At 44.5% G+C, this 220,864-nt stretch overlaps 6 protein-coding genes across 16 annotated transcripts; 4 read left to right on the top strand and 2 right to left on the bottom strand.

Annotated features, from left to right (window-relative positions):
- Nucleotides 1-3,921: 3,921 nt before the first annotated feature.
- On the top strand, nucleotides 3,922-51,136 carry CORO2A (coronin 2A). Its single transcript, XM_037494129.2, has 12 exons — nucleotides 3,922-4,194; nucleotides 24,248-24,448; nucleotides 38,608-38,724; nucleotides 41,329-41,478; nucleotides 42,753-42,932; nucleotides 43,699-43,815; nucleotides 44,565-44,669; nucleotides 45,440-45,536; nucleotides 47,341-47,453; nucleotides 47,789-47,879; nucleotides 48,886-49,160; nucleotides 50,562-51,136. Exons 2-12 carry the CDS (start codon nucleotides 24,248-24,250, stop codon nucleotides 50,691-50,693), a joined length of 1,578 nt encoding a protein of 525 aa, XP_037350026.1. The 5' UTR covers nucleotides 3,922-4,194; the 3' UTR covers nucleotides 50,694-51,136.
- A 4,944-nt stretch (nucleotides 51,137-56,080) lies between these two features.
- On the top strand, nucleotides 56,081-82,129 carry TRIM14 (tripartite motif containing 14). Its single transcript, XM_037493173.2, has 6 exons — nucleotides 56,081-56,296; nucleotides 58,874-58,969; nucleotides 68,869-69,102; nucleotides 71,458-71,620; nucleotides 75,660-75,752; nucleotides 78,677-82,129. Exons 1-6 carry the CDS (start codon nucleotides 56,081-56,083, stop codon nucleotides 79,210-79,212), a joined length of 1,338 nt encoding a protein of 445 aa, XP_037349070.1. The 3' UTR covers nucleotides 79,213-82,129.
- Nucleotides 82,130-83,981: 1,852 nt separating this feature from the next.
- On the bottom strand, nucleotides 83,982-103,664 carry NANS (N-acetylneuraminate synthase). The gene is made up of 6 exons (XM_037493664.2): nucleotides 103,444-103,664; nucleotides 98,706-98,921; nucleotides 89,597-89,696; nucleotides 88,681-88,835; nucleotides 85,973-86,239; nucleotides 83,982-84,212 (listed from the first exon to the last, which is right to left on the bottom strand). The coding sequence occupies exons 1-6, from the start codon at nucleotides 103,573-103,575 to the stop codon at nucleotides 84,003-84,005; spliced, it is 1,080 nt and encodes a 359-aa protein (XP_037349561.1). The 5' UTR covers nucleotides 103,576-103,664; the 3' UTR covers nucleotides 83,982-84,002.
- Nucleotides 103,665-103,816: 152 nt separating this feature from the next.
- Nucleotides 103,817-186,692, top strand: HEMGN (hemogen). 7 transcript variants are annotated; one of them, XM_054689363.1, is made up of 7 exons: nucleotides 103,817-104,687; nucleotides 107,515-107,604; nucleotides 135,858-135,938; nucleotides 171,943-172,068; nucleotides 174,135-174,228; nucleotides 181,696-183,206; nucleotides 186,430-186,692. In XM_054689363.1, exons 3-7 carry the CDS (start codon nucleotides 135,881-135,883, stop codon nucleotides 186,534-186,536), a joined length of 1,896 nt encoding a protein of 631 aa, XP_054545338.1. In that variant the 5' UTR covers nucleotides 103,817-104,687; nucleotides 107,515-107,604; nucleotides 135,858-135,880; the 3' UTR covers nucleotides 186,537-186,692. The 7 variants fall into 7 exon arrangements, with proteins under 7 accessions (XP_054545338.1, XP_054545339.1, XP_054545337.1 ...); XM_054689364.1 differs by lacking the exons at nucleotides 103,817-104,687; nucleotides 107,515-107,604 and adding an exon at nucleotides 120,102-120,168; XM_054689362.1 differs by lacking the exons at nucleotides 103,817-104,687; nucleotides 107,515-107,604 and adding an exon at nucleotides 127,397-127,412.
- On the bottom strand, nucleotides 114,555-138,833 carry ANP32B (acidic nuclear phosphoprotein 32 family member B). Of its 2 annotated transcripts, none has more exons than XM_037493665.2 (7): nucleotides 138,664-138,833; nucleotides 129,690-129,839; nucleotides 125,278-125,400; nucleotides 119,913-120,102; nucleotides 117,897-118,027; nucleotides 116,398-116,467; nucleotides 114,555-115,304 (listed from the first exon to the last, which is right to left on the bottom strand). In XM_037493665.2, exons 1-7 carry the CDS (start codon nucleotides 138,715-138,717, stop codon nucleotides 115,237-115,239), a joined length of 786 nt encoding a protein of 261 aa, XP_037349562.1. In that variant the 5' UTR covers nucleotides 138,718-138,833; the 3' UTR covers nucleotides 114,555-115,236. The 2 variants fall into 2 exon arrangements, with proteins under 2 accessions (XP_037349562.1, XP_054545343.1); XM_054689368.1 differs by lacking the exon at nucleotides 138,664-138,833 and adding an exon at nucleotides 138,110-138,164 and having other exon boundaries at nucleotides 114,727-115,304.
- Nucleotides 186,693-192,438: 5,746 nt separating the features above from the next.
- On the top strand, nucleotides 192,439-203,117 carry TRMO (tRNA methyltransferase O). 4 transcript variants are annotated; one of them, XM_037493720.2, is made up of 5 exons: nucleotides 192,439-192,588; nucleotides 193,369-193,543; nucleotides 195,789-195,946; nucleotides 199,358-200,014; nucleotides 202,598-203,117. In XM_037493720.2, exons 1-5 carry the CDS (start codon nucleotides 192,513-192,515, stop codon nucleotides 202,855-202,857), a joined length of 1,326 nt encoding a protein of 441 aa, XP_037349617.1. In that variant the 5' UTR covers nucleotides 192,439-192,512; the 3' UTR covers nucleotides 202,858-203,117. The 4 variants fall into 4 exon arrangements, with proteins under 4 accessions (XP_037349617.1, XP_054545153.1, XP_054545154.1 ...); XM_054689178.1 differs by lacking the exon at nucleotides 192,439-192,588 and adding an exon at nucleotides 192,779-192,841; XM_054689179.1 differs by lacking the exon at nucleotides 192,439-192,588 and adding an exon at nucleotides 192,992-193,010.
- Nucleotides 203,118-220,864: the final 17,747 nt, after the last annotated feature.

Here is a 220,864-nt window from a genome sequence, read left to right as displayed (position 1 = left end):
CTGGTTATCAAAAAGCCATCCTATGCTAATAATTAAAAATTGCACCATGGAATGATGGAATGTCCAAACTAAAAGGGATCTTAAGAAATGTCATCCAACCCCCTCATTTTACAGATCCTCTATCTACAGAAGAGGTGGAACTCTTACAGCAAACCAGTAACCAAGCCCAAGGATCCTAATTCTAAGACCAGAGTTTAGTTTGTTTAAAAGCACATGCTATAAGTTAATGAAAGCAGTCTGTATTTATTCCAGTAAAATTAGCAAAAATAAATATCAGAGGATAAAACTCTATGCTGGCAAGTCTGTATGGATTCTCCAGTGGCATTTAATTGTGCGCAACAATCTGCAACCTGTAACAAAAGTCCCTGAAAATGATCATAACTGCTCTTTGCCCCCTAGCTTCTAGTTTCAGAACTTTACCCTAAGGAAGTAATTAGAGAAAGACAAGTATAGTACTGTTAACTATCAAAAGTTGTCTTATAGTCAGGAAGCTCCTGATATTTTATCCAAGGCTTAGTAAACATTACCTTTGAAAAGCACAACTTAAGTTTACCTCGAGGGAGTCTGACCAGCATCAGGAAGTGTGTGGTCCAGAGAAAAGGCTGCAGGACCGAAGTCAGCAAACAGATTCCAGATGGAATCTTCCTCTGCTCCATTCTGTGACCATGGGTTAATCTCTTTCTCTTTCTGGATCTTGCTTTCTGGTTAGATTCAATAATTGCTGATTTTCTTTCAGCTCTGACAACCCATTTTCTTGACTTTGCACATCTCCATAATGGAAGCCTTTACTAGATGTGGCAATCACCAAAGAAAGTTCTGCCTCCCTCCCCCACCATTAATCCCCTTGGAGGCCCAAGCTAGCCTTTGTCCCCAGCTAGGCTTTTTCAGTTCCCAAATGGCCAGGACCTGGATGATTTTATAGAGCGTAGCATGTTTTTGTTTTTGTCTTCTTTACAAATTCTCAGCGCACAGAGATTTTTCAGGAACAGGAAGAAATTCAGCGGGGTTCTCTATTTTATTACTGTAAGTCCTATAGGCTATGCCTTGCCTCCTTTACAAAAGATTGGAGGTACTTTTCAGTCACACCTAGTCTGAAGGGCCAGAAGTAGGTGACTTCACTTCTATAGACAAACATGTATTGGGCACCTACTGTGAACTAGGCCCTGAGAGCCTGCAGGCTGCCATGGGAAACGTTAGATTAAACCATGTGCAATGGCCAATACCTACCTTTTTTTTTTTTAAGATTTATTTATTTATACAAGCACTAGGTACAGTCAGAAGTGCGGGACAGTGAGAGAATTCACCAGAGTCAGAGCAGAGAGCAGAGCAGGCAGACTGTTGAAGTACACTACTGAGGGGAGCAGCGGGCGCAGCAGGAGAGGTCTGCGCGCCATGTGGGACCCTCGCCTGGCGGCTCAGGATCGAACTGGTGCTGCAGAGGCTGCGGGCATCTTCACAACCCAGCGTTCAACTGCTGCGCCACCGGGGAGGCCCAATGCCTACCATTTTTAATTTATTAAAAAAGTGGCAATTCAACCTAAATAGAAAAATATATAATTAAGAAGCAGTGTGCTCTTTATCATAATTGAGAGTTTGGCATAGTGCTGTATAGAAAAGGTCTAGAAAGTGTGATTGTAAGCTTGGAGATGTCAAGGAGAAAGGACATAGGAGACTCAATTTGAATAATCAGTAATAATAGTGGCCAAGATCTGCTGAGTTCTTACCTACTGGCCTGATTCTGTCCCAGGTGCTTTATATTCATCCTTTAGTGATTCAATCATTTATTAACCACCTGCGTTGTGCTAGGTATTTCCTAGGTGCTAGGGGTGGCAGTGGGGTCTTGACGGTAAGCAAAACAGACCAAAAAAATCTGCCCTAGCAGAGCTTACAGTCTCATGAAAAAAAGACTAAACAATGAGCAAAATATAGGTGATGATAAATGAGTTGAAGTAAGTATAATGTTGGAAACTGTTTCAGATGTGTGAGAGGGAATAAGGGTGGCGAGGTTGCAGCTTTAAATACGGTGGTTAGTGAGGGTCATTGAGAAGATGACTTTGGGGCAAAGCTTGAAGAAGGTGAGGGAGTGAGCTGCACTGACTTCTGGGGGAAGAGCCATCCAGGTACAGGAAACAGCCAGTGCAAAGTCCCTGAGATAGGACCAGGGCCAGCATTTCAAGGAAGAGCAGGCTAGAGCAGAGTGACTGGGAAGAGGGGGTGAGGTGGGAGGCCACAGGTCAGACTGCGTACCCCAACCTGGACAACATGCAATCTGACAAGTTTGTGAGGGAGGTACTCACCTTTTTGACTGAAAAAGAAAACACACAAAAGTACAGAAAGGTTAAATGACTTGCTGAAACCATCTCAACATAGCAGCAAGGGCTTTTAGTTGAAGGGCAGTGGGGAGTCCGGGAGGACTTTAAAACAAGGCAGGGGCATAGCCCCATCTGCTAGTGCCACTGCTCCAGGATACAGACACAAGGCTATAAAATAGTCCAGGCCTCGGGTGGTGAGGTTGGACAGGGCAGTGAACCAAATTGGCAGAGCTTAGTGCTGGCGGCGGGGTAGGGGTGCCAGCTCGGGTAAACAAGGAAGAGAAGGAAGCCAGGATGGCCTAGGGCTTTTTTATTTAACAAACACTTACTAGTAGTTCTTTTTTTTTTTTTTTTTGTGGGACCCTCGCCGGTGGCCGGGGATCGAACTGGCGCTGCAGTGGCTGCGGGCAGCCTCGCAACCCAGTGCTCAACCACTGCGCCACCGGGGAAGGCCCGACAAACACTTACTAGTAGTTCTTATGCTGCACATACTCTATAAGATTTAAATATGTTAATCCATTCAATCCTCAAAGCAATCTATAGGATAGATACTATTACTTATTATCTCCACTTTTTACAGTGGGTGTATTACATATAATTATATATATTATGTAATATATACTATGTCATTATATATAATACATATATGTAAATAATATCTCAATAAAGTTGATTATAAATAAAGTGTGTTTTTTCTATTATAAGTACTTGATAATGGAGAATGAGAAAACAAAATAAATTACCCATATCTTCTTTTTTCATCCCAGCTAATATAAAAATTTTGATGTATTTGTTTTCAGTCTTTTTTCTGTTATTATCCCCATTTTACAGATGAGAGTACTGAGGCCCAGAGAGGTTAGGTGGCTTGCTCACAGTCATGCATTTGAACCCATGTTACCTGGATCCCAGTGTCCAGTGTCTGTCTTAATCACTGTGCTTGCTGCTTGTGGGCAAACCCTGGAATATCAGAGTTGATGGGGTCTGTTGAGATCACCCCCTACCTCTGAACCTCAGCTCTACTTATTGCACCTGTGACATCAGGTAGGGAAGGAAAGGCCGGGTGAAAGGCAGGCCTTTGCTCAGTATCTCTCAATTAGTTGGGACAGATACATAAGATGGCATTCAAATAAGAAGAAATGAGCGAGTTGAGAACTTGTGCAGGGTTGATGTGACAGCTGCTTCCACCCTGGCCTTGAGCCCGGAGCTTGCATGGGGCTGGCAAATGGCATGACCCTGCCCACAGGGAGTGCTGGGACTGCCAGGGCAAACCTGTGTTCTCTGGCCCCAAGAGTCTCATCCCTTCATCTGGCCCTGGGTGGGAGGTGGCCAGGTGAAGGGGTGGGAGAATTTGGGGCTTTGCCAAGCCTGCTGGCCTCCTGAGAGTTATCTCTTGGACTCTAACTGTGCATTTATTTCTGTCTCTGGTGCCAGCAAACTCCTGTGGCTACCTACTGCCAGGGATGCAGCCGTGGCTTCCAGCCCAACTTAAACACTGGGTGAGCCTTGAGTCAGGGTCTTTCCTTCCCCACCTGCAAAATGGCATCATAATGGTGCCAGCTGCAGGATGAAGTGAGTGAGGCTGGAAAGTGCTGGCACAGGGCGTGGCACAGGGAGGTATTCAGTGGACAGCCACCTACTGTGTCTGTTCCCACGACTGCTCCAGGGTGCTGGCCCAGGCTGGAGGGTTGAGCCAGAGCCCCCTCCGTCACCCTCCTCTGTATACCTGGCGGACCAGGTAGGGCCCAGCCAGTGCAAGAGGAGACAGAAATGAGCCTCGGGCCGTGCCTGGAAGTCCAAGATTGCAGACAAGGGACACAGTGGACGGAAAGAAGCCACTCCTCTGAAGAGCAAGATCTGACCTGGCCACTGAGGAGCTCTGTAGGCAAGTCCTGTCCCTTGACCTCTTCTGCAAAGCGGGGAGAATATTCCCTGCCTCAGTCATCAATGCTCTTCACCCCAGCAGAGGTTTTCTATGCTTGGGGAGTAGGGATGGAGAGAAGCCAGACCCATCAGCACCATCATGGCGCATGGCCTAGTTGGGGGCTCCAATTCTGATAGGGAAGCCCAAGAGCCATGGACCCTCATAGAAGGCATCTAACCCAGCCCAGGGTGGGCCAAGGGAAGCCTCCCTGGAGGAGGTGGTGCCGGAGCCAGGTTGTTTGTGGCATTTGGAGTCAATCAGACTCCCAAGGAGAGGGAAATAAGGGAGGACATCGGGTCAGTCGCCCAACCTCTCAAGTCTCAGTCTCTTGGTCTGTAAAATAGAGATAATAAATACCTGCTTTGCCTAATGTATAGGGTTGTTGTGAGACTCAAAATCGGATAAAGAATGTGGAAGCACTTTATGAATTGTAAAATGCCAGGCACCTATTCATTGTCATTTATTGTGATGTTTGGAGCCCCTGGGGGTTAGAGAAATACCTGGCCAGCGTCTGGGTGTGGGAGAACCTCTGATCTGTTTTGGAAGGCCTAGTATCAAATCCAGTAGGGACAGACAGCCACCTTCACCTCACAGCCCTGGATTTAAAAGTGTTAGGATGTTTCTGAGCCAGGGTGGGGCTGTGCTCAGAGGGGACCCTGAAGGCAGCTAGGACCAATCATGGCCCAGGGACGGAAGAACAAGGTGTCTTCAGAAACCAGTTGGGCCGAGAGCACTATATCTGGGTCCCATCCTGGGCGCTCTGGTCAGGCCTCAGGGACCTGACTGATGCAGTCTTAGGGACCTGGCAGGGGATGGAGGACCAGGGGCCTCACCACGAGGTCATTGAGAAGAAACCAGCTTTGTAGAGAGGGATCTGCAGGGTCTGGGACAGTGAGGAAGAGAGCAGTGCGTGTCAAAGGAGCCAGTTTGGGTTTGAATATGAGAAAAGAATATATCTGCACCTATGTAAATACAGAAAAACATTCTGACACCTCAGGCTGGTCATCACTAGATGGCACAATTTTGTTTTATTTTTTCTATGTTTTCGAACTTTGTATATGCAATAGATATTTCTATTAAAAATTTGCTCTCCGTAATAAATGTCACCATATACTAATAATGTGGATAGTGTAATAATCCAGCCAGGCCGGGGCTGGGGGGTGTTCGGAAAGCACCCACACTGGGGGGCTTTTGTGAGGCCTGGGTGACATTCTGGTGATGAAGGAGTCTCACTGGAGGAGAGGTTTCTGGGATGATCCCAGGACTCTCTTCTTGGGACAGACTGAAGTGTTAGGTCAGCATTGTGACCCAACCAAGCCAGGGGCCACAGTCACATTGTGACTGGAGTCTAGAGCCCTCCCAGAGCGGGGCTGGGACATCAGGACAGAGGTACAGGACCAACGGCCTGGGGAGCCAGAGGGCCAGTACCTTCAGATTTCCACCCCAGCATATCAGACCCCGGCAGGTCCTTTCCTGTCAATGATGTCTGCTCTTGGTCTTTGGGCCAAGGAGTCACAGACTGGCTTGCCTGTTGACTGCATTTCATTGAACACAGAACACCCTCTGTTATGAGTTATGCCATTATTTTATAATCTATTAAGGAAGAAAAAATAGTGGACAATTAAACTGTAAGTTACATCTTAGTTTCAAAAACAGTAAAATGTTAAAAACTGTGTGTCTTCGAATCAATTATATGACATGTGGCAGGTCCCACACAGGACTCTTACGTACATTCACTCATTTCATTTTTTTTTTTTTGGTCAAAAATTTATTTATGCATACAAGAGCTGGGGTAAAGGCCAGAGGTGTGGGGGGTGAGAGGATTCACCAGAGACAGAGTGGGGAACAGAACAGGCAGACTGACTGAAATACACTGCTGAGGGGAGCAGCGGGCGAGACAGGAGAGGTCTGCTGCGCCATGTGGGTTGTTCCCTGGCAAGGCAGGGAATCAAACTCGCGCTGCAGTGGCTGCGGACAGCTTCATAGGTTGTGTCTTAACCCTTGCACCACCATGGAGGCCCTCACTCATTTCATTCTTATAGAGACTTGGGGCTAGATATTCTTGTCCTCTTTTAATGTGAAAATGGGAGCCCAGAGAGGTCAAGTGACGCTTATAAGGTCACACAGCCAACCAGGGTACAGTTGGGGTTTGAGCTCTGCTCTAACTAGATCCCACTTTTTCCCTCATCTGACCACAAAGAAACGGCTGCTGAGCCCTGAGTCTTGAGAGAAGAGAATGTTCATGTTGCAGAGTAAACATATGGCAGTTCGGAAATGCCCCTGTGCTATTAGCAATGGGAGAAACCTGATTTGGCGGGAGGGGGGCTTGCTGGGGTGGTAATGGGCAGGAAGGAACTCTGAGAGCTGTTGACTGCTGGTTAGCCTCATCCTTGTTATGACCATTACCAGGGATAGATTAGCAGAGCTCACCCTGGAGAGAGACTTCAGAGAACTGCCCTTCAGATCAGCCGAGAGCCTCACCCAGAATAGCTTGTTCATTTCTGCATAAGTTGCTTTTCAATTTAATTTTTTGGTGGGCCTTTTGTTAATATATTTGTTGCTTTCTGCATGTGAAGCACAGCTCAGGTTACAAAGCAGAGCAAAACAAAACAAAACAAACAAACCAAAACAAAAAAAATAAATAAATAAACAAAGCAGAGCAAAACAAACACAAGCCCTACCCTTTTGGGCTCACAGACCAAAGACAAGGTAGTCAGTAATCTTGACCCACTAGAACAGGAGCAAGTTTCTGAAGGCAAAGTGGGGGTGTGAGAGTGTGCACAATAGAGAAATGTGCCCAGTCCCAAGTTGGGGTCACTACAAAAGGCTGTTTTAAAGGAAGGACTTTTGAGCTGAGATCTGAAAGATGGATAATGAGTAACCAAGTGAGGATGGAGTGGGGAACAGGCTGGATAAGAGAAACAGCCTGTGCAAAGGCCCTGAGGTTGGAGCAAGCAGACCCTTGAAGAAATAAAAGGGCTTTTGTGGAATTGAAAACACAGAGCGTGTGCTGCTCTGACCCTGGACAAGGTGAAGTTGCAGGGATGGGCCCTAGAACGATGACCATGGAATGATGAGCTCAGATTTGCAAAATGGTTGGCGGCTGAGACTAAGTGGCCAGCTGGGAACAGATGGCAGCAATGGGAGTGGAGCTAAGTGGACACATACAGAGATGTTTAGAAGGTGGGGCAGGAGGGCGGGATTCGTGATGGATTGGCTGTGGGTACAAAGAGGAGGCTATGTGCGCTTGCCCTTCCAGAGGCCCGACTTGCCAAGGGAGAGGAGGTGTGGTGGGACAGGGCTGCATTCCATTGGTACCTCCCGCCCCGGTCTGGTTTTTGTCCTTTTCCACCCCAGAAGTGTTTTGATGTTCTGGTTCATCCTCATCAGGGTTTTTGTCAGATGATGTGGGGGAAAAAGAAGGCAGGGTGAAAATTTTAGGGTACTGATAAGGGTGAGATGGACCTTAGAACTGGTAGAAGGAGAAGGGGGCAGGTCCGATGCTCCAGGTTACGGGGAACAAGAAGCAGACCTTTCAGAAAAGCTGGCATCAATCTCAGTGGTGGCATCGCTGTCTTGGAGAAGGGGTCTCTGATCCAGGCCTTTGTCCTTGGGGCTCAACATGGGTGGGTTGGTTGGTTTGTGTTTGATGAGATATAACTGACATATAACATGTCAGTTTCATTGTGCAACATAATGATTTGACATTTGTATATTTAATGGACCCTTAAACAACAAAGATTTGAACTTTGAGGGTTCACTTCTACGTGGATTTTTTTTCAATAAAAAATAATTTGTTGATTGTTGATAGATATTTTTTGGTTGATACCTTTCAGCTTTTAGTATGTTTTCTCTTCCTTATGACTCTCTTAATAACATTTTCTCTTCTCTAGCTTACTTTTCATAAAAATACAATATTTAACATTTACACATACAAAATATGTGTTGATAAACAATATACGTTATCAGTGAGACCACCTATTTAGAGCAGGGTATTAGTAAAGCTTTGAGGAAGTGAAAACTTATACTCAGATTTTCAATTGTATAGGGGGTTGGGGCCCCAAGTTATTTCAGGGTAAACTGTTTTTGCCAAAGGACCACCAAATAAGTCTAGTTACCATCCAACCCCACACACTGTTACACATTTTTTCTTGTGATGAGATCTTTGAAGATCTACTTGAAAACTTTTAAGATCTACTCTCTTAGCAACTTTCAAATATATTATTAAAATATATTTGAAATATATATGCAGAACTAATTTATAACTGGAAGTTAGTACTCTTTAGACCCCTTTCCCAACTGCCCCTCATCTGGTGACCACCGATTTCCTGACCTTGTGTTGAGTGACTGTCTCAGAGTCTCTGCATATTTGGTCCCGGTGGCCTTGAAAGTGAGATAGGTAAGGCACTCACTGGGGTGCAAGAAAAATATCCCCTAATGAGAAATTGATTCTATTTTCCTTTCAGTTGCCAGGTGTAGACACACTGATCCCCATTCCACTCAGCTTGTCAGATATTTCATGTCTCATGTGGTCAAGAAACCTTTGGGGAGAATGGGGATCGTGCTAAGAAAGGGGTGACAAACATACTCTTATTCTTGGGTCTGTTTTGGGCATATTGTCCCAACCAACTGACTGAATAATCCAGGTTAATCCAGATAGGATTTACAGATTATAGGAACCATTTCTAACTAAACTAGCCCTCACAAAGTAGACAAATGGTTTTTAAAGATTCCCACCAGAACACTTCGGGTTGGTAGTCGTTCAAATAGTGCTTAATACATCCAGACAAGAACATGGGAGAAGTAACACGTGGTCCTTTCATCAGCCACCAAAAAAAAAAAGAAAAAATACAAGGTAGTCAAATCTCACAAGGAGTCAACCAGGGTTTACTTGTTTTAATTTCAGCAACAATTTGAAATATAGATTTACAGTCATTTTGGTTAATGACAAATCTCGAATCATGTGTTGTGCCTTGTAGCTGCTGATAATAGTTACTTATATATAGGGCCTCCCCGGTGGCGCAGCGTTTGAGCGCTGGATTGCAAAGCTGCCTGCAGCCTCTTTAGCACCAGTTCGATCCCCGGCTGCTCCCCGGCCACCGGAGGAGGGTCCCACATGGCGCGCAGACCTCTCCCGCCGCCTGCTGCTCCCCTCAGCAGTGTACTTCGGTCCTTCTGCCTGCTCTGCTCCCCGCTCTGGCTCTGGTGAATTCTCTCACCCTCCCGCGCTTCTGACTGTACCCAGTGCTTGTATAAATAAATAAAAAAATAAATAAATCTTAAAAAAAAATAGTTACTTATATATAATACAAAATTGTGGGGACGAGAGCAACTCAGTATTTTTCCCTTTGGAGGGAGTGAATAATCAAAAATTTTGGGCCCCATTGTCTAACCTTCTGGTCTTTTCCATGCTGTTGCCACTTCTGACACCCCACACATTTGTGATCTAACCTCAAGTAGGGTGTCATTTCTCCATTTTTCTACTCACTCTCAGGTAAGAGATCAGGGTTACCAGTTAGCCCACAGAACCCAGCACAGGGGTCTGTATCCAGCTGGGGAACCAGAAAATATGGGTTGAATTGGTGTACCTCAATTTACCCTTCCTATCATGGGGACTGTTGATGCCCTGCTGGTCTTTCTAGCAGCAAAGACTTGGGGTCTGCCAACTAGGAGCCCCAACTTTCCCAGTCTAAACCACACTCTGCAGTCAAATGCTCTACCCCTGAGCTATACCCCCGTAAACCACACTCTGGAGAAACATAGCTCACACCTTTCAAAGGTTTGAGCCCCAGGAGGGCCCAGCAAGGGTGACCCCCGACCTCACCATTAGAAGACCTTTCTTCCCCAGCCATCCTTGGAATTTGTACTTCCGAGAGCAGTAACACAGATAAGGAACAGAATATTAGGTACCATTCCCAGGCACAGGTTCAAAGGAAACTTTGTTCCATGTCTTAGAGGACTCCTGGGCTGGGCAGCCAGATATCTGGATCCTGTTCCCTGGTTCTGCCTTGTGTATGTGGCCTGGGGCGTGCTGACTCAGTTTCCCTGTCTACACTCCACCAATCTGGGGGTCTGGGCAGTTACTTTTCTGAGATGTGAAATCTGGGGTACTACTCTGCTGGGTGGTCTCAGCCCCCACTTGGATATAGTCTGGGCTCCGATTTGGGTGGGAAATGAGCATAGTTTGGCACATGATAGGAGGAAGCAACCAAAATGGGATAGAGATGGGAAACTGTCATGCAGGATGGAGCAGAGCCATCCTAGGACCAGGTCAGGGGCTCAGCTCTTTGAGAGGGCAGAGGCAACAGATGTAGCTTGTGGGCTCAAGAGACAGAGACACAGTGTGGGGGTCTGGGGGTGGGGGGAGGGGACAATTGTAGATTTCCTCTCAGTAGAAAGAGGAAGACTAACACTTGAGCTGTTCTGCCCCAGGAAGGGGTGCACTGCCATCTTTGGGATGACACAGTAGAGACCCTCAGACTTTCCAGATGGAGTGGTGTGGAAGCAGAGCAGACAGGTGGGTTGGGTGCCCACCGGGTCCCCAACCCTGGGCAGCCCTGGGATATTGTATCTATTTCTTTCCCCCAGATGTAATAAGATCATTTGAGAGAGGGAGCTAGCGAATCTGGCTAAGAATTAGATTAGATTCGAATTAGAGCTTTGATTCTTCTAAATGGGCATGGGGCGGGGGAGGGGCACAAGGGCTCTGTTTTCATCCAGTTAAGGGGGATTTGGTGCCTCCCAGCTCAGATGATCTCGTGGCCCCCAGATCTTTAGAATTTTAGGCATTGCCACTTTGAGGAGACAAAAAGGGACATGGACATATTGTGCTTCTAGTTTAATCGGTAAGCCCTGTTCAAAGTCCTTACTCTTGCTAAATATTCATTTCCAGCCATTAACACAGGTAAATAATTGAAAAATGCAGTAAATAACTCACAATTGAGTGATCAATAAATGTTGCCATTATTATCTTGAACTTACCTTGCATTTACCATGTGCCAGGCAGTGTCTAAGTGCATGTCAGGTATGAACGCATTTTCACCATCCCATTTTACAGATAAAAAATCCTGAGGCCTAGTGAGGCTGAACAGCCTGCCCCGCTGGTGTGTGGTAGGGCCAGTGTTTGAGCCCAGCCAGCCGCATGCTGAAGACATGGGGCTCAGTGAGAATCCTCACCCCACAGGGCTCCTCCAGCCACAGCCTAGGAAGGGAAGGCCCTGGCTTGCCCAGGGGGAGAGAGTGAGCAGTTGGGGAGACCAACCAGCCCTCCTGCCCCCCACAAGTCATGCCAGGACCCACACTTATTCTGGAGTCAGGAAGGATTAAGAGGAGCTGAACTCCATGGGGAAACCACCTTTGAGGGAACCAGAAATGGAGGCCTCCGAAGGAGAGCTGGGCACTGATCCTAGGCTTGCTAGTTTGCCACTTAACCGTTTAAGTCTGTGGCCGGTGGCATGAAGTACATTCACACTGTTGTACAGCCTGCACCCCCTTGCGATTTAAAGTTCGACTTCACGGAACCTACTCTATTCCCATGGTTTTGCTTACTTGTGCTAATGACCAGCGCTCGCTGGCACACTTGACCTAAGATGTTAAATCATGCTCGAAGACATCTAAAATCAACACATTCATTAAATCCTTACAGCGCCACTGTGAGCTAGTTTGTGTTGTTGAGCCCAGTTTACAGATGAGGAGACTGAGGCATGGAGAGGCTTGCTTTCCCACAAAGCTCTCACTGGCTCTCGCCTGGGGCACTGCTGCTCCGTGGCTTGAGGACTTCCTGCACCCCAGCTGGACACTCTGTTCAATCTTCACCCCACCTCATGGCAACCCCGAGGTGGGGAAGGTACTGAGACTTACTGAAGGTGACTGGTTTGCATCCAGGTCTCTGAGTCTTGACCACCTGGCGAGGCAAGGCTGTGGAGGGAGCACTGGGTTCTGGGTGCTGGCGTGGCCCCACGCTTACATATTGAGAAGAATTTTTCAGAGATGGCAAGTCAAGGGTCACTGCCCCCAGTTGCCTAGACGGGAAGTGGTTTTGTGCTCATGGAGTCTTTGAAGGACAGGTCCCTGCTGCTTATTCATGTACCCTCAGAAAAGTGCCTCCACCGCTGAGCTGTGCTCAGCTTGCTGTGTTGAGAAATGGGGATGATTCTCACCCCAAGGTGGTTGTGAGGGGTAGATTAGAGGGTGAACAGGAGGGATTTTGTAAATCAGAGCCAAGCTGTTGAGTGGTGGCCCTCAAAGAGTGCTCCTCCGGCCTTCTGCGTCATGGTCACTTGGGAACTTGCTTGAAATGCCGGTTCTCAGGCCCCACCCCACACTTGCTGAATATGAAACTTTTGGGTGGGGCTCAGCAATCTAGATGTGAACAGCCTTCCAGGAGACTCTCAAGTGTAAGACCTGTTGTTGCAAAGCACCAGGCAAACATATATAAATGCAATACTGTCCCCTGTCCTTGCTAGAAGTCCCTCTTCAGCCAGGGCACTGTCACTTGGGCCTCCTGCCTCCCTGGTCTGCATGCCCAGCCAACCAGACGATTTGGGCAAAACTCAGGTAGGCCTGAAATGGGGAGAAAGTGACCTTACTATCCTCTGCTGGCAGTTAATGCAGGCGCTACCTGGAGAATTGATTAGGGTTGAGCAGCGGCATTTATCTCCATGTTAACAAGCACAAGGGAAAAGCAGGAAGGAATTTCCCATCACCCTCCAGCTTGTGCAGCTGAGCTAGGAGGCCCAGCGCTGGACTGTCCAGGTGTGTGCTGGGGCAGACAGATCCTCAGTCATATCTGGAGACTCTTCCTGCAGGGAGATGGGTTGAATGATAAAAGGAAACTATTTTCTGATTTTAAAAACCCCCCACTACTGAGATATGCTCCAGGAAATGAGCCCTAAGGTCCAACTGCCTGGCTTAGTTGCTTTTTCAAAAGGCTGAGATCTGTAGAGGGAGATCAGGTGCTGACCCTGGTCAGCAGATCCACTAGCTCTATGTTCTTTTCCAGGGCCTGTGAAGCCAACCCTAATCAGCCACTCTGAGAATCCTCCTTCTCTTTCCCGTGCTCCTCAGCCCCTCCAAAAGGAGCTGGGCAGGAAACAACCCGCTGGTTATTTCTTCCCTAGACACAAGCCCAAAGTTAGGGACAGAAAATACTTTCCCCAGGGCCAAATGTTCTAACTACCTCTTTGCAGAGCTAAATCCACTTCAGTTCTGACCATGCCACACCCCTGGTTACAAACTGGGACGCTTCTGGGTAGTCTCAAGTGTCAACTCATTAGCGGCTTTCTGTACCCACCCCCAGCCTCCTTTTCAATTCTCTGCTGCCTTTGCCTAGAACCCAGGCAGACCAACCCCTCTGACTCCCTGGATATGCCTCTCCTCCCCTCCCCACCTCGTGCTCCTCCACGAGCCTCTGTGCCCCTTGGGGCTTAGCACTGTGCCTTCCACCTGGAACACATTCCCTTCACTCTGTGCCAGGCTATCCTCCGCACAGCCTTTAAAGCTTAACTCAAACACGTGCACCTGGCACCTGGCATCTACCTCCCGCCCCCACACCCCTCACTTTCAGCTCCCTGCTGCAGCCTGCTCAGCCTTGTTCATCCAGGCCTTTCCCATCAGTCTGGGCTCTTGGGGGCAGAGTACTTGGCCATGTCCCACCATGCCCCACACAGGCCAGGCTCATGGAGGGCCCTCAAGATGCTGGTGGAACTCACTATGGACCCCAGGTGCCTGCAGCAGGGCAGGGGAGGGGTCAGCTGACAAGAGAACACATATGCCTGGTTGATGCCATCCCAGGTTCCAGCCACTGGTATGGCCCTGGGTGGCCCTCTCTGTCCAAAGATTGAACTGGAAGCTCTGCCAGAATATAGTGAAGAGTGTAGTGAACAGGAAGTAGACCTCCAGAATTTCAGCCTCTAGGAGTTGTCATTAGAAAGTCCCAGTGACCCTTGTCTCTTGAAACTCCCTGATAAGAAGATTCTGGGATAATAAATGAGCCCGAAGTTTAAGTCAGGGACTGATCTGGGGGAATAAACAGGAAGCAGCTCTGTTCTGTATCTCCAGAGGGTCCAGGCAGGAAAGGACCAGCCCTCTGAGGCCCGGGGCAGCTGCCAGACAGACACAGTGCCCAGGGTCTGGCACGTGCGGGCTGCATAGCCCTCTGCAGATCGTCCTAACAGGTAGGCAGGGCAGGGCAGGGCATTACCATTTTATGGGTGAAAAAAAATGCTTGAAGGGGGACAAGATTTGCCCCAAGGTCATGGAGCAAATCGGTGTTAGATTGTGACTCTCTAACGTGACCAGCACATCATCTTTGAAAGTGACCTGCCCAGACCTTCCCCAACTCCTAGTGCCCACAGTGGGAGTTCAGGAGGGCTTGGAGGTGTGAGTGAAAGCTCAACCCGGGAGCCAGGTCGGCCTCCCTCTGGGTACCTGTGTGTGGGATCTGGCCTGTGGGTGGATAAAACATTTGGGGTTGACAGCGATGAACAGATGGGTGGGTGGAGTGCGGAAAGAAGGAAGAAACAGGGAGCAGTGCAGGAGGGAGCAAAGGGAACATCCCTCAGCTAAGCTCCTCCTTGGAACCAGACATGTGGATTATCTCATTTAATCCTCGTGAGACACTGTGAGGTGATATTAGGGTACACTTTTGGTTTTGTTTTTTTTTTTAAGATTTATCTATCTATACAAGAGCTGGGGTACAGACTAGAGGCACGGGGGGCAAGAAGATTCACCAGAGACAGAGTGGGGAACAGAACAGGCAAACTGACCGAAATGCACTGCTGAGGGGAGCAGCGGGGAAGACAGGGGAAGTCTGCTGCACCATGTGGGTATCTCCCTGGCCAGCCAGGAATCGAACCGTGCTGCAGAGGCTGTGGACAGCCTCACAGTGCTGCGCTCAACCACCTGTGCCACCAGGGTAGGCCCTAGCGTACACTTTTGCACGTGAGGACGCTGAGACTCAGAGACAAGTGGGGGTCCAAGATTTCAACCGCCTGACTCCTCTTTCCCGGCCCTGAGCTTTCCTCTCTGAGTGTCAGGGTGGGGAACCTTGTAGGATAAGACACTGCTCTGGCCTCTGTGAGCTGGGAGGCTCACTGGAGGTGGGTCTATTTGGGCTGAACCCAAAAAGGTGGAGTCAAAAGAGGGGGCTTCCTAGGAACCCAGCTAGGTGCCAACTGTGGACTCAACGAGGCTGATTTTGTTTGAGTTAGAGAGGAGTGTGAGCAAAGATGGGGTGTCAGGAAAAACACAATGCTTTGAAGGGAAAGCAAATAAAGCGGTTTGTTTCAGATGGTGGGTCTGTGGAGATGAGGAGAAGGTGGGCAGGGGGCGGCACAAAGCTTCAGGCCAGCAGCGGGCTGTAACCTGAGGATAGGGGAACTGGACAGAGTCTAAAATGAGATGGCGACCTCCCTGGTGGCGCAAGGGGTTAAGATGCAACCTATGAAGCTGACCACAGCCTCTGCAGCACGAGCTCAATCCCTGGCCAGCCAGGGAGCTACCCACATGGCACAGCAGACCTCTCCTGTCTCGCCTGCTGCTCCCCTCAGCAGTGTATTTCAGTCAATCCGACTATTCTGTTCCCCACTCTGTCTCTGGTGAATCCTCTCACCCCCCCAACTCTGGCCTGTACCCCAGTTCTTGTATGCATAAAATAAATCTTTAAAAAAAATAAAAGGAGATGGAGGGGGGCTGGAGTTAGGATAAGAGGCCTGGTCTGGGGTGGGCAAGAAACCGAGTCACTGAGAGAAAGGGCTGCTCAGGCTAAGGAAGGAGTAGATGGAGGGGAAGTTGGGCCATATCAGGAGGTGACCTGCCCCTCCTGGGGTGGGGATGGGGGCCAGGACATCCAGGAATGGCCCTGGGCAGTGTCAGATGTTCAGAAGGGGAGCTCCCTCAGACCTAATCTCATCAGAGGAAAGGCATTTTCTTGGCTCTCTCTGACTCAATCTGTATTTCCTGTGGGCCTGCCGGGAGGCATCTGTGCTGAACCAGAAGGATCAGGGAGATGGGGGCAGAGGGAACCTGGAGGCAGAGCTATTTTTACTTGCTAGCTCCACAGTGCCTCTATGTCAGTGCCAATAAGGCCGGGGCGCTGGAGCCTGGGCACTGCCCTCAGTTCCCCCCTCCCCCATTCTGGGCTATGCTGAGGGAGAAAACCAGAGGGCTTCCCCCGTCACCTCTCTACCTCCCAGTACACTCTCACAGGGCTGAGCCGGCCTCCACCTGGGCGTTCCACCTGGAGGAACGTTCCACCTGGAGGATGCACAAATGCACGCTTTGGGTTCTTCTTGACCCGCGGGGCTTGTGCTTGGCTTTCCACAGTCGTGTCTGTTCCCTCCTCCATCAGCACGGTGAGCACCAGTGGGGAGGACTGTCCAGAGCTGCTCGGCACCCTCCAGATTGCTTTGCACTTTTTAGTTTGGGTTGTTTACTCCAATCCCCAAAATGCTGGCGCCTCAGCATGTACTTTTAGGTACAAAATCAAATCTCAGCCCTGTCAACCTTGGCACCCGTGCCGTCTCTACACAAACATTTGTTGAGCATTAAGTGTGTGCTCAGCTCTCATCCTTTTTCTGTGTGGTTTCTCTCATTTACCACCAAGGCAGCCCTGCAAGACCATGTGGATCCCGGACTTAACAGCTTGGCCACCTCCTATCTGTGTGATTTGCAGCAAGTTGCTTACCCTTTCTGTGCCCCAGCTTTCTCATGTGTAAAAGATGGGGTGATAGTAGTATTTATGGGGTTGCTTGTGAGGGCTGAGTTGGTACATGGAACATACTTCACACACAGTTAGCAGTGTACATGTTAGCTGTTGTTTGTTACGTGCCTGATTTTATTGTTGTTGAATAGATGCATTAAGTAACTTGCCCAAAGTCACACAGGTCCAATGGACGTGTCCTGTAGGGACACTGTTTAATCAGGTAGACTTGGTAGCCACAGGTGGATATTGAGCACGTGAAAGGTTCCTCTGCACCAAAAGAGCTGGATTTTATATTCCACTTCATATTAATTCACTTACCTTTAATTTGGAAACCATGTGTGACCAGAGGCTGCCGGGTTGGACAGAGATGGTGCCTGCATCCCACACCCAGTGATCTGATTTAAATAGTGCTAATGAACAGTCAAAATTGCCACCCACTGCCCTGTGCTTTAGCAGTCCATCAAGATTATAGCAGTTGAACTTTCCCTGCCCTTGGCTATTTCCCTGAGGGCTATACACATGTGGAAAGCAGCATCTGACTTGTTCCCCTCCAGCCCCTCCACCCCTGCCCCCAACACAACCCTGGCACAGAATCCGTACTAAGCAAACCCTGGTTGAAGTTGGTGATTGAATTAAAATCTATTCGCCTCTCTAAACAAACCTTCTAGGACTCTGTCTGCTCTGAAGTATTCTGTTCTCTGATTCAGGTGTTGGGTTCTTTAACAAATGGGTCCTAGAGCCTCTCTTCTGCAGACTAGCTGTGAGAGTCACAGTCCCTGGTGATGGGCAACAGAGTCGTGGGTGGCAATCACACAGGTCTCTGGAGCCCTCCGCGGTTCGATGGTGAGGTGACCAAGTTGTCCTGGCTTGTCTGGGGCTCTCCCCATGTTAGCTGTGAATTCCTACATCCCTGAAATATCATCCCCACTTCCTCCATCCCAGGCAAGCAGGGGCAGTTGGCCGCCCCGCTTCTGTGGAGAGCAGCAGGCCTCTTCTTGCTTTGAAGGAGGGAAGGAAACAAAGCCCATTCTCCAGGTTGGGTCCCACCGTGTCTCTTCAGCCCCTGTGGTTAGATTGTGCGAGGGAAAAATAAAGACACCTGTGCCAGAATTGACGCTAAACCAGGGCCAGGCCTCTGGTAAAGGGAAACAAGTGGCAGGTAAGATTCTCACCGGGGAGAAGTAGCTGAGTCAGTTTCCTCTTTTTTTTTTTTTTTTAAGATTTATTCATTTATGCATACAAGAGCTGCGGTAAAGGGGGAGGGTGGGGGAGGCAGGGGGCCGGTGAGAGAACTCACCAGAGACAAAGTGGGGAACAGAACAGGCAGACTGACTGAAGTACACTGCTGAGGGAAGAAGCAGGTGAGTCAGGAGAGGTCTGCTGCGCCATGTGGGTTGCTCCCTGGCCGGGCTGGGGATCAAACTCGTGCTGTAGAGGCTGAGGATAGCTGCAAAGGTTGCGTCTTAACCCCTTGCACCACCAGGGAGGCCCACAGTTTCCTCTTTTTGCCAGAGGGAGGGAAGTTCATGGGAAATCTGGTGAAGCAGAAACCCACAATGACAACAGGGAGCTCTGACCTCAAATGGTCCTTGGCTTCCGGAGCCAGATACCCCACTCCCTCCAGGATTCAGGATGAATTAGAAAGATTTCCAGTCAAGTTAGGGACCAAAGCCAGCATCTGGCTAAACTTTAGGAGGGATAACAGTCAAGGATTGGGGTCAAGGTGAGGGACCTACCTGTAATTCTGCATTTATTGTGTTAATTCTTGGTCTTTGTAGATCACCTTCAAATCGAGTGTTCTTTACTCTCACAGTAACCTCTTTTTCAGTCTCAAAAGCTAGGAGCTTTGTGGTTCTATATATCCCTCTATTAACTGGCTGACATAGTATGCTGGTTCCCACCCTCTTGAGGGGATGTACAGGGACAGCTCGCTGACCGTAAGGTCAGATTGTAAGAAAAAAAGTAAAACACCAAATATTATGGAACCACAGACTTCCACGGGGATGGGTAGTCAGCGGCACCAGACTCTACCTCTACCCCTCCGACTGCCTACACCCAATCAGTTCTTTTCTTTCTTCCCCTGAGGCCAGGAACAAAGCAATTAATGAATAATCTAGTATGTGGGTTTGCACCACACCCAGTTTAGGTTTGGCTTCAGCCACCCTGCAGCTAACACTTGTCCTGCAATGATTCTGGGCTGGTGGGAAGACCAGCCTTTGGGGGCAGGCAGGAAAGGCTCTATGTCTGTCTGACAGAGGAGCATGTGGCAGGAAGAGAGGCCTCCATCAGAAATTGAGCTTGGCTTCTCCTTCCTACCTCCACTGGCCCTCCTCCTGTGATCTTGGTCAAGATCCCCTGCACCAAATAGGGATAACAGAGTCTGGGAGAGCTGTGAAGGATGGGGTAGAGAGTGAGCCATTCCATTGTCAGCTATTAAGAAACTCAATGGGATATTAAACTCAGGGAAGATTAAAGCCTTTTTAAAGGAGGGATCTTTCAGCCCACAGAACCTAATCCTACGTCAGGCCCACTTAGCGTGCATGGAAAAAGCAGCAGCAGAATCTGTGCCACCCCCTGCTTTGTGCTTTAGCAGCCTGGCCCGGAGTGCCACGCCCGAGAAGGCCTGCTGTGGCTTTGATGTGGGCCCCGCAAATGGGACCGGGCAGGATAGGACGGGTGGCATGGGATAAACCTGGCCCAGATCAACTGTTCTGGCCCAGCCCGTGGGCGAGGGCCTCGCAGTGCAGAGTGCCTGCAGTGGTCCCCATTTCCAGGCAAGTGCCTGCTTGTGGGGAAAATAAAACTCTTGCTCTATGAATTGCCGAGTCCTTAAACTCATACATGCCTTGATACATGTGCTCAAGGTGTATGTACGTGGGCAGATGCATTTGAACACTCAAAAAGATGCACATGTGTGTGCGCAGCCCCACACAGGCACAAATGAACGCCCTCATGAGCGAGGTGCTTATGTACACACAGCCCTAGAAGCTTCACCCGCGCTTATGCATGTACACTCCTGTACCTCAGGCAATGGGAAAGATAGCCTGCCTGGCTCGGTGCCACCCCATTTGCCACTTCTCTACGTTCCTTCCATGGCAACAGGTCTGGAAGAAACTTGGCACTGGAGATGGGTGCTGGTGCACGAACAGTGAGGGGGGATGGGGAGAAGATGGGGGTGGGGCAGAGGTCATTGAAGTTCATGCTGCTTTGGGGTGGGCTGGGCTTATCAATGGAGGCTAATCGCTCCCTTTCCAGAGGTGTCCACCTAGTTTCCTAGGCCTCATTTTCCTTTCCTGTGAAGTGGGACAAATAGTGGTCTTGATACTGCCCTTCTGGGGCACTGAGTTGAGATCCAGGATGTAATGGATATGAAAGAGCTTTTGTTCTCATAGTTATGACCTGCCCAAACCTGGAGCTTGGGGGTCCCAGCTCAACCACGATCTCTGGTCTCGGGTGTGTTACTTTGCTTCTCTGCCTCAACACCTTCCTCCATAATGGGGATCAGGGGGGTGCTTGCCTACATAATGGGGATGGAGGGGTGCCTGCTGCTATGATCACACAGGAAAAGCACTTAGAAAGGTACCTGGCATCTAACAACTACCCAAAACCCTGAGTTTTATGGGCACGAAGCTGACTGTGAGCTCCGAGAGAGTCGTAGTCCAGTCAGGTGTCCCCTTAGCCCTCTTAGGCCTAGAGCTGCCCATCAAGTGTGGGGCCAAGTCCAGGCTGCCCACACAGGCACAGAGACAGGTGTGGAAGGAGAGCCTGGGAGTGACCAGAGAGCCCAGGACTGCTGACGACCGTCAAGGCCTGTAGATTTCAGCAGCCATCTTTAACCCTTCCTTCAGCCACCCAGGGTACTCAGGTGCCAAGGCTGTTGGTCCTTGGTTTTTCCCCTCCCCTTTGTGCCCTTTGTCCTACTTCAGCTCAGGTGATCGTCACCGCTCACCTGTGTTCCTGTAATCAGCGGAATCCACCTCAAAGTGAAATCTCTTCTCTTCCACCCCTGCAGCCGCTCCTTGCTGCCTTCAGAGTCCAGGTTCTTCTGCATGGCTCCTAAGATGATCTGGGTCCTGCCTCCTTGCCCCTCTCCCCTGCAGGTTTTTTGTGCTCAGCTCACACCAAGCATAGGAGCATTTGCCAGGCGGGTCTGCACGGGACGGTGTGTTCAGCAGGATGGGTGGGCCATGCTCTGTGGCAAATGGCCCACAAGTGTATTTCTCTGTCATGTTCTGTGTCCAGCATGAGTTGTGCAGCAAGGGGCAGTTGTGCAGCAAGGGGCAGTTGTGGGGTACTGTTCTACACAGTACCTAGGGGCCTGGGACAGTGGAACACATGGCCTTTCATCCCTTCGACCAAGGGTGTCCTGAAGTGTCACAGGCAGGTCTTGTATGCTTGCAGCCTGGAAGTGGCACGTGCCACTTCTGCCCACGGTAGAACCAATGCTGTGGCTTCCTGATCCCCAGGAGGCTGGGGGGGTGAAGGGGGCGGTGGAGGGCCTAATGAGCATCACCATCAACCACAGACAGATAACCCCATCCTGCTGCTGCTCAAAATGAGGCGGGATTAGGGGGCCTGGAGCTGAGCCTGCTGACTCATCTCCCACTTTTTACCTGTACAGTCCAATCCAGAGGAAGCTCCCTCTAATTACCCAGTCCCAAGGGCATCATTGTCCTGATGTTCCTTTCTAAGAGGATCCCCCCAGGGCCTCCCTGGTGGCCTAGAGGTTAACTCTTAGCACTAGCACCAATGAGGTCTGAGTTCAATCCCTGGCCAGGGAGCCAACCCACATGGTGCAGCAGACCTTTCCTGTCTTGCCCACTGCTCCCCTTAGCAGTGTATTTCTTTTTTTTTAAATTTAAATATTTTATTTTATATAATTCTTACATCTTTTTTCATAGCAGTGTATTTCAGTAGATCTGCATGTTCTGCTCCCCACTCTGTCTCTGGTGAACCCTCTCACCCCCAAACCTCTGGTCTATACCCCAGTTCTACACATTTCTCTCAACACCTAGCACAGAGAAAAGCTGTGCTGCCTTCTAGCAAGGCATGGTTTTTGTCTTACAGACACTAACTACATGCCTATTTGATTCTGTTTCCTTTGTTGAATTGGTCACTAGGAAGCTCAGGCCCAAATCCTCTATGTGGCAACCCCAGCAGCTTAACCCTCACTGAATTTCAAGTGATCTTTTTTTTTTGTTCCTGCATTTTCCTTCTGTTCCCATTTCCTCACTGTGGCCTTTCCAGTTCCTTCTCTCTTGTGTTCTATTTTTGTAAGGCTTCTTACATCCATTCTGGGAATAGATGGGCATTAATTAGTCGGTCAGTCCTTGCTTTCTGTGAGGTTTCCTCTAGCTCTGCAAAAGCAGCCAGGGTTTTGGACAAAGCTCCCAAAAAGGAGAGTTGAAATGTCTGAGCTTCACAGAACAGATCCTCTCCAGTGAAGTGGATGAGCTACCGGGAGCTGTGTAAAGGTCAGGCTTCTGATCACCGTGACCTCCTGAGTTCAGCAGCCTCATCTTCTGCCTTTGAACTGAGCTCAGAGAAGAGCCTGGAGCACCCTGGCTGGGCAGGCACCTTCTTTGTCCTGACCACATGGGTGCCCAGCCAAACATGCCTTTCCCAATGAAATGTGTGCGGTGGGCAGAGCTCTGTGCTGGGCACTCCTGGAGCAGAGACCTCAGCCTTTCTTTGAGGAAACAGGTAGAGGAGATGACATCTGGCACCAAACTGCCCTGTCTGCAATCAGCATGGGCAGTGTCAGGGGTGAGCACGCTGGAGGAGAGACAGTATGGGGAGTGAAGATTTGCACCCCTGGAATATAAAGGAAGGCTCTGGAGGAGGGAGCCTGGGAGCTGGGGAAATGGAGAATTTGGACTTGTAAATATCGTGTAGGGTTGGGGTAGGACAAACCAAATAGAGGGAAAGGCAAGAGCAGAAGAGCAGGTAGAGGGGCAGCTGTTCTTTATCTGGAGACTACCCTTTAAAAGAAGGGCAAAAAAAATCTTGAAATGGGGTGGGGCCCAACCAGAAGGCTTGAATGCTGGCCTGAGTTTGTATTCAATCCTGTTGGGCAGCAGTAACAGGGGTACATAGAGCAATGAGTGGGGTCTAGGGTCAGGAGTACAGCCAGGCTTGGTGTACCAATGGATCCCTCTAGCCTACATAGGAAGCATAAATAGAGGGAGAGGGGGGCAGGTTGGTGAGACTGGAGGGCATTGACCCTTGCAGTGGTGGGGCTGAGAGACCATAAGATCTCATGTGTTTGGTCACTGATAAGGCCTAGATCCTCTTACAGGCCATCCATAAGCTTGCCCTGCTCCCCCCTCCAGCATGTATTCTCTCTCACTCACATTACCCAATTCATGTGTGCATGTGTATTTTTTCTTTTTAACATCTCCTTGCTAATCTTACTGGACCACATGGAATTCACCAAACATTCCATGTTTGCTTCTATTCCAGAGTTTTTGCTCAGTCTGTTCAATCAGCCTGGAACACCTCCCCTGCCAGCTCACTCTGTTCTGCCTATAAGGCCAACTCCTACTCATCCTTCAAATCACAGTTCATGTGTCACTTCCTCCAGGAAACCCTCCCTGACTGCCATGTACAAACCTCCAGTATTACCTAAAGTACACTGGGTCCCAGTGGCCCAGACTCTCATAGTGGCCTCACTCATAGTTCCCTTCATTCCTGTAAGGTTGGCTCAGACTTAGTCTCTTCTAAACCCCAATGCCTAACACAGGGTGTGGTCACACCCAAGGTGGTTCTCAGTAAATACTGAGTGATCAAATGTAAGGCTGAATGAAGATCAAGAAAAGTACAAGACACCTGGATGATAATAGTGGTAGTAAATTTTATTGCTGATCAAGGGATCTTCGTGTATCAGTTGATTTAATTCTCATGACAAGTTTATGAGAAAATTCTTTTTCATCCCCATTTTACAGACAAGAAAACTGAGGCTTTGGAAGTTAAGTATTTGCCCTCTGGCTGGCAAGAGGCCAAGCTGGAATTGGATGACGTGCAGGCTGACTCCAAAGGACTCAGTGTTACCAGAGCTGAGCAGGGCAGGGCGGGGGGGGGGGGGTGCATGAAGGATAGGGAGGGAATGTGGTGTATTCTCTCTGGTTTTTCTGCCTTTTTGTGTCCACTCTTGAAGGGATGAGAAGTAACTAGGTCAGTGGTAATTGTCCACCATCCCAGAAGTCCATAGAGATAGCCGCAATGTAGCCTGTTTGCTTGGTTGTCAATCATAAAGTGTCACTATCAGTGCAATGAGCCTCATGGCCCTTGTGTCCTGTTTGTCTCCCCTAGATGTCATGGAACCCCCAGTACCGGAGCTCCAAGTTCCGCCACGTCTTTGGCAAAGCAGCCACCAAGGAAAACTGCTACGACTCAGTGCCCATCACCAGCAGCGTCCACGACAATCACTTCTGTGCTGTGAACCCCCACTTCATTGCAATTGTGACTGAGTGCGCTGGAGGGGGGGCCTTCCTTGTCATCCCCCTGCACCAGGTAAGGACTCCTGGTAAGCCCCAAGCCCACACAGCTGTCTAGAGGCAGTGCAGGACAGAGGAAAAGCAGAAATAGCTCAGGTTCCTGGTTCCATATGTGAGCTAAGTAAGTCCCCACCCTGTCTGTTACCAGTCCTATGACCTTGAGTAGGTCATTTCACCTCTGAGCCTTGGCTTCCTCATTGAGAAAAAATACACCTCTTCTAGGACTTCAGCTTCAGCAGTTGCCTAGTTACTGCTAGGACCTTCCCTCCTCCCCACTGAAAATAATTCACTCTTGAATTTTTTTAGTGCATCGTAGGGCTTATATTGGGAAATCTGCAAAAGGCACTCCTGCCACCCTCCACCCCCCCCCCAAAGGGAAACAAGTATTGTGCCAAAATCTAACTAGGAGAGAGGTAAGCAGTAAGCAAACGGGAAAAACAGGTTCCCCTGCAGGCAATGTTGACAGTATAGGTGGACCATATGCAGTTGCTGATGTTTCAAAAGTTTTTGACCCCAAGTGGCAGTTTTATATAGATGAACCTAATAGCAGATCTTTTCAAGAAATTTAGTCGCTGCCTTAAGGCAGAATCTCCAGAGGGGCTACTGGGTCCCCTGGTTGGTAGTAGAAGTCTTTCCAGAGGAAAGAACTTCCAATGTGCAAAGGATTTCCACAGATTAAGATCAGTGAAATTCATCATTGGAGATGACCAAGCACTTAGGCTGCCAGGAGCACAAGTCAGCTGAAACTAGAGAACAGATTTAGCTCCCCCAAAGAACTTTAGATGTTAAAATCAGAAATACAAATTGGATTTTCATAGATTTCCTGTGCCAATTGAATTAGAAATCAGTAACAAAGATACATTTAAATTCCCATTTATTTGAAAGTTTAGAAGCACATTCATAGGTCAAAGAAGATATCAAGCTGAAGATTTAAAAGTACTTGGAACTCTGTGATAATGAAATATATTTCAAAATGTATGGGATGCAAGGAAAAGGGGTCCTTCAAGGAAAATATATAGAATTACTGCTTCTGTTAGAAAAAAGGCTGGAAAGTAATGACTAAGCATCCAACCTAAGAGGTTAGCAGAAGAGCAATAGAATAAACCCAAAGAAAGTTTGAGGGAGGGGGCCTCCCCAGTGGCGCAGCGGGTTGAGCACAGCACTGTCTGCAGCCTCTGCAGCGTGGGTTCGATTCCCGGCCAGCCAGGGAGAGTCCCACTTGGCGCGGCAGACCTCTCTTGCCTTGCCCGCTGCTCCCCTCAGCAGTGTCCTTGGTTCATTTGCTTGTTCTGCTCCCCACTCTGTCTCTGGTAAATTTTCTCACCCTCCCGCACCTCTGACCTGTACCCCAGTTCTTGTATAAATAAATCTTTAAAAAAGAAAAAGAAAGTTTGAGGGAGGAGATAATGAAGAGCAGAAATCAGTGGAAGAGAATACAAAATTCTAGTAAACAGGGTCAAAAAAAGTAGAAGTTGGTTCATAGAAAACACTGACATACAAACCCTGGAGTGATGCAAAAGCAGCCATGTAACAGCTATTATATGAGCAATTCTATGACTATATATACAGATATATATATGAAAATGTTGACAATCTGGACAAATTATTAAAATATATAGAACATGATTTGTCAATACTGATTCAAATAAAAATGGAAGAGTCCTATGACTTTTTAAAGTTGAACAATAAAAATCTCTCTTAAAATAAAGAGAAGGAAAGGCAAGTCACAGAATGAGAAGAAATATTTGCACAATCAGCACTATAAAGTGTTCTTTTCCTGAATGCATAAAACGGACCAAGAAAAAAGAAAACTAAACAAGCATCTCATAGCACAGAAAACCTATAAGGTTACTAAAAGTTTGCAAATGTCCTGCCTCCTGCAATGACATGGGCGTGCATATAGCTCTTTGCATTAGTGTTTTCCTATAAATATCAGAATGGGATAGCTGGGTCACATGGTAGATTAATTTTTTTAAAGATTTATTTATTTATGTATATAAGAACTGGGGCATAGGCCAGAGGTGCGGGGGTGGACAGGGAGGAGGTGTGTGTGAGAGGATTCACCAGAGACAGAATGGGGAGCAGAGCAGGCAACTCTACTGAAATACACTGCTGAGGGGCGCAGCATCGAGACAGGAGAGGTCTGCTGCGCCATGTGGGTCAGCTCCCTGGCCTGGGATTGAACTCAGGCAGTGGTGTTGACAGTGCTGACACTTAACCCCTAGGCCACCAGGGAGACCTGATTAATTTTTTGAGGGATCACTTTATGGCTTCCCATAAATCTGCACCAACTTACATTCCCACCAGCAGTATAAAAGGATGCTCTTCTCTCCACATCCTCTCCAACATTTATGATTTCTTATCCTTTTAATGATATTTATTCTCACAGGCGTGAGGTAGTATCTCATTGTTGTTTTGATTTGCCTTTCCCTAGTAGTAAGAGATGCTGAACATCTTTCCTGCTAGCCGGCTGTATATTTTTGGAGAAGTATCTATTCAGATCCTCTGCCCATTTTTAATTGGCCTGTGTTTCTTTTTTCTATTATTGAGTTTTGTGAGTTCTTTATATATTTTGGATATTGACCCTTTGCATAATATGTGATTTGCAAAGTCTTCTCCCATTCAGTAAGTTGCCTTTTCCCTTTAACGATAGTTTCTGTCCTGCACAGAAAGAAGCTTTTTAGTTTGATATAGTCCTGTTTGTTTATAACATGGATGAATCTTAAAAACAAATTTCAGGGCCTCCCTGGTGGCGCAGGCAGTTGAGTACAGAGCTGTGAAGCTGCCCGCGCCTCTGCAGCACTGGTTCAATCCCGGCCGGCGGGTGAGGGTCACGCATTGTGCGGCAGACCTCTCCTGTCTCGCCCGCTTCTCCCCTCAGCAGTGTATTTCATTCAATCTGCCTGTTCTGTTCCCCATTCTGTCTCTGGGGAATCTTCTCACCCCCCGCCCATCTGGCCTGTACCCCGGTTCTTGTATAAAAAATTAAAAAATAAAAAATAAACAATGTTGAGGAAAAGAAATGAAACAAATTATAAACTGTCTTCTTCTAGTCACTTAAAATTAAAAGCAGATTAAATTAATCTCTACTTTAAGGACTGTATTAAGTAGAACATTTTTAAAGAAAAGCAAAGAAGGGCCTATCAATAACAATTACCCATGGTGGGGAGTGGGGAGAAGGAGCTGTAGTTAGAAAGCCTCCCTTGGCTGGGGGCAGGGAGGGGTCCCTTTCTGCTGGGAACATTTCATGTCTGGACCTAGGAGTGTGGCTGTTATTTGAGGATTTATTTTCCATCAGTTCATTAAGCTGAACATTTGCATTCTATGGGCTTTTTTATATGTTATTTAGTTCCATGTGGTTTTTCATAAACCATTTCTGATTATTCCAATCTTTTACAAACATCTAGAGAGGATAGGAAAATGGAGACTACTCCCCTCCTTGTTCTGGGAAGTCAGTGTAACCTGGATTTCAAAACCAGAAAAGGACAGAACAAGAAAGGAAAGTGGGAGGCCAGTCTCACATAGGAAAAATGAAAGTAAAATTACCAGCAAACTGAAGCTCTCTGTGAATTTTATTTTATTTTTTTTTTATTTTAAAGATTTATTTTTATTCATTTATACAAGCACTGGGTACAGTCAGAAGCGCGGGAGGGTGAGAGAATTCACCAGAGCCAGAGGGGGAAGCAGAGCAGGCAGAAGGACCGAAGTACACTGCTGAGGGGAGCAGCAGGCAGCAGGAGAGGTCTGCACGCCAGGTGGGACCCTCCTCCGGTGGCCGGGGAGCAGCCGGGGATCGAACTGGTGCTGCAGAGGCTGCGGGCAGCTTCGCAACCCAGCGCTCAACCGCTGCGCCACCGGGGAGGCCCTCTCTGTGAATTTTAAAAAATAAAGCAATACATTCTGACCCCATTGCTTTGTTCCAGAAACTAAGGGTGATTTAATATTAAAATCTATAAATGTAAACATTATATTAACAAATAAAAGGGGAGGGTCTCCTTGGTGGCCTAGGGGTTAAGTCTCGGCTCTACCACCACTAGAGCCTGAGTTCTGTCCTCGGCCAGGGAGCTACCCACATGGCGCAGCAGACCTCTCCTGTCTCACCTGCTGCTCCCCTCAGCAGTGTATTTCAGTACATCTACCTGTTCTGCTCCCCACCCTGTCTCTGGTGAATCATCTCACCGCCCCCCCACCTCTGTCTACACCCCAGTTCTCCTACACTAAATAAAGGGGAAAAACCAGATGGTCATCTCTCTAAATGAAGAAAAAGCACTAAATAAAGCTCTATACCCATTCATGATCAAAATTCCTAACAAATTAGGAAAATGATTCCTACATACATGTAGGAAACAGAATTAAAAACTTTCCTTTGGAAAAATAAGAACCCTACAGAGAAGTAGCAAATATAGTTGAACTGACTTTCCTTCTCCTGGACCCACCAGTTGTTAACATTCTGCCACATTTGCTGTTGTCCCTTTTTCTACCTTTCTCTCCATGTATGTAGAAAAGTGTCATTTCTGGTCCAGAATACAACTCATGTGTTATATGTAGTTGCCATCTCAATCTATTTTATTTCATAATAACATTGCTTAAGTAGTAAGGGCCAGTTTTGTAGAATATTTCTAATTTGGATTTGTGGAATTGCCTCTTCGTGATTACATTCACCTTGTGCATTTTGGCAAGTGACACATGTGGGATGTTGCATCTGTGATTCATTACACGGATGACGTGTTGTCATTGTGTCTCATCATTGGTGATATCGGTGCTATTTGGTCTCTGTTAATATGGCACTAACATCATTCATAAAGAAGGAATGTTAGAAATGTTCCTTTAAAAGCAACAGTAAGATAAAAGGCCTAGGGCCTAGTAAGACTACAAAACAAATTCTTGTGGTGGTAATTCCTAATGAATTTGGAATAAGTGGCTTAAAAGGATCCCGTGTTTTGTCTACTGAAGCAGCACACATGGGCACACAGGAGGTGCTCATAAATGTTCATTGATTGAACAAATTATCAAATGATTGTTCATCCAGATAAATAAGGAAGGCATAATTGGCAAAGGGGATGGCACCAGCAAAGGTTTGGAGGGGGGACTGTACATAGAATGTTCGAGAGTAATGGAGAGCGCAATCTGGCCTGAACAAACAAAACTTCTGTGAAGGGAATGGAGGGAAATGCCCTGGGGAAGTGGATAAGGGCCAGACCACAAGGGATGTGGTCTGGTCAGAATGTCAAGATGAGACTGTCAGCTGTGTTCCAGAGAAAGATGCAAATATATGTTGAAGCTAGGAAGAGATGACTATAAAATGGAATGTACAGAATGACCTAAAGATCAGACTTGGAAAGACCCCTGAAGAGGGCCCATTTGACTACTTGTTCCTCCTAAGTTCTGGATTCTTTGAAAAGATCGTGTCTACTAAACCAACTGCATTCCTAATGAAATAATGTATTTGTTTTCCTGATTTTTGCTTCTTGAACTCTTTCATCCCTACCACAGTTTATTATTGGCACAAAATCAGGAAGTGACTGATCTGAGGAAGATAAATGTGTGATATGATATGAGTGGGGAGAAGGGACCTCGTTTGGTTAGGATGATCAGAAAAGGTCTTTCTGTGAGACTACATAAAGCTCTAGAGGCAGAGCAATTAGACAGGATGAAGAGCAAGTGCAAAGGTCCTGAGGTCAAAATGGCTTCAGTGTGTTGGAGAAACCCACAGGTGTAATAGTGTGCCACTATTCTGAGTCTAGTGGGAAGCCACAAGAGGATTGAAACTCAAAGGGCCTGTGCATCCTGATCCCAGATAAAAGCCTTGAGGCTTTTTGAAATATCATAATAGTTGGAGGACACATATTAATTGCTACTGTACCAGACTCCTAGAAATCCAGTCACAACAGGAGCTAAAAGCCACTAATCAGAGCTCACACCTGAGTGTCCTAAGGCAGATTCTGATTCCATGGGGCCAAAGTGATGCCGGAGAGTCTGCATTCCAACAAGCTCCAGAATCTCAAGATAAAATACAGGACACCCAGTTAAATTTGAATTTCAGATAAACCTCAGAGATCTTAATTTGCTTATTTTTTTTCTTTCAATTTAAGCCATCTTGCTTTGAGGTCTTTGGAGATGCACATGCAATTGTAATTCCCCCCAGTGGTGACATCTTATAAGACTACAGTACAATATCACAGCAGGATAGAGATCCAGGCCATGGTTTTCATCACCAAGATCACTCATGTTGCCCATTTATAACCCTGGCCACCCCACTCCACCCCACCCCCTGCTTAATCCCTGACCACGACTGATCTGCTCTCTATTTCTGTACTTTGCTGTTTTCAGAATGTCGTATAAGTGGAACCCTACAGTATGCTATCTTTTGGCCTTGATTTGTTTCACTCAGCATAATTCTCTGGGGAGCCATCCAAGTTGTTGGCTGTATCAATAGTTCATTCTCTTTTATTGCCAAGTTGTACCCATGGCCTGGATGCACAGTCTGTTTAACCATTCACCTGTTGAAGGCCATCTGGATCGTGTCCAGTTTGGGGTTGCCACCATTAAACCTGCTGTAAACATTGGTTGGTAGGATTTTGTCAGTAAGTTCCATTTCTCTAGGATAAATGCCCAGGAGCTCAAAGGCTGGTTGTAAAATAGTTACATGATTAGTTTCATAAGGAACTGCCAAGCCCTTTTCACACTTCTTTTTTTAGTATGAGGAAAATATTGCATGAAATATTCTTTTTAAAAAATGTATTTGCAGTTTACCTGAAATTCAAATTTCACTGGGCACCTTGTATTTTTAGTTGCTAAATTCTGGCCTCCCCATGCCGAGGGGATGTCTGTGCTGCTGATTTGCAAACTGTATTTTCAGTAGCTTGCCTCCAATCTAGTTCTTTTTATAATGATGAAAACATTTAAGACAGAAAAATAGATTTAAAGCACTATAATTAACTCTTCTGCACGGATTCTAGAACTTTCAAGAATTTTCTATTCTTGCTTCTTTTATCCCTTTTCTTCCTTCTGAATTATTTCAAAGCATATGCCAGCATTTTGTCATCTTTGCTCTCCCCTTTACTCCTCCCTACCCCCCACTACAGTATAGGGATATTTTCAGACATCACCACATTGCCAGGATCACAGCTTTGACAATAAATCTTGTGTCACCTGGATTCCAATTCATATGAAAATGTCCCTGATTGCCTCATAAATGCCTCTTGGTGCTTGGTTTATTTGCCTCAGTGTCCAGAAAGTACCACACATTGTATTCAGTTGATGTTTTCGAAAAAGTGGCCACCTCCCAGGTGAGGGAGCAGCGGGAAGAACCCACAGGTGGTCTCCCCACACAGCACTCCCCCTGGGCAGACAGGCCTGTGGGCCCTTTTCCATTTTGTAAGCAGCATAACACAGTGCTCAGGTTGCTTCCTTCACTAGCCCACAGCCTGTGTTTCTAGAAAGGGAATCCGAGTGCGGAGGGAACAGGTTGGGCCCTGGGACATTGTTGGAAATGAACCAGACTGAAGGGCTGAATGAACACCTGGCCTCCAGGTGCCTGAGGGGGGAGGCAGGGATTGCCCCTTTGTGCAGATGAGGAGGCTGAGGCTCAGGGAGATGCCTTCCAGGAGCCTGAGCCTGAGGATGAGGCCCCAAAGCTAGAGCTCAGGCCTGGGTGCAGACTTGTTCTCCATATCCCACCTGCAGCTCCTAAGTCTGCCTCTGCTTTACCTGGGCTCCCTGTCAGTTACCAGGGGTCATGCCCTACCCAGACACAAAGGTGTCAGCCCTGTGTGTGGCAGGGAGGAAGGGGCAAGCTAGCTAATCATTATGGAGCATGCACAGGAGCGTTGGAGTTGGCTTTACCATTGTGCACCGGAAGTGTCAGGTATCCCAGAGGGAGTGACCCTGCAGTCAGGGCTCTTGCTTCTGCACCCTGACCCTGGGCGAGCCTGTGGGAGGCAGGGAGGTACCTGCAGCCTTGGCAACCCAGGGCTGTGGTTAGGAAACAAAGGCAACAACAGGGAGGTCTGGGGACAGCCCCGCCCTGAGCTTGGGGACATGCCAAATTGGGGTCCCCACTCTGTCACCTGGCCTGCCGCTGAACCACCCTTTGGGTGTGAGGAGGGTGGACTTTGCTATGAGGTGTGGAGGGTAGAGAGGAAGGAAATCAGAGCCTTGGGGGTGGGCCTTGGGATATTGTTGGAAATGGACCAGACTGGAGGGCTGAATGAACACCTGGCCTCCAAGTGCCTGAGGGGGGAGGCACTTGGCTGCTGTGCTCAGTTAGACCCTTCTCAGGCCTGCATCTGACCTTACCACTCCCATCTAACTCCTCCAGCACTCTCCGTTGCCTGCAGATAAAGTCCTGCCTCCTAATCAAAATCCTTTCGCCTATCCCATTGAACATGGGACATTTTCAACATCAGAAATTCCATACCTGTTCCCTCTGCACTTGGATTCCTTTTCTAGAAACACAGGTAGTGGGCTAGTCTGGGGTGTGTGTGTGTGTGTGTGTGTGTGTGTGTGTGTGTGTGTGTGTGTGTGTGTGTGTGTGAAAGTCTTTTCTGTTCTTAGAACATACTTAAGAAATGGATACTGGGCCTCCCCAGTGGCGCAGCGGTTGAGCGCTGGGTTGTGAAGCTGCCCGCAGCCTCTGCTGCGCTGGTTCGATCCCCGGCTGCTCCCCGACCACCAGAGGAGGGTCCCACATGGCGCGCAGACCTCTCCTGCCGCCCGCTGCTCCCCTCAGCAGTGTACTTCGGTCCTTCTGCCTGCTCTGCTCCCCGCTCTGGCTCTGGTGAATTCTCTCACCCTCCCGCGCTTCTGACTGTACCCAGTGCTTGTATAAATAAATAAATAAATCTTAAAAAAAAAAAAAAAAAGAAATGGATACTTTGCCTTCAAAAATCCAGGGATCCGGTCTGGGATGGGGAAGGCATGTCTGGGGTCCCAAAGGACAGAGCTTGGATGAGAAGCAGAGGGTGAGGGATGGGGGAGGGACCACAGAGAGGCCATGCTCCACTCAAGGTAGAAAATACTTTCTTATTGTCAGCAAGGCCTGAAAGCAGAATAAACCACCTTAGGAGGAAGTGAGCTCCCCATCTCCAGAGGTGAGCAAGCGAGATTACCAAATAACATCTGTGGCTTGCCACTTCCAGCACTGGGCGTGCGCGTCTGTGACACACCCTCACACTCAGCTATGTAGTGGGAAGGGGCGGGCTGATGACTGACTCACAGCCCTCATCCTTGTGGGAATGTGATTTGCATTTTAGCAGCATGTGTGTTTCCAGGATTAGGGAACATTCTAGCGTCTATCCCTCTGCTCAACTCCCAGACTCCTCAGGGCAGCATTCCCACCCCTGCCCCACATCCCATCCCCTCTAGTCAGCATGTAACACATCTGTCCACATGTCAGTCTCTAGCCATGGACGCTGCACCAGTGAGTTTCCCCGCCCAAAGCCTCGCTTCTCTTGCCTGGCCTCCTCCCATCTCATCCTGCAGTCTCATTTCCCTGCTGGCTGTTTCAAGATCCTCCCCACTTAAAACCCACCCACGCCCTGGCTTTTTGTCTTGAAATGCCTCCCCTCCGCTCTGACCTCGTCAAAGTCTCTGCTGTAAGGAGTAATTCAAAGACCTCCTCCTCCCAGAAGCCTTCTCTGATTAATCCCCCAAGGCTCTGTCTCTGAGCCCTGAGTTCACTTCATCCTGCCACTCCCACGGACACAGATGACCCCTGAAGGTCAGGGACCCTGAGTAACTTGCCCTGTGCACACTACCTGGCACCTGGCACAGAGCAGATCTTCAGCAGAAGGCTGTGTGTGATGCTTATGATAACTCTGGTGAGAGGACAGCAAGAGGCTGACCAGGCAGTAAGAGAAACCCCAGTTCTGGCTCTGCCATGGACTGGCTCTGTCGCCCATACACACAGATGTCCACCCATCTCATCCCCAGCTTCTGCGTTGTTAAGGGGATACATGTAGCCTTCCTATAGTGGTTGGGGGGTGCATGAGGTTGGAGAACAGAACAGCCAGAACAAGGCTAGGCACATAAATGACTCCCTAAAGTATGATTCTAAAGAAAAACATTTTCAAACTTGTTCCTTATAGATGTAAGATGTGTCTGAGCTCATCAGCTGGAATACCATCAAGGCATTGATTTATTCACTGAGGTCACCCTGGGACCCATTGCCTGTCATTTGTGTAGGAAGAGAAGGGAGTCCCCTGCAGAGCACTTTGGCCTCAAAACAAGGACATCCCAGGGCGTGGAGCACATTAAAACTGGATAAACTGGATAATTGTGATCAGCTGCGAGGTGCTTACACCGTACTATGTACCAGCCCTTGTCTTTAACGCTTTACGTGTAGTAACTCATTTAATCCTCATATCTACCCTGTGAGGTCCTACTGCTGCTGCCATTTTGTAGATAAGGAAAGCGAGGCAGAGAGAGGTGAGATCACTGCCCCAGGGTGAACGGTAGCAAGGGCTATAGCAGGGATTTACACTCAGGAGCCGGAGACAGCCTGCCTCCCAACCTCTGTAGACTCTGTGCAAACTCCCTCTGCCTGGCCCTACCACCCCTGCTTCCATGTCCACCCTGGACCGTTGGGAGGGTCACGCGACCACAACTGTGCCACTTATGGGAATGGCACGCCCTTATGAGCACTAGAGGTCATGACAATGGCCTCATAGCCTCTCCATCCCAACAGCTGAGGTCTGCCCCAGAAGTGCCCCCACCCACCTGCCACTGCCCTCTAGGATCCTAATTCCTGTCCATTCCATGTGCCCCAAGGCAGTTCCTCAGAGACTTAGAGCCGCTGTCTCTCCAGGCCCCGCAGCCAACTCCTCCTCCCAAGCTAGTCTTCCCTGAGCTCTCGGAGGAGAGCAGTTATTTCCCTGATTTAGAGCATGCGTACCCCATAAATCAGAGGCCAGCCCTTGGCTGACTGTTGGCCTAATGGACAGAAAGGCAGAATTGCCTCCTGATTATAAATGTTCCTGCCATGACAGGGCTCTTAACAACTCGGTCAATAGCTAATCAGACTGGCTAATGTCGGTCCTCAGCACTAACGCTTTTAGGCAAAGAGCAAGCCTGTCGGCCTCTGGGGAGGACCAGCTATGCCTTATTCACAGAGAAGGAAGAGCAGCTGGCTGGGGCTGGGGCCTCTGCTCTTAGAGGCCGGGGAGGGGCACTGGCGCAAGCACAGATGCCTGTCTGAGCCTCTGAAGCACCTTCCTGAGTTGTGCATCCTCCAACCTGGGAGGCAGAAGGCATGGGTCTGATAGGGCTGTTGGGCAGTTTTCTTCCTGTCAGCCAAGGCCAACTAGCCAGTTAACATTTCCGAGAAACCCCAGGGCAGAAATTGGGGCATGGCCCTGGGCCAGAGTGTAAAGTCAAAGGTTCTGAGAGCAATAGTGTGGCCCATAGTAAAAGACACTGCACTGCTCAGGCCCTTTGACCAGGAAATGATCTAAAAGAGGGTAGAAGCTGTGTGTAGGAGGAAAGACAGGATTGTGATTCAGAGAGAACTGGTGCTTCCAGTTCTCACATTTGGGAGTCAGGGGCCTGTGTTCCAGCTCAGCTGTGCCCCTCACATTCCCAGTGACCCTGGGTAAGTCCCTCCTCCAATCTGGGGTCAGAGAGAGAGTTCTGGGATATATTAGTGATGCCTGCCACTGGTGCAGGATAAGAAAGTGCTATATGTACTTGTCCATCCCTGGTCCGGTCCTTCAGTTTCTGCAGTTTATAACAGATTTTTGGCTAATTCCAGAAGGACTCATCTTTTCAGAAAGCTGGGAATTTTGTTACTGAATATTTTATTGTAAAATTTGCACAATTTTTATAAGAAGTGTGGGAAATTAAAAACAAAAAAGAGAAAGATAATAAAAATGACCCATTTATCCCATCTAGAGGTAACCATGACTAACATTTTGGTGCATTTCCTTCTTGTTTTCTTTTTTCCCCCTCAGTTTTGATCTACACCCAAAAACGTGTGCATGCACATGCACACATATACGTAGAATTTTCATAGGCATGAGGTAATGTCTTATTGTGATTTGATTTGCCTTCTTAGTAATAAGAGATGATGAATATCTTATTTGAGCACTCACTACAGGACATCATGGTTTGACAAGATCTCATTTTCCCTTCCTTAAAATCCTGGAAGAAAGAGATTATTCACATTTTACAGATGTGGGAAAAGGCTTACAAAACATGAGTGGTGCATGCCACCATCCGATTTTAATTTTTGAAAGCTCACCCAACTGTAGGTGCTGAGTGACCCAAGGGCTGGGTGAGAGGTCTGTGGCTGGTGTGGAGACCTGAGCCAGGGTCATAGCTGGGTGCGTTCCCTCCAGGGCCTTGGCTCTAGTGCTGCCCCTGTTGCAGGGGGCAGCCAGTGACCCATCTTGCCAGGACAGGGTCCAATTTTTTTCAGCCATGAGGAGGCAGAACCATCTGAAAGTATTGGGGCTTTTGTCCATCTCCTACACATCACCAGCAAATGATACACATCCATGTTCTTCTCCCTCTTTTCTTTCTGTCTCTCAATGCATGTGAGTGTATATATATTTTTCTGAGCCATTTGAGGGTACATTACATCTTCACCCTTTACCCTGAAATACTTGGGTATTTCCTAAAAATAAGAATATCCTCTTCCATAACCGGAGCACATTATCGACTTCTGTAAGTTTGACAGTACGTCGACATTTAAAGCTACCCCCCATGTTCTAACGTGTCCTTAGAGAATTTTCAGGATGGGATGCAGTCTAGGATGAGGTGTCCAGTCTAGGATGGGGTGTCCAGTTCCCTGAATGGACTTTGGCCAATTTTCTTCCAAGCTGTCTCTTTCACTTAGATACAAAAATGGTCAGGGGAGCATTCTGCTCATGGGCCCCAGAACCTGAGGCCAGATGGTGGATATAGACAGAGTCTGTGTTGGCAGGCAAGAGCTGGAGTGTGTGTGTCCCTGGCAGCAGTTCCTGTGACTGATCTGGTGGGGTGGTTCTGGGTCCCAGGAAGTCTAAGTGTGTCAGTGCAGCCATCTCTGCTTCAGGGCTGCCTGGCATAGGCTGTGGCGCCCACAAGTCCTCCCAGCACCTCTGCAGGAATTCTCAACAGGAAAGTGGGTAGGGGAAGAAATGCCCTTTTTTTTTAATTGAAACAGAATTTACATACTATGAAATTCACTACTGAACACCATTCAAGTACGCAGTTGAATGAGTTTTAGTGTATTTACACCATTATGCAACTATCTAATGTCACCACAATCTAATTTCAAAATAATTTCATCACCCCAAGAAGAAACCCCATACCCATTAGCTTTCACTCCCCATGCTGCTTCTCTCCAGCCCTAGGCACTCACTAATCTGCTTCTAGTCTCTCTGGATTTTCTTATTCTGGGTTTTTCTTATGCATTAGTCAGGGTTCCCTGCACCAGGTACCAGGGGATGTGTTGATTTGCTCAAAGCAATGAAACCACATCTGGCACATCATCTAAGTGGAATTGTAAATTTGTATGGCTTTTTCTGTCTGACTTCTTTCATTTAGCATGTCTTCATACAGGTTCATCCATGTCATAGCCTGCGTCAGCACCTTATTCCTTTTTTTGGCTAAGTAATATTCCATTGTATGAATACACTACATTTTGTGTATCCATTCACATTGCTGATGGGCATTTAGGTTGTTTCTGCTTTTTTGGCTTCTGTGATCATATGAATAATGCTGCTGTGAACATGGGTGTACAAGTTGTTGATAGATCTCTGTTTCCCTTTATCTTGGGCATCTAGTTAGACGTGGATTTGCTGGGTCACATGGTAACTATGTTTAACCTTTTGAGGAATTGCCAGGCTGTTTTCCAAAGTGGATGCACCATTTCAACCTTCTCAACAGCAGTGTCTGAAGGGAAATGTCCTTTTATTGAACACCTGCTGTGTGCCCTGCCACACCTCATCACCTGTGATCTGAACATGAACCCTGTCACTGAACACGAACGTCTATCACTGCCTTCAAAGGGGTACTGAGACTCAGAGAAGTGACGTGACTCCCCTGGGGTTCACGCAGAATAAGTGGTGGCAGGGACCTGTCCCTTACACCCTCCTGTCTACTCAGTGATTCCTGGCTAACAGAGTGATTGTCCAGAAGCTAAAGAGGAATTAGCCCACTGCCAACCCAGCCCTCCTGGACTCTGTTTTGCAGACTGGAAAGTTGGACCCCCACTACCCAAAGGTCTGCGGGCACAGAGGAAACATCTTAGACATCAAGTGGAACCCTTTTGACGATTTTGAGATCGCTTCCTGTTCTGAAGATGGCACGGTGAGTGTCCAGGCAGCAGGCAGCTCCCTTTCCCGGGGGGATGGAATCAGGACTGGAGAAGATAAATCAGTGCTTGTCCTTGACTCTGGTGCTCCGACTCCCTCATCCTTTCTGAGCTGAGGTCACTGTGTGCCCCAAAGGGGGTCAGTTAGATTGAAGAAAAGTTCTAGGATCTGTGGGATATGGGACAACCCCTTTCTTCTCTGTGGGCCTCAATTCCCACCTAAACATTGGACATTAATTGCTCCCAAACAACTAATAAAGATCCAGTGAGATTCCTATTCCAGTGGGGAAGTCCACCTTTTGGGGAAAACTCTAAAATGCTGTGAAGGGCATTTTTATTGTGCCATTTTAGTGAGGAGATAAGCTTTAAGGTGATAGGTGTGGGTGCCTTATATGATCTGGACACTAACTGCCTCCCAAAGTTTTATTTCACCAACTTTTGATGTCTGTTCTGTACCAGGCATTTGTACCTGGTACCTGCCCCCACATTGTTCAGTGCTTTTATTATAATTTATTCTGTGCCCAATTCTAACACATGGTGCATGTGACTAAAACAAAAGACAGATATAATGGGCCTCCCCGGTGGCGCAGTGGTTGAGCGCTGGGCTGCGAAGCTGCCCGCAGCCTCTGCAGCGCCGGTTCGATCCCCGGCTGCCGGGCAAGGGTCCCACATGGCGCGCAGACCTCTCCTGCCACCCGCTGCTCCCCTCAGCAGTGTACTTCGTCAGTCTGCATGTTCTGCTCTCCCCTCTGGCTCTGGTGAATTCTCTCACTCTCCCATGCTTCTGACTGTACCCAGTGCTTGTATAAATAAATAAATAAATCTTAAAAAAGAAAAGACAGATATGATTAGTCATTAAAATAAGAATAAAAGTCATAGTTGACATTTATTTATGAGACCACTGAGCCCCTCAGTCTTCCTCACAACCCTACAAGTTGTGATATTTTTCTGATGGAGAAACCAAGTATCTCAGAGGTATAGCAGTTTATGGAGGCAGACCCAGGCTTCCAGGTGAGGCTTCAAATTCCTTCCCCTGAGCTATGCCAGTTTCCTAAAGAGCAGTAGTTACAGATGGAAGAAGTCAGGAAATAATATTAGAAATGCTGGCTATGGAGGGTCACAGCTTTTACTCAGAGCTGCCTGGCAGCCAAGGCAAAAAGGGAAATAGACTATACTACAGAACTCTTCATTGTCCCAAAGGAAACAGGCCACTTCATCAGGAGAAGCAGGTAGAAAAGTGTTTAAGAAGACGTGTGTGTATCCAAATAGGGCATGCTAAGAAGCATGAAGGACATTGTCTGCCTTGGTGGCTTCATGAAAGGTTCAGTAAGACCCTGTGAGAATTGACCTTGTCTCCATTGAGCATAGAGCTTCTGACAAGGTATCAAATATCTGACACTGTGCCCACTCCTGGAATACCTCTCCTTTCAGGCCTGCTTTGAAGACTCTCTTCAAGGTCTTTATTAAGTTCCAAACTAGCCTCAGTCACCTGCCACTGTCAGATTCCCCAGGCAAGGGAAATGGACACAACTAGTTGGGGTGGCAGTGCCTAACCCTAGGCCCTCCTGTGTGAAGTGCTCACCTGTCTCCTCCCTGGCCTCAGGACCTGAGGGGCAGGCATGACTCTGCTCTGAGGAGATTCAGTGGTGGTGTCCGTTCTGGGCAGGCACAACCCTCACCAGACTCTCCCGTCCAGAGCTGGCACTATTCTCATGATTTTAAATCCAAGATGACCAAAAATTAAGTATTTGCCGAATTGAAAGCAAGATGTACCTGAAAGCCCTATATGTCTCAGAGGGAAAGGGGATAAATACTCAGGTAAGGGCCTAGGAGCCCTGTAAGACAAGACAAGTCAGCACCCTCCAGGTTCCATCATACTCTGCATCCCCGCATCTGTAGACGCCCATGATGGGGGACTTACTTTCCGTTATGGAAGCCCCTTCTACCTTGGACAACACTGCTCTGGAAGGAAGTCCCTTAGCCTCTCACTGTGGAGTACAGGCCTATGATCCCACTCAGCCTGGCCTTTTGAACTTCAGTTTTTCTCCTTCCAGGCCATCTGAGGGGACCCTCTAAAAACAAGAGCCCATCCCTGGTTGGTCCTTCTCCAGAGATTGTGTTGGCTTTCTAGTGCCCCCCGAAGCAGTACAAACCGTTCTTGTCTCTGCCTTGGGCCTTGGGGCAGAGAGGGGGTAGACCACCATCTTTGCAGGATACTCTATACTGAAAGGCAGATTTACTCTGACATTCAACCTGGAAGTCAGATCTCTGTCTCCCCTTTAATCCCCGTATGCCTCCAGCCTCAGGTAATTAGGATGGCAAAGATGCCGGAGAGCAGATTTAGAGGCCCCGAGCTCATCTCCAGAGTCAACGCCACTGCCCCTTCCCAGATGCCACAGAGAAGAAATTGGAATAGAAAACCTTGACAAAGGCCCTGTACCTTTGAGATCCCCAGATGTTTTTCTATTGAATAACTGGTGGATATAGAAAGAGCTTCCCTGGCACTTCTGCTGGCCACTGCCGGTTCTGTGGCTTAGGGTGGGAGGGGGTGCCGAAGTGACCCTGGCTAACACTCCCCCACGCCATGTCTCCTCTAACAGATTAAGATATGGGACATCCCCAGGCAGTTTCTGGCGAAGAACCTCACAACCTACAAGAAGGAGCTGGTGTGCCACATGCGCAGAGTGGGCCTGGTGGAGTGGCACCCCACAGCCGCCAACATCCTTTTCAGCGCCGGCTACGACTACAAGGTGGGTCTGTGGATTGGCTTTCTGGGGCTGCCCGAACAGATGGCCAGACGGTGACTCAGGACAGCAGGAACTTACACTCCCACAGTCCTAAAGACCAGAAATCCACAGTGAAGGTGTCAGGGGGGCCATGCTTCCTTCAAAGATGCTAGAAAAGAATCCTTCTGTGCCCTTTCTAGCTGCTGGTGGCCCAGGCATCCTCAACTTGCAGCTGCATCACTGTGATCTACTATCTGCCTCTGCCCTCACATGTCTTTCTTCTGTGCGTCTATGTGTCCTCTCCTTTTCTTAGAAGGACCCTGTTTCTTGGGCTTAGGCCCACCCAAATCCAGATGTCCTCACTGTAGCTAATCACGCCTGTAAAGAGCGTCTGTTTCCAGATAAGGTAATTAGGATGGCAAAGATGCCAGAGAGCTGCTGATTTAGTGGTTGAGCATGAATTTTGGGTTAGACTTTCAACCCCTTAATCTGCCTGGAGGGGACAGGCTAGACCCTGCTCCAGTGACTAGCAAAGTAGGGGCCATGGGCCCTGCGAACTGGGAAAATTCACGGTCCAAAAGACCTAGATTCTATCCCAACTCAGTCTCTGACTTGCCATGTGACCTGGGAAAGTCCTTTAATCTGTACATAAATGGGGTGAGTGTGACCATTGTGAGACTTTTAAATTCTCTTCACCATTACAGGACTTTACAGAGGCACTTCAGGGCCTTTGTGATGGATAGAAGGGTAGAGGGCAGCAGTTATGAGGACCTCCCACCCTTTTCTGATTAGAAGTACTCTCATCTGTTTATGTGTCTGCCTGTTGTGCAAGTCTCCCTATTGTGTCTACAACTCCAGGGGGCGCTATTCACATCATAGGCTATGGAAACGGATTGCTCAGGATCTGTGCAGTGCACAGCCTATGCAACTAAACATGGCAGCCTGTGTCTGTGTCAGAAGGAAACTACTGCTAATATCTGTGAAACCCCCGGATTAGCAAGTCCCCTGGGTCTTTCCAGCATGGATGTTTTGTTGCTCCAAGACAGATGGTATTTTCTTTTTACTGCCAGACAGCAGGACTCCTGATTACCAACCCTCCCCGCCGCCGCCCCCACACCCCCCAGCATGGAGGCTTCAGCTGGCAGATTCACCCTCCCACCCGAGACCTCTAGGCCAGACAGCCATCTGCAAATTCTCTCCTGGGTATACACTGTTTTGCTGCAGCCTGACCAGCATGTGACTAAGGGGACTGGGGGAAACATGGCCGCTGTGCTCAGGGCTGGCTCTCTGCCTTGCAGGTGATGGTCTGGAATCTGGATACAAGGGAGTCTGTAATCACAAGCCCGGTCAAGACAATTTCCTGTCACCAAAATGTGATCCTGTCCATGTCCTTCAATACCGACGGCAGCCTGATGGCCACCGCCTGTAAAGATCGAAAGATTCGGATTCTCGATCCCCGATCAGGGACCGTCCTCCAGGTCAGTGCTAGTTCAGGGTCTAGCTTGGAGTCAGAGGAGCAAGAAGCAGAGTGAGGTTGGGAGGCTTCTGCTGTCAGCATTCTGGCCAAGGCTTTACGCATGTTATGCGTCAGTGGAAGAAAAGATGTCATCCATTCCTTTTTAATTGCGGTATAAATGACATACAGCATTATATTAGTGTTGGATGTACAACTTAATGATTGATGTTTGTGTACATTGTAAAATGATCAGCCACCCCTATTTTTCAGATAAAACAGACCAGAGATGTTAAGCGATTTGCCCACACTGCAAGCCTAAATTTGAATGTGGTCCAACTCCAGAGCTTGTCAGCTAGGTCAGGAGGCATGACTAATGTTTGGGAGGCCTCGGGGCACCACCCTTTATCCACTGTATGCCTTTAGGCAAGCACTTTCTGCTCTTGAGCGTCTGGTCCCTCATCTGCAGCCGTGGACCCATTAGTCCTTCCCCTTGGAAGATTCGATGAGATAACCCAATTGCCTTTGCCCACCAGGCCTCATGCCTTGCATACAGTGAGTGCTCAGTAATCTCTCATCAAGAACTCAAAACTGGGCAGAAGCTAGCCTCTGTCCTAGCTCAGAAAAAGCACTTGCAACAAAATTAGAGTGAGAGGCTCCATGTGTATGGGAGAAACCCAGGAAAGCTGGAGATGGCACCTCTGGATAGTCCAGGCAGAGCTGGGAGAAAAGGAGGCATGTCTGATGGAGCAGCGGCATAACAAAGGCCCTGACCACACATGTCCCTTCAGGAAACCGGCAATCAGGGGCACAAGCCCAACAAGGTGCTGTTTCTGGGGAACCTGAAGAAGCTGTTGTCCACTGGCACATCCCGATGGAACCACCGGCAGATAGCCCTGTGGGACCAGGTGAGTCTCCCACACCCTTCACCATCACACCTCAGCTGAGTGCTGGCTTCATTCACTCACTCATTCACTCAACTTCTCAGCACTTACTTAGCATAGCCTGGCTGGTGTCTAGGATCCTAACAGGGACACCAACTGCCTGGGGGCTGAGCCCAGACCTTGTACATCCTGTCATTCAAGAAGAGAGAGGGAGGGGCAGGACCCGGCAATGGCCCTGGGGAGGCAGGAAGCTGGCCAAGTCTGGGGCCAGGCCTCGGCAGAAGGGAGAAGAGGGCTTTCTGGACAGAGGGAACAGCTGCAGTGAAGGCCTGAAATGAAATACTGAGATGTGAGGGCAGGAGAGCTGCTTGTTCAGGGCAGCTGGAGGTGGGGGTCAGGGTGGAGGCAGGCCAAGCAATATTGATTTGAAGGTGCAGTTGGCAGGAGTTTCAAAGATGGACAAATCACTTCCTTTCTCTTAATCTACCTCTTTATCTATTACAATAAATAATAAAACAGGCTGGGGAGGTTCAGGGTGAGGTCAGGTATGTGAGAAGGGATTCGTTAAAAGCAATGCTGGCAAAATAAATAGTACTTTCTCTTTCAGTCTTTTTCTGTCTCTGTGTGTGCGCGTGCGCACGTGCTCACACACTCACACACATACACATACATACACACATACACATACACACACACACACACACAGAGAGCCATGGCACACTGAGGGCCTTGTGAATGACTCACAGGCCTTCCTGGTTTCCCTTCCCTTGCAGGAAAACCTCTCTGAGGCTATCAAGGAGGAGGACCTGGATGGCTCCTCAGGCGTGCTGTTTCCCTTCTATGATGTGGACACCAACGTGCTCTACGTGGTGGGGAAGGTCAGCCTAGCATGGGAAAGAGGTGGCCACCTGTTGGGGGTCAGGGTGGAGGTAGGAGGCAGAACTAACCTGAGCTTAGTTCCACTGATGTCCAGAGAGCAGCCTGAGCCCCTTGGGGTGCAGGACAAGAGCATAACAAGCAAAAGTCGCTGGACACTCTCCCCTGTGTCAATCCCATGCCCCTCTCCCACCCACCTTCCTGACTCTCCAGGAATACAGGGCTTCATTGGGACACCCTGAGCGAGGCCCTCCCCAGCTCTGGGTGCAGATAAGGAAGGGACCAGTCAGTGATTCTCAAAAGGGACACCTTCAAATTTGGAGCAGAACAGGTCTTCACTGAGGAAGACGAACCCATATTTGGCATCCTGGCCTCACCCACAGATACCAGCAGCCACACTCCCCATCCCCACCCTGCCCCACCCAGTCATTGTGACAGTGACAGCCAGAAGTGCCCCCAGGGGTAGACCCACCAGGTAGTCTGAGGCCTCATCACTTCTGGTCTTTGTGGTAGCTCTGGGAGGGAATAGAGGGGCCTGTGCTCCCAGAATTCCTACCTTAGAGGCACAAGGGTGAGTTTGGAGTCATGGTAGGGGAGATGGAGTGTTAAAATGAGGACCCCCTAGCTATGTTAATGACAGTCCTGGTGTTCTCTTGTGTGAGGTGGCTTTGCCAACTCTTCACTTATTGTGAACTCAGGTTTCTGTTGCATTCAGTGGAGGCCAGGTTGGGGTCATCTGGAACCAGCTCTGATCAAACCCTCTTCTCCTCAGGGAGATGGGAATATCCGCTACTATGAGGTGAGCACGGACAAGCCTTACCTTAGCTACCTGACTGAATACCGCTCCAACAACCCTCAGAAAGGAATTGGTGAGTGTGGGCACTTGACCATTGGGGGCTGAGGATATAGGGATGAGTCAGATGCTGGCCCTGCCCCGAAGGGGTGATGGTGACATCAACACTGACTCCACGGGCCCTCTAGCAGAGCTATGCAGAAAGTTTTCAGGGGCACACATAGGAAGAAATCAGGGAAGGCTTCCCAGAGAAGGTGACATTTGAGGAGCTGAAAGAGGAAGCAGAGCACAACCTAAGTAGAAAATGATGGTGTTCTAGGTGAGGTTAAGCATTTTTAATTATAGCAAAGTGGTGGAAAAGACTAACCAATGAGAAGCCCGAGGGAGCAGTCCGCATTGACATTTTAAGTGTGTTTTGAGATTTAAAAATAAATAAATCACCCAACTGTTAGTGCACAACCGAGGGATATCCAGAGACCCCATACTGTTTAGGGGTGCACTCTAAAATTAGTCTGGCCATATGCACACAAAAGCAAAGGAAGCACACTTAATGTAAGGAACTTTAAATAGAATTGGTGTGCATGGGGCCTCCCCGGTGGCGCAGCGGTTGAGCGCTGGGTTGTGAAGCTGCCCGCAGCCTCTGCAGCGCCGGTTCGATCCCCGGCTGCTCCCCGGCCACCAGAGGAGGGTCCCACATGGCGCGCAGACCCCTCCTGCCGCCCCCGCCCGCTGCTCCCCTCAGCAGTGTCCTTCGGTCCTTCTGCCTGCTCTGCTCCCCGCTCTGGCTCTGGTGAATTCTCTCACCCTCCCGCGCTTCTGACTGCACCCAGTGCTTGTATAAATAAATAAATAAAAATAAATCTTAAAAAAAAAAAAAAAAGAATTGGTGTGCAAAGAGAGAATTTCAAATAATAGTTTCCCAATAAAATTACTCAAATTACCCATCTCCTAATGGGTAAATGTCAAGCGAAACAAGCTTGGCCTGACCCAGGGTCAATGAGGACCAAAAACCATGCCACAAGTAGAAGGTACCTTCTGGCAAGGAACCACAAGAAAGGTACTAGGCAGGTCCCAGAGGGCTGGGACCAAAGGAAAGACACAAAATTCAAACTATACCACATAATCCAACATGAGGTCAAGAGAGTGGCTGCCGTTGTCTCTGCCAAGGACCAGCAACAGCCTCCCCTTGTCTCACCCATGTCTCCTTTCTAAGCATCTTCTCCACATGTCTCCTCCCCACTTTCTTCATTCTGCCTCCATTTATATAACCACTCTTTCCCAGCTTTCTCCCACTCAGGAAATCTAGTTCATGGCCTGCTGGGACTTGTAGTCTAAGGCAGCTACATATAAGTGGGAGTGGGGAAAATGGTGTCCACTCTCTATTCCTCCCCCTTTCACAGAGAGCTATCTGTAGCACACTATGTGGTGTCCACAAGAGTTCCACTTAAAGACATAGCTAGAAGAAAAGCAAAAGGCTAAAGAAAGCCTCACTAATGCTCATCAAAGAAATACCTTGCTAATGCTACTCAAAAGAAAACTGGAGTTACATTTTTAAGAGCTTCTGGGTCCTGAGCTTTGAGGATGGAGTTGGGGCCCTTGGACAGAGCACACTTCCTGTGAAAGTCTAGTGAAAATCATTGATATCCTTGAAGTTAAGACCAGGGCCTGATGATGCAACCCCCGTTTTCCCAGCACAGGCCCCAACCCAGCAGAGGTGTTTGCTTATGAGCTGTTTGTAGAGAGGAGAATGGTGGGACGGGGAGGAGAGGGCACACTCTGTCCTCCTGCACGGGTGCAGCCAGGTGTTGCCACTCTCTCTGGGTCCCTGCGGCCCTAGCCCAGATGGAACCTCTTGACCTTCCTTGGCCATCTGCCCGCAGGTGTTATGCCAAAGAGAGGTCTCGACGTGTCATCCTGCGAGATCTTCCGCTTCTACAAACTGATTACAACCAAAAACCTCATCGAACCTGTATCCATGATTGTGCCCCGGAGGGTAAGGGTTGGTGGGGGTTATCTGGGAAGGAGGTGGGGAACCCTCCTGGAGAAGACAGACCTTAGAGCCTGGAATCCCTGCCCCTGAAGCAGCAACTGAGCAGCTAGTAGCCATTCTCACGGTCTGCGTGGAGCCACCAGGAGCAGGAGTCCTGAGTCTCCCTACCTCTGCCCTTGAGCTGCTGCGTGACCTTGGGCCAATCCCTTTGCTCTCTGGGACCAAGTTTCCTCAACTCACAGGGCTTGGGAGAGCCTGGAGCCAGCTCTCTAAGGGGTCTTTCCCACGAGGGCAGCCCCCTGCCACCTCCACTCTCACTGTCCTGTCTACTCCTGCAGTCGGAATCCTACCAAGAGGACATCTACCCACCCACGGCAGGGGCCCAGCCCTCCATGACCGCCAAGGAGTGGCTCGGTGGCATGAATAAAGGTGAGGAAGGCAGAGAAAAGGCCTGGGGAGATGGGGGGTGGGATGGGGGCGCCCCAATGACCCCAAGTAGCTGAGTAGGCTTTGGCCTGTAGTTTCCTTCTCCCAAAACCCCAGAGAAGAGGTCTTGGACAGCAAGTCCCCAGAGACTGTGATGGCCACATGGGGCAGGAAGGAAAGCCTTGTGGCTCTATCCAAAGACACTATCCAAATCAAGGGATTTTTGCCCCATGAAAATTTTAAACTCTAGGACTGTGCAGTGACTGGAAACCCCTTGCCCATCCCCTACACCCCAACCTTTGATCAGGGAGACCATCCAAGCAGCAGCCGCCACCCAGATTCTCTACCCAGTCTGCAGCCCTCCCAGCCCTGTCAATATATGGGCCATCCCAGAGCAGGGACCCCTCCGAGTTCCTACCCCCGTTCCAATAGCTGCCTCTGTGATCAGGATCTCTCACGCTGTTCTCTGCTCCGTTTCCTGTGCACGCACACACTCATGCACACACACACACATACACATGCACACATGCGCACGCACACACACACATGCACTCACACCAGTGTCTGAGGGGGCCTCCTGGTGGGTGGGAGCCTCTGCCCAGGGGCATGGTGCCAAGTTTCACCCAGTCTTAGGCATTCTAGCTCCTCTGTGGGCCTCAGTTGCCTCACCCATCTCCATGATCCTGCCTGCCTTGCTTCTGCCCTGGGGGCCAGGAGAATTCATGACTGGTAGGTGGCCGACACATTCTGGGTGGGACTGTCCTGACTAAGTCAAGAACATGGCTTTGCTTGTGGAGCTGGCGGTATCTGAGTGTCTAAGGGTACCTTCAGGGCTTGAGGTGCTGTTCCTACAGACCAAGCATCACTGAATCTCACACACAGGCTTTTGCACCCTGACTGCTCTATCCACAGGGTTTGCTCCTGTCTCTCCCCAACTTGTGTCTGTGGCCTCCCAGGCCCATCTCTCATGAGCACTCAGCCCTCATGTGGCCCTTTGCTTCCCTCCCAGGGCCTGTCCTGGTATCCCTTAGGCCCGGCTCCGAGATGCTGAGTTCCCAGCCTCTGCCTCCAGAGAAACCCGTTTCTAACCCCCCAACCCCCACGTCGTCCTGGCTCCCGGACCAGAAGGAAAAGATGGTTCCCGAAGATGGCCGTAGGCCCTCCTTCTCCCTGCCAGAGAGGACATCAAGATGGATGCCAGAGCACAGACTGGAGGAGAAGAAAACCTGGCTCACAAACGGCTTTGATATCTTCGAATGCCCCCCACCAAAGACAGAGAATGAGGTGTGGAGGAGGCTGGGGTGGGCCTGCAGGGGGCAGCTGGGGTGGGGGCAGAGAAAATGAGGCGTGAGAATAACCAGCTGTGTGTCCTGGCCTAGCCCCATAGCTCACTTTATTGGCTCACTCAACAAACAGGTAATGAGCACCGTCTTTGTGCTGACGTGGGCTTACATATAGATGGTGGGAAGCCCCCTATTAAATGCAGCGGGCTTAACCCAGTGGGTATTAAAAACTCCATCCAGTTGTGACAACCTAGTGTTATAGAGCAGCCCCGATATTGAACGGGTTGCCTGGCTGTGGGTCCTCACCCGCGCGCTTACAAGGGACTTATGAATACTCCACTACAGGCACACACAAAAGGATAATAAAAGGTTTATTTACAAGGGAAAAGGAAATAAGGAAAATGTACAACTCAGGGAGAAAATAGGGAAATAAAGTCTTTAATGCGTCCTACCCGATCCGCCGACCTGGAAACCCAAAAAGCACTCTCCGAGCTGGCCGGACACTGCGAGCTGGCAGAGAGTCAAAATGGGGAACCCCTCCAAAGCCCACGTGTCTGGGTTTATAGCAACCTGGCTGCTTAACCCCACCCTCAGGTCCCAGCCACCTTCCCTTTGGTGGTGATGGGATTTGGAGTTCCCAGTGTCTTTGGCTTTGGCCTGGGGTGGGGGTGGAGTCCACAAAGCCTGTATGGAATTAGCTTTAGGGCATCCTTTTCGCCCTAACAATTGGAATACCTGTGCTTTCAGAGTGGGTATTTGTTAAGTGCCTACTGTGTGGGTACTTTGGTCTGTCATCTGACTGAATTGTCTCTACAGCCCTGGGAGCCAGTACATAGTGGCTGAAAACTCAAGGGCTGGCTCCTCGCAATCATTGCAGTCTGACCCTGCTGGGGACTGTCTGCAGGACCTCAGACCTGGGCTGAGTCTCTCTTAGCCTCAGCTTCCATAAAGTGGGGGTACAAACATGACTGGTACAGTAACAAAAATCCTTAGGGAGGCACCCAATATTCTACTGCCATTCTGTACAGTGACTACAATTACGATAATTCTGAATCAGCTTTTCTGACACCCAGTTTTCAGAGGAGGAAATTGAAGCTCAGAGAGGGTAAGTAACTTGCCTGAAGGTACTTAGTGGTGAAAACACCAGTCTTCAGACTTCAGGCCAAGTACTTTTCCTCCCTCCCACAGGGATCTAAAAGGGCGAAAAAGCTACTTGAAACAAATTTTTTGAGTCTCATTTTTTGGGGGGAGAAAACAAGGATTTTGTCAATGCAATAGCTGCCCCCTCAGGCTCCAGCCACATTAATCACCCCCCACTTTTCTAAGTCCAAAAAGAACGATATTTTATCCTCTGCTGCTTTCCCAGGACACCCAGGTGACCATCCCTTCTGTTCTTTGCCAGCTGCTACAGATGTTCTATCGGCAACAGGAGGAGATCCGAAGGCTGCGGGAGCTGGTGACTCAGCGTGAAGTCCAGGCCAAACAGTTGGAACTAGAGATCAAAAACTTGCGGATGAGCTCAGGGAGGTTCTGAGCATAGGTCTCTGCCCTCCCCACCCTCAGGGACACTACTTGGCTCCATGGGGAGGTCTGGGACCGAATCACAGGTCTCCCGTGAACAACCACTATTTCTATATTTTTTACCAGAAAACAAAGCTCTCAGTCGCTGAAAGATTCCAGTGGGACATGGTGCCGTTTTTCTTGTTGCCTTCTTGCAACAACAGTTCCTTTTAGATGCTATCTTGCCTTCTATTTAATTCTGTGTTTAGGGGTCCATTGTGAGCTGTAACCTCCCAAAGGGAAAGAACAATATATATAGAAAAATAGAGCTGGAAGGAGCTAGGAGGTGAATTGCCTCTGATTTCAGACTGTGGTCCAGACTAGGGTGAAGACTAAACAGAAAGGCTGTCCCCGCCCCTACCCCAACACACACCCCTTCCAATCAGACACTCCCCTTTTTAAAATTTTGTATATTGGCTTCTATGGAATACATAATTCTACTAATTAAAAAGAAAATCAGAAGCTTAAAAAGCAGTGATCTGGCCAAACTCCCTCATTTTCCAGGTGGAGAAACTAAGACCCAGAGAGGGGCAAGTAAGTAATCAAGATCCCCAAGAGTTCATGGCAGGACTGGACTGAGATCTGGTCCCAATGGTCTGTCTGTCTGCTGTTCTCAGCCCCTGGGGCAAGGAACTCATTGGTTGTGGCCTCAGCTGTGTCTCTGACTGCTCAATGACCTCTGGTCATTGACCCTCCTCAGGTCTCAATTTCTCCATCTGAATAAGGGGCCCTGGGATGTGCTGCCCTCTACAGGATCTAGCATTTAAAACAAGAAACTTAGCCTTGACCTGAGAAAACTACATGTAGGCTACTGGTGATGTGGGCTATTGATGAATGGGCTATTTGCTGCAGGAGCTCATCAGGCTTGACTTCAGCTCACTTCTAGAACACAGACAGGAAGCCCAAACCATCCTCTCTTCAACCAGAATCAGCCAAATGAAGGGAGACATAGTCCCTTATATGGGGATGTGGTCAGAGCATTGCCCCCCAAGCTCCGACTACCCCCTCCAAAGCCTTCAGGGCACAGAAGCTCTACAATTAACTTTTAATTGTAGAAGGGTGCCTCAGCTCTGGAGTGTGCCAACAGAGCCCTGTGGCCATCCAGCCGGAGGGCTCTTCTGGAGAGGATTGGTAAGGAAGTAGGGCCAGATGACCCAGATTCTCTTCCAACCTGAGTTTTTCTGTGACCCCCTCTTTGTGAATCTGTGTTCTGGACCCTTCTCCAGGGTTCTCTCTCAGTGGTCAGTACAATGGACCAGCTGCATAGAGGGAATGCTTGGAAATTTAGTGTGCTCCCACCTCTACCACTCTTGCCCCAGACCTGCAAATAATTTTTGCTCACTGCACAGGGTGGGATCCTGGAACTCAGATGGAGGGAGGGGCTATAGTACCTGACCTGGCCTGATAGGTTTTAACCCAACAGTGCATGAGAATCCCCATGGAAGTGTTTAGGAAATACAGATGCCCAGGCCCAACCCCAGACCAATTGGAGCTGTGTGTTTTTCTAAGCTCCCCAGTGATTCAGCAATGCAGTGGGGACGGAGATGTACATATCTGCAGTAGAGAGGAGGACAGTGAGAGCCTGACGAGCAGAGACTCCAACTCCATCTTTTAAGTCCTAGTCAACAGCCCCTAAAAAAGTCAAAAAGCATTGTCCCCAAACCTCTCCCAAGTCTCTGGACCTCTGCCTGCAGCACTATGGAGGTTCCGGGCCCTTGATTGCCCCAGCACCCCAAGCCATGACTGAGTTCCCTTGTCTACCTGCACACATCAGACACCCACCTTATCTTGGGCTCCATTTCCTCAGTCTCTGGGGCTTGCCGAGTTTGCCAAAGGTCAAATCCCAGACACTGTCAGGGAAGCAGAGCTCCACTGGCTGGTTACGTCTCCCACCTCATCTGTCACCTGCACTTCACAGTTTACAGAGCACTCCCACCTCCACCTCCAGATGTCCCCTTCTCCAGCAGAGATGAGGCAGGCATTGTCCTCCCCATGTTCCAAAAGGAAGACCCAGCCTCAGAGAATGAAGACACACCGCAACCAACGACAGTGGCTGTGAAGCGGAGGTCAGGGCGTGCCTCAGTGCCACCTCTTCAAAGAACCATCCAGCCCACCCTAAGGGACCCAGACTCCATGCTTAAAAACAATACGAAGGCATATTTGAACAAACTTTTTTTTTTTTTACATCTAGAATAAATTATTTAGATTATTTCACAAGGGAGAGGGAGAGATAATTTTTATCAGATATTTTTTTAAGTCATTTTTTAAAATTACATTTTTGTTAATGTTCTTGACTAATGAAGTAGAGCAAGCCCTCATCTCCTTACTCCATAGCCCGGGAGCCCCCGACTGTTGACTCAGGAACTTTCTGAGAATGAAGACAGCACTGAGAGATGAGCTTTGGAGTGTATCCACCTTAGCTCTACAATAATTGTCCTTCCTGGAACAAAACTTGAGATTGTATCATAGAGGGAAACCAGAAGTCAAAAATCAATCTATGCTTTTCATATGAAACCGTGCCTGAAACAGTTTGAATGATTGTTTTAATGTTGCTGAAATTCCTTTTACCTTTATTAAAAAACAAAGTGAAAACAAATAGATGTGGAATTGTGCAATGGAAAGAATGTAACAAAATAATAAACATCTGTCTATCTGACATTTTAATACATGGTGGTTTGCTTTTCTTGATTTCTTCTACAAATGCCAGTTTCATACCTACTGTTTGGGTCAGACACCAGAAACAGGTAAGGCAGGTTCGGGTCCCCAGAGTTCTGGGAAAGGGAAATATCAGGTAGAGGAACTGCAGGCTGGCCTGGGAAGAGAAGCAGAGAGAGCTTCCTGGAAGAGGTGATATGTAAACAAACCTGAAAGCTAAATGGGAGTGAGCAGAAAAATAGACAGTTGAGGAAAAAAGTCAAGTAGAAATCTGTTCTTGGTCTGAAAACAAGCAGAGGGGGAAGCATAGACAGGGCAGGAATCAAGGGTGTAAGAGACAAAGACTTTGTAGGTGGAAGCTAAGAGTTGCTTTCTAGCTTTGTTGCAGTCTGGTTGTCATAAATACATAGAGGTTGCATGTGATTTTTAAAGAGTAAAATACAATGATTTGAATATATGTATACTGTGAGGTCCTTACCACAATGACATCCATCATCTCACATTGCCATTGTGTGTGTGGTGTTGAGAACACTTGAGATTTACTCAACAAATTTCAAGATTTGCTCAAATTTCAACTATACTCACCATGCTGTGTGTTAGATCTCCAAAACTTATGCATCTTATAATTGAAAGTTACCCTTTCCCTCCACTGCTCACCCCCTGGCAGCCCCCTTTCACACCGTTTCTATGAATTTGACTTTCTTTTTTTTAAGTTTCCACATGTAAGTGATACCGTATAGTATTTGTCTTTTTCTGTTTGAATTTCACTAAGCAATTTATTTTATTTTTTTAATAATAAATTTTATTTTTATATTCCCCATACAATTACAACCCCCTTATTTTGACCCCAATCCCTCCCCTCCCGCCCCCTACCCCCCATAGAGTGTGTCTGGTTCATAGTTTTTTGTTGATTTTGATTTTCACTTTCTTATAGTTATTCATTTTCCGGGTCCCTTATTTAAGTTTTCTAGATTCCTGCTATGAGTGAGACCATCCGGTATTTTTCTTTTTCTTTCTGGCTTATTTCGCTGAGCATGATCCCTTCCAGCGCCATCCATGTTGCTGCAAATTGCATGTGTTTATCTTTTTTGAATGCTGAGTAATATTCCAGGGTGTATATGTACCACATCTTCTTGATCCAGTCATCTATTTTGGGGCATTTGGGTTGTTTCCAAAGCTTTCACTAAGCAATTTAATGTCTTCCGGGATCATCCATGTCACAAATGTCAAGATTTCCTTTTTTATAGCTGAATGACTGTAGAATATATATATATTCTTTATCAAAGGGCACAACTTGCTTCCATATCTTGGCTCTCATGAATAATGCAAGGAACATGAGAGTGCTGATAGGTATCTCTTCAAAAACTGATTTGCTATTCTGATGTATACTCATAAAAGGGATTGTTGGGTGGCTATGGAAATTTTTAATTTTTGGAGAAACCTCCATGCTGTTTTCCATAGTAGCTGTACCAATTTGCATTTGGTGAAAATAGGGAGCTTAGTCTGGGAGCAATTGGAGTTTCCAGAGTGTTTCTTACAATTGTAAAATGGTTAGCTCTCCTAGGGAAAGGGCAAGAGTTTTGCTTGTGGGGCAAAATTATGTTCAGAGGCTGAAGCTGTCCTTCCTGATAATGTAACACACGTTCATTGTGGGCATTCTAATGTGTAATAATAACACAAACCAAGAGCGTACAGGATAATGTCTCAACAGCCTATAAAGAAATAACAATCTAAACCAATAATGGTTAATTACACTATTGTCCCAGGCAAAGGGGAGGTGAAAGAAATTAAGTCCAAATTTAGCAGAGGTCTACCTTTCTGCAAGTTGGTTATCAGGAGAATCAATTCAGCCAACAGAGACTGAGGTCCAGCTGTCAGTGGAAAGTAAATAGCGTCAGAGTGAAGTCACAGGTGTTGAGAGATAAAACTAGATAATCTTCACTGGTTACTGCCCAGTTCTTAGCACAGAGGGCAAAGATGAATTTTGCGAGGTAATGGGTGATGTCCCAAGTTCGCTGGAGAGCTACTTCCATCAGAGGAGAGTTGCCCTAGCCAGGGAACAATCTTAGCCATTCCTCACAATCCACTACATGATGGACACCCCCGACTTACTATGGATTCCGTGATGTGAGAGTCCTCTGCCTGTTCCTGATGACAAGCACAATTTTGCTGACATCATCCGCACATGCGTATAAGGATAAGTGCTAATGCCTAACTTCAAAACAAGTTATTCAAAATAAGTTCACACCATCCGGAAAAAGCTTTGCAAACATGGATTTGAAATCCTAAGTCAGTACACAACAGCAGGAGAGAATGAAAGGAAAGTGGAAAACGGAGGTCCTGCATGACACCATCCGCAAGCCCACGGCCAGCCCTGGCCCCACCCACAGGGCTGCAGGGGAAAAGCCCACCACCTTCCAGTTAGCGCAATGGGAGTGAGACCCCACTTCTACGCCGGTCACCTCCAGGTCAGCCACAAGCCCACTAGACCTCGAATGAGCTAAAGCTGTCCAGGGCGGGAGAGCACCCTGCGAGCCCCAAGGCTGCAGAAGCTGCGCTTTCACCCCCGCCCCCAGGCCGTGCCCTGTCACCTCGCCTCTGCGAGCTGGGCCATTTGCAACGCTGGGCTCCGCCCCACCGCCCGGGTTTCGATTCCCCTCGGAGCTCCTTCCGGCGCTGCGCCAACTGGCTGCTGTGGGGGGATGCATGGCGGGCGCTCCGGGGCCAAGCGAGACACCTGCGCGGTCCGACCCCGAGGAGCTCACCGGCGCGAGCGGCTGGCGCTGCAGAGAGCACGGCGACCGCTTGGCCGAACTCTACTGTCGCCGCTGCCGCCGCTGCGTGTGCACGCTGTGCCCAGTGCTGGGCGCGCATCGCGGCCACCCTGTGGGCCTGGCGAAGGAGGAGGCCGCGCGCGTGCAGGTGGGGGCTCGGGTGGCAGGCACGCGGGTCCGGGAGCCCGGTGCAACGGGCGGGTGGGAGTGCCCGGGGGCGGCCCCAGTTCCTGGTTTGGGCCTGGAAACCCAAAGGCCGCCGAGAGAGTCTGAGGCTGTTGACTTGTTGTTCAGGATCCAGGCCCAAGGAGGGCAAAGGGGAAGCGAGGCGATTCGTTAAGCTTCTTCGGGAGAGGTGAGTTTGGGAGTGAGAACTCATGAGCCCTGGCTGGTACCCTGATAACCCTAACGTCATCTGCAAAGGGAAAGACCACCCCACTGCTCTTGGGTTGGAATATAATCTGCCTTTTAATAGGTGAAAATCCCTGCCTGTTAGATAAAAGCTACGTGGCCCTACCAAGCCACACAGACATCTCTGGTTTTCTTTCTGGAGTTCAAAGAGGGGCTCTTGGGCCTGCTGGCCATGGGAGCAACCTCAGGACCAACTCCACAGACTCTGGTGGGCCTGTTCCTCTCGCTCAGACCCTTAGACTGGGGGGCGCTAGGACGGCCATTTTATCCAGAGAAAAAGAGGAATCTGGAAGCAAGAGGGGAACCTTGAATCCAGGACTCCACCAGCTGAACTGCCCCTCACTGGCCCATTTAGAGCCCTTATTCATGCTTAATCCCAGTCTACACTTGATCCTAATGGTGGCCAGGGTGCTGAACTCTTGTTTCAGCCTTGTGACTGACTTGTTCTGCAGCTCTGGTCAAATCTCTTGGCCTATCTAGTCTACACAGGCTTTCCTGTCTCTGACAAACATCAATTCTTCCATTTCCACGTCTAACAAGTCTTCTGTGATTAACTCAGCCCTACAAGGATCATTTCCCTTCATGGCATGACGTAACACCATCACTTAGAGGCAACCGTAGAACTCAGAAGTGAAAATGAGTGCCTGGGGGCCAGTTTAGCTGGTAGAGTCTTGGGTTCAAGCCCTGGCTCTGCCTTCTAGGATTTTTCCTTAACTATAATATGGCTATAATAATAATAGCTCCTTAAAAGACTGTTTTTCAGAGTTAATAAGGCTGCTCCGCAGAGATGCAGGTGTGCCTCTCATCCAGTTGTCCATTGGTCCACCTACCTGCCCATGGATTTTTCATCCACACACCTACCCACTCAACTCTGTTTGTCTTTCATCCATCTATTCATCTAACATCCATTCAGCACATACCCTGTGCCATGAGTCAAGGAATAGCTCAGTCCTTCCCTGACCTGGAGAGGAATTCCTTGGCTGGTGGGGGGAGAACAGACAGCAACAATACAGTGTGATAAATAGTATAACCAGGGAGCCCACGGTAGTGGTTCCTGGGTACCAGAAAGAAGAAAGTGTGATGCAAAGACAGGAAATCCAGCACATGGAGGAGGTGCCACTGGAACTGGCCTTGAAGGATGAGGAGATGCACCCTGTAACTCGAGGGCACTGACACCAGGAGGCTGGGTATCCTTGGATGGTGGGCAGGACAGAAGGCTTAGAAGTCACAGGGGGATAGAATGTGCTCCTGGAAGTTGAGGCTATGACTTACACTTGCACCCTCAACCCCCACCTGTTAGCAAATGCTTGGTGGGCATTAAAATAACAGTAAGCTGCACATATCGAGCCCTTACTCCCTGTTAGACACTATACCAAGCACTTTCTATAGCTCTCATTTAGTCCCCACAGCAAGTCTGTGAGGGTATCCTCATGTTTTACTGAGGACATGAGGTTTCAAAGGTGAGGTCATTGGCCCAGGTCACATGGAAGAAGATATGGAACTCAGATGTAGGTGCTCTTCTCTGACTCTGGAGCTTATGCTCATAACAACTTGCCAATGACTCCAGCTCTCCACTTGAATTTAGCAGCCCTAGGCATTCATTTGGCTCTGTTAAATCAGGGCACTATGTGGGAGCTAGGAATGAAGCAGACCTGCCCAAAGGAAGCTCCCAGCCCACCAGGCAGCCAAACCTGGCTCAGCAAGTAAAGAAAGTTAAGATAGAGATAACGTTAAGATATCCCTAAAGAGGTTAAGGCAGAGGTAAGGTCATACCTGAGAGGAAGGAGGGTCAGAGTTAGCCTTTGGGAAATGACAGTTGCAAGAAGCAGAGAAATGAAGGAAACATTTCAGGTGGAAGGGAGAGGGGCCATGAATCCCACACAACTCTCATACATACAGGTCTTCCAGGCCAGAGGGTCCACAGACCCACTGAAGTATACATTCCATGAGGACAGCTCCCAGTATAGGGCCCAGGAAATAATAAGTGCTCAGTTAATATTTGCTGTACAGATAGCGAATGCTCTTCCCCTGACCCCACACATTTGCCTTAAGATCTTGATTGGGGGCTGGAAAAACAGGTCATCCTAGAAAAAACTGGAAGAGGGGAATACCTGATGTGAGCCTCTGAGAATCAGACAGCCTGGTTCCAGCCCATCCTCCAACTTGTTCTGTGACATTGAGCAAGGATCCTCTCCTTCTGAGTCCCAAGTACCTTGGGTAAAACAAATTACAGGATGAGATCACCCATGGGATGCCTTGTTCTCTCAAAAGTATTTGAGTATTAAGACTTTCTGCCTAACTCCTTCTTGTACAGAGTCTCACCCAAGAATCATTAAGGCAGTTGGCAACCAAGAAGGAGCAGCAAGATGGCAACATAGCCCAAATAGAAGAGGCTAGAGAAAAACTCAAGGCAAGTGACTATTTCTTCCTTATTCTATTTGAGATGCCCGCATTTCCCTTCAGACACAAGGTTCTTCCTATTATGGGACCAAGGAAAAATAAAAACCAGCCTCAAAGGGGCAAATCAGTTGGGTGGGGGGCTGGGGCTTCTAAATTCAGGGGACCCTTTTTAAGGAAAAAGAACACAAAATTGGGTGCAAACCCATGAAGGAACCATGCCATGTGAGGGTCCTGAGACCCTTGTTTCATTAGCTTGGTCCAGAATCTGCTTTGACCTAGAGCTCTACTCTTGCCATTTCTGCCAGCGTTCTCTCGGAAGGACTAGTCACTCCATGACTGGTGCCAGCAAATTGCCTTTAACAAAGCAAAACACAGCTTAAGGAACATGCCAATAGCTCTTTAGGTTTCACTGACCTGTTGTAGTACATAGGAGATATATAAACATATATATATAATATATATACTGTATATGTATATATATGTGTGTATACACACACACATGCACATACATGTACTTACTTCAGGCTCCACCTTTCAGAAGTGTTTATCTAAAGGGAGTCTCTTGTGAGTTTGAAATGGGGCTGATTTTTTTTTTTTTGGACTGTGAAAGGATTATTGCATCTTTAGTGATGCAATAAACTTGGCTAGTTCCATCTCCCACAGCCCAGGTGCCAGTGGGGTGCCCTCCCAGGGCTGTTCTGTGAACCCTGGGGTGACCCACACAATTCAGGCAGGGGACCTCTTGACTTTTACATCTGAAGATTTCTTTTTTCTTTTAATGTTGTGGTTTTTTGGGAGGAAGGGTGCTGGGTGTGGTCATGTAATTTTGAAATGTGCTGATGTTATCAGCATTTCTGTGTGAAGTAAGAAAGGGGATTTTGCATGTCAGACACTTTTCCTTTATAGACCAAACTATATGTCATTCTATACATGGGGTTTTGTTGTTTAAGATCGTGACACATAGCAGCAGCCCTTCGGCCCGCCTGTGCCTATGCAGGTGTTCCTCTTCGCCTTCCTTCTCCCCTGCAGTAGCTCTCCTGCCCACCTGTGACTGTGCAGGTACTTCACTGCACTTCACTGACCTCCCTTTGCAAAGCAGCAGAGGCAGCTCTCCCAGGGCTGCCCACCTGTGGCTACACAGGCCTCTTCTTTAGCAAACCTAGGGGCATCTCTTTGTGCCTGCTTGTGTCTATGCAAGTGTCCTTTTTTCCTTCTCTCCCTTTTTATAATAAATCTTCTTTTTTGGATATTTAAAAAAAATGAAAAAGATCATAACACACAGATGATGGTAAAACACCTTCTGAGCGTCAGCGGTAGCGCTGTGTATCCCCTGTCCGCATCCACCATGATTTGTGAAAACCCTTTTCCTAAAGAACATTCCCAGCATTTCCAGTTTTTCATTGAAGTCAAATAAGACTGCAATGAACATTTTCAGCACCTTAATGCTTTGGGGACTCAGTCCTAAAAGTGACTCACTCATCTGGCCAGACATTTGTGAGGATGTTTGTAGGGTAAGGAAAAATGTCAGGCTTTTCTGCCCTCCTGCCATCAGGATAGATGATGGATCCTTGCGGTCCTGAATGCATACCTGATGGCAGACATCTGGAATAGGGTGTGGGCATAGGTAGATGGGATTCACCTGGGCTAAGACTGTGCTTTTAAGGGCAGCATCACAGGGACACCAGTAGAAGCCAAGGAGAAGCCAAAAGAGAAGCCTTAAGAGAAGCCAAGAAAGAAGCAGCAGTAGCTGAGAGAGAAGCAGAGAACACCGGAGAGCCCAGATAGAGTGAAGACTTGCTGGGGGCTGGGAGGCCTGCCAGCCTCCCGCCCCCCCAGAACCCTTGCTTGCTGTGTACCGGGTAAATCCCAATAAACGACCTGCAGAAACCGGGCCTCCCAGGTGGCGCAGCGGTTGAGCGCTGGGTTGCGAAGCTGCCCGCAGCCTCTGCAGCGCCGGTTCGATCCCCGGCTGCTCCCCGGCCACTGGAGGAGGGTCCCGCATGGCGCGCAGACCTCTCCTGCAGCCCGCTGCTCCCCTCAGAAGTGTACTTCGGTCCTTCTGCCTGCTCTGCTCCCCGCTCTGGCTCTGGTGAATGCTCTCACCCTCCTGCACTTCTGACTGTACCCAATGCTTGTATAAAAAATAAATAAATAAATCTTAAAAAAAAAAAAAAGACCTGCAGAAACCACTGAGGAGTCTGACTCCTCCTTTACCCGGTCTGCATGGGATCCTAGAAAACCCACACTGTGTCCTGTCCTGCCCCTACAATTGGCGTAGTTGGCAGGATGATCCATGCAGACGGGTATGGAGCCCTCCAAAGACCTGGAGGGACTAAGGAGTAACAGACTGTTTGGCTACAACAATGCTGGAGGCGTCATGGTGGCACAGGAGAGGGACAAGGTGTGGGAGCTGTAGGATGAGACCTCACATGAAGGAGACACTTGAGAGGACCAGCCAATGACCCCTGAGGCAGCAAGAATCATTGGCGAAGAGAGGACCGTGATTCAGAGCTCACCAGTGCTGATGCAGGGAGAGGCCAACAGACTTGGACTGATGGACATGGACTGACAATCCCGCCAGAAGGCGGAGGACCTTGGCAGGTTATGTTTTTTTGAGAATCTGGGGGTGGCCAGTGGGCCTTGATGGCCAAAAGCAGCATGTGTATGCCCAGCAGCTAGTTGGAGGAGAAAAGCCAACTGAGAAGGCAAAAGCTGGTACTGATGCTAAGTTTGAGAAGCCCTGAACGGCTGTTAAGCAGCCTAAGTATGCTGAAGACCTGTGAGTCTCGTAAAATCACCTGTGGGTGATGCCCTGCTCATTGTCGAGTGAAGGTGAGTTGCTGAGGAACCTGTCCTTGGGGGACAGGTGGGGAACGTGGCTTGGGGTGGATCCCAAGCTGTATGTAGAGTTTGCATCTAAGGTCCCCGACCCATGTGCTTGTGCAGTGGGTTGGTCTGAGTGCAGGGGTCTGCAAGTCACATCGGTGGCTATGAAAGCCGAGTGTTGGAGCGACAGCAGACAGAAACCCTGAGGGTTGGGTGATTACCCCCAAAGAGTAGAGAACTCCCAATCCAGGAGTGAGTGCATCCTGGGGGTGGATGCGGTGTGTGGCTTGTAGCCGAAACTACAGCCAGAGAAGGTCAGGAAGCCTGACGGCTCCTGGCATGTAACAGAGATGTCTGAGTGATTCCCCTCCCTCGTATGAGCAGTGCCTTCAGCAGCAGATTTGGTGGCTCATCTGCTGGTACCAATAATTGTCTTTTGCCACTAGGTTGGGGCCCTGCCTGGACTTACTTGTGTTCTGTTTATTTTGTTATATTGTGATGTATTTGCTTTTGTGGGCCATGGCTACATTGTTTGCTAAGAAAATTGTATATATGAAGACTATATAGCAGAAAACCCTGAGGGGGTGGACTGTAGGGTAAGGAAAAATATCAGGCTTTTCTGCCCTCCAGCCATTACGATGGATGAAGGAACCCTGCGGTCCTGAGTGCATGCCTGATGGTGGGCACCTGGAGTAGGGTGTGGGCATGCGTAGGTGGGTACTCCTGAGCTAAGAGACTGATTTATAAGGGTGGTGCAGCAGAGTGCGGTGTGGTGGTAGTGCGGTGTCGAGGGTGGAGAAGTGGAGTGTATGGAGGAGTACAGCGACTACAAATAGCGGCGAAGAGCATGTGGCTGCTAGAACCCTTCATAAACCTACTCGGAATGGGTTGGTTGCTTTACACATGGTTAGAACTGAGGTTACAACAAAATGGTTGGAGAACACTTAATTGCCCTATGGAGACTTTCTTTCTGTTTTTTTAGATCTGTCTGCCTACAGAAGGCACACTAACTGCTCTCGGCCTTCTGGAGAACTTAACAGGAAAGACTGCTCTCTTATCATTTAATGTGCCATTTTAAGGGTCAATGCAATTCAGGGGATTATTGTCAGCCTATTCACCCCCAGGTCTAAGGCGTATCCTCCAATCTCAATTTTAATTAAGAACAAAGCTATGTGTTCATCTCCGTCTGACTTCTGAACCTATTCTCAATTAATGGGTTCCTAATTTAGTGGGGAAGAGAGGGACTTTGTATACAGACTCTCAAACTCCAAGATGGATTGGAAGGAGAGAGAGAGAGAAGAAGAAGGTAGGTCAGTAAGATGGTATGCAGGAAGACCAGACAGGAAAAAAGAAAAACACTGTGGAGAAAATGTGTAAAAACTGAAGAGAGCAGAATGTGAAATGAAGAGGAGGAGCCCAGAATTCAGGTTGCCTCAGTGCTCCAGTTCCAAGGGATGAGCAGTAAGACCTCAGGTAAATTACTTTCCCTTGTTTTTGCTTTATTGACAAACTCTGTGAAATGGGAGCCGTGTTAATAGAACCCAAATTATCGCATTCTTGTGAGTAATACACAATCAGCTCCAGAGAAAGCATTTAGTATAGTCCTTGATGTACTCTAAACAGTTGTGACAATGGCAGTTTTGCATAAAGAAGTTGCAGCTGTTTTGGGTTGAATATGTTTGATACTGGGACTCTTTAAAATGTAAAGGCCAAATTCTGACTTTAGCTTCCCTCCTTACCTCTTGTCTCTTGCCCCCTACAATGTTCATACCTTCTGCCAAACTGTGGCAGGAGTAGTTTGTGATGGGGAGGACAGGACAACCACCACACTCTTGTTTGCTTTCACAGAGGAGTGCCAGGGAAAAGATCACTCCCCTGAAAAGTAATCCTTACAACCACACTGTAAACACAAAGGCCGGTGAACTTCATGTGGTTCAAAGTCTGCTATTCAGAAACCAATGATCAGGCTATCTTTCCTTTCCCGAGAGCATTCAAGGGTTATGAATTCCCAACCCACGAAATGACTTCCCCTGAGTCTTGGTTAAACTCTTTGTCTCCCACCATGGCTTCTCTGGGGGTCAATCCACACAGGTGTAAGGTGGATGCAGCCTGTGAGGGACCCCATCTTTTCACTCAAATGGGGATAAGATGACCCTGCGACAGAGTGGTTATGTTCTTCTAGAATGTGCCTCTCAGGAAGAGTAAGTAATTTATCATTGGTCACAAGCAAGGTATAGGTGAACCTGGAGCCACTACTGGATTCATCCAAGTCCACCCAGGAGGACCGTAACCTCTTTGCGAGCTTCAGGCAGAGGAGCGTGAGTGGGTAACATTTGCTCTCTTGGTTTCTATAGAAAGGTCCTCTGTTTAGATATGTTGCCTCCAAAAGTGTAACTGGGGGCTGAAACCAAAGGCTGTCACAGGTGGTGCAGATGAGGATGAACAGCCCCAGGTGAAATAAAGACAAAGAATGAGTGGGGTGGAGACTCTGAGAAGAAACACAGGGAACTACAGAAGCAGCTCTGGGAATTCAGCCTCTTCGGGCATTACTCAGCATTTTCGGGATTTCAGCTTTTTCAGAATTTCAGTGATTCCATATTTTTGGCATTTCTGTATTTTTGGCAATTCCAGGGTCAGCTGTTTCTGCCCTTACCGTGTTGCTCTTCCAGAGGCTGTTGCGGGCCTCTGAAGGACATGGAGAGGCGTCCAGCAGCCAGCCTCAGAGGAGTAAAGTTCGTAGGCTTTGTAGGTAGCAGAGTGACTGGAACTGTTCCCAGCTTTGCTGCTGTTACAGTCTGGAAAGGAAGCTGAGACCCGGAGCCAGGCACCTCACTGAGCCACATGAGTGTGTCTGTTTGTCGGGTGGTTTGGCTGCTGCAGCTACTGTTTCCAATGTCGCTTGTCTGGTGCTGTGCTGGGGCATCTCAGCAGCTCTGGTGAGTGTCTTCTGTTGTGTCTTCTGGTGTGTTCATGAGTTGGGTCCCAGCCTATTACCTGGCTGCCACTGCTCCAGGGCCTCAGTGGCAGGAAGATGCCATCTTGGCAGCGTGGCCTTTTCTTCGGAATGGGGGTTCCTTGCTTCAGTGGCAGAAAGATGCCATCTTAGACGCTTTTTGTTTTAGGACTCCAAAGCATTGCTTTGGCTGAGGTAAATGGCCATTTGTGGTCTCAGTGACTCTGTTTTTCCTTGTTTGTTAAATGTATCCCACTATCTTTGCTCCCTGAGTCTGAGTGGTCTTGGCAATTGTGCACGTGTTTAAGAACTCAGATAGTGGCTGCAAAACTATTTGGGCAGTGTCCTTGGCCACTTTTGATGCACCTTATTGCCCCTTATCAAAAGGTGTTTAAAGATTTGTGGCATTGTAGCGGCAGGAAGACACAGAGCAGGATCTCTATGACCCGAGCAGACGGGATGAAGGAGGAGTCCTGGAGCCCTTGGTGGCTTTTTCAGGCTTTTATTGAGTTTACCAGGTACACAGCAGGCAGGGGTGCCAGGGGACCAGGAGGCTGGCAGGTCTCCCAGCCCCCAGCACATCTTCACTCCTGGGCTTTCCGACGTTCTCTCATAGCCTTTGTTTTTCTGTTCCTTTTGCTCTCGTCCTGCTGGCATCCCCATGATGCCACCCTTCTAAGCCGTCTTAGCCCAGGTATACCCAACTGTGCATGCCCATACCCTGCTCCAGGTATCCACCATCAGGCATGCATTTAAGCTAATGGCAAGAGGGCGGAAAAGCCTGATACTTTTTACTTACCCTACAGGCATATTTCCTTTCCTTCACTTGGTCATTCAATAAAGATATATCATGTCCAGGCTCAGGGGCCCATAGAAACCATGTTGCCAGTGCAGACTAATTTCCAGGCGAGCCCAAAGGCAGTTTAATCTATATGGCCCTCAGTGACAGAGGCTAGCCCCAAGCAGCCCCTTGATGCTGCCAAACAACATCTTCCTGTCCAGGCATCACAGGGGAGCCTAACACCCCCAGGCCTGCCGCACTGACACATATTTGGTCTGAGAAAAAGGCTGCTTTCAAAAAAAAAAAAAAGAATTTCTGCAGTATGTTTTAATTGTATAAGTAGTACATGAACACATGTTCATTAAATATATATATAAACAATAGCATATTAGAATACAGTATAGAATTTTAGACAATACAAAGTGAGCAGTACCCCTTCTCTATCCCCCAATCCCATGCCTCTTCCCAAGCATGACCACAACTTACATTTTAAATGCACTTGCAACTATGTGGGCACATATTTCCATACGTAGTTTTTGTGCTCCTTCTACCTAAATGGGATCATCTTTTGTGTAGTATTCTGCAACTTTGCTCTTTTTCACTTGGTGTCTTGGAGCACTTTCCATGCCAGGATCTATAAGTCCACTGCGTTGTTTGGGGTGGGGGTGGGGGTGTTAAAATATACATAATACAAAATTTACCATTTTAGCTATTTTTTAAGTATACAATTCAGCTGTATTATGTTCACAATGTTGTACACCCATCACCACTGTTTTTAAAAACTTTTTCATTACTCCAAACAAAATAAACTCTGTAACCACTAAGCAATTATTTCCCTGCCCCACCTCCCAGCCTCTGGTAATCCTGAATCTACTTTCTGCCTATGAATTTGCTTGTTCCAGGTATTTTCACATAAGAGAATCATGCAACATTTGTCCTTTTTTTGGTCTGGCTTATTTCACTTAGCAGCCTATCCTCAAGGCTCATGTTGCAGCCTGCAACAGAACAGCATTCTTTTTAATCCCTCTGTGTTATTTCATTGTCTGAAAGTAGCATCACTTATAAAATAAACATATGTCCACTTCCTGTATGGAAAATGTTGCCCAGCCTCTCCTATCAGCAACAATGAGAGCCTCTTGCTATGCAAATCTTCGTGCATATGTGTTCTTGCCTGTGTGAAAACATTTCCTAGGATGGATTCCTGCATCAGAGGGGGTGTGTATGTAAGTGTTTGTGGTTTCATTTTTAATGTGTTCAAATCTGCCAGGCCCCCTCTTCCCTCTCTGTGTTTTGGGGTCCGTCTACAGAGCTCTTCCCTCCCCAATTTTATTTATTTTGTAATTTATTTATGCACACAAGAACTAGGGTACAGGCCAGAGGTGCAGGGGGAGAGAGGATTCACCTGAGACAGAGTGGGGAACAGAACAGGCTGAAATACACTGCTCAGGGGAACAACAGGTGAGACAGAAGTCTGCTGTACCATGTGGGTATCTCCCTGGTCAGCAGGGAATCGAACTCGTGCTGCAGAGGCTGCGGACAGCTTCATAGTGCTGGGCTTAACCCCTTGCACCACCAGGGAGGCACCCCCTTCCCAATTTTAATAAATATAATGATTCTGTATTTCATTCTAATTGATTATTATTTTAATGTTTAGTGCTTTATTCTAGGTGGTATTTGTGGTTTACATTTTACTCTGGAAAACCTTAAACTTATGGATTTTGAAGCAAATCCCAGATATAACATTTCATCTGTAAAACTTTCAGCATATTATCTCTAAAAGATAGGACATTTTTTAAAAAAAACATGACCATAGTGTCATCATCACCTATTCAAATTAATATTTTACTTTTATCATCAAATCTCTAATCAGTGATAACATTTGCAATGATCTTACAAATGTCATATGTAATTTGTTTCGACTAGGAAGGAAAGGCCTCAAAATTCAATTGGTTGATACATATATATATATTTTTTTTGTGTGTGTGTGTGTGTGGGACCCTCGCCGGTAGCCGGGGATCGAACTGGCCTCGCAACCCAGCGCTCAACCGCTGCACCACCAGGGGAGGCCCAATTGGTTGCTATATTGATGGTTAACATATGGTCATCTGTCCTTAATATTGTGTATTCTCTAAGCTGGATCTTTAAATTAGATCAAAAGGCTTAATCAGATTCACATTTTTGGTAAGATTACTTCACAAGAGGGTTGTGTCTAAATTTATTTTTTATATATATAAGATAAGGATCTAACAAATTTTTCCAATTGTGGCTAATTGCATATTGCACCAATATCACTTATTGATTAATTTGCTCTCTCCTTCCAATAATTTGTAATGGCAACCACTATATTTGTGTGTCGGTGTGTGCATTTGTATATGATATATATTTTTCTTGGTTCTTTTTCTGTTTGGAACTCTGCATTTTTGGTCTTTTTGTCTCTGCCTAAGCCACATAGTTTTAAATCCTGTAGATTTAGAGTTAGTTTTGATAGCTTATATCAGTATATTCATTTGTCTGTCTTTCATTGATCTTTTTTTTTAAAACGTCAATTTATTTTTTTTGGGAAGATTTATTATTTATTTATACAAGCACCAGGTACAGTCAGAAGCGCGGGAGGGTGAGAGAATTCACCAGAGCAAGAGCAGGGAGCAGAACAGACAGACTGACGAAATACACTGCTGAGGAAAGCAGCGGGCATGGCAGGAGAGGTCTGTCGCGCCATGTAGGACCCTTGCCAGCGGCTGGGGATCAAACCAGCGCTGCAGAGGCTGCGGGCAGCTTCACAGCCCAGCGCTCAACTGCTGCGCCACCAGGGGAGGCTCTTTCATTGATCTTTTTAAAGCAATTTTTAGCTTTTATTGTACTTAGTTTCCCCATGATAATTTAATATTTGTTTGATCTGTATATTAAATATATATTTATTTAAATAAACTTCCCTTTGATTGAGATTGCATTGAATTTATAGACCAGTTTGGAGACAAATAACATCTTTATAGTAATGCAACTTCCCAACCAGAGAGAGTTATTTCTTCCATGCATTCAGATTATTTTTATGTCTTTCAATGTAATTTATACTGTTATTTATCTAGGTTTTTACAGTTTTCACTAGGTTTATTTTTTGACATTTTGTTATTTTTCCCCACTACTTAAAAAAGGGTCTCTATTTGTCCACATATTTTACAATTGGTTATAGCTGGTACATAGAAAAAGCTTGAGTTTTTAAATTGATCTTTTACCTGACTGATCACCTTGCTGAAACTTCCTTTTTAGATATTATAATAATTTTTTGATGTTGATTATTCTGGATTTTCTGGCTGGTAATCATATCATCTGCAACTGGTTTTCTTTTTAGGCTCATGCAGAGTCAAGTAAAGCCTGGCTGACCTCGAAATTTACCGAACTCAGACTACTACTTGATGAGGAAGAAGTGCTGGCCAAGAAATTCATTGATAAAAACACTGAGCTTGCCGTCCAGGAGTATAGGGACCGAATCTACTCTTGTGAGAAGCAAATTGACATCATTAATGACCTCTCCAACAGGGTCTGGTGTATCAGCCAGGAGCCAGATCCAGTACAGCTGCTGCAGGTAATCCTGGGTTTCTGCCCTCACAGGTGACACCTGCCATCCCCACTTCATTGTAGTTACTGTGGCATTGAACACGATTTTCACACTGAGTAAATTCACAGAGAATTACCTTGTTAGCTGGTAGACTGCCTTTCTCCCACACAAATGGCCATAAAATATACATTGTTAAGAAAATAATATACATCTTGGAGAAATTAAATAACAGTTACCATTTTTTTAAAGATTTATTTATGCATACAAGAGCTGGGGTACAGGCCAGAGACGCAGGGGGTGAGAGGATTCACCAGAGACAGTGAGGGAAACAGAACAGGCAGACTGACTGAAATACACAGCTGAGGGGAGCAGCAGGTGAGACAGGAGAGGTCTGCTGAGCCATGAGGGTTGCTCCCTGGTTGGCCGGGGATCGAACTTGTGCTGCAGAGGCTGCGGACAGCTTCATAGGTTGCGTCTTAACCCCTTGTGCCACCAGGGAGACCCTTGAGAGCGTCTGTATCCCCAGCACTTCATGTATCTTATAGCACTAATATTTACTAGAACTCTGGGTTTTGGCACTCCATTATGAGTGAGAAATTGGCATTCAGGGAGGTTGAAATGACTTATCTAAAGTCACACTGCCTGGTAGGTGGGAGAGCTGAAATCAGAACCCAGGTCTGTCTGACTCTAAAGTCACAAGGCATCATTGCCATCCCTCTGCCTGTACACTCTTGAGATACCCTTCCTGGAAGGGCAGGTGCCTTTGAGCTAGTGAGCAAACTCCAGGAGCTGAGTCACAGTTAGCTCAGGGGGAGAAAGACGGTATTCCTTGGTCACTGAGGTCTGTTAGCGGCTATTGCCTTAAGCTGAAGGAGAGTCTGAGAAATAGCCCCTGTGATAGTCACTTAGTGAAAGCATGTTGTTCCTGTCTACAAGGAACCATGGAGAAACTGTCTTGTGTCAGTACACCTGGGCAGACAGCTGTGCACTTGATTAACTTTTCCTCTTGTGTGACTCTTCCTGTTTCCTTTTTTGCTATGGCCTCTGGGAGCTCCGGGCCAAACAGTTTTCAAATAACTGACTCACTTCGTAGCATACATTTTGTGCCACATCCCGTTCTGACTTCCAGCTCACATTCTGACTCTGCTTTTTCTCTTTGATCATTTTCTCACAGTAAAGAGAACTTTTGCAGTTTTGGATAACCTTTGTAAGATGCTTTAAAGGCTTGTGGAACAAGGCAGAGTACCACTAAATAAGGGTGGCTGTGTCTGAGTCTACCACAAATTTGCATGATCTTTGCCTGAAAGTAAGACAAATACATCAGCCAGTACAAAACCAGTCAAGCCCATGTCTGGCAGGTATTTCCACTCTTGTGCCTTGTCTCATTGTTAGCTATTTCAGCCAAATTCTAGGTGAAGTGCTCTCCCAGGCATGATGAGTATTGTACTTTAGAAGTGGCGAGATGCCCAGAGGAGTACATTTGTTTATTTGCTCATAATAATAGTGTTTTTTTAATGGATTTCTAATACAGAGGGATATTTCAATGGAGAAGAATATTGTTCTTCCAGCATAAGTATAGTTTCAGAGCTTTGACATCTAATTCCTTTATTCTCTTTATTCTGCTTGTTTTCTTCATCCTTCTTTCTTTCCTTCTGTTTGCTCATTTATTTATGCACTAGACACATACTGAGCAACCAGTTCTGCACCAGTCCCTACTGAACATTAGGAGCTCATAGTAGGGAGACTTGCTTAGAAACAATTATTCACAGCACAGCTCGGGTGAGCTAGGAAAAGGTAGTCAGGGAAGACTCCTAGGAGGAAGTGACAGTAGAACTGGTTATGGGAGGATGGCTGGTGATATCCCAGACTGAAAGGACCACATGCATATGAGAGTTTGGCAGGTTGGAAAACCATCAGGGTTTAAGCTGGCTGGAAGTGTGATAGGGGTACAAGGGAGGGGATGTTGAGAGAAGTGACTGGATCAGGAAGTCAAGATTAGTTGGCAAAGATCTTATATGCCTGGCCATGGAGTTTAAACTTTGTCCTGTAAAGAGATAGGAGCCAAGGTAATGGCATGGCCAGATTAAAGCTTTAAAAAGATCACTTTGGTGACAGGGTGGAGGATGGACTGGGGGCTGGAAGGGAAGTGGGAGAAGACCACAGTGTCCAGGGAGAGGGCATGGTGGCCAGAACCAGTGAAGGGGCAGCAGGGATGGAGAGAAGAAAGCAGGTTTGAAAGATGCAACAGGATTATTAGGGGGCAGGAGGGCAGGCCCAGTGCTGCCTATCCTGGGTTTGTCCTTGTGTGCAGTGGTGGGGGCTGGGACACAGCTTGCAGCTCCCAAATCTGCCCTGCCCCCCCCCCCCCATGTGCCCTCGCAGAAGTACACAGCCACTGAGCGGGAGCTGCAGCAGCAGATGCGCCTGGGCGAGCTGTGCTACCCCAAGCCTGTCTCCTTTGAGCCTATCAAGAGCTTCTTTAAGGGCCTAGCGGAAACCATGCAAAGCGTGTTACAGACGCCCCTGGAAGTTCGCCTTAAGGAAAGTAAGTCGCCGTATGGATTGTCTTCGTGTCTTTAACTCCCCTACTGTACTTTAGCCCAGAGACAAGTGCAAGGATCGCCTCCCTAACCATGTCTCTCCCACCCAGAGGCCCTTGTGTGGGCTGTCCAGGGCGCCTGGCTTGGGCCCCAACCTTCTGCCTTCACCCCTCCTGAGACCATGACCTGCCACTCACAGCCACACAGCTCTATTTCTATCCCTGGGTAATTCCCAGATTCTGTGCCTCATCTTTGCCTGCTCTGGGCTCCCAGCGGGAATGGGCAACTCTCCCCTCCTCTTCCTCTGCCTGGCCAAGTCCTGCCTTTGTGAGTGTAGCACAGCTGTTCTCACCTAGGAAGCCCTGGTCACCCCACCTTGAAGGCTCACTCCTTTCCCTGGGACTCCTCTCTGCTTCTTTAAGGTCATGGAAGTATATTTCAGTAAATCCGCCAAAAAAAAAAAAAAAAAGTGTCCTGGAGAAAAATAAAGCAACATAGGGAAAATAGAGGCTGGCCAGGAGGAGGAGCTATTTCACATGAGGAAGTGAGGAAGGGCTTTCTGAGAAGGGGGCTGTGTGAGCTGACCTGAAGGAAGCCTTCTTTAAGCTCTGCGAGTCGGAAGGACCTGAGATGGTAGTGGGCGCACACATGGACTCGAGCCAGGTTCCTGCCCCAGGTCCACCATTACCTAACCCAACCATCCTGGGCAGGGCACCTGACTGTACTGTGCCTCTATTCCCACATCCATAAAATGGAGATGACCACATAGGTCCCTGTTATAGCACTGTTGGAAGAATTCGGTGAGTCCTTGCATGTGAAGTGCTTAGAGTGGCCCTCAGGCATGGTAAGCACGATGTAAGCACCAGCTAGTATTACTGCTGCTGCTGTTACATCTAGGGAAATATCTGCTAAGGTGGAAAAAAACAAGTGCAAAGGTCCTGAGGTATAAGTTAGGAGTCAGTTTGGCTTCTTGAAGGACCAGCAAAAAGGGGTTCATAGGAATGGATTCAGGTGGCAGAAGGAAGAGAGATAGCAAGGAAATGCCAAAGCTTTTAGCAACTAGGAGAAGGAAGCTCTTATTTTTCTGAGATGGAAAGTGCATTTGGAATTGGAAGGAATGGCCCTTCTGACTCTGAGTAGTATCAAAGTGGTTTGTAAGAGTAAATACCTGAGGAAAGGCAGCAAAAAAGGAGTCAAGAGGAAAGTGGTCGATGCGTTTTCTAAGAGTTCAGTGTGATGTGAGAGCATGGTGAGGGATATTGGAAAAACACTGCTTGAGGAAACAGAAAACTTCATCTGATGGCACTTGGGGGCCTGGGAGGGCTTTTGAAGTGAGCTCCCTGACCTGCAGAAAATGTAGCTGCATTTAGAAAATTCAAGCCAATTATTGAGGATATTCTTGGCAAAAGCGCCCAACCTCCAGGGTGTAGATTTTACCCTGGGCAACACATGCCCCATGACTGCCAGTGGCGATTTGCTTCACCAGCTCTATACTGGTTTTGCTTTAAAAGGTAACAGTAGATTTGGAAGACTTCTTATACTTGGTACCAATAAATCTGCTAGATATCACAGAAATCCTGACCTGAGCGGGGCAGAAAAATGACTCAAAAGGACTCAAAAGATCAATCAGCTTATTCCAGGCAGCACATTAAAAATAGACACACGGAAGGCTACCTGCTACATGAAGTCCAATTTTGACTTGGGAAGACTTGGAGCATCCTGGACTAGGGGGTTAGTTCTAGAAGAGCCCCTGGATGTGAGATGGGTACTAATGGACATGAGCCACCAGTCCAAGAATCTGTTTAAAATTCAGATTTTTAATGGTGACAAGAAGTGTCTTTAAAAAAAAAAAATTGGGAAGAATGAAGTATTTGGATCTGTTAGGTTTGAGAAGTTTGACCTCCTATGTGGTGATGTCAAATTAGCAGCTGGATCTATGATTCTCGAGTTCTGTGATGAGGGGAATGGTGTTCATATGGGGGGCGGGGGGGGGGGTTTCTTTCCACCAGGTGGGCAAGGAAGCCATCCCTGGGAAAGTGGTGAATTCCAGCCCAGGCAGCTGAGGAGGCAAAGGCCCAGGGGAAGGGATCCTGGTGGAGGAAACAGCAAGTGCCAAGGGCCCTACTTGTAGAAGAGCTTGGTGAGGTTTAGGCACAGAGAGGAGGACAGAGTCACAGGAGCACAGGGAGAGGGGAGATGAGATGAAAGCAGTTGGAAGTTACCTAGGCACATGGGGCCTGGCAGAGCATTGCCATCTCCTCGGATCAGGAAAAAAGGAGAGGGAGAGAGAAAATGAAGCAGAAATGATATCAGTATGCACTGGGCACCCTCTGGGATGCAGAAAGAGGGGAGTGTGGGCCCCAGCCATCTGCAGAGCAGGCAGAGGGTGAGTGTGTAACCACAATGGCCAGGGCCATGGGAGGAGAAACAGAGAGTGATTTTGATGGAAAACCAGGAAGCCTTCCTGGAAGAGCTGGCACTCTAGCTGGACCTTAATCACTATGCTTGGGAAAATGGGAGAGAACAGGGAAAGACATTTCACTCTGAGACAAGCAAAGTCTAAAGTATGTTTGGGACACTGAAGTGTGCAGCGGGGCTGAGTAGTGGAGTTACCTGAGCTGGTTTGTTAAAGCAGATATTTTCAAAATCTGTGAACAGTGTTTTCTTTGTTCATAACTTTTACTGGAAGTTTGGCTACACAGTCCAACTGAAAAAGTCTTGAGTTTTAATTATTTAAAAAAAAATCACATCAGATCATAGCTGCCTATATAATTCAATTAAAAAAAAAAGACTAGTCAAATATGAAAACAAACTAACAAACAAGAACCTTAGCCAATGATTGCTCCAGGAAGCTTTGGGCTTATCAGTATCCAGTGGGTGGGCATTCATGTGTCCCCCATCTCTCTTCCAAGATGGACCCAAAAGGCAGTTCATATTTACATTCTCAGTGGTCCATTCCCAAAGGACTGGCGGTGACTCTTGCGTCCTTGATAACAGTTGACACTTGCTCTGTGTCAGGCCTTGTTTATTATAGATTCATCCAGCAACTCCTCACCACTACCCTGTATGGTCGGCCTCTTCATCCCCCTCCATTTTATAGATGAGTAAACTGAGGCTCAGAGAGCTTCACCGACTTGCCCTAGATCAACCAGTTGGTAGTTGGCAGAAGCAAAGTTCAAACGGCATTTCCTCAGCCGGCCCCTTTTTTCCATGCCCACTGCTCCCATTCAGAACTGAGCCTCCCAGCAGGGCCTCTGCCTTCACACTCACCCTGCCCCATCATTCCCCACCAAAGAGAGCTCTGGAAATTCTGTTCATGTATACCCTCACTCAGACACCCTCCATGGCTCCCCCACTGGCCACTCTATATCTGTCTTTGTCTTTACTCCCACTGTAGCTTCTTGTCAGGAAAAATTTCATCCTTTCATTTTTCCCAGGTACCTAAGTCTTCATCATCCTCTAAGGGCCAGCTGAGGGGCTTCTTCCTCCAAGAAGCTTCTTCTGACTCCTTCAAGCCCGAGTCCCTTTTACTTCTCTGTAACTGGGAGCACTCTCTGGCTTGGGTGGTGGTTCAGGGGAACCTAGGTCTCTCCTCATTACCTGACTGAGCTGTGAAAACCAGGGACCATGGCGTGGGTTCCCCTTGAACCGCCTCTCAAGAGAATGAGACTTGAACGAGATTTTTCTGAGGATCAGCTTGAATTCTTTTCCATCTTTATGCCATAATTTCATTACTGCCTTGAGGTTGCCACCATCCTTTACAGTTGAGTACAGAATTGATTCTCAGGCTCCTCAGGGAGCTGCTGCCCCTGCTCCAGGGCTCCCTGCCCTTGCCCTGCCATGCTGGATGTGCCTCCTGTCCTGAAAAGTGCGTTTCTTCTTAGAGCTGAGCTTTGCTCAGAGTGAATTTGCATTTCCTACTTAATGTGCAAGGGATTCTTGGGTCGAGACTTTGGGAATCTCCCATTTGTAATAGTTACAGTAGTTTTATCATTTGTGCTGTTTGCATAAGCACAAAGCACTCATTTCTCACATTTGTTGCAGACCTGAACTGCCGGCTCCTGGGCTCCTCCAGCGTCAAGCCAGGTTCCTTGTTGAAAACAAGCCCTCCTCCAGAGCGCCAGCTCTTCTTAAAGTGTAAGTGGGGAGAGGGTGAAGAAGGTGGGCTGTGGGTGTGGGCTTGTAGAAATGGGCCCCACCTTCTTTTCCTAAGAGACCTAACTTGGATTTTTAAAACCTTTGTTGGTTTTTCTTAAATACAATAACAATACATGTTCATTGTAGAAACATTAAAAGACAAATGGAAACAAAGATTTGAAAAAGAAAATCACTTATACATTACTCTCCCATAATGACTGTTATTACTTGCCCTTTTAGTTTTCTTTGGTATAACTACATGACTATATCTATACATAAATGTTATATTTAGTATTTCTGTTTTGCAACCATGGTGTCATACTATACATACTGTTTGGTAATGCATTTCACTTACTGATATATCGTGATTATCTTTTCTCCCTTAAAAAATTATATAGCATGCTTTTTATAGAAAGTTAGAAATTAGAATAGAGCAAAAAGAAAAAAGATAAATGCTTCTAATATTTGGGCTTCTATTTTTAGACATTTTAAACTACATATATGTGCAGATTTTTAAAATGGGATCATACTATAGCTATCCTTTTATAAATTTTTAATAACTTAGTTGAACAATATTATATTTCAATAAATTTAAATACTGTGGTTATTTTTAAAGGATGCATAATATTACATTGAATAAAATTACCATATTTAACTACTCTCATAATGTTGGACATTTAGGCTGTTTTATATTTTCATTTCTATAAACAGTGATGTGATAAACATCCATTCCTGTACATATTTATTGAATTAGTGAATGAATGAGTACACCTACCACACTGGTGTATTGTATTTTAGGAGTAATTTCTCAAAGTAGTATTACCGGTCATGCATTTTTGAAAAAAAAAAAAAAAGACTTTAATTGAAATAGAAAGTACATAAAGAGGAGAGCACAAATCAAAGGGGGTATAGGCTAATGATTTAAAAGTAAACACATTCTTCAGACCAAGAAATGGAAATTTCCAGCTCCCTGGAAGTTCTCCTCATGCCGTGTCCTATCCACCAGCCTCCAAGGGTAACCACTCTCCTGACTTCTAAAAGTACAGATTAGTTTTACTTGTTTTGTGACTTTTATGTAACTTGATCATTCAGGCTGTCCTCTTTTGTGTCTTGCTTCTATCACTCAATATTTGTGAGATTTATCCTTATTGTTGTGGAGCAGGAGTTTCTTCATTCTCAATGCTGTAAAATATTCCATGGCATGAATATGTATAACACATTTTATCTGCAGGGCATTTTGGATGATTTCAGGTTTTGACTATTGTGAGTAACGTTGTTAGGAACACTCTTGTGCATGTCTTTTGATGCACAGGTATGTGGATGGTGGGTATTTACTGAGGAGTCAGCCACAAGGGTGCCCACTATAACCATAAATATGTTCTGTTTAGAACATTAACAATGTTCTAAATGTCCTGGACAGTGCCTTGAAGCAAGAAAAAGAAATGAAAGTTATAAGGATTGCAAAATGGGGGGAGAGATCATTAGTCATGGATGACATGATTATTTTCAGGAAATCCAAAGTAACCCAGTTACTAAGTGAAATTTGAACAGGTGCTGGTTTATAAAGTCAGTACACACAGTTCTTCTCCTAGGGGACTTTCAAACAGGCCCTCAGAGCAATCAAGGCAGTTCCTTTGCTGCTGTGGTCATTGGCCCTTCCCCTCTCCTTCCCTCCCCTCTGCGTAGGCAGAGCACTTACACTATTTTCTGTTATATTAGCAAAGAACAATTAGAAAATAAAAATTTACAAATATTTTCCATAACATTGTTAAAAACTAGGAATAAATCTTACAAAAGAAGTACAAAACTTCTACTGAAAATTTTAGCAAACTCTTTGGAAGTATTTACTAAAGCTGAACATTCACATACAAACCCTAAGATCTAGCTCTTTTTTAAAACTTCATGTCTACACCTGTATGGTAAAAGAGAATGCTTATTGGGAGTTCAAATCACTACCACCTCTCTGGAGGACAACTTAGCAATAATTACCAAAGGACAATTTGGTGACATTTGCCAAAGGCTTAAAAACAATCACCCCCATTGACCCAGCAAATCCTCTTTTAGAAGTATCTCCTGAAAAATAATCAGGTACATACAGATGTAATCATAAATATTAGGAAAAAGGGGGATGGAGCATCGATTAAATTATAACACATCCATACATCAAAATCTTAGGACTGCCATCTTATAAAAGTTATTTGGGGGTGGTAAAATGTTCATAAATACATAGATAAAATTTAAAAAGCTGGGCCTCCCTGGTGGTGCAAGGGGTTAAGTCTCAGCACTATGAAGCCATTGGCAGCCACTGCAGCATGAGTTCCATCCCTGGCCAGGGAGATACCCACATGGCAGAGCCGGCCTCTCCTGTCTTGCCTGCTGCTCCCCTCAGCAGTGTATTTCAGTCGATCTGCCTGTTCTGCTCTCCACTCTGCCTCTGGTGTATCCTCTCACCCCCGCCTCCCCCAACCTCTGGCCTACACCCCAATTCTATAAATTGTATGCATACATAAATAAAATTTTTTAAAAAATTTAATTTTAAAAGCCCATTACCCAAATGCATGTACTGTATGATACCAATGTAGGAAAAAAAACCTATAAAGCATCTGGCAACATATGGAAAGATATACACCCAGGTTTTACTGTGATACGATCCATTTTTAATAAAAACTTTACAAATTGGCAACAAATTCTATGATAGAAAATTCACACTGTGCAAAGGGTGTACAGTAAAATTTCTTTTCCTTCCCCTGCACCCCAGATCACCTCCCCAGAGGCCATCGGGGTTAAAGGGTCGACTTGGGTGTTTTCCCTCTTTCTACTATGAACATGTATAGGGCCTGGCTGTTGGCGCGAGGCGGGTGGGTATTTCGGGGGCGGGAGCCGCGCACCCCCACCCACCAGGCCTCGTGTCCCGCCCTCCACAGACGCGCGCACGCCCACGCTGGACCCGGACACGATGCACGCGCGCCTGCGCCTCTCGCCCGACCGCCTGTCCGTGTACTCCGGCCTGCTGGGCTGCCTGGGGCCCACGGCCACACTGCGCTTCGACAAGCTGTGGCAGGTGCTGGGTAGGGACAGCTTCGCCGCCGGCCGCCACTACTGGGAAGTGGACCTGCAGGAGGCGGGCATCGGCTGGTGGGTGGGTGCGGCTTACGGCTCCTTGCGACGCCGCGGGGACACGGCCGCTGCCCGCCTGGGCTGCAACCGCCAGTCCTGGTGCCTCAAGCGCTATGACCTCGAGTACTGGGCCTTTCACGACTGCCAGCGCAACCGGTTGCGGCCCCGCCAGGACCTGGATCGGCTTGGTGTCTTTCTGGATTACGAGGCTGGCATCCTCTCCTTCTACGACGTGATGGGCGGCATGAGCCACATGCACACCTTCCGTGCCTCCTTCCAGGAACCACTGTATCCAGCCCTGCGGCTGTGGGAAGGGGCCATCAGCATCACCCGGCTGCCCTAGGGGCCGGAGGGACTGGAGTGAGGTCCTGGGCCCTTCGCTGCTCTGATCTCACCAGACCCAGCCATGGCTGGCCCACTGTCTACTCTGTGTGCCCTTCTCCCATCAGCCCCTCTGCGGCACCGCCATGCTGTGTGTTTTGGATGGTACCTCTCCTAGGCTGGTTTCAAACAGCTTCTTTGCTGCTGCTTGTTCATTGGACCTCCCCCCCGGGACCACCACCAGAGCACTTAACTGCACTGCCTTTGGTAGGATTCCTGAAAACCCACAGTCCAAGCGCACCTGACCATATTAGAATTCACATCTTCAGCCTTGGACCTTCTCCCTTACACAGCACAGTAGCTCCTGGCACATGATAGGCACATGGTAAATATGTGGCTGAAGAGAAGCAACTGGTCCAGACCCTTCTTCCTAGCTCTTGGAGGAGCCTCCTGCCTTCCACTTCAGCTTGTCCTTGTCACCTTCAGAGCCTCTTAAGCCTCTTGACCTGACCCCTCACGCCTTCTCATCCTTTACCCCAGAACCAGAGGGATCTGCCTAAAACTTAATCTCTCAACTCTCAAGAGGTTCCCAAGGATAACAGGGTCAAAAAAACAAGCACCTTACCCTAGCATTCAAGTCTTTTCTAGTCTGCCCCCAACTTCTATCCTCATTTTGCTCCTATTGCTCTTTTCAGAGACAGTCTGACCAGAATTGTGTCTCACATAGGTCCATCTCTACACCTTTCCTTTACACTATCCCCTGGCCATGCCCCTCCCCCCAAACATTTATTACAGGAAAGTCCTTTCTTCTCTTTGCCTGTCTCAGTCTTCCCAAGCCTCAAGAATCTTCCTCTCTGCCAGAGTCACAAATCTGAGACCTGTCTTTCCAACTAGACTAGAAGCTTTCTAAGGCATCTATTAGATACTATAGTACCCTCCCCCACCCTGAAAATTTCCTAATATCCCTTTTATCCCAGGCAGTGAGTGAGTGACCAGCAGTGGTCTCTTCTTGACTCACAGACAGCTGAGCCTCACAAAAGGGCCTCAGATCACCCAGCCTGACCTTATTATACGTCTGGAAGACAAAGGCCCTGAAAAAGAGTTGCTTTAAGTCACCAGGTGACTGAGGGGCTGCACCATGCCCAGCCTCCTGGGAAGTCTGATTAGCCCTTCAGGTCCAGCTTTCAAGCTGCAAGATTGTCCTGTTTATTTCTCAGGGGATGTTGGGAAGAAATCAGCAGGTGGCCGTTGCTAAGCAATGACAGTTTTTCCAACTGTCTTGGAACCAAAAGGAGAGGAGCCATGGTGGGGTTTGGGCAGCCCCGACATCCTCTTGCTCCTCAAACCCCTTAGATCTAGATGTTGCCAAAAAAAACCCAGAGAGCCTTGTTTTCTAAAAAGAAGTGACAGAAATGGAGAAGTCCAAACCAGTAAGAGCTTACTGGCAGCCTGCTCCCCTAGCAAGGAGGGAGAGGCTTCTTTCCAGGATCTTTGCCTCAGTTCTGAAGATTCAAAATCCCAACTTGTCAAATTCTCTAGGCAGTTTTGAAGTCATGCTGTGTTAAAGCATCCTCATAGGTGCAACGGTAGGGTGAGAAAAATCCCCCTCGTGGCTTAAACTGACTCAAGGTGCATTCATTAACTTGAACTATATATAAAACTGCCAATTTCCAATAGTTTTTGACCTAAAAATGGTCCTTTCATATGGAGCAATGTAACACAAGTAGAATACTCAAAAGTGCCTTTGGTTCTAACCAAGTAATTTAAAACTCTAGCTGAATAAATGCCTAAGCACTGTGCTCCAAGAATCCTGAGAAAAGGAAAATTAATTCTCCTGGGGATGCCCCAGAGCTGAATTCTGACTGCAGACGACAGTCCTGACGGAGGAAGATGGGTACGCTTGACCCCACGTCTCTCTCTATTCCTGAAAACCAACAGTTGCTCCCACAGCTGCAGAGCCCAAGTAGTACGAGCACTTGCTCTTTGGGCAGATGCTATCCTAATGCTTTACAACTGTTAACTCATTGGATCCTCACATCATCCCTGAGAGGCAGAAGGTTATTCCAGCTCTACATGTGGCAAAATTGAGACTCAGAATGAGTAACTTGCCCAAGGTCACACAGCTAACAATGGAGCTGGGGTCCGCATACATGTCCGCCAGGCAGTACTGTTGAGGTGAATGCAGCCTGACTGGCCAGCGCCTGCTCACTCTGACCCTTGTCCCCTCTAGATGGGCCTGTCATGCTTTGTTTTTGCCTGGTCACTCTGGGGCTTCGGTCTACCTTTGTAGTACCTGCCCTACCTTCCTAGGGCTCTGAGATGAGGTCTTCCACCAGATAGGAATTTGTTTTCCACGTGCCAGAGACTGAGCTAATCTATAAAGGATAAAAAATTAACTTTTATCAAATGCCTACATGGTGCCAAGGCCTGAACTAGCCAGAAAACTGCAATTTTGGCCCACAATCATGAGTTCAGGCTACTCATCTTTCACTTCTTGGAGCATCATCTGTTGGGGGGTGGGGGCATAATTCCAGCACTATGAGGCTTGAACTAGCCAAAGAATGTGAACCTGCCTTTAAAAGTCTACTGTGCCTCCTTATACGTGTTTTTCTAATAAAGCATGAGTACTGTCCTTGCCAATCATGTTCTTGGAAGTTCATGGTGCCTCACTCAGGTACACAGCACCCAGGCTGGGATGGGGCTGCTGATGAGGAGGGGTGAGCATGAGCACAGCCACAGGTTTGAGTCCCCTAGGTCCTGCTCAGAAGCCTTCCATGGCTCCCCAGTGCCTACAGAATTAAGTTCTAATTCAACAGACTCTTAAGCTCTTCCTTCTTGGCTCCCATGACTCCTGTGCCTGCCTCCCACACCTCTGGGTAAACATTTCAGCGATTCACACATATGGGGTACTGTTGGTGAAGGTGCCTATACCCAGTAGGCTGTGAACTCTGACAAGGACACTCTGCTGCCTCACTGTGGGTCCCACACTGCACTTCCCATCTGGCAGAGGCACAGCGATGTCTTCTAGACCTGAGCTTCCCAACCCCAATGGGCTAGTTATGTGCCCAGATGTCCATGCTCAGCCCTCACAGCAGCCTGGCACGGCCTGAGCTTGACCCACATCCATCGTACACATGGTGTCATTTCCGCTATGTGCCCTAGTGGGAAGTGTGCTCTGACAGTCACCCTCAGCAAGTGTCCCCAACTCACAACAGTCCTCTAGATAAAAGGTGAAGTCCTGGGACTGCAGGCTCTTCCAAAGCTGAGCCTCAGTGATTGCTGCCCCCTGAGGGGAAATCCAGCTGAGGTTTATAGGGCAGCAGGGCCTTCTGCCTTCTACCACTGCAGGCTGCCAGGCCTGGGGCAAGTGCCTGGCATCCTGTGGGAAAGGACCCGCAGCATGTTCTCAGCTCGATCATCCCTCTAGATCCACATCCTGTTTCGGCCCTGAAACGCGCCCCTCCCCACCAAGTCTCTCCTGTCAGAAGTCTTCAGTATTTGCTTAAAATGTCACCTCTGCTGCTGCAGGAAAAAAGGCCATGGAATCAAGACATTTTGATTGTTTACTCAAGATCTGTTATACAGGGAGAAAAGGGAGTAAACACAGCGAGTAAGTGAAAGGATCACACTGCAGTTCCTGACACGTCAATTTTACAGGTTCTCTTTTACACATAAGCACAGTCTACCCTGCCCCACCTATACGTACAGACATGAGAAACTGTTTTGGAATCTGCAGGAGAGTGAGACTCTGTACTCACAAATAAAGAACGTTCAAAAGGCTAATTCATGTATTTGAAGAGAGACTCAAATATACGTTTTTGAAATGAGGGTTTATAGTAAACAAGGTCAAATAAGTATGAACAGAGACTAAGGATTTGAAAATACATTTGAAAAGAATGATTAATCTCCACACTGGCTCAAAAGAACAAAGGGGAGTATCACTTGGAATCTCTGTGAAAAGTTCATGCTGCTGTTCAAGGAAGTATAATAGTGAGAGTTTCGTACACTGGATTTGTAATATCATTATGGATTATACAACAGCTGACGTCAGCATTACCGCTGTATTAAAAAGCCATCACAAGCTGCAAATAGACCAAGCTCCACACTTCCCATCTCTCTTAGGTGGCTTGATTCCCCTGCCTCATTGCACACACCACCTTCTACAGACTGGTTTATTTCCTAATGCTCATGGTTTACTAAGCTCCTGTCCCCACCTAAATGGAAGTTCCACGAGGAAGGAATTTGAGTTGTGCACTGTTTGTACCTCCAGCAGGTCTGGCACCTGCTAGGCCGTCGGTATTGTTGAAAGGAGTGAGTGCCATTTCTCTCTCTCTGCTCACAGAGGATGTGTGCTTTCCGCATTTCTCTGTCTGCCAGACCCTTTCACCAGTGCCAACAGTTGTCCAGTTCTCTGGATATGCAACTCAAAGGTAGGCTGGGATGAGGGCCATGGAAGAGAACAGACAGCTGGAGGTCTCGAAGGAAGTGGGATTTTGGGTCACATGGGTTGGCCCTGCGGTCACTAAGAACAAAGGTTAAAGGAGAGGACTCACACAGCAAATGGAAAGTGATGATTAGCTTCTGGGCCCCGCTTTCCTTCTGGGTCAGCCAACCAGAGCGGAGACTGGTGGTCATTCTTTGTATCCCTCCAACAGGCTTGATACAGGGCCTGGCCCCAAACTGCCTACTCTCTAGGGAAAGGGAGTGGATGAAGGCCAGGTCTCTGGACACCACCACTCCTGCCCCACCTCACCCAGATACACCCGGCAGTACCAGCAAGGCAGTTCAGAATTCAGAAAATGACATTTTATTTTAAGATTTTATTTTTTTACCATGATTTTCTACTGATTCTTCCATGATGGTTTCATCTTGTTTGACAGTGACCAGGGCCTTTTTGCCCACCAGACTAAAGATGTCTTCAGGAGGGTAACCTTTGGGCTCACCCACCTTCACAGTGAGCATGTCCAGCGTTAGAATGGTACCTTCTGGAATTTTCACTTTGGCCACCACAGACTTGCCCAGCTGTGAATAAAATTAAGACTCAGTGTCAATCTCACAGAAGCACCTAGCACATGCTGCTTCCTACCCCAGGCTCCTGGCCAGTCTTCACAAGGTGCCTGGAGAGTGGGGGCTGTCTCTGACTCAGTACCTAGAACAGGATCTCACCCATGTCAGGGACTTGGCAGTATTGGGTGAAGTCAGAGAGTGAAATGAGGGGCCTTTACAATAAAATGTAAAGGAAAGGGGGCAGATTAGGTGGCCACAGAGCCAGGTTCAAAGCCTAGCCTCTGGACACAAGCTGTGGCTGAGCTTCTCCATAAAATGGGAAATAATAGTGCCTTTATCTCATGGGAAGACTTAAAGACAGTGATAATATATGTAATGCCCCTGGAGATGCTCTTGATAAATGAAGATTGTGACTACTTTTGTCATCATCAACCTCAATTCAATGAGATAACTCATTTTAAACATGGTTAGAGGCCTGCGGGGAGCAGTGATTTGGTCAAGGTTACAAGGAGCTAGAATGTGAACCTGGGATACCTAACTGCTAGCGCAGTGCCCTTGAGGAGCACAAACCTTCCTGCTATCACCTTCCTTGGTAAAATAGGGCTTGCTGGAGAGTGAGTGTGACCGCAGACAGGGCGCACAGGCGAGGGGAATGAGGATACCTAAAGCTCATGGCCAGCAGTTCTGTCTTCTCCATAAGGCTGTGAAGTTATCTACTATATCACTCTGTATTCTCCATAGAAGAGCCAAAAAATCCATTCTGTTTACAATTTAGAGCCAAGTCACAATGGTTATCAACAGATGATTACCAGATTGTTGCATTTGTTATTCACTGTTTGCTCAGGGAGCAAGGAGGCTCACAACCAAATTAGGTGCTTTCCTGCTCTAACTCTCATTCTGTTTTCTGGTATAATTCACTCCTCTTTTTTTCTAAAAGGCAGATGTTTCTTTTTTCTTTTTCTGTTTCTTGTTGCTATTATAGTTTCCTGTATTTGTTTCTTTCATTGGAGGGTAATGCATAGAGCCCACTACATAAAAGATGTCAGCAATCCTATGCATGCCTGGCATTTGATCTTTGCCTTGACCCAGATGGCACTCAGCAGACTAGTGGTAGGTATCTGCAACCCTGGCAGCCCCAGGATGCCTGGCTCAATGACTCAGAGGACAATCCAGGTCTAGGCCACCACTTCAAGAAGCCCAGATGGTCAGTATGCCAGGCAGTGCTCCTTGGCCTAGCCATGCCCCCTGTCTGAAGGTCAACGAGGCACAGCTCAAACTGCCCCTGAGGATATCAGCAACACCCCCACTGACAGCAGGTGACAACACACAGCCCCACTCCACCAGTACCTTCTGGGCTGAAGGATGGCTCCACCTATCACAGGCCCTGCCCCACCCCCACCTCCGACTCAGGGAACCCCTCGGTCTGAATTTTCGCATAGCTGTATCTACTCCAGGGGACCCAGAGTTGACCTATGCTAGTGTTTCGGTAGGCCCTGTATGACACCACCCACCCTACATCTCCTGGAATCTATAGCACCAAGGCCACAGGGGCAGAGACTTAGAGGGAACTATAACAGGTTCATGATGCTCAGAGAAACTGCTAACATTTCTCCTGCTGCTAATACAAACCCCCAAAAACTTAGCAGACTGCTGTGACATGCCTCCACCCTCCCCTTGGACTGGGGTCTGGCAGGGTTGGGACTGACTCTGCTTCAGGTGAGCCCATTCTGGCCCTTCCCCAGAGAGTAGAACCAGCAGGATCAGGCAGAACCCACCTTCTCATTGCAGGCCGTCTCACAAGGCAGCAGCTGCTTGGTGGGGGAGCCCATGGCCTGTTCCACAAGGCGCACAGACCGCACCAGCTCAGCCAGCTCTCCAGGCTCCAGCGAGGCTGAGTGGTCACTCCCCTTCCAGGTCTTGTCCAGAGTTATGTGGCGCTCCAACACCTTGGCCCCCAGAGCCACTGCGGCCACAGAGATCACTATGCCTGTCTCATGCCCAGAGTACCCTATGGGGATGTCAGGAAAGAGCTTTTGATATTCCTTTAAAATAGAAAAGGAAAAAAGGTTAAATACCATGGTGTTTACGCCTACATTCCAGAGTCAGAAGGATCTGGACTGGAGTCCCAATTTAACTGCGTACTACCTATGTAACTATGGACAAGGATCTGAGGCTCTCCCAGCCTCTCTCTCTTGGAGATGGTAATAGTACCTGCCAAGGGCTGCTGGAAATGTATGAAAAACACTCAGCGCACTATACATGCTCAGAAAATAATGGCTGTTGTTATCAAGAATGCACTTTAAGACGGTTTCACACTGCACAAACCAACAGGAATAAGAACCCAACTATACCCGAATGCCTAAACTCACTAAAAGGCATCTGTCACATTTAATTACCCTGAGCTGCTGAAAGCAAGTGGGTTATATGCATAAATATCATCATCAATAATATATACAGCCCAATCTCAAAACAATCCTTTGGTGGAAATGCTGCATAATTAATCACTTTTCTATAATTTACAGGATGCAACAAAAGACATTCTAAGTGGAGTGAATTTTGTTCATAAGGGTGAGCAGAAAGCTTAAATATAGTAGAAAGACCCAGAAAGGGGTGTATTGAAAGATTAGGACAGGCGAGGAGCAAAGGTTTGAAAAGCAAAAGCCAAAGGGTGTGTGATGGACAGGGAAGGCAGGCTGCAGTCTGGGAACGCAACCTGCTGTAACAGGGTGGGGCCACCTGAGAGGAGGTGGGCTGGCAACTGAATTGTCATTTCCCTGATCAGGTATCAAAGAGGGCAGACAGGACCACAACTCAGGCAGAGACGAGAGGGAAAGGGGAACTATGATCCATGGAGAGAGATATCTGGAGTCACATACATTGAACTACTACCCCTGGTAACTTCAGTGGGAAGGAATTACAGAGGATGCTCACTCTCCACGTTATATATTTTAAAATTTTTAAAGTAATATGATTAGAGATGAGCTAGAAATACAGACAAGACTGTTAGAACTGGGAAGTACATAAAAGTTTAGGTGAAAAAATAGACGTGTCAGTTAAAGTTAATTTTCTTACAGTTAAATGTGAAGACTGTGTATGAACATGTACAAGAGATTATATTATCACGGGAAGAAAAGCAATGTCAAATACAGCACTAAAAGGAAAACTGTTTAATTGCAATACCAGGATTATATGTTTATATAGTTAGAATACATATATCTATATTTAGAATTCCACTAACATTACTATGTTTTTCTATGATAATTACATATACAAGTATAATTCTAATTAAGTTGAGGTGCTACCAGGAAGAACTGACAGATGTGGCTAAGACAGTAAGACAGAAAGGATTCTAGTCTCAGCTCTCCCACCAAGAGGCTGTGAGATCCCAGGCAAGTAAGTCCTTTTCCCTTTGGGGCCAGACTTTACTACTGTAAAATGAATGAGTTGGAGTAGACAAAATCCTGGGAGAGCTAGTCTAGTTCCCTCAAGACTATCTCTGGAACTAGTTAGACCTCAGGGTTGCTCAGAAATGCAGCAGGTAGAAAATAAGAGAGCTGGTAAGTAAGGGACCGCAGGAAAAGCCAGAAGTTTCAAGGTCTCCTACGACTCAATATGAAGAAAAACAAACAGTATTCGTACTCATGTTCACACCAGCACTATTCACAACAGCCAAATGGAAAGATCCCAAATATCCATCAACAGATGAATGGATAAACAGAACGCAGCACATGCATACAATGGAATATTGCTCAGCTCTAGTAAAGGAAGAAATTCTGACATGCAACAACATGGATGGACCTTGAAGACATTATCCTAGGAGAAATAAGTCAGTTACAAGAGAACAGTTATTGTGTGAGTCCACTTATATGAGGTACCCACAGCAGTCCAATTCAGAGACAGAAGTAGAATGGTGAGTGTTGCCAGGGTTTGGGGTGGGGAGAATGAGGAGTTAATGTTTAATGGGGACAGAATTTCATTTTGCGAAGATGAAGAAATTCTGGAGATAGTGGGGATAGTGAGGATGGTTGCACAGGCAGAGATGAGAGTACTTAATGTCACTGAACTGTACACCTGAAAATAGTTAAAAATGTAAATCTTACGCATATTTCATAACAAAAGAAAAGGGGAGTGGCAACAGCACCCTAAGACACAATATGAGCCAGCAAGTCACAGAAGAGGGACCTCTAATGGACAATACACGTGAGCAAAGAAAATGTAGAAAGACAAATGTGAGCGCTCCCTCAATTTTATTATGGGAGAAATTAAGAGTGATTTTAAGACTTTTTAATTAAATCATCCTCTTCGGGATATATGTTTTCTTAACTATACAGTTGTGCTAATTTGATTCTATAACATCAACACAGTCAAAGGATGTTCACAGCACAAAGCATGCCAAGGCTGGTTTGAATTTTAGTTCCAAAAAAAGGCTACACTTCCCCCACAGCAATGGCCTGTTGAGACAGTGGCCCTCCCTCCTGCTCACCGAGATGACACGCAGGTTGACATCCTCAGGCTGGAGTGGGTAGGCACTGGTGCACTGAAGGAAGCAGAAGTTGGGGTTGAGGGGCTTCACGATCTTATAGACTTGCTTCATGGTGTCCATCGACTGCATCCCACTGGAGATCACCATTGGACGGCCTGCATGACCCAACACAACACCATCATCTCTCTCTCTTCAGGGCTTCCGACTCTCCCACAAGTACATGCCAACAGTTGGTCTTATCATTCAACTGAGCCTCCATAAGCACCTTTTAAACACTGTGGCAGCCAATGTGGGGGAAAAGATGAGAAGCTCGGCCAGTTTTTGCCCTCGACCATGGGAAATGGAGACTCCCCTCACCCTCCAATGTTATCATTTAGAGAATGAACTGAGTTGAGGAAGCAGAGGGATTTCATAGTCCCCAGAGAAAGATGGGACCTTAATCAAATGATTAAGAGGTTGCACAGTGTGGTAGCGCGCCAGATTCAAGAGTGTGAGTGAATGTGAAACCCAGCGCTGTCACTTCCTAGTAGAAAGTATAAAGCTTCAGAATCATATCACCTGCTTCCATCCCACAGCTGTTATGAGGATCAAATGTAATCGCTCATATTATAAAGCCACCCTACAAAACCATCATGTGCAGACATTAGATATTATACCTACATGATAATTCTCAGAGCACATCCTCAAGGAAGTTTAATATAATACTGTCACATGATTTTTTACAAATTAAATCACTTTTAACTAAAGAAAAACTTATAAAGTTGTCTTATCCGTACTCTAAGTCATCACATGGAAACGTGGAAGTATTTGCTGATTAAAATGGTTTCTAAAGTCCTTCTTCATGAGACTCCTTGAGTTGTTACTAAAGGAGTAAAAGACAATTTAGACTTTCTCATAACAAAAATTAAACACTCACCTTTTTTGGCTGTCTTTTCCAGGTAAGGAAAATTGTTAGTGTCCCCAGATCCAACTTTGAAAAATGGAACATTCAGTTCATGCAGAAACTCAACTGCCATCTATAAAAATCAAAGAAGGAACACTTTTTCACCACTGTTCAAAAATATTGCCCTCAACAACACTGCCTTCAAGGCAGGCAGGAAGCCACATAGGACCAGAAAAACCCCTCCTCTTATCCAGCAAAAGAGATTCTCTCAACAACTTGGAGGCAGACAAATATCTGTTATTGGTTATTTCATTCAAATCCAAACATTCTTCCATTCCTATCCACCATCTATTTGTCCAACACACAGTGAACACTGATCTGTAAGGATGATGAGAACCTGGAAAAGAACCGGATGCCCTGGCTAGACCTTCCTTCCCCAGGCCCTGGGGCTTGTGAACAAATGCAAAAGGGTCAAAACCTAATCTTGACCCAGAAAACCAGGCAGTGAGAAAGTGAACGTTCCTCCAAGGCCTTATCTTTTACTCAGAACCAAACAGCTAGGGAAAAAGGCCATTTCAAATCTTGCCAAAAGTGGAAAAAATGGAGCATTTTATGGTCCAGCCCAATGCAGTGACCCACAGCTGGCAGGACTCATCAAACCAAGCCCTTTTAGACTTCAAACTGTGCTGCCCCAGAAAAAAAAAAAAAAAAAAAAAACAACAAAAAATTGTCACTTTTGTGGACACAGTATCACTGCTGGAGGTTACCTATCCAGAGCCCCCCACTATCTTTATCTGGGGTTCAGCTCAGGAAACTGGCAAAGGGCAGCAAACACTGGCTGAAGGAATCACCGGACTACATTTTTCAGAGTAAAACCTCAGTTTACTGTCAAATTACAAGAATTCCCCAAAACTACCTTTCATTACTAATTTTTAAATGATTTTATTTATACAAGAACTGGGTACAGGCCAGAGGTATGGGGGTGAGAGGATGTACCTGAGACAGAGTGGGGAACAGAACAGGCAGACTAACTGAAATACACTGCTGAGGGGAGCAGCAGGTGAGACAGGAGAGGTCTGCTGAGCCATGTGGGTCAGCTCCCTGGCCAGGGATCGAACTCATGCTGCAGTGGCTGTGGAGAGCTCCATAGTGCTGCATCTTAACCCCCTGTGCCACCAGGGAGGCCCTCATTACTAATTTTTTAATGGGATTGGAAAATTCAGAAGTGGATAGAATCAAAGTCATGGAATGATTCCAAATATCTCAGTTCTAGCTTAAAATGGTACTTGAGTTTCAGAATTTTGTAAGATTATAAGAACAAAATTGCGCTTTGCACACTTCAACACGGGCACATGAATCTTCCAGGATCTTGCTCAAATGAACCACAGAATCTAAATCTGTTGGTCTAGGGTGAGGCCTGAGAGACTACATATTTAATAAATTCTTCCCTGACTCATACTTGGAGTAACCAAGAGCTAGGTTACTAGCTCTTGCCAGAAAACCTAGCCAGAAAATCCAGAGGACAGTCTGAGAAGGCCTTCCTGCTCCTGGCTCTTTAAATTACCCACTTCCGCCTGAGCATCCTTGTCACCCCAGTGTCCCAACAGGTGATGAGTTACTCCAGACTTTGTGGCAGTACTCAGAGAACTTTCCTTGCATAGAAACCCCCTAGTAATGGATGACTTACAGCTGCTAAGAACCACGCAGAGTGATTAGCCAGCCAGTCAGCAGTTAAAAGGCAGGTCACAATGCTCTTGGTCCAAGAGACACTGTCCACTCAAGTGTGCTGATCTGCCTTTACTTCAATTCTTGTTGCTCCTTCCTCCCACTGCTGCCTACTCTCTCTCTCTCTCTCTCTCTCTTTGTCCATATCTGTCCCATTCTTCTGTTTATATACCTCTAACACATCAAACAGCCTTAAGATGGAACTGAAAAGCACTCATGTCTAACGTTTATGGAACAGTGTTATTTTCCCACTCTTCTCATTGGCAAATGAAGAGTTTGCTATTTTTAGGGGGAAACCCTGTGCTGAACTTTCATCTATATAATATAATGTTCAACTTGTGAAGAGGTTCGTGATGAAAAAAATGCCCATAGGCATATAAAGCCTGGTCAGGAGAGGTACAGAGTGAATATGGTGAAGGAGAGGCCAAATGCCAAAGCCGACCTATGGAGGTTGTGCAAAGGGCCTGCAGTTCTACAATTTCCAAGTCTGGAGAAAAGGGTAAATCCCTGCTGGGATGGGGTGGGGGGTGGGTGGGGGGCAGGCATTTCTGGGCTCCTGGAGGACCAGCGCCACCTTGTGGCCATTTAGAGACCCACCAGTTGGATGAATCTGCAAAGGCTGTCACTTGCAGTAGAGATCCTAGCCTTCCATCCCCAGGCGGTATCACCCCACTGCCCTAGTCCACTCAGGCTGAGTCAGGCTGGCCCCTTCACTTCATGAACTTCTTAGCTTCTGCTGGTCCTGCCCACCCTGCTGCCTATCACCTTTCGTGTAGGAGTACAATGCAGCCAGGCACCTCACACGACTTACTCCCTCCCACCCCTCTTTTGGAGTCTGTCTGAAAGGAACCCAGCCAGCCAAGTATGACCCTCCCTGGACAAACAAGTAGGCCTAATAAGCAGGAAAAGGACCCACCAACCAACTGGTTTGGGTGAAATGCCACATTGCCAAAGCTCCCTCTTGTAGTGTCCTAATAAATACACTTATCTAGCTTTTTTACCCTGGTGTTTCCTAAACTTATTCAACTCAGAACCCTTGCTTTTTGGGGAGGGACATTTTATTGACTTAACTAATGAGGATCAACACATCTATCCACAGAAGCCCCTTTACATGTCATGTGAGATGTGAAGAAATTGGAAACCACTGATCTAAGGGGTAACAGAAAAGAGAGGAGCTCAGATTTTTCTGAAGCCTCTCCTACTTCCCTCCATTTCTAGATTCTTCAGAAAAGGAAAAAAGAAGCTCACAGTGATGAGCTGGGAACAAGAGAGGGTGCTGGAGAGCTGCCCAGGGTATGGGAGAAGGAAGCACAAAGCCAAAAAAAAAAAGCCTTTGTGCTATGGGGGAGGGGGAATGTATGAGGTACCTGGCTGCACTGTACCCCTAGATGAAAGGTGATGGGCAGCAGGGTGGGCAGAACTAGGGGAAGCTAAGGTGTCCTGCTAGCGCTGACTCGGCTGAGAGTGCCTATCCTCAGCCCAGCAGCCTGTCAGAGTGCACCTGTGACTTGGGGAAGGGGCACCCTGTGGGCAGGGATGGCCAAGTTATGGGAGAGGATGGAGGGCCTGCCTGGGAGGCAGGAGATGCTGGGAGGGACAGGGGACCCTGTTGGGATGGGTCATTTGTGTGTGAGGGCAGCACATCCTTCAGCAGCTCCCTGTACAGACATGTCTTTTCACCTATATAATGTCCATTTGCTCTGTCAATGGAACTCTTCATTTAGACCAAATGGTCTCTGTTCATCTCAGCCCAGTTCCACAGGCCTGTGTGTGGCTTTGACAGTGTGCTCTAGTAGTTTTCTTGGCCTTAATGCAATTCTGCCACACCTTAACCTTTGCTCAGCACACAAGCAACACCCTAGGCCAACACAGAGTAGAGACAATAGACACAATAAATGTCTACTGTCCATTAAGGAAGTTAGGGTGGGTAAATATGCAGACACTTGCCAGGTAAGCAGGAACTAGGGAGCAACCCACCTGCAACAGCTGGTTCAAAAAAAGGATCTGGACAACATAGATTAACTCTGGTAAAAGCTCAAGAATGCATTTTCCCCTCACTGCAGGAGACCGGCTGGGAACAAACGGCATTCCCAGGACAGAGGAGCCTCCCTGCCCAGAGAGCACAAAGCAGAAAAACTCCCAGGGGTTCTAAGTAACAGAAAAGCCACAGCGCGGTAGGTGCTGATCTTGCTCCCCGCAGGCTTATCTCACTGAATCCTCCCCTCTGGGGTGGGCATCTGTATTATCCTGTTTTACAAGTGGGGTCCCTGAGGCTCAAGGAGGTTACATGAGGAGCACAAGCCCACACAGTTGATGTCAACGCCAGGAGCTGAACTCAGAGCATGACCACAGAGCACACACTCCACATGCCAAACAAGTGCTTCCTGGGGCACCGAAACGGAGCAGGACTGCTAACACCCAGGCACCTCTCCATCTCCCGATGCTCCTGGTTCTCACCTCAGAGCCACCTCGGAGTGAAACCTGAAGAAGTAACTTCCCAAGGAAGCATCCTCTCTCCTTCAGCATCCACCTCTGGGAGTTCAGGTGCCCGGAAGCACAGACTGAGTGGGAAAATTCTTACGCCAGTGAGTAAGTCACTCGAGTGATGTCCTTCTAGTCCACCCTGACTCAGGATGGTAGAGCTGAAAGAACCTTGGACAGCAGCTTGTTCACACACACAGAAGGAAGTGGAGGCCCAGGACAGGAAAGCTCAGAGATGAACTTAAAGCAGTTGGGGCAAGAAGCTAAACCCGCCCAACCCTCAGCCCAGGAGGCTTTAACTGAACCGGAGCTCATGGTCACTGAGTGCTCATTGTGCACTTGTTTTACGTAAATGATCACATTTAATCCTCACATCAGCCTTACAAGATGGGTTCAGGTACCAGCCCCCTTTGAAAACAAAAGCACAAAGAGGTTAAATAACCAGGAATATTTAACCAAGGGTTAAATAGGCTTAACCATATTCAACCTCAGAGTCTGACCTTGGACTCTCACAATGAACCACTGGACCACACGCTCTAGACAGAGCCACGCCAACAGGTGTGCACCACCAGCATCGAGTTCCACGCTGTAAAGCAAGTGCTTTTCAAAATTACAGAAGATTCTACAGAGCTTTTGTTTACATAAGTTCTCTCTAGTTATATTTGCTGAGTTAAAATTAAAACGGAATTTTTTAAAATTTTAAGCCTTTTGAGATAATTACAGGTTTATATGCAGCTATAAGAAAAAGTACAGTGAGCACCTATGTACCCTTCACCCAGCCCCCTACCATCTTGCAAAACTATAGTGCAATTCACAACCAAGAGACTGACACTGACAGAGTCCACTGATCTCCTGGAGAGGGTACCTGTACTTGTGAGATGTGTGTCATACTATGCAGCTTTATCACACCCACAGACTCACAAAACCACCATTGACAATACAGAGCTGTGCCACTACTACCAGGTCCACCCATAACCCTATAGAGCCACCTCCACCCACTTACCTTCCCTCCCTAAGCTGTGATAACCACTGATCTATTCTCCACTACAATTGTGTCATTTCAAAAAGTTTCCATATACAGAAACCGTAGCACATGCAACCTTCTGAGACTGGCTTTCTCACTCAGCACATTAATTTGGCATCCATGCAAGAGGTGACCTATATCAGTAGTTCATTCCTTTTTATTGCTGAATAGTAGTTCATGGTGTGGATATACTGCAGTTCACTGAACCATTCACCCACTAAAGAACCCTTGAGCTGTTCTAGTTTGTGGGCTACCACAAATAAAGCTGTTATGGACACTCACATGCAGGTTTCTGTGTCAGTTTTGTTTCTTATGGGATAAATTACCGAATGATATGGGCCACAGATGAGCATGTGTCTAGTTTATTATTTTTATGTATGCAATAAATGTTTATTTGTATTTTTTAAACTGAGATATAATTGACATATAGCACTATTAGTTTTAGGCATGCAACATAATGATTTATTATACACTGTGAAATGATTACTACAGTAAATTTAGTTAATATCATTACCACAAAGAGCTACCATTTTTTTTTACATGCCTACTTTTATTAGAAGTTATCAGTATACTTTAAGTGGGAAAGCAGTACCACATGTGAACTGTAGCTCATTAAAGCTGTTTTTTAAAAAAGAAACAACCATAGTTTTCTAGATTGACTGTACCATTCTCGGTTCCCAGTATCAATGTATGAGTGACCCATTTTTCTCTGCATTCTTGCAACAATTTGATACTGTGATTACTTTTCATCTTAACCATACTGATAGGTGTGTAATAAAATCACAGTGTAGTTAAAAACTGAGAAATTTAGAAGAAGAAAATAATAAAACTGAGCAATTTTTAAATCACAAGAATAGAAAAGAGCAGAAGAAAAAAACAGACGAATTAGTCATCAAAATTAAAGATGTCTGTGCTTCCCTCAAAGGACACCATCAAAACAGCTAAGACATGGGAAATGGGAACATTTTTGCAAAATGTGTATCTGATTGGGGACTCATATCTAGAATATATAAAGACAAAAACTGGCAAAGGATCCGAATAGACATTCCTCCAGAGAAGAACTACAAATGGCCAATAGTAAATGAAAAGCTGCTCAAAAACATTAGCCATCGGGGAAATGCAAATCAAAGCCACAATGAAACCACGTCACACTTGCTAGGATGTCTTGCATCAGAAAGCCAGATAAAGACAAAGGTTGGAGAGGATGCTGGATCCCTCATGCACTGCTGGTGGAAATGTAAAATGTGCAGCCACTTTGAAGTCAAATGCTCTACCTCTGAGTTATACCCCCAATGCAGCTACTTGGAAAACAGTCTGGCAGTTCCTAAAAAAAGTCAATACAGAGCTGCCATACTTACCCAAGAGGAAAAGAACCTGTACATACATGCATACATATATGTACATTAATATTCACAGAAGCATTATTCATACTAACCAAAAAAGGAGAAACCATTTAAATGCCCATTAACTGATAAATGGATAAATAAAATGTAATATAACCATAAATATTATTCAGAAATAAAAAGAATGAAGTAGTGCTTATACAAACTACAACATGAATGATCCATTAAAACACTGCTTTGTGGCAGCAGCGAGACATGAAGATGCACAGACTGCCTAATTCTATCACTACAGACACCCAGGACAGGCACAGTCCCAGGGACAGACATCAGAAGAGTAGGTTGCCTGGGAGAATTGGGGAGATTGAGGAATGACAGCTAAGGGGAACAGTTTTTCTTCTGGGGGTAAGGGGATGTTCTAAAAATGAATGTGGCGATGGCTGCACAACTCTGTGAATATACCAAAAACAACTGAGTAATATACTTGAGTTGGGTGAACTGTATGGTAGTCATGAAAGCTGTTTTTTAAAAAAGCACACCATTATTTAAAACAAAAGCTCATTCACACACCCATCAACAGCCACTGGCAGAGGAATGTTGCACATCAAAAGGCCTCTGAAAATGCCAAGGAACCCCTAAAAGGTTTCATGAATCCTCCAGGGGTTCCTGGACTACACTTTGAGAACTGCTGCCACACTCTGGTTTATTAACATTTCTAGTTGTGATTGCAGTGACAGTCCCAAATGTCATGTCTCCTGTAGCTCCTTACTTTGGACTCAGTACTAGGTAAAGTGAGGTTTTCAGAAAACTGTGTTCCAGGAAAGCAACCATATGGTGGCAGGCGAGGGTACAACCAAATGCTGAGACTGACTAATTTTAACCACCAGGCCAGCACTTCGTGCTCCAGATGGGGGCACTTTGCAGTGACTGGTAATGTGGGAAAGGCTGTAACCTTCTTCCAAAGACAATACTAGGAATCCAGAATACTTTTGTATTCTTCTTTGGAAATTCTCCGCACAGTCTGTTTTCATGGGCCCTGCAAAAGCCAGTCTGTCTGGCTACCAACTCATTACTAAGACAGTTGGAATCATATTTGATTTGACACATTTGACATAGGAAAAATTAATAGTTTCCTGAACCCAAACCTGTCCTCTAAGGATGAAGATACGGCTTCCCCTGACTGGCTGAGTCCTACGGGCAGGTTGCCAAAGAACCCAGAAAAGTTCTAAACCAACAATATGTGAACAGTAAGTGCATAATGAAAACAAATGTCATTTCCTGGGTCTCAACTGCCATCAAGGTATTTGCTAAGCACACCCTATAGGCTGACCATGGGCCAGGACCTGGGTTCATGGTAGTGAACACACAGACGTGGGCCTGCCCTGTGAAGTGTGCTTTCCATATGGTCTTGCCTGCTTCAGAGAGGAGCCCTTTATGAGGGCAGGAACTTTGAGGAAACAGACCCAGAGAGATGCAAGAGTATGATCAGGAGGCCAGGTGATTCCATCTGGGCTGGAATCAGCCCCTGCTGAGCACTAACTATGGATACTCTCTCCGTGCTTTAGTTTCCTCTCTTGTGAAATGGGGATCATCCCATTCCAAAGGGTGATGAAGAGAAGTAAATGAATTGATACACACCAATACCTAGCATAGAGCTCAGTTTGTCAAAAAACATCCAAGAAATGTTAAGGATTCTTGTTGTATCCTGATTTGTTATTTTATTTTTTTAAATTTAACTTTATTTGTTTATGCATACAAGAGCTGGGGTATAGGCCAGAGGTGCAGGGGGGTGAGAGGATTCACCAGAGACAGAGTGGGGAACAGAACAGACAGACTGACTGAAATACACTGCTGAGGGGAGCAGCAGGCAAGACAGGAGAGGTCTGTTGTGCCATGTGGCCAGGGATTGAACTCATGCTGCCATAGCTGCAGATAGCTTCATAGTGCTGAGACTTAACCCCCTGCACCACCAGGGAGGCACCCTGGATACTGGGTCTACTTTCCCCTTTCCTATTTTCTAAACTGAGATATTATTTTTATAATTACTTTTTTTATATTCAAAAAAAGGGCAGGTGTAGGAATCTAAAGGAGGCAGAGCACAGAGCAGATGGAACCTGAGACCTGCCACCAGCTGGACTCTTTCAGCATGGCCATCCTGTGTGCCACTCCCTCCAGGTGACACCAATGCCACCCCACCCAAGCAGCCAGCCAGGCCATTCAACAAGGGGCGGATTCTTGTCAGAACTGAAGTTTCTGGAATCCTGGTCCAGCAGGATTTTTCCACAAGTCTGAGGGGCTCTGGAATTCCAGCGTGGCTGCCCCTATGCTCATAGTCAACTATTTTGTAAAAACTATGGTTCTCTTTCCACAAACTCTCACTGAACCTCCTTTCCCCCTGGCCTCTCCTTCAATTGGGCATTTACCTGGTTAATGCTGTGGGAGACTCTAGATCTAGAAAGCACAAGAGTACAAAGTGAGCAAGAGCTGGAGCTGGCTCTAAGTGAAAAGCCACCAGGCCCCCTGCTGCCCCTGGGTCTGCTAACAAGGCAAATGGCATTGGCAGAGGGCTCACCTCATCCATGCCAGAGGCAGTGAAGTAGATGCCAATCTCCTGGGCATATTTCTGCAGCTCCTTGTACTGGGCATGACTGAATTCCAGGTGGCGTTTGTGCTCCCCGTAGGTCTTCCCCCAAGAATGCTTCGAGGTATATGGCCTCTCCAAGGCTTTCCGATTGAACTTGTACTCCAGCTCACTCTTCTGGAACTTGGCACAATCAGCCCCACACTCCTGGAACACACATCAGGCCTGTCAGAGATTCTCAGAGAGAAATGTTGGGGCAACTGCTATGACATCATGATCTTTAAACATGACAACTGACATTTAAACATGACATTAAGAACACCCAAAGAGGGCCTCTCTGGTGGCGTAAGGAGTTAAGCACTGTACTATGAAGCAATTCGCAGCCTCTGCAGCACGAGTTCAATCCTCGGCCAGCCAGGGAGCAACCCACATGGCGAGGCAGACCTCTCCTGTCTCGCCCGCTGCTCCCTTCAGCACTGTGTTTCAGTCAGTCTGCCTGTACCCCAGCTGTTGTATGCATAAATAAATAAATCTTAAAAAAAAAAGAAGAAGAAGAACACCCAAAGAAGAGGAATAGGAGAAGCAAGAAAGTCTCAAAGAAAGACAAGATTGGGGATGGGGTTTCCCCATTCCTACTTCCCCTTTAAATGCAAAAATAAAAAGCGGCTTTTTTTTTTTATTTGTTTTAAAAATAATTCATCAGTTAACTATGATTTTAAGTTATCTAAGTCCAGAAAGGATAATAAAATGAACACTATGCCAATATTTAGGAGAGAAAATCAGATTTTGGCCTAACTTTAGCCTGAACTCTTAGTCAAGTTACTTCCTGTCTGGATTATACAAATAGCCTCTAGACTAGCTCCAGCCCCTGTAAAGGTTCTGAGGTTCCCCAGACTACGTTACTCCTTTTGAGCTTGTGTTTTTCTGTATGACATATAAACAAGAGGTCCTTGGACAAAAAGCAAACTAATAAAACTTAGAGGGCCCCAGTTTAACTGAATGGAAATAAAAGCTGAATTGTCTGACTATTGCCAGTGTCAGCCTCCAATCTCTAACAATTGTTTTTAAAAACTACTCAGTAGAGAGACTAAGGCTAACCCTCTAAAGTTTAGCTCACTGATATTTTTGTAGCCACAGAGGATCCATGCTGTTGAAAACCTTGGCTCCAGAAATGCCTGCACTAAGAGTACAGCTCCCACTCCTGGAAAAGTTATAAGAAGGCATGGGCAGGAGTTGATGCTGCAAAGAAGTTCAGAAAATACCAGAACTGAAAACAACCCTGGGCCACAGAGTTCACATTGTCTATATGAAGATCCTGAGACCCCAGTGACCTGACCAAAGTCACACAGCCAGTCTCTGGTAGAGCCAGCCAGGCCGCTTTCTCAAAAGCTGCAGATCAAAAAGCTGTGTCTCTGCCCAGAGCTGGGACCTGGACCCTGCTACACCCAGCCCTCCAGCAAGCTACGGAGGAAGTCTTCAGTCCAGCTCCCTTTGCTTCTCACCTTTCTCAAGCAGTAGACTTAACCCCCCCAAGAAGTTCAAAAACACATCTCCGTTTGGGGGTCAACCTCAAACAAGAAGCAATCAGCTGATTCACCAACAGAACGGGTTTATTTGAAAACAACAAAAAGGCAATTTGGAAAGTGCAATCTTGTGGCGAGACACACAGGCATGTCCCTAGAATAGAAAGCAATACCCTCTTATCCATCTCTTGGTAGGGCTGATGCTGGGTAAAAGGGACCCCCTTCTTCTTTCTGATGAGGGGAGAAGCAACATCACTTCCTACTGGATATACAAGGTGCGTGCGAGGGAACTCTTGTCTCCCAATCACATTTCTGTATATTAATTTTCACATAGGCAAACCTTCCCTTTAGAGGAATATGATAAAAGTGAAGTAGCAGAAATGAGCAATGACATGAGATCAGATAAAGCTCTACTACAGTTGTATGGGGAGAAGAGCAGGCTCCTCTTCTCTCAACTGTTTTCCTAAAAGAGTGGTTTCTTTATCTGTTTAATGCTATGATGAACTCTACGTTCAGGAAAATAAAAACGATCACTGTCCGTGTCGCACTATAACACTGATGGTTTCTTTGTTCAAGGTTTTATTGCTTCTCTGCTGACAAAAAAACAAGTGGCAGAACTCCAGGATGAGCCGAGGTATAATGCTTCATTTGTATCAAAATTTGAAAGTGAAAAGTATATTCTACAAGCATATTTGCAGTTATGATAAAGTAAAAAATAACAGAACAAACACAACTTTTAATATTGCAAACAGATGCGTAGTGTGAGTGAGGCAGCTTGTATATAACACTCTGGATAACTAAACTTGTAAATGTGATTCCACTGGGCAAAAAAGAAAAAAGAAATCCCAAAATAAGGATTTTAAAAACTTTCACTGCTTTAATTTTTTTTTAAAGATTTATTTATTTATACAAGCACGGGTACAGTCAGAAGCATGGGAGGGTAAGAGAATTCCCCAGAGCCAGAGCGGGGAACAGAACAGACAGACTGATGAAATACACTGCTGAGGGGAGCAGCGGGCACGGCAGGAGAGGTCTGCGCACCGTGTGGGACCCTCACCAGTGGCCAGGATCGAACGGGCGCAGCAGAGGCTACGGGCAGCTTTGCAGCCCAGCGCTCAACCCTGCTTTAAATTTCAAAGCAAAAATATATACCTATTGTAAAGAAAGCTTAGTTGAAGCTGAGAAAAAGACACCTGCCCAAGAATATTCAGTAAGTAAATGAGATCTTGACCACAGGCTACTGCTCTTTCCACTATAACACAGCCTCAAACTCTTCATTCTCCTCCCTCAGAAGAACTAGCCTATAATTTCAAAGGAAAAGGGTGGGCTGGGTGGGAAATAACTTTGTCTTCATGGCTTCAAGGTAGTTTTTACAACTTCAGCATTCAGACCTGAATTCAAGTTATTCCCTAAATGAAAAGCAGGAATTTCCTTCTACAAAACAAGGTTACAGTAACAAGAAACAGAAGCAGGGCCTTCCTGGTGGTGCAGGCGGTTGAGCTGTCCATAGCTTTTGTAGCGAGGGTCCGATCCTGGCCGGCCAGGGAGCTACCCATATGGCGCGGCAGACCTCTCTTGTCGCGCCTGCTGCTCCCCTCAGCAGTGTATTTCAGTCAGTCTGCCTGTTCTGTTCCCGGCTCTGTCTCTGGTGAATCCTCTTCCCCTCCCTCGCATCTGGCCTGTACCCAGGTTGAACCGAGACAGGAGAGGTCTGCTTCGCCTTGTGGGACTCTTGTCCGCCGGCCGGGATCAAACCCATGCTACAGAGGCTGCGGACAGCCTCACAGTGCGGCCCTCAACCGCCTGCGCCACCAGGGAGGCGCTAAATAAATAAATCTTAAAAAAAAAAAAATAGAAACAAAGTTCTGAAATCCTAGGTGTTAGTAGGTTTGCACCCTTGTGTTTGGGCAAGCCACTTACTTCTCTGAGCCTTTCAAATGAAACCAATAGCACCTACCCCATTGTGCTGCCGAAGGAATGAAATGAAAGTACACTAGCCCTCAGCCCAGGGTCTGAGAGAGTAAGCACTCAAAAATGTCAGCAATTGTTACTCTTTATTTTTATGATTCAGTGGACTTTCATAAAAGCAGAATTAGTCCTGAAAACTAAGAGAAAATCTAAACCTGAATAACGACACTGGGGAGCAGCACCGACTGAGGGAAAGGAAAAAGCGTGAGCTGTTTGCAAAACCAACGAATCAAAGAGCAGACTTTATGGGAGTCTGGGATTGCAAAGCAGAACATGAGAGTCTGCCCTTCAGAGAGCTCTAGAAAAACATAAGCTTAAGCAGACGACGATATGATTAGATGGAAACAACTAAAGGAGTTCAGGGTTAGAGAAAGCATCCAAGCATACCCGAACACGAGCAGAAATTTAGCGAAAGAGGGAGCATGAATATTCATAAACATAACTAATAGCTAACATCTCTTGAGTCCTATGCGCTAAAATACTGTGGTCAGAGCTTTTAAACGAGTTGGCTCATTTAAGCCTCACAATTTCAAAGAAGTATTAGTATCAAGCTGGCTTTTCGAAGGAGGAAACTGAGCTTCACAGAAGAGAAGTAACTAGCCCATATTCACGCAACTGATAAGTGACAGAGTTAGGATTCGAACCGAGAGTCCTGGCATTGCAGCCATTTCAAATTCAAAACGCAAGAAAGGGTGGGCAAGAGAGATAAAAGGAACTCCAGGAACTTCCAGCAATTCCTGCAAGTAATTCAGTGTTGCTGGAAGATGTCAAGATGAAAACTTACAGGCAGAAAGGGGTCAGGCCATTAAGGTCTTGAAGGCCACAATAAATTTTCCAGTCCCCTCGAGGGCAGAAAGTTAACTAAGGTCTGATCAAATCTGCTTTAGGAAGATCACTCTACCACCAGGAGAGGGCGCGAGAGGTGGGGTTAGGAGGGAACTTAAGTCAAGCCGGCAAGTCAGGAGAGCGGCAAAGGGATAAAGTGGAGAGTCCTAAAGAACGGTGGGAGCGAGCAGGACCCCAGGCAGCGAGCAGGTGGTCCCGGCTCTCCGCGGCCCGGATCGCCGGCCACGCCCACCCATGAGCCCGACAGGCCCCGCCCCCAGGATGGCCCCGCCCCGCCCAGGCCCCGCCCACCCATGAGCCCGACAGGCCCCGCCCCCAGGCGGTCCCCGTTACGCCCAGGCCCCGCCCCCACCCGCCCGGTGCCCCTCTTCTCCCGCGCTCTCTCCCCTCACCTTGGCCGTGCGGATCATGCGCTTGGCCACATCCAGATCGCCCTGGTGGTTCTGGCCGATCTCGGCAATAATGAAGCACGGGTGCCGCCCGCCGACCCAGCGCCCGGGACACAGCTCCAGCTCCAGGGGCATCGCGGTGGCTCGCGCTCCGTCCCCTCACCACCCGCCTTAGTGCGACCGCTGCCACCTCGGGTAGGTTCGGCCGCCAGCCTAGCGGGAGCCTCACGCCGGCCCCGCCACGTCAGCCCACGCAGCCAATCCCTAAGCCCCGCCTCGCTCCCGCTAGCCAATCGAGGAAGAGGGCGGAGCCTCCCGCGCGAAGGGTGAGGGGCGGGACCCGGAAGTCCCTTAGCCTTCTGGTGGGCTGGTCGCGCCTCTCGCGTCGGGAAAATGAGGGCTCTGCCGGCCTCCCCTTCTCTGCCTGCAACCTTGAACAAACATTCTCGGAAGGAGGCTAGCAGCAGGTGGTAATCTAAACCTGGCATCAAAGGGCGTGGGAAGACCAAAGTAGCTACCAAAGTAGCCATTCCTACTATGTGAGAGACAGTAGGTTCAAATAATTTCATTTATTTTTCCAAAGCCTTCCAAAATGCTGAAGCAGAGCTAGAATTAGGATCTGTACAGCCTCCAACCTAGGGCTCTTGCAATATGCTATGTTAAGTTTCAGACAAAGTTGAGAAATAAGAGACAGTTTTAAGAAAAAAATAATACCGATTCCCAGCTTGACTTACCAGAACTCATGAACAAAATAACAACAGAAAGGAGTGGAGGTGGCCCCTCTGGGTGCAAAGTGAGAAGGATAGATTTTGAACACTTAGTATAACTATGGAGGTGAAATCCCACAAGGCAAGAGGAAAGGCATGTCTGAGGTTCAAAGGAGAGATCTGGACTAGAGGGTGAGCTAGGAGTCATTCTGAGGAAATGGCTTATAGTAGGTTAGCCTATTCATCTACTATTCATCAAGTTAGGTGATTTAAGTGAGTTTGTGCAAATTTTATTGATTTACTTATTTTTGTAACCTTAGACAAGGAAATAAACTTAAAATTTAAAAAAAAAAAATTAAAAATAAGGCAGAAAAGGGGGGAGAGGAGGTAGAGAAAGGGATCTTAAGCAGGTGACAGAGACCAGAGTGTGTCCTGAGGGAAACCCACATAGTCAGAGGCCCACAGCAATTCAAGAGAATGAGAAGCAAGAGGAAACCACTGGACTCAGCATCAGCAGACTCGGAGAGGCAAGCAGCCAAGGTGGGTAAGGAAACAGAAAGGGCAAAAGTAGATCTTCAGACCTTTGCTTGGAAAAGTTCAGTTGTTAAAAGCAGATGGAAAGTGCACCCTGGACTAGAGGGTCCCAATTGAGGGGAACCTGAAGGCATGCACTTTTAGAGTCCAAGAGGAAGCAACAAAGGAAAGAAGGAGGTTGCAACAGGGTTATTCATCCATGGTATGGGGGTGTGCAGACTGGATGGCGCCTGCATCACATTTCTCCACTTTTAAATGGCCTTTCACACCTGAGTGAGACTGAGCGACAGACCCTGATCACAGAGAAAATGATATCCAACACTGTCACTGTGGGGTAAAGAAAATATGATGGCTTTGAACTACTTGTTTATGAGTAGAAATGAAAGGGGAAAAATGAGAGATCCCATTTAAAAATACAATCATCCTATAAAGTCAGGCTGATGTTATTTGTAATTAAATAAGAACTTCCAGTAAAGTAGTAGTTTACTGTAATAAGGAGAAAAGGGCTCTTTTGTTTTTATTTTTAAAACCATTTTCCAGTTCTCACTGTTGCTTTTTCTGCTGGGAGAATAAATCAAAATGGATGAAAGCAGGTAGTAAAGTTATTCAAAAGACAAATTTAAACCTGTCACTACCAGGAGAGGAAGAATTTCATTTTGAAGAAACTAGGGTACCCAGAGTGCTGGGTCATGGGCATGAAGGTAGAATGTGGGGACCCAGTTTCCAGTGATGCCCCCCAGTGTCCGGCCTGACTATGCTAAGCCCCTCCTGACTTTGACTCCTGCAAAATCTCCTCCAAGCTAGAATGCCTCCTTAATTTTTTGCCACTCTGTGCTCCAACTCCATACACAAACTGTTTTGAGCTCCCCGCAAGGACCATGTTCTTTCACCTCCAGGCCTTGGCATAGGTGTTTTCCTGAGGCTGCAGGCTCCCTACTTCTCCACCCCTGCCATACTGAGCCAGGCCTGGCCACCCTCAGCAGGTCACCCTCTTCAGTATAGAAGCCTCTTCCTCTGAGAACCATCTTGAATCTGCCCAACAATCTTCTTTGGACTCTTATAAGACCCTCTTCTTTGTTCATGTATTACCCTTTGTGGTAACCCTCTCTCCTCTTGTCTGTTTTCGCTGGAATGTGAACTCCTTTAGATCAGAAACTACCTGGATCATGTACTCAACCTTAGGGAAACAGTGGGAACAAGAAGGCTACCCTCTGTCCTTACATTGCTTAGGATCTTATAGGAGAACTGTGTCCTATAGGGCTGGGAGCTCTTTTTATTTTTTTAAATGCATACAAGAGCTGGGGTGCAGGTTAGAAGTGGGGATGGGGAGTGAGTAGATTCACCAGAGACAGAGTGGGGAGCAGAACAGGTGGATTGACTGAAATACACTGCTGAGGGGAGCAGCAAGACAGACAGGAGAGGTCTGCTGTACCATGTGGGTAGCTCCCTGGCTGGGGATCGAACTCATGCTACAGTGGCTGCTAATAGCTTCATAGTGCTGAGACAATCCCTTGTGCCACCAGGGAGGCCCAGGGCTGGGAGCTCTTGAGAATAAGTCTTAGAATGTTTCCTACTCTATTCTGAGCTCCAAGCAGAGGACCTCGTAACACCACTTGGGTGCCAGTAAACATTTTCAGAGTGAACAAGTGCAAAAAATTAAAAATGACAGAGAAATCTGAGGCACAACTACTTCATAACTTCATATGTTTACTTCTCAGGCCACATTCAATCTCTTAGGTAAGCATGACTATTCCCAGAGTTGCTAATAAAGTCAGCTTTCTGGAAAATTCCTCTAAGGAAGAAATGAAGTATTGACCCACCCAAAATCTCCAACCCCAGCTGCCAAGGACCTGCCCTAGGGTTGTGGCCAAAGTGTCTGATTCTCCTAAGGTTCTCAGTTTTTCCATTTACAGGCTTCACACACACCTACTTCCTGCTTCTTCAATCTCGGTCCTCATCTTTGTAATGTAACATCATTTTTTTATAGGTCCCTGAGTAAATAAGCCTACCACACCATCACACCCTGGGCTTGTGGGGCAGATAAAAGTCAACTTCTGTCTCCAGGGAAAGATTTTGACCTTCCGTTTCCAAAATGCTACCTTACTCGCATGTCCAACAAATTGTTCCTGAGGGTCTCCTCATGCCAGGCTCTAGGAATAGAATGGGGAACAAAGGGTGTGTTCCTTTTCCTGTAAACTAATTTATAGTAAAAGTAAAACTAAATCCATACACATATAAAACCATGAATTATAGTTAAGACAATGAAGAAAACAAATTGGAGACAAATAGGGGACCAAGTTCCTTCTCTGCCTGTGCTCAGTCCCCACAGGACACGGACAGAGTATAAAATCCTGAAGAGAGCACAAGCCTTGGAATCAGTGTGGCTGGATTCCGCTCCCAGCTGTCCCTTTCTGCTGAACTACTCACCTTCCTGCCAAATGGGAATAGTCACCACCAGAGGGCAGTAGTGAGGGCCGCCTTAGAAGAGGTGTGGCAGTCCCCTAAAAGCCCAGAAGTGTGGAGACACTGGGGAAGGGGTCTCTTACTCTAGTTCTGCTCTCTGACTGTTATCCACTGCCTGCAGCCTTCAGGACTTTCCCTGCCCTCAGGTCTCTTCCTCACAGTCTGCCATGCACCATCTCGCTCGCCCCTCTGGTGGGTTCTGCTCCCCTCTATACTCCAGTTAGGACAGTGTAACTGATGTGTTTCCACCATCTCTTCTCACCCTAAATTTCCAAGACTCCCCAAAGCATTAACAAGTTTCACTCGTCTTTCAGAGCTGAAAGAATAAATCGTTTGGGATAATTGACTTGGGAATCTCTTCTATTCACAGGCTTTAAGATTTGTGTCTTCATGAGTGACTCCCAGACATTCATCAACAGCCTGGTCCAAGTGTCCCTGGTTGCTTCTTTCCTGGGGTAAGGTAAGCTGACTGAAACTGAGATGGAATATTATTGTTGTATATGTTAGGCTTCCTTGAGAGGTGTTTCTTATGAGTGCAGGCTGACCTCGGTTCATATTTGTGATGTGGGCCAGGCCACTAGGTTGGCCTCCATTTTGTGGGTCCCACTATACAAATTAACTTTATCTGTTGGATTATCACTTCACAATAAAAAAAGAATGAAGTACTGGCACGCACTACAATATGGATGAACCTGGCATTGGAATCTTGTGCATGAGCATCTTTTTTTTTAAAGATTTATTCATTTATGCATACAAGAGCTGGGGTACAGGCCAGAGGTGTGGGGGGTGAGAGGATTCACCAGAGACAGAGTGGGGAACAGGCAGATTTACTGAAAAACACTGAGGGGAGCAGTGGGCGAAACAGGAGAGGTCTGCTGTGCCATGTGGGTAGCTCCCTGGCCGGGGATCGAACTCATGCTGCAGTGGCTGTGGACAGCTACATAGGTTGCGTCCTAACCCCTTGCGCCACCAAGGAGGCCCTGCATGAGCATCTTATAGTTGAAATATTCCAGAATATTCAACTGAAATAAACTGTGGAGAAAAGTGGTTGGGAACTAGATGAGCTATGATGGGTATTGTCAAATATTTGCAGGGCAAGACTCCCTTGGAAAAGTTGAATTAGATTTTCCTCCCCTTTACGTTCCCATAGAGCAAAATTAGACCCAAGAGTATCATAGGAAATTGGATAAACAAGCTTTTTTAAAAGTTGGTTTTCAAATTTGGTAATAAAAAGTAAAGTTAAAAGTTGCCTTACTATTCTAGAGATAAAGAACTTTCCTTAGCTCTAAGATGGAATACATTGCCTCCTAAAGAGTGAGCTCATCACTGAGGTATACAACAGAAGTCAGGTAGGCATGTTGACAAAGGGTTCCCAGAGGGATTTGACTAGATGAAATCTGGTTTCTCCGATCCTAGGGAGTCTGAATTCACTGCATTTTGGAAGTGTCCATGGGTGTATGGAGATACCATTTTGGTAGCTCCAGATTGGTGGGTTCTGATTTGGGGGACCCCATACTCCTTTGTAAAATTGATTTCTGTCACCTGCTGCCATTATAGCTGTCTGTTTCTTAAAATTATCTTTCTGTTAAAGTTTGAAGGGAGATACTTAGGCATGCATTTCCTAATGGCCAGAATACATTTTGAGAAATGCATCATTAGGTGATTTTATGGCTGTGTGGACATCCAAGAGTGGAACTACACAGACCACACATCCAGGCTATATATAGGGATTACATCACAGTGCAGTCTGTCATCGACAGAAATGTTATGCAGCATATGACTATCATGTGAATTACCATAGCTGAAAGAGTAAATAGTTTGGGATAAATGACTTATGCAGGGGTTACAAAATTGATTAGTGGCAAATCAGCTTTTGACTCTGCTCTCCACACATGAGCTCCCAGGTCTTCCTTTGAATCACATTGTTTGTATGTGCAGATAGCCAGCTGAGGGCATTTAAGCATCCAACTGCCATTCTCTGCCTATTCACTCATTTGGTATTATGAATTGAAGTTTGTCCCTCCAAAATGCAAGTCCTAACACCCAAAACCCTTGAATGTGACCTTATTTGGAAATGGGGACATTGGAGATGTAATTAGTTAAGATGTGGTTATTAGGAAGGGATCTAATCCAAGATGATTAGTGTTCTTATATAGGTACACCTTCAAGATATTGCAAGTTCACTTCCAAACCACTCCATTAAAGCAAGTATCACAGTAAAGTCACACGAAGCTTTTGGTTTCCTGGTGGACATGTTATGTTTACACTACACTGTAGTCTATTCAGTGCAATAGCATCATGTCTAAAAAAATGTACACACCTAATTTAAAAACATTTTATTGCTTAAAAAACGTTAGCCTCATCTGAGTCTTATAATGTTTTTACTGACAATGGATCTTGTACTGATGCACAGTAAAGCTAAGTACAATTAAATGAGATGTAGCTGTAAAAGGGGGACATTTGCACCCAGAGATGTGCATACATACAAGGATGACCCCTTGAGGGACACGGAGAGATGGCTGTCTAGAAGAAAAGGAGAAAGACATGTAAAACTTCCTTTCCTCTCAACCCTCAGGATGATGAACCAACCCTACCAAGACCATGATCTTGGACTTCTAGCCTCCAGAAATGAGGGATAAATTTTTTTTTTAAGCCACCAAGTCTGTGACATTTTGTTAGACCACTCCAGGAAATAAACACACTTGGTCATTGAGAAAATGTACCCTGAAAGCTGTGCCAGTGTGCAGGCCCAGCAAGGAGAATCAGATATGTGGCCAGACACAGTCTAACAGGAGACAAGACGGGAGGAGCATTCAGGACCAGTGCCATGACAAGAAGTCACCAAACCTGCTGTGCTGTGGGGGAGGCTAATGTGTTTGCCTGGCTCTTGAAGAAGGGGTAGGTTTTGCTTGGGCAGATGGAGGAAGTGATTAGACAGAGGAGGCAGTGTGAGCACAGTCAAAGTGAAACACAGAAATGTACAGATGGCCAGGCCTAGTAAGGTTGGAAAGGTAGTTGGAAAAGCATGTTTTCTTTGTTCAGGAGCATGGGGGGCTCAGCACTGGAAGTCACTGGAAGTCATTGAATGATCTAGGTTACACGATATGGCAGGCTGTGTGCAGGTCCCCGGAGTTGGGTAGGGAGGACGGGGTCCAGGGTAGGATACCTGGGCGGTCTTGAGTTGTACATGATGTGGGAACTTGAATTCCTTCCACCTCATTTCTTCTTTTTCTATCTTTCACCTGTCAAAGCACCATCCTTTCTTTCTTCTTTTTTTTTTTTTTTTGGTGGGACCCTCGCCGGCGGCCAGGGAACGAACCGGCACTGCAGAGGCTGTGGGCAGCTTAGCAGCCCAGCGCTCAACCACTGCACCACCAGGGGAGGCCCAAAGCACCATCCTTTCTTTTGCCACAAGTAGGATTTAGGCTCAGTCAGACTGGAGAGGTTCAGGCCTACCTAAGCTTGGCAGTGTGGTTGTGGGTAGGATTTGCATATGTTGTGGCAGGGGGCACTGGGTGGCTCTAGAAGCAGGGGAACAATATGTCCCAGCAGAAAGGGAACCGAGAGTAGGTCAGGGACAAGGCAGGGCACCAACCCAGTCACTGGAATAGACAGTCAAGAGCCTGATAGGAATTCCCATTCCCAGAGATTAGGTGAGGTCCTATAGAATTCTAAGGTATCCCCAGGGTCCTGTCACCCACTCCCAGAGTCCTCCAGTGTGGGGCCACCCACTCTGCTCAGATGCCCTATTCTCCCCTAGTCCCTGATGAAGCTGCAGCTGCCAAGTGCAGTCGCTTCCCAGCTCTTTTCAAGGAGTTACCCTTCACAGGTGTCCGGCAGTTTTACCCCCAGAAAATGGGCAGGAGCTTTCGGTTTATAAAGGGGAAAACTGATTTCTAAGAAACTAGGGCCTTTTGCAAGTGCACTGAGGTAGGGCTGCCTCCCACAATTAAATTATTATGATTGAGTGGAAGTTGTCAGATTTAGAGGTGTCCCCTGTCTGTCTGCATCCCACTGAGCATGAGAACTCTGTTCTCTGTGGAATCTCTGAGACCAACAGGCTGTTGTTAACCCTGAGGAGCAGCATTTAGCAGAGCAGAATTCAAGCAGAGCTGTGTTAGAAACCATCAAGTCAGCCATTTACTGGCTATGTGACTGTGGGTACAGCACTTTACCCCTAAATCCCCAAGGTCCCACATTTATAAAATGGAGATTACACTGTTATTATTTTGCAGAAAGGTTGTGGATAGAATCAACAAATGGCCTGTTCTCATTTCCTCCAACTCGAAGTGACACTGCCCCTCAGTGGCACATGAGTATACTGCTCATGCTAACGCAAGTCTTACAAGGACACTTCCCAGGACACTGACTGGTCTGACTAGTAAGACCCACTCACAGTTATTCTTATTGCAGTTCTAGCAATAGAACACATTTCACTCACTGCCAGTCCTGGGGCTCAGTCGTCATCCAGTATTGCCCAATTAACTGTAACAGCCTCCTCACTGGCCGCCTGCTTCTGGTCTGTCCCTTTCTACTCCATCAGTCTAGAATACACATCTGATATTGTCCACCCATCCAACCAACCCTCATTCATGCCTCAGGAGGTGTCCCAGGTCCCTGGTAGCAAAAGCATGAGTAACTAACTCATGGCATCCCTGTTGCTGGTCAGAACTTGAGTATGCTCCATTCAGATTTATGTAGCTAGAACAGAGCTGCAAGCTCAGTGAGCTTGGGCCCAGTATCTTTAGTTGGGGAAATGGAGGGTCCTGAGGGGAAGTGACTCAAGATCAGATACTAGCCAGTATCTAGTATCTGTGCTGTACCCACAGTCACAGTATACTGGCTAGTATCTGATCTACTACAGTGCCTAGGGCTGGGACTAATACTGGTTTCTGGGTTCTCTTTGAGGTTTTCCTCATCCCTCCACTCCTTTCCCAGGGCTTGAAGGTTGAGGGTGGGGCGCTGCTGTAATGAATACATGCATCCTAAACCCCTCCTGGCCTGGCATTAAGTTCCTTTCATCAGACCCAGCAACTAAGGGAATGTTTTCTCTATATGCCCAACACCTCTGGGACGTGTTATAAAATACCTGGTCAGGGATTATGACGCTGACCTAATTGGCTCTGGGAAGAACTTCTACACTTGCTGCTATCTTGGTGGTTTTCCTACAGAGCCAGTGTTTGGCTGGCCTGTGCTGAAGTCTAAGTCACTAGTAACTTGACTCCCTTTCCAAATTGTCAACACAGTGGTATCATCAGCCTCATTAAAATTGGTATCAGCACAACTTGACAGGGCTGGGGCAAGGAGGTCATTGCCTAAGGGCAGAACCACCTTTGTGGTTCTGTCTCACCTTTCTCTGATGGCGTAGCCCAAATAGGAATGCCAGACATGGGAACTCTGCCATAACTATCATCACCTGTACCCTGGTTAGGGGTCCTATCGGTGGTGATGGTGTGGGGGCTTGCATCTTACACAAGATGGGCAGCATTTCCATCAGAAGTGTCAGTCCCTCTTCAGGGCCTGAATTCCTATAGCATGAATGAACTAAAGGTATAAGCACAAAGCTGAAAGCAGGGCCCTGTGCCTTAATAGGCCAGCTCCTTTTCCCATCTCTACATGGAGCAGTGTTCCAACCTTTCATTTTAAAGGACTTCAAATGCCATCATGGCATATAGAAGAGCAGTGACTGGATTGAAGGTGGTGTGTGTGACCTGCTTCCACAGGGGCAAGCAGTACTACTCCATCCCACCTATCATAGCTCCTGCCCAGCTCACACATTCTAACTCAAACACCAGATGTTCGCTACAAAAACTGGAAGCGAACCCTCTCAATGAAGGTCTCCTTCAGATGGGACTATAGAAATATAGTCTTATCACCAAAAAGCTTATTTCTCAAGATTTGAGTCTTTAGACAAGGGGAGCAGAGTCTTAAGCTCTTCCCAGTAGTCAGATAGTCACAGGCTTCTGGAAAACCTAACTTTAAAAGAAAACTATGATAGAAATAAAAACCTGACATTATAGTTTCTTAGACATCCTCACCGGTCATGTAGTAGTTCAGAATGACGGCACAAGGCTGGAGCTTAGGGCCTTCTAGGACAGGGTTTCATGTTACTGCCATTTTACCTGTCTGTCTGCATCTACATGTACTAAGCAATCCCCCCCCCTTCATCAAGCTCCTCCTACTTTTCTTCATTCTGTCTAAACCCTACTATTTGCAAATTCTTTCCTTTCTAGGAAAGGTCCCCAGCCCTTCTAGTTGGATACCATCTTTCCAGCCTCTGAATTACTGTAACATTTACTGGTCCTCCTGTTCAAGGTGCTAGTAAATTATCACTTCCATATGGGTCTTCCCTTCCCTGCTACTGTTAACTGGGAGCAGCACAAGGCTGGCTTATTGCTATCCCACCCACTCTCCCCCCATGGCCCAGCAGGGAACCCGGCATATCCCAGGTGCTTGGTAGACACTAGAAAGTTCTGTAAGCTTGAAAAAGGCAGGAAAAATCATCCAAAGTTATTGCTTGAAGTTTAACAATACACAAAACCTAAGGACGGCCTAGGCTACATAAGAAATCACTTTATAATGTATCACATGTGCCAAATAGCAGGTAAGTATTTACGTAGAAAAAGTATGTTAAACCACACATCAAATTTTAATTTCCTCTGAAAAATAAACTACTTCCTTGAGAATTCATGTTTAGAGTACATGATATGGTAGCTCCACTGACATTATGACTTTTCTAGTTGTATACTCAAATTAGATGCCAATCTTTTACCTTGATCAAGCCCAACTCCCTCCTCCCCCCACTAATTCCTGTAGCTATAGCTACTAGAAAGTATCAATAGCCAAGATTTCCTGAAACAATCTTCAACTCTTCCACAACAAAAAATACTGACAAGTCAATTACTGAGCCACTGAATATAGACTGCAATATATTTTAGCCTTCCCCTCAATCTTTTCAAGATCTGTAAGAGTAAATGTCTTCTGGAAAAGCTGAACTGACCTCAGGCAAGGCCTACCCAATTCCTCAGCACAGCCTTTCACATGTCCTTCTTGTTTAGCACTCCATCTTGATAACAAACCATACTCTGTTCACCTGCCCGTCAAGCCCTGTATGTTTCAGTCTTGGTGCAGTGTCTCTTTTTTTTTCTTTAGCTTTTCCTATCGGTGAGGGTCACAGGCCATCGGTGTTGCAAGGGACTTCATTTGGTCACACCTCCTCAATTTTAGACTGAGAAATAATCCAGAGGTCAACACAAGGTCACATAGGAAACTAACAGCAGAGCCAGAATTAGAATTCAGAGGTCCTGGGATTCAGATTAAGGTCTTTTCCTTTATGTTATCCTCTTTTCCTTATTAAGTCTATTACTTGAATCTAACATTTTTATTGGCTTATAGGGAATAGACCTCAAATATTCTTCTTTTAAAAGTCTACCTCATTTATTCCCAGTCATCAAGAATGAGAATTACATTTACATGCTCAAAGGTACTACATGTCTACTTTTCCTCTCAACAACCAGTTCACCAGCATGTTTTAACATGAGCTTACAATTAAAGTCTAATTTAAAAATGTAAGCATACAACTAGGCTTTACCAAAGAGTAATGTGTTTATTTCACTTGAATTCTTAAAAATACTTTTTTTTTGTCAGTTGTCACATAAAATGTCCTAATGTAAAAAATTTCATTAAAAAAGGAAAGCATGAAAAAACAGACCCAAAATGTTAAGATTTTATTTACAAAGCTTCTTCGTTGTACAGAAAGTAAAAATGCTGTTACAACTTCGGCATAACTGGTAGTCACAGATGGTTGATTCACCAATCACAGCTATCCCCGCTACAGCAAGTCTTACACGAAAACCTAACAACGCTTACAATTTTGTTGGGTGAAGTCCCCAAGCTTGGTGGTGGATTTCCAAGAGGGACTAAATGGAAGGCGGAATGTCACAGGAACTATTCTTTGGCTCTTTGGGTGGGTGGGTGTCCTGGGGTTTGTGTCACAGCTACCTTTTTTTTTTTTTTAAACAGCTACCAAATCCTTATGCGCAGTCCAACCAATACTGAACAGTTCGCTCTTTTTTTTAAGTTTATTTGGGTTTTAATCATCTTCTCCTTCATCATCTGTTTCCCGCTTCCTTTTTTCTCCTTTTCCGCTCTCTTCCTCCTCTGCACAATAACAAAAATTTACTTTGAGAAAAGCAGAAAGACACATTTTGCCTAAATTATTGCTAATGGAGGTAACACTGACTTTTTTGATGGTTGGAAGATAAAGATGTAAGCTTTATCCAACCAACAGTCAAAAGGTATGAATTTTTTAAAAAGCATAGTGACCACAGAACCAAGAGTAAAATAACCCCATTTTCTCAATTTTAAGTTGCTGCCTTCCAAATGTTTATTTTTCTTATACTTGTTGGTCCCAACAATTTACATTAGCAATTATTTAAATGCATAGCAAGGACTTTGGAGTTAGCTAGCCTATGACCATCAGCAGGCCATTTAACCTCCTAACCTTGTTTTGTCATTAGAAAAATGAGGCCAGTAGTACTGATTTCATAGGGTTATTCTGAGGATTATATGAAATATACAAAATTCTTAGCCTAGAACATAACAAGATTCTAATTATAGAAGTATTAACTAAAAAGGGATTTCTTAGAACCCTCAGGTATGTAAAACAGACACCTATGCATTGCTATTCTTTCAACTAGTAAAACTTCACAGCTATCAATAATATTAACTAGATCTGTGGTAAATTATGTTCCAAAAAGCAGCTTAAAAGGCAGGGACAAGGTCCCAATTGTATTCAGTGCAAATTTAAAATCATGGGAAACCTGGTTTGCTGAAACTGACACGTGTGAGAATTTATATAATGAGCATTAAATAAGTGAAGGCCTCACTACTTTTGGTTGTGATGGGGAATTAACACTGACAAAATTGAAAAGGTGCTATTTATATATAGTACAAAAATTATAATTAAGATTTTTGTTAATAAGACTCCCAAACAAAGAAATCTCATGCCTGGCAGTAATCCAAATGATGGGGTTTAAAAACAAATTTGAACTATGGGGACGGAGGACCAAGACTCCTATCCCCAGGCTGCTGGTTACTAATATCTATAGAGATGGTGGGTTGCACCACAAGGATGCAATCACAGGGCTATGAAGACACCTGTGTAGGCCATCAGGGTCAAGTGCATTTTATTATCTTATACATGAAATACCCTCATTCCCCCAGTTTTTAACCAAAGTGCATGTGGACCCACCTTCATCTTCATCGTCATCCTCGTCATCTTCATCTTCATCAACTTCTCCATCCTGTCCAAAATCTTCTTCCTAAAGAATGGTAAACAAAATATATAACTTGCCAATAGATATCATAATCATCATAAAGAACACTATATTAATTTTAAGCTACTCTGATGTACTTAGATATATTAATTTTTCTAAGCTTACATTTTTCTGAAAAATTGCATTTTATCTGACAGATGTCTGAGTAATAGACAACTTACAGATATTTAAGAAATGATTTTAAAAACAAATTTCAAGTTTTTTTTTAAAAACTTGGTATTATCTACATTATTTTATTACTTTAAATGATTCACATCACTTTCGATTTTATTTTTTTATGCATTTTTTAAAAAAGATTTTTATTTATACAAGAACTAGGGTACAGACCAGATGTGCGGGAGGGTGAGAGGATTCACCAGAGACAGAGCGGGATACAGAACAGAGAGAGGACCAAAAAGACTGCTGGGGGAAGCAGCGGGCAAGGCAGAAGAGGTCTGCCACACCATGTGGGTTTCTCCCCAGCAGGCCGGGAATCTGGCGCTGCAAAGACTGGACAGCTTCACAGCGCTGCGTTCAACCCGCTGCAGAACCGGGGAGGCCCCACATCACTTTTTAAAGATTTAAATTTCTCCCCTGGTGTAGCCCCATAATTCTCCCACCACTGCGGCAACCATGAAGTGACCATCACCATAGTCCTTGTGCTCTTCTCTCCCATTTTGACCCCTCCCACTCCTTCTCCCCTGCTACATGCCTCAGATCTGGAATTTCAACACAGGTTTAGACAAAGGTTCCTATATTCTCATTCTTATAAAAACAATCAGGGGTTTTGTTTCATTAAACACCTACGAGATTATACAAATGCTAGTCTTACTTCTGTACAACAAAAGAATGTAATTCTTAGTAACATCTAATTTTCTTTTTGTAAACCTCCTTGAAGGTCAGAGTTAAGTCACTCCTTTCTCCTGACCTTCTATAGCATTCAGCTCCTCAAAAAGAGTGAATTACTGGGTGTCCCCAAAACTAGACTGCCTGCTCTTTCAGGGCAGGGTCACATTCTTTTTTATTGATCCCCAATTCTTCAAGACAGCAAGCATGTATTTACTCATTAAGCTCAATGTACAAGTTCAGAAATGGTAAACATACCCTTCCCCCATTTCAGTATAAGAAGGGGACAGACATACCATTAATTCACAACTTTCCCAGTTTTCTTACCCTACTGAACGAATGTATGGTAAATTCACTGCTTCCCCCAAAGTTAAATGGTGAAAATTTACCCTGTGAAGTCAGGTACTATGTCTAATTAGCATTCAGCAAGCATTTCACTTGGCATTTATTAAAAGGGGATAAAGCAAAATTAACCATACCGACAATGGTCTATTCACAAGCATATGGACTTCTTTAGACAGTTCTTTGTTTTCAAATGCACATATCTTACTTACAGACAGGAAGCAGGGCCACAAACATGCACACTCACCTCCCCACTGACTTCATCCTCGTCCTCGTCCTCGTCCCCTTCTACATCTTCATCCTCGTCCTCATCCTCTTCATCATCAAACTCTTCCTCCTCACCATCCTCATCTTCCTCATCCTCTTCATCTTCTCCTTCTGAATATGATGCCAAAAACAGAATCCATTCAATACCCTTGATGTCCTGTGGGCATACCTTCTAAGAAGTTGGAGAGCTCTGGGTTGGTCTGCACAGGACAAGTGCTGGGCTACACAGGCCCTCCTAACCAGCTTGTGCTCTTTCATGAGCACCTGGCACTTCCCCACTACCATACACTTTGCTCACTTGTGATTATTTAACCTTTCTCTTAGGAGACAGTAAGCTCTAGCAGGGCAGGAACGATAATCAAGTTTTTTCTCTCTACAACCATTTCCCACAGTGCCTGGCACATAGACAAATGCTCAAATATTTGTTGCCTGACAATCTTGGCTCTCAGGAAATGCCACCACCCTCTAAAGGATTCCCTTTACAGGTTTCTGTACACGTGGCCATTCAACAAATGGTCTCTAGTGAGAACCTACAGTAAAGAGTTTGGAAGGTGAGAGACATTGTATTCTGGATCCACTTTACCAGCTAACATCCCAACTCTTTCTTATCTCAAATCTGCCAAAAAACAAAACTGTAAAAATGCTTTTAGAGTACTACACTTATTAATTATAACGAAACTGTAGGATGTTTTTCCACCTCCACTTTTCTTGACCATTTCTTATGCATATGTACCTTTAATGAAAGGAAGTATCAAAAGAATAGTAATAAGCACAAATCCTAGGAGAATGAGTTTTCTTCAGGCTGACTGATGTGAAAACTATGCTTCCTCTAGTTTCTTGAAGGCCGGAAACCTTTTATTCTCAGAGTCATTGAGAGTAAACAAGTCATGGTACAAGGGAGAAGCGCAAGCTTATCAGGATGGGTGGTTGGGACAGAAAAATACAAAAATCTCTAAAGATAAGGATGTAAAAAAACCTTGATCAAATATGAAAAAGCTACATATCCTAATTCTACTTTATGGTTAGAGGCTATTTTCTCTAATATAAAGAAAAAAAAAGGAAGCCAAATTATAGTGCTTTAAAATTATTACCTTCTTAAATTTTAGTCACATATTAAAGACAGAAAAGTGATCTAATTGATGTCACAGGTACCAAGTACCTACCAAGTGCTACGCCCTGTGAAAAGACAAAAGACGTACTCAAGAAGGCAATGGTAGCATAGTTGGAAGAGCTAAGAACAGTGGCAAGTATTACAAAAGGTAGGTATGCATGAGGACCTAACCTAGCTTGCAGGTATCAGTAAATGCTTTCTGCAAGTGTTGACATAGTTGTCGGTTAAGGATAAGGAGGCAGTAACCAAAAATGGGGAAGAGTTAGAAAGGGGGCCTCCCTGGTGGCGCAGTGGTTGAGCGCTGGGTTGCGAAGCTGCCCGCAGCCTCTGCAGCGCCGGTTGGATCCCCGACTGCTCCAGGCCACCGGAGGAGGGTCCCACATGGCGCGCAGACCTCTCCTGCCGCCTGCTGCTCCCCTCAGCAGTGTACTTCGTTCGGTCCTTCTGCCTGCTCTGCTCCCCGCTCTAGCTCTGGTGAATTCTCTTACCCTCCCACGCTTCTGACTGTACCCAGTGCATGTATAAATAAATAAATAAATCATTAAAAAAAAAAAGAAAGAAATTCAGCTCATGACCTTAAAAAAAAAAAAAAAAAAAAAAAAGAGTTAGAAAGGGAGGAAGATACAAGATGATGGTCCTTTAAACAGAAACCCTAAAGTACTTGAATGGGTTGGAGCAGTTATGATACCTAGGCTCCAAATTCAAGATTAGTCAGCGTAGGAACCATTTTTATTTTCCATCATTTGAAGGTTTCAATAGCTTATTAAAATGAGGGGTCCTAGGCTCCAAATTTAATGGAACATGTTCAAAGGCAAGAACATAAGTACATGTATTAGAACCTCTGCAAGGCAGAAATTAAGTTCACTGGCTGTTACACCCACTTACCTTCATCCTCCTCCTCTTCATCTACACCATCCACCTCAGCATCTGAGTCGGAGGCTTCTCTATCCTCTTGGTCATAGCCATCCAGATAGGTCAGCTGAGGCAGAAGCTTGAAAACACTCTCTCGGTAGTCATTCAGGTTAGTGACCTCACAGTTAAACAGATCCAGGCTTTTCAGACATTCCAACTTTTTCTGAAGGGTCAAAAAACATACCTCCTAAACCAAAGAACAACGCAACAAAACCCATCTCCTAAAGAGGTAAAAGTCTAAGCTCTGTATTTCAATTAACTGTTATTCATTAATCCTTGCACACAGGAAAACATTTCAAGTCCTTTCCAATCTTTGTATTAGGCCACTAGATTTTAACTAGTCCTTTCCTTCTGTATCTACCCTCTGAGAGAACGTTCTTCTCCTTTTCTGGTAATAATTAGTTGTCTTAAGAAATGTGAAGTCGAAATATTACAACTGAATCTTTTCACATATGAAGCAAATCAAGCAGATTAATAAATATGGCTCAAACTAACTCTTAACATTTGAGTAATCAAATGGCCATTATTAATTTGCATGGTATCAAGCATAGTCTTCATTGCTATGGGGTGAGAGGGGTTCAATCAATCCAGTCTCAAGGTGTTTGGGGACACAGATGTTAAACACTAGAGAATAGACAATAATCGTATGACGTGTGATGATGTTCTTTTTCTGGGAAGACAGGCGTCAATACAGGCTGGGGGAAAAAGGAAGGAGGACGCACAGTCAAAATTTCAAAAATAGAGGAACATTATACTTTTATTTTTTTTTTTAACTTTTTGGGGAAAAGACTGATACTTAACCAGACCTTTGTGTGTTATCAAATTCATCTTATTTACCATACCTTGAAACTTTGTTGTAATACCTCATTTATTTAGAATTCCAGTTTCATCTACTAAAAAGAGTTAAGATCTAAAAATTTGCCTCAAGAAAATTTTCTGAATAGCCAAAGAGGAATAGGAAAATATCCATATGCCATTACTTAGACCTTCACCTGTTATATCAGTGTACCATACTAGTATTTCAATCCCAGATCTATTAAGTTTTGAGTAAATGTTAATTAAGAGATTGGAAAGGTAGAGATACTATCACAGGCAAACACAAGGATAGCAACAGGAAGTGATTTCATAGAGAGAAGAGGGGGCAAGTCTATAAAAAGCAAACATAAATCTGAAGTACTATGTAGTCTGGTGTCCTTTAGAATAGAATAAGCCCAGAGGACATATGACTATATAAACTTTAATGATTCTGAATGAAGAGAAAAGGCTTGGTATTCTTTAAGAAAGTAGTATTAAAAAAAATTAAAAGGCTCTTTGCTTAAGGTGCAAAAAAGAAATGTTATTTGAAAGTGTTGATGCTTTATTGGGAAAGCTATTTCAACATTCACAAGTAACTGAGGAGAAATACAGATGAAACAAAACCTTGTCTTTATTCCTTGAAATATCTATGTAATTCTGGAAGCTAGGAAATGATCTGAAAATCTTTGCTTGACAGCAGGGCTTGGCAAACAATGGTCCATTCCAGACCGCCGCCTGTTTTTGTGAAGTACGTTTTATTGGAACACAGCCACACTCATTTGTTTATGTATTATGTATGGCTTCTTTCGTGCTACAATAGCAAAGCTGAGTAGTTGTGACAGAGACTGTATGGCCCACAAAGCCTTAAAGATTCAGTATCTGGCTCTTTAAAGGAAAGGATTGCTGACACCTCAACTTACAGAATCTTCATCTTCCTGACCAAAGAAGAGACTCCAGTACTTGTTTTGTTCTCACTGAGTGTCCTTGGGATAAAAGCCAGGCAGGGAACACAGAGCAGAGGAAATGTACTCCTCAAAAAACACAAATGTACAATGATCCAAGAGTTTGTGGAGCATTATATATGCCTAGAGTAAGTTAATCCCCTGAGGTCTCAAAAAGCTCTCCCCTCCTCCCCCCTTGTAATCATAGGAGAGCTCCTTTTATGTTAGGGAGCTTGCAGGTTAGGTTCCCTATTGGACAGGCCTGGACTGCCAGATGCACAGGTATGACTTCTTGCCAAAGAGGAGAAAATATGGAAATACCACCCCAGGCAACTAACTAAAGGTACTGGGAACTCTTCACAAAAAAAAAGGGATCATCATACCAGCTACGATACAACTACCAAGTAAATTTAGGCAGCTTTCCCAAAAAGGATCAGTCTAAAAATTCTTCACTCAAAGGAATGTCATTTACTTCTCAAAATTATTCCTTAGGAATGGATAACCAAAAATGCATCCAATTGTAATGATTTACAGTGCCAAGTCCTTCCTCTAGTCCTATTGACTCTCCCAGTACACAGGGTCTCCAAAGCTCTCCCATTTCTGAAACTGAGTCTGAGGTTTTTGTCTACTTCCTGAGAAAGGATCCGTTATTAATTCAGACATGCCAAACAGTATGCTAGAAAATGGAGTGAAAGCAAGTAACAAAATCTCAACTACATGCAGTACTCTTAGACCTAATCATTTAAAGTAGTAAAAGTTTGCTTTAAGACCTAAGATAGACTACACACAGATCATTCAGGATCCCAATGTAATGCGTAAGTATTGTTTCAGAAAAAATAAAAAAATTAAAAAATAATAATAATCACAACTACCATACCAGAAATTTGGCCTAAAACGAATAGGCTAGCCATAATAAACATTAAACATTTTATTAACAATAATTTTGCTTGCCTTCTTAGAATTTAGAAGGGCTTTGGGGGATGGTTTGGATGGCCCAGGTCTCTTAAAAAAGGTGTCCAAGGAAGTTTGAATTGATGCCTTCTTTGTCTCTCGATTAATGTCCCTGTAGCAAGCAGAGGCATTCACAATCATTGCATTGACTGTAAGAACTGGGCTCAAAGTAGACGGTGTTCAAAATGTATGTGGTTAATGAGGATGAGGATGGTGTTTTTTCCCACTGAAGAAAACTTTCAGAAGTCAACATTGCCCCCCTTTACCTTCTTTCTACAGTTTCATGTCTTATTACAAGTTCTAACTCCAGGAATCCACCTAGCACCCCCAGAAATCAGCAAGTACAGGAAAAAGGCGGGAGCTCAGGCTTTTCCAGATATCCCTGGGTGTGCAGTTCTATGGCTCTGTCACTGGCTGTGTGTGACTCTGGACAAGGGATTCAGCCTCTCCCAAGCCTCAGCTTCCTCGTGTGTAAAATGAGGGCCATGTTATTTTCTACTCACTTTGGAGATGTTTCTTGAGGTTTACTAGTAAGATAACATACAAAAAGCACCCACTGCATGTATGGCACATAGCAGACCCCCCACCCCAAAATGATAAATACATGGATGGTTATTTCTTCACCATCGTAGGGAACCTGAGACTGTCACTGTTACCAAAGGACCCTCATATATCACTAGCCAGGTCAAAAGCACCCCACCAACAGATCCTACACAATGTTTACCTCTGTTCTGCCACTGTGGTTAGGACCCTGACAAATGCTTCTGAGAGGACTCAGGTTGTCATGAGAAAGGGGCAAGAAAGCTAGTAATCTAGAATGGCAAGGTACTGCCAGGCACTGTTGTAGAAAAAAGTGTTCCCTTGCTCACAGTAACCCTGAATTAGGCTGGTCATTAACACAAAAACAATGACGGCTTAGTACAGCAATCTGACTGGGAAATATCAACTTTTATTATAGTGCACCAGTTGGAATTACTAACTTAGGTCAATATGAAGTGGAATAAATTTGTAGGTAAAAAGAACAGGTCTTAAGACCATGGAAATAATGCTGGATTTGAATTCATACTATGCCATTTATCCTGTAGCAGCTAAGAATTAAGTTCCCTAAATATGGTTTCCTCAGCTCTAAAAGGAAGACAGTCATCCTTCTTCTCTGGCTTTTATGAGGATACAATTGGGCAAATATTAATGTCCTTGAATACAGCAAAACTCAGTATATGTTTGCTTTAAAATGAAATGGGGATTTGTTTGGAGAACAGAACTAGTAAAAATGAGGAAGCCAGAGTACCTGGTATACCTATAGTGGAAAAAAGGGACAAAATTCATGAAGCAAAGGAGAGAAAAGGGGTCCCTTTATTTATTAGAAATGAACATGGTCCATCTTAGTGAAATGTGAAAATAAAGGGACCTGGTAAAAGCTATTAAATCTACACTGGAGCAGAGCCTCAATTTTTAGAAGGGAAAAGACCCTATAATTCTGACCAAAAAAATACTTTGCATTACAAGACACAATTTAATTCTTATCTTCACCTGAAATATCAACAGAGCATTCTGTAGAAGTGATATGAAATCCAATTATGTTACTATCTTATAACATCAGAAAAGTTGAGACAGAACCTTAGGGCTCTATTCCTCTAGATCCAAGACCGCACCATTTGCTGCTTAAATCCCAATTAATGTTTGCAAATTAAAACAAAAATGCTGGCTGTATGTATACCAATTAAAATGGAAAAAAGCCTTAGGTTTCTCTGAGTAGTATGATACATGTTTAAGTTCAACTAGCCTTACTGAAATGGAATTCTACCCCTATGCCACATTTATGAATGTCATATTTGGGAAAATCCGTCATTTACCTATCTTGACATTTCTAGCTGGTAGTCAAACAGAACAGCTTGTGGGTCTGCCCCAAAGCCTACATTACCTCTGCCTCCAGAAGCTCTCTCTGGCCACTATTAACTTCCACATGGACTGGACCCCATTAGTACAGCTTCCCAACTTACAAAGCAAATTAAGTACATTATTCTCAACTCCTAAGTGAGGTTAAGGCAGGGGTTATTATCCTCCCTGCTTTATAAGTGAGGAAACTGAGGCCCAGAGAGAAGAAACAATTTGCCCAAGGTCACACAGCCGAAGTTTATAACCCAAATGGCACTTAAAACAACTTTCCATAGCTTAACTCAGCCAAGTGAAACTGAGGATTTTGAGGTCCCAAGGAAAACTTTAGGAAAGTGATCTAGTTAGAGCACAAGACCATCAATTGCAAGACAAAAAACTTACTGGAATTGTCCTTGGACTGGTTCATCTGCAGTTCATCACCCAATATATAGCTATCTTATTCTATTAAAGTATGAAAGTATAGAATAACCTAGCCAGTCTGGGGGAAAAATTTTAAATGTTTAAGGTTATAGTCAATATTTAAAATTAAAAAATGAAGCAACCCTAATAACAGATAGGGAGAGCAAAGCCACAGGAACACATATAACTAGAGGCCCTGATCTTTAAAACTGGATTCCTTCTACAAACAGTATTGTTAATAAAAAAAAGTCACCACTTTCTCTAGCAATTATTTTCAATCAGTTCCCTTATTATAAAGAAATATGAAAATGAAAATGACCAATAACTTCCTGGATTCAAAGTTTTCAATTACTTACCAAAGGTTCCAAGGTGCTGATATCTTTCAGTTTATTTCCACTTAAGTTAAGATGTTTGAGATTTGGAAGTTTTTCTGCTAACATGTCCAGAACGCCAAAGATTCTATTGTCACTGAGCTCAAGCTGCAAGAGAAAATGTGCACAGCACACACACAAATATAGAGAGAAGCAAACATTAAGGTGCTATAAACAGCAAATACAGTTCTCAAATACCTATCAAGATCAATGATCTCTTTCTATTAAGGCATATATGTTCTTTTGTTTAATTAAACCCATATGTGTAGTTTATAGATCCAACCAACATTGGGAGGAAGAGGAGAGACAGAATAGGACGAGTTGTTTTCTTAACCAGCTGCTAATTATAACGGTTTGCTAGAGAACTGGCTAACATCAGTGAAAACATTTTGTAACTTAAAAAGTAGGTCAAAGCAAATTAGAATTCTTTGAGACATTGCAATACTCTATACCTGCCAGAAGGGTAAGTGGTCCATGCATTCTAAGCAGCTTATTCTGTGTACCAAGCATGGTTCACAATGCTCACTTGAAACCTAATCTGGTTCTGTACAGTGCTGACACATTTGGGGCTCTGGATCTGGAAGCCTCTAGGAAATGTTGCACTAAAGGGTTCAGGAGTGGTAAGGCCACAAAAAATAAAAAAGCCCTTAAAGGGGCCTCCTTGGTAGCACAAGGGGTTAAGACACAGCACTCAAAATTATCTGCAGCCACTGCAGCACGAGTTTGATCTCTAACCAGGGAGGTGACCCACATAGCACAGCAGACCTCTCCTCTCTCATGACTCGCCTACTGCTCTCCTCAACAATGTATTTCAATAGATCCGCCTGTTCTGCTCCCCATTCTGTCTCTGGTGAATCCTCTCACCCCCCACACCTCTGGCCTGTACCCCAGTTCTTGTATGCATAAATAAACCTTAAAAAAATAAATAAGTAAATAAATAAAAGCCCTTTAGGTTCCATGACCTCAGGAAAAGGAATGGGGCAACAGTTTTGGTTTTGATGAAACCAGCTCTCCGGAGGCCACTTGCATAAACCTGGCATTAGCCTTTTAAGAGCCTACTCTAATTTCTTAGCTTCAGGTCAAGCAGCACAGCAAGTATGTATCAATGAAGAAATGAGCTTTGCTGAAGAATATCAGAATCTTAGACTAAAAGAAACTGGAGTCCAGAAAAAGCAGATGGTTGAAAGCAAGCATCTAATTCAAACTCTTCACTGTGCAGATGAGACAACTTAGGCAACACAGCTGGTTTTGGTTCTCTTTTTTTAAATGCCAACATCAGTAGTAACTAGTGTGTGTAACACTTGCATAGTACTTAAGTGTCAAGTACTTATGGAAGCACTAGAAATATATAAACTCATTTGATCTTACAATAACCCCATGGAGTAGACAGAATCTTTAACATTATTCACAGATGAAGAAAATGAACTACAAAGAGACTATGTAACTTGTCCAAGAATACATAGGTATTACAGTGATGGATCTATGATTTAAAGACCTTTGATTACAGACTGAGCTTCTGAAGAATCCAGGCCCTCCTCAATGTCATGTATCTAGAACAGTGTAAAATCTTCATATAAATTAGACTTTGGTATGCAAAGAAATGAACTACACGATGCAGAATAGAAGAACTTCGAGAAATATACATTTGAATTTCTTTTAAAAAACTCAAGTCTCCTGCTGAGTGTTTAAAATATGCCAAAAGAAAAGTGCAACATTCCAAAAATTTTTCTTTCAATGGGAATAATCACCAAAAAAAAAATCTAGTCGGTCTATTTTAAAAATATAAGCCTATAATCAACAAAGATTCAAGTATTAATTCTGAGATTTTAATACTCAAAAGACAACTTTTCTTGGTTAGAATATCACACATCATGAGTATCTTAGGGAGTAGAAATAAAAAGTCAATCCACCAAAGAATTTAGTGGTATGTTTCATTTCAAATAAAATCAATACATAAATTTAGGATATATGTGACATTTATACACCAAAATCTTTTTTGGAACCTATTTCTTAACAATCTGTACTCTTGGATAGGAAGAAAATTCCTTATCTGCTGTGAGAATGTATAATCTGCCTTTAAGTTTGATTTATGAATGTCTTCATTCTTTCTTCACTGACAGGTAAGTTAATGAAGTTTCAGAAAGATATGATAAAGCCTTTATATAGATGGTCACCAACACACTCAGTAAGAGTAACTCTGATGGTACACAGACCACAGAAATTCAGGAAAATGTTACAGGATACTAGGAAAACAGAACACAAGACACATACCACAGGATCTGTTAGTAACAAGTTTTAGGAGATAGATGCCAAAAAGTCATCATGTGACTAGGAGGGCTATCACAGCGGCCAATGTGGAGGATTATACCTGAATCTCTCAAGAAGATTCTCAGAAAAAGGGGGGAAAGTTTACAAATGCAAATTTTTTTTTTTTTCATTTTTAAAATTACTTTTATTTATGGTTTTGCTAGCCTTGGGGGAAGTAAGACTTTTTGCTATTCTTATGAAGACTCCTTTCAATAATATCAGAAAATTAAGTAAATATTTGTAGTTTGTCTGCCTGAGTAGGGAAGGTGAATTTCATCAAAATGAGGTTTCTTCATTAAACTAATTTTATTTTTCACAGGTAGCCTTGGGCTTCTTTATACGCAGGCAGTTTTGACGATTGCTTTCTTTTTTATTTGTTTTTTTAATTTAAATATTTTATTTTATATAATTCTTACATCTTTTTTCATCTTTGCACAATGTATGCATTTTCATTTTGGTTATATTCCCCATACAACTGCAATCCCCCCCCCCCATTTTGACTCTAGTTCTTCCTTTCCCCGCCCCCTCTCCCCCACCCCCCAGTTTGTCTCTGGTTTATAGTTGCGTGTTGATTTTGATTTTCACTTTGTATTGATTAGTCTTTTTCCTGGTCTCTTATTTAGGTTTTCTAAATTCCTGCTATGAGTGAGACCATCCAGTATTTTTCTTTTTCTTTCTGGCTTTATTTCGCTGAGCATGATCCCTTCCAGCTCCATCCATGTTGCTGCAAATTGCATGTGTTTATCTTTTTGAATGCTGAGTAATATTACATGGTATATATGTACCACATCTTCTTGATCCAGTCATCTATTTTTGGGCATTTGGGTTGTTTCCAAAGCTTAGCTATTGTAAATAGTGCTGCTGTAAACATAGGGGTGCAGGTGCCCTTTGGAATTACTGTTTCTGTGTCATTTGGGTAAATACCTAGGAGTGGGATTGCTGGATCATATGGAAGCTCTATGTTTAGTAGTTCAAGAAATCTCCACACAGCTCTCCACAGTGGTTGGACCAGTTTGCACTCCCAACAGCAGTGCAGGAGAGTTCCTTTTTCTCCACAACCTTGCCAACATACAAATGCAAATTTAACAGGATTCCTTCTGATAGGAAACAAGGCTATCTGAAGCTCATAAGGAGTTCTGAGTACGTTTACACCTAAATAAGACAATGAAAACTGATTTCGATGTGAACCTTTGTTTAGATAAAAATTCAACTTAAATTCCCTAGTAAAGTGAACACTGAAGTAGTGGTGAGGTCTACAATGTTTTGATCAGATACCTTTTCCTATGTAAGGAAAATAGGAATATGGGTTCTAGTTTTGGCTCTAGCACTAACAACTTTTAGGGATGGCTTAAGGTAAATTACTGTATCTTTCTGGGTCTACTGACATGCCTATAAAACATGGGTAGACTTCAAGGTTGACGTTTCTTCCAGTTTTGATATTCTGGGGTTCTGTAGCAGTTAAATGTAGACTTAAGAAAACATTTTTCTTGTTTTTTGTAAGTGGGAGGCAGGAGCTGGACAGTGACTGGTCATAATAAACCATTAAGGCACTAACAATGGGTTATCAGTTATAACAATTTTGTTATGGCTGTCACAATACATTTAAAATTTCCTATCTGAGAATTACATATGGATTACAAATCTGAACCATCTTTACTTAAATTCACCCTTAACTAACAAGCATAAAACATGAAGAGTGTGGGAAGCACCTGTGGCTCCTAAACCAGCACATACTAAGAAAATGTAGTTAACCTTGTAACAATCAACAACACATTAGTCACAAAATAACCATACTTCACAACTGTCTACCAAGCATCCAATATGCATTATTTCCAAACAGCAAGGCAATTCTACAAGGTCAGGTGATAGCACCAGTTTACAGGTGAGGAAATGGAACCTTAGAGAGATTAAGTAACCTACAGAAGATCACCCATCAGGGAAATGATAGAGCTGGAATTCAATCCCAAATAGGTCCAGCTCCAAAGGCCATGTGCTTTCTGCTACACTAAATGCCTCTTATAGGACAAAGTATATATCCTTTCCTTCCCAGAATAATCTCTCTCCTTTGCTGTTAAAGATAAAGCACTTACCTTTTTTAATTTAGGTAGTTTGGGGAGATTTGAAACTGAAATCAAGCCTACATTTATTAAACTGAGGAACTCTAAGTTCACAAATTCATCTGTCAAGCCCTCAATTTTCCCGTCATTTGCTTTGCAATTGTCCAGGACAAGTTCTCGAACCTATGGAAGAAAATAAATAAATAAATAAATACAAGGTTTCAAAAACATACTGAAAATGTAGAACAAAGCAGAAACTCCCATCATAAAATACCTAGCAAAAAACACCCACATATAGAGGGCGGTCTCTACTTAGACCTAGATCAGTTATAAATAAATAAAAAAATGATCAAGCCTTTAGTAACAATATACTAATAGATACCAAGGGTAGAATGTTATACCATGATATAAAGATTTAAATGATCTGTTTTCCAGAGATATAAATTACAGTTCTTAAGATGTAAGTGGAGAAACTACACCCCTCTTAAGTGCTTTTCCCAGGTCTGTTCTCCAAGGGATGACTAACTACAAATGCAGAGTGAAGATACCCCCTCTTTTAAAGCTTAATCTAGCCGCCCCACCACCACCACCACCACCAGTGGCGCAACAGTTTGAGCACAGCACTGTGAAGCTGTCCGCAGCGTGGGTTCAATTCCCCGCAGGCCAGGGAGATTCCCACATGGCATGGCAGACCTCTCCTGTCGCTCCCACTGCTCTCCTCAGCAGTGTATTTCGGTCCGTCTGCCTGTTCTGTTCTCTGTCTCTGGTGAATCTGCCCACCCTCCCATGCCTCTGGCCTGTACCCCAGCTCTTGTATAAAAACAAATCTTTAAAAAAAAAAAAGCTTAATCTACCTTAAGTCTCCACAAACTGACACAAGCAAGAGGAAAGTTTGATTTTTCCTATCAAGATTACTGAGATTACTACAAGTTTCAACACTACACATTTCCATTTCTGTTTTTATTAATATCTACTAAGATTATCATAACACTAGGAAGGAACCATTATGCAAGAGGCCTTAATTCAAAACAGATCAACCTGGGTTACATATGTGTGAGAACAGATATTTCTAGGGAAAAGAATTAAGACATAAAATTAGGTTCCCTTTTCAGGCCACACAATCTCTTTTGGCAGTCCCAAAATTCAGAATTCAAATCCATGCAAGGGTATCCACCTGAATATTTTGAATATTGATTATTTAAGTCAGCTGTGTACACTGTTAAACTGTGTGACTACCATAACAGTGCCCTTTACTGCCATTCTTGCTCTGTGGCTGACTCTGAAACATGACTTTTAAATAGATTTAAATCAATTTACAGTGACGCAAACTACAGTTTTAACTGTCAAAGACATTCTTGCAGTGAATAACCAGTTTAATAGCTTTAATCAAGCATGTATATAGAAAGGAGATGTTGACAGTTCTAAAGTGAGTCAAGGTACTAGTAGTGTCTTCATCCTCCCATATAAAACTCAAAACTACTACTCTAGTAATTGTTATCATTCATGGAGAACCTACTCCTTAATTGTATCACCATACCCCTCCCCCCCATTCAAAGAAGGAAACAGATTTAGAGAATCAGTGATACCCACAATACCACAACTTCTTCTCACTCACTTCATCACTTTTCACTACCCTATTTCCTCTGCAGAAGTCCTGGTTTAGGGATCACGCAGGCTTATTACTACCTTTTAATTCTCACTTTTCCTTCAATTTTTCTCCAGATATCTCTACCCTTTCACCCTCTTCTGATGAAAATCAACACCAGGGAAAACTTAAGAGGTCAACTGAAGAGAGCTAGGCTCAGGAGACACACATGGCTGGGGTTAAATCCCGATTTCTGCAAATTACATCTTGTATGACCTCGTCAAGTAACTTAAAAACTCTGTGCCTCAGTTTTCTCATCTGTAAAGTGAAGATAATAGCCACCTCATGGAGTTGTAGAGAGTAATGATTGGGACACATTAAATGCTGGGAAAATAAATTTTAAGGGAATGACAGGGACCTTTTATTCCAATCTGTAACCTAAGTTTTTTGTTGTTTAGAAAAAAAAAAAAAAGCATATTATTGCTTTTGTGTGAGGGAAAAATGCAAACCCAACAAACCATAAAATAAAGGTCAATTTTAATCACCCAGTCACCTAGGTAGCATACTTCATACTATTAAAATGTTCTCATTCTGCCTCCCAGCTTACTGGGTAAAAATCACCCATTCTACATTTTTCCCAACTGGTAAAATTCCACTCTAACTAGTGCCATCAAAAACCATACAGCATTTATACGTGAATTAGAGCATGTCTGATGAACCAAACAGCAGAATACAATCAAGAAAAGGAAAAGTGGGAGATAAAAAGGTGCTAATGTGGTTTGAATTTGCGGATTTGGTTATTGGGTATGGATGATGGAAAGTAACTGGGGTTCTGGTTTAGAGAAATGGGAACCATTTAGTTAGACAGAAAGTACAGTTTTTATTTGGGGGGTGTGTGTGTGTGTGTAATGAAAACCAAGTTTAAGATTCCCGTGGAATGTCCACAGGTAGCTGGACATGTGTGGAGTTCAAGGGAGGTCTGGGTTCTAAGTTCTGTATTTGCAAGAAGTCAGGGCAGAGCAGTGGCAGGATAGAATTACCAGGAAGAGGACCAAAGATAGACCCCTGAGGAATACTGCAAAGGAGACCTGAGAAGAATCAGGAGTGGTACCCAAAAGTAAAGTATTAGATTCAAAAAACCATAAAGGTTTATGAAACAATGCACAAGAAGTTATTTAAAAAAAAATTAGAATGTAACACTCATGCTTCATCAACAAGGGACTCAATTCCAGGATATACTATGAGATAACAAATGTAGAGAATGTTATTAATGCGACATAGCATTCACTTTATTATGTACATAAACATTTCTCAAGAATAATACCTACAAGAAGAAAAGTAAACGGGCCAGGAGATTTTTTCTTATTTAGCATTTTAATGAGAATACTAACATATTTTAAAAAGGTAAATAATAAATAAGTCAGTGCTAGTCTTTAAGTTTCATCAAGTTTCAGTATAAGAAAGAGCTCAGCATAAGAAAGAGCCTCCACAACTGTTGAATGAGAAAATATGGGCACAGGTTTGTGTAAGTACTGGACAGGAGTCTGTATAAGAATTTAGGGAATTGAGCAATAATGAAAATCAGAGAAAACATGACTTTTATAAAGAGAACCCATTTTTCTGATTATAAGCAGAATCACATTAATGCAAAGTACATTAATGTTTATCACTTAATATTTTAGTATATATTTTTTAGTCTTTGTATACTTTAAATACAGGCAAGATAAAACTATTTAGAAACACTAAGTGTTTTAATAAAGTATAGGTGCAGAATAACTTACCGTACAATCCTACCCTTTTGACTATTTCTAACATTAATGCCATAATCTTTTTTATGTAAAATTTATCTCTCCTATAACTAAGAGTTTTCTCAACAGTCTACTGCTAGGTGAGAGAATACAAATATTTCAGTCTGTTACTGAGTTATGAGTTCTTTACTTGAAATGGTTAACTAACCCTTATTAACATTTACTGTAAAATTCTCTTCCAATTTGACTTTAATTTTATGACCTTTCCTGATATATAGAAATTCTACATATTTGCACTTATTTTCTTGAAGAAACTGTTTTTACCCTAAGGAAAAACAGAGAAGAGACAAGTCATAAAAAACACATAGGCAGGGGCCTCCCCGGTGGCACAGCGGTTGAGCGCTGGGTTGCGAAGCTGCCTGCAGCCTCTGCGGCGCCGGTTCGATCCCCAGCTGCTCCCTGGCCACTGGAGGAGGGTCCCACATGGCGCGCAGACCTCTCCTGCCGCCTACTGCTCCCCTCAGCAGTGTACCTCGGTCCCTCTGCCTGCTCTGCTCCCCGCTCTGGCTCTGGTGAATTTTCACCCTCCCGCGCTTCTGACTGTACCCAGTGCATGTACAAATAAACAAACAAACAAATAAATAAATACATGCCTCTTAAAAACAAAAACACATAGGCAATAAACACTAAGAAACTGTTTAACTACTATTAAATTAAAAAAAGCAAAACAAAACTGTGGATCAAAAATGAGACTCTACTCTTGTTGGAGGTGGGGTGAGTTGAAGACTAGAAATAGGTGTAGGTGAGTTTGAAAGTGGGAGAGCAAGAAGTTCAAGGAATGCACACACAAACCTTCAATTTTCTCCATGAGTAGGAGGCAAAAGAATATACTGGGGTGAGCAGGGCAGAGGGTTGTTTGGCTAAGCAAAGACTTGCCCCTTGATTTTTTCCAGGAAGGCTGCAAATGTAGTGAAGAAAACATGCTACCCCTAGAACAGAACTCCAGAGTCACTGGGGAATGAGCACAGAGCAGAGTGGGAATTAGTGGAGAGACCATGGGAAGGGCCCACGCATCTCCCCAGAGATGACAGGTCTGTAAAGCCTGCCGAAAATTTTAGCCTTCTCCTCTGACTCAAGTTCTCAACTGAACCTTGGTGAAAAGGTGTCTGTCCTCAGGCACTGCGTCATCAGCATTTGTGATAACTGAGTCCCCAGGCCTTCCTGAGTATGAAGGGATCCAGACTGCCTTGCAGAGGAGATAACAGTGGACAAGGGTGCACCAGGCGGGGAGAGGAAGAGCATATAACCCCACAGCCTCCCAGTCTAGATCCAGAATACATGGACGCTTTAACGAATAAGAAATGGCTCTAGTTTCTTTCTTTTGTTCCAAATTCTCCTAGGGTTACTAGATAAGGAAGGGAGGTTGCACAGGCACATGTGTAACTGTGTGTACAACTTAGGGAGCTATTTGGTTCAAGGGAGAATTAACTGACCTTCTGTTCAAAGATATAGATAGATGGTCTAACTTTGGGGGACAATCCATTTATGACTCTTCAATTAAACTAGCTTTTGCTGAAACACAAATTTAAGGCAAACATTTAAAAACTAAAAACAAAATCCCATACTATTTCCTATTTAACTCCTGTTTTTGTCTCCTATAGCTCTCAGCAAATTAGTAATGTTTTCTACTACTTTTTCACTGGAATGTTTGAACTATACTGTAGCCAAGTTGGGGGCAAGGGGTGGGGTGGTGGTGGAGGTAGAGGACACAGAGGAAACAGGAGAGATTTTTCTGCCATTCTTTCCAACCTGCTCACACTTCTCACTCCCCTGGCTACTCTAAAGGAAAAACAGGTTTTACCTAATTGGTTAGGTGACCTCCCCCAATTAGAAGCTGTTTCTGCAATAATAAAGGGAGAAAGGGCATGGAAGAATTAAAGATCATTTTGAATTATCAATTCTTTTAATGAGAAAAGAAGCTAGGGTTAAGTCTCAGGGACTTGTGGAGCAAGGGTTAAGTCTCAGGGCTCTCAATCTACCCCCTGCCACTGAGGCATGAGGCTATTCTGGCCAGGGAGCTAACCCACATGACACAGCAGACCTCTCCTGTCTAGCCTGCTGCTCCCCTCAGCAGTGTATTTCAGTAGATACATCTGTTCTGTTCCCCACTCTGTCTCTGGTGGGTCCTCTCACCTCCTGCACTTGGGGCCTACACTCCAGTTCTTGTATGCATAAATAAATAAAAATAATTCTTTAGAAAGAAAAGAAACAATATATTATTGTAGTAAGTATAACAGTCCGAAAGTGTGAAAAAAGTTAACTCCTCTTATCCTTGCCAGTTTCCATTGTGAGTTAACCAACGTTCAAACCTTCTACCCTATGAATATCATAAAAGAATGCTTTCAAAATGATTAACAGCACATTTAAGTCAGTGGTTCTCAGATGTCTAAATGGCAGAATTAGTGGCATGGAGGGAAACACCCATATCCTTATGGATGGATAGGTAAACCAATCTGAAAAGCAAATGACAAGACAGATTCACATGACTAGATAATCATTTAAACCATCTCCAAAAAAAACAAAATAATAATTAAAAAAAACCCTTTTAACTATTCATGGGGATGGTTAATTTATGATCTATGCATTAACAATAACAGTAACATAAAGATATTATCTATCATATATGCATACACACACAACAAGATAGTACACACAATCCAAGCTTGGAAAAAATTAGACATTATGGAAAAATACACAAAGATTGTGTAAAGGGTAACGGGTTTATGTATTCCTTTTTTAACTTCTGATTTTCTATACCTATTTTTTTTTGGCTTATCTGTACCTAACTTTTCTTCTATTAAAATGTAGGTACAGTCTTCCTGTTTTCCCAAATGACAAGGCTACAAGGACCCCAGAGGGGGAACCTCAGCAGTTCACCTCACAACAAACGTAAGTCATGACTGGGTTTGGTTTTAAAGGAGTCACCAGGGAAGTTCTCATTTTGCCTAAAAAATGATGCTTCTGTGCAAAACTTTTAAACCCCACTTTTAAATTTCCTTCAAAATGTATAGCTTTTCTATAAAAGCCTTCAATTTTTGGTTAAATCTTTACTCTCCAAGGAATCTAATTCCCACTAGCCTGTTTCCCTGTTGAAGTGCTTAGGGGAGGCTTTCTCTAACCCCACAATCGTGGGGGACTGCCACGATGACACTCCTAACCGAGGCCTGGTAGCTTCAACTATACAGGATCAGGCACCACCATCAGGTTAGTTTAAGGTTTCTGGGGAGAGGGGACAGCTGACTGTTGTTCACACTGCTTTTCCAAGCTCTGGTATACTTTTGGCAGTGGATTCTGTAAGCAAGTGTTGTTCAACAAGGAACCCACTAGTCACTTCAGGATTTTGAGCACTTTTAAGTATGGACGGTGTAACTAACCAACTGACCTTTTAATTTTAAAAAACCACAAGATTCTGATCTGTCTTCAGCAAGATAATTAAGCCCAAACTGATTACTTGAAATATGAACATTTGCACTTCTGTAGGTATTTCTAAAAATCATTAACTTAATATATGAAAAAGTTCCACACAGTGAGAACACCAGCTTGGCTTTAGCTCCCAGAGGGAGCAACACTGCTCTTACCCAACATTTTATTAATACTTTGGTTTGAATACATGCAAAGAATTTTAAAAGCGCTTGCTAGATCCATGTGTATTTTCCTTTGGAAGTTGTGGCTAAATTAATTATTCCACAGACGACTTATCTGCCACTATGCAATAATAACGCATGCGTCTGAAAAGATTAATTCTCAAGGCGAGAACACAACTCAAGTTTTTAACTGTGTGAAGAGGCTTAACCAGTCAAGATCCCAGCACGTGGTCGACACAAAATGTCTGACTGATGGTTGGAAGGGACCATCGCATCGTGGTCAAACCGCAATCTTAAACCCCGGGGACCGAGGGGAGATGCCATCCCTTCAGGTCCTCCAGGGACACGTGGGGCGGCCACGCGGTGGGGCCAGCCACGCACCTCATTTGTAGTGACTTCGGGGGCACAAACCCTCGCAGACCAGGACACCCTGGTCGACGAATTTCCACAAGTTGGCAACTTGTTACCCGCGACTACCTGACGGCACCAAACGCGCCGGTCGCCCGGGTGGGCGGGTTTCCTCCGGCGGAGAACGCCACTCACCCGGGGAGCGGGTCCGGCCCGGGCTCGGTGCCGCGCGGGGGGAGAGCAGGGCCCGGCGCCCACCGCGGACAGCCCGACTAGCTCGCGGGGAGGGGTGGGGCGGAGAAGAAAGAAGCGATTCTTAAAGGCCGCCCCGCCCGCCCGCCGCGCAGCCGCCGCGGTAGTGCCCCGCGCTCGAGCACGTGCAGGGGCAGAGGCCGCCAGGCCCGCGAGCCCGGCCTAGGCCCGCCCGAACCCCCGCGCCAGGTTCGGGCGCAGGCGCCGCCAGGCGTTGCCCTTTTAAGAAAGGGAGAGGGAGACGGCAGCGCGCCCGGGAAGAGATGAGTCGGCGGCAGCCGCCGCGCGCGGCTCCCTTCCGCGCGAGCCGTGCCCGGGCCCAGCTCAGACAACTGCGGCCCGCAAACCTCTCCGCGGCCGGGCAAGCGGCCCGGGCCCGCAAAGCTGGTCGGGCCCGCACGGCGGCTCGCGCGGCGGAGGGAGACGGGCGCCCGCCAACATGGCGCTGTCGGCCTGTGGCGCGCCCCGACTGGCGCGAGGAGCCGCCGCCCGCCCACACCGAGGGGCCAGCCTCCCGGGCAGGGGCCCCCCGGCTCCGCCGCGGCGACGCGGGGCTAGGGCGCAGCCTGCCGGTACACGGCCGCGGGGGGTCGACCGGGGTCCGCCCTGGGAGGTCGGGAGGGGGGGAGGCCCCGAGCGCGAAAGGGGAGCCAGAGAAACGGGGGTAAAAGTTTTATTTTTAGGCTTGAAAAATGGCGGGAACCGCGTCCTTTTTTCAAACTTGGCCCCGGGAGGGGCGGCGGTTGCGCCACCTCCGCCGCCCCGGCTCGCCCCTCCCCCGCCCCGCGCGCGCCAGGCCGCGCCCGCCTAAGCCCCCCGGCGCGTGATGGGGGCTTCTCCCCCCCCCCTCGAAGGAGAAAAGCCCCCTCCTCGTACCATGGCCTCGGTCCTCGGCACGGCCGGCGCCAACCGCGAAACCTTGCCAGAAAGACCCCCGCCCGCGCCCCTTTCCCCGCCGGCCCGGGGCGCGCGGAGACCGGCCCGGCCTGCGGCGGGCCCAGCCCGGGCTGGCCGCGCGGCTCCTCCGCAGGCCCGGCCTCCGCCCGGCCGCGCATCCCGGGAGGCTGCAAACATGGCTCCCAGCGTTACACAACCCCCTCCTCCCTCCTTCGCCGCCGGCCAAACGCACACGCGCTCCTCTGGGGAAGGCCCCCGGCAGGCGAGGAGCTCAAAGTTTGCTCCCCCTCACCCCACCGCCTTCCCGGCCGGCCGCGGGGGCCCGCGGGCGCCAAAGAGTTAATCCCCGCGCGCTCACTCCCCCCTCCGCGCCCGCCCGCCCGCCCGCCTGTCCGCCCGCCTTCCCCGTCCGAGCCCGCGAGCTGCGCCCTACCCCGCGCCGGGCCGGCGAACCCGCGGCCTGGGCCCCGCAGGTGGCCACCATTACATGCAAGTCATGGAAGGGAGAGGGCGCCCGCAGGGGCTCTGCTTACAGCGGCCGGGGTCCGGTTCCTCAGCTCTAGGTGGATCCTCTTCTTCATTTCCATGATTCCCTCTTCCCCCCTCTTCAAACTTAACTTTCCGCGGCAGGGGCGGAGGGGGGAGAGGCGGCCCGGCCTGCGCAGCGAGGGCCGTCAGGAGGGGTCTGCTCGCTGCAGCGGCCGGCGGCGCGATCCCGGGCGGCGGGCGGCGGGCGGCAGGCGGGCAGGCGAGCGGAGCCCCCGGAGCCAAGTTACTCGCGGGAGCGGAGAGAAACCATGGAGGGAAAAAGGGGGCTGGAGCGCGGCGTTGGTCTCACTACCGCCGCCCCCGGCCGCGGCCCCGCACTGCGCTTAAACCGGCGACGCGGCGCGGGCGGCTGCTGGGCTCGGCTCGACTCGGCCCCGCGCGGAGCCGCTCGGCTCGGCCGCCGCGGCTGCACCAAGGACGGGGCGGGGAGACGCGCGGCGGGAGGGGCGGAGGCTGGGGTAGGGCGCAGCCGGGGCCGGAGCCACTTCCTGCCTCCCCGCGAGTGCACGTGGAGTGTCTGATGTAAGCCCTTCCTCGGGGGCTTCCCCGCCCGCGCCCGGCCGAGACCCCCGCCGCCCCCGCCCGACCGCACCTCGCCGCGCCCGCGGGCGGCTCTCCAGCCCGCCCTTGAGCGCTTGCCCGGAGGACTCGGGGGGAGGCTTTACTGCCGAGTTTCGGGGATCCGTCAAGCCCAGGCCGTCCGCGGAGGCTGAACCCAACCGAACCCCAAGCCAGCGAAGGCGCGAGAGGCGAAGAGGGCGCGGAGCAGGCGCGATTGGGTTCGCCTCCTGCTCCCCCACCCAATTGGGGGCCCAGAGTCCGAACCCCGCTTTTTCTGGGACGGGTGGTGATGGAAGTGCTGTGAGGAGCCCCGTCGGGGGCGGAATCGCTGTGGACCCGAGTGTCCCGCATCGTACCGTGCGGAGTCGGCGGGGGCCGGAGGCGCCCGGGCCCCCTAGCCTGAGCCTCGGAGGAGCCTAACGTCCCCGAGCTCGGGAGTATGTCCTTGGGTTTTCTAACTTTTAAATATAGGTTGTGAAGGCAGCAATTAGCATTTCTAATGGAGTCTCGGAGTTTGAGAGTTTCCCCGCACTTTTATCTTATTTATTCCTCAAGGCACCCCTGTGAGTTGTAAATGTTCGATGATCTTTGGTTTCCTTGAAACTTGGCAGGTAGCCTTTGTGATGATCGGGCTCCGGGGGTCTCAGAGAACCCGGAGAGGGCCCGGGTTAGGGAACCAGGTCAGCTGTGAGTTTGCTTTGCAGACCTTCCTCCCTGGGGTAAGATACCATTGCATTCAGCTTAAAATAAGAACATACGCCTAGTGTCCAAGCATAAGCCATCGCAATTCTGGGATAGTCCAGAGCCTCCAAAGATTAAGAGCATATTATAAAAAGAGAAAAGCGTCTATGTATTCACCTAAGGTTTTCTTGACGTTAAGACCACCCCTTCCCTTTTTATCTTAGTTCATTTAGTGATAAACAAACCACTTACATCAATTTTTAAAATAGCTAATGAGTTAAGAATTCAAAGCCAGAAAAGTTTCAGAAGGCTCATGGGAAAAGACAAAAACTTTCTATTGTAGTATGTTGTTTCCTGAGTTGTATTCAAAGTGTTGGTCTTGGTAGACATCTCTGTGATGAGGGAAATGGAGAGTGCTCTTCAGGAGGTCATGTAAGGCCTAATTACAAGGTTATGAGAGCTACAGGACCATGAGATAAAGGCTTTTAGAAAAAACTAACAAATCGGTTCCAAAAGCTAACAAGCAATGATTGAGCACCCACTTTTAGGGCTTGATATGTTCTATTTCATTTAATCCTTAGACAACTTTGTGAAGTAGTTGTATTTTAATCATTTTCCAGCTCAGGAACCTTAAACTACCTGACTAACAAGAAGTGGAGCTAGGATTTAAATCCAGATGACTTCCAAGCGTGCCATTTTTTTTTTTTCTGCCACACCATCGGTTTGACTGAAATGAAGCCAGAGCATGGGGGGTCTGCTTTGGAACTGCAGATTGGGAACAATCGTAGAAGGCCTTATGTGCCAGTCAGCATGTAGGCGCCATCTTGCAGGTAATGGGGAAATGTTGAAGGAGACTGGAATATGGTAGCTCTGTGTTGGAGTGGTCACCTGGTAGCTGTGGGTAAGGTATTGATCCTTAAGGGAGAACTGACACCCTGTCCTCTCTGTGACCAACTCAAGGATATGATGGACTCTTTCCCCATGATATATAGCTCACAGTTTAAATATGTTTTATATGATGAATCTAAAAGTAATTAATAAACAACCAAGATGTGCAGCAAATAAGAAAGCAAGAAGCTGAGGGAGGAGTGACTACAGACCCTGTACTGTCCCCTCTTACACAGCGGGTGCTGGCATGCACCTCTGTGAACAAAGAGCATGTGTTCCAGTGACATGCTTCTTTGTCAGGGGCTTCACTGCCAGAGGCATAAATAACACAGGCAGAACAGGGTGTGTCTCACTGGCCTGCCAACATCTTCCACTGGACTGTCAGTCCACGGGCCTGAAGGAGCTGTTGTCACAGTGCCCTGTTTTGAATATTGCTGTACTTAGCATCATTCTGTGTATGCATCTGAGTGTGAGAAAAAGAAGTAGAACATATAACTGCATCTACTCGGCAGTTATGGTGTCCATTCATGTATGGGTTTGAACTAAGACTGGAAAAGAATAAGGAAAAATAAAAACACTTTGTGAGGGAGTCTGAATTATGGGCAAATTTCAGTTTACTTCAGTTGATGTTAATGTTTAGCCAATACATAATAAGAATATCAAATAATGTTCAGTTTTGGCACCCCTTTGAGTCTTAAAAACGCCTGTTTATCAAAAATGTATATATTAGGCTTCAAAATGTCTGAAAACAATCTGAGCTAGTTTGTAGTTCTTTGGAGCTACTGCTCCCCATTCTACTGCCTCAGCGCAGGTTATTCCTCACATTATCAGATGATCCAAGCCTTCCACAAACTTTGTGGAATTGTGACTAGACTTTAATAAATCTGAAGCTGAGAGAAAATAGCCCCACCAGACTTTGGTTTAACTGGCTTTGAAGTGAGTTCAGCAGAATGGACACCTTTTCTGTTGAGTAAAGACAGTATAGAAGCTGTGCATATAACATTGCTTGAGAAATTCATTACATTTTAAATATGAAATACTTCCCGTTTTCCCTTCCTCTCTCCTTCATATGTGAATCTCTCTATGTTTCTACAGCATGGTGCTGTAGCATGTAGGCCATATATGGGAGTTGTTGAAGGACCCGAAATCTCAACTAGATTATGGGTGCACACAAATATTTCTAGAGCTATGAATGGAGAGTAGGAAGGAACCTTGGCCATCTCTAAGACAGAGGACTCTGCAACTTGACGTTATGCTTATGTCATGTTACTCAAAAACGCTACTTATGCACCTGTGCTTATTGAATTAAAGGGAGAGGGAGAGGCAAGTAGATGAAAATGGATTAAGGAATGAGGTCCCATTAGTCTGTAGATGGTAAAAACAGAAGAGGGGTGTGTTAGGTATGTAGGCAGCTGCAGGTCCAGTAAGGGGCTCCTGCCAAGAGAACTAGATTCCTCCCTGCTCTTGGAAACAGCTGTCAATGCCAGACCTCCGTGGGGCAGCAAGGAAGGACTGACTATCAAGAGTCAGGATTAATATTTATTCAGCATCATCTTTATGCCAAGTACTGTGCTTGGGACTTTCATGTACACTGCACCTCAGTTAATCCTGGCGACAGCTCACTGGGACAAGACTATAATCCCCCTTTTATTGTTTAGGAAACAGGCTCAATGAAGCCAAGTGGAACTCACATAGCTTCCTAGTAAGAGCTGGGATTTCTCTGTTATTAAGGTCTCACTTTGAAGTACTAGTCCTCACAACTGCCTTTTTTTAAAAAAAAAAAGCTTTGTTTCTTCTTTAAGAAGATTTATATGTGCATTGGTGAAATAGCAAAACATGGAAAATAAAATACAAAAATTCCTCCCATATCCATCATTCAGGGATTTGTCCTTAGCTTTTTTCCCTGTGTTATATGTGTTTTTTTAATGTTTGGATTAGATTGAAGTTTTTTTTTTTTTTGAAACTTGATTTTTTTTATGTACCATTATGACAAATGAGTTGTTAACTTTGCTCAATGTTTTCCTCATTTTAGAGGCCTCTGGTCCTTCTAGTGAGGTGGAGACCCTGTTCTGTCACTTACGCGCTATGTGCGTTTAGACAAACCATGCAGCTTCTCTGTGTCTCCACTGCTCATCTCAGGACTGATACAAAGATTAAATGTAGAATCATAGGGTGAAGCTCCTATTTGGCGCAGGCCTGGCCTCAGGTGCTACAGCCCAAATCCCTCCCTGTCCTAAGCAGAGGCTGGAGCTTCCTGGCCTCCTCATGGCTATCTGCATGGTTCTGCGTAGCCTCTGCGTGGCTATCAGTTCGCCACCTCTACTCCATGTCCTTCATCTCCAATAATTATCCTGCCCTTTGGCGGAGGGGAGGAGGACTCACCCTCAAACCAATATGTTTTTGACTCTCAAAAGGAATGCATTTGTTGTCTGTTTTGTGCAGTCCTTGGTCTCTCTTGAGGAACTAGAAACAGACTCCTGGGATAGATTGGAAAATATCTCGGTGGCCCCATAATTCCCACCATCTGGACTCTCTCCTATCTCCCAGGATTTACCTTATCCACACAGAACTTAGACTCATCTAGGAGACCAGCTCCTGCTGACTGACCTCTACCATCTGCCTTTGAGTTTGCTTTGCCAGCTTCTGCCCAGCCAGCAAGCCCTCTGTAGACGTGCAAGGTAGTCCCCCCTCCCTCTAGACTTTGACGCTACCCAAGGTGGATTTGCTAGTCTCTTTGGTAAAGGCTGAAAGTTCCAAATACTCTCATACTCTACTTCTTCCTTGAAAAGCAGGACAGTCAGGTTGTCTGATTTCCTTGTTTCATGTATGTACGTACTATAGAAAACTTAGGAACTATACTTAACAAAAAGAAGAAAAGAAAAAGCTCAGTTCAGGGCTAAGCACTGCTCACATTCTATTCCTCCACACATATGGCACTTTCTCAAGTCTCAGATTGCCAGAAGCATCATCTCTGTAACAGCTTTTCAGGGAGGTAAGGAGGAGGAACCCACTACTTTAAATATTCATATTGATTATAAGAGATATCCTTATTTCAGAAATAGTTGGTAGTGAAAAAAGGGTCATTGTACCTAGGAAATACTTTCTATATTGCATTTAAATTTTTTTTTCAAAAATGGATGATGCTATAACCAGTTGGGTTTTTTTTTTCAGTTAATAGTATATTATGAACTTATTTCCATCCCATTGAACAGTCTTCTGCAATATACCTTCCTTGAGGACATTCTTCTTCAAAATGAAAACAGCTTTTCTTTTTCTGACTATAAAGACAATACATATTCATGTAGCAAATTCATGTAATGCAAAAAAGCATAAAGAAGATAAAAACCAGCCAAAATCCCATCTAGAGGCAATCACTGTTAACATTTTTGTGGCTATTTTCTGAGCTATCTCTATTAACTGTCAATGCATATATGTGTATGGAATCCCACTAAATGTGGTGCTTTGTATGTGTTTTTATTTTCTACTTAGCAGTAGGTTATAGAGATTGCTCCAAGTCAATAAATAGTTCTAACTCATTTTTTTAAAGGTTTATTTATTTTTATGCAAGAACTGGGGTACAGGCCAGAGCCACAGTAGGGTGAGAGGGTTTACCAGAGACAAAGCGAGGAGCAGAACCGGCAGCCGACCAAAATACTCTGCTGAGGGGAGCAGCAGGCGAGACAGGAGAGATCTGCCACGCCATGTGGGAATCTCGCTGGCCGGCCGGGAATCGAACCCACACTGCGGACAGCTCCACAGCACTGCGCTCAACCCACTGAGCCACCAGGGAGGCCCTCTAATTCATTTTTTAAATGATTTTATTTATTTATACAAAAACTGGGGTACAGGTCAGAGGTGTGGGAGGGTAAGAGAATTCACCAGAGACAGAGTGGGGAGCAGAACAGACAGACGGACTGAACACACTGCTGAGGGGAGCAGCGGGGGAGGCAGGAGAGGTCTGCCATACCATGTGGATTTCTCCCTGGCCGGCCCAGATTTGAACCCGCACTTCAGAGGTTGTGGGCAGCTTCACAGCACTGCGCTCAACCCACTTCGCCACCGGGGAGGCCCCTAATTCATCATTTAAAAAAAAAAAAAAGATTTATTTATTTATTTATTTATACAAGTACTGGGTACAGTCAGAAGCGCGGGAGGGTAAGAGAATTCACCAGAGCCAGAGCGGGGAGCAAAACAGGCAGAAGGACAGAAGCACACTGCTGAGGGGAGCAGTGGGCACGGCAGGAGAGGTCTGCGTGCCATGTGGGACCCTCGCCAGCGGCCAGGGATCAAACTGGCGCTGTGGGGGCTGCGGGAGCTGCAGGGGCTAAGGGGGCTTTGGGGGCTACCTGCAGCTTCGTAGCCCAGCGCTCAACCGCTGCGCCACCAGGGGAGGCCCCTAATTCATCATTTTTAAAGGCAGTATCATTCATTTTATGGATATAGTATAATTTATTCACTTTGCCTTCTATCGGTAGACATTTAGGTTTCTTCTAGTTAGTTGTGCATCACTATACAAATCATCTTTGTAGAAGCATCTCCTTAAAAAAATTCCTAAAAGTACAGTTCTTGATTAGAGTACAGCGTATACATTTCATACTTAGATATGCATGACAAATTGCCTTTCAGAGCCTATACTTCATTTATACTCCTGTTAGCACAGTATCAAACTTCTTCTTACCCTTGCCTAAACTAGATATTGTCTTTTTAAATTCTTTTCAGTTTATTTTCAAGTAATGAACTGGCATGGGGTAATCATACTTGAGTCCTAAAGGTGCCAAGATAATTCAATATGAATAGTCTTAAATGGTGAAACTGTTATGTATCCACATACAAGAGAATAAGCTGAGGGGTCTCCTGGTGGCGCAGGGGTTAAAATCTTAGCACTATAAAGATGTTGCCAGCCACTGCAGCATGAGTTCAATCCTGGCCAGGGAGCTAGCCCACATGGTGCAGCACACCTCTCCTGTCTTACCTGCTGCTTCCCTCAGCAGCATATTTCAGTAGATCCACCTGTTCTGCTCCCCACTCTGTCTCTGGTGAGTTCTCTCACCTCCCACACCTTTGGCCTGTACCCCAGTTCTTGTATGTATAAATAAATCTCAAAAAAAAAAAGAAATTGAATCTCTACCTCATGCTATATAAAAAAATTAACTAAAATTGTATCACAGGCTTAAATATAAGAACTAAAACCATAAGACACAGAAAAAAACCTATGAGTAAATCATGACCTTGGTTAGACAGATCATTTTAAAATATGACACAAAGTACAAACTGCCAAAGGGAGAGAGAAATTGGGCTTAATCAAAATTAAAAACTTTTATGCTTCAAATGATACCATTAGGAAGTGAAAAGTCAATGTATGCGATCGGAGAAAATAGCAAGGGAATTGTATCCAGAATATATAAAGAACTGTTAATACTCAACAATAAAAAAAGACAGCCCAATGAAAAATGGACAAAGAATTTGAATTGACTTTTTTCCAAGGAAGATATGCAAATGGCCAATAAGCACATGAAAAAATGCTCACCAACATCAGTCATTAGAGAAATGAAAAACAATAGTGAGATATCAGTTCACACCCATTAGGCTGGCTATTAAAAAATAATAGGTCATAAATGTTGATGAGAATGTGGAAAAATTGGAATACGTGGCTAGTTGGAATGTAAAATCACAGAGCCTCTTTGGAAAAATATCTTTTTTTTTAAATTTTATTTAAATTTTATTTTTATATTCCCCATACAATTACAACCCCCTTATTTTGACCCCAAGCCTTCCTTTCCCTGCCCCCCGCCCCCCATATAGTGTCTCTGGTTCATAGTTGTTTGTTGATTTTGATATTTTCTTTCTTATAGTTATTCTTTTTCCTGGTCCCTTATTTAAGTTTTCCAGATTCCTGCTATGAGTGAGACCATCTGGTATTTTTCTTTTTCTTTCTGGCTTATTTCGCTGAGCATGATCCCAGCTCCATCCATGTTGCTGCAAATTGTATGTGTTTATCTTTTTTGAATGCTGAGTAATATTCCATGGTGTATATGTACCACATCTTCTTGATCCAGTCATCTATTTTTTGGGCATTTGGGTTGTTTTTGGAAAAATATCTTAACAGGTACTCAAAAAGTTAAACAGAATTACCACATGAGCCAACAATGTCACTCCTGGATAAATACCCAATAGAATGAAAATATATGTCCACAGAAAGCTTGTGCATAAACATTTATAGCATATTATTCATAATAGTCAAAGTAGAAACAACTCAAATGTTCATCAATTGAAGAATAGATAAACAAAATAAAATGTATTCATACAGTGGAGTAAGTTTAGCCCTAAGAAGGAATGAGGTATTGATGCATGCTACAACAAAGATGAACCATAAGAATATTATACTAAGTGGAAAAAGCTGGACATGAAGGTCACATAGTATGTGATTTTGTATATGCGAAATGTCTAGGATATACAAATCCAGTGAGTCAAAGCAAATTAGTGGTTGCCAGAGGTTGCCAGAAGGGGAAAATTGGAAAGGGCTGCTAATAGGTGTGGGGTTTCTTTTTGGAATGATGAAAGTTTTCTTGAATTAGATAGCAATGATGATTTCCTTTTTACTAACAACTTTGTGAGTATACTAAAAATGGTTCAATTGTATACTTAAAAAAAAATTAAACATAGAGCTACCATGTGTCCCAGCACTTCTAGGTATATACTGAAAAGAATGAAAATAAAAATCCACACAAAAACTTACACAGAAATATTTGTAGCAACATTACTCATAATAGTCTTAAAGTAGAAATAACCCAAATGCCTATCAACTAATGAATGCTTAAACAAAATGTGGCATATTCATGCGGCAGGCAGAATAGCTCCCCAAAGAAATTCACATCCTGAAATGTGTATGCTACCTGCCACTGTGGCACTATGGCAAAAGGGACAGTGCAGATGTTATTAAGGATCTTGAGATGAAGAAATTGGCCGCATGGGCTAAAGTTATTACAAAAGCCCTTCAAAGTTGTGGAGCAGGGCAGAAGAGAAAGGTTTGATTACAAGAGGCATCAGTCTTGCCAGGACAAGTGTTTGACCCACTAATGCTGTCATTGAAGAAGGAGAAAGGGAGCAATAAGCCAAGAAAAGCAGATGGTCTCTGGAAACTGGAAAAAGGAAAGGGGTTCCCCCTTAGAGCCTACAAAAACAAATGGAGCTCTGTGAACCCTCTGGTTTTAGCCCAGTGATACCTGTTTCAGATTTCTAAGCTGCAGAAATATAGGATAATAAATTTGCGTTGTATTAAGCTACAAAACTCGTGACAATTTGTCACAATAGCAATAGGAAATTTAATGCATGCATCCAATGGAATATTATTTGACTAAAAAAAGGAATGAAGTATCTGCTACATCATGGATGAAACTGGGAAGTATTACAGTAAATGAAAGAAGTCAGACACAAAAGACTTCTTCCATATAATTTCAATTATACGGAATATCTAAAACAGGCAAACCCATAAGAGAGAAATTATCTTAATGGTTGCAAGGACTGGAAGTCATAAGGAGTGACATCTAACCAGTAAGGGGCGCTTTAGGGGGACTAACAAATGGCGTGGAATTTGATAGTAGTGACAGTGGCACAATTCTATGAATATACCAAAATCTACTGAATTGTACACTTTAGAAGGGTGAACTTTATAATAGTTGAACTGCATCTTAATAGAATGAATTTTTTTATCAATTAGGTAAGTTGACAATGATATTCCATTCTTATTTTCATTTTTATTTATGTAACTAATAGAGATAGTTTTTCAAGTGTCTATGTTATTTGTATTTTTTTGTGCCTGTTAATGCCCTTTGGTATTTTAAATTATTTATTAATGGGTGCTCTGTATATGTATGAAGAATATTAAGACTGCAGAAGCAGAGACCAGACTGCACTCTGCCACCAGTTTATGCTACCCCTACACCTCTCACTCCCCATTTCTTACCTCTCCTTCAAAAAGATAAGAAAGGAATATACTGTCAGTGTGGAATGATATCAGAAGGATTTCTGTTAGTCAGGAAGAATTGAATTCATATGCTTATCTCCACACCCTTTTAAATCTAAAATGATTTAAAGATAAAGTTGAGGAAATATTCCCAACTAGAATATTCCCAAGTAGAATAAAAAGATTATATACTAAAGGAAAAATAAATATAAAATTAAAGGGTCCATCCAAAAGGTCTAATATCTAGCCAGAGTTCAAGAGAGAAGAGATAAATGGAGCAAATTAAGTGGAATTCCACATTCCAAGGGATGAGATATTCCTCCAACCTCCCCTCCCCCAATTAGTTCCAGAAAACTAACAGCTTATCTCCAAAGACAGGAGAGTGGAGAATTCTCTTTTTGGGAAATTGACTGATTTAAGAGAAAATAGCTAAGAGAGTTAACTTAGTTAGTTTTGTTTTAGTATTTTTAATTTTAATTGTTTTAATTTTAATTTAATTGCACATATTGATGCAACATCTCTTTTATCTTTGAGGAGATATTTTTTCATGTTATTCTGACCTTTGAATCTCTCCATTTTCTCCAAGTTCCTTTTTACTAACTCAAATTCCTAACTCTTGTGTTAGAGCCTTTCCTGAGAATCCGATTGTCCTTGCATATCCTATCATATTTACTGGAGAGGCACTAAAAAGGAGACTGGCAATTCTGCACCAGTGGCCTTAGAGACTAGCGAGCATCTCCACAGTGATCAGGAAGTAAGCTGGCATTTCCATTGAGAACTTGTTGGTCTGCTATTTCTTGATAGTAAGCTCTGTAGTAGTCCTATTTGGTGTTTATGTCTATGTAATATGCTGAAATAGATCAACTGTATTTTAAAAAGCAAGTAAGCCGGCAGAGGAGGGTTCAGACTGTGACTGTGGGTGTTGGGGAAAGGTGTTCTGCCTGCCTCAGAGATCTATTTCCAAAGGACTGGATGTCTCCAGAACAGCAGAGGACAAGTGTGGGGGTGGGGGGGGGAGGTGTACAGGCTTCCTCTCTTTCCTCAGACATTTTGCTCACCGAGTTAAAGTGGGTATGACACTAGCTCAAAATTGGGTCAGTTTTTCTTAACCCAGCTACAACATGCAATTTAAAAGAGTAGAGATGTTGCCAAGATTCTGGCATTAGATTTCTTCCAGATTTTGTGTCACTTTGGGAGAGTCCTAATTTCCTATTTCTTCAGAGGTTTTCGTAGTGAGAAGTTGAGAGAGGGCAGGTGGCTACTAGGAAACCATGGTTTTTCACCACACATCTAGGTTTTTTTACAATAGTCTGAGCATCTAAGTTTCTACACACACACACACACACCTTACACTGTTAAATAATCATATACGGTAAAACACATACAGTTGGTGAGTTTTGACAATGGTCTTACCTATATGGCCAACACCTCAATCAGTATTGAAATCAGTGATAATCACATTCCCTGTATCCTTTGCAGTGCCCCCTCAGAGTCAGCCCTTTCTCTCAGTTATATTCCCAAGAGATGATTTTACCTGTTCTTGAACTTCATCTGAATGAAATCATACTACATGTTCTCTCTTGTACCTGACTTCTTTCACTCAACATGGCATTTTAGGTATTTATTTGGGTTGTTGGGTGCAAAAACTTTATTGATGAGTGATATTCCAAAATGTGAATATGCCACACTTTATTTTCTCATTCATTTTCTGAACAAGTTCCCTCTTTCTGGAGACCAACTTTGCTTCTGAGCTGGAGCAAGTCTTTGTGTGGCTCTTTTGATTAACACACTAACAGTTATTTCCACTATGTGAAGTTAAAGAATAAAAACTAGACTTTTTAAAGGGCCAGCATAACTTACACAGATGCTATAAATGGGAAGTGGATGTAAGACATGCTCATTTAGATTAGTTATTTCTGCACCAATGAAAAACCTGTGACAATACCCTACTTGTGTTGTAACTGAAGTCTGGATCAAGTTTTTGCTGAGAGAAGAGAAAGGAATAGGTGGGATACATATTTCACAGGATGTTGTGACAGTGCTTTGTGACAGACTAGATGTACAGGATGAAGGAACAGGATGAATCAAGTCCTGTTCCAGGGTGGCCAGCAGCCTGTTGAGTCCCTCTTCTCTTCATAGCTGGTGTCAGTCGGTCCCTCTGCAGACTCTGTCCTTGAGGGAGTTTGAGGAGCCCGCCGTAACTGGCTCAGCCTGTGAAGATACAAGGCCCACTTGTATCTTCCATCAATTCTTAGTATCTTCCATCAATTCTTAATAGCTGCTAAGCTCTTTTTTTTTTTTTTTGACTTAAAAAAATATTTATTTACACATACAAGAACTGGGGTATAGGTCAGAGGTACAGGGGGTGAGAGGATTCAGAACAGGCAGATCTACTTAAATGCTCTGCTGAGGGAAGCAGGGGATGAGACAGGAGAGGTCTGCTGCGCCTTGTGGATTAGCTCCCTGGCGGGGGATCAAGGATTGTGCAGCAGTGGCTGGGCATAGCCTGATAGTGCTGAGACTTTAAGCCCTGTGCCACCAGGGAGGCCCGGCTCTTAGTAGCTAAGCTCTTACCCACACACCTCAGGGCTTTTTAAAGGCATAGTGACATCGTGGAAAGAACAGTTGAATTAGGTTAGTTTTTCTTTCTTTTACTCACTGAGGCTCCCTCAGTCTCAGTTTCCTCATAGATAAAATGAGGGTGAATAAATACCCCACCCTATCAGAGCATTTTGAGAATCAGATTTGACTTCAAATTTTTTGTAATGACAAGAAACTAATATAAGAAATCACCTGCAGGAGCGGGTAAGAGGAGTGGGGGAAGTGGTGGGAACAAAACATCTTACATCATAACTTTTTTTTATTTATTTATTTTTTTTTTATCATGGTTCTGGAGGATTGAAACATCATAACTTTTTATACTTAATTTTTTGAGCCATGTGAACTGATTTTCCAGAAAAAAAGAAAAAAAAAAACCTGAACAGAGAAAAATGAACTATATAATTAGGCATCTAGGCTACTGAAAGGTAGGACACCAGAGACTGGCTACTGCCTGTCTGTAAGAATCTTGAAGTCCACCAGCCCAGAAGCCCGGAGCTGGACAGTAGAGGATTATTTCTATTTAATGACAAGTAGTAGGCTGCTTGGGTTACAGTGGCAAGAACTCTGTTCCAAGAGTAAAGAGATCTGGGTCCTGGTCGTGGCTTTACTGTGTAACTTGGGTTCCTCTCCCTTTTCATCTCCCCTAGAATGAAGGCGCAGGACTGCATGGACTTTGAGACACTTCCAGCTCTGACATGCTAGGATATAATGTGAATGTATAAGCAGCAGAGGATATAGTATTTGTAAAGGACTTGCTAGTGGCATTTTTATATTTAGGATGAGATATAAACATGACTGTATTTTCACCTGTTATTTCCTTTGACACCAAAGTAAATCTGAAAGTGATGACATAAGTGGACTGTGTATTCAGGAAAAGGAAAGAAACTGAGTTGTGTTTCATTAGTACCTCTGATGCAGTACCAGTGCTGCTTGCTATTGACATCAGGCTTAGGGTGTATGGATTATATTTTATGAATATGTAGCACTTTATATGAATGTCAACAAATAGGATGGCAAAGGCAATAGATTTCAAATTTTTTTAATGATATATTTATTTATGCATACAAGAGCTGGGGTACAGGCCAGAGGTGTGGGGAGTTGTGGTGAGAGGATTCACCAGAGACAGAGCGGGGAGCAGAACAGGCAGACTGACTGAAATACACTGCTGAGGGGAGCAGCGGGGAGACAGGAGAGATCTGTTGCGCCATGTGGGTAGTTCCCTGGCTGGCTGGGGATCAAACTCATGCTGCAGTGGCTGCAGATTACTTCATAGGTTGCGTCTTAACCCCTTGGGCCACCAGGGAAGCCCCCTAGATTTTGAATTCTAATGAGACTCAAAATCATAAACTCAGGTGCTTCCTAGGATCCTCCATTCTATTTGAATATTGTTCAAATCATGAGGACACTATTCCTTAGGTTGGGCTTGACTTCATGTAACTACTAGTCTAGCTTCACTCTTCGGGCCTACTAACTCCCTGTGCTCTCTCTGGCAGTTAGTTACAAACCAGACTTGCTGACATGGCCAATCTGGGACCATGTTTTGTAGACTCTTCATAGCGTTTAGAAATATCTCAGTTAGTTTCCAACATTACAACATCATGAGATTTTTTTTTTAAACAAACAAATTATTTTTATTTTATTTTTTTAATTTTATTTATTTATTTTAATTTATTTATTTATACAAGCACTGGGTACAGTCAGAAGCGCGGGAGGGTGAGAGAATTCACCAGAGCCAGAGGGGAGAGCAGAACAGGCAGACTGATGAAGCACACTGCTGAGGGGAGCAGCGGGCGACAGGAGAGGTCTGCGCGCCATGTGGGACCCTCGCCTGGGTCGAACCGGCGCTGCAGAGGCTGCAGGCAGCTTCGCAACCCAGCGCTCAACCGCTGCGCGCCACCGGGGAGGCGCGAGGTTTTTTTTTTTTTTTTTTTTTGACATAAACTGTTTCTGACTTCTCTTGAAAGAGCGAAAGATCTGTGTTGTTGCCTCACCATTTGATTCTTCCTTTTTCTTATCCTTGTTAACAATTTGTTTTGTTCCAGTCCTTCTTCTCCCAGCCTCAACCTATGTGTGCTTTGGGAAAGGCTGCTCCCACCCCTGGTCCCTGGAAAAGTCATGCAAATTAGTCCCAAGTCATCAGCATAGTCCTCTCATAGCTTTTATTTGGAAACAAGTACTGCTTTAGATCGAGAAACTAAATCCAAGGTGCAGAGTTGCGTATGGGTGATTGAGGACCATTCTCAGGACATACACCAGTGGGAACCTATGGCCAAAGAGGAAGACAGGGTGGGTGTGGTGAGAAGCTCACAAGCAAAGTAGTTGCAAGGCAGTTACTATCAAGGCCTGGAGATGCCACCCAGAGTTCAAGAATGGGGATGGCCCTTCGAAATTGTCCCAAATTAAAGTACGATGCACTAGTGGGCAAGCATAGCTGCCTTCTAAATTCAAGTAAGAGGGACAGGCATTTGTATTCCCCCATCAGTTACTAGCCTCAGGCTGCATCCTCAGAGGGGATGTAAAGCCTTGGGAGAAGTGGTTTCCTGAGGCTGAGAACAAAAATATTCCCAGCAGCTAAGGGATGGGTATAGGCATCTAGAGGGGATCTAGGCAGAGGCCCATAGAATCCAGGGTGAGCACTTGACCCAGCCTAGATAGCAGAGGTTTGCTGGGGTTCCTAAGAAGTGCTATTTGTGTCTGCATGCAGGTGAGGTGCTCCAGACCTGTTGGCAGCCATCTTGCCTCCAAATGAGCTTTGATGACATTGGTGATCTGCTGACTCAACCCCGAAGCTTCAGTTACCCTGGACTTTCAGTGTGACCCTCATTGTTAATGTGGTTTCCTGGTTGTATTTTAATTACTTAGAAATGGGCACACTTTGTTGATACAGTGTGCTGACATGGAGCTGCCGTCTTTGGCAATAGCTGAAGCTGGTTTAGATGTCAGGTGGTTTCCAGTTTTAGTACTTTCAGGATGAGAAAACCCTAAAGGGGCTTTACTTCTGGATAGGAAGAACCTCTTGTGCAGTACAATATATGAGCTTTACTTTGTGTGTGTTGGGGGGGGTAGGTAAAATTCACATAACGTAAAACTCACCATTTTAACCATTACAAAGTATATGATTCAGTGGCATTGAGAACATTTGCAATATTGTGCAATCATCACCACTACGTAGTTCCAAAACATCTTCATCACCTCAAAAAGAAACCCCATACCCATTAAACATCCCCTCCCCCTTCTGCCTTCCCTAGACCCTGGCAATTAGTTGTCTGCTTCCTGTCTCTACAGAATTTGCCTATTTGGCATATTTCATACAATATGTAGTTTTTCAGTGCTATGAAGAAGTCAAATAACATGGTGAAAATAGTTAAGACCTTACTTAAGATCCCCTAAAAGGGGATCAGGATCCCCAAGAGGTCTGCAGACCAGACTTTATAAGCTGGTCTAGGTCACCCGGGGCTGGGACACCAGCTCCCGACGGCAGCATCTATACTAGCAAAAGTTGCTCATCATGTCCCTGTGACCAACCTGATGCTTCCCCATCTCAGATTCTCATGTTCCGTGAAAACCGTATGCTGTTTTCTATGAAGTAGAGGTTAGGACTATAGCAATGGGCTCTCATTGAAAACTGCTCAAAGGAACCAAACCACCAAATCTGGAGAATTTTTTATTAGTGTTAAATCTGAATGTGGTAAAAAATTTTTTTTTCTGTAGCACAAACTTATTTCCACTTTCTACCACCAGCATTGCAATGTATGATCATGGTGATTACATTTTACCTGTGATGAGAGCCATGCCCTTCTGAATATAAAGTAGCAGCCATGCCAGAAACTGCTAACTCCTTTCTCTTCTAACAGTCACAGCTTATTCTAGTCTTCAAGTATTCTTCTCAGCGTAATTAGCACACTTATTATACAACATATTCAAATGTTAATGTGCACACTGTACTGATGCTTTTGTGAGACCCATTTTGCTCAGGAGCTAAAATTGTTACCATTCTGCCTGGTGCTAGAGGTTCTGTGCTTGAAACCTGTTTCCCACATGCGAGGAGCCAAAGTTATTTAATTAGAATGTTAAGCCAGAATGAGAAGAGGCTGACACTTAATATAGACCCTGTAAGCTAAATGGGGTCAGCAAGTATAGGCCCTGCTACACATTTCAAATTAACTATCCATCACTGTGGAGACAATCAATATTGGAGCAGACTGGCTTTGGGGCGTGTTTGACATCATTCCTCCAGGGTCTCTACTAAACACTGTCTCTGCAAGTTAAACCACCAAGAATTTACAGTTTTGACAGTTGGAAACATTTTCCTCACACCGAGCTGAAATCTGCTCAAATTGACGCTGGTTTGTTTTGCTCTGTCCTCTGAAACCCCATAGAGCACGTCTGCTCTCTGTTCTGTGATTGCCCTTCAGAGATTGAGGACAGTGACCCTGGCCCCATGGACTACATTTCTAATTGTCCCAAGTCCTCATATGACAGGATACCAGACCCTTTGCCATGGCAGTCACTCAAGTTGTCAGTGCCTCTCCCCCCAAACACACACCTTGTTTTGTTTTTTTTTAAACAGTCTTCTTACAACCTGAAACAATGATCCATGTGGGTCTGACCCAAATAGAGATGAGCAGGCCTGTCACTCTCATTGGATATGATTCAATCCGTGCTCTCCAAGAATGTGTTACCTTTCTTGTCATCCAAAGTGATTCATAATCAGATGAAACCACCAGGACTCCTAAACCACACATTTGTACTTAGGTAATTAGCCATTTCGACCCAAATATAGGATATGAGATTTGTTATCGCTGTATTTCATCATGTTAAATTTGGCCTAATGCTTTGGCCTGTCAAGAGCCTTTTTGTGTCCTGAATCTGTATTTTCCACCCACAAGTGTAATCAATCTGTTAATATTACTCTCCATAGAAATCAAAGTTAAACACACCTGACAGTAAAGACCTCAGGACAAGCTCTTCATTTACTACCAGAAACCTCAAATCAAAATATTCATTCAACCAGTTATAACCTTTCATTCCTAGCCCCCTACATACACACATATACCTCCATCTGAACTATTCCAACCTCTAACTCAAGTTGTTATGAAGTGAAAATATCAAGACTATTCCAACATATTACTGGCTGATTAAAAAGCCCTTGAAAAGAAAGGAAAGGGTGAAAAGGCCTAGTGAAGGGGTCAACATGGCAGGACAGGATTCACTGAATCTACTTTATTTAGGCTCACACACAAGCCAAGGTTTGGGGAGGCATTGAGGCTGAGTCAAATGGAAGTCCATTTGGCTGAGAGAGAGGAATCCGATAACCAGGAACCAGAACCAAAGTTGGAAGCTGGAAAGTAGCCAACTGGTACATCAAACTGGAAAGACAGCAGAAGACAGACAGGCCAGGGAAACAAGGAGAATGAAACAAGGAATGAGCAAATAAAACAATCAGGGCCTGCTAAGTGGACTCTAGAGTTACCTTGTCCAATATGGCAGCCCATAGCTTTAAGTACTATTTAATAAAAATTTCAGTTTCTCAGTCACATTTAAAGTGTTCATTAGTCACATATGACTAGTGGTTACCATATTGGAAAGTATAGAAAAACATTTCTACATTGTAGAAAGTTCTATTGTTCAATTTTGCTCTATATCATTCTAGGTACACTTCCAGAAAAGGGCAGCCCAGGTAGGCTATCATTTTAGCATATTTATTTTTCCTTTGCTTTAAGACTCATGTTCCAGTTCATTGAGGAATTTTTCCCTACATATGGTCTTTGATTGTATGCCATAGGAAGAATTCTGAGCTGTGCAGTTCTTAATAATGATCAATGGATCTAGACAGAACTTAATGTGGAGGTCCTAATATAACTCTTTGTCCATCCCTAACCAAAGTGTGGTTTTCCTTCCCTTCTATGTAGGGAAGGCATCCTTCTTGACTAAGCAGTTAGCTCTGGGGTCATGACATGTGGGGCAGGAAGTGGGTAGGAAGGGAACAGTGGACCTGCCAGATCTGGCGAAGCCACCTCTGTAGTTGTTAAAATGATGTGTAATATAACGCTTTTGATCTCCATTTCACAAACATTACATCTTGGACAGGGAGTCAAGAATTTGAAGTCAAGTTCTGATTGCTTGATGCAAGATAATCTTGTCATCTTACCTATAGGCTCTCACTAAATTTTCAGTCTAACTTCTTTCTCTTTTAATTTCCTGTGCCAGAAGCTCATAGAAGTTCTCATAAAAAAATCTATCAATTCTAACTTCAAAATGTCTCTAGAATATGTTCTTTTCTTTGGTTCCCTCAGTTAATGTATCTTCTCTCTCCTTTCCCATCCCAGCCCCCCACACTGCCACTGAAATGCTCTAAGAACCTTATCTGACTGTGACATTCTGCTCTCTAAAGCCCTTTAGTGGCTCCCCATGACATCATAAAGACCTGCCTTCTGGAGCCCCCAGCTACCTCTTTGGTTTCAGGACGTTCCACTCCCTGACATGTGGCACACACTCCAGCCTCCCCATTACTGGGCTCCAAAACATAGTGCCCTCTCAGCTCTGTGCCCTTGTACCTGATCAAGTGGCTTTTCTCCCTCAAATGTTATTCTCCCTGGGGGGAATTTCTACATGTTCTGTTAAGGTTGAATGTAAACCTCATTTCTGAGAAGTCTATCCTGAGTCCTCAGATTTAAATGATCCATCAGCTGTGCCCAAACGATGTGCAGACTTTGGTCATAGCATATCCTGTGTAGGACACTCATGAGCCTGCTCTTCCCACTCAACTGTGAGGACTCAAGGGCAGGCAGCACTTCTGACTCATGTCTTACCCCCAGTCGCAAACACAGAACCTGACTCATAACAAACCCTTATTAAATGCCCGTTAAAATGAACAACAATCTGGGCCATTATGAGGTTCCACTGAGATGAGAACTGAGACTATGAAGCTCCTCTGTGTCATTGCTGCTGCCAGTGCCCCTTAGGGTTCACCCACACTGATAGGGGCCCCTGACAAGTGGCCCTGCTAGTTGGGGATATGGGGAGAAGCAAGAGGCCCACAGCTGCTCCCGCTGAAAGCCTCACTGTAGCTGGCTGTTCCCCTGGCAGACGTTGCCACGGGCACAAGTGCATTCCTTGTTTTTCGTGAAGAAACAGGACCTCTTGGAGACTGCGCTTGTAGGGACACATCTGTGTATAACTCTATGGGGGAGAATGATGGGCATGGGGGCGACCCCTTGGAAGAATGGAAAGGAACCACTGCTGTCTTACATAGCATGGGGTACAGGGGCATGAGGAGGGACACTTTATGTTCTAAAAGTATACACCTTTTGGTTACCACAGTTTTCATGTTTCTCTGTCTTTAGCCCCTTATGCACCCTGAAGGGCAGGAAAGAGAGCTGGGTTGTTATTTATAGAGAAGGAAACTGATATCCAGAGAGGTGAAGTGACTTATCCAAGGTCCAGTTTGAGCAAACGTCCAGAAAAATGAAGCAGTTTTCCCAGGGTCATGAAGTGAGAATCAGAACTATAACGTATGGTAATTATTTTTAAGTCTCTTTGGTTTTTAACAAAATCTTTGAAGTCAGAAACTTTTTCTACTAAATTGAGTTTGTAAAAGGTTTTCCAGCATCTCTTGGGAAATTTCATTGCATGACATTAAAGATTTCTTCTGGCTATGAAATTTAGTGTTTACTGTGTCCCAGGATTATGTAAATCCATTTAATATAATGATCATCTTGCAAGTAATTTCCAAAATAAATAACTCTCCTGCCCAGACCCACATCCCTGTGTGACTTACCAAAGAAGCCTCAAGCCCATTCCTTAGTTATTCTCTCACCCTGTTATCAACCTGTTCTTTCCACTCCTTCTACTCCCTACAATATGGCAACTCTATCACTTGATCAATCGTTCACTTCCTCTGTCAGAGATAATGAGGATTTATAGCTAGAGTCATAATTTCTATAGGAGACTAGAAAGCAGAACTGTCATCCTGTATTCTTGAGATCTTAATTTAGTTCCCATTAAAGGAGAATTAATTTGACTGAATTAGTGCAGATTCATGCTATTTAGTTCCTTCGAGGGATACCTAAATCCATTTGGGTGCCATCTTTGATGGTGGGATATGCAATGAAATTTTCTGTAGGTCAGGAGAGGTTTAAAATTTTCTAGAAGGGAAAGCCTGTTTTGGTTGGCTAGATCAAGTGACTTCAGTTGTTTCTGACAAGATACTCCCAGCCTTCTGAGTGAGAATAAAGTATCATACATCCATCTGAACTGGCTGAAGACAGGTGCCAATAGCTGTGTGGAAGTAGATACTCTGCCTATCTTTTTTTTTTTTTTTAAGATTTATTTATTTATGCATACAAGAGCTGGTGCACAGGCCAGAGATGCAGGAGGTGAGAGGATTTACCAGAGACAGAGTGTGGAGCAGAACAGGCAGACTGACTGAAATACACTGCTGAGGGGAGCAGTGGGTGAGAAAGGAGAGGTCCACTGTGCCATGTGGGTTGCTCCCTGGCAGGCCGGGGATCGAACTCCTGCTGCAGAGTCTGAGGATTGCTTCATAGTGGAGTGCTTAACCCCTTGTGCCACCAGGGAGGCCCCTCTACCTATCTTTTGATTCAAGAGTCCAGGCCCTATCCACTGTACCACACACTATTTAGGGTGATAATAGTTCCTGTTAGTGTTTTGTTGTTTTTTTTTTTTTTAAACTGGATTATTTATGTGTTTTGTTTTGTTTTTTTAAGATTTATTTATTTATTTATACAAGCATGGGGTACAGTCAGAAGCGCGGGAGGGTGAGAGAATTCACCAGAGGCTATGGGCAGCTTTGCAGCCCAGCACTCAACTGCTGCACCACCGGGGAGGCCCCTTGTTAGTGTTTCTTGATGTGTGAAATTCAATGTCCAATTTTAATGATAATGGCTACATATTAATAACAACCTGTAGCCTCCTATGTTTGTTTTCACTGAGAAGCCCAAGGCCCCTCAGGTATAAGAGTTATGGGTAATTCTGAATGTAGTGGCAATCATTGATGATAGCTATTCTGTCTGGATTTACTTTAATTTCTCTCTTGTTTACCAAGAACACTCTGACATATGCATGTAGGACTAAGATGTGCTTCTTCTGCTGGGTGGAGAGGACTCATGACAAAGGGCCAGGCCAGGCCTACCGCCTCTTTCTTCCCAGAAGACTGTGTAACTCCCACTCTGTCTATCATGGCTGAGCAAGGCTAGCTTCCTTAAAGTGAGATAAGGGCGTGTAATAAAGGGTGACAATACGGAACAGAAAGGTGCACAAAGGATGTCTTCTTCCTCACAGTGAACTAGCTCAGGATATACACAGAAAGTCGATTTGATTCCTGAGCCCCATAGGTTAAATGTGCTCACAGCCATTCAGGAGAAGCCAGGCAACAAAGACCTGGCAATGAATTTTCTGCTTGCTAAAGTATACTCTTTTCTCTTCCCTCCCCAACCTGGCTAAAAATATAACCAAAGTGTCATTAACACACACACACACACACACACACACACACAGAAATGCCTAACATTTGTTGAGCAGATTGTGACAGAATATCAATTAGCTAAGTGTTTGGTATGCAAACTTCCCCAGTGCTAACTCACCCAGAAGACTTGGAGGGAGGGGGAACAGAGTGTGGATTAGGAAGAGGGCAGGCTGACTCCTAGAGAGTGTTGGAGCCAAAGCTAAGTGAAAATGGTGCAATTGCCACTGATGTCCACCAAGAGGCAGCAGTTCTGGCCAGAAGCACCACTACCTGCACTGGTTCAGGTAAAGACTATTTACTGAGTGTACCTTGTGCCAGGTCCCCTGCCAGGCCCAGAGGCTGAACCATTTAGAAGGCTGGATTCTCCAGCACCAGTCCCTCTTGGGCAGGGACTGATCTAGGCTATCTTAACTATAAACTCCCCAAGTCCAGGGGATAGAAATTGGTGAAGCAGGGAGTTAAAGCTTCCAAACAAATGGACTAAAGCAATATGTTAGGTTCTGGTGAATAGTCTATGCCAAAGTAGCTACAACACCAAGGGGTTAATAAATAACTGAAATAGGGCCTCCCCTGGTGGCGCAGGCGGTTGATCCCAGGGCTGTGAAGCTGTCTGCAGCCTCTGCAGCGCGGGTTCTATCCTGGCAGGCCTGGGAGGGTCCCACATGGCGCAGCAGACCTTTCCTGTCTAGCCTACTGCTCCCCTCAGCAGTGTATTTCGTCAGATGGCCTCTTCTGTTCCCTACTCTGTCTCTGGTGAATCTTCTCACCCTCCTGCGCCTCTGGCCTGTACCCCGGTTCTTGTATAAATAAATAAATTTTTAAAAAGATTTAAAAAAAGAGAAATAACTGAAATAGCAGAGACAAGAGTTTCAGCTAGAGAATAGCCGCCATGTGTATCACCGGTTCCGTGGCAGGCCAAAGAATGAATTGGATACTTTGCTCTATCTTGTCTGAGTTGTAAACCAGCCATTGCACAGGGTAGTTTGGTTTTAGGATTTATTTTTTTTTTTAACATTTTTTTTTTTTTAATAGAGGCATGTTTTCTTTCTTTCTTTCTTTCTTTGTTTTGTTTATACAAGCACTGGGTACAGTCAGAAGCGCGGGAGGGAGAGAGAATTCACCAGAGCCAGAGCGGGGAGCAGAGCAGGCAGAAGGACTGAAGTACACTGCTGAGGGGAGCAGCGGGCAGCAGGAGAGGTCTGCGCGCCATGTGGGACCCTCCTCCGGTGGCCGGGGAGCAGCCGGGGATCGAACTGGGGCCGCAGAGGCCGCGGGCAGCTTCGCAACCCAGCGCTCAACCGCTGCGCCACCGGGGAGGCCCTGGTTTTAGGATTTATTTGAACATAATTTATATGTTCTGTGAAATGAAAAGAAGGCACTCATTAATTACATAGACCAGCATTTCCTGAGATGTGGGATGCATTCCATTTGGGGCAGTGTGGACGATTTTAGATGAAACACCTTTTATTTAATAGTTCAATATTTATTTTAATGCGTCTTAGAAGCAATGAAATCTGTCTTACCAAAAACATGTCATTTCACAGGTGAGATCATTTGGTTTCTACTTACAATAGTGATACAAATTTCCATCTTAAATGTTTTTGGTAAAAATACGTTTATCTGAAGAAAATGATTAAATGAATAATAATACAGAAGATGTTAATACATGCAAGAGTATGGCAAAAATCACAAAGATGAAATTGGAAAGTTTGGGAAATACTTCATTAAGCCAGAGGATGAGCTAAAGTCACTGTGGACTAAAGAGTTTGAAAGACTGGACATATGGTGAGAAACAGTAGAACTCTCAGAGGATCTGGATTCTAGTCCCACAACCCCTGAGCCCATGTAACAATGGCCTCTCCCATTTCCTTATCCATTTCCATTTTATAAAATAATGCTAATGCCTTGCTTAGCTTTATTATTTGGTGGTTCTATTTCCCTTATTATTATTGAGATTATGTATAATCATAACAGGCTGCCGTGTGCCCGATGCTTCCAGAAGTCATCATTCTTGATTCTCCTAATAGTCCGGAAGGATTGGTGCTACATATTATTTTTTTTTTAAAGTAATTTTTTTTTTTTTGCTTTTACTTTTTTTTAATTTTTTTTTTTTTATACAAACATTGGGTTCAGTCAGGAGCGCGGGAGGGTGAGAGAATTCACCAGAACCAGAGGGGAGAGCAGAGCAGGCAGACTGATGAAGTACACTGCTGAGGGGAGCAGCGGGAGGCAGGAGAGGTTTGCATGCCATGTGGGACCCTCGCATGGTGGCTGGGGATAGAACCGGCGCTACAGAGGCTGTGGGCAGCTTCACAACCCAGCACTCAACTGCTGCACCACCAGGGGAGGCCCATTTTTTTTTTTTTAAGTCATTTTTTTGCTTTTTTTTTTAAGATTTTATTTATTTATTTATTTATTTATAGTGCTACATATTCTGTAGATAAGGCACTGATGCTGGAAGATTTTAAGTAAGTTATGTAGGTCACACTGAACTTGACTTGAATGACCCCAGAGCTGATGTTTGTTCCTCTTAGCCTTGCTGTATCATGGTAATCAATTCCTATCTGCCCTTCAAAACTAAGCTCAAGGTTATCTATTGTAGAAAACTTCTTTGACTGTCTCACACCATCATGGTGAGATGACCCTCTTCTAGTCCCCTCATTTTCGTGCATGTTGTTTTTCATGTTTGCTTTGTATCTCCAGCACCCTGCATAATCTTGGGCACAGAGTACATTGTCAACAAACTGCAGAAAGAGGGAAAGCATGAGGGAACAAGAAATAGAGGACAGAGAGGATCAGAAAAGGAAATATGCTGCTATCCTATTTTATTAAATATGAAACAAGTAAAATTAAGTTGTAGCAGAGCAATGTGATTAAGCATACAGCCTTTTCGATTGCTTTTCCACTTGCTAGGTGTGCGACTTTGGGCACAGGTGCCTTGCCTGTGTTTAAGTTTCCTTATCTATAAAATAGGGATACCATTAGTATCTACCTTAAAGGATGCTCTAAAGACCCAATGAGTTATGATATACAATGTGCTTAGATCACTGCCTAGCATAGTATAAGCAATACTGGCTATTAATATTTCTGTGAAATAAATAAAAGGGAGAAAACTATCACAAAGAGAAAAAGTCTGATACATGTATGGAGCCTCTTCATTTTCTGAACTCTACTTTTTGACCAAGGTGGTTATGAATAATGATTATAGGCATGGGACACACAATAGCCTGATCTGCCCACTTCCATGGCAGCAGAATTAAGCACTCTACCTCTACTCCCAGAACATTTGAGAATATTGATATTAAAATGATCTCTCTGATTTGCTAAATCCAGACTTACTGTTTGACTATGATTCTCAATTAGATAGTAAGTTTCTGGAAGGAAAGGGCTCATTTGAATCTTCTGTCCCCAATTCTTAGTAAAGGGGCTGGCAAGAAGTAAATGCTCAATAGCTGCTGAATGAATATGTATATGTGAACAGGAAAATTAAAAAATTGTGTGATATTTTCCATCAGAGGCTCAATTCAAGTATAATTATAGCTCACAAAGGAGAGATTGCTTCTAAGCTACAGAATGGTTAAATCTGTGAACTGAAGAGTCAGTCAGCCTTGGTTTTGAGCACTAACTCTGACACTATGAGCTTATATGACCTTGAGCTCTAACCTAACCTCTTTAAAATATAATCTCCAAGTCAGTGAAATAGGGATAGTATTAGAAGAACTAATTGAGATAATGTTATGTAAGGTATCAGTTACCTCTGATGACTTTGTAGAGTGGCAAACATGTCATCATCACCACCATCATCATTATCATCATCATCAAAGGCTTTATGATGGAATCACTCACTATCTGGATGGGCAAACACCAGGGATGAGCACTGAATAGCCAGCTGGTGTGAATAAAGGTACTGTGGGTATTAAGAGACCAGGCAAAATCTGGAGGACAAGTGACACTATTGGGACTTTTCAGGAAAGTAATGGGAGAGGAGATTGGGAAGTTGATTTTCAATGCCAAGCTGAGAAATGTATTCTTTATTCTATCGAATACCTGAGACCATTTGGGATTCTAAGGTAGTAACCAGTTTGGAGTTGGCTCTAGGGGGCATATTCTGGCTGTTATTTTTGCAGGATGATCTGTGGAGCGTGAGGGGAAATAAATGCAGATAACTTTGGAAGGTTTTCCAATACTTTCAATGAGAAGTTGAGATCTCCCTCTGGAATGGTGATATGGGAAAGGAAAAGAAGGAATGAGCATGTGGAACATTGGGAAGATTGAACTGGTAGAACTGTCAATATGTTCAACTGGATATGAGAAGCAAAGTGAGGCAACAGAGTCCAAGACAATTCTGAAGGAGCATGGTGCTGTTATTCTAGCAAAATTAAAACACAAGGGAGTTTGGTTTTAGGGGGAAGATACATTGTGCTTTTTGTTGTGCTAATAAGTTTGATGTGTTGTGGGAAATTCATATAATGAATAATACCCAAGAGATATTTGGAAATGTCTTAGAACTCAGGCATATTTTCAGGAGATGTTTATTTAGAAGATAGAGGTAGGAGCAAAGGTATAGAGTTGGGTGAACTCTCTGAGAAGGGTGAGAGTATAAAGTCATCTTTGGGAAATGCCTCCATATCTAAAGGGGCGAAAGAGAAGCCTATGAAGGAGGAGGGGGAGTGAGCGGAAGAGCATTCTGCCTCAGAAGCCAAAAGTGGAGTGAGCATCAAGTTGGGTACAAGTGCTCAGAGGAATCATGAGCTACAGTAGGGTCAAAGAAAAAGAACTGGACTTGACCATTAGAAACTTATCAATAACTTATCAGACAATAGCATGTAGAGGAAAAAACGATATTACAAATGAAAGGAATGAAGATGTGGTGTGGAGGGAGAGGGAAAAGGGAAGAGATAGACTGAGAACACATTATTAGGTCAGGCAGTTCAGAAATGAAAAGGCAGAGAGAGAGGAGGTGGTGAGAGCAGAATTGTTCTTCTCCAGGTATATGACTGTGCACCAAGACATGGATGTTTGTGCAGCAAGAGATTGCAATATTGGTAGAGGAGAACATGGGAGGGACTTTGGAACAAACTAGATTGAAAGGCTGGTGACAGCCATTCTAAAGTTATAGGACATGCTATCTTTATGCACACAGCAGCCAGAACTCATTTATCACGTAGCAACAGACTGTGAGAGAGGGAAACCAGAAACCCTTCTCCTCCACTTAAAACAAAGCTTGACCCACTCTCAGAAAACTTAATTTAGCAAGGAAGGAACGCTGAGAAAACTAAGTGTACAATATAATATCTTCCTTCCTTGACTTTTCCACCCAAATACACTCTAGGAAAATGCCCAGGCGCCTGGTGACAATGCTCTAAGTCAGTTAACACTGCTGTCCATGTTTGTTGCACGGTGCTTGTCTTTTGTAAGAAGTGTTTTCGTGATATCTTTTATCTTCACAGGATCCCTGTCAGGTATTATTTTTTCTCTGTTTTACAGGGGAAGAGACTAAGGATAAGAAAGAATTGAGTGATATCCCCCCAAATTATCCAGCCAGGAAATGGTAGAGGCTTATACCCTTTGCTCTTTTTAGTACGTTTTCAAACACCATCCAGGGGACCACTCTAGAATGGTATGGCAAACCAAAGTGGAACAGGACTCTTCTCCCTTGATCTGGGGACCTAGAAATAAAATAGCCTGCAACTACAGTAGTTTTGGGGCATTTTTATCAGCTTGTATTTTTGTATAAATAGTATCCAGTGCTCCCCTTTCATCTCAGTCATGAGGGACCCTAGGGCAGAAGTTCTTAGCAATATATTTCTTTCCCTCCCACATCTGCCCAGTTCAGTCAGGGTCTGAGATGCACCAAGGGCTTAATACTTAAATCTGCTTCTAGTCAGGGGTAGGAAACCACCTCTCTCCCTCAATATCAAGTTGGGTCTGGTAGGAAGTTCAGCCTTGGAGGCCAAAGGCCCAGCTTTCAGGCCCGAACTACCAGTCTAGCTCTGTGACCCTGGTTAAATCAATACTCTGAGCACCAGGTATTGATCTGAAAAATGAGGATAATAATAGTTGTCTTACAAGGATCTAGTGAAACACTGGTCAAAGGAAAACCCTGTCTGGGTTTAATTTTCTGCTATAGCCACTTGAAATTCTTAAAAACATTTGGAGAAGCTCCACATTTTCACTTTGCACTAGGTCCCACAAATCACATAGCTAGCTGTTCCTGTGGATAATGAGATCTTGACAAAGTCACTTAACCTCTCTGGGCTTCACAGTCTGTAGTTCATTGAATTGAATTGTTAGCAAATATATTGTTAGCGCGCTTCTCTACCTCTTAGCCAAATTTGACACATTTGATCACTCCCTCCACCCTTTTTTCCACTTGGCTTTCCTACCCCTGACTTTTTTCCACTTGGCTTCCAGGACACTACACTTTTCTGGTTTCCTGTCTCCTTTACTCTCCCCTTAGTCTAAACTAAACTCCTGTTGTCTCCTACATACCTGCCCCTCCCAGTCTCCCTCATCTGTCATGGTAACTCCAGCCTTCCATTGTTCAGAACAAAACCATAGTCATACTGTTTGACTCTCTCACTCCACATCCGATCTGTAAGCTACTCCAAACCTGAGACCCTCTTCATCACTACAGACTCAGCCAAGCTTTGATCACCTCCCACCTGGATTATTGCACATCCTTCAACCTGGTCTCCCTGCTTCCACTTCCTCCCTTTCTCCAATGGTCTTTTATCTACACAGTAGCCAGAATAATCCTTTTAAAATATATGTTGGAAAAATCCTTTTAAAATATATGCTACCGGGCCTCCCCGGTGGCGCAGCGGTTGAGCGCTGGGTTGGGTAGTTGCCCGAGGTCTCTGCGGCGCCGGTTCGATCCCCAGCTGCTCCCCGGCCACCGGAGGAGGGTCCCACATGGCGCGCAGACCTCTCCTGCCGCCTGCTGCTCCCCTCAGCAGTGTACTTCAGTCCTTCTGCCTGCTCTGCTCCCCGCTCTGGCTCTGGTGAATTCTCTCACCCTCCCGCGCTTCTGACTGTACCCAGTGCATGTATAAACAAAACAAAAACAAACAAACAAATAAATAAATAAAAAACATGCCTCTATTAAAAAAAAAATAAAATATATGCTACTTCTCTGTCAAAACCATCCCAAGACTATCTCAATCAGAGTAGAAATCCCAACAAGGGGCAACAAGCTCCCTCCCTAAATCCACCTCCTGTCCTCCCTCTTCAGGTCCTCTGCTGGCACCCCTCTGCTTGGAGGCCCTCCCACACACCAGCATGGCTGGCCCCTCACCTCCTTCAGTTCTGCTGGCCCATCACTCTATCAAGTCAAGCCTCCCCTGACCACACTATTTTAAATATTTTATTTTTACATAGAAAAACTGGGGTACAGGCCAGAGGTGCAAAGGATGAGAGGATTAACCAGGGGAGCAGAGCAGGTGGATCTAATGAAATACACTGCTGAGGGGAGCAGCGGGTGAGACAGGGGCAGATGAACAATAAGAAAATAAATAATATATGTAATGAGGCTCCTAGGGCAGGGACATTTGTCTTTTACCTGCTATACAGCTCCAGCACACAGGCCAGTGCCAATGAGGATGAGAGAGAGAGTTCTGGGGCTGGTGACGAACGAGATTACTATTATTAACTCATAGCACATCAGCCCATCTGACTGTCACAGGCTTCACCAAGCCCATGAAGCTGGCCCTGCATCCGGGGTGAGGGCATTTGTGGGGACCACTGTGGGTCAAGCCTCTCAGTAGAGTTAGAGAGGGGAATCAGGAATGGTAATGATTCTCAGAGAATTTGTCTCCTGGAGGGAGGTTTCATGTATATATGCAAGTAACTCTAGAACAAGGCAGCATTCATTAAAAACATCCAACCTTTAATACCTAGCATCTTACGTTCTGGTAAAGACTCTAGAGGTTTCTACAGAGAAAAGAGACAAAGAACTTGTGGACTTAACTGTGTGGCTATTTCTGTCCCAGGCAAGTTCCTGCTGCGGGCTGCTTATCACACCAGAGACACCTTGCCTGACTTCCAATCTAGTTTGCTCCAAAGTACCCTCCACTGGCCCCCTCCACCCAATATTGGCCCCTAATTAACTGTTAACTTGACACCCCACCCTCCTATAGTTGCTCCAAATTCTGCCCCTAGATACAGGGAACATGAAGTAGAGGGGAAGCCAACTTCAGTAGGTTGCATTGGGCTATAAAGAATCTCAATATTGTTTCCCTAAATGCTGAGTGTGCTCAGCTGTGTTTTAGAGAGCACGCAACTCAGGGACTACATCTAAGCATCTTTTTAGTCTGACAAGCCTTGCTCAGTATGTCTCACAGAGTGTCCAGTAAGGCTTGTGAATCATTGAACTGGTGCCATAGGCTCTGAGTAAGGGTAATGCCATTTGCCCTTACTCTGCATTTTCTGTAAGGTGCCTCAGATGTATTCTATAAGGTTATCTTATTGCACTATCAAAAGAAATGGCCTAATCAGTAACATTGAAAACATTTCAAATAAAGGGACAGATATTTAAAATTCTAGTTTAAATGATCAAATGCTAGTATTTTATATTTTTGAGTTATTTGGATTTGCATTTGATTTTTTTTTTTTTTTAGTCTAGAGGTATTTTAGTTCTTTCACATCTATTATGCCATGAATCCATAGGGAGTGGGTTCCAGCAGCTCAAGCTCCTTTCCATGGGTTTTCACAAAGTGTGCTGCTCTGGATGGAGCAGGCTGGCTCTTCAGTTGAGCCCAAGTACCTTTCCCTTTGGCTTCTTATTACTTCTGATGATTTTCTTTTACATTTCATTTCAGGGAGCCATCTTGGTTCTTAGCGTGCTTAATGTGTTCAGTAAGAACATAGATTCTTGGGCCTCTCCGGTGGCGCAGCGGTTGAGCGCTGGGTTGCAAAGCTGCCCGAAGCCTCCGCGGCATCAGTTCGATCCCCGGCTGCTCTCCAGCCACCGGGGGAAGGTCCGCATGGCACGCAGGCCTCTCCTGCCGCCCGCTGCTCCCCTCAGCAGTGTATTTCGTCAGTCTGTCTGTTCTGCTCCCTGCTCTGTCTCTGGTGAATTCTCTCACCCTCCTGCGCTTCTGACTTGTACTTGTATAAATAAATCTTAAAAAAAAAAAAAAAATGAGGACCGGCAGATCGTTCCCCTGCTTGGTTCTCAGTTTTTCTGAATATATAAACTATACGGAGAGACTAGATTGTTTGAGGGAACTTTCCAGTTCTAAAGCGTATGGAATTAGGGGCACCTATTCACATTATAAAGATTTTCTCTTTATAAAGGATTCCCTTCAGATTTTCTATGAGGTTTTTTCCTACTATGGATTTAAACTATGACTTTGTTTTATTAAAATCTAGTCACTTTTTTTTTTAAGATTTTATTTATTTATTTATACAAGCACTGGGTACAGTCAGAAGCACGGTAGGATGAGAGAATTCACCAGAGACACAGCAGGGAGCAGAACAGGCAGAAGGGCCAAAGTACACTGCTGAGGGGAGCAGCGGGAGGCAGGAGAGGTCTGCGCACCATGTGGGACCCTCCCCTGGTGGCCAGGGATGGAACCGGCGCTGCAGAGGCTGTGGGCAGCTTCGCAGCCCAGCACTCAACCACTGAGCCACCAGGGGAAGCCCTAGTCACTATTTTTTTTTTAAAGATTTATTTTTATTTATTTATGCATATAAGAACTGGGGTATAGGCCAGAGGTGCAGGGAGTGAGAGGATTCACCAGAGACAGAGTGGGGAGCAGGGCAGGCAGATTGACTGAAAAACTGCTCAGGGGAGCAGCGGGCGAGACAGGAGAGGTCTGCTGTGCCAAGTGGGCTAGCTCCATGGCTGGGGATGGAACCCATGCCACAGTGGCTGGCAATAGCTTGATAGCTCTGAGACTTTAACCCCTGCACCACCAGGGAGGCTCTAGTCACTCTATTTTTTATTATTCGTGAAGGCAACTGACATCAATCAAACTCAATATGCCAGGCATAGATGAAATGCCTTATGTAGAAAATTTGATGTAATATTTCCAATAACCATATGAAAGGTATCAATGTTGTTCCATATGACAGATAGGTAAGCTGGCTCCAAGGCCATATAACACATCTAAGGTCACTAAATTAGAGAACGTGGCAACACTGGGGTTCAAACTCTGGATTCTGCCTGTGCCTCCAGAGCACATTGTTTCCCTGGATCCCCAGACTGGCTGCCTGAGTGAGATGGTGTGAGGGTTCCCTCCCTAGTTGGACGACTATAGTCCTGTGTGCCTTCTTGCCTTCACAGGTGCGGTGATCTCTTGGAGGCAGGATGATTCCTTTGGTTTCTGTCTGTGACATAAATTTATGATATTTTCATGAACAAATGCACTTTGGCCTTTCCTAGATGAGCAACAGTGGGGTCACTGGTTATTTTGAGTTACTTGTAAATGGTCAAATGAGCAGAAAAGAGTTCAAATTTGTTTTGATTTCCTAATTTTCTTCTTTAGGTTTATTATCTAACAGTGTATACAGCAAGATTTTCCATTTTTTGCAAAAAAAAAAAAAAGGTGAAAATAGTGCCACATGTAGGAAGATAATATGAGATTAATTTCACATCTTCATGATATTCACATTTGTTATTTTCACTTTCACAAGCACTGCATAGAGGGTGCAAGTCAGGAATTTTATACTCACTTTGCAAATGTGAAGAGAGTCACAGGAAGGGGAAGTGACTTGTTCTAGGACACGGAGCTGGTTAGATTCTAGGGCTATTCTTTCTGCAATCTGCCACCCACATAAGTAAAAACACAGCAGACTTGGGTGCTTCTAGGCAGGCAAAACAAATGACTAGTCTCCTGGGGCTTATGCTATGCCAGGCCGTGGCTATGGGTGCCCTTTATAACTAGCAACTTATGCTGGAGGGTGAGGATTTAGCCATTCCCCTACGCACACCTGTGCAGTATGATAAAGTAAGTAGAAGTAGCCAGCAGCTATGGACCATGTAGATAAAATATTTAGGCGGGAAGTCAAGTCCAAGTGAACTTGTCAAGTGTGTGTATGTGTGTTTTTAACTTAGTTGCTTTGGATATTTTCAAAAAGGCTGCTTGTGGAAGTCAGACCAAATAGCAGGAAGGTACTGCAGCAAGATGGAGTTGGGAAAGGACCAGTCTTGTCTGACGTTCCATCAGACACCTGATTCTCATCAAGAGAAGAACTGTGTTCCAGGTAATGAAAGGGACCACAAGGGATAGTGGCTACTGGGAGAACTGAGGTTATGGTTATTTTCCTCATTTGGGGGGTTTGGTCAAAAAAGGAGGGGCATAATTTAGTATGTCCCTATAAACTTAGCTGGGATAAACTGGGACTGTGTAACTTCCCGAGGAACTTTCTTGTGCTAAGAAACACAAGGAAATAATAAATAAATAATAGGAATGAAAGATACTGAAAATACCCAATACTGGATAGTTGTGGTAAACAAACCACCATCTGCCTCTGTGGACGTGTACACTGGTATAACTTTTGTAGAGCGATTTGACAATAGGTAACAAGAATAGTAATAGTGCTTATTTTTTTTTGACACATTAATATTAGTCTTTGACTTTATCCTTAAAGCCTCATCTCTAAAATGTTTTATAAAACCTTTAGCCTTAAGTGGGTGCTTTAAAACTTTTTTAGTGCCATGGATCGCTTTTGCATTCTGATAAACTTACAGATCCTTTCTTAGAATAAACAGTTTAAATACATAAGATCAAATACATAGAACTACAAAGGAAATAACAAGAAACTATGTGCTTATTAATAGGTGTATTAAATAACAAGATCTATGGCTGGGTCGTTGTATCAAATCAAGTATATCATGTTTGATATATACCATATCACCTCAAATACATGATATTTTAAGGCATCTATAACAGCTGTAGTGTGATATGAAAAAAATCTGTAATTTATTTTGGTGACAAAGTCACAAGATGCTTAAACTACCATGGTTTATCACTTATAACCATAGTAGAATGAATGGCAATTATAAGAAGAGATTGGTAAAAATAAAGGTATAGTTTACCCTCATCCAAATTCACCATTGAGAACCTCTGTCCTAAGAACTAAAGGTGCTATGGGCCAAGGGGCATGCTTTAACTTTTGGGGGTTCTAGTACAAATTTACAATCCTGCTATAGGCTCTAAAAAGTTCTATCTTAAGCACCCAGTAATTTTTCTCAAACTTGGATGGCAAGAGAAATTTCTTCAGTAATACCTTTAATATTTTAAAGAACTTGGAGAAACACCACCCTCAGGAAAAAATCTGAAAAGAAAAAAAATGCTGTATGTATGAATATGTTTATTATATTTTGACCTCAAAAGGCAAAAAAAAAAAAAAAGAAAAAAAGACTGGAAACAACCTAAATAGTCACTAGATAAAGAATGACTAGGTAAATGAAAATATCTTGTTTAAGTACCAGTTCATTCTTAGAATTCTTAGAGTTATAATTATATGATACAAATATGTGATTCAAAATATTTCTGATAGGTTAATAAATAACAAATTTGTGGTATGCTATCATTATAAATTTGTGTGATATAAGGATGAGATGATTGTGAGGAGTAAAATGAAAACGGGCTGTAATGTCAAGGATGGCAGAATATAGCTGATTTTTCTTTTATTGTTTGCACAATGTATAAAAATATTTTGAAGAAATTAATAGGCTGATATCACACTTATATACAAATGCTGACCCTTTCATTTAAAAATGTCTACTGAGGGCCTCCCCAGTGGCACAGTGGTTGAGTGCTGGGTTGCAAGGCTGTCCACAGCCTCTGCAGCGCCAGTTCAATCCCCAGCCACTGGGCGAGGGTCCCATATGGTGCACAGACCTCTCCTGCCGCCCGCCACTCCCCTCAGCAGTGTATTTCGTCACTCTGCCTGTTCTGTTCCCCGCTCTGTTTCTGGTGAATCCTCTCACTCTCCCACACTTCTGCCTGTACCCAGTGCTTGTATAAATAAACAAACAAACAAATAAATAAATAAATAAACAAACAAACAAACAAATAAATAAATAATTCTGGAGAAAGTAAAATAAATAAATAAATAAATAAAAATAAATAAAAATGTCTACTGAATACTTGCTCCCAGGCATTGTTTGGCAGTATAAGGATGAACTATAGTGCTAGTCTTCAAACAGCTGGGAGAAAAACAGACCCCAGCATGGGGATTTTACCTCTTTGCCAGAGGACTGTCTTGCTATTAAATGCCACAATTCATCATTATTTCCTGAAACTTTAATTTTTATCTTTCAGAATTTATTGGACCTTGGAGTTTGCGAAACAGAGAGCAACTCAGGAAAAGAAAAGCTGAAGCTCAAGAAAAGCAAACATCGCAATGGCAATTTGGGTATGGTATCACTGCACAGGAAAGGGGCCTGACAGTTACTGAGCATGTGCTACATGTCACATCAACCTGACTGCTTTTACTCATTCTACTTTGTCTTTCCAACAATCCTGTAAACAGAAGCTGTTATCACTATTTTGCAAAAAAAAAAAAAAAGGAAATGAAGGCTCTTACTGGTTAAATCTCTTTTCTAAAGTCTCACAGCTAGTAAAGTGGTGGGAAAAGAATTTTCTCTCCATTTTCTCTTGGATAAAGCAACAGGTAATTGAATTATATTGCAGAAGGGAGTGGGAGACACAATGGGAAAATCTCTGAGCCTCTTCTCCAAGCTTTTGTTTTTTGTTAAAGATTTATTTTTATTTATACAAGAGCTGGGATACAGGCCAGAGTTGCGGGAGGGTGAGAGAATTCACCAGAGACAGAGCAGGGAGCAGAATAGGCAGACAGACCGAGAGCACTGCTGAGGGGAGCAGCGGGTGAGACAGAAGAGGTCTGCCTTGCCATGTGGGGCCGGGAATCTAACCGGCACCATGAAGGCTGCGGACAGCTTCACAGCGTTGCTCTCAACCCCCTGCGCCACCGGGGAGGCCCTCTTCTCCAAGCTTTCTAATGGTAAAATCTTTATTGAATGAGTACGACTGACTAACTCTCCATGGAGTAAACCAAAAACTTTATCTGTGAATGAGTGATGGCAGCGTTTGGGAGTTCCTCTATCTCCAGTCAAAGTCACCTGTGTGTCATCTCAGGGAGGAAATACAAGAACATGATTATTGTAGATTAGGCAACATCTAACTGCATCCATAGGGATTATGAACACAGAGGAACTGCTGGCCTAGAGACAGAAAGAAGGAACATGAGAAGCCAAAAGCGCAGTATCCATCTATGCTGGGCTTTCTCTAACTAGGCCCTGTTGACACTTTGGACAGTGTGTGGGGGAGGCTGCCCTGTGCTCTATAGATGTTTAGCAGCATCTCTGGCCTCCAGAAATGCCTTCCTCCTTCTCCACCCCCAGGGCTAATACCAAAAATGTCTGCAGATATTGTCAAATATCTCCTGGGGGAAGGGGGGAGGGGGCAAAATTACCCTTCCCCCTTGAAAACCCTGATCTAAGCACTCATCTTAAGAAAGAGCAGCTACTCCCGACTGAGTAGTGTCTGTTTGGCTTCAATACCAATTTGCTTACAGCCGATTGGTGAATAGAATGATGTCAGTATAATGTGGAAGTTGTGTTGGTTCAGGACTTTTTGCATTCAAAAGGAACCAGAATAGTGGGGATAGAATTAAAACCTTTAGCAGGGAAGGTAACAGCCTTCGGTTTGGCTGCAGACAGGAGCCTTTTCAGCCTGCATCCAAGGCTTGTTTCCCACAGGAGGACACCCCCAGCTTTGCACAGTTCTCCACATGTAACAGGTTGCTGCAGCATTTTCTCCTGTGCCCAAACTTACTGGCAGCCAGTTGGCTCAGAGAGCCACCCTTATTTGTATGATTTCAGTGGCTGCAAGCCTGCTTTTCCACTGCTTTTACTGCTTTTGCTACCCTGGAGGGCAGCCTCCAGTCACTAATTTGCCCATGAACTGTCCAAATGTTTTCTCCATTAACAACGATTGCAAATGTTAGTATCAGAAAACTTGACTATCCCCTCTATCCCCTGCCCCAACTCTGTTGCTTTTTAGTGCATGATATTGCAGAAGGTGAGGCTTCTCAGGAATGAATGTTAGGTTATAGCAGGACCTTCTGTGCTTGGGTCCTTTGGCAGGTGACTCTGTTGAATTAATATTCAATTAGATCCCCTAACTCCATACTCACCAAACAACCATAATAACTTGGTTTCTCAACTTGCTACCGAAAGAGAGTGCATTTGTCTGCTAGCTCAAGCATTTCTGCTGCGAGACTTTGCATTTCTCTGTTTGTGTAAAATTGTTCTTTTGGTTTGCATATCAGTCTTTCTGAGCTGTTTGATGAGCTCTGCTCCCAACAAATGGAGCTGGTCACAAAGTGCTGATAGAATTGGGTTTCTGAGCTTACGGGGCCTGGGGTGCCAGGCCTAAGGAAGTCACCGAAGTAGCTGACACCTTGGTGCGCCCCTTGGCCGCTGTTATGGGTTCCTCTGGTGACACATCTCCATACTGCCAAGAACCATTCCTACAACCTACCACACAGTGCGACCTTAGTAGTTCCGGAGAGGATCAGCAGGGTGTACTGGTTAAAGCTGGGATGACTAGATTAGAAGATTGGCTCCCTTCCTTCCTGGCCCAGATCTTGGGCAAGTTACTCAACCTCTCTGATTTGACACAATGCGGTTTTGTCATCTACAAAATGGAGATAATAGCATCTACCTCATAAGTTGACGTGAAGATTATATAAGAAAATGGAAATTAATTAAGACTGTGGCACATAGGAAGCACCATAGTGTTTCCTATGTTAATGCAAGAGTACGATGCTAGTTATATTTGGATAACTACATAACAAATTATTTAGGATTTAATGTCTAGAACAAAACAAGTGTTTCCTGAAGAATCCACCTATACCATCTTTTAAAAATTAAACAATAGGGCTTTATCATTTATCTTATTACCTTGGTTACTTGGAATTATATTTCAAAATGCTATGATGGGGGCCTCCCTGGTGGCGCAGTGGTTGAGCGCTGGGTTGCGAAGCTGCCCGCAGCCTCTGCAGCGCCAGTTCGATCCCCAGCTGCTCCCCGGCCACCAGAGGAGGGTCCCACGTGGCGCGCAGACCCCTCCTGCCGCCCGCTGCTCCCCTCAGCAGTGTACTTCAGTCCCTCTGCCTGTTCTGCTCCCCGCTCTGGCTCTGGTGAATTCTCTCACCCTCCCGCGCTTCTGGCTGTACCCAGTGCTTGCATAAATAAATAAATAAATAAATAAATCTAAATAAATCTAAAATAAATAAATAAATAAATAAATAAATAAATGCTATGATGCCATTTTTAGATGACTATCTTTTAGATTATTTTGAATATTTATTTTGGACCACCCTATAACATATGAATCCTTTCAATATTTTTTAAAATATTTTATTTTATATAATTCTTACATCATTTTTCATTTTTGCACACTGACTGCATTTTCATTTTGGTTATATTCCCATACAATTGCGCCCCCCCCCTTACTTTGACCCTAATCCTTCCTCTCCCCATCCCCCCTACCATATGGTGTGTCTCTGGTTTATAGTTGCTTGTTGATTTTGATTTTTTCTTCATTATAGTTAGTCTTTTTCCTGGCCCCTTATTTAGGTTTACTAAATTCCTGCTATGAGTGAGACCATCTGGTATTTTTCTTTATCTTTCTGGCTTATTTCTCTGAGCATGATCCCTTCCAGCTCCATCCATGTTGCTGCATATTGCATGACTTTATCTTTTTTGATAGCTGAGTAATATTCCACTGTGTATATGTACCACATCTTCTTGATCCAGTCATCTATTTTTGGGCATTTGGGCTGTTTCCATAGCTTAGCTATTGCAAATAGTGCTGCTATAAACATAGGAGTACAAGTGCCTTTTTGAATTAATGATTCTGTGTCCTTTGGGTAAATACCTAGGAGTGGAATTGCTGGATCATATGGAGGCTCCATCTTTAGCAGGTTGAGGAATCTCCACACAACTTTCCATAGTGGTTGGACCAGTTTGCATTCCCAACAGCAGTGCAGGAGATGAACCCTTTTAATATTAACTTCAAACTGGTCCTCCCCTTGTGGCGAAGTGGTTGCGTGCTGGGCTGCAAAGCTGCCCGCAGCCTCTGCAGTGCCGGTTCGATCCCCAGCAGCCGGCGAGAGTCCCACATGGCGCGACAGACCTCTCCTGCCACGCCCGCTGCTCCCCTCAGCAGTGTATTTCTTCGTCAGTCTGCCTGTTCTGTTCTCCGCTCTGGCTCTGGTGAATTCTCTCACCCTCCTGCGCTTCTGACTGTACCTAGTGCTTGTATAAATAAATAAATAAATAAATCTTTAAAAAAATATATTAACTTCAAACTTATTTTGGTAGTTTGCAGGACTGGGAGACCAAGCTTTTTATTTTTAATCTAATCATTGGGAGAATGCAGATGATGATCTAATGAACATTTTTCCTCCTTTTTATTTCTTTTTAAACATCCTTGTTTATTTTTTCACAATATGGAATTTCTCCCCTCACGTGCTATCACCATAATTTTCCCACCACCAAAGGGCCCGCAGTCCTCCCCCACCCTCCACCGCACTCTCCTCCCCACCTGTTCTCTACTCTCCACCCCCCCCCCCGCCTGCCCCCCTCTCCTGCCTCTCTCATCCTGAGTGTCTCAGATCCACAATCTGCTTTTAAGGGTCAGACTTACAGTTTGTCTTTGTCTGATCCTCTGTTTGGTTTCTTTAGATTCCGCTTTTAGGTGAAACCCTCGGTATTTATTTTTCCCCTTCTGGCTTACTTTGCTTAGAATAATCCCTTCCAGACAGCTCTCTTGCCTGCCTGTGGCTATGCAGGTATCTCACTTTTTCTTTCTCCTTTTCATAATTAACCTGTCCTTTTTATTTTTTTAACCTGTGCTTTTTAAAATATAATAATAATAATAATAATACTAGTAATCCTTTCCAGCTTGATCCATGTTGCTGTAAATGGCATGAGTTTATTTCTCTTGATCACTGAGTTGTATTCCATTGTGTATATGTACCACATCTTCTTGATCCACTCATCTATTCTGGGACATTTAGGTTGTTTCCATATCTTGGATATTGGGAATAGTGCTGTTATAAATAGAGGTGTGCAGGTTTCCTATTGAATTAGTGTTTGTGTGCTCTTTGGATAGATACGTAAGAGTGAAATTGCTGTGTCCTATAGTAAATCTATTTTTAGTCTTTTGAGGAATCTCCACAATTCTTTCATAGGGGCTGGACCAATCTACATTCCCACCAACAGTGTAAGAGGTTTCCTTTTTCTCTGCATCCTCACCAGCATTTGTTGTGATTTTTTTGTTTGTTTCTATTTATTTATTTATTTATTTATTTATTTTTAAAGATTTATTTATTTATTTATACAAGCACTGGGTACAGTCAGAAGCGCTGGAGGGTGAGAGAATTCACCAGAGCCAGAGCAGGGAGCACAGCAGGCAGAAGGACCGAAATACAATGCTGAGGGGAGCAGCGGGCGGCAGGAGAGGTCTGCGCGCCATGTGGGACCCTCCTCTGTTGGCCCGGGAGCAGCCGGGCATCGAACTGGTGCTGCAGAGGCTGCGGGCAGCTTTGCAAACCAGCACTCAACCGCTGCGCCACCGGGGAGGCCCTTGTTTTGTTTTTATCTAGGCCATTCTCACAGGTGTGAGGTAGTATCTCAAGGCAATCTTATTTTTATTTTATATATTTTTTACATCATTTTTCATTTTTGCACAATGTATGTATTTTCATCTTGGTTATATTCCCCATACAATTCCCACCCCCCTTATTTTGACCCTACTCCCTCATCCTTCCCTCCCCCCGCATAGTGTGTCTCTGGTTTATAGTTGCTTGTTGATTTTGATTTTTACTTTATTATAATTAGTCTTTTTCCTGGTTCCTTATTTAGGTTTTCTAAATTCATGCTATGAGACCATCTGGTATTTTTCTTTTTCTTTCTGGCTTATTTCGCTGAGCATGATCCCTTCCAGCGCCATCCATGTTGCTGCAAATTGCATGTGCTTATCTTTTTTGAATGCTGAGTAATATTCCACTGTGTATATGTAACATATCTTCTTGATCCAGTCATCTATTTTTGGGCATTTGGGCTGTTTCCAAAGCTTAGCTATTGTAAACAGTGCTGCTATAAACATAGGGGTGCCGGTGCCCTTTGGAATTGATGTTTCTGTGTCCTTTGGGTAAATACCTAGGAGTGGAATTGCTGGATCATATGGAAGCTCTATGTTTAGTAGGTCAAGAAATCTCCACACAGCTCTCCATAGTGGTTGGACCAGTTTGCACTCCTACCAGCAGTGCAGGAGAGTTCCTTTTTCTCCACATCCTCGCCAACATTTGTTGTAGCTAGTTTTTTTAATATGTGCCATTCTCACTGGTGTAAGATGGTATCTCATTGTAGTTTTGATTTGCATTTCCCTGATTACAAGCTATGCTGAACATTTTTTCATATGCCTGTTGGCATTTCCTCTTTGGAGAAGTTCCTTTTTAGCTCTTCTGCCCATTTTTTGACTGGATTATTTACTTTGTTTTTGTTGAGTCTCATCAGCTCTTTGTAGATTTTTGTGATCAGTCCTTTATCATTAGTGTTGTGTGCAAACATTTTCTCCCAGTCGGTGGGGTGTCTCTTTGTTTTTGTTACTGTCTCTTTTGCTATACAGAAGCTCTTTAATTTGATGTAGTCCCCACTGTTTATCTTTGCTCAAGGCAATATTTAAAAAAAAATTTAAACTGGAGAAATTTTCTAACATAACGCAAGAGGAGTAGTGTATACAGTTTTTGAACTGTGCAAGGAACTACAAGTACTTCAGAGGTATACAAAATACTGGTTTTATCTCTAAAGAATGTCTCGTTTACTAAAAGAAATTAGGTTTCTTCAGAAATAACTGCAGTATGAGGCAACCTTTCTTCCTTGCCTTCAGCACAATCTTCACAATAAGTCCTACAGGAGTGCAAAACAAGGAGAGCATTTCAGCCCTGTGGGCTGTTAGAGAAGACTTTACAGAGCAGGTATCATAGAACAGAGTATCAATAGGTTTAGAAAAATGATGAAATGCTTATTTATAGGACCTTGTTCTTCCCCCTGAGCCCATCTGTATTTGCCATCTGTATTTGGTTATATTTGCAGTAACTAACAATTTGTCACTGGCTTCAATTTCCCTGTGTGTCCTTTCATCTTCTAGACCTTTAATCTATTAATTTAGAATAGGTAGGACACGGCCACTCATGTTTTCCACAGGCTTCTTAACCCCAAGAACTGTTTTTGCAGCTTTTGACCCAGCTCACAGTACATCTCATCTGATAGGTATTGCAGCTACTTAACATTCTTTTCACAAGACACAAGACACTGTGTGAGATAAGCAAGCTGCCTGTATCATGGCTGCACAGATGAGGAGCTGTGCCTGGATTGCAAATCTAGAAACTCAATTGTGTCAATTTATCTAGAGCATAGTGGATGCTCTGGTGGTAAGTAGATTAATTCACATGGACTAAGCCCAAAGACTCTCATACAAACCAGGATGCCAATCCGGGATGCCAATCTATTAAATACACACAGGCACGCATACACTACATTCACCAAGAAGGTTCCTGGTGAGCATGGTGTTGGAGACAAAAAGTCCCTGAGGGACATTTGCTCTCCTGACAATTGAAAACATCTAGCACTGCTTCTTTGTTTTACAAATAAGGAGATTAAGGCCCAGAGAGATTAAATGATTTGCTCAAAGTCATGCATCAAGGCATGGGGAACCTGGGTTATTACCAAACATTTATTTGAAACCTGTAGCCCCACTTCTGACACTAATTTTGATTTCTCCACAGAGAACAGAAAAAAAGCAAGCGACAGAGAATAGGAAAAATAAATGAAAGAGGCAGAAAGAGACAACAAAATACAGAACCAAAGGTGGAGTCTCAGTTACAAGTAGAAAAGGAAGTGACTGAGAATGCACTGGCACCTACAGTAGAGAAAGAAACTGAGACATCTTGGGGTACTCCTGAAACTCTACCTCCTGGAGCCTCCCCCCAAAATGGTGTACCAGAGAAACATTTTTCTGAAATAGGTCAACAGAGCATTACACAGCGGGAAAATGCTTCTGAGTACCAAAAAACAGTGGTACAGAACTATCCTTCTGAAATATGCCAAAATATGACTGAAGCTGAAGATCTCTCTCCTAAAGTGTGTCAAGAAACAGTCATACCTGAAGACCATCCTTCCAAAATGAGCCACAATATGGCTACCCCTGAAAATCTCTCTCCTAAAAGGTGCCAAGAAATAGCCATACTTCATGACCATCCTTCCAAAATGATCCATGATATGGCTACCCCTGAAGATCTCTCTCCTAAAAGGTGCCAAGAAATAGCCATACTTCATGACCACCCTTCCAAAGTGAGCCATGATATGGCTACCCCTGAAGATCTCTCTCCTAAAAGGTGCCAAGAAATAGCCATACTTCATGACCATCCTTCCAAAATGAGCCACGATATGGCTACCCCTGAAGATCTCTCTCCTAAAAGGTGCCAAGAAATAGCCATACTTCACGACCATCCTTCCAAAATGAGTCATGATGTAGCTACTCCTGAAGATCTCTCTCCTAAAAGGTGCCAAGAAATAACCATACTTCAAGACCATCCTTCCAAAATGAGCCATGATGTGGCTACCCTTGAAGATCTCTCTCCTAAACAGTGCCAAGAAATAGCCATACTTCAAGACCATCCTTCCAAAATGAGCCATAATATGGCCACCCCTGAAGATCTCTCTCCTAAAAGATGCCAAGAAACAGCTGTGCCCAAAGCCCTTCCTCCTAAAACATCTGAAGACACAGCTGATCTGGAAGGATGCTCTCTTGAAGCATACCCCCAAACAGATGTGTCTAAAGGCTATAGTCTTGAAACACACCAAAAAGGAGTTGAACTTGAGGAATATAATTCTGAACCAGGTCAAGGAATAGTTGAGACTGAAATCTTTCCAAACGCACAACAAGAAATAGCTGTGCCCAAAGACCTTTCAACAAAAACATACCAAGAAACAGTTGAACCTGAATACTTTTCTCATAAAACATATAAATCCCCCCCTCATAAAACAATACAAGAAACATCTGCTCCTGAAGCATATCCACCTGAAATATACCAAAAAACACCTGGGCCTGATGACTGTGCACCTGAAATATACCAAGAAACACATGGACCTGAAGACCTTTCTACTAAAACATATAAAAACAACAATGTGCCTGAAGAATGCTTTCCAGAACCACACCGAGAAACAAGTGGGTCCCAAGGTCAGGACCCTAAAGCACACCAGGAAGACGGTGAGGATGTTTATGCTTTTCCTTGTGGTAGGTGCTGTTTAGGGGGGAAAATCAGTGACATCAGCATGTAATGGTGCTCCCCATTTACAGTTAGAGCACAAACATAGGTATATCACTCATAGCATGATGATTTATAGCCTCCTTTAGCAATCTTAGGTTATCCCTATATCTCAAGGGGTGTCATTAATGTCACTGACTAGTTTCATTAACATTTTTTTTTCAACCAACCAGTATTTGCCTTAGCACATTTCCCAAGAATTAAAAGAAAATAATGGGAAATATGTGTGTACAGTAGGAAATAGTACTTAACTATCCATTTTGGCAAGCTTTAGCTACTGAAGGGAAATGAACACAATGTAGGATGAATTATGTGCAAAATATTTTAAAGGACAACCAGAAAACTTCATGAATGAAGTCCCCCCTCCAAAATATTTTTAATTCCTGGCAAATGAAAGGCAAGTATATTCATGGCACACAGTCCCAGGGTATACAACAAAAGTAGGGTCTCATTCATGTAGGACTTCTAGGTTTATCCAAAACCCTTTCTATTTCAAAGTTTGCTCCTGAAAAGCTTTCTCCCTAACACAGAATTTTGAAAACATTGTGACCTTTCATTAGTTCAACTTGTCTTTTTTTATTTATAAATATTTTATTTTATATATTTCTTATATCTTTTTTCATCTTTGCACAATGTATGCATTTTCATTTTGGTTATATTCCCCATACAATTGCACCTCTCCCCTTATTTTGACTCTAGTCCTTCCTATCCCTGCCCCTCCCACCTCTCCCCCCTAGTGTGTCTCTGGTTTATAGTTGCTTGTTGATTTTGATTTTCACTTTGTAATTGATTAGTCTTTTTCCTGGTCTCTTATTTAGGTTTTCTAAATTCCTGCTATGAGTGAGACCATCCAGTATTTTTCTTTTTCTTTCTGACTTATTTCCCTGAGCATGATCCCTTCTAGCTCCATCCATGTTGCTGCAAACTGCATGTATTTATCTTTTTTGATTGCTGAGTAATATTCCATTGTGTATATGTACCATATCTTCTTGATCCAGTCATCTATTTTTGGGCATTTGGGTTGCTTCCATAGCTTAGCTATTGTAAATAGTGCTGCTATAAATATAGGGGTGCAGGTGCCCTTTGTAATTACTGTTTCTGTGTCATTTGGGTAAATACCTAGCAGTGGAATTGCTGGATCATATGGAAGCTCTATGTTTAGTAGTTCAAGAAATCTTAAGGATATAACAGAACCTGGATTCTTTTTGGGCAATTAGTATAAGAAACAGGCTGAGTTCACCAGACCATAGTTATCCCCAGGGAACCGGTTTTCCAAAGAAATCCTTTTGGTTGTTTATTTCCTCTTTCTCTTAAAAGATAAGTACCACAACAACATGGGGTTAGTTAGATTCCAAATATATTTTGAGGAAACACCTTTAAAAAATTACAGTAAAAAACAGACATAAGCAGCACGACTTCAGTGACAGTTGTGGTTGAAGAAGCAGTGGTGGTCAGCACAGAGCCCATCCTAGGGGTTTCATGCTAATTCTAGCAAGGTTAATATAGCTAATGAATTAATGCTTAATTTGTCATTGTGGCTTACCAAACAAAAGTACCATTTTTTTTGCTAATTATAAAATCTTTTTTTTGCTAATTATAAAATCTTCATAATAATAAATGATAAATGTTCATTATGATAAATTAAAGGAATATGTAAGTAGATACAGAGTAAATGTCCCCTCTAATACCCTCTCCTATCTCTGATATCTAACATGAAAGTTGTTTTAACAGATGAGATATTATACTACATTCCATTTCATACCTGATTTCCCCACACACAATATATATATATATATATCCTGGCTATCTTAACAAACCTCTTTTGCAACAATTGTGCAGTATTGAGTTTTATAAACACTGATTTATTCAACCAATCCCTATAATAATGAACGCTTAGATTGCTGCTAAATTTTGCCATTATTACAATAATGTTCAATGAACATTATTGGAAGTAACATTTATTTAACATTTATTTGGCACTTCCTCTATGCTAGACCCCATATTAAATATTTTGTGTGACTTGTTTTAGTCATTGTTAAAAGCTCCAGTAATATTCCCATTCCACCGATAAGGAAACCGAGGCACTGGAAGCTTAAGTTTGTCTGATTGTTTCCTTTGGCTAAATCCCTAGAAATTGAAATGCTGGGCCATAGGGTACCAGCATTTAAAGTCATTGGGCTAGGCTAGTCTCCAAAAATGTAGCAGTTCACACAAACCAAGAGTTTATATAAAGCGCCTTTCCACCCCATGCCCTTGTCAACACTACACATAATCACATCTTAAAAATCTTTGCTTACGGGCCTCCCCTGGTGGTGCAGCGGTTGAGCACTGGGCTGTGAAGCTGCCGGCAACCTCTGCAGCACCGATTCTATCCCCGGCCACCGGCGAGGGTCCCACCTGGCTGGACAGACCTTTCCTGTCTCGCCCGTTGCTCCCCTCAGCAGTGTGTTTCGTCAGTCTGTTCTGTTCCCCGCTCTGTCTCTGGTGAATTCTCTCACCCTCCCACACATCTGGCCTGTACCCCGGTTCTCGTATAAAATAAATAAATCTTAAAAAAAAAAAATCTTTGCTTACCTGCTAGGTTTAAAAAAAGAATTGTTTTTGTTGTTCCTCTATGGCTGCTATTAGAATTGAATCGCTAACTAAAAAAAAAAAAGAGTCAAACTAATTGTTTTGATTCCCACTCTTTTTGATGGGTAATGCTACCAGGTTAACTTTTCTTTTCATGATTATTATGAATTTTTCCTTTTGAGAATTTCCTGATGAGTATATAGTCCCATTTAAAATTTCTGATATTTATCTTTTTGGATTCATCTAAAAATCTCTCTGTAGTTACTAAATCTTTACCTACATGTCAATTATAAATTTTTGCCCAAACCAGTTGTTTATGGTTTAACTTTTATAGTGTTTTTTTCTCATATAGAATTTTAATTTTCAGATATTTAAACCTAAGTTAAATGTGTCAATCTTTTTCTTTATGGGTTCTGGTCTGTGACCTGCTTCAAAAGGCCTTATAATTCTATCATTACAAGAACTTCCTATTGTTTTTACAGTATTTATGATATTTACTGTTTGAATCTTTAATTCATCTGTAATTTGTTTTTGTACAAGGTATTAGGTAGGGTTCCTGCCCCCCCCCCAATATTTCCCAATACCCTTTTTTGAACCTACTTTTTATATTTTGTCTTTTAGAGATAAAAGAAAAACCCAAAGCAGAAGAACCAGACATACCAGCAATTTCAAATGTTCCTCAAGAGATTCATCCAGAAAATGATGTCTTTAGTTATGTTTTGTTTTAACAGTCCTCAACCATCATACTTGTCCAACAAAATACACATCTTAATATATGCTATGTGTGCTGTTTTCAAAATATTGTAGAAATCCCTACAGGATTCACTAATATTTTAACTTACTCTTTTTCTACTTATAGACAACATCTCAAAGAGAAGTAATATTTTTTTCAGGGTTTTTTTTTTTTTAATAGAGGCATGCTTTTTATTTATTTGTTTGTTTGTTTTGTTTATACATGCACTGGGTACAGTCAGAAGCACTGGAGGGTGAGAGAATTCACCAGAGCCAGAGCAGGGAGCAGGACCAAGGTACACTGCTGAGGGGAGCAGCGGGCGGCAGGAGAGGTCTGCGCGCCATGTGGGACCCTCCTCCGGTGGCCGGGGAGCAGCCCGGGATCAAACCGGCGCCGCAGAGGCCACGGGCAGCTTCGCAACCCAGCACTCAACCGCTGCGCCACCAGGGGAGGCCCTTTTTTTCAGGCTTTATCACATGGACAATATCCTGCTAGTGTGTGTGTTTGTGTGTGTGTGTGTGTGTGTGTGTGTTTGTGTGTGTGCGTGTATGTTTATGGGGTGAGTCTAGTGGTGGGAAGAAACAAAAATAGACGTGGGAGACTGAATAATTTATATTTACCCTCAAAATAATATCTTTGATGAATTTTTAAGAGAAAAATTAATCTGAAGACTGAAAATTTGGGGGAGTTTATTGTTTTATTGTCAGCTTTGTTCAATTAGTAATGTAACAATAACTTCAGTATTTTATTCAGGTTTTAGGGTTTTTTTAGTTAATATTAATTTTTTTAGTTAATTTTTTTAGTTTTTTTTAGTTAATATTAGTTAATTTTTTTAGTTAATTGTTATCTTTGGGACACCTTCAAAGATATTTTAGTATCATGAAGATAGTTTAATTGTGTTTTTGAATTTTGATTTTCTATTTTTACTTTTAAAAGATTGTATTTGAAAAATGTACATTAAATCATTATTATATCTTAACTGTGTGGATGTATCATGGTAAAGTCTCTGGGAGGAGGTTTAGAAGATATATAATTTATAGTCCTTGCCCACCAGGGTCTTACTTTATTCTCATGGAGGATAAAACAAAACAAATAATTCAAGAACAGATTAAGTACAATGCCACTGAAATTGTAGATACAAAAGCGGGAACACTCGTTTTTTGCTGGAGTGACCTGAAAAGATCACACATGAGCAGAGCCTTGAAAAATGGAGAGGCTCTGCAAAGGTGAGGAGAGCAGCAGCATTGAATGTGACATGGAAAAGGTTGAATTTAAGACATGTCCAAGAGGACTGCATGCAAACTCTAGTGAATACTGGGTCCATGCAGAACAGCAGGCCCATAGGCTAAAAATCTTGCGTTATCAGAGTGTACAGAATTTTGTCTACCTAACAAGTATCACGTGTTAGGTAATAGGGAGCAAAGTAAGACTTTTAAACAATGGAGTGGTGGTGTTAGAATGTTAGGATATTTGTGGTCAGGAATGCAAGAGACTCCAACAGTAGTAGGAGCTTGTCCTGGATGGGAAGATGTTGGAAAACATCTCTGGTATATTTGGGAAGGGTTTTTCCAGTTTTTCTTCTGTTATTAGAGAGGACTCAAAGTAAAGGAGACTTTTACAAATAAAAGTTGGGTTCAGCAGGGGCACGATGGCACAAGCTGTCCATGTAGGCATTGGAGGGAAATGATGCTTCGGTGAAGAACTAGACAGGACCTTCCCGTCTCAAGCATTCATGGTGTAGAATGGTACTTCTCACCCTTCCCGTCGTATCAGAACCACAGGAAGGATTTCAATTACAGCTGTCCAGACACCTCCGTGGGGATTCTGGCTCACCTGTCTAGGGCAATGTCCAGGCATAGGAATATTTAGTTCTTAAACATTTTTGTTTTAATATTTTTGGAAGAATAATTTTAAGTTTATAGAAAAACTATAAAGATAGTACAGAGTTCTGCATTTGCAACAACATGGATGAAAGTAGAGAGTTTTATGGTAAATGAAATAAGAAAAACCAACTCCAGTGATTTCACTCATCAGTGGAAGAAAAAAAAAACTCATAAAATAAAAACTCTTAGACTATAAGATCAGCAGCTACTAGAAGGGATGGGGTGGGACTAATTGTATGGTGAAGGATAGAAATTAGACTTTAGTGATGAGCATAATGCTATGTACACAGATGTTGATTAATAATGCTATAAATCCGAAACCTACATAATGATATAAACCAGTTACTTTGATAAATTAGATAAAAAAGTATAGAAGTTCCTATATACTTTTCATCCAATTTACCATAATGCTAACATCTTATATGGTCTATTGTCAGAACTAACAAAGTAAGATTGCTATATTACCATTAACTAAACTATAGGTATCAGAATCTCATTTGTTTTTCCATTAATGTTCTATTTCTGCTTCAGGATCCAATCCAGGACACAACATTGCATTTAGGATATTTCATTTTAAAGTTATCCAGATGACTCCTACATGCAGCTCAGGTTGAGAAACCACTGGTATAGTGGGAGGTTACATGCTGTTTCCCTCCTATCTGTCACACCCTCCCCCACAAATACTAATTTTTTTCCCCTGAGTATATAGTCATTGTATAATGATCACTCACATTCCATCATATTACTCAAGTGACATTCTGAGGGCGGCATAGCCATGATAGTCCCTTACACCTGGATGGCACTTTGTAAATTATGGTTTCACATGCACTTTTGTTTTATTCACACAAGAGTCTTTGAAATAGACTGGGCAGTGACTATCACTCCCATTCTACAGATAAGGGAATAACTTTAGCAAGGCTGTGTACTAACCCAAAGTCACGTGTAACTTCTTGGTTCTTTTCATGATGGTTCTCAATCTCTGAAAATCTTGTCTCAATTTCACTTGCCCAGAGTGGGTCAAGGTTAGAGAAAAAAAGAGTAAACAGAATCCCAAGTTCTAAGTTTAGCATTAAAATGAATCTTAAAGAGATTTGCAGGTACAATTTACATGGCACAAAGGTGAAAGAGGGAGGGAAGTAGATGGAATGAGGACAGTAGTACGTCAGAGAAAGAGGAATCTTTAACGTTAGAACACTTTTTGCCTACCCACTCACCTAACCACCTATACACACACAAACTCTGCTTTCTCACTATTCTCATTCAAATATTAGTGTGCATCTAAGCTGACTTCTTGACTTCATACCCTGAGGTACAGAATTAACATTTTGCAGGAATCCACATAGCCTTCCTATGTGCTGCCCTCCTCTGTGTTAGGCACAATGGTTAGTCTTTTTTTTTTAAATCCATGAACCCTATGATATTAAATACAAAATAATGTATGAGAAGTGTCAGAGCTTTAATTGATTTTCAAGGGGATTCTTCAACTAAAGGAAAAATTAAGAATCATTATACAGAGAAGTGTTTCTCAAAGTGTAGTCTGATGATTACGTGTAGTAGAGAGGGTTGTCTTATAACTACAAATAATCACATAATGAAAGTGATACATATTTAAGTTCGTTATCCATTAAGAGGAAATTTTACCTTTAAAAGAGGTAGCGATTTATTTCATCAGCGTCTCCAAATATGATTTGCATTTCAGTTCTTTTTACATGTAATAATGTATTTTTGTGTGATTATCATTAATATCTAAGGCTAGGAGCATAAATACCTCTCATTTTCTATACTAGTCAGTTCACAAATTAAGACTATTACTTTCAGCGGTTCTCCCCGTGGCGTAGCGAGTTGAGCGCCGCGCTGTGAAGCTGTCCGCAGCCTCTGCACAGAGGGTTCGGTTCCCGGCCGACCAGGGAGAAACTCACATGGCGCGGCAGACCTCTCCTGCCTCGCCCGCTGCTCCCCTCAGCAGTGTGTTCCGTTCCCAGCTCTGTCTCTGGTGAATCCTCTCACCCTCGCACACCTCTGACCTGTACCCCAGTTCTTGTACAAATAAATAAATCTTAAAAAAAAAAAGTGTATCAGGTCTTTTAAAGGGCCTCCCTGGTGGTGCAAGCGTTGAGCACCGCACTGTGAGGCAATCCGCAGCCTCTGCAGCACTAGCGGATCCCCCGCCTGCCAGGGAGCAACCCACATGGTGCAGCTGACCTCTCCTGTCTCGCCGCTGCTCCCCTCGGCAGTGTATTTCAGTTAATCTGCCTGTTCTGTTCCCCACTCTGTCTCTGGTGAATCCTCTCATCCCCCGCATGTCTGGCCTGTACCCCAGCGCTTGTGTGCATAAATAAATAAATCTTTAAAAAAAAAAAAAAAAAAAAAAGACTTACTTTCAGCAACACCACCATCTAGTGGCAAATGCAGCTATGACCGGCCCCAGTTTCTCAAATTTGTTTTTTCAGCTGCACAGAATTGTTCCTACTGGAAACAGAGTAATGACATTCTCTTCCTAATTTTAATGTGGAAAATTCGGACACATATATGAATGTGATCAATGTTAAAGTGTTTTTGAAAAAAAAACACTTTTTAAGTCTTTGGCTCCTCCTGTAAGTTATTTTCCTCTGGTGATCTGTTAGTCCCTGGCAAATGTACAGGTTTAGAAAGTTTCTCATGATTGTTAAGCTTTTTTAAAAAAATTATTTTATATATTTTTACATCATTCTTCATTTTTGTACATTGTATGCTTTCTCCTCTCAGTTATAGTCCCCGTGAAATTCCCACCACCAATTCCCCCGTGTTTCATCACCATAGTCCCTTGTGCTCTTCCCACCCGTTTTGATTCTACTCCCTTCTCTCCCCCTGCAGAATGTCTCTGGTTTATAGCAGCCTGTTGATTTTGATTTTTAAGCTTTTTAATCTGTAGACTTTTATGCTATTGAACCTTTTATATTGCAGGCAATCTCTCTCCCATTCCACCACCGCCCCCCGCCCCCACAGAATAAAAAATCCCAGCAACAAAATTCTGTATACAGAGAAATCTAATACAGGTAAGAGACGTTACTGTGAGGAGAGGTTTCCCGCACGGGGATGACTGGTCATCGTATGGGATGAATGAGTGGTGTTTGTTGGTCCTCAACTTTTCAGAGCTGCTCAGAATCAATGGCCACAATCCCCTCCTCCCCCACTCCCAGGTATATAGTCTGTTGTCTCTCCATTTCATTCACTTCAGTTCCTGTGAAGAATGGAAGCACAAGAAAGTCCGCATTTCTTATCGGTGTGGGGCTCCCTATCCACCAGGCTTTGGGGTCTTACCTGACAAAACACCTTTTTTATTATGGAAAAATTGGAACCTACAGAGACGTATAATCGTTCACCCAAGGAGAATTTTTTTTAAAATAATAAATTTTATTTTTATATTCCCCATACAATTGCACCCCCCCATTCTGACCCCAATCCCTCCCCTCCCGCCCCCCATCCCCCAAAAAGTGTCTCTGGTTCATAGTATTTTGTTGATTTTGATTTTCACTTTCTTATATTTATTCATTTTCCTGGTGCCTTATTTAAGTTTTCTAGATTCCTGCTATGAGTGAGACCATCCGGTATTTTTCTTTTTCTTTTTGGCTTATTTCGCTGAGCATGATCCCTTCCAGCGCCAAGGAGAATTTTTTTAGCATTTCCTAAAGTCTGAACATTTTGCTATGTGGTGATCGCCTATACACACCCTTTGTCTTCAAAAATTAGTGTCATGCGTTGGACATGTACTTGGCTTATTCTTGATATTTATATTAATATTGTTATATTACTAAGTAAGACAGCAACCTCTTTGTGCGTAATAATGTTCATCAACGTGTCCCCTTGGAAAGCGCAGGTGCTTGCAGTCGCTGACTGGTGAGCAGCCGCACCAGCCTCAGGTGAAACGCAGGCGCCAACCTGAAGCTCCCGGCGGCCCCGGGAGCCGGCGCCGCCCGCCTCGCCCTCCGCGCCTGCGCCAAGCGCCGCGCACCCGCCTCCCCCGGGACGCCACTTCTGCGCATGCGCCAGGTCGGGAGACCGGAAGGGGAAGGCTCTACAAATTGCTTGGGCGCCTCTGACTAGTAACCATGCGCGGCCTGGAGGAGCTGGGGCCTCGGGCCGCCACGACGCCGTGTGGGTGTGTCAAGCCGTCTCTGGAGACAGGTAACTTCTGAAAGGCTGGCGGTTGCACTCTGAGAAGTGGCCTTGGTGCAGACCCCCGACTGTAATGCAGAGGGGGACGGGAAATGTTAAACCTTGAGCTAATGTGCGTCATTCTCTTGCTTATTACGAAAGCACGATTACGTGCTTGGCAACCACGTGACGTGTCTGAATCGAGCGGGATGACGTCGTTTCTCGTGTTCTGTTGGTGATAGTGGCTGCAGTTGTCTGGTGGCTAGAAGTACCAAGTGCAGTTGTAACATACTTTCTTTTAGGAAATTCTGTCCTCCTGTGGGAGAGGCAGAATGTGTACTGCTGGTGTTAAGCCGGTTAGGAAGGAATTAATGCCAGGATAGGCATCCTGTGCTAGGAAGTGAAGAGGGAGGAGTAAAGTTTGGGAGGAAATAGTTTTAAACTGAGCCCTGGTAAAGGCACATCGCAAGAGTTTGTGTTTAAGTTCACACCTTCATTATTTTTCTCTATATGAAATAACCCCTGAACCCTAACCCTAACCTAAGTCACATAACATGGTTATGGTAGCATACACTTTGCATTATGGTGATAGTAGGTTTTCTGAAAATACCTCTTTTCTTAGACCTGCAGTCATTCCAGCCATGTACATGTAATGATGAGAATATTTATATGTATTGATGAACATTGTAAGAAATCATATTTTATATTACGTAAAACCTAGTTTTTAAATGGAATCAATGCATTAAAGAAGTATTATCTTACAACTTTGACCTTTTGACTAATGATTTCTTATCTGGTTTTCTTCTATAGGGAATCTTTTAACTGAGCCAATTGGCTACTTGGAATCATGTTTCTCGGCCAAGAATGGTACTCCAAGGCAGGCATCCATTTGTAGCCATTCGCGGGCTTGCTTGAAAATTAGAAAGAGCATCTTTAATAATCCTGAACATTCCTTGATGGGCTTAGAAGAGTTTTCTCATGTTTGGTAAGTTGTTTTATAGTTAGTAGTGGTATTTTGGGCTAGAACTTGCCCCTGAGTAAAGTACTTCAGTTAAAAGTGATCTTAGGGTCTGCCATTTAGACCACTCTTTCTTTGTTGCATGTGATTACTGTACTGCGTTCCTGCAAGGGATTGTCTGCAGGTGATTGGACGACATCAGGGCAGCTTTGGAAAACCACTGAGAGACAGATTCCATTTGCAGTTGTGTTTAATTGTGATGTATGCCTTCTGTTGAGTTGAAATCTGTAGATAGACTTTCTCAGTTTTGCCTAAGGGTCATTATTATCCCCTTTAGACCAGGTATCAGCTAGCTGTGGCCATGGACCAAGTCCCTCCACCACCTGTTTTTATAAGCAGGTTTATGGGAACACAGCCATACCCCTTTATTTATGCATTGTCTGTTTCTGCCTTGTGCTACCAGGACAGAGGTGAATAATTACAGCAAATTGGTTGGCCTGTAAACCCTAAAATGTTTACAGTTTGACCCTTTACAGAAAAAGTTTGCACCCTGCTCTAGACCCATGAAAAATTAAGTCTGTTCTTACTAAAAGACAAAAGAGACCGTAGAAATCTGTAGAACTTACATCAATGTTAACTCTTAGTTCCTGTGTTTACTGGTGTTACTGTCCCTTGGAATCCTCTCTCTATCCGTTCTCCTGACTCCATTACCAGCAGTCTGAATTGGCCTAATTTTACTGTTGAAAAACCTTAAAATCAGTGTTTATTCTGAAATAATGTATTTTTGTGTTAATTTGGGCACATAAGTAGAATAGGAAGAAGATTGATGTTCTGACCTAGTTTGTATGATAGTGGTTGGGTTATATAAAATAAAAACATTGCTGATACCAAATACGTACTCAGAAGTAGAGACAGATATTTTCCTTATTTCTCCTCTTTTCTCCTCTCATTCCCCTCTGCATCACTTTTTTTTTTTTTTTTTGTGGGACCCTCTCCTAGTGGCCGGGATCAACTGGTGCTGCAGAAGCTGTGGGCAGCCTTGCAACCCAGCACTCAATTGCTGCGCCACCAGGGGAGGCCTTATCACTCTTCACTAGGTGTATATCCAGCTAGACCTTTTTTTTTCTTTTTCAGTACACATAGAAATGTAGATATACACATGTAGAATAGGCGTTTGTTTAAAAAAATTGATTTTTTTCCCACGTAACAGTATATATATATATATATATATATATATCTCATGACGGTACATAAAGAGTTATCTTTTTTGCTTCACTGGCTGCTATTGCAGAATACACATGCACCATGATTTGACTAATCCCTTGTTAGTGGAGAATCACCTCACTTACAATAGCGTAACATAATAAACCTTCTTAGACTCCTATTCTTGGGCCCTTGTGTATTTTTATGAGGATATCAGAAGTGGATGTAATTGGTCAGAGGGTATATATTTATATTTTTGGAGGAGTGCCAAATTTACCTCTAAAAAGCTTAACCAGTTTATATTTCAAAGGTGTATAAAAATACCTTTTTCCTGCACCTATACTCTCACTATATGCTATTGAATTTTTTACATTTCTTACCTGACAGGGAAAACCACTATTTTTCAGTTTTATTTCTTTGTTATCAGTGAAGTTCAACATCTTTTCATGTGATTGTTAGCTATTTCGAATTCTTTTGTGAATTGCCTTTTCATGTTCTTTGCTAGTTTTCTATGTTGTTGTCCTTTGCCTTATGATGTATAGGAACTGTTTCTGTACCACAGCTGTTTACCTGTTGTCTTTTTATATGTTTAGCAAACATTTTCTCCTGGGATGACATTTAAATTTAATGATTTAATGAATTCAGATCTGTCACTGTTTTTCTTCATGGCTCCTTGCTTTTGTCTCTTGTTTAAAAAGGCCTAGTCAAATTATTTAACATTTCTGAGTTTCAGTTCCCTCATCCATAAAAGGAGGATAAATTATACTTCATAGGGCTCTTAAGGAGATTAAATTAAGTGGCTGTAAAAATGCTTAGCATCAGTTGCCTGGCACGTAGCAGGCACTTAGTAAATATTGTTCATTCAGGCATCTGAGAAACATCTATTAGGTTCCTGACATGTCCCAGTCATCATGTCACAGAGAGAAGACTCCCACCATTACATTTTAACACCACAAAAAGCATTTTTTTCTATTAAAATTATGGGAATTTAAGATGCTTTTCCCTCTGAAATCATTATACAATAATTTGTGCTTTTTTCTTACTCAGTGGTCTGGTTTATTTTCAACAGGATTTTGTTTGTTTTTCACAAAAATGGTCATTTGAACTGTAAGGCAAAAGTGCAGCCTCCTAGGCTGAATGGCGCTAAGACTGGAGTTTTTTCCACAAGGAGCCCTCATCGTCCCAATGCAATAGGACTGACCCTGGCCAAACTGGAAAGGGTGGAAGGTAACATGTTTCATTTCTACTTTTACCTTTTTTTTGCCTTACCCAAAAGAAGTCATAAAATTAGCATAGTGTTTACCACTGACTGTCATTTGGGCGGGTACCAATGGCATCAGTCCCTCAGAACCACCACACATTGAAGCCAATGAAGTGATTTAGAGTGTTCACATAAAAACGCGTTGAAATAAACTCATAGGATGCTTAGAGTTTGTTTACGCATATATCAAAAGCTTCTAAATTATTTAAAAATAACTCTTTAAGATTTCATAATTGTTAAATTATAACCAGATATTCTCCAACTTGGAGTGCAGTCTATACAAAATGATTCAAAAATAGTTGGACACTCAAGATGTAACAACACATGCATGCACAAACCAAAACTTAACACACAGCAACCTGTTGTACATGCATATGTGTAAGCACATAGAATGGGTTTTCTTATTTTTTCCTTGCAACCTTGAGAAAAAGAACATGCATTGTGGTTGCAGAGCAGCCATTGGCTGTAATGTGTAGCAGAGGGTCTGAGATGAATAGCACCCTAGTACTGAACATCTGTCAGGCTGTGCAAGTACCTGTGTAGAATACTAGTGTTAACTATATGTTCAAAAATAAACTAGTGATTGAACTATATGTTTTTGGAAAGCAGCCCATTCGTGAGTCTCTTTGACCTAATAAACATTTGTTATCAAGGCAGAAGGTGAAACAGTGTGACACTTGGAGTGAGCAGACCATTCCAGGCTTCTGCTTGCTTATTTGTATAGTGTGCAATGGAGAATGACATGCCCTCTGGGATTTCACAGGAATTTTTGGGATGATACTGAGATAAAAACTCTTAAGAGTATTTTTTTGGCTATTGGGTACTAAATTGATGAGAGCAGTGATTTTGTTTGTTTTTTCCCAAAATTTTGTTTGTTTTTTCCCAAAATCCCCTGCTGGATTATATTCAACTGGACTTAGGGTAGGTTTTCCAGGAAAAGAACAACCTACTTGAGTTTCGTGAATTTCTGGTGGCTCACCAACTTGGGTAATAGTACTGGAACATTTTATGCTCATTTGTGCAACCCATACATATTTTTTGAGCACTGATTTTGTGCTAAGCATTGTCCTAGGTGCTGGGGCAGAGTGGCTACAAATCGGTTAAACATCCCTGCTCTACAGGAGAATTTATTAATTTTTTAAGATTAATTTATACAAGAACTGGGGTATAGGCCAGAGGCGCGGGAGGGTGAGAGAATTCACCAGAGACAGAATGGGGAGCAGAACAGGCAGATGACCGAAAACACTGCTGAGGGGAGCAGCAGGCGAGACAGGAGCAGTTTGCTGGGCCGTGTAGGTATCTCCCAGGCCTGCCAGGAATCAAACCCATGCTCCAGAGGCTGCAGACAGCTTCACAGTGCTGCGCTCAACTCACTGTGCCACCGGGGAGGCCCTACAGGAGAATTTAATATTCTCATAGAGGAGGTCAAATCAGAAAGGTGAAAGGCATGCAGTAGCACTGTAGATACTGAGGGTCACAGCAACTACAATGTCTTTTTTTTTTTTTTTTTTTTTAAGATTAACTACAATGTCTTTTTGATGCTCCATAGTTTACCAAGAGTGTTCATGTAGGTTATCTCACAGTATGAGTTTTATGGCTGAGGGAACAGGGATTCTTTGATGTTAGATAAGTTGTGTAGTAGTATCCAGCCAGGTAGTTGTCTGACTCCAAACTCTAGTACCTATGCTCTAGTGCCTTTCTTTCTTACATCGTTAGGTGTAATTTACCACTTATGAGTAAAAAAATCATCTTTCTAAAATTCCAAGCTCATTCACAGGAAGTGTGTTTTAGAAATCAGAGTCCTTTGTCACATTTTCTTAAATGGAGAAAGAATTATTGGTAAATGTGATCACATGTAGTGTTTGATTCTTATTTGGCCATTTTCTCAAGTATAAAGTTATGGGATGCTGTAACAGTAGCAGGAACTGGATGGCAGCTGTGTGAGGAAGACAACAGGAGTCCTGTCCATGATGTTTCATACTGGTGACTTATATTCTGCTTAGTTATTTGATACTTAATGGAATATTTGATTTCTCTTGCTGCATATTATCAGTTTAAGCAACACCCAATGATTATGTGTTTGAAACACTATTATTTCTTCAGGAGTTTGGGCACAACTGATCTGGGTCCACTACTGAGGGTCTCTCGCCAGACTTGCAATTAAGGTATCAGCTGGGATGAGTTCTTATGTGGAGGGTTGACTGTGGAAGAATTCGCTCCCAAGTTCATTTTGGATGTTGGCAAAATTCACTTCTTTATATTTGTGGCACTGAGGGCCCCAGCTTCTTGCTGGTTGTGAGCTGGTGGTTCCCCTCAGCTCCCTGAAGTCACCCGCAGCGCCTGAAGGCCGTCCATAGTGCCTTGCCACATGAACTTTCCAGCGTGGCTGCTTACTTCATCAAGCCCACAGGGAAAGAGTCTCCAGTGAGTCTGCCAGGAAGTACAGGAGTCTTATGTAACATCACAGTCATTGGAGTGCTCTCAACTCACAACTTGAGAGGAGGGGATTGTGCAGTGGGTTGAACAACGGAGAGGTGCCATCAAAGGGTCACCTGAGAGACTGTTTAATACAGTAGAAACCCTCTTTAGTGCATAGAGAAATGTTGACACTCTGATGTATCTGGAACAGAGCTGCAAGCCCCAGTGCTGCAAAAATGAGTCGGCTCCTCCCAGTGCCCGAGGATCTGCTCACTTTCTCCAGACTCTAGGCAGGTCATTGACAGACCATGTAGAAAGGGCCCTGGCAGGGCCTCCCCGATGGCGCAGCGGTTGAGCGCTGGGTTGTGAAGCTGCCCACGGCCTCTGCGGCACTGGTTCGATCCCCAGCTGCTCCCCGGCCATGGGAGGAGGGTCCCACATGGCGCGCAGACCTCTCCTGCCGCCCGCTGCTCCCCTCAGCAGTGTACTTCGGTCCTTCTGCCTGCTCTGCTCCCCGCTCTGGCTCTGGTGAATTCTCTCACCCTCCCGCGCTTCTGACTGTACCCAGTGCATGTATAAACAAACAAACAAATAAATAAATAAATAAATAAAAACATGCCTCTATAAAAAAAAAAAGAAAGGGCCCTGGCAAAGGTTAGTACACAGGTTCTTCTCTGACACCCATAGGAAAGATGACTTTTGTCTGGAAGAGCCAGAAAGCCTTTGTAGACGAGGTGTTAATGTGAGAGCTTTGAAGAGCAAGTTTGAGTTTGACAGCTAAGGAAGAGAATGATTTCCAGGCAGGAAGATATGTATATTGTATCAAGGGTAAGAGAGCCTGGTGCCTGAGAGAATTGTGAGTAAGCTGGTGAAGCATAAGCTGGTGGTGTTGGGTCTCGAATTGTTTGCATTGTTCTTCATTGTTAACTATTGCTAAGAGGATGTTTTTCCCATCATAGGTGGCACTGTTTACCTTTCGGGAATCGACATGATTCATGGCACACCTGTACTAGACATAAAGCCCTATATAGCTGATTATGACTCGCCACAAAATTTGGTGGAGCCCCTAGGGAACTTTGATTTGCAGTATCACCAACATAAACCACACACTGTGTTCCAGCCTGATGGCAAGACTGATAGCTCTGACCAGCAGCAGCTGTCAGCTTGGGATGAAGCACAGCCACACAGTCACCCAGAGGAGAATTTGAAATGTCCAGGTGAAGCCAGAACTTCAAGAGAAAACAGCCCGGACAACGACAAGACCGCAAACCTGCGAAACCCGCCTAAGCACAGGGAGGTGGGAGCAAATTTGGGTATAGAGTCAAGAAGAGATCCGAGTCTCCTTGTGGCAGGAGAGTGTGTCAGACCATGTCGCCTGGAGAAGAGCACCTCAGAGGAAGGTGCAAGCAAGAGAAACAGGAGAGAGAGAGAAGCCACGGCCATGCAAGGAAAGCGTGTGGAGGTGCAGGCCTCAGGGCCTCCCCATCACCCCAGCATGTCTGAGGCAGCTCGGAGCAGTGCAGTGCCTCCATGGGTTCGGGAGGCCCCTGTGGCCCCCTTGGAAGTCCGGTTCACTCCTCACGCAGCAAGGGACCTGGGGCACCTCAGTTCAGAAGGTGAACCGGGTTCTTTTCATTTCTGAATGAAAGATGAGCTTTGGCTAGGATATTTATCACAGTGTGTCTTTCCCGAGGGCAGTTATCTAGAGTATTTGCAATGTGTCTGGTTGTAAAGAAATATAGGCTTCTAATGTAATGTTTGGGCAACACTATCATTTGTCGACTTTAATTCAGCACCTGTTTGAGTGGCATTGAGAGTCCTGGGCACCCAGGAAAGTTTGCTGAGGAATGCCTGCTGCCTCATTAGAGGTCCTGATTTAGCACCTTGTGCCTGCCTGTTACAGTGGTCTGGGAAGTTTCCAGACGGCATGCAGAAGCTAAAGGGTACTTGTCCTATATTTTCATAGGTTAGGCTTTTTCAGCTGCCTTACTGTCTGACTAGAATCTCATCTTACCACAATCTCAGGTGGCTGATAGCTCACTCTCTGGCCCAGGTTCTCAAAACCCAGAGTAAGAGGGAAGGAGTCTCAGCACAGGAATTGTCCACGTAAGTCCCAGCCCTAGAGACGTACTTCACAGCCAGTCAAAGAGAGGCCGTGGGGCTCTTACATAGAGCTGTTGGAACATGATTCCTAACACAAGCTGTTCCCTGGTTTGCCCTGCCCTCTTAGATCCCACACAGCAGTGTGGCATGAGGAAAGGGGCTGTTAAGAGGTGGTATAGGGCCTCCCCGGTGGCGCAGCGGTTGAGCGCTGGGTTGCGAAGCTGCCGCAGCCTCTGCAGCGCCAGTTCGATCCCCGGCTGCTCCCCGGCCACCGGAGGAGGGTCCCACATGGCGCGCAGACCTCTCCTGCCGCCCGCTGCTCCCCTCAGCAGTGTACTTCGGTCCTTCTGCCTGCTCTGCTCCCCGCTCTGGCTCTGGTGAATTCTCTCACCCTCCCGCGCTTCTGACTGTACCCAGTGCTTGTATAAATAAATAAATAAATCTTTAAAAAAAAAAAAAAGAGGTGGTATAGTGGCCCAGTAAGAAGTAGCCAATTGCCAAGATAATGTCACTTTTCACCTGCCACTCAAGGGTTGTCTCATTCTTAGTCCTAAGTCTTGATTTCAAACAAAGCATTTGATTTTTAAATTGGCCTCTTTATTGAACAGTTTTGCTTATGAAGATTATTCCATCACTATATACAGTTGATGGCAGGAGAAAGGTCAGTTGTAAAAGGATTTTGTGGTGAAACAGAAGAGTGGTGTTGCAAGAACTCTTATGTCTGCATTTTTCCTTTGTCTTGGATTATTGTTGAATGCTTCCTACTTTGAAAGTTGTATGATTTTCAAATGACAGTACTGAGTGAGATTTTACATATTGTAATCAATGTGCCTTCTTGATTAAAAAATGGCTAAAAGTAGAAATTATGAAATATAACTACAAAACCAGGAAAGATTTACAACAGACAATAGAATTTAGAGCCAGCACAGAAATAAGTAAGGATTTCAGAAAGTTTAGATTCTAGAAAAGATGAAAGAGACTGCTATGTCAGGAACTGGTGCAGGAATAGAGGATTGGGCAAAGTGCTGTGGCCACACAAAGGAGAGGATTCCGATTTAGGGAGTAGGGAGGAAACAGGGGAAGACTTCCTGGAGTCAGCCAGACAGGCTGAAGAGTGATGATTTGGGAACGCCTCTGTTTTCAGTGGCCTGATAGTCATCTTATGAGCCACGTAATAAAGGAATCTGATGCTGCTTAATTGGTCCTGGGTTTTTGACCAATAGTTGTACTACATGGTTTGCCTTTCCAGTTTGTTTATTGGACTTAGCCCAGAACGACTTTGACGTTAAAGGTGGGATCTGTTCTCAGGAGAACACCTACTGCTACCCCTGATGATACTTTTAGCAGAAACCACATTGTTTAAAGCACATGCCTTCCTGGAAGGGCTTGGCCTTCCAGGCCTTTAGGATGTTTGTAGCTATTAAAAACCAAGTCACAGTTTTTAAAGTTTTGTACAGACAGTATTTTTAAAAATTAAAGTACACTCACAATGATATAAATGTGGAATTTTTGCCACTAGACAGACAAAACATCTTTTTACCCAGTGAAGGTATTGAACTTCCTTGGCGTGTCTGTTTCACGGTTGTCCCAGGACACTCAGGGTCCTTTTCCTGAGGGAAGGTGGCTTCACTTCTCACTGACCCTGACTCTCTGAGGCACTGTTCCCTGCATAGCTAGTATGGGTTTGCACTTTCTGTGGCTCCTGAGCATGCTGGACCGTCATGTATTTCCCTGATCAGACCTTCATTCTGAGAAGAAAATGACAAGAAATTGAATTAAAGTCTATATTAAGCATAGAAAAGTGACACTTAGATTTGTCAGAATTACAGGTCAGCTCTTGTAGTTAGGAGACTAAGGAAGAACATTGCCATGATCTTTTTGTTCAGCAAATAAAACTTTGGGGGTGGGGGGGAGTTGTGCAAACATTTACTGTAATGACAGTAACTACCACTTGAAGGTGACATTCTCTATGTTGACTGCATAGATTTCCAAGCGCTGTTCATGTCAGGGAACCAACCAAATCCATACTGAACTTCACACTAATGCAATTAGAACTGCATGGTTTTGAGCATTAAGTTATGTTCTTCTCATTGCAGGTGTGGGTCAGGCTACATTTAAATATTTTCAGTCAGCAGAGGAAGCCAAGTGCGCCATTGAGGCTGTGCTGTCAGCCGACCCTCGGTCTGTGTATCGCCGGAAGCTTTGCCAGGACCGCCTTTTCTATTTCACTGTAGATACGGCCCATGTCACTTGCTGGTTTGGTGATGGCTTTGCAGAGGTGCTAAGGATCAAGCCTGCTTCTGAGCCTGTTCATATGACTTACCCTGCGGAGTCCTTGGTGTCTCTGGGATCGTAAGACGCCGCCATCTCATCTTTATGACAGTCTGGTTGACTTTGGGTGTGACTGTTGGATTTTCTATATGAGTTTATGATGTGCCTTCTTTGCAGAAAGAAGCAACATTTTGTGATCTCACTGCTGGGATGAATTTGGATTGTTGAACATATTTATTTGGAAAACATTTTAATAAACTTAACTGAGAGATACGAAATTTAGAGAAATTGCTGTATGCCATACCTTCTCACCTGTTTATTTTGAGGAATCCAACGGTGATGCTGTGTCATTGGTTTCTGAAAGAAGCAGGTTGTGCTTGGTACTTGATAAAATCATTCTAGCAGAGGAGTTTAAGCTAAGGGGATCTGGTCAGCAATTCACGTTGGCTTTCCTACCTGGAAAGCCTACATCAAACTGAGTTACTATCTTTTAGAAAATTAACAAATGAAAAACAATTCGTTGTAAGGATTTTTAGAGATTAAACCTCTGACAAAGAGACTTTGTCACACACACAATGTATTTGCTCCTGATTCCAAAATAGAGATTCAGATGTCTTTGGATGTCTATCAGAATAGAAAATCACTCCCCCTCAGCCCAAGAAAATAACTTCCCAAGAAAATAATTTAATTACTGGTGTTGGGGGTGAGCGGATTCACCAGAGACAGAGTGGGAAACAGAACAGGCAGACTGACTGAAATACACTAAGGGGAGCAGCGGGCAAGTCAGGAGAGGTCTGCTATGCCATGTGGGTTTCTCCGTGGCAGGGGATCGAACTTGTGCTGTAGTGACTGCAGATAGATAGCTTCATAGTGTTGCGACTTAACCCCTTGTGCCACCCTGGTTTATTTCTTATTTGCTCTATGACTATTTGCTAAGCACCTACTACGGGTTAGGGTTTGGTGATAAAAAAATCAGATGAACAAGATGCAGTTATTGCTGCAAGTCACAGTGGAGGAAGTAAGACAAGCAAATTAAATTGTCTTACAGTGAGAGTAAATACAAGTAATTAAGTCCGTATACAGCTCCCATGTAGTACCACGTAGGAAGCAGTTGTAAGAATGTATTGCCTATAGGTGGTTTAATGATGAAATACCAGATAACTGAAGATTTATGATCAACGTAACCGAATTAGACACCTGTCAACAAGACATAGACTTTCCTAATCAGAAGTGTAAATCTTAGTAGCTGATTGATCATGGTTTTGAAATGAACCCTGCTGCCTGTGGAGACTTGCACACAGCCGTCTGTGGCTGATGGCACTGCGCTCTTGAAACAAACAGGGCTGTCTTTGAGGTTACTTAGAACCTCCTGGGGAACTAGCTTTTATTTGACTTGTAAAAAGCTTCTTATTTTGAGATAATTACAGATTCACAGGAAATTACAAAAATAGAGCAGAGTCACCGTCTACCCTTCTTCACCTAGCTGCTTTCTCTGGTAACATCTTACATAACTAGAGGATAATATTAAACCTGGGAGTTGATAATTGTACATTCTACCCTTTAGTTGGATTTTGATGTCTTTAAAAAAAAAATTATTTTGAAAGTGAATCAGGACCTGAAGCAGAAAGTGTTGCTATTTAATATGGAAAAAATAATTCTGAGGATGATATCAATCAGCCTTTGAGCAAGGGGACTGGTTAGCTGTTTGGAGTTTTATTACACAGTCTCAAGATTTTAGAACTAACATCCTAAATATAACCCAGCTTGGTTCTCTGCCAGCTGACCAGTCTTCACTATTTCCAGTATTTGGCCCTCTAATCTCTGCTTAAACCCCTCAGGGGTGAGGCCTGGCCTTCACCCCTGCCTATGTGGCTGTATGGACAGTGGGAACTATTGTATTACAGTGCTCTCTCTGAGATGAGATCTGGGAAAGCTCCCCTCAGTAGGGGGTGCATGGCTTGAGGCTGAGCCCGCCCTCCATGTTAACCTGTCAGATACCTTGCTAGCTCCCCACACTCCTCAGTTCTCTCTCTCCACTGAAGAGATGTTTCTCTTATAATCTCAAGCCTCTCCTCACCCCAGTCCTTGTCCCCTGTGAGCTTTTGTTTCTAGGCATCTGTTTCCAGTATCCTATTTTAAGGAAATTTGGATCACCAGTCATGAGCTTCCACTCTCAGAAAAAGAAATAATTCAAAACAAGTCATATTCATTTTCATCTTGCAAATGATTAAAAAAAAAAAAAAAGGGACACAATTCTTAGTAGCAGGCATGACACCCACCTTAAATATTAGCATATGCTTTTTGCTGCCTGTAGGGGGAGCCCTTGATAGCTGATGATTTTAACAAGTTGGGTGATAAATTCCAGGAGTTAAGCTATTCAGGTTATTTTGGCTTTCGGCCCACTTGGTTTCCACAAGAAATGCCGATGCTTGTCAATCACAGATAGGAAGAGATTAGACAGATGAGTGCCAATGGTTAAATTTTTAAATCTTTGCTTGGTTTATGTATAACCATGGGGAGGTTGTACATAAACAAGCATGTGTTGGAATATCCTTATGTGTAATGCTTACACATATGTAGAAAATTTCTAGAAGATTAAGCACAAAAATTTCCTCTAGGCTGTAATCTCTGGGAACTCCATGGGGAAGGGGACTTTTCACTTTATTCTCTTCAGTCTATTGTGGAGATATACATATATTTTTTTAATATGTGCAACATAAGGGGAGTAAAATGCCCTGACTTAGCAAGTACATAACTATATAGCCTCCTCCTTTCCTCCCTTTCCCCCATAAAAAATGATAAATATAGAATCAGCTTTTTCCTGGCATGTCCTATATGGATCCCAAAGCCAAAACCATGTAGGTCACACACACATTGACTGTGGAGCTGAGCGGTAAGTTGGGGCAGGTAAACAGCTTAGCCTTGGCAGCTTGTCCCTGACGGTGCCCTGACATTTTCTCTTCTTCCAGAGAAAGGGTTCTGGGTTAGGCATTGTGCCCCCGGGCAGAATACTGGCGCCCATGCTCAGGCTGGCAGAGGGCTGAGCTGCCGAGAGCACTTCAGTCCATTACTCGCCAAACCTGTGCAGTTCGTCCTATCTGGACTCAAGGATGGGTCTGTGCTTGCAGGATTCACTCACTTGTCAGCTCCACCCACTGGTTCTCCATCTCTTGCATTTACTGAGCTCACAGAGCATGTGACTGGTAGGGATGGCTCTCCATGGGTCTGCAGGGCTGGCCCTGGCCCACTGTCAGAATGGAACACTGAGCTCAGTCAGCAAGAAAGCAGAGGCTTGGAGCTGGGAATGGGCTGTTCCCACTAGGTCAGGGGGTTGTGCTAAGGTGGAGGTGGGGCAGGCCTGGGGTATGGGCACGCTGGCATGCAGGCAGATGGCAGAGCAGAGCCCATGTGGGGTGGAGGAGGGCTGTCAACAGATTTGGGGGCTCATAACTCTGGTTGGGGCAGAGTTGAGTTTCAAGAGAAATGACAGCACTAAGGCAGGACTAAGTCCAAATGGGGTTAGGTGGGTTATCTTAGGAATCTAAGTTGGGGATGTTTCTTCCTAAATTCTTTTTTTTTTTTTTTTTTAAATGGAAAGAGTCCTCCTGAACACTTGCTTTCTTTTTTTTTTTCTTCCTGAATTCTTTGCCTCATACTCTGTCTATGCCAAGACAAAAGGTCACTTTCACGGGTACTTTCACGGGATAATATGAGTAAGGAGTGTTTCCAAATGACAAGACAAGGGTAAAACAAAAGACATAAACTGCATTGATGTGTGAATGCACAACTGTCCACTAGGTCCTGAAGTGGGAGGGGCTTATCTGCACAGCTTGCCGATCCTTCCTCCCAGGAATCTCTGCATACCACACCAACAATCCTGGGTCAGCCTGCTGATTGAACACATCTCCAGACAAAGGCAAGACCACTGTGCATCATCCAGCTCTCTAAGTTAGTTTAGATCACAAAAGCTTTGCAGCCAACACATGGAGTTAAAAGATAAAAACTGTTTGCTATTTTAAACCACTGATTTAGGGCAAAAGGTAGCATCTACATTCAGCTCCCATAATCTTGAGCAGGACCGTGTAGCTAGGAAGGGGAAATATATAAATCCTGAGTCTATCAAACTGTAGAACCAATATTCGTGAACACTAAGGTTTCTAGCCTAGGAGAATCTACAAATGGTAAATCCATAAATACAAATGGAAGATCTCATGATACTTCTTTTATTCCTTATTTTGTATTCCCTTGCTCATAGGTTTCTGCTCCTATGTCAACCTCAGCTGCACTGAGGCCCTGCAATCACATAGGCCATGCTAGGAAGAGTGACACATGAAAGAAAAAGAAATCCATCAACACCAGCTTTTCCAAAGAGTGAGTAGGTCTCATGTCACGTGAGTGCCTTTCTGCCAAGTTAGGTCTTATATCATACAAGCTAAAAAAGCTCTCCAAACTGGGAAACCAGGAGACTTGGTCACACATGGTAAATATAGGAACAAAGGAATCTGATAAGAGGCTGAGTAAATGGTCCTTTGGGGAGGCTCCTGGGAGACTAGACTCTTGAGAGCTCCAAGCCTTAAAGCACAAGGTCACATGGTCAGTGACTATGCTCAGAGGCTTAAGTGCTCTGCTTAAGGCTTGATCCCATGTGACCCTCGGAACCACACAGTGAGTGTTGCAGAACAAGTGTATCTCAAGGAGGAACCTGAGCCTCTGGAAAGTTAAACAATCTCTCCAAAATTAGGACTCAACTGGTCCGCCTCCAGATTAGGTCCACTGCATCTCACACCGCCACCTAGTGGGCAAGACTCTCTGACCAGCTCCATCATTTCTCAGGTCTGGGAGGAAACCAGAAAAGTGTTGCAGGTTCTGACTCCTGTGAGTCTCCCTGCTGAGAACTTGGGTTTCTGAAAAGGATGAGCTCTAGCAACTGACATCCTCAGAGACTGTGAACCTGGGTCTCTTGAAAACACTGGACTGAATAGGCAGATTCTTGCCTACAGATGCTCCCATTTGGCTCTTCCTCTTCCCTTTGCATTGATGCTGAAAGAGAACAGGATGAGGGGCCGAGAAAGATTTTCTGGATATCCTATCTGGATTATCCTATCTAGATTATCCTATCTGGATAATCTTTCCACACTGTTTTTATGGAACTCTGTCACTTTCCTTTTGTTCATGTAAAGTATGCAGAAAAATTTCTATATTTTTCATTTTAGACTTTAAAAAGGGTTTTCTGTGTGGGGCCCTCCAGTTATTAGACTTCTCCTAAGGAAGGGCACGGGATCTCTGGTAGGATTTGCTCCAGAAGGTAGGATTTGCGTGAAGACTCCAGTATTGGATTGGAAGCTTCCAGAAGTGCCACATTGCTTTTCAGTTCAGCCCTAACAGAGAGGAAGGGCTTGGCCAAGATACCTAGATGGGAGGACGGCTGGTGAACAAGTGTTGAAGTTTGTTCTTTTTTGACTTTCCTGAACCCAGTTCATGGCCCCTGAATTACACGATAGGGATTTTCCTTGGAATCCCCTTACTACATACACTCAGATAGAAGGTCCATAGGGCTGGGGAGAAGCTCTGGGCTCTGCTTTAACACCCCCCCCCAACCCCACCGCTGACCCCCTACCCACAAAGGTGATGCTCTCTTCTTTCCTGAGAGGTCCCATCTCAGTCGTCTCTGGGATAACTGATTTTGAAAATGGGAAGAGGGACTGGGTAGGGGTGGGAGGGTTAGAATGCAGTGCCTACGGGGGGCCAGTTCTCATCTGCAGTTTTTTAAGCATGTGATGGGTGGTGGTGGTGGAGGGGGACAGAGTTACAATGTAAACTCACAGCCTCTCAGGTAGCCTGGCAGATCCCCTCAAGCCTCTAATCCTTCTAATCCCTCCCCCTTCCTCCATCCCTGCCTATTCTCCACTGTCTGTCTTGTCCTCATGTCAGAGGCACACCTCTTGCTATTTCCTATTTCTGCCACCTGAGCCCAGATATTAACAGGGTCTTTTTTTTTCCTCTTGGCGATCTCCCCTTGAGTCCCACCACAGTCTGATAGACAGAAAGTCTGAAGTTCTGCCAGAAATATGTGCCCATTTCCACAAATTCACACTGGAGTCTTCAACTCCAGCTTTCATGCATAGTCGGTCTGTTTTTGCCTGGGGTCAACACAGATCTGCAACTCCTCTGAGTCCCCTTCAGTATTCCCAGAAGAATCCATATTCACAAAAAAGAATTAGTGAGTAATAATAGTTTTTTCCTAAAGATAGAGCGGGGGGGGGGGGGGGGGGGGGGGGAGACCTGTAGCAGATACTACAGATACTAGGGCAAACAAAGTAGATATTCTCTCTGATTAATTCCTTTTCTCCCAAGTCCCTATTGTGTTGCCTTGCCCTAAGGGCCCACCCTGCTGGCCCTACTCTCCTCTCTCCAGGCCCCTCCCCATCCCTGCCTTAGGATCCTTCCCCCATAATACAGAGCATTCCCTATTCCAAGGCTCTACCCCAGCCTGCATATCCCAACTCACCCTGATTTGGGAGTAGGAGAGGCCTCTTTAAGATATTCCAGCTTTTAAAGATGTGAAATATATTTTGTTAAAGAAATGTAAACATACTTTTCATCACAAGAAAATATTGTAACTACATGTGGTGATGGATGTTAACTGTGGTCAACATTTGGCAACATGAACATATCCGATTATTATGCCGTACACCTAAAGTGAATTAAATTTTACATACCAGCTATAACTCAATACAAATGAAAAGATAGTGTACTCATGTAACTATTCAAGTTGCTTTTTATAGTTTTATTGAGGATAAAATTAGTTTAAATGGACAAATTGATGGAGTTTTAACATATAGAGAGAAAGCCAGTGAGACCATCACCACCACCACCATCAAATTTCCTAATAAAGCAGGGCCTCCCCGGTGGAACAGCGGGTTGAGTGTAGCACTGTGAAGCTGTCCGCAGCCTCTGCAGCGTGGGTTTGATTCCCGGCCGGCCAGGAAAATACCCACGTGGCACGGCAGACCTCTCCCATCTCTCCCGTTGCTCCCCTTAGCAGTATATTTCGGTCTGCCTGCTTGTTCTGCTCCCCGCAGACAGAGGGTGAATCCTCTCACCCTCCCTCACCTCTGGCCTGTATCCCAATTCTTGTATAAAAATAAATAAATCTTTAAAAAAAAACTTTTATTTTAAAAAAAATTTCTAATAAAGAAGTAATTTCCAGTCAAGAAATCCAACTAATAAATTCTAAGGTAGATTCCCAGACTGAGACTGAGAAAGTGACCCGCGGGGCTTGGGGGTGTGAGCAGGTCATTGGGACTGATGTCCCTGTCAATGGGACCACTGTTGCTTCCTCCCATCCCTTGCTTCCCAACTGTCCTTCCTCCTGGGGGCACATCACCATGTGGTGGTCTTTCAGTTAATAAATTCACTGAATCCCAAAGAATAGCACTCCATCCTGGAAGGGTGTAGCCTCAGACCTGGACCGCAGCTGTGCCTACAGAAGGGCGTGTTGCATCCCCTGCAGTTGGCTGCCTCCAGGTGCCATGTGTCGGATCAAGCAGTGCACCCCATGACCCTGAGCTCACCCCCTTACCTTACTCATGGTTAAGTGATTCCCCTGGCCAGGCCGTGCTCAGTGGGATTCCATGCCTGTGGATTGGCCAAGCCTTTTAGCCAGGAGGTGTCAGAAGTAATTGGATGAAGATAATGGAAATCACTGAGAAAACAGGCCAAGATGAATGCTAAGACAAAGGGAAGGGAAAAGGATACTGTGGAGTCAGGAAGTTAATCTTGTGCTCTCACCTTGGGTAGAAGTTGTCCATTTCTGTGGTTAGCAGCTTGTTCAATCTGAGAGTTCCTCATGGAACAAATGCCTTGTAGTCAGGAGAAAGTGATGTATGTCGTTTTAGTTGGAAAACATGCATCCCAGGACAAAGGCTTTGGAGTTTTACTTTTTTATTTTTTAAAGATTTATTTAGTTATGCATACAAGAACTGGTTTGGGGGGGTGAGAAGATTCACCAGAGACAGGGTGGGGAACAGAACAGGCAGACTGACTGAAATACACTGCTGAGGGGAGCAGCAGAAGAGACATGAGAGGTTGCTGTGCCATGTGGGTTGCTCGAACTTGTGCTGCAGAGGCTGCTGCTTGCTTCAGTGCTGTGCTTAACCCCTTGTACCACCAGGGAGGTCATGGAGTTTTACTTCTATGCAGTTATCAGTGACTCATAAGGCCCTTTGTGCAAAGGAAATTTTCCACTGATGGTACTTTCCAGAAACCAAATCTCTATATTTAATTCATGCAGATCTGCTTAAGTGGATGTTTTGGAAATTTGTTAAAATAAAGCTAAAAAAAAAAATGTTTCAGGCATGCTTCTCTCTGGCATGCTAGTCTCTTCCATCAATCTCAAAGGTGGGAGCCATTTCTTAACTATATCTGTCTTCCTTCTTCAGAGATCCACACAGGGTTGAGTAAGTATTTAAAAGAAAATTGAACAGAAGGGCATGCTGCCCACCTTGCTTGCAGTGGGCTGGAGCCCAGCTAGCAGCCCCTCATTCTTCCCACATGTCCAGCCTGGTGGGTCTGTGCTGCAGCATGCACTGCTTCAGTCCTGAGAGACTGGCAGAGTTCCAGGGCAGTACTCACTGCTTGATGAAGCCAGAGGAATGCCTGCAGCGGATGATCGCATTCCCATCCAGTGTGCAAATGGTAGTGAAATCACTGCAGCTTCCTGTGGGGAGTCAAACGCCCATACTCTACCCCAGCAGGAAGATGCCGGAAGGCACTTTAGTAGAGACAGATTTGGGCCTCCCTGGTGGCGCAAGGGGTTAAGCACCGCACTATGAAGCAATCCACAGCCTCTGCAGCACAAATTCGATCCCTGGCTGGCCACATGGCAGGGCAGACCTCTCTTGTCTTGCCCGCTGCTCCCCTCAGCAGTGTATTTCAGTCAGTCTGCCTGGTCTGCTCCCTACTCTGTCTCTGGTGGATCCTCTCACCCCCTGCATCTCTGGCCTGTACCCCCAGCTCTTGTATGCATAAATAATAAATCTTTAAAAAAATTAAAAAAAAAAAAGAGACAGATTTTCCAGAATGCAGAGTCCCTGCACCTCACTCCATCCAGAGTCATTGCACTGGAGTATGGCTTTGTCTTTTCCTTTGGCTTCCAACACGAAAAGACTGCATTTATAAGAGAAAGCTTTCTCATATCTGCACTTTCTCAAGGCTGGAAAGGGCGGCCATGGGAAGCTCCAAGTCCCCTGCCTGGGGTGTTGGGTAACTGATTGGCAGAGATGTTGTGGGGGTGGGGAAGAGCACTCCCAGCCCTGAGAGGCTGTGAATCTTTGGTGCCCATTGTCCCTAGGACGCTACCAGAGGTATGCAATTTGATGCATATTTCACAACAGCTTCTGAGGTTAGTGATGCAAGTTCATTCAGGAGAAAACTGTGGCTGGTGAGCCAGACCCCTGGCTGCTGATGGGGCTCGAAGGGCCTGACTCATGCGTCACAGCCCCTGCCAGCATTTCAGAAGGAAGCGATGTTGTCTCTCCTTCTTCTTCCTCCTCTCATCCCCTAAAGGTAGGCAGCTGATCTCCAACCCTCTACTCTCTTATTTCATATGCATCTCCTGGGAAATGTCAACCATGCCTTTAGATTCAACCCCTATCTCTGTGATGATAATTGCTAATTTGGTGTCTCTAACCTTGACCTCATCCTTAGCACCAGACCCATGTCACCAACCGCTGACTGGCCACTCCAGCCTGTCGTCCTATGTTGCAAACATGTCCTGGACCAAGATGTTTTCTCCTGCCTTTAAACCTGACACCCTTCACCAGTGAACCGCCTCACACAGAAACCTTTCTCTACCTCCCTCTAAGTCCACTCCTATTTTGTGTCCACATCCTGTGTATACCACCCCATAGTGCCTCTTTTTACCAGCTCACCTGCCACTGATTTCATGCTCTTGGGTTCCAAGTGCCTGCCCTCATGATTGGTCCCTTTGTGCCACCTCCCTCTTTTCTAAAAGCCATACTCCATGCTACCAGAGTGACAGCTTTCATTCTAGGTGGGACCATGCCATTCCCCCCAAACAAACAAGCAGAAAACATAAAAAGACCAACCAAACCAGTTGTCACCAAGGATATAAAGCAGCTACAATGCCTGTGCATTTCTGGTGGGTGTGTAAATGGACAAAACAGTTTTGGAAAACTAACGGTGTCTATTCAAGTAGATGTATGCAACCTCTCAGCGCAGCAATCCCACCCCTAGATATGTCCCCAGTAGATATATACATGTGTGTAGGCAGCAAAACACACACGCAAGGTTTATAGCCCCAAGCTCGACACCACATAATGCTCATTAATAACTGTGATACATTTGTACAACTGGATATTAGCAATGAGAAAGAATAAGCTTCCTTTATGTTTAGCAGTGTGTGTCATGAAAACGTTAATATTGGATGGAAGAACCCAAATGCAATAGAATAGGAAATTGTTGGTTAAAGTGAGAACAGTGGTTTCTTTTGTGATTTTGTGGTTCCTGAAAGGAGGCCAAAGGGGACTTCTGGGTTTTTGGTGATGACTTGTTTGTTTGTCTGGGTGCTATTTATATAGATGTCTGTTTATGAAAATGTTTGCACTTTTCTATATGTGTTATACTTCAATGAAAAGTTTAAACCATGCACACCAAAGCAGAATTCCTTCCAGCTTCCTTGAACCCAGAGGGAAATCTTCCTGACTCCAGGAAAAAAAAAAAATTCAGTGTTCTCCATTCTACAACCCCGTCTACAAGGCCACCTCCTTCCCACCTGTGACTTATGTGCCATTCACATAAGTCACTCCCCAATCCCCTTGCATGATGTACCCTTGCTTTTGCCATTCCTTCAGTCTGGAATCTTCTCTTTCTCTCTAGTGCTATGCTGAAAATGCCACCTCCTCCAGGAGGCCTCTCCTAATTTCTCAGACTAATCAGATCTCCTTCACTGTTGCATTTCCACGGCATGCTGCTGTTCCCTCTCTCTGTTCTTAGCTCTCCCTGCTTGCATGTGTTTCCTTGGCTAGAGGTAAACTTCTAGGTGGTAGGAACAGTGTCTCATTCATCTTTGTAAAACCTCCTGGGGCCAGTGCCGTGCCTGGTACAGTGCTCGAGCTAATGAATGTTTGACAAATGATTGAATGCATGCTATGAGTTAAGCCTCAGTCCACATTGCCAGAAAGCCAAGACACCCAGCGTGCCTGCAAAAAAGCTTTTCCAAGAGCCAAAGCCCTTTGGAAGTAAACACATCCTGTAGTCCTTTATTGGCTGCTGACAACCAAGTAGATGTCAATGTGTTGTGCAGCATGGTGGGCGTGTCCAATTAGACTTGGTGAGACGGAGCAGCCCCACTAACATGAATAAGCCGTGCAAATATGTGGTTAATGACCATGTCGCTCCGTGTCAATTCTTAATCCCAGATAATTAACAGATAGATAATTGGTGGAAGAATGGGAGGTGCTGATGGATGTCCCATCACTTGGGTGAAGCTAATGATCCTTTATGGATTAAGACCCACCCTCTTTAAGTGTTGATGGCTCCTATTTGAAATGCTCCTTTTGAAAGGACCTAGATCCAAGAAGAGGTGTCAGGAACCCCAGAGTGGGGCGTTGGCATTGGCATCAGTACTAATTCCCTGGACTGCTTCCATGGAAGGGTGGGTGGATGGGCCCCACAGCTGCCTGCCTAGTGCAGGCAGTTCAGAGTCCTGTACTGCCCCTGACATAAGCAATCCTGAGGCGATCCTTTCTCCTCTCTTGATTTTACCATTTGTCTAATGGCAAAGGGTAGGAAAGTTGGGGTGGGCACGCTGATTCGAGAACCCATTATGGACAAGAGTTTCCCTAATCTGACTCTTCCTGGCTACATCAGAGGTGCGGCTAGCTCGCCTGGGTGATAGGATGCTGTGGAGGGGACATTCTGGGGATGGAAGCCTATATGTGAGATGGGAACTGACAGTATTGTACATGACCCAAGGCAGGGGCAGCTAGCTGTCCACCAAGGTGGGTTCATCTGGTTCCTCAGTGTTGAGTCATCACTGGGAAGCAGTTGGGCAGTCAGAGAAGCCTTGGGAGTACACACAACTGTCTTTGTAATTGGCACCCCCTCAGAAGGCTATGACTGTTGTGCTCCTTGGGTTTGAGTAACCCGGTTTTACTAGTTCATCTAGAGGAGAATTTGTGGAAAAAAAAATTGTCACTGGGTTCAGGACAAAAAGATTACCTATACCAACAAAATCATTATACAGGGAGTTTAAAAGATTTAAAGCTTCTGAATCCAAACCATCCTCCAACATCTAATCTATCTCTTGCTTGCTCATGCTCCCTGGGCACCTTTCTCTCACCTGTGTCCCATGGGACAATCCATCTGTAGTCCACTCTGGTCTAACCACCCCCAAAGCCCTCGTGAAATCCTTCTAGCAGACATGGTTCTTTGTTACCTCCCAGTGGTACTATCTTAGGTGTTTCTCTCTATAAGTTTGGGGCCCCTTAGTGGATTCATTCCTTTATCCTTCAGTTCTTAGGAATCTGTAAGACCAAAGTTTTTCAACCTTAGCACCATTAAGATTTGGTGTTAGATAATTCTTTGTTATAGGGGACTAGACTGTGCATTCTAGGACATTTCACAGTTTCTCTGGGTTCTACCCAATAGATGCCAATAGCAAGATGCTGTTCTTCCGCCACCCTATTGTGATAATTAAAAATTTCTCAAAACATTATTAAATGTCCACTAAGGGTTAAAACCACTCCAGGTGGAGACCCACTGCCCTAGGCTATGAGCAACTTCAGGATAGAACAGTGCCTCATTCACTTTGAAGCTCCATTATCTAAATTTGGTCTGGCATATCAGTGTTTGTCTATATAGAACATTCACCTTATTACACACCAACTCTGTGCCAGATAGAGTCTTATATGTATCAGTGTTGACCGCCACTCGTTCATTCACAGGCCAATACTAGTATTAGCTTGATATTTTCCTTTACAATGACTCACTTTCTCCCTACAAAAAAGATGGATCACTTCATCATAATAAGATAGTAATTTTAAGCTTGTATGCACTTAACAACATAGTTTTAAAGTATAGAGCAAATGTTAATAGGACTAAGAGATTTTAACACATATACCATCAGAGTGAACACATCTTTCTCAACAATAATAGATCAAGCAAACAAATTATCAGTGAGAACAGGGACTATTTGAACAGCGCAATTAATAAGCCTAAGCTCAGTTGTGAAATATGGTACCCAACAATAGATGAAATAGACAAATTTCTAACAAGATTAATAGAAAGAGATTAACACATGTTAACACATGTTAACACATGTTAACACACCAGAAGAATATACACAGAATGTTCACAGCAATTTGTTTGTAATAGTAGTAACTGAAAGGAAAAAAAACCCGTAAGTGTCCCTTAACATCAGAATGCATGAATAAATTTGGGGGTGTTTGTTTGCCATGAAATATATTTTATATGAAATTTCTTCTTTGTACCCAGTTTCCCCTAATAGTAACATTGAAATGTTAAAAAGTAAAATGATAATACTATAAGACCAGGATGGCAACATTTATATAGTCAAGATACAGGATAAAATTCATCCCAAGGATCTCTCCTGATGCCCTTTTATATCCACAACCATTTGACCCCCTCACCTATACCGTCTGTTTAACTCTTGGCAACCATAAAACTGTTCTCCTTTGGGCTTCCCTGGTGGCGCAAGGGGTTAAGATGCAACCTGTGAAGCTGTCCGCAGCCGCTGCAGCACAAGTTCGATACCCGGCCTGCCAGGGAGCTACCCACGTGGCTCAGCAGACCTCCCCTGACTCGCCCGCTTCTCCCTTCAGTATACTTTGGTCAACTGCCTGTTCTGTTCCCCACACTATCTCTGGTGAATCCTCTCACCCCCCGCACCTCTGGCCTGTTCCCCAGCTCTTATATGCATAAATCAATCTTTAAAAAAAAAAAAGTAAGTTGTTTTTAAAAAAAAACTTGTCCATTATTATACTTTTTCACTTTAAGATGGTATGTAAGTGGAATCATATAGCATGTAGTCTATTTGGATAGGTTTATTTTCATCCAGCATAATTCTCTGGAAGTTCATCCAGGTCGTTGTGTATATTAATAATTCATTCCTTTTTATTGCTGAGTGGTATTCCAGGGTAACATAGATTGTTTACTATTCCCTCATTGAAAAACATCTGGGGGTATTTCCAGTTTTCCTGAGTTTTGTGGTTGTTTCGTGTTGAGCTTAATAAAAAACTGCCAAGTTGTTTTCTAGAGTGACTGTATCATTTCAGTTCCCACCAGTAATATATGAATGATCCAGTTTCTCTGACTCCTTGCCAGCATTTGGTGTTGTCACTGGTTTTTTTTAATTTTAGTCATTGTGATAGGTATGCAGTGCTATCTCATTGTGGTTTTAATTTGCATTTCCCTCCTGGCTAATGATGTTAAACACGCTTCCATGTACTTACTTGCCATCTGTATATCCTCTTCAATGAAATCTCTCTTTTGCTTATTTTCTTGTTGGTTGAAGGGTTTTTTTGAGAGTTGTCTGTATATTCTAGACAGAAGTTATTTGTCAAATAAGTGGTTTCAAAGTATTTTCTCTCGGTGTTTAGTTTATCTTTTCTTACTTTTAACAGTCTTTCACAGACAAGTGTTTTTATATTTATTTACCTATTTAATTGAATTATTGTTGGCTTCAAATATTCTTAATATTAATAAAATTCTATCTAGTAATTTTTTCTTTTGTGAATTGTGCTTTTGGTGTCAAAGCTAAACTTTAAACCTAGCCTTATATCCCAAATATTTCCCCATTTTTTAGAAATTTTATAGTTTTTCATTTTACATTTAAGTCCATGATCCATTTTAATTTTTCTATGAAGTACGACACTTAGGTTGAAACTCAGTTTTTTTTTTGCCTATAGATGTCCTTTTCAATCATTTGTTGAAAAGCTATCTTCCGATTATAGAAATGTTTTTGCATCTTTGTAAAAAAGTTGATTCTTTTTCATTGATCTATATGTCTGTCTCTTTATCAGTACTATAATGTCTTGAATACTGTAGCATTTAAGAAGTCTTGAAACTGGGTAAATGATTTTCCGCACTCTGCAATAGACTGAATGTTTGTGTCCTCTCAAAATTCTTGAAATCCCAACCCGTGATGTGAGGGCATCAGGTAGGTAATTAGATCACGAGGTAATTAGATCACAAGGACAGAGTTCCCATGAGTGAGGTTAGTGCCTCTATGAAAGGCCCACAGAGAGCTCTTTCCTCTTTCTACCATGTAAGGATTCAACCAAAAGTTGGCAGTCTGCAACCCACAAAAAGGCTGTCACCAGATCATGCGTGCACCCTGATCTCAATTTCTAGCTTTCAGAACTATGAGACATAAATATTTGTTGTTTATAAGTTACCCCATTTATGGCATTTTGTTACAGCAATCTGCACTAAGATAGACTTTATTCTTTTTACAAAGTTATTTTAAATATTCTAGGTTCATTGTCTTTACATACATTTTCGAATACTGTCTATATCACCAAAGCATTTTCTGAGATTTTTTATAGGAATTTCATTAAACATGTATATCAATTGGGAAGAATTTGTATCTCTATATATTGAGTTTTCTAATCATAACATCGTACATTTCTCCATTTAGTTAGACTATCTTGATTTCTTTCATCAGCATTTTGTAGTTTATAGCATACAAGTCCTATACATCTTCTGTTAGATTTATTCTAAGTCTTTTGGTTTGAGGAATTATAATATTATATATATTTTTTTAATGTTTACACATTGACTGTTGGCACATAGAAATTTACTGTTTTTATGTTAATTTCATATCCTGTAACCTTGTTGGGTTTATTAATTATAGGATTTTGCTTTGTTTTTTGTAGGGGCCTTGGGATATTTTTACTTTATTATTTGGTGTATATATATATATACACCAAATATATATATATATATACATATATATATAAATACACAAATATATAAATATACAAATTGTATATAAATATACAATATACAAATATATAAATATACAAATATAAATTTGTATATAAATATATACAAATATATATATATATATATATACACACTTATGCACAATTGTTGCATTAAAACATTGCTATGTATTCTTGGTGGATTTACCCTTTTGTCATTATCTAATGTCCTTCTCTGTTTCTTTTCTTTTTTTTTTTTAAAGATTTATTTTATTTATACAAGAACCGGGGTACAGGCCAGATGCGTGGGAGGGTGAGAGGATTCACCAGAGACAGAGCGGGGAACAGAACAGGCAGTCTGACGAAATACACTGCTGAGGGGAGCAGTGGGCGAGGCAGGAGAGGTCTGCTTGCCATGTGGGTTGCTCCAAGGCCAGCGGGGATCGAACCAGTACTGCAGAGGCTGTGAACACCTTCACAGCGCAGCACTCAACCCACTGCGCCACCAGGAGGCCCCTGTCCCTCTCTATTTCTAGTCTTTTCCTTTGCTCTAAAGTCTATTTTATCTAGCATTAATATAACCCTACTATTTTATTTTGCTTAATGTTTGCATGGTATATATTTTTATCTTTTTTCAATTTGCCTATATTTTAATATCTATTTTCTTATAGATAGCTCTATCATTTTCCCACAGCTGCAAAACCAAATTAGCACAAACCTTGTGACCTAAAGCACTACATATTTATTCTTTCACAATTCTGGAGGTCAGAAGTCTTCAGTCAGCTTAACTGGGCTAAAATTAAGGTATTGGCAAGACTAATTCCTTTGGGAGGCTCCAGGGGACAATGTGTTCTTTGTCTCCTCCAACTTATAGAGGTTGCTAATATTCTTTGGCTTGTGGCTACATCATTCTAATTCTGTATTTAATTTTCCTCTTCTTCCTTCCTATAAGGCCACTGCTGATTACATGTGGAGACTACCTCGACAATTCAGGGTAATCTCCCCATCTCAAGATTCTTAACTTTCATCATAAGGTAACACTCATGGTTCCAGGTATTAGCACCTGCATGTCTCTGGGGGCCATTATTCAGCCTGTCACAGCAACCTGTACCGGGGTCCAGGCTCTCCACTTGGCCTTTGTAAATGTGGGTGTGGGTGGGGTCATCTTTTCCTATGTTGTTTGACTGGAGTACAACAGATATAAAGATTTTTGTCTTGCCACCTTTCCTGCTTGTTTGATTGAGTAGAGAAGACTTTTGGAGGGCCTTTTTATCTGTATTCTTTGGCATTTTCAGATTACCAACTTCTTCACCTTCAACTGTGGGATATATGAGGTAAAAAGAAAGTGTATTTAATGTTGAGAGTAATATATATATATATATATACACATATACATACCCAATTTTTTGTACTTTCTCCACCTAGAACAGACCCTAGATTTTTCTCTTGTCTCCTCAACCTCATGAAATCCTACACAACACTGTAGGATTTGGTAGATAATGCTCAGGGTAAGAGCTGTCTTTAGGGCTTGCTCACTTCTAGAAATCTTGCTTTCATTTCACTTTCTGTGGATTTTTTAAAAAAACTTTCTTACTGACTCAGCCTGCATTTAAAAAGATTTTATCCAGATATTTTTGTTATTTCCGTTGGCATTTGGTACTTGTTTATGGAAGCAGAAGTTCCATCAGCCACCAGGATGTCTATAGCCACATCTTAAAGTATCAGTGTACCCAGAGCCTTGACCTTGACAAGTTTGTGAGCCTTTTATAAGGTCAGAGAAATCATTACTCTCACTTAAATGGAAAATATTTAATTTAAATTCAGCTTAATTAATTCCAAATTTATTGAGCTATGACTGACTTATAACTGGTGGAAAAATATTAGATTCTTCCAACTAGTCCTGCTGATTTATCCTGGCAAGAGCAAGACACAGATTCCTTTATTATGTCTGCACAGCTTCCCTTTCTTCTGATAACATCTTTCAGATTCTGTTTTACAGAAGTCAGTGGATGTGGACTGGACTGTCTGTGGACTGTCTGTGGACCTTTGTGCCCTGTTCTCTGCTAGCCTAGAGCAGGCACGTGATACTAAAGAAACTATTCAGACAATCTTTTTCAGTGACTG

Source organism: Talpa occidentalis, unplaced genomic scaffold (assembly GCF_014898055.3).
Source record: "Talpa occidentalis isolate TD23 unplaced genomic scaffold, MPIMG_talOcc4v2.1 talOcc4.7, whole genome shotgun sequence".
In the NCBI taxonomy this organism is placed as follows: Eukaryota; Metazoa; Chordata; class Mammalia; order Eulipotyphla; family Talpidae; genus Talpa; species Talpa occidentalis.
This window is presented reverse-complemented; position numbering and strand designations above follow the sequence as displayed.

Coding starts and splice junctions, on each gene's coding strand:
- CORO2A (XM_037494129.2), top strand. CDS start 24,248: ATGTCATGGAACCCCCAGTACCGGAGCTCCAAGTTCCGCCACGTCTTT. Junction 42,933..43,698: donor GATCAGGGACCGTCCTCCAG/GTCAGTGCTAGT, acceptor ATGTCCCTTCAG/GAAACCGGCAATCAGGGGCA. Junction 43,816..44,564: donor AGATAGCCCTGTGGGACCAG/GTGAGTCTCCCA, acceptor CTTCCCTTGCAG/GAAAACCTCTCTGAGGCTAT.
- TRIM14 (XM_037493173.2), top strand. CDS start 56,081: ATGGCGGGCGCTCCGGGGCCAAGCGAGACACCTGCGCGGTCCGACCCC. Junction 56,297..58,873: donor AGGAGGCCGCGCGCGTGCAG/GTGGGGGCTCGG, acceptor CTTCTTGTACAG/AGTCTCACCCAAGAATCATT. Junction 71,621..75,659: donor GGAAGTTCGCCTTAAGGAAA/GTAAGTCGCCGT, acceptor CATTTGTTGCAG/ACCTGAACTGCCGGCTCCTG.
- NANS (XM_037493664.2), bottom strand. CDS start 103,575: ATGCCCCTGGAGCTGGAGCTGTGTCCCGGGCGCTGGGTCGGCGGGCGG. Junction 89,697..98,705: donor CTGCCTCTGGCATGGATGAG/GTGAGCCCTCTG, acceptor TGATTTTTATAG/ATGGCAGTTGAGTTTCTGCA. Junction 84,213..85,972: donor AGACGGCCTGCAATGAGAAG/GTGGGTTCTGCC, acceptor TTTTATTCACAG/CTGGGCAAGTCTGTGGTGGC.
- HEMGN (XM_054689363.1), top strand. CDS start 135,881: ATGACAAGGCTACAAGGACCCCAGAGGGGGAACCTCAGCAGTTCACCT. Junction 172,069..174,134: donor AGAGAAGAACTGTGTTCCAG/GTAATGAAAGGG, acceptor TTTATCTTTCAG/AATTTATTGGACCTTGGAGT. Junction 174,229..181,695: donor ACATCGCAATGGCAATTTGG/GTATGGTATCAC, acceptor ATTTCTCCACAG/AGAACAGAAAAAAAGCAAGC.
- ANP32B (XM_037493665.2), bottom strand. CDS start 138,717: ATGGAAATGAAGAAGAGGATCCACCTAGAGCTGAGGAACCGGACCCCG. Junction 118,028..119,912: donor TGAAGAGGAGGAGGATGAAG/GTAAGTGGGTGT, acceptor CATCATATTCAG/AAGGAGAAGATGAAGAGGAT. Junction 115,305..116,397: donor GGATGACGATGAAGATGAAG/GTGGGTCCACAT, acceptor GTTATTGTGCAG/AGGAGGAAGAGAGCGGAAAA.
- TRMO (XM_037493720.2), top strand. CDS start 192,513: ATGCGCGGCCTGGAGGAGCTGGGGCCTCGGGCCGCCACGACGCCGTGT. Junction 192,589..193,368: donor CAAGCCGTCTCTGGAGACAG/GTAACTTCTGAA, acceptor TTTCTTCTATAG/GGAATCTTTTAACTGAGCCA. Junction 193,544..195,788: donor GAAGAGTTTTCTCATGTTTG/GTAAGTTGTTTT, acceptor TATTTTCAACAG/GATTTTGTTTGTTTTTCACA.